We start from the raw sequence: 288,358 nt of genomic DNA, 5'->3' as shown, positions 1-288,358 counted from the left end.
GATTAGATTTTTATTTCTAGACTGAAACTAATTTGCACACATTGGACTTTGAGTTTGCATTAAGAAAAAGCAAGATTGAAGAAGCACGTCTTGCATCTGGAGTGGAAGCTTTCTAATGACACTCAGCTCTTGTGGGAATTTGTCCCACAGTCTAGCACTATTCCCAGAGAAGATCCGTTTGCTGAATAAATGAGTTTAACTCTTTCTGGAGAACATTCCATATGCTTCGTCCTAGAAATCACTATCACCTAAGTGATATTGGAGTATGCTGAATGCCTAAAAAAGAGCCTGAGGGTTTAAACTTGGTTATTTATCATGGACACAGTAAAAATTCAGCACGGAGAGGGAGGTTAAGGGACTTGCTGATGTAACTTGCCGATGTAACTTGCCTGACCTAGATACAATGGTGAAATCAACCCAGAGTGACATCCTAAATGTCTCTAACACATCTCTGTTTGAAGGAGCTTTCCAAATTAGGAAAAAAAAAAGGGGGGGGGGGGGGGAGAAAAGAAAAAAAGAAAGATGCTTAGAAGACCTATACATTAAAAATTAGGCTACATTAAAAACATTTTTGGAAGTGTTAATGTTATGTAGCAAATTGCATGCAATATTATAAAATCTTACAGTATGTGAAGCACGATTTACAATATCCCTTAAAGAGTAATATAAGCAGATGGATGATGTTTTAGTGGCAATCTCTTCTATGTGCATTTCCAATTAAATAAAGAAATGAAACCTTTCCTGTCCTGTGATGTTATGATGATATAGATAACTGAACTATGCTGTGGCACAACCATTTAATAAAGCTTCCTATGAATTGTACTTTTAAAATGTAGAGGAACATCTCCATCTACTACTTAGGGAGATACCATTCACATTTCAGATAACTAAAGCATAAGAGAGTGAATCATTACTTGGAACATTTTCTCTGAGGTACTTTTGTATAGATGCAAGAAAGAACATAAAGAAAAAAACAATATCCAGAGAAAGCATAATGAAATCCCATTTTTCTGTGGAATATATGGCCAGTGTGGAATTAGCCTTTGATCAAGCCATGATATCTGTCAGAAACCCTGAAGGGTTTTTCAGCACCTGAAGGTCTTCAGGCCATTGCATTGCCAAGGTCCCAACATTTTCCAGCTAACTAAACTCCCCCAGAAGATACCTGCACTTTTCCCAGTTCTCTGCTGCTCTCCTGATGGCAATGCTCTCTCTGCTAGTGCTCTGTTACTGCTTGACAAGTAATAGCAAAATAAAATCCCAAACCCCAGGCATCAGCAGATGCAACAAGCTGCCAATCACTCTTCAGCCAATTCATCAACACACACATTTAAGCCCAGCATCAGTACCCTTTCTGATCACATTTGCAGTACGAGTGGGTGACTCAACAGCATCAGCCCAGAAGATAAGGTCTAGCGCAGAAGCAGGCCTTCTGAAAATGAGGCATGGAAACACAATGAGTTTAGAAGGCTTCTGTTAGTCCTGGCTTCTTCCTTAGAGATAAATGTCCGTTTGGAAGGGAATATATCAGCTTTTTTCTAAGATTTACACAGTAAAAATACTCCAACCTTTTAAGTTCAAAATTTCTTCATATAAAGCTGTTCCATTCACTTTTTAAAATTATATGGGTAGTTTATGTTTATGGTCATAATAATTTCATTGTCACATTCCCATTACAATCTCTCTCAGGAAATATATGTTTATCTATTTCTAGATATTTATAGAGCTATTAGAAATATAGTATAAACATTTCTATATTTATATAGAATATTCTATATTTCTATAGATTATACATAATATATAACTAAAGATTCCTCTATATATATACACACAGGAAAGTTAGTAAAACTGAAAAGCTGATACACTTCATAAACGCAACAGTAGGCAGATTAAACTGACATTTATTTTACCTTTTCTGAAAAAAAAAAAAGGAAAAAAAAAACCCAACGAAAAAAACCCCTCACCACCAACAAAAACAACAACAACAAAACCAGACACACCCCCCAAACAGTAAAATACAAGCAGAATAACTTAGTATCTGTAAAGTCTACTGCATGGTGGGGATGTCAGTTCACAGTTGTGGATAACCTACTTTGGTAGATAAACTGTCCTTTTTTCATTTAAAATTGATAACGAAATGCTGTCTTTGCTTACTGGCCAGGCAGGATGCTGTAACTCTTCTGACACCATGGATACTGAATTTTTAGTGAAGAGTACAGCAAAGACAGCTCTCAGTGCTTCACACAGTATGATTGAAAAAAGTTGTGATTTTCCTTCTGCTGCTGACTTGCTCAGTAAGTTCCCCAACTAGCTTCTTTTTATCTTAGTTTCTACAGACAGATTTGGGGGTTAGTTTCCCATTTGATCTCATGAAAATGTCATAAGTAAGAATTGTAAAATGTTTTAAGATTGTTGGATGAAAAACACTACACAAACCATAAACCCCACATGCGTAGGAAAGCTGAGTATTAGCATTTGAGAATCCTATCTTTAGCATCTACTATGTTGAAGACCAGCAGTACTCCTACTATTGCCACACTCCTCTCTCGCTGCAAGGATCATACTTTCTTTCTATACCAGTTAAGAGTTTCATGGGTATTTTTGAGTTCCCCTTTCTTTTCATGTACAGTGCAACAATAATAACACTCTAAAATACTGATAGTCTAAAATAGCGTTAGCATCATAAAAAGTTTAGGACTGGCTTATAGTCATCTGCTCTGAGATACCATGATTCAGAATTATGTAAATCTAGTGACTGTGGAGAGATAGCCCTCTAATACTGCACTGGAAAACAAAACAAACCAAAACCAAACCAAAACAAAACACCCAACTTTATTGACATTAATGAGATCAGAAGCAAATTCATATGTTGCTCATGATTTTCAACATTTGAAGACCAGACTAGTGACAGTTCAGAGAAACCAACGACTTCCTTTCATTTCTTTCCGACAACATTTCCTTTCAAATATACATAATTTCCTGTGTTGCTTCATGTTACAAGAAACAGTGGTCACCTAGCCTGACAATGCTTCCTCGTCCCTGCAGATTACGCTGGTTTATACAGGATTTACACAGCCTAAAAAGGAAGACATGTGAACACTGAAATACTTTTTAAATGACGTTTTTTCCTTTTCTTTAAATATAGTTCTTTGACTATGTATATCCTATAATGTTGAATACATTCATAGAATCCAAAGTAGCATTCAGTATAATAGTTTTTAACAGAAAAATAAAGGAGAAAAGCAGAATGCTGCTTCTCAAATATTTTGAATTGTCAGACATCACCAAAGATGGAAACAGTCTTTCACTCACTTTTTAAAGTATCAAACTATGCTTTTATTTTCTCTTGTGTGGCTGATAAAATACTAAGTGCTGCATCTCATATATCTCTCTGCATTTAGTTACAGAACAGCTGCCAAGGGCTCTATGTAGCTCTGAAAAGGTGATGAAATTCCACTTTTTGAAATGACCTTTTGTTGCAAAAGACACTTAAACATTTTCTATCTTTCCCCCATATGAATGTTGAGATACCAGATAGAAATAGACTTTGCTTTGTACACTAGGTGCTTTTTTCTCATCCTTTCTTCTTCCCTGTGATTCTGCCCAGTGAATAAGCACTTTGCTGAAGCAATTCAAGAAATGCACTGAAATCAAACATTCTCCTGTCTCTCTACTTCTTTTAAAAATAATAAGGGCTAGCTACAATTTTTTAATATGTTTCCATCTACTGAGATAAGCCAGCAATTTTTTTCCTGTGTTACAGCTGATTGCCTTGATTTTGGAAGTTTCAAGTGGGAGTTTGGGGAGTGGGTTTGCTTTATTATTTTTTTATGCCTCTAAAAGTCAGTTAATGCTAAAATTACTTTTTTTTTAATTTAAAAAAAACCTTCTCAGTAGACATTCAGGTAGTGAAAAATATCGTCCTAACAGGCCAGTCCCCATTTGCATCGTTCTTCAGCCCAATAAAAAGGCTCATAATCTCCTGAGATCACATTTGACCCTAGTGTTTTTTCATTCCTTCACAAAAAGAAAAAAGTACAATCGTCATTCCACAGACAAGATAGTGGAGAAAAGCTAAAAAAAAAACATGGAGAAAAGAGGTAAGTCATGTCAAAATGGTACAGGTAAACAAAAGGTAAAGTCTTCCACTCACCCTGAAAACAGCAGAAATCAAACTAAGTTAGAGATACGCACTGCTACACTAACCTTCCATCAAAGAGGATTGAAGACAGCAAATCACCACTCACACACACAGTTACATCCTCTAAAATTTTAAAAGCTTAAGCTAAATATCTGCATTGAAAGAACATCAGTGTTTAGAATATTCATGGTTCTGATAATGTTATTTAAAGAGCTTCCCCAGTAGCAAGACATAAAAACATATGACAGCTCCTGATACATTACTGGCTCTAAAACAACTTTGATTACAATCCCTAGTATGTTTCCCACGTAATGTGATTTGGAAAACTGATAGGCAAACTTAATCTAGTACACATTTACATCATTGAATATGTAATGCTAAAAACTACAAAAGGCAAATCTTGGGTAGCAAAATTCATATGACATTAAATACTGTTAGACAAAAAGTAAATTTTATTCCTGAAGGATAGTTGTTTTTTCTAGTTCTGTTATTATAGACATTAAAGGCACACCACTACAACATGAATACATAAAAATTCAGTGTAAGTGAAGTTTAAGATCAGAGCAAACATCGGAAGATTTTTTTTTCCATAAGTAATTATTTTTTAGACATAAATTTTCTCTTATTTTCACATCTACTAGAAGATTAGAATGTTCTTGCCTTCAGTGGTTGAGACTTCCCTACTTCCACAAGCAGAAATGAGCAATTGATATCCATTCACTTGCTCATTTCTACCTAACTATAGTATGATATGGAGGAGTAAAACTCCCAGAACACATCTTTCGTTTTGGCAGTACAAGCTATGTTTATGCTCATGAAAACCATATAAAGAGATCTCTTATGGTCCTACACTCCTGTGCACTCAGTTAGGCTGCATCCTGTTCCTAAGTTAGCCTCGGTATCTGCCTACTGGACTCCTTTCAAACTGGGGTATTGGGAACAGAGATGTAGCATCTAAATGCATTTATATGACGATGTCTCCTCCTCTTGTAAATTACTTTTTCCAATGTATGTATGCCCAGTCTCTGTGCTTTCCCAAATTTCTTTCTGTAGCCCACTTAATTCTTCTTACTCATTACATTCTCACACAATTTCTACCTCCATTTAACATAAAATATATTTGCTAGCTGCATCCTTTTCATATTCCTCATTTTATGTCACACACACACAAAATTTTTTTCCCACTAAGTTGAACAGAAAGCTTACTGTTTTTTCAGTAAGATCACTCAGATATTAGGCAAATCTTGGAAGAGAGATTCTGCTAGTTCTTGTAGGCTTTGCAGAAATGTACATATTTTACGAATGCATGTAGATAAGAACACTTTAGACTTTTCTATGCCTTCTGCAGAATTGTACCTGTTACATTCTTAACTTTCTGGGATTGATTTTCAGACTATGAAAATTCTTGCATTTATGCCAGTAAACAAACCATGCTGATTTATATAAGCTGATGAACCAGTTTATATCATCTCCTCAGTGGAGTCTTCATCTCTGTTGCAAAGATGCTATTACTAAGAGACTTTCCCATAAGCGAGCTTTTAGTTTGTTCTGTAAAAAATGTTATTATTAATAATGCTACTATGTTCAATATAAGAATATAAAACAATCTAATATTCAGCATTTCTTAGCTTCTATATGGAGCTAGATGTTAAGGTTAACAAAGAAAATGTTTCCCAAAAATACATAAAATGCATACTACATGTCAGATTTTAGCCAAGACTTAGAAAAGGAAGAATGGATTCATTGATTTGATTTCTTTTTTTCTTGATTTTTTTGGATGCTGGCCAAAACACTGAAAGAGCAACTCTTGAGTCTCTCAGCCATGTTAGAAGTTGTTCAGCATAAATTTCTGAGACTAGGATCAATGTCTGAAACAGCCAACACCGCTAGCAGCATTGTGAATAAGTTGAAAACATGACATTTTGGGGTTTGAAAATTTTTTTTTTACACCAGAGACATGTATATTGTGGTATATTTATGTACTACTCCTTTCTCATGTCATGTGGGGATCTCAAAGCAAGACCTACTATGTCTGCATTTACTAGAGATGAAAAAATGAAATCAAAATCAAAGCATGATATGGGTGGGTGCAGCCATATTATAAGAAACTCAAAGTTACATTTCAGTTGTTGAGATCGGAAGTTAAGGTAGTCATGTTCAGATGCTCAGCTCCACGATGAGGAAAAAGCTTCATGTGAAAGAAAAGAAAAGAAAAGAAAAGAAAAGAAAAGAAAAGAAAAGAAAAGAAAAGAAAAGAAAAGAAAAGAAAAGAAAAGAAAAGAAAAGAAAAGAAAAGAAAAGAAAAGAAAAGAAAAGAAAAGAAAAGAAAAGAAAAGAAAAGAAAAGAAAAGAAAAGAAAAGAAAAGAAAGAAAAGAGAAGAAAGGAAAAGAAAGGAAAAGAAAGGAAAAGAAAGGAAAAGAAACAGTCAGATATCTATCTAGGCTAAATCTCAGTAAAAGAATGTATTTTAAACAGCAAATTTGATGCTATTCTTCATTATACTTACACCATTTAAACTAAAAAGCTAAAAAAGCAGATAATTCACTGCAGGGTAACCACACTTCACAAGTGAACCTATTCTTTTTCAGGAATAATTGTGCTTGCTCTGTTCTGCCCCCTTCACCCCATTCAACTATGCCTTCTATGACCTCTCAATTTGAAAATGCTACATTCTGGTATATTATCTGAGGAACAAAAATACTTTATCTGGGCTTACTGCTTTTATTCAACACCCAGAACAATCTATGTCTATTCCTTTAAGCTCCTTTGGATGTGAAAAAATATGGTTACATAAATCTTTGTAATCCTGAGGGGAGGATAGCACATAAAGAGTTTACTGGTGTTAGGATTAAGTCTAGTGTATTACAGTGCAATCTTTAATCTCCTAAAATCTACCTCACCATTCCAAGCTGTTTTGTGCTAGTAGATGAAGCTTTGGAAATAGGACACAGCTGGCAGCAGTGATAGAAACACACACTTAAAAAAGAAAAGAAAATGAAAAGAAAAAGAAAGAAAAGAAACAATTGGTGAAACTGCTAATGAGCTGATTTAACACACTGACTTGGACACTGGGTTTTTTATTAATTTAGAAATGACAGAAGTTAGACGAAGCTCTTGTAACAGAAATCACGAGGAAACAAAATCTCCAAAGTTTGAAACCAAGGAAGCTACAAATGTGGGCCAAAACCAGTCTAAAAATATTGTACAAGATGCAAGAGGCCTGCTTGGTTCTGAGATTCACTGATCCAAATGAATGTAACAGATGTGTCTTAGGTAACCAAGAAAAAATGAAAAACACCTCATGCTGAAATAAACTTTCTGTTCTCTCTTGAGAAAACTGTATGGAATGAAAACACTGCTGAAGCCATGTATTACTTGAGAGAGAAATGTAGAAAAAGGTTATTAGCGGGCATATATCTAAAGAATTCTACAGTTCTACTACTTGAACTTGTGATTCCCCTGACAAATAGTTTTCTGTTGAGCAACATAAGGCCTCTGCTGAGTTTAAAGATTTGAAAGGCCAAAAGTAGGGTAGCTCAGCAACTAATGCACAGGCCAGACTGGGAGAGGTACTGCAGCACTGATTCCTAGCTCTGCAGCCTGGGCTGAGTCATTTCACCTGCATAAGTCTCAGTTTTCTTTGGCACTGCTGTGTGTTCAGGAAAGCATATATACTTACAACAAAATGTAAACATTTGTTTAAGGGCTATTGTGACCAATGGTATTTAAATATGTGATTAAATGATAACCGAATTAGGGCCTTAGACAGTAAATACAGATTACATGCTCATGCTGTATCTGGAAAAGAGAGTTCCCTTGCTCCTCTTCTGTGGCCGAAATCCCTAAGCCCATGAGCATCACACATTGAAACAAAAAATAATTGAGTAAATTCTTCCCCTTCTGCTCTGAAGTGATACTTAAATTTTGAACCAGAAACCACTGTTTTGAAAAGTTATAAGTCTGAGTACAATAAATTGTTAGACATCAGCACAAACTTTTGTATCTCCCTGGGACACTGTCAGTGCGATTTATTTTTTTCATTTTCATTTTCCTTTTTTAAAAAAAAAAATGGAGATGCATACTTTTCTATATTTGGGATCATTCCATCTGCCTTTGTCGAGCTTTAAATATGCTAGAGCTTGTTAAGAGCTAAATATGAGCTGTGATACACAGAATTATGTATATCTGATAAAGTTATGCAAATAATTCTGCACATAACTGGTTCATCAGTATTTCAACTGTTAGGTAAGTTAAGTTTTAAGCATTTCCAGCACTGAAGAGAAATATTACCAGCAAGTAATCATGGTACTGCAGAATCTAGAAGATATTAAAATAATAGCATTTCTTTCTTATTTAGTAGTTTGTATTTCCAAAGCACTACACAATAATGAACAAATTAATCTAAGGCTTACACTGAATTTTACCGATAAGGACATTAAAGGCCTTTAGCAAATGTTTAATTGAAATAACTGCTGCACATTAATTCCAAGAAACTTGTTTTAGTATCATAGAGATTTAGCAAACACCTAATGAGAATGAACTCAATATGCCCCAGCGCACAGAATCCTGTATGTGCTCTTTTTGAGTCTCAGCTAGCAAGAAACTGCTTTGAAATGACATCTTAGGAGCAAATGAGGGGCACATTAAGAACAGAAAGAACCTAATGATAAGCTGTCCCATAGAGTATGAGTAGAAACCATAGTCTTTAAGCCTGTCTTTTAGCTGACAGCATGGTTTTCCATGGAGAAAAAAATTTCCCTTTATCTTTTCAGTAGTTCTGAATTGACTCCCAAATCCAAAGGTTTGCCCTCCCTAAAGCAAGAGTAACTGTCACCTATTTTTCCCCTCCAGGATAGTAAGTTAATTCCAATAACTCAGTAAAACCTGGCAGAGGATGGACTGTAACAAACCCAAAGGTTTTCTCAGAAAACTGTGTTTCAAAGAAAAGCATCACTGCTGCTTCTTCTGCATTCTGCTGTCTCCTGATGGGAGTCTGAATCCTTTGGTCTCCCCACTAAACACCACTGTCATAGAAGAAATTTTTATTTTGATCTTCTGTTCTTCTTGCTCATTCATTTTTGAACAAAAGTCTGGCATTTAACCAATTGGTCTTTTTCCCCAATAAAGATCACACGTAAAGAAAGAGGGTGTGATTCTTCACATCCAATTACCCACATCCAAGTCATTTTTATATTGGAATAGTTTTGGCACATCTCAACCATTAGGACACTCCTTTTCCCAGCATGGGACAAAACTGATGTGTTTCTGAAATCAGTATCACTTTAAATATTTCACTAGAAAAGAGAGGAAGGAAAAAAAAATATCTGAATATATCAAGAAAATTGGCCATTAAAATTTCCCTATAACATGCATATTCCCTTTGGCTAATGCATGGGCATAAGGTTTGCAGCCTAACTGTATGGCTGCCCAGCCTGAAGCATGGCACCTGGTTGCGTTATAATGGATGACTTTTCAAGAGTCCACAGAATCACAGAATACCAGGTTGGAAGGGACCTCAAGGATCATCTGGTCCAACCTTTCTTGGCAAAAGCACAGTCTAGACAAGATGGCCCAGCACCCTCTCCAGCCGAATCTTAAAAGCATCCAGTGTTGGGGAATCCACCACTTCCCTGGGGAGATTATTCCAATGGCTGATTGTTCTCATTGTGAAAAATTGTCCACTTGTGTCCAGTCGGAATCTCCCCAGGAATAACTTGTACCCCTTACCCCTCGCCTGTTCCATGTGGCTCCTTGTAAGGAGGGAGTCTCTATCTTCTTTGTAGCCCCCCTTAAAATACTGGAACATGGTGATAAGGTCTCCCCTCAGCCTTCTTTTCTCAAGGCTGAACAAATCCAGTTCTCTCAGACTTTCCTCATATGGCAAGATTCCCAGTCCTTTGATCATCTTTGTGGCCCTTCTCTGGACCCTCTCCAGCCTGTCCACATCTTTTTTTGTATATGAGGGACCAAAACTGAACACAGCATTCCAGGTGTGGCCTGACAAGTGCTGAGCAGAGTAGGATAATGACTTCTTTATCTCTGCTGGCGATGACCTTGTTGATGCAACCCAGCATCCTGTTGGCTTTCTTTGCCGCAGCAGCAGCACACTGTTCACTCACATGGAGCTTGTTGTCCACCAGGACCCCCAGGTCTCTTTCCACAGAGCTGCTCCCCAGCCGGGTAGATCTCAGCCTGTGCTGCACTCCTGGATTATGTTTTCCCAGGTGCAAGACCTTACTCTTGTCCTTGTTGAACTTCATAAGGTTCTTGTTAGCCCACTCTTCCAGCCTATCCAGGTCTTCCTGCAGGGTGGCTCTCCCTGGCAAAGTGTCCACATCCCCACTCAGTTTGGTATAATTGGCAAAATTCATCAGGGTCCACTTGATCCCATCATCCAGATTACCTATGAGGGTATTAAACAGCGTTGGGCCCAATATCGATCCCTGGGGGGACCCCACTTATGACAGGTTGCCAGTTTGAAAAGGGGTCATTTACCACCACCCTCTGGGTGCAACCTGGCAGCCAGTTCCCCACCCACCGCACAGATCACTCGTCTAGACCGTAACACATCAGTTTCTCTAGGAGAAGGCTGTAGCAAACTGCATTGAAAGCCTTGGAGAAATCCAGGTAGACAACATCCACCACTTGCTCCACATCAACCAAGCAGGTTACTTCGTTGTGGAAGATGATCAGGTTTGTCACGCATGATTTGCCTTTGGTGAATCCGTGCTGGCTTTTCCAATCACGTGCTTCGTTTGACTTGTGATAGCCCCCAGGAGGATTCGTTCCATAACTTTGCCAGGGACTGAAGTAAGACTGATGGGCCTATAATTTCCTGGATCCTCCTTTAAATCCTTCTTGTAGATGGGTGTGACATTAGACTTCTTCCAGTCTTTTGGGACATCCCCCGATCTCCACGACTTCTCAAGGATTATGGAGACCAGCCTTGCAATGACATCAGCCAGCTCTCTTAACACCCTCAGGTGGACAAAGTCAGGGCCCATCGATTTGTAGGGGTCAAGCTCCTGTAATAGTTCACATACCAACTCTTCCTTCACTGACAGTGGGTGTCTCTTAACTGCGATGGTCTACCACCTTTGGCTTCCTCTGCAAGACAAGGTTAGGTCTCAGAAGTGTGTAATTCCATTTCTGTGTTTTAGGCTTCTTGTTCACCCCATTTCAGGGGATGGTCAGCAATATTTTGAGAGGGGAAGAAAAGGGAAGGCAGTTCGCAGAGCAATGGGAAAGGACTGGAGAGCAGGAGAGTGATTGACCGCTTTTATGGAAAGAGTAGAATGGAAGACTATTATATTACCAGTGGAGGATGTCCTGCTGTTGCAAACTTGAAGTGCTTCTGAGATCCACCCATCTAAGTTTAGCCTACCTAAGCAATATTTTGCTGAATCTGTACCACATTCTCTGAATTATGTTTTTGCCTATCTCTCTTCAGGGTAACATCTTCACTTTCTTATTAAAAAAATAATAATAGTATTTCAACAAGGGATTTGTATGTATGCAGATAATATGCTGAATTTCAATCTAACATCAATTTTCCTCAAATAAACATGCAGAAAAAATAAAATAAGTATGCTAAGAAGGGAAACAAAAAGTGAAACTGTTTAGACAGTACGTAGGTGGCAGTCCATACAGAAATAAAGATAGACATGGACTAGCTTATTCCAATATACTTGCCTTTAATATTTGATAGTTTTTGTTATAAATTCATGTAATGAGTGTCATTTTACTTATTTACTAAATAAAGCTATACACGCTATGCATATCGGTCTATGCTCAGACAATCTACCAATGAAAATATACGGCTAAATGTACTCACTTTAAGGGCTTAAAGGAGAAAAAAAAAAAAGTATAACGTTCAGTTAGAGACTGACTGGATGGGTTTTCTGCAGGCCTTCCTAAATCCTTTCCAATTTCCACAAAATCAGAACATAAGTACTTACCCTCATGCCCTCGCCAAATAAAAATTATACCTAACATAACAGCAGAACTTACTAGGCAGACGTGAAGTGGATTAATTCCTCTCAGTAGATCTACAAATGCAAATGTTTGCCTTGGTTCTAGAGACATGAACATTTAAGTTACACTGCCTTGCATTATGTTAATAATTTCTATCCTAAATGAAGTCAGAGAAAGTATTTGTCACCAACTCCAATGGGACTCCAATTTTTTTAATATATTTAGCATATATAAAATTGACTGCTTTCACTGAACAGAGTTCTTAAATCCATAATGAGTAATTTTATTTTCAACATTTTTATGAAAGGGGAAAAAGAAAAAAATCAGAGTATGTATGCATATTCATAAAACACTGCCACAGGAGAATTAAAACTGCATAAATTGTGAACAAATGTTCAACTGTGGGGTGGGGTTAAAGCAACTTCACATTAGTGAAATATCCTATGGTGGCTTTCATTATTGATTCTCTGTCAACATCATGTTAGTTCTTTCTAAATTAGTTCTGTGGCTTGAACTTGAAAAGATCATGATGCAGAGTCCACAGGTTCATTCTAATCGTTGTTTTTCCTAGTGGACTGCACCACACCAACCTGTCACTCATCAAGATCATTTGTCTGTGAACAGACTTAATTAAACACCTCAAATCCAATTTCTTTGATCCTTTCCACTATCAAAAAAACTACACACACTCCATCGGCTATGAAGAGTTTTCTAAAGAAAACATGCATTGGCATTATTCTCTACTGTTGAAGAAACGGATAATTCAAAAACAAGAAGATTAATTAGGAGGGGAAAATAAAATAATTCTAGAGACAACAAAGAATTTGTAACTCCTAAATATTCAGTAGAAGATTAAAGAATGATTCACGGCACCTACACATCTCTTTTTTTTTTTTCTCTCGTTCAAATAAGATCTTCAATACGCAGTGCAGGCTTGACTTGAATATAAATTTTAAGTTATCTTGCTTCAGATTTAAACAGGTAATTGCATTATTTTTTGTGAAAGAGGTAAGCATTTTCAGCATACTTTTTCATGACTTAAATATCCGACACATTGGTAGAAATGGTTAAAGTGAAAACACCTCAAATATAAAAGTACAGTTTTGTAAGAATGATTCACAAGGTGCTTTTGCTTTCTATTCTTAACAAACATTCTTGCAATTTAAACATTATTTATTAAATTGTTTTCAAATTACATTCACTCATGTCTAGTCTTATAATTGCATTTGTAAAGTCTCTTGCCTTTTAAAAAAAATCAGATCTTGCAGCTTTGTGACAGATTATTCTGCATTTGATGGGTATTCACTGCACCATCAACAAGTACAGTCTTCAATGTAGATTGCTGAGAGTTATAATTTCAAAGCAACTCTTGATAATTAATTTATTAATAATGAATATCTCCTACATTGGGAAATAAGTTATTTGTATTTTAGAAAATGCTGTTTCTATAAGTGCTTTTATGAAAGAAAATTATTGGTTATAGCTGGTTTTATTATTGTAAGGTCTTTAATGCTTGGTGGGCTAATTCTCTCTTCTTGCTCTCAGTTACTGGCTAAGTAGTATTTTACTACTCTAAGTAAGGCTGTACTAACATGCACTAAATAAATACTCAGCCCAACCTCTAAATTTGGACTGCACTATGAAAATATATGTGGATTCATACCCTTCCCAAGAACAGCGATAGACAAGTTTGATTAGCTTGTTATTTTTTTGCTTTATCCATTCAGAGTTCGGGAATACAAAGTTTATGTCATAAGGACATTTAAAGAAGAAATGCACTGAGGTTTCAGAATTACTTTGAGCTTCTAAAGCAGTGTTCAAATATTGCCACAATGGGTTCTGTCATTAGAATTTAGATCCTTCACGCTGTAAAAAACCTATAGGCTTATTTTCATGTTTGGTGCAGCAAGTAATGTAAGCTGCCTTAAAATACAATAGTAATCAATCTAGGAAAGACAAACATATCCAAAACAGAGCATGCATCTGAGCTGTGTAATGCCATGCTTGATACTTCTCTTCCATTGAGTTTGTATCACCTTCGAGAAATATAAAATAACAGGATAGTGCCAAAAAAAGTAAACTAATGTAACACGATTGATCTCTGGTGTCAGGACAGCCAGACTCATCCCTGTGTCATTTCTAGGGTCAGATGAGAGACATTTCCTTTAACACTCGATAACATATTGTATCTCTATAGCTGCCACAACATCTGCCTTGTACAAATGCATACATTAGCTCTTTATAATACTGGTCAATCTTTCTGCATACAATAGTTTTATTAACCCTATGTGACACTGGGATTGCAAAAACAAATTAAAAAAAAAACCAAACACAAAACCAAAGTAAACAGTTCTTCTCAATACAATCTTTTGTAACAATGAAAAACACTGCCAGGAATAAGGGAACAGAAGTGCCTGAATTAGCCAAGATTCAAAGTACTATTGTATGTGATGGTTTGCTGCACACATGCAGTACAGTTTATTTGGTACTGAGAGAGATTGGACATTCGCATGTTTCAGATATGCTCTCTTGGCAGAAAGATAGATTTGTGAATTTGAAGACTAAAAATAACTATGCTGAAAGTATCAGTCTGTTCTCTCTTGTGGTGACTATCACTCTTACTATTAATTTCTCCCATTCTTTAAATTCTACTTTACATCACACCAATGTACATCTGAGCAGCATTACTGATATAAATGGAGTTACTCAGTATTCAGCATGATATGCTTGGCAACAGTATTTTATTTTTCTAACTGTTCTGGTTTATTAGGCTTCCAAACATCGGTTCTCATTTTGGGGGAAGTATAATAAAGAGAAAGCAGAATCTTAAAAATTTTATCAGTTTGATAAGGCTCTAACTTACAAACCAAGTAGGTATGATGACAGTGCTGCCATCCTGCATAATAATAATATAAAAAAATGCCCCGAGTCAGACCAGTTGTCCATCTGGCCCACTATTCTGTCTCTGACATGTTCAGTGGGAGAAGATATTTACAGGCAGCACAGAAGCCTGGCCGCTTCCTCTGGTCCACTCTCCTTATACTTCCCCAGAACCCACAGCTGTAGTACTAGGGACGTCGGTGGGCACAACCTGTCCCAGTGCTTTCAGCGTGCTTTTATAGACCTGTTGTTCATGGATTTGTCCAAATCCTGTCTGGCCCTGCTGATACTGTCTGCATTTGCAATTTTCAGTGGCAGAAAATTCTCGAAGTTCCCTACCCCCAATATCTTGTGCTGAGGGATCTGGTGAACAGCTCTTCCATCATATTCAGCTTATCTACTGCCTTCACAATTTTGTAAGTTTTAGCTCATTACCTCCCCCACCCTAGCAGCAACTAAGTATTTCAAACATCTGACCCAATACACTTCTGTCTTCAAACACATGCTTAACTACTCTGAGTTGGAACATGGGGATCAGAGCATTGAAAAAGAGTGTTTATAAATATAAAGGTCAACAACTAGATTTAAGCCCCATGACGAATTATATTCAGGGATAAAACCAAACATATAAAAACCAGCAAAACAGCCAGACACTATATCGATCTATTATTTGTACTCATTATAACTCTTGTTATGCCAGTGTTAGTGCTTTACAGGCATTCAGAGACATCCTCTCTTGCAAAGAGAGGATGCTTCCACATCATAGTTCAAATGGTGCTATTACAACTTGATTAGATATGCCCAAGCTCTGAAGTAGGCAATTCGTAACAAGAAGGATGCGGGTTACAACCCACCTTGCGAACATTGTGAAAAGGCTCAGGTAATTAGCATGTACTGAACTCCAGTGATGCCTGGCAGTACACATGGCAGCTAGTTTAGAGAGAGCCAAACAAAAACTATGCTTTCAAGAGAAGATTTGCTAATGTGATATTTTTTGTCCTCACATATTGCTGCCACAGTTGGGGCTCAGCAATTACCACCTTTACCTTATAATTTCATACCTTTTAAGCTCATCCTGACTCAAAAGATTTATCGCTCCTGTTTCAGACTTAGCATTAATAACAAAAAAGCAGTATAATTTTTGAACATATCAAAACAGCAGAGACAGGAGAGAAAAATCAATCTATAGATAAATTAAGATCAATTCAGTAAATGGGTGGTCTCAAGCTTGCCAATCCAGTAATAAGTTCCAGTTCAGGATCTTTTGTTCTGTAATTGCACTTGGAAACTTTTTCTGATTACCCAAGTAAGTACAGATCAATGTGTACAACAAGCATGACTTAAATGCCATAGTTTATGGTTTTAACAGGAGCAATAATTCCCACATTTAAGTTTTTTTGTCCACCAGAATAAGGACTGAGAGGTCAAGTTTCCTACATAGCTATTTTTTTCTATGATACCCCTTGGGAAGACTTCAGAGTTTACTTTTTCTGTAGTGGTAAGGATGATTAGAAATAGATAAAAGCCGTTCATGAGGACTTCATGATAAACTTTGCACATATATTTGTATATAAAATATTTAGTTTTCTCTTGACTTTGAGTCTGTTTCTCCTATTAACAATCCATTATGGAAATGACGTACAAATGTAATTGAAGTAGAAATCCCTTTATAGTACATTATACTTTATTGCTTACTAAGCTTTTAAGTATCTTTAGACAATGAAATTTTTATGTGGAGAATGTATTCATTTCATATAGTCTTTTTAGAAGCATTATTGTTTCTTCACACAATTTAAAAAAAAAAATCAAATTTATTTTAAGGTTTACTCTTCCTAAATTCCTAATGCATATGACAGAGATTTTCAGATTAGAAAATAGTACAGAGTTGATTTAATTACTATTCCAGTCTCTATATGGAACACAAGGTATATTTCAAAGTTTGAGGAATTGTAATATAAAAGTTATCATGATCAAAGCTGGAAAGTGGCATTAGATTTGATTCAATAAATCAGTGTTAAAAGAAGATAAAAAGAGCCCTGAGCAATACTGTAAATCCCTTGTAGTCTCAAAACATTCCCATTTCAGATTACAATTATACTCATCTGTATTATCTCTTAAAAGAGCTATGCAAACATAGCCCAGCCAGACATTGCTGTATTTTCTCTAATTATTACCAAATTACCAACACAGATTATCCCCTGTAAGTACGTAGCAGCAAACCGTGTATATTTTTTCAAAATATCAGGCTTTTAGTCCTTTACCCTTAAAAAGAATATGAGAAGGGTCTTTATGTTTGTTAGGTGTCTTACCAGTAAGTCTCCGTGTTATTGCAAGGCATAATCACACACATGGAGTTTCAGAAGATAGGACTTTCTTGTGACAGATATTTCCAACACTAGAAAGCAAAATGCAGCAACTTTTACTACTTCACAAGTCATCAGAAAACCTGGTGAGAAATTGTGTTACTCTACAAACTACAACTTTGTCTTAAAAACATTTTTAAATTATTGTAAATACATTTTTCTTTGTACGTTGAAGTGGCACATTTATGTGGTTCAACTGCTATTTATAAAATGTCACACCATTCTTAATCCCCCTATCTTCAAAGTGTTAGGATTTGATCTGTACTGAAAATAGTACAGGTTGAATTTTAGTTCGGAATATAGCTACAAACAGTTTGAGGTTATGTGCTAAGACCTAGAATGTACATTTTGCTCTGTTTCCAGACAGTGTGAATTGACATCATTCTACTGGATACCGAGGCAGTATCATCAGTACTTAAGTGTTAAAAGAGTCGAATGTAGTTAAATTCAGAAAAGACTCTCATCTGCCATTTCTCATTATCCCAAGCAAGTCCTATATATAGTCTATCATTAGAAGGTACTTAACAAAAAAAATCACGTAGCATGCCTCTTGAATCAAAACATCGTAAATAACTTTTTTCAAGACAAACTAAGCAAACCTGCAGTTAAATAGACTGTTGTTCTGACCTCTTTATCAAGCAGTAACTGTACTTCAAAACAGAATCAACATGATTTCTTTTTCTTTTTGTTTTTTTTAAACAGTCTTACCCCACAATCTGCTAGAATTTTCTGACAAAAATCACCGAAAATAAACTGAATGAGAACGGGGGAGAGGTGGCTAACACAGCCAGCTCCGATTTCCATGAAGTATTCAACTGGGTCCAGTCACCAAAGGGTCTTAAATTAAGCTGACATACAATGAGAGGGAAGGTCCTCACAGGGATAACTAACCAAAAGAATGGAAACAAAGAGCTGCAATAAATGGTCAATTTTCTCAGTGAAGGGAAGGCACCAGTGGAATCCCACAGGGATCTTTGCTGGGGCCTCAGCTGCTTAACACATTCAGGAACGATCAGGAAAACAGAATGGAGAGGAGATTAAGTTTGCTACTGATGATAAGTTTTTCAGGGGAAGAAAAACAAAAGTTGACTGCAAAAAAGAGTTGCAGAAAGACTCTGTGGCACTGAGTGATTGAGGATAAAATGGCAGATGATGTTCAAACCAGACAAATGGAAAGTAATGAACTTGGCAAAAAAACAGTTCTTACTTTATGCAACTGGTGATTGATTCTGAATCAGCTACTACCAAAACCAAAAGAGATCTTAGGTTAAAATAATAGCCTTATAAACATCTCAGTTCAGTAGCTTAGGAATTGTTATTAAACAGAGGAAAACCTCAGAAAATGTAATGCTACTGGGTAAAGTCAGTGTTGTGCCCACATCATGATTGTTATGTGGAGTTCTGGTCCTTTCATCTGAGAAAAAGCTTGTAGTAGAATTTGAAAAAAAGGTTGACAAAAATTATCAAAGGTAACCAAATAACTTGCACAGAAGGAAGGTATTTACAGGCTAGGACTCCCAGTCTAGAAAAGCATCAATCAAGAGCCAGCTAAAAATCATGACAGGCATGGAGGAGGTGAAAGAAAACTCAGTTAGCTGCCTCTTCCACTATAATGACAAGACAGCCCCAAATACAAATTAGCAGGTGGAGGTTCACAATTAAAAACCAGGCAGGCACTTCTTCACTTAGTGCAAAGATGAACTGTGGAACTCCCTGACACAAGATATCGCGAATGCTAAAAACACGCATGGATTCACAAACTCTGGGAATCTGACAGGCCATTAAAACCAAAAAGCCTATCCCTGATTCCAGTAGCCCCTTTTCCTCAGAAGCCAGGAGACCGTTCATCGGATTTACCACAAAGTGTCTCCTTCTCATATGCATTCATTTTTAGCCCATGCCTGAGCTGGGATACTGCCCAGTATGGGGCATTAGTCTAACCCGTTATGCATATTTTTATGGGCTCTACAGACAGGATGCCAGTAGCCAAAACAGTCACCCATCTTCATAAATGCCAAAATCACGAGGGTACCAATTTAAAAATCCTATCTCAGTAGGACTAATTCTGAGTATGCAATGTTAACCAGGCAGTCTGTCTATCTTCAGCAATTCTCCCTAGCTTTTGTTTTAAAAAGATATTTCTAGAAACAAACATGTTCGTTTTAGTGGACAGATTTCCATTCTGGTGGCAAAAAGAATTTTAAATGAGAAGCAAATAGTAATACGCATATTAGCAATTTCACAGTCATCAGTAGGTTCAAAAGTCCTTTATAAAGGAAAGGAAGATTAATAATCTATTCTGCAGATGAGAGGAATAAACAGCAGAGCAAGCTGTACATAAATTCAGCCTCATATGCTGGTTCAGTGTTCTGTACATTGAACAATGCAATCTCCTAGGACATACAGGAAAACTTCAGTCAGAGTTAGAACAGAGATTTTATTCCATACATTATAATAAAAGGGTTGTTTTCTTCCCTTCAAAATGATTTATCCTGCAGTCTTACAGCTAGTCTGAACTGCGTCATAAAATTGTGAAATCTGTTAAAAATGATAGAGGAAAAAAAGAAAGCTGCATCTCAGTTCATCTATGCTACTAACTATAATGAATTCAAGAGGTGTTAATAACAATTTCAGGTAAATTTGAAGTTCCCATTTACAAAAATGTGGATGGGTTTTTTTTTTTCCCTTACCTCATGAACTGTAGTTAAAACATTTATCTGTCTTCCAGTTCTAGGAAGAGAAAACAAAGACTACAGTCTTACAAAATAAAGGTGTATTTGATCTTGAAGATTGATCAAATTCTGTATACAGTTTTTAAAATCCTAGCAAATGTATTTTGTTTTAAGGAGTCCTGCTTTGAAACACTATGCATGACCTATAACTAAAATCTGTAAAATGGTTAACAGGTTTTATTTATTTATTTATTTATCTAAATTCAAGACAAAACCACATAATTGCACTTAATGGTTTTAGGGTTTTTTTTCCTAATGTTGAGAATTTGATGCTCTATGAAACTACATCTTATACAGTCTGTTCTCTTTACTGAAAAAGTTTACTTCTATGATAAACAGAAATATAGGAACAATTTGGTCATCCACCTGTATGCTGATCAGCTAAGACAGCTTCACAGCACAAGCAATTGTTGGTTGTGAGAATCCAAAAATAACAACTGAAGTTGAACATTTTGAACAATGGGTGAATGTACCTCAGTAAAATTGAGAATTATTTCTCCTCAACTCCCACTGCAAGATTTTAATTAATTAATTAATTAATAATAAAAAAAAATCCATACCCTCTGAAAAATTAGATGTGGCATTTAAATGCTATGGTTTGCTAAAAAGGGGCTGATAATGTTCTTCATCTCTCACTCTTTTAAAGGGGCCAAAAAAGTCCAGCATAGTTCAGAATAGGAAAAAATCTCCCTGTCAGTCTATGAATTATAACTCATTCTGTTCAGCGTATCATCAAGCATTCAGATTCTTGATTTTAGGCTCCAGGCAATAGCTGTTCTATTGTTTGTAGTAACATTTCTAACTTCAGCTCCACTGATTTTACAACAGCATAATCAACAACTAGTATACTAAAAGTCCTGAACAAAAACATCACAAATTTTGCATCAAAGTCATGTTAGGAACAGCATAAAAGTAATGGAATATATAATGAGAAACGAGCTGAATGTCAAGTATTTAACACTCAAACGCCTTTGGCTACACAATGCACACCCCAATACAAGAAGTTTGTAGGAATAGTAGGATAATAGGCAATGAAATTCTAATGTTGTAAAACCTGTATCTCCAAAGCAATAGCAAAAAGCTAACTTTGAGAGGTAAGCACAAACAAGAATAAACTAAGATGCCCTAGCGTTTCCTTAACTTTGTAAACAGCCTAAAAGGAAATGATCAGGTAATCCTAACATGTAGTCTCATTAATATGCAGACTGCGCATAGATCAGTCAAACCTCTCTAAGCTTTGGCCACTGATCATCTCTGAGTTGTGATGATTCATTTTAAAGATCAAAGTGAATAGCTGCTTGAAGGAGCTCCAACTAAGTCCATTAACATTCCTCCTCCTGAGAATCTCTTTTTATACAAAGCTCAAAATGCAGCCAAAACCATCATTCATTCAGATGATCAACAGGTTAGAAATTTATGAGATAACTGTTTAGGGGTTAGAAAGATCGGTAAAGGAGAAAATGTATACTGCTCTCATACTAACACATTTAATATTAGAGAAGGATTCCAAACAGTTTGAAAACAGATGGTTATGCCAAAATTTTGCAGAGTAACAAGAATTTGTTGCATTGCTAACAGGAATTTAAATTTTACGTGCAAATCCTCATGAGGATTCATAAGCGTACTCTACCTTTCTGTTGCTGCATTGCCCTCATTGGCATTAATTTGTGTTTTCCCCTGATATCTGAGCCTAAAAACTGACTGCGGGTAAAAGATTAGAAGGGACAGAATTAGAATTCCTTTACCGGCATTAACCCTGCCCTCAGCTTTGTGGTTTAACAAACACAGGCATGAGCAGGTTAATGAGTAGATACTCAAAATTTCCTTGCGTGCTCTAATACTTACTGTACAAAATTCAAATTGCCAGCTGAAGATATAATAATTAATTTTGTCATAGGTTTTTCTAGAGCACTCATCACTGTGTATTTAAGTTATTCACAAAAAAATTAATTCATCTTCACAATGCTCCTTAAGGACAAGTAGGGCCAAAATTCTCAAAGTAGTGAGTATTATATTATGATACAGCCAAAATTATATGTGAAATACAAGTTTCTGGTTTTTTTTTTTTTTCTGGATTCTAGATTTCAGGGGGGGAGGTATTTTTTAAGGAAATGGAAACTTTAGATTCACTTCATGATCATCTGCCTCTTCATTACACAGAGTTACCTGACAGAAGTATTGTCTTTTTAAAATTTTCCTAGTCAAATTAGCAAGACCCACTCATCTTGACTGTGAACTCTTACTTTTCAAAGTAAGGAACATGGCACTTATTGGAAAAGAATGTGATATTAATGAGAGTACTTCAACTTACGAAAATAAAAATCTGTAGGATTTAAGTAATATAGCCAGGTGATTTGAGAGACCATCCAACATCTGAATTAATATGGGTGATAAGTTATTTCACAGTAAAATTATTCATGCTAGTAGGAAATTAAATTGTCATAATATGATAAAATGTTAAAGAAACAATATCTCTTATCTACACCTACATATGTTGTATGAAATCACCAAGTAGTCATTTTTCATAGTGTTATCTATAACACATTCCACTCTATACATGGAATAAAGTCATGTTGCTTATTTAGTACAAGTTACTGACTTCATTAACTTTAATATAAAGTCCTACCCCCCTCAATAAGTGAACAGTGAAGGAGTGCTAGAACAGCTGCTCAGTGACAGTGTTATTACAGAACACAGTTAAAGTAACTCTCTCTACCAAGATTCAATTTTATAAATGTATAGATTAATTCATTTAAGATTTAAGTGATTGTATAGTACAAACTATTGCTTGTAAACCAAGTATGAGTTCTCCATTTTCTGGCTTAATCAGGGGCTTGGGGAGCATATTATATAGAAATATACATTGGTCAGGAAGGTCAAATGCATTATCAGTTACACCTTGACAACAGGAAATGGCAACATCAAATATAAATACAGCCGAAAGTGAGGGATATATGGGGGTTTTATCTCGGTTTGATATTATGTTGTATAAATAATGTAGAAGGTTCAGATCCCAATCCAGTTTTATCAGATAAGAGTATCTGAAGTGAATTGCCTATGGCATTGTGTATTACTGTCATACAGAAATGAACCACAGTGGAGATATCCGAGATGTTTAGATGTGTCAGTCCAGATTTTCATATACAATAGCTGCAGATCATTGTTTACCACTCACCACCTGAAGTATTTTCTTGTTGTTAGGAAGATGGAAGTATTTCAAATACTTGCAGAATAAAAATGGTTTATAAATATATCTTCTAGTAATCATTACTGTACTAGCTGAATAACTTTTTTTTCTGCCAAATTCAAGAACTTTGCCTAACTTGGAGATCCAGTAAACTAACTAAAAGTACACCTAACTAAGTAACTACAGTCCTTCAAGTCTTAGCATGAAGCATGAGCATAAATGGAGACAAAAATCTCTTGCTGTTTCACAAACTGGTCCAACATCACTAGCAGACAGATAATCCTCCTCTTCCAGGAAGGTAAAAAAAACGAGCGGGTCTTAGAGATTTTTCACCAGCATTAAGATACTGGGATAGATATTCAAGGATGTTAAATGAGAGACATTCACTTGGCCAAAATTAATTGCCTCTCCCCCTAAATTATCAGAACTTTAACCTGTTTAAACAATTCATTGTTTTTCTTTAGAGACCTGTAAATAAATTGGAGAAAATGTGAACAATGTCAGAACATTTTCTGCTCAACTTCAGTGAGACATGATTCAAAAGAACTGGCAATTGATTTAAAAGATAAAGTCCAGCATTCACAAATTCTCAGGAAAAATAATGCCATGTTCTGTCCTGTGCAAGTCTGTATATACTAATTAAAAAATCTTGTCCGTGTACCTGAAATTAATGAACTTGCTCTGTACAAAATTGTCATTAAATGTATCTATAACATAACTTTTTCTTAAGTATAATTTTGCTAAAGAAACAAAACACATTGAAAGGCAAAACTCACAAATTACTAAAGACAATGACGTGGGAGTTTTTCTTGTGTTTTGTAATTCAGGTGTTTTGTTAATGGCATTTTCCTGCTGAAGGAATAAGTAGAATTAAATTGGGATTTGGAAGAGATGTGGAATAACATTTTGTTTTAAAGGCCTGTTTTCCAGTCCTTGTTAGAACAATTTAACATGGTCCTAATCTTGTTATTTTCTTCCTAATAACTAAAGCACTCACTGAAAATGTGAAAGAGCATGAAGGACTTTCAGCTTAAGGCATCTGTTAGTCAATCAGTTTTGCTTTACTAGGTAAACAACAGTCCCAATTTAAAAAAAGAAAAAAAAAAAAAAGGGTTATTTCTATGTTATAAACACCTCTTGAGAGAGCAAAGTTATCACTACGATTACATTTGACCTTTACTGCCTGAACTCCAGGGAAAATAATCACAATTCATAGAGTTAATTAAAAACACACAATGCTGCAGAAAATTGAAAACTGTTTGAAAATAAAGAGAAAAAATTTTATTTGGTAAGTAAAGCTCCAGGTGCAGCTGGTTCTCAGACAAATAGAAACTTTTTAAAAATCCCTGCTGTTATAATTGTAGTAATAGTTAGTATTCTGCAATTTCCCAAATTTTCCAGTCTCTTGAATACTATGGTATAATCCTACTGTTAAAATTACATCCGTTGATAAACTAGATGTTCCATAGATTGGCCTGAAGTGTAAGGTGATATTTTGCAAATCTGATAGTTTTTTCCCCGATACCAAAATACTTGTGTGTATATATACACACACACATAAAGATATACAGTTTGTATATGTCCACCTTGAAATGTAACCATTAGGTCTAATGTAGACCCCAATGCAACACTAAAATAGCTGATTTGGTCTCTCTTAAAAGATGTAAAATATATTAATATAATTATCTATTTGCCCACTTGAGGAGGCTTTTGATTCTTTTATAAAATTGGTACTTTAGCATTCACATTCATTGCGTATTATAAACAGACAGAAGAGCTACAGCCAAAGGGCTTAGTCAGAATTGGGATCTCAATAATGATATTCACTAAATAAACCAGAGACGGTGCCTGTCAAGGAAATTTATAACTGCATATTATATGTGTACATTATATCAATGCGCAGCATACTCATAGGACTCTAATGAGGAAGTAAACAACACTGAGGGTCAGATCAGAGGGCTGCAACATTCTGCTCTCTACAGGGAAAATAAGGGTTGAATTAAATCCTCTGTTGGAAGCACTGCCACAGGTAGGGATGTATTTTACTCTTTAGACATATAAGCTGTTCTGGAAAACCATTTCCCAGCTTATTGTCACAGAGGTCTTCTATTGATCACAGCAAAACAACACTGTGATTGATCCTTCTTGTCTGTAGTATTTCCAATATGCTCATAAACTAAAAGTCTAGGTACCATTTATGTGGAAGTTAATGGGACAGTATGCTTGAGCATAGGTTACTCAATATATGTACAGTTTTATAGAACAGAGTCCAACCTCTTTATGTCTACTAGTTTTACTGCAAAGGATCAGCAGACTACTTAAACAGTATTGCACATAAAAATATTGCTTGATAAACCTATCACAATATATACACATCTCCATTGAATCACACTGATTTTATACGTTTTTCCATCCTGGCCTTAGGAGTATAGTAGCTGTCGTATTTATCACCTCAGTGCTCAATGCCATCTTCTGTTATTTCAAGACTTACCTCCTTTTCTAGCAGGCTGTGTTCCAGGTCCTATATTTATGCTTGTCCTTGAGCTTCACAGTGACAACTGGGAGGCCTTTATTCCTCTTAAGAATTTAGCTCTCCTGTTGACACATGTTCTATGCAAACATGCAATCTCTTCTCTACATAAAATCAGTCTTTGCCTGACAGAGTATACCACATTAGCATGTAACTCAAAAAGAAGTGGAAATTTAGCAAGGAAAGGAGGACAGAAAAAACAACAGTAAAACTGGTACTTGCCAAGACAACAGAACAAAGTTTGTACGCTATGTAGTCAGCACCAAAGCAACTGCTTTACTCTTACACATCTCGTGAAACCTGTACTTAGTTGTCTGAAACTGATGTACATACACACTTCTCTGCCTTTCTGCTACCATGAACCATTTTACTGAGAGTCATAAACTTCCCAATAGGTCTGCCACATCAAATGTTGCTAGAAGGTAGGACAAACCATCTCCATCAGCAGTGTAAGGCTGATGTCTTTCTCAAACCCTCCACTTTTTGTGATACCTCAGGCAATAAGGTTAAGAAAATTGATTTTACATTGAAAAGCCATCTTCTTGTTAAGTGAAAGGAAGGAATACAGGAAAAAAGGAATAAAAATTAGCTAATATTTGCCAACATTAATGATGAAGAGGACACAGAAAATTAAGTGAAGTAGTTATGCAAGTAGCATGATCTAGAATTGATTCTGAAGGAATGACAATGTATTTTTCTTTATGTTACTGATGCTCCACTCATTGGATGTGTGTAATGTGCTCATGCATCTACCTGCATTAATGCACACTTGAAACATGAAAAAGCAACACCTAATACAAACCATAGGTGCAGCACAGCTTTGATTTGAACGGGAAGGGGCAAGGCAGCCATAACTTCATATAAGTTATGCAAAATTATATATGGCTTCAGGCACTACCAATTAGCCAGTGAATGAGAGGCCCTTTAATTTCTTTCACTCTATTCCTCAGAAATCCACCCTTGTAAACACACTTGAAGCAAAGAGAGTGTAGAAAATTAAGCTAAAGGATGGAAGGATGAACTGTGCAGAGAAAAAGAATAACACTGAAGTCAATATGGAGCAGAATTGTCTGCAATTTTACCATAAGTTAATGTTTTTTACTGAATGAAGCACTCCCTGTAATTTGAGGTCTGTTATTCCAACCACATATCAACTCTTGAAGAAGTTACAGAAATGATGGGAATTACGGTCATACTTAATTCTCCCCTGAAGCAAACTCCTTTACTTTTAAAAGTTAAATCTATAGGTGAAAAAACACTTCTCCACAGCACTAGTTTCATTTGTTTGTTAATTTATTTCACTGTCATTTTTTTTTCAGTAAAATCATATCTGTTCTAAAATAAAATTAAATAAAACTCACTGTCACAATCTGTTTTTCACAAACTGGATATGATGAGGAACCCAAATATTCCTGTTACCCAAGAATAAACTCTGGGAATTGGAAAACAGTCTATCCAGCTGTATTCTGTGGAACTGATGAATTTTTCAGGGAAAGTAATGTATATGTTTTCAGTGTGTTTGTTTTTCTTGTAAAATAGAAACAGCAGTCCATTCACCAAGCACAAACTATGATTCTTATGACAGTCCCAATCTAAAACAGATTGCAGGGTGGACAGACAGAAAGGACAGAAGAACATCTAATGTGAAGAGTTCTCTCCCAAGCAGCAATGGGCAATGCCTAGATGTGCATATGCTATTACTAAAATGGCTGGAAGAAACATCAGCTGTAGAACTGACTAACACTGGGCCAGAAAACAATCCTTTTACAGTACCTTCACTGTTTGGAAAACAATATTTGGAATTTAGAATAAAATCAAAACACATATACTTTATCAGCAATGAATCTTGAGCAGACTTCCAAACAGTGTAAGCAAAGAAATGTTTCAATGAATGTTCAGTTAAAGCTCTGAATCTGAATTTCAGTTTGACTGTCTTCACACTGCTGGTCTTAATTTTTAATACACTTCTAGTTAAGAAGTCAGTTAAGAGGAATTCTATAGCATTGGTGAATGTAAAAAAAAAAAAAAAAAGATATATCTGGAAAGTGAATCTTTAGTTAATAATTTTTCTTGTATTATAAACTTAGTTCTGAAAGAACAGTCATCCTCTGATGTAGAGAAACTTACTTGTTGACCTACAAGGCCAAACCTGTTTACTCGCAACAAATTATGAGCAGAGAGTCTTTGCTCATAATGAGCTGTATGCATACACATAATCTGCATATTAAGTATTATTCAGAAATAACTTTTTAAAATGTGAGTTCTATGCAAATCAGCCTACAAGGAATAAAATATTGATTAAATACTTATCTCTAATAATTCACTGGGGGGGGGGGGTTATTAGTTGCTACCTACATTTTTTCAGACTTTAATCTGATACCATACCTGTGACAAAGGGATTCACAGCAAAATGTTGCTGCAGTTGCTTCTTTTAAAACTCACCTAATTATTAGTTCCAAACTTCTTCCCTTTCTGAAGACTCAAGGAAGCCTCTTTTCATCTCCTGCAAGCTCAGCCGAAGAGTGTGACAAAGCTATGCTCCTGGAAAGAAGACAACAGATGAAGACAATTTTATTCAGATTTCAAACATGAAGTTGGGCTTGCAACAGAGCTCCAACATACAACAAATGTGTTCAAAGCAGTCATTTTAAAAGTAAATGCAAGTCACTGTTCTAATACAATCACTTCAACATTAAACAGCATTGTTTAATCAGAGCAATAATGGTATTTGTGACCCTCCAGATTCTGCAGCAACTTGCACTTCTGGATTGCCTTTCATGTTAAAAATACTTGGTTCTAATAATAGCGAAATATAATAAATATTTAGTAAGAATAGAAAAGCAATGTATAAAAGCGAGGCACACTATAAATAAAGATTCTATAGCAGAAATCTTTTTTTCACTGAGAAAATATCAAGGAAAAAAATAACATCTGTTCTATGTTCTACCAGGCTAAATCTACTATAACTCAATGTGATTTACACCAGTGCAGCTGCAACATCAAAGTCTCCTTCTCTACTACTTCATAACATGGACTGTGTCCATTAATTACTAGATTTGGACTTGGGCTTAAGAAACATCAGTTTATACAAATTTTGAAAGCCAAGATATTGTCTGGAAAGGGATTCTCTTGCATTAATATATTTATACAACATAGATTAACTAGATCAACAATATCTGCAAGATATTGAAAAATGAATAAAGTGATTATTAACATATACTACTTGTCTAGGAACTGTGGATCAGGCTACTTTGCAATTCCCTTCTACATAGAAAAAAATTCAAGCTTTGTTTACATTTGCACCATCGTATAAATTTTTTTGTATGCATTAGAATACTCTGTTTTTCATGCTGTGAAAAATAAATATATTCAGAACAGCTGCAAAACTTTGAAAAGAATTATTGTCTTAAAGCTGGCACTGATTTCAAGCAGATAGAGCATTCATTATTTCATCTAACAATGTGCATAGCTAAGGATCAGGAAAACAACAACCAGATAAATATTCCAAATGCATGACTATATTTCAGCACCCGATTTTGGTGAAAAAATAGCATATAGGTTCATCTACATTAGAAAGCATACATAGTGATATGTAGGAAAAATGAATTCAATAAACAGAATGTGGGAACTGTCTATTTTGGTCATCTTAACTTAGATAAGCTTATTTGGCAGGCAAAAAAATTATGCAGCTTTCACTAAGATGTCAAGTTGTAGCATGTGCTCTGCTGGTAATGACTAGAATACATCAAGGCGTAAGGACTGGCTTTTCCTCTCCTTAATTTCAGTCAGTCCCACAAAGACAAAAATATTGTCTGCTTGTTTTGCCAAATGATACTTGTCTTGTTACCACTGAACAATAATTAAATTTCATTCAGAAATAACATTTGGGTGGCTGCCCAATATAGATTGCTTCTTCCTGGATACACTTTCATAAAATGATATAAAAAAAGCTACGGGTCTTGTATCAAGACTGTTCCCCGTTGAGACTAAGGGACAGACCTTCGGACGATACCAGAGATGCTAAAAGAAAACAAAGACTGAAAGACATTTGCACCACAATTGCCTTTAGCAACCTAAACCTGACTCCTCTTTGTGTAGGTCTTGTCATCTTGCTTCCGTTACAGGTGTTAAGAGGTCCAGAAAATACAGAATTAAAATTGCTTTTGCCCCAGCCAAGGAAATCCATCAACATCACCTCTTACAAAAAGCTGGGGCAGAGGTGGCAAAAGAATCATACAATCATAGATTGGTTTGGGCTGGAAGGGACCTTTAAAGGTCATCTAGTCCAACCCCCCTGCCATGAGCAGGGACATCTTCAACTACATCAGGTTGCCCAGAGCCCTGCACGACTTGACCTTGAATATTTCCAGGGATGGGGCATCCACCACCTCTCTGGGCAACCTGTGCCAGTGTTTCACCACCCTCATCGTAAAAAATTTCTGCCTTATATCTACTCTGAATCTACGCTCTTTTAGTTTAAAACCATTACCCCTTGTCCTATCACAACAGGTCCTGCTAAAAAGTTTGTCCCAATCTTTCTTATAAGCCCCCTTTATGTACTGGAAGGCTGCAATAAGGTTCCCCTGGAACCTTCTCTTCTCCAGGCTGAACAACCCCAACTCTCTCAGCCATTCCTCACAGGAGAGGTGTTCCAGCCCTCTGATCATTTTTGTGGCCCTCCTCTGGACCCACTCCAACAGGTCCATGTCTTTCCTGTGCTGAGGACCCCAGAGCTGGACACAGTACTGCAGGTGGGGTCTCACCAGAGCGGAGTAGAGGGGCAGAATCCCCTCCCTTGACCTGCTGGCCACGTGCTTTTGGTGCAGCCCAGGATACAGTTGGCCTTCTGGGCTGCAAGCACACATTGTCAGTTCACGTCCAGCTTTTCATCCACCAGTACCCCCAAGTCCTTGTCTGCAGGGCTGCTCTCAATCCACCCATCCCCCAGCCTGTATTGATACCAGGGGTTGCCCGACCCAGGTAAAGGACCTTGCACTTGGCCTTGTTGAACCTCATGAGGTTCACATGGGCCCACTTCCCGAGATTGTCCAGGTCCCCCTGGATGGCGTCCCATCCCTTAGGCATGTCAACCGCAGCACTCAGCTTGGTGTCATCTGCAAACTTGCTGAGGGTGCACTCAATCCCACTATGTCATTGATGAAGTTATTAAATAGTAGTGGTCCCAATATGGACCCATGAGGGATACCACTCATCACTGATCTCCATCTGGACATTGGGCTGTTGACCACTACCCTCTGGATGCAACCATCTAACCAGTTCCTCACCCACCAAACAGTCCATCCATCAAATCCATATCTCTCCAATTTAGAGAGAAGGATGTTGTGGTGAAGTGTGTCAAAGGCCTTAAAGAAGTCCAGATAGATGACATATGCAGCTCTTCCCTTGCCCACTGAAGTAGTCACTCTATCATAGAAGGCAACTGGGTAGGTCAGACAAGACTTGCCCTTGGTGAAGCCATGCTGGCTGTCTCAAATCACCTCCCTGTCCTCCATTTGCCTTAGCATAGCTACTTGGAGGATCTGTTGCACGATTTTCCCAGGCACAGAGGTGAGACTGACAGGTTGGTAGTTCCCAGGGTCTTCCTTTCTACCCTTTTTAAGAACAACTTGATGACTTTATAAATGAAAGGCTTCTCTTAAGAACTTTCATAATATCTTGCTTAAACTATTTCCAAAGAGCATTTCTTAATTTTAGCTTGAAATGGAATTTCATTTAAAAAATAATGGAAAAGAAAACATCAAATTAACAAATTTGAAAATTAATTTTTATGTTGAATTCCGTAAGTCTGAAATGATACATTAGACATTATTTGTAAATTTTTTTCTGTTTCAAACCTCCGAACACCTCCATTTAACCACCAACCCCCAATCAATTTTTCCACTCACGTCTACTTCCAATGCAATTTCCTAGAGGTCAGCTTAGACATATATGTAATATATATCATTTTAACCTGAGCAACAAACTATAAGACACGAAACTGCTAGTGGAGCTAGTAATTTCTCTCTACAATTGACCTTTCAGTCCTCCATCTATTTCATATTTCTGTTTAATCACATCACCAGGGTTATTCTCACTCAGCTACTCTCTATGTATGTTGCAGTTTTTATCAAATTTTTACCATAGTTCTTTTCAAATCAAGGCTGACAAAGTTCAGTTTTATAAAAGTATTCCTGAATTTTTCAGCAGTTTTAAAAATGACAAGATCCCACCGTATTCAGAAGTGGTATATGTTTTGCTATACTATAGTCAGTTTTAAGCTAATTGGGCTAGTTGCAGTTTCAAAAACACAGAAATGGAAAGAATTAAACTGATTGCTGCTGAGTTGGCCATTATTTCTCCATAAAAAACAATAAAGGAATGATAGTTTTAATATGAACGTTTAAGAAGTAATTCAAAATAAAACTTGAAGTATTTTTGCTTGTGGTAAGAGAAAACCATTTTGCACCTATTAGGAAACATTATCACAGGTCACATGGGAGGAAAGAATCCAAACATAGCTTAACTCCACTACAAAGAAGTTGACCAACACTGTCTTTTTATCCTCCAGCAGAAATGCTATGTTTAAAGACCTGTGCTCAAAAATAGAAGATTGGAACTTAAATTAGAGAACCTATAACAATATATTTTATAAATTTGCCAAGTATGGATGCCAAGTATGGATTAGCACTGATTAAAGTGGTAGCTTACACTAAACACGACATTGTATAATCACAGGAGCAGTTATATAATTTTTCTTAGATATTATTACACACCTCAATTTCATCACTTGCCTTCAGTGAGGAAGTAAAATACCTTTTACAAAAGGAGATCAAACTCAGCTTCGCTGACTGTGCAAAGATGAAAGTAATTTTTAGAGAAGTAATCAAGAAACATGATAGCTGTTTGCCTGCAGGTTTTCCTTAGCCTTCTACCAGCATGACCATTTGTCCTGTATAATGCGTACCCTGCTATCAGAATGTATCGATGTTTGTCTTCCACTTGTCAAGAATATATCCACATGTCAATATCCTCATTTTAAAATAGGTATATTTATTAATAACTTATTTTTATTATACTAAGGCTGTCTTATAGCAAATAGATGCATATATACAAATTGGAAATGATCATGCAGTACCCTGGGTGAACTGGCAGCAGTTCAGGGATCCACAGCAGAAAAGTCACGTTCAAATACGACTCTCTCTTAGGGCTTCTGCCCTGGACTGTAATTAGGAAACCCGGTTCCTGGTTCCAATTCAAGTCAGTCTGTATTTATATGAAAAAGCTATCCTCTATATGCATTTAAAGGCCAATCACAATATTTTTTTAAGTTTAATAATCCCTTATCTAAAAAACAAAAATTCTATAAACTATCAGAAAACTGTTCTGTTTGGTACTGCCAGTTCTTTTTCCAGAAAAAGCCAAATTTTCATTGAAACAAAACAACAAAACAATCAACCTGAAATCCCAACGGTTGAAAACTTCTCGCAAATTATGAAAAGCAGTTATTTTCTACAGAAAATACTTATTTTCACATTAAGTGGTTTTTATCCAAAATTCAAGTATCTTTCAAAACACAACAGAAGGATAATTTGGCCAGCGCTACTGAGGATGCTTTTTAATAGACACAAGTGTAGGTTCACAGCAGTGAGAGAAGAAACGAGCCCTATGTCCACAAGTAACTCAAAGGAGGACTTCTCAGTAAATTCTGATTCAGGAACTGTCAAGTGTATTCCCACACACTTTGTTAGTCCATAGTATAGAAAACTATCCAAACTGAAGCCCACAGTGTCAACAATTCCCCTTTTAACTTTCTAGCTTTAAACTGGTAATTCTTCATTTATAACGCAGTCATTTACTAGGTAAGGTGTCTTATTTTTACATTAACTTTCATGATTTTCCAATAAATACTGTAAAGCAGTTTGATTAACATTTTTGAGGGGGGAAATCTGAATTTGAAGAGTTATTGTTCTGGAAATCTTGAGGTTTCTTGCAGTAGCACAATATTTCTACCGTATGTTTTGCTTCCTTTGCTGCAAGTAGGGACCAGGTTGCTGTGGCAACTGAGTTACAGGATGACTGCAGAGCCGTGTTTGCCGACACTATGCAGTGGCATTACTGTCCTCCTTGAAGGAAGAGTGCCATATATTACATTTCAGTTGTTTAGAAGAGGGTTCGTTTTGACTCTGCAGTTGAGTTGTCATCTTGCTTGTATTTACATCTTCTTAAAGGTCTGAAAAAGTCCCAGGAGCCAGCTGTCACGATAACACCCTGGCAGTGGGGTCAATTAGATATTTGTTCCTGAATGTAAGTGGGACCGTAAAATTAAGGTAAATGAGGTCCTGTCCTAGGAGAAGGTTTGCTCTACAGTACAGATCTGATAAAACTGGCTTCATACTTTTATTTTTATTTTATTTTGTTGTACTTCTGCAGGTATCAATTTAAAGGACAAAGTGGGGTTATAGGTTGGACACTCCACAGGCTTACAAACACCATGGCATAAAGGAATTTATGCAGAAATTTCAGCAGCCTTACAAGTCTGCTACCTGGTGGGTCACCTGACAAGTCGATAATTAAACAGAGGTACACACCCACAAAAATCCCATTTAACATTACCCAAGGATATTTCCACTTTATTCTTTAGGAAGGACTAGAAATTAAAACTGTTCCTATAGATAAAACAGGCCAAGAGAATCAAAGTGAAAATGATATATAGATTAGTGTCTGCTCTTCTGAAAACTTCCATTCATAGGCCATGAACATGAAAAAGTGTATCAGTTATCTCAGATGAGAGACCTCCTGAGCTGCCTCTAGGCATGACCCAGGCTGGGCACTACTAGCCTTCAGACATCGATCACAAGCCAGAGAGATCTTGGTAAGTCTTCATTACCCCATTACATCAGCAGCTTTTCAGTTACAGTGCATAAGGAAGATAAATAGGAAGAGTGTCACATAAGTTTTTGAAGAAAACATGGCTTTCCACTGGACTGATGACCTGCACCTCCTCGTGAAGTCAACATTTAGAAGCTGCAAGTTAGTCAGTTGGTACCCAGGCAGTTTGGTAATTGCCATCCACTGGTGAATTCCCCAAACAGAGCAAGTTTCAGGCTAACCTGACTGTTCAATCACATACGTGCTTGATAAAGTACTCAAAAATACAAGAACTAAACTTAAGAAGAAAGATAGAAAATACCCTCCAATTTAGGATGATTAATTAACTTCCTTGTGCTATGTCAGGAAAGGAAGTTCACTTTTCTTTCTGTTCCCAGGTTTCCCTTTAACAGCTCTCAAAGTCCTTCCTTCATCATATTACCTTCATTTTATATATACACTGCCCAACAACATATCACATATTAATATGAAGCTTCAGGACAAAATCCGAACCTCTCTGAAGTTAATAAGTGTTTTATCACTCAGCTTCTTAGGGCCATAATTTAATTGCTGGAAAAGGTAAGGCCAGTCTAGAGAATACGCAGGTGCCATCACTGTAACTAATGTTACCAAGGTAAACAAAATCCTGAAAATAACTTATTATTAACACTATTAACCTAACATTCCTTTAGCTCAAAAAAGGGCTTGTCTTCATTAAAATCGCATCCAAATATCACTTATCAAATTGGCAGATCTCATTAGTTAGATTTCGCCTTTAAAATCTAATCAGTATCTTAGTCCCAAATCATTTTTATGCTCCTTACTCATTACAAAAACTGCTATTTTCAACTTAATCAGTTTTACTACTTAGTTATATCTTGTTAGACATGAAAAATCTGTGAGAGTGGGGTAGTCTATTAAAGAAAACATTAAACATAGAGCTTGGTTTCTGAGAAATAAGGTGCTCCACAGGACTCCTAAGACAAGAGACTGGTGGAAACATCATCCTCACAGAAATTTAGGAACTATACCTTGCAATATATTATTAGGCTTAAAATGAACTATGTTTAAAAAAGCTCTCACATTCATTCAAGTGGAATTATTGCCAGTGTATAATTAGTCTCACACCTATCTTTCCTGTGTGCAAACCTCCTAAATCTACAAGAGTAGCATTCAAACCTCAGGTTTGCATTCACACCAAAGGCTGATCACTTATCAACTCTACAGGGATGGGCAGGGGGTGGTGGGGGGGAGCAAACCACAAACCCAAAAAACATTCAAGATTTTTTTGAGGTGACAGACATGACAGCAATGAGCAAAATCCCACTGTTATCTCATGTTTGTTTGAAGGTTATGAGGTTGCTCAGCCAAGTTGAAATTACCGTGAAAACCCAATGAAACAAATTTTGTAAGAGATATGTAACTACATTACAAAGCAAATCTCTATTACTGTGTTTTGGTGTTCCTCTGATTGTATGGATACATCGCAAAAGCTGACCACAATATTTTTGTTTCACAGCAAAAAGAAATTGATTTATCTTTTGTTCAGTTTTAAGTCATGGTTCAGTTCAGTTCACCTTGTATAAGAGAAATGAAAGCAAACCACAGAGATGATCAATGCAAAAACTGAAACCTCACAATGATACTGTGGAGAAAACATTATTCAAATTCAAGTCAGTCTGAGCTAAGAGTGATACTAGGTCCATCAAGCTCAAGGCCAAGATTTTAGATAATGAGATGCCAAATGCTCAAGTTGCAACTTTTTAAAAAGACTGATTTTTGAAAAGCACCAAGGGTTAGGTGAAAAAAAAAATCAGGGTTCTACAAGTTGCTTTCAGTTCATCACCCACAGATTGAAGCACTCTACGTCAGTTCTTTTATTTAAACCATGGCTTACGTGTCCAGTTGTCTGAGCTGGACTCCCCACAGCAGTGTTAGGAACACTGCGTTTGAACTGAACATCAAACTTGGGTCCTGGCTTCTAATATGTTAAGGAGAAAGCCATACACCATTAAACCTAAACTAGGACCAAGGCTGAGCCCTAACGCACCATCCATCCACACTGCAGCTCCCTGGGTCCTCTTGGTCTCTAACCATTTCTCAAAGCTCTTTCTGAGCACTGGTCCAGCAGAAGCTACACACTCAGAATCTGCGCTCGGAGGGTGTCCTAAGTGAGGATTAAAATGATGGGTGTCTTTAGTCCATCTGATAGCTTAAACAATCCCCGAGTGCTCGCTTGGGTCAACTTGTTTGATTTTCCTCTGAAACAGACTGAAAGCTTTCAAAACAGTCCCCATGACACAGCTGAAGGTGGTGACCAAAGGCCGTGAGGACAGGAAACTACACAAGGCTATTCTCATATAGCTACTGTCTCCAAAGCATACACTGCATGACAAGAAATTTAGAAACCAAATTACCAGAAGTCAGGGTATGTGGTACCAAAGTCTTCTCTCTGTTTAGCTACCACAGCTACCTAACACCAGGCTCCATTTACTGCTTGTACTGGGTCAGCGTGCATTTAGTGAGACTGCGCTGCTATTTTGAACACAACAGCGGTTCAGGACATTTGCCCAGTTCAGGCCCAATCTAAACTATAAAACAGGAATAGATCTGCAAGTTCATACTAACAAGAATGCTAATGTCTCATCTTTGGCAACTGCCTTCTCCAACCAAATCTTTCATTTTCTAGGAAGTAATACATTTTCCTCAATATCACTGTACAGAAACCAGGAAAACACTAGCATTAAAATACCACTTCCAGAGGGTAGAACAAACTAGGCCACAGTACTGCTTGAATACAGGTGAAAATGAGCACAATATAATATTTAGATATGTAAGAGATACTGCTGATGTGTCTGCTGCTCAGAGAAAATTTACGGCACAAACATTGTATGAATCAGTGTGATGGCTGGTGTCAGCTACAAATATCATCTGCATATCATGCACCTACCACATGCAAAATACTCCCGCAATGATCTTATTAAGGAGGCTGCGCCATACATCAAAATAATGTTATACCTACAGCAGCCCGTAGGTACTAAAAAATGCCCTTCCTGCTTATTTTGTACACAGTGAAAAATGACACACTTGTGGGTAAACTTGCTTGTTAATTTTGACAGATAATTCAGAATACATGCTTGATACCACAACTTAAGTATCTGAAAGCTGTAGAAATAGAAATATTCTAAATGTTAGTGAAAAAGAAAGAGAGAAAGGGAGAGGAACCGAGATGACAATTATTGAGCTACATAGAGTTTTAGATGGGTAATTAACTTGGTGGTGAGTAGCTGAGATGAGTGGTAGAAAAATCTCACAAGCTTTCTTGAGTAGTATCTAAAAATATCTGGGTCTGAAACAGAAGAGAAACTTTTTCAACAATTACTTCTGAGTTTCCTTCTTCCATCCTTTGGGGAAGAACCAACTTCTCCTATGTACTTTAGCATCTAAAAAGCAAAAGAAACTGCGCATAAACACACAAGAATTCAGGACTAACTTGTACTTGTTCACGGCCTTGAGTAGATCAGCGTTCACTAAGATGGGATAAAACCAAAGAGAGGAATTCCAAAAAAGTTTCATCTCAAAAAGACACAATCCCAGAGCTGCCTTATATGGCTGAGATCATGCCACCTCAGTACCTTCAAGCAACATGGATATTCCTCTCCATTTGTAGCTAAGGTCCTATGCACAGCATAGGGCACAGCTTAATTTCCTGGACAGGGTAGAGCATACCCTTTGAATATCCACATATCAGCATAGCCCTTTGAATATCAACCAGCTTCAAGAGTAGCTTTGGCAGGACTGCCTCTTCATTCCTTACTCAGAATTAAAGACAACCAAGTCAGAGGCTGAAAGGAGAAGGAAGAAGCCCCCATCCCACCATGCATGGGCAATATGGGTCCCAAAAGAGGTGACAGCAACAACAGGAAAAAAAAAAAAACAGGAGATGGGTTTTCACTTGCATGTCAGAAACCAGCTGTGATTTCACCAAGTGCTGTGATCATACAGAATCAAAGCATTTCTTAAAACAGCTTTGTGTCAAGAGCTGAACCTGCTCCTCAGGAACCAAGTGGATTCCTCTCCTCCCCTTTTCCTTTGCTGTATAAAAGCTATGCACCACCTGTTCCATATTTTTTAAGCAGGCGCAATTACATTGTTCATTCAAAGGTCAGGCCAACACATATGGCATGCAATTCAGAACAGTAAACATGGAAACATTTGTAATTAATTATTATAACCCCCAAGTAAAAAGTAAACATAAATAGTTACCTACAAAGAATATTTCATTTTCTATAAAAGGAGGTGGCAGTGGATGCTCAGTAGCAATGAGTTGTAGCCAGTACAATAATTTGAAAATTTATATACACAGTTGGTGCTCCAGCCAGCAAATAATGCATGCAATTACTGCTACTGTTAATGTGCCTACACGCCTAATTTCTGGAGCAGCATGCCGAGTGCTTTCCCCTTAAGGTGCCTTGAGCAACTGGTCTGTATTTTAATGGAGAGAACCATATGTAATGAAAGCAGATCTTTCAGGAGACAAGCCATGCTTTCAACTTGTTCTTGCTGCCAGAGTAGTAATTGCAGTGAAATGGAAAAAAACAAGTACACACCTACTATAAACAGATGGCTAATAAAAATTGGGGGAGCTCTTTCAATACAGAAATTGAGTACTCTAAAAAGACACCTACATAACAAATGCTTGGACATGTTGTCTCCTTTTATAGACTATTTAAAGATGTGCCCTTTAGCTCAGCAGCTGAACTGTTTGTTCCTTTATTGCTGATTATATGCAGGAGTTTCAGAATACATGTATACCAAATATTTAACCTTTCTAGTAGAATGTATCAAAAGTATTCATGCAATCCAGGCAGTAGGTATTAACTACTAATGTGACATACCCAAATACGGTTATGCATTTTTATGTTATAGATCACAGCTTTCTGGTCTACCATCTTTAGATAAAGAGTAGTCTTGATGAAATTAGGAGGTTACAATATACAATAAAAATGCATCTTGGGCCACTGAGGTTTACTCACGCCTGCAAACATCTGCTCTTGTTTTATATTTCCATTTGAAGACAAGAACAAATATTTCCATTTGCTCAAAAATGTTGACAGGTGAATCAGTGTTTCAACATTAAAGTAGGTCAGCCTATGTTGCATTATTCAGTGTAGCAACATGACACTTCTAAATGATAAAATATTGTCTAATACAAATTTGAAGGGATACAAGCATATATTTGCTTTCTGCAGAAGAAAAGTTGCTTAAATTTGAAATTGTCCCTCCTCCATCTGTAAGAAAAATGTGAAATACTACAAATCAATTCTTTTTGCCTGCCTATCCTCTTCATCCCAGTCAATAGCTGGGCAAACATGTGAAATAAGGACAAGCGCATGTCTGTTCCCAGGCAGCACAAGTGACAGCAGATTTAAAGGGACATCATCAGCTTCAAACATAGTCAAGTAAAAGCAAAAAGAAGAATAAAAGCTATTTCAGGTACTACGAACTTCCTGGAGTCTCCCTTACCAATTTAGGGAGGCATAACCAAGCCATTTTCTGTTTCTTAGAATGTTTTCTCTCCCCTGTTTGTGTTTGAAAACTCATGCCCCTAAGGAAAACACAGTCTCAAATGTTCTACATTATCTGTACACAGAAATACTTGTCAGTGGGAAAAGTAAACAAAGCAAAGTTGGCACCTCTCACCTGCCTCATTTGCAATAATTCTATGGAGTACTTTTAGTAATAGGAAGCTAGATATTCTCAGGAAGTGTTTATCAAACAAATACTTGCCCCTGAAAACAATAAAGAGAAATCAAAATGGTATTTCTACCAAGAAATCAATAACGTGATTTACACCAAAAAATACCGTTATATTCTCTTTTTAGAATATGTTATTCTGTCACAGATTGGTGACATCATGTATCTACCATAGAGTTTCCTCCATGGAAAGAAAATATATTTTTAAGATTGCAGACACAGACCTTGAGTACTTACTTAGCTCAAGTAGTAAGGTGTGGGGTTTTGGAACGAGAAGAGCCAAATTCTTTTGCAAGAAAAACTGAGCAAATTCAGTATTTAATTAAAATACAAAGTTGTAATTTTCAAAAAAGAAAAAAAAGTGTCTAGTGTCCTATGTATAATCTAAGTAATTATTTATTAATTAGATCACTGAACGAGGTATTTGAACACTGCCTCAAGCATTAATTTATGGAGTAACCAGCCTGAAATGCCATTTTTTGGCATTGTGGAAAATAAGCTTCACAACTTTAAGTATGTTCATTCATCTTTATGTGCAAGCAATCTGGTTATTCAGCAAAGACTACACATATGCTTAAAGCTAAATGTACCCGAAAATATCCTTGTAGATGGAACAGCCCATAATCATAGCTGCAGCGGATATGATGGAAGAAAAACCCTACAACCTCTTAAAGCAATATTAGCAGAGGAAACTGATGTGGATTTATCCAAGAATGGAGAAAGAAAAGCAAAGTCTCTTATTATATTATATATTATATTACCTCCCCATTAACAGCATGTTCCTGTGTGGTGGTTTTATTTGCCTCTGACCCTTTACAGATGTGATACAATAGATTCAGCCCTTCTCTGCCACGCTTCATAAAACCTCCAAATCGACAAATGGATCAGAACTGACTGGAGACAAGAGGGAGGGCTGAGCCTCTAAATGTAAAACAATGGTCATAGAAGCCCACACTTAAATAAATTGATTTCTCTATTAAAAAAAAAAAAAAGTAACTGATTACAATAAGGTCTTTTTCTATTTTTAGAACTTTTCAGATTAACAAAAAAAACCCCACCAAACAGAAACCCTTCAAACACATGCTTAAGATAAAACAACAACTCTGATCCAGCTATATGTACACATAAGAGCTTCACTTTGACACTTTCTGTAGAAAAGGAAAAAAAAAAAAAGACAGTGACTATTCTTGGCAGCATTAAAATTTTGGCCAAACCTGTGGGCAGGAGGCTTGGTTCAGGCTACTGACACTAGCTTTCCAACTCATAGAAATTAAGGGGAAGAAGGACTCTAGCTGAAGCAATAGTGAATAAAATCACTGATCATCTTTCAGTCTTTCCCCAAATCACAGATCCTATCTCTTCCAACTGCTCATTTACAGCACATGCCGAATAACCCAAAGCACAATATTTCAGCATGTGTGCTCCCACATGCTGTTGATAACACATTGGTAAACACAATAGCTAGCTATTTTGATGGCATGAATTTCTATGGGTCTGCCTTCTTGAACATGAACTCTTGCATAAAGCTCAACAGGAAAGCTGGAGAATAAAGTTCTCCAAAATTTCAGATATAAGAACCAAACCTGTGCATCTTGTCTTTAAATACATTTTCTTCCAACCAACACTCCTATCAAATACTCACCTACACGAAAGCACCAAGACATTTTAACTCTGTTCACATTTAACGTCAGCCACACTGAGATCACTCTTTTAAACTTCCTGATCAACCACATCTTAATAGATTTAACATATGAACAGGCTTCATTGCTCTATCTTTTCCAGTCACTGTATTTATCAAAGAGTTGCTCTTATTAATTTTTTTTTTTTTAGCAGTCTCTTCTTTCTCTCTTTAGGTCCCTTATCACAGTAATTTAGAGACTCAAAATGTTGTACACGACCATCACATTGTCACACAGCACCAGAGTGCAAGCATTTAAAATGCCTCGGTGGCTCTCACTTCCATCCAGGTGATTCTAATTATGTTGCAGAGAGAGATTTCTTCAATATTTACAAATTGATATATACTATAATCAAAAAGCATGGATGAACAGGTTCAGAAGCAGTTTTTCCAAGCAGGAGTTGGCAGTGTCTGCACTGGGAAATAATGATAGCATTTGCTTGAGCATTTTTTGCTTAGGTTTTGCTAGTCTTTTCTCCCCTCCCTTTTCCTTCACTAATGGCAGTGGAACGTATGGCATAGAACAATCACCTCCTTGCTGAAAGAAAACTTATGATAAGGTGACACATCAGTTACTAATTTTAATTCATGTGTTTTTATTGTGTCTTGAGAACACCAAAAAAGATTGTTTTTCCTGCTAAAGTGTGATTCTCCATAGAAAACTGACTAAACAGTGACACCATGGGGTGTCTTTGCCTATTCATGCTAATTAATTTTCACCTAAAATTACATAGCATGTTAAGCATTTCAACTGCTACCCTTGTGTAATCAATCAGAAAAAAAGTGCCTTTTCCACCTGACACATGACTAAACACTAAAGATTATTTAATAATTAGAATATAATTGTAATGCTAGCCAAACAACACAGCCCATTTGCTCTTCCACAGGTGTACTGGACTGTCATGGGCAAAACCATAAACAACAACCCAGAGTGGATCTGGATCCCAGGGTTTGTCTAAGAACCAAAGAGATTAGAGCTGTTGCCCTGGGTTAGATAGATGAGAATCAAGAATACTCAGGGTGGTGCTGAGTAAGCAGCTGCCCTATTACAGCGTTACGCGCTCGAATTGTAGCTTGTTTTAAGCAGAAGTGCTTTACCTTCTGTCAGCAATTATTCAAATGTTTTTGTGATTGTGGCCCATACTGCAGCTTCTCTGTGTTATCTGACTGGCACAGAGCAGAATACTAGATTGGCTTCCAGGGCTATTTTCCGTGGGTGATGGGTAGCCAGACTAACAGCTCTTACGCTACCCTGATTTAGGAGATACAGCTACGAGATTAGGAAACCATGTCTGGCCAGTTGCCAGTCACTGTGACAGACCAATACCTCTCAGGTTAGTGTTGCTCAATACGAATGACAGCTCTGATCTCCTCTACTTGCAAACTGTTCTTCATGTAAGCTTTGCAATTGCCCTATTTTTCACTATTGTTATTGTTAGGAGACACCAACCCCTAAACAGGAACTCTTCTTTCAAGAGTTCAGCTTACTTCTCAGAGTTATAACCTTTGATAGTGCCATTACTGTCCAGGTGCAAGGTTCAAGAGTTCAAGCACAGCTGAAATGAAGACTGAGAATCCTATTGTAGAAAATCCTGCTCGCCAGGCCCCAGGCTGGAAGCTGGCCCTGCTTCAGGCACACCTGCAGCAAACCAGTACCCTTGAGACCAAGTAGCCATCGGCTTTGACACACTCAATTTCAAATTACCACTATTGCAAATGGGATAGTCCCCTCCAGAAGGATTAAACAGAAGCATGTATTATACACACCAGGCAATGACACCTTTATAATGACTTAATATTTTTGCTGAGGTATCAGTGAGTCCCTGTACTGAGCAACTCCATGCTCACATTCTTACTTGTCCACAGACATCATATAAAAACTGTTCTATTGCTTTCTCAACCAATACTTCCCCAAATAGCAAAATAATGCTGAATGTAAATCAAGCTGAGGAAGCTGAAATGGATCTAACTTCAGAGATAGCAAAGTTGTAAAGTGATCATTAAAATGCTGGTGACAGACATGCAAACAGAGATACATTTGTTTTCCTATTTATTTTCCTTTTTTTTTTTTAAGCACAAATTATTTGCAATCATTTTCAGTTTTAGGGGAAAAATAATCAAGTTCAAAATGCAGTTTTAAGAACAGACATGAAAAGATACTTCTGGAGATGGAGACAGAAACAAAGATTAAGTTCTATATTTTTAAAACGGTTTTGATAGCCACATTTATGTCCAACCTATTAATTTAAAGGTCTGCTATAATTACAGCTTTGCCTGTAAGCTTGGTGATATCTCTGATAGAATTTATGAGTCCAGAACCAAATTAATATTTATTGTTTTGATTTTAGTCATATGGATGAATCCCAAATCAAGACTTAGGGCCACATTGTACTTGGCATTGTACAGACTAACATGACCTAAACTCTCTTACTACCACACATCTAAGCATGCTTACAACAAAAAAATCAGTAAGAGATAAAATCAAATACAAAACAAAAGCAGACTGCACAGCAAACTTTTTTTTTTTTTTTACTATAGCCAACTGTTTCTCTCATTGTTCCTGATCAGCATTTTTTCCATTTCAATGGAATTTTCAGTTCTCACTTGCTTAGGTGATAAAAATGAGGTGGTTTTTTACAGGCTTAACATCCTTCAGAGACACTTCAAGTGGTATGTCTTATCCAATTCTCACTTTAACAAGCTGGACAGCTTTCTTCAAACAACTTCAAGTTCTGTCAGTACCTAAAGCATGCTCCACACATCTGACCTTGCCCTGCTGAAGTAAATGGGAAGCTTGGTACTGACTTCAGTGGACCTCAGATTTCATATGCTGTTCTAGAAGTCGGGAAAGGTAAAGCTGAACATTGGATCACTAAATTCAAATAAACTTGGGAAATTATCAGGTCCAGTTGAGCACTTGAAATCTGGACTCTGCCTCTAATGATAAGAAAAACTATCCCTGCTCTGACTACACATCAAGAAGTATGAATCTAAGCTTTGTTTGCAACTGAGCCATTTCAACTGCAGCAGCTAAGCTGTGAGAATAGTAAAATACATTCATAAATGCCATCAATGAACACACCCAACATGGAAAGAAACCACGACAGTGATGCTACACAATACCTTTCAGATTTCTATTCATTTAAAATATACTCCCTTGTGGCTAGTTGCTTTGACAATCTCAACTTTTGAGAGCCAAATATGAGGTATCTCAGATCAGCTCCTTGAAACCAGATGCATTCAGGAGGTCACAAGCTGGGTATCCCAAAAAGAGAAGCACTCAAAATAACTTTTTGAAATGTACATCATTGTGCTTTAGATGAGGAACAGAAAGAGAAATTACTATTGCAGAAAGTTGTGTTAACTCTTTTATAAATGAGGTTCATTCAAGTGGGATGAAAAAAATTATCTTCCCTAAGGAAATGGATTTAGCACACTGGTCTTGTTCTGTCCAGAAGAACCCACTTATTTTGGGTGCACATCTCTAGACACAATGCCCTGGGTTATTATTTGTTTTCTAAAACAACCTTTAACTGTGTTTTTCTGAAACCTGTGTCTCTCTAGATTTCTCAGGGTGACACAGTACTGTGAGAGACATCATGTCTGATTAAATCAGTCAGACTGCATTAAGCTGTGTCAGTAATGACTGCCAATGTGACTGATGTAAATGGGTGTGACACACCATCACACTGTTTCCTCGTCTGTGAAATACGAGATGGATTTAGGGGCAAGGAGAAGAGGAAAAAGAAAAATCACAAAAAATTCATACCAATAGAAAATGAATTTAAAGAAACCTATTCCTGTGCACCCTTTCAAAACCAAAATTGATTGAAAATCTTTTATTATGTTAGGGACTAAAATAACAGTAGTGACATATAAGATACCTCTGCAGTCAGCTGTGCAGATGTCTGTGTTGTACTGAGCACATCTTTTTAAAGAAAAAGTATGAAAAAGTATGAAAACTGCAGGATGACGCCTAAAGAGTTTTGCATGAAAGGAAGTACTGCTTATTTGAAAACCTGCATGGCCACCCCTCTGAGACTTCTAGAAGAATGCTCTCTTCTTTAATAATTCTATATATGTGAACACAGCAGGTAAAACAAAGCAGTCTAACACTTTAACACTTCTGGAAAACCATAAAAATTTGGTGGACCCTAAAGGCTTCTGGTTACTGTTTTATGATTAAGTATTTTAACTTTATTAACATGCCAGTCACTAGCAAATTTCTAAGAACTCTTCCTGTGGCCATCTGATGCTTTTGGCACTGGCTCAGGACCGTCAAAGGCGTTTACTTCCCTTGGTGACTGACAGGGAATTATGATCTGAGTGTGCCCAGGCTGCAGAGCAGGGGCCAGGAAAGCCTGCAGTAACAGACCTTTAAAAGCCTCAGTCTTTCAGTACTAGTGTAGGCTCACAGATGAGATTTAAGCTATCTTCAGCAATGCCAATATTACAGAAGCCAGCATATTCCTTGCCATGGATGCATTCTTCCTAACCCTCAAAAAACTAGGCAGTCATGAGGATCCAAACCAAATCAAAGCCTGGAAAGCAGCTAGAACAGTAAGACTTTCATACGGTACACAGCAGAAAAAATCAGCCTCTTTCAAAGCAGATCACTTTCTACAATCCCACACGAAACTGAGGCACAAAAATTACGAGTAGTAATAAGCACATAAGGGCTATTTATCCTTTTAACTTTCTACTATATCTTTTTTTTTTTTTCCTGGCCAGTTGGAGAATTCTCACAGCCAAATCCTCAGAAAAGCTAGCTGTATATGACCTGCCACACTCCTATTTCCAATATAAAGCACTCAAATTGGCAGAGTCAGATCTTGAGCAACAAGATGAATCAGTGGCTCTTCATCTTCCATCTTTGCCTCTGCTGAAATTACATGGTAAAGTCCTTTGTCCCACCAACACTAGAAACTGGAGTTACCAAACATTTTGTACAGGCTGACACCCACCTGATCATAACAATTAACTAGTGTCAATACTTTTGTAGCAAAAAATATCACACAATCAACTGTCCATGCTAAACGCAACTATACAGTAGTGAGGGTTCAGAGGAAGAGTGGCCTTTTTGTAGGTGGCAGCTGATATAAGAACCCCAAGTATTACGTATTATTATGTATTGGTTATACGTAGATCTAGTTTTGCCCTCTACGCTCTAATCTTTTTTTTGTTGTTTTGGGGTTGGTTTTTTTTTTAAGTAACAAGACCCAGCAAGGCACCTCTGGGTTTGATACTACCCAGTGCGTGGCAAACAGAGTGCAGCACTGCCATATAAATTAACTCCTATTAATTAAATCCATCACAAGCAGCAGGAATTACATCCCATGTAATTCTGGGGAAATACAGTCTTTTTTTTTTTTTCTTCAGTTTCCTCAACAGTTCGGAACATTGTGACCTACCAAAACAATATAGCAGCCATGCAATGGGGTAGAGGAAATACGCCTTGCAGGGTCTGGAGGAAGACAAAGTCACACATGCAGCAAACACAGAGAGAAATGCATGACATGTTCCAAGCCAACATATTGATCCTTGGTAACGAATCTTACAGCATGGTCTCTGCCAAGTGCTCAATCCTGTATTAGTTTCAGCTAATGGCCCACCTGCAGGGGTAGATACGCCTGCCAGTAAACCCATAAGCTCATATGGCAGTGCGATTTGCAGGGAGGGGGAGATAATCAAGTTAAAAAAATCTTTGCTCTGTTTACAGCAAAACAGCCGACAAGATTTTTGGCCTGTACATAAACGACTGTGTGCAGGTCTTTAAGCCAGTTTTGTGGTTCAGTAGGAACTTGACCGTATATAAGCAACAGATAAAAAAACTTTTGATTTTGCTTGCTGCAGAAATAAAATAGACTGAAATATGTTTTTATGTATGCACAAAAATGAATCCTTCTAAAAAAAGATTCATTTATATTAAAGCATTCAGTTTTTTAAAAAAGTTTTCACATTTACACACACGGAAACATCTATTCCAGACTACACGCACAAAGGTCTTTAAGTACCTTGATCAGTCTGAGCTTTCACCTCAAAGACTAGTATATGACAAGCAGAAGAAAAATAATTGGCCAGGTAATGTTTAGTGTCACACAGGTATATGTGAAGGTCCATCCCTGTCCTTAAACTCCATTTCTAAATGCATCCAAGTGTTCTGATAAAAATCAGCCCTCAATGTGAAATAGGAAGTGAAAGCATTTTTGCTTCATTTCAGCCTTATCTCCCAAGGTCATCTCTCCCCCCAACACATTTTGCTTACAACAGAAACGAGACTATATTTTCCATGATGTTGCCTCAGTAAATTGCGTGAGTCAAATTAATTTGTGTGTCTATTTTTCACAAAAAGTTTCCTGAAGCCTAGAGCTCTGTACAAGAGAGTATGTATAAATTAATTGTCTTCAGAAGGTAATTATGCAAATATTGAAACTGGGAACCCTGTATGCAAACTTTAGCATTAGAACTGAACAGAATGCAGAGCATAAGCCTACAGGTGGAAATATAATTTACTACAAATGGGTTCGTATTTCATGCAGAAAAGTTGCTTTTGCCACTTCTTCAACTTAGACTCTGCTGTATAGAAATGGAATTACAGGATATTGCTCACTGGACTTGTGGTAGGGAAGAAATTAGTGATATATCTAACTTTAATTGATCAAACGTTAATTCTAATTTCTAATTCTAATTCTGCTTTACAATTTTACAACCAACTTTGGAGAAACAGATTTTTTAAGTCTGTTTGAATATGTAGTTCTAGTGACACTCATCAAACACCATTTCTAGGACATAGCAATCCTTGCTGCTTTCAGGAGCTTTTCCTGTCCAGAACAGTCATAAGACTATACAAAATAGTGCCATGTACCAACACATCAGATGGTGGTAAGTTCATGAAGGTGAGAATTTACTGGCCACATCTTCTTATCCAGCATCATTCAGAAGTCAGCCTATGTTAATCATGTGCCATGGTTTAACCCCAGCCAGCAACTAAGCCCCACGCAGCCGCTCTATCACTCCCCTCCTCAACTGGACAGGGGAGAGAAAATATAACAAAACACTCACGCGTTGAGATAAGGACAGGGAGAGATAATTCAACCAATTACCATCACAGGCAAAACAGACTTGACTTGGGAAAATTAATTTATTGCCAATCAAACCAGAGTAGGATAATGAGAAATAAAACCAAATCTTAAAACACCTTCCCCCCACCCCTTCCTTCTTCCCGGGCACAACTTAACTCCTGAATTCTCTACCTCCTCCCTGCAAGCAGCACAGGGGGATGGGGAATGGGGGTTGTGGTCAGTTCATCCCACATTGTCTCTGCTGCTCCTTCCTCTTCAGGAGCAGGACTTCTCACACTTTTCCCCTGCTCCAGCATGGGGTCCCTACCACAGGAGACAGTCCTTCACAAACTTCTCCAACGTGACTCCTTAACGTGGGCTGCAGTTCTTCAGGAACTGCTCCAACATGGGTCCCTTCCACGGGCTGCAGTCCTTCAGGAGCACACTGCTCTAGCGTGGGTCCCCCACGGGGTCACAAGTCCTGCCAGAAAACCTGCTCCATGGGCTCCTCTCCCCACAGGGCCACAGGTCCTGCCAGGAGCCTGCTCCAGCGCGGGCTTCCCATGGGGTCACAGTCTCCTTTGGGCACCCACCTGCTCCGGCGTGGGGTCCTCCCCGGGCTGCAGGTGGATATCTGCTCCACCGTGGACCTCCCTGGGCTGCAGGGGGACAGCCTGCCTCACCATGGTCTTCCCCATGGGCTGCAGGGGAATCTCTGCTCCAGCGCCTGGAGCACCTCCCCTCCTCCTTCTTCACTGACCTAGGGGTCCGCAGGGTTGTTTCTCTTACATGTTCTCACTCCTCTCTCTGGCTGTAGTTTCTGTGCTGCAGCAACTTTTTTTTCCCTTCTTAAATATGTTGTCACAGAGGCGTGGGCTACCACTGTCGCTTATTGGCTTGGCCTTGGCCAGCAGCGGGTCCATCTTGGAGCCAGCTGGTATTGGCTCTATTGGACATGGGGGAAGCTTCTAGCAGCTTCTCACAGAAGCCACCCCTGTAGCCCTCCTGCTACCAAAACCTTACCATGCAAACCCAATACACCATGTTTTCAAAATACTTCTCCAGAATTTTAAAAGAAACAGCAAAGCTACAAAGGAATGAAGAAAAACCATCTCTTTCAAACAAATGCAATAGAGTCATGTTCTCTTTCAGGGCCCTGAGCAAACTCATAGTTTACTTTGGTATCCTTTGCTCAACCACCAATGAAAGATTGAAACATGTTCTTGAGTAAGACTACAACTTTCTCTTGAGAAACTAATCTGTAATCAAGACATGGTGTATCTTCAACGTAAGGCAGGGTGAAACCGAGTAAATGAATGGAGTTCTTTAGTTCACCATATGGCACCCTACTCCTTCACCCAAAGGCACCTCACACAGTTTCACTCAGAGGCTGCTATATCAAACAGCATGTATACATGCTAACAAAAATAAACCTATAGCAATTCTTGGAGCTACAGAAGGTAGACACAGGACCATGATTCACAATCTCCTTTCTGGTGATGTGTTAGCTGAGCCACCCATGTTTTGTTCCAGGTACTCCCTGTTTCCAAACACTGAATTAGATTTCAAACACTTCCAACAGCAGTCAAGTAAGATATGCTGATGAGACATTTCGATGAGCATCCCTAATTTGCTATGGACCTAGAGTGTTCTTGACCACACGCAAAGCACAAAAGAAGCTATCAACCCTGTCTGGAGCACATGATGATCTAAAGAGAGCTTTAAACATGTTAAACGGTAGACCAGAATTTATTCCCTAGAAAAGTACATACTAGAAAGCAAACTCCTTGCCACTAATGTGTATACTATAAATGAAATTGTGAAAAGCTATCCAGCCCAATGACACCTTGATGCCCAACTACAAGCAATGAACACCGACATAGCTGAGATGTCTGCCTGGAAGCTATCTTCTAACCCAGATGACAGCAACAGAAAAAATACATTCAAGAGCTTGGCATCTGAGTCTTGCAGCTGTCAGAGCACAGAGTGGCCACAGGTGTTACTTCCAACCATGAAATCCACTGGGGAGGGAGAAGGCAAATGCGAGTACAAATGCTACCAGCAAAACAGGGAGTTCAGGGCAGATATAAAACCCCTTCAACTGCCAACATAGCAGCATAGAAGTCTTCTGACTGTGTTTGCACTGTGACATAGAAATGGCAATCAAACTGGTAATCTTAACCTGTTGAGCATGTGCCTTTAATGCAGGCAAGTCAGCACCTGCCAAAGAGTCTTAAAAATAAGAGCAGGGGCTGCAGCGGGGGTGTAAATGTATACAGTCAGAGCATTAAATGACTGAGGGGAGAACACACAGCAGTTTGCTTCTTTCCTCAGTGATTGCTCAGTGATGTGGAGATGTACACATTTCTATCCATTTTTGCTCTTGCTCTGTTCAGGCCTTCTCCTTTCATCCCTGTGGTCAGCTGTCATTTCTCATTATATGAGCCATCCATGGAGGATGCTACTTCTCCGAATGTCACCCTTACAACTGTACTCGTGTCCTCTATAGTACTATGTAAATAGCTACATGAAAACTAGTGATATTAGAGGTGACTCTGTGAAATGGCTAAGGAACTCATGTCAGCTTTCTGTAGTTACAGAATTAGGGTAATAGACCATTTGCAGCATTCGTAACGGAAGAAAGGTCACTCCCAGTGAACCCAAGTAAAGTCATTCCCTCCCTTTTCCTTTCCTCCCTCCAAAATACACCTATGCATAACGTGGAAAGTTTCAGCAGCAGAATACTGAGAAAGTCGTTACAATGGTGCAGTTCTGCAACACACGGAAATAAATCAGACAGACTTGCTGTTGCAGCCAAAGGAAGATGGAGGTCTCAGCTACCCTCCTATAAATTGCTTACTCCAGGCATGGAATCCACCATTATCTCATCTCTATGTATATTTTAATTTCCCCTTTTTAAAAACAGAAATTAACATAAGAGAGCAGTGAAAGACAATATTCCTCATGAAAAATACCTTAATAGCTATAAGAAAGCATTACTTCCACCTCATGGAATTTCAATTAAAAAAAATTCCTTGCTTTTCCTACAATATGCTAAATACAGAGTTTTTAAAAAAATTATCAAATCCAAATAGTTTGATAGCCAGCTTTTTCCCCTTTCCTTTTGTTCCCTTTATTTATAAATACATCTGTAATAATCAAGTATATACACAATAATAACAGACTTGATTCCTTAATCTACACAAATTCTGAAAAATTAGCTAAATCCCTTCCTGTTATTTCCCATCCAGCTTAAAAAAAAAATAAGACACATTTGCCCTAAACAAAACAGTTGGACCTAAATTCTTCCATGTAGTCTTTTGAAAATGCAAGAAATCAGTTGCTGTGTAGCCACAATGGTTAGATCATAGATTGTCCTTTAGATATATGAAACAGGACATGGTTTAAGTGCCTTAGTTTTTAACTATGGCATGTTCAAACTATTAAGGTGGACAATAGACCTGTGTCAGCCCTTACAAGTGTAAAAGTAAAATATAGATTAATCTCATGCAGAATTTTCTACAGCTACATAAAAGAGACTAATTCCCTTAACTGCCTTTACATTACAATTGGTCTCAATGTCCATTTATTCCAAAGTTTTCCATTTAGTAATCGCACTTTGCAACTTAAAGTCTGGGAACATGAGTACCAAGATTATTTACTCAAACTGAAAATCTGATGCTGATGCTTAGCACGCGGTTATTATCCAGCTACTAGTTAGACGATGTACCAAGGTGATGCTTACTTAATGTGATGCTATGCACAGGGTATACACTGCCATAGCTGCCAATAACACTGAAGTTCAAATACCAGCCCAAGAACCTATTGCTGTGAATTTCACTAGGCATTGAAAAGGTCTGTAGCAACTAATGATTAAAAATATTTTCATGGCACTACTAGTACTTATGATTCTATACCTCTAGCAGAGCAAGTACTAATACTTCAGAAGATACAGATGTCTGTAGCATGTAAGAGGTTTACAAACGCTAAGTTTAAATACCAATGGAATTTACACATTCAACTCATTTAGGTGTTTTGTTATCTAACCTGTCACCAATTTGCTGCTTACAGTGCCTAAATATCTTAATAATAAATCGACTTTATCGATTTGCATCACATAGCCCAGTTTCACTTTAAGGACAAACTGTTTTCATGTTACTATGTTACATTTATTATTACATGGGCTTCTGAAAGTATGACGAACTGAGAAGAGACTTGCAACGTTAAAGAAAACCATTTACAGTTTTCAAAACAGAAGGAAAAAAAAAACAACAAAACCCAGGTATTGTTGTTGGCTTCATTAATGCCCATCTTGGGATAACAAACTGGTTTTCATTAAAGCCACAAAAAAGTCTATTACTGCTTTCCTGTCTTCATTCTCTGTGCCCCCCGCCCAGGTTCCCATTACAGACTACAGCACAAGTTTTTCCAGATCTGACGCCTGACAATGAAATGGAAAGACTGTTAAAGAATTGTATCCAGTCATCATCCCAACTCTCATTAGAAGTTAGATATAACCTACAACTTGCAAAGCCTCCTATTTTCAATGACTATGAACAATGGACTAAACTGGGTACATTATCAAGTTATATTACCACCCTTTTCCACAGCTATAATATATTCTGCCTTGTCCAACTTCTTTTCAGTGACATAAACAGAGAGATCTGAACTACACAGGCATCAGGCTCTGCAAAAGTCAGATGGGCAATTTAGAACAATGGGGAATGCTGGAAAATGTCAAGGTAGGGCTGTTCTAGGGAGGACATGACTCATAACTCTAAGGATTTCCAAACATTTGCTTATGTTATTCACTATTATTCATGACCATCTAAAAATGTAAATGGTAAAATACGAAGGTCCCTTTACAACCTAGTAAGTTCCCTCTTAGTGCAATTAGTATTTTTTCCAGAACAAACCACATATATTTGAAAGTAATGCCAGGTGGTTTTCTTCCCATCCCAATGCCACATAGTTGCACTGAAATGAACAAGCTTCTCAGTGTCACTGTGATGGGACCTCAAGCCAGCAATTATCTTGAAATAAAGGCTGCCCCAGTCTTTCTTGAGAGTGCATCTACCAAAACACTCCAAAGGAAATACGGTATTTATATTCTGTTACCCTCATCTCTGCCTTGCTTTTATCACAATGAGGAGGACTGTGTTGCCTAGCACTGTCAGAGATGCCCTAGGGCATCTGAGACATCTGCATGGGATCAGATATAAATGCTATCCTAGGAGTTAGTAGCTATACCCAGGAATGCAGGGTTAGGAAAACAAATATCAAATCACCATTATCTAAATAAATGCCCTGGTAAAGTAGGGTTTCTTACAGAAAATTCATAATAAAAGTGACTGACTTTTAATTGTATTTTAGAGATTGTTATGTTAATGACTATAACTAACCTACTGTGGATTTCTTATAATAAATGTTTTAAAATGTGGTGACTTTCTAGGAAATGTACCTTCTGTTTCATAAAGCTAACTAGCTCAGATATAGCTCTATTAATTCATTAATACATAACTAAGGCTTCAGTGAAACATTTCCACGTTAATTGAGTATCAGGTACTTCAAGGTGCTAAGTCCCTTCGATGGAACAGTGTTCCTCAAATTCCAAATGAGCAAAATAGCTTTGTTGTATCACTGTAACATTCATATGCAAAGCCGTTCACAAAGTCACCACAAATTATGTCTCAGGAAAGAAGGGATGCTGCCGGCAAGAAGACAGAACACACTATTTATAAGGATAAGAACCAAAAGTAATAAAATTTGATCCCAATAATAAAAGTAGGAATTAAAATAAAGCTTGTTTGGAAACCTTATATTCTTGATCAGGTAGGATTAATGCTTTTCCTCTTCAGTGTCTGGATTAAACAAACACAAAACTCAAACAGATTTCACTCAAGCTAAGAGTTGACATGCCACTAAAATAGCACTTAAGCAGCCACCTGTCCTACCTGAAACATATTGAAGGGCTTCATGCAAGCAAAATTGTCTACTCTAACAAGGAAAAATAGTACAACATTAATGTTGTGATTTATAGGATACCTGACTGCTGCTATATGGGAACATGTGATGCTGCACATTTCAAAAACACTGTTAAAAATATACAATCAGTCTAGACACCAATGTTTAATTCTTTTCCCTCCATTTGTTTTCATGTTGGGACATATAGGTCTTAAAATATGGGGTGAAATTCACAACTGAGGTTACTGCAGCTGTTTAGTTTTACATTTGCCTGACAGAAAGGAACACATTTCAGATAAAGAATTATGAAAGGTGTAAATTGAATTGAATTGTAAAAACCCTTAGATACCATACTTTAAATACTGTATTATTTTAAAAAGTAGGAGCATTGCTGTAAGTTCTACAGGTGAGTAGTTCATGCAACTTAAACATTACAATAATTGAGAAACAGTCTCACCCCTTAAAGAAAAGTGGAACGCTGAACTATTAGCTTTTATAAAACATGCTTTTTTTGTTTTGAAACAGAAGTAATAAAAACACTACACTTGAAAAGATTATAAATGTACAATAGAGATCATTGTTTTCATTTGGGTAACCTTTGGTAAGATCTAATCTAAGTGACACAGATGGGTTTTTTGTTCACTCATGCGTAGGTAATTAGTCTTCCATGTAGCCATTTATTTTAATGGGTGCTGCACAAGCCAGCCACCCTGAAGTTTATCCCTCCCTAAAAACTTTCCATTGTATTTCCTGACAGAAAATAACCTTAAGTAACAGAGTTTAATTTCCTTGATGACCTGCACTCAATTAAGATCTATGTTATTAGATAGGATAAGTATCTTATTATAATACCAAAAAAAGTTATTAAGCCACTTTACAGTGAAGCTAACAGCAACTGCATAATTTTTCCATATGATGGAATTTGATTAAATACCAATTATGGTCAGATACTGAATTTACTCAAGTTGCATGGGAGCTTTGTTACTTGAATTCAGAAGACCAGGACAACACCTTGAATGCTATTTGAATCTTAAAGATAAAATTCTGTGTTCATTTAAAAGGCTGTTTACTGCTGTGCTCAAGATTTTTAGAAATCTGAAAATGTGCCCAGTGTTTTGAAGCTGTAGAGGAGCCTCTTCTCACTTCAAGCTTGGGTAGCTGTTTTAGATTTTGTGTATGCCTGCTGTATTTGCTGAAGATAAACAGCTCTCTAGTCAGACTTTGTCTTTATGAACCATGACTAAACGCTATGCTCAGTTTCAATTTACCAGATGAAGGCCCTAAAAATGCATTTTTCAAATTAGTTTTTTCCTTGTTAGCATTTCCATTTGTATTCTGGTGTGAGTGAAATTCATCAGCTAAAAGACTTCTAAACTATGTAAGCCCAGGTAATGAGGCACATAGTATGGGGGGAAAAAAAGATGAACTGTAGGCAAAAGCACATATTAGCTACCATATAGCATCTGGGAGACCATTCAGGTGATCTCTGTGTTCAGGGACGTACTGGGATGTAGCGAGACTATGGCATGACACAGTATGGTCAGATTGCAAAAGCTATTCCATTCTATTGTCAGGAACTGAGACCACTGAAATTTTAAAAATGAAGACCAAAGGCTGCCATAAAGTTTGCCAGGTTACAGATTAACCACCAGTTCCCAGCCTGCAAATCAAGAACATTTCACTAGGTGAAATCCAATTGTATCAGGGCTGGTCTAATTTGCTAACTCTCGATGCCTGTAGATTTCATTACAAAACTTGCAATTAAGTAAAGCTGCGTCCACAATTGCTCTTTTTGTTTGTTTGTTTGGCATCCACTATAAATGATACAATATTTAGTTTGGAACAACCCAAATCTGTGATGTTTCACTTTTTCCTCAAACAAGACAGGGGAAAAAATATTTACATTTGATATGAAATGCTCCACTTGATCAAATGTAAAATATAAGGACAGCTTTGAATGTAATCACCTGGATGAAGGAAACTCATACACAATATCATAGAAATATATTATTTCTGATAATTTCTCCTCTCTAAATGTCTGCTAAACATTTAACAACGTGACAAGCATCTCATTTGCTATATACTGAAAATGCTTCCAAGCAACCTCTTGGCTTCTCTGAAGAGAAGCCTTGGAAGAGCTCATAAGCCCCAGACTACCTGCATTCACCTCAGGTGCGGGAGATTATCAGGAAACCCATAGCTATTCACTACCCCCCAGACACTGCAGGCATCATGGTCATGACCTGGGCTACAGAATGATTTTGAAGTTACTGAAGGCAAAAAAAGGTTCTATTTTCTATCTGCTTTTTCCAAACTTTCCAAATGTTAATAACTCAAATGCACTACGTTTTAATGAACCCATAATACACTGTGAGCATACTGACACACAATGTCCAAGGTCTGTTAAATAATTACTAACTTCATGCATGTCAAAATCACTTCAAATGCAATGCAAAAGGCAGAAGAAAAGCAGTTAATTTTGAGGTGAGACTCACTAACAAAGCTGCATAGGAACAATAGTAAAAATAAAAATCTTTGCAGTCATGGGAAAGTTCTTATAAGTGCTTTTTGGCCAAATCCAAAAGCATTACACCTGTACCTTTCCGTTATGATCTCTCCTGAACCCCACACTTCTTCCCCTCTCAAGTACTCTGCTGCCTTTTCTCTCTCATTCTCTGTCTTTGCTCCCAAGTGTCTGTCCTTTATTACCTCTTGATCCTTACTCAGTTTCTTATTTCTCACCAGCTATCATCTCTACAGAAGCCCTTCCTTCATCAGATGAGCTTTCCAATATGTAGTTCTGTAAGCCGTGTTTCTCCAGCACCTCCTTGGGGAAACCTGCCTACATCTTAAACTAAACACGGAGAAACAAAATTTTCTGTAACCTGCAATGGGGACTATTATAATACTATGCCTGATTTTCACTTCTTATAACTTAGTTCCACCAAAGCAAACCCAGAGAAGAGAAATTAAGTTAAATTTTTCTGTAAACTAGAGCTTGACAATGCAAGAAATATCCTTGTCCAAATCAACCAGAACAGCAGTTTTGCTCAGCTTACAGATTCCCATGTCTCCACATAGATTCCCACAGGTTTCCATTTAGCATTCACCGCAGGCACAAAGGACAGAGTATGCTGGACTCTTTGCAGGACCACAGCCAAACTCTATTTTAAGTGACTAGAGTTTTGCAACACAGAAAACACCTGTAGGAAGATCTGAAATCCCCAGAGCCTAGAGAGAATTAACATATACGATTAATATTAACAGAGGCATTTGTACATCTTCTGAAGTAGTATTTGTTTCTTTTTGTACCAAATTTCAAGGAGACACTTAATATTTGATCATTTACCCATAGAGGATTCTCTAAGTATAGTACCTCTTATGTGCAAATTTGTTTACCATGAAGAACTCATTTATTTCAGGGCAGAATTGTTGAATGCTTCCAAAAACAAATAGAATTTCTGACTTAATAGAGAGATTATGTATCTATCAGATTTATGAGGCTATAGAAAATATTAAACCCATGAGAACATAACTTCCAGTGGTTCATAAGTGTTGCTTCCAACTGCTAAGTTAATGTCTTATGGTATCATTATGCAACTTTTTCAATCCCATTGGAGAATTTCATCTATTCTCACTTCTTGAATAAATAGCCTGAAACGATGTACTCCCAAACTGTTCTGGCTGAAAGTCTTATGACACCCTGTTGAGAATCATAGTTGGATTATTATTTCTTGCAAATACAAATATTTGCTTCTCAAAACATCCAAGGATGCTACATTACTGAACAGTTATTTCTTATTCATCTTTCAGCTATCTTATTAAACCTTTAAGAAGTTATTTTCAAAAGATAGACAACTGAAAATGAAGTATTACCAGCCATCTTATTGTTAAGCTTAAACTTTATGAAGAGTACAGGGATGATTAGCTGGTCTTTACTTAGGATGTGACTGACAGTTTTTCAGTATTTGTGTCATGTCATAGTGAGCAAATGCAATGAGCATTTCCACATACAGGAGGTGCCCTCTTATGGCAGTCCCACTGGTCATGTTACTAACTTACTGCACCAGGAAATGCTGCATTTTGAAAAGATATACACAATTAGAAAGAAAAAATAAATAAACTAATTAAAACCAACTAAAACTCTGACTCAGTTTGGAGAGAGACCTTCAGTCAGCAGGAGAGTTTTCTTTCTTAACTGCTGATAGCATTTCTGCCTCCCAGAATACATGCTAACAGATTAGTGGAAAGTTCTACCTCCTTAAAAATGGATCATTCTTTCTGCTGACCCTTCAAAATTTCGAGGCCTGTGTGACTATAACACCCAGCTTGAATCTAGCCTTAACACCAGTGAATCCATGCCTCAGAATCTTGGTATCTCAAGTACTGAACACAAGTGCCACAGACTGAGAAACTATTATTGCAAGGGAACCAAAACTCAGGATCTGTCATCACAGCATACCAACAGCACTGAATGGCTGAAAGTTTTGGTGCAAAAATCTTAGCCTGAATGTCCAGCAATGCAAAGTAATTTTGCTACCCAAGCTTATGCACTGAGGCATTTTTTGAGGGAAGAGTCAAGTTCCTAATCAGAACAGAGTACCAATATTACTGGATCACAGAATACTCTTGGTCAGAGATGACTTCAGGAAGACTTCTAGTTCAACTCCCTGCTCCAAGCAGCATCAGTGAGATCATTTCTCAGGGTCTTGTCCAGCCAAATTATGCGTATCTCCAAGGATGGAGATGCTACAAAAAGCTCAAGGTAGTCTGCTCTGTTTGACTGCCCTCATGGTTTTCCTATCTAACTGGAATTTCCCATGTTCTATCTTGTGCTCTTTCTCATCCTTTCACTATGCACCTCTGAGTAAAGTACGGCTGTCTTCTCCACATCTTCTTATTAGGTTGCTGTCTATGCCAGTAAGATCTCCCCTTCACCTTCTCTCTTCCAGGCTGAACAGACCCAGTTCCCGCAGACACTCATATACCATGTGCTCCAGGCTCCCACAGTCTGGGTGGTCTGCCACTGGGCTTACTCCAGTATGCCAACATCTCTCTTGTACTCAGGGGCCCCAAACTAGACAGTCCCATCTGGTCTGAGATCACTCAATACGTCATCTTGAAGTGCCAGATAGAGGGGAAGAATCACTATTCCCAGTCTGCTGGCTACAGTCTTGCTATACAGTCTGGACTAATGCAGCCATGGATATGGCTGGCATTCTTTGCTTGCAAGGTCACATTGCAGCAAATACATGTGTGATTCCCTGTTCATCAGGGCTCTCAGGTCTTCTGCAAATGTATTCTCTACTCAGTCACAAGTCCGTGTTGCTGCATGCGGTTTTCTCATTTTATACAGAGGTTCTGAAGCAAGTGCTCTAAAACAGATCACAGCACCAAAATCATCATCACCACCCGACTGGCCTCCTTACTTTTCCTCTTACCAAGCATACATTGACACTGGCTTCAGTCACGGAGAACACTGAAACAACTAGAGTGAACAAACGGACACAGAAAAGACTTAGCAAGAGATAAATAACAAATCAGAATAATTTGCACAGGCATTAGGGTGGCATTATTTAACTCTCTTGTATTTCAAATTGTAAGACTTTTAACTTAGACATGGTTTCTTTGTAGCTTCGTCTTGCATCCATCAAGACCATGCTGTCATTGCCCCTATAGCCTTTGGCTATTTTTATGGTATAAATAAACTGAAGATAAATACTGAATGTAATACGTCCTTGTTTGAGAAATTTTTCTGCTGTTTCAGCATTCAGTCCCTCCTGTTAAAAGCACATACCGTGTTTCCTCCCCTAGCAAGCTTCCCACATAGGGTAACACAAAGACATGCACAGAGCACCACTTGTTAGTCCAAATCTAACAAAAAGCTAATTTAGTGCATTAACCTGTGGAGTAACAAAATGCCTATTGTATATGTGGCAAATGAATTTTTAGCACTATTAAGTCAATGGGATTTTGAAGCTCACTTCTGATGAAGTAAAATTTTCATCCAGCACCTTAACCATCACCACTCATTGAGAAAGCTGTCTGCAGTTTCGTATCATCTCCCTGCTAAAAACCTGTATGCTCAGGTCTGGTTGGGACAAAGATTACAAACTACCAAGAAAGTTTTAATTGAAACTAACTTTTTTTCTTGTAAATGTCTGTTGAAGATCAAATGCATTGAAAGAATAGTCTTCCTGATAAAAGCATCATGTTTATATCTAGAATATTCATGTTATAATGCAAGAGAAGTTTAATCTCTGTAAAAATATGCCCTTGTCAATCTGTTGTCCTTGAAGAGTTCTGTGCATCTTATCCAAGAAAAACTTCCACTGAGAAAACAGAATGCATTGGCTTCTCACTAGGAAAACTTTCCTACTATTTCATCTTTCTACATGTTCATTAAAAGGCAAATATTTCTACTTTCTTCTCGTAAACTTCCCATACTGTGCAGCATCTTACAAAAGATGGGCAGGGCACCACTTCTGTTCAAATAAGACAGAAAACAAGTACAGTGGATCCTTCCTTTAACTTTCTTTTTTAAATTGCACTATATTAGAACTTGAATTGGGGTCTATAATGTTGAGGAAAAAAAGTGTTTCCAAATGACAGTTTATTTAGATAAAGATGTAGACATAGATTAGACAGGTAACAGGCAAATAAAATATATGATAGAAAATCGGGTTCCAACTACTTTATCGTTTTCTGAATCAATGTTTAGCACAAGATGCTATGAAGCACACAAAAGTAAACTCCCAGTGAAAAACATTTGTTCTCTCTTATGTACAAGTGAAAGCCAGCAATATCCATTAATAAGTTCAAAAAATATGATACAACAGTGTTCATGTAAATCATTGGTCCATCTGCCACTGATAGTAGGCTTCATTTCTTTTTTCATAGCAGGAAGCAAATCCTAAAATACAAAAACCATGCCTGCTTAATTTGGACCACCTTGTAACATTTAGTATAATATTTTCAAAAGTGGTACTGACAATTTTTTAAAGCTCTTGTTACATAATAAACATTAACTGAAGTTCCTTATTTTTGTTAAGCACTTGTCATCCCCTCTACAATCCCATTTTCCTTTATCCACCTAGGAAAAGGAAGAGGAATTTTGACCACGTAACTAATGAACACAAGAGCACTCTGGCACATCAGCACACAAGCACACATAGATGCAAACACACAGTAGCAACCTAATCCAACGTAGGATGCAAAGCTTAGCAATAAAAATGATCATCTTAAATTTCTGGTGAAAAATGCAGTTCTGAAAGAAGTTACATTTTTAAGACAGAAATAAAAAAATCAAAACCAGATTTCACCCAGAGAACTTATGCTTAATTTGGGTTAAAAGTTTGGCTTAGAAAGTTGCATCCATTCATGCACCTGCAGGCACATTCTTTTCTTATAAGCTTCAAATAGCTTGTAAAGGAAAACCCTTACAAGCGTTTCACTGAGAAAGGACAACAAATAATAGTGTAAAGGTGTAGGAACACATTCACTATGGTAAAACAGAATCTAAAAGACTTTTAAATTCTTGCAGATGTGACATGGGTTTGGTTTTTTTTCCCCTGAAAAATTGTGGTTTTGGAAAACGAATTGTGCTAAGTAAAGCTTCTCATCTGGACACATTAAAATCCTTCATACTAAATCAATCATACTAAATCAGTCAGTACTTGCAGGTTCCTGGTTCCCAAAATAATAACTTAGAGAATATTTAAATCAAGGAATATATGTAATTCCAGAAGAAGTACAAGAAATCATACTTTTCACTTCACACTGTAAAATCAAACTCAAATCTCATGGATCAAATTCAGTTTTCATCACAATTAATGTTGAGGGCAGAAACTTAGGAGAATTTGGGGGTTTAACTCATTTCTTCTGTAAAAAAAAAAAAAAAATTCCTGCAAACTCTTTTAAACTAAATTTTGAAAATTTTATCATTGAACAACCACAGCTGGGAAGGAAAAGTATAGAAGTTTTTCCATAAAATCATTTTTCACCTGAGTAAAAAAATCTTAGTTAAACTAATTAAATAAATATAAGCAAAATATCTAAGCCTTGATGGATCTAAAATACGGCGATACAGATTTCCTACAACCTTGTTATCTGTGAAGTATGGCAATTGCTTGAGAGAATGAGAGGCCTGAACAATGATTACTTGAAACAGGCACAATAAGCACTGAAGGGTTTTGAAACAAAGATGTAGAATATTTCTGCTTCTCCTGGTCCCTTCCACCCCATACACACACAAACTGCTGGCAGAAAATACTTCAGAAGCACTTGTTTTCTACTGTATGATGTTTAATCCAAATAAATTTTTAACATTGTTCTTAAATTCAACAACTGCAAACTTTTTAGACTGCTGTTTGGATAAAAGACTTAGTTTAAAACATCACTGACATTGGAATTATCATGCAATTCCTATCGGTATAAATGGCAAACAATCAAACACTACAGCTTGTAAAACCGCAACAGCTGTATACTCCTAATATTAGAGCGACAAGTAATTTTCATTATAGAACATCTTTGCCTAAAAAGTTTTCTATGTCTGGAAAGTGCTGAATATTATATGTATTAATATCCTCAAAATACTTCACTGTTTTAAAGTGACATCTTATGTAAAGTTTCAATTTTCAATTTTGAGTATTTTCTTTCAACTTTTGCTATTTAAGTCACCTGCTATATCTATAGTTTATTGCTTTGGGAAAGAGGAAGGCAGAATACATGAGGGATACATTGGGAAGTTGCTTTTGGGTTTTGTGTCATATATTTCTTTATATTTGTAAACCAGCAACAAGAGTCTGAATATACAGGAGCAATGCAAAATTAATTTTAAGCATCTATACAGGGAAGAGAGTTCTAAAAACATACACCTATTTAGCCTAGCATAGAAATAAAAAATGACTATGACAATCTGGGCCAGTACAATACTGTAGAGAAGTCAGACTGATACAGAAGACTCAGCAGCTCAGCTCCAAGTCTTCTGAAGCCGAGAGGATCCAGGCAGAGATTAGTCATCTTCCTAGTTATTATCATGGGCTCTCAGGTGCATACTCCCAAGCTTTTATCTGAATCCTTCTGTTATTTTGCAGTTCAGATATCACTGACTATGAAAACCAGTGTGAGACTTTGAGACGTGCATGTGACTTCCAACAGCTCAGGCGAGTTTCCATGTGGTGATGCAGCAATTCAGAAAGTCCTCTACTCCATGCAGACCCTTTGAAAACGCAGCAAAGTAAATGGTTCCACATTGGTCTGCAATGTTTTAAGTTTTTTTTATTTGCTTTTCTGGGTTTAGATTTTATTTGTTTGTTTATTTTTGTGATAATGCTCTGCTGCAACTAACGTTTTCCTGGGCTGTTCAGGCATTTGGACAGAACTGAGGAACCTTTCTTAAATTAAGAGATGCACTTAATTCAGGATGGAGTAAGAAAGGCATTATCTCATTCAGTCCAAATGAGATTTCATGTTTGGAAGTGAAAGTTAGATGAACATCAGAAAAGAATCATTTTTATGTGAGCTAATACAGAAAAGCTTAAAAAGAGATCCAGAAATTCCTCATTAAAGATAACTAAGATACTTTAAGATTGAGACAAAATAACCGTAGTTTGCAAAGTATCACTCTAGAGGACTTTAGCAATCTCTATGTTTATTTAAAAAAAAAAATCTTTTAAAAAAAAAATCAGTCAACAAATATGGGCAAACCCTAATGAGATCCATCCCAGAGATGGTAACTGTTGCAACAGTTTATTGTGAAACAGAAACCACATTTCCCTTAAGTACAATGCCCAGACCTGCTACAACTGAAGTAAAGGGGATTTAGGTAATTTTTTTCAATGAAAACAACTTTTGTTCGCTTATACAGTCAATCTGAGTAATATTAACAACAAGCGTTGGATTCTTCTTACAGCAACTAGTAAGAAAACATACAAAATCAGATACATTCTGCCTTTCTGTTTGGTCTTTTTTTTTTTCCCCAAAAATATTATTGAAGAGGTGGGTTGGTTTTGGTTTGGTTTTTACATTCCCTGGAACAATGTGTCATTACTTATAATCTGCAAACTTCATTCCTGCTAAAATTGATCTAGTCATTATTTTTCAGTTACACCATGAAAAGCCTCCATTGCAGATGACTTTCAGGAATACAGTAATTTCCTTCTCTGAAGCTAACAAGGTTACATGCCACTGTTACTTCAAGATGATATAAATCATAATAGTCCTCATTTTTTTCAAATTCTTTCATATTTAAAAGTTTCATAATAATTCCTCCCAGCCACGGAAAAATTAGTACTAGGAAGCAGATTTTCTATGCCAGGTTTTTTTCACCTATGTCCATATGCCTGATTCCATTTTGAAGACACCTAATTATATTTCTAAATTAACTTTGCATTTTAGCTAATTGATTGTATTCTGCATACAAGCAATGCAGTTTATGAACTGTTTACATTTTAAAAGCGTTGCCCCTCTATGTTTTAAAAGAAGATACAAAATTTCTGTTATAGTCCTGAGGGGGTCTTGACATTTGCTTTGTAATCTGTCTGTACACTAAGTAAACATATGCATCATCTTTTGTGCAAAGGTGGTGTACTTTAAGTAGTAGCCACATATTGCACCACCTTCAGTTTTAATTTATACTGTTATTTTCTACTTTAAAAGATTTTGAGCTTGTAAACATGCTGCCAAACGCTGAGATATTATGCTGGTGTGAACAAATGTTCAACTGAAAGAATCAAGTTTAAAATGCTCTCTGATTTGATGGAGAATTGACAGACATCGAGATAAATTGAGAAAAAAAGAAGTTTGCACTGGGCTGCAAAAAAGAGATTATAACTCCACCGGGGGAGGGGGGAGGGTGGAACAGGACAGGTGAATGTGAGAAGCTTAAGAAAAACTAAAACAAAACAGAAATTCACAGAACTTGGTCTGCTAAAGGTCAAGTCAATGAGAAACAGTCTGACTCCAGGCCCATACTTAATATGTAACTTTTACAGAAAACTCAGAAACCAACTTTGTTTAGAATAAACACGTCACCCTAAATTTAATTCATTCACTTCTGACCATATGTCGTGGTTTAACCCCAGCCAGCAACTAAGCACCACGCAGCCGCTCACTCACTCCCCCACACCCAGTGGGATAGGGGAGAGAATCAGAAAAAAACAAAACAAAACAAAAACCTCGTGGGTTGAGATAAGAAGAGTTTAATAGAAAAGAGGAAAAAAATTAATAATGATAATAACAACAAAATGACAATAATAATAATAAAAAGGATTAGAATATACCAAACAAGTGATGCACAATGCAATTGCTCACCACTCACCGACCGATGCCCAGTTAATTCCTGAGCAGTGATCACTCCCCACCCAACTCCCCCCAGTTTATATACTGGACATGATGTCGCATGGTATGGAATACCCCGTTGGCCAGTTTGGGTCAGCTGTCCCGGCTGTGTCCCCTCCCAACTTCTTGTGCCCCTCCAGCCTTCTCGCTGGCTGGGCATGAGAAGCTGAAAAATCCTTGGCTTTAGTCTAAACATTACTTAGCAACAACTGAAACCATTAGCGTGTTATCAACATTCTTCTCATACTGAACCCAAAACATAACACTATACCAGCTACTAGGAAGAAAATTAACTCTGTCCCAGCCAAAACCAGGACACCATAAAACTGAAAAAATATAAAAATACCTGAAAAATACGCCAGGAAAGAAAGGACTGAGCACAAACTCAATAAAAACTTTCAGGGAGGTGCATCAGTGCAGTAACCAGTAAGCTGTCCAGTTACAACCATGCAGCTGACTACTGCCCCACTGGTTTTTACACAAAACACATTGCTTATCAGTAGAAAACATTAGGATTGGATATTATATTTGTCTGTAATGCAGAAATACATGGCTAACACAAAGCATTGGACTACATGTACAAAGGAATAGTTATGAATACACAGATCTACTGGAGAGAAAGAGAACAATACTGCATTCATTGATCCCCACTTGGCAGCATGGGGTCAGAGACTCAAATATTTTGTTTTATAAACTGATTACAGCACTTGTGCTTTTAATTTTTTGGCATTAAAATTTCATAAGAACTTTAATGTTGACTTACTGCACATTTACAATAGCCGCACTGATCCAATCGACCATGATGACTCTAAAAGCCTTTTAACAAACTATATGGACTATAAACTAGCCTTGACAAAGGAGCCTTTAGAGACTTTCCAATGTAGTAATGTATGCTTTAATAGGGTTTGCTGTTAATTCTTTACGACAGCCTGAAATTCCATCAGGTGTTTCTTTTTGCTAAACCTTGCTAAACTTCAGAGTCAGTAAAAAGCTATATGAACAGGGTGAGGTGTGGCCTTCTGCGGTCAGCTTTGAAACTTCTCATAGTTGCTTTAGCTCATATCACCTCAGTTTCAGTTGAATTTCCAGCTGTATATCTTTCAGGATATACAATAACAAGCCAGAAAACAACAAAATGCTCTATTCACACTCCTCAGTAACTATGCATAATAATTTTTTTTTCCAATTTTTGCCTCTACCCATAAGCAACCAATTCATGAGTTGCTTCTGATATTCTGGAGTGTATTCATATCTCATCTTTGTTCACAGCTTAAAACTCAATTGCAAGGAATTTTTAGTTTAATTACTCAAAATTCACAGTAAGAGAGCTCATTCTAATTGGAGATTCAGCTCACATGGTATTATTTCTCCTCCCAATTTGGATTAATGTAATTCTTGAATTCAATGTGCAAATACCTACATTTAACACAGGCAATTTCAACTTTTTTTAATATTTGCCTAAAATTTGCTACAGTTTGTTTTTCTTCAACTTTTATACTTGCTTTCCACAGACATGGTCTTACGTAGAGGAAAAAGACTTTCTGTTTTTCTTATCTTACAATGTAAACAATATACACAGATTAAAGCTAGTGGTAATAATAGCAATCTTAACTCATTTCTGTAATTTGTACTTTGACAAAAAGATTTCTTAAAAAGATGTGACAAACCAAGTATAATATGTTCCAGATTTTATTATTAATATATATGGAGTAGTCTAGGCAATCCTCAAGGAAACTAAAAGGGAGGACTGAAAAAAGGCAAATATTTTTTAAAACACCCTTAAAACTTAATACCCAGCCACCTTACCAGGCTGACACATTAATCAAAACAGCTCAAAAATGTTCCGTGTAAATGCATGATCTAATAAAAAAAGGACAGTCCCACCACTTCATTCAGGGCGTATAGACTTCAACCTCATTCATGACATGATCCTTGAATTCCCCAGTCCACTTCAGTCAGTCTACATCACCTTCATCAGCCTGAAGGTTAAGACTGTTTACACAAACCTTGCCCATGGTAAACTACTGTCAGAGAACTGGTTTCACCCAGATAATTCACACCACATTAATGAATGCAAAATGCTATCTCAGCAAAAGCTTTCTTTGGCAAGATAAATAATGGAGCAGAAACAAAGAGCACCCCTCTTTGTGTTTCCTACCACCCCACAGACCATCAGAATTCACACAGAATTCCCACATGTAGATATTATAATATAGTAATATTATAAGAATATAGTATAAGAAATAAGCCAGTGTAATTCAGCTTTCATAAAAAAAAAAAATAGTATCCTAGTTTTCTCTAAAGTTGACAAAGAGGATACCTCTCCCCCAAAATCATAATAATTCTCTTCATCCATATGCTTTTTTCTTTTAAGAAAGGTATTTTTCATTAACTATCCCATAGCATAAGAAACGTACTAGCAACATTACAAGCAGAAAATTTGTTTGTAAATGGGATTGGAAAAGGCAACTCAAAGACAAGTGGAAAGTTGAAGAGTTGAAATATCTGTTGGAGTCTTGTTTGTTTAGATTAGCAACTGATTACCACTTGCCCACATCAATTGCAATCAACAGTATTTATATTTATCCTTGGCATTTCCTTCTGAGCTATCAATCAAAACATTTCTTTCTGGTTTTCATGTTAATGCCCACTTCTAATCTCCAATATATGTGCACTTAATCCTTAATTCAACAACACTTAAACATGTATTATTAAAAGCAAGAAATAGTGAAATAATTTAGTGAGTACGGGTGAATTTATGTTCCTGACAAAAAGCTGATCCTTTCCTTTAGGATTTAACTGAATTGAAGCTTTATTAAGGTGAAAATTGCTCCAAACATTTGAAAATTTACTTTTCCAGTAAGGACTAATATTGAAAGGCTATTATTCTGTATATAGCAGTACATTATCAAACCACCCCACAGCTCTTTTGTTTCCTTAAAATAATTTTTTAACTCTTAAAGCTTGAGCTGTAGATCCATCAGCTTTTCATACCAAGTTAAAAATGGTCCATCTTTATGACCATCCTTTAAAAGTGAAAAAAGCTAATAGAGATTATTAGTTTCTATTTGCTATAAAGATTTAAAATATATACTCAGCATGTGATTAATTTCTACATTCTGGAAGGTTTCTGGGGTTTTGGTTGTCTGCTTGGTTTTTTAAATTCCACTAGTCTATTTCTGCAAGTATTCACAACTGTTGTCCAAATATGAGCATACCAGAACCTACCATTCTCAAAGATGCAAAAACTGCTAGTGTATTTCCCAAATACGACATTCTATTTTTTGGGAGAGCTGCAGCAGTAGCTGTAATAAAAAAAGAACTGATGCAGTATGGGGTAGACAGAAAATCTTTTTGAATGTTTACAACTTTGGGGCCTGATCTTGCAGTTCTTGCATTATCAAGTTTCCATGAGGTAATGTCGAGAATGTTCTAGATGAGGAAGATAACTAAGTGAACATTCTCTCTCTATTTCAGAAAGCTAGATTTCAATTCCTCATATTTGGCTATTAAGAATGCCTGAGCATAAACTACCTTGGTCTTTGGCTCACTCACAGATGTTCACTGAGAATATTATATTCAAAACTCAACATGTTCATTGCACATAAGGCACAAGGCGTGCTTCTGCACCATACTTTCTATGGAAAACTCACTATGGCAAGGTTTCCATTTAGAAATATCCTTATTATAAATTCACTCTTTCTACCTTTAAATCTGTTTATTTACGGAAAATATGGAGCTTTAGTGAATATTGAGTCTAAGTGATATAAAGGCTTCCACACAATGTAGATTCTTTAGCACATTTACTTCATGTCTCTGGGTACACAGGTATACCACCTACTTTGACCAGTTCTTCCAAGTGAGTTGGAACATGCAAAGAAATTTCCTTCTGGTATTGTCAGAATTATCCTAGATCTCCTAATTTATGTGATATTCAGCTCCTAATAATGTACTGAATTATTATTTTAAATACAAGTATACAGAACTTTCAAACTGGTAGAACCTTATGAATGACTTTTGAAAACTTCAAAGCCAGGCAAGGACTTTGCATTTAAATTGATTTTTCTGAAAGGTTTCCCAAAAAGGCCTATTTTCATGGCCATACTTAGTGATATCTAGGAGGATACCATAAAGCATGGGTAGCCTAGAATAGAATGACAGTCATTTACATACAAATGAGCTCATTACTATTGAATTTTTCACCAGCTGTTGATTCAAAATTTGAAAGATGTTTTATGAATCTACATAAAATATTAAGCGATGGCCATTCTGCTATCAGTGTCCCTTATTAATTCTTTGTAGTAGTTTTTATCTACATTTTAGTAACTGTCATTCCATATGTTAATTTTAATCAAACCATTACACGCCGAAATTTTAAGCTATTTTCAGAAATATTTCCAACTGTAAAGCACATTGCATTGCCTAGTCATGAGAAGTTTAAGCTATGACACGACAAGCTAACAAAATATACATTCATATTTTAATGGAACCAATATGCTACACTTCCTTTCAAGGAAATACGTATTCTACCCAACGCTTAAAGCAACACCAAATTTATGGGCAATCTCTGCAGAAACTTCCTTGAATAAACATTCACCTCAAAAGGATTAACATACATCTTTTCAGAAGCCAGCTCTTAATCACTATTCTGGTTGTCTTGCTTTGAAGCGGCAGGAACACTTATTCTTCATCTACCTCGTAGCAGGTAATATGCTAGACCCCATTCCAAAACCCTCACCTGGGTAACTCCAGGGAAGATTTAATTTACACACACACAGAAATCTTTATCTACTCATTAAGAATGACTTATTTACAGAATGACTTTGACTAGATTCATGTTACATTTCATGCACTCTCTTACATGGTAATAGCATGAGCAGACCCAAAGGACATGCGCCAGCTTTGGAGATCTACTAAGCAATATCTGCCAGAAGGATATTGCACACCTTCAGTGGTGCTGTCACCTCTTCCCTCTGCAGATGGGCAATAGTAATTAAAGCAGTTTATTAATTATTTAATATGAAAAACTTAGAAACTATCCAGAAAGAAAAAGAGATTCTGTCCTAATGCAGCAGCACAAATTCTGGATCATAGGCAATAAGCAACCATAGTGTTGAAAATTATCCCTAAAGAAGTAAGGTCCTCCTAAGCAGAGGTGATCTAACTGAATTAGGACTATGATGCCTCAAACAGCAAAAAGATAATGCCATGAATGTAACAGGAAATAAAGGGAAACAAATGCCTATCCCTGCTCCCAAATTAGTGCCCTTAATCCAAAGTACCCAGTGATGACCAGTACTTCTTCATGTCCGAGTTTCTTAAATCCCAGAGGTACTAGATTTTGTTGCTCTACCATCTCAGAAAGCCCAACTCCTCCTCTTGCCACACTTAGATCTATCCTTCAATTCCCTCGTTGGTGGGGATCTTAGCATTGCCACTTTCAACCTTGACAAAAGACAGAGTGCAGCCCTTTACCACTACAAGGCACAATTTGTTTAAGCAGCAATTAGGCACATTCAGAATCAAAAGACGAACAATGCAGGACAAAAGAAAACAAAAAAGGCTTGGAGCTTGCCAAACGATGACTAAAAAATAGCTCAGTTTGAGGGCCTAACCACAACATTTCAGAGGAATTTCAAAAGGTGGTGTAGACACTGACACCATTCTTGCATGCCAGATTTTGATTCTCATAAAGCTGCAGCAGTGTATCATCCTATTCAGCTATCCTTTGGACTATAAACTTCCCCATCACTGAGCATGAATTAATAATTTCTAAAGTGGTGGATTTTAGTTTAAACGTTGCAGCACATTACTGTTAACATTATAGCTTCTGAAACTGCAGATTGTGTACGATTTTTCATGAGTTTCCTTCCTGCAGAGTTTTTGGAGGAAACAAGCATTCATGAACAAAGCTTTGCTAATTATCTCGGAGCCTGCCTGTCTGAAGGGGCCATCAGTAATGAAAAATGAGAAGCAATCAGTGAGAGACTTCAAAACACAAGAAATTGGCAAGAAGAGCACAGCAAACCAAAACGTAATTGTATTCTAAATATTGCATCAGCTCCAAAATTAAAAATGTATAAATATAGGAAAATTCTTTAAAAGAGATTATAAGCATAATTGGAAGGTATATAGAGCCGATTAACACATTCGGAAAAAAACCTTTATATTTTGAATACGTTATTCTTCTCATGTACTGGTGGGTATGTATCTAGCTTTAATTTCAACACTTTTCATGAATAGCCAAGCTAGAAAACCATTGAGGGCATCAGCAAAAACTCACTTGAAATTCCATCTTACACACTTAAAATGTAGCTTATGCAAACTCTGCTTGTCATTGAGATCTTCTCATATGCATCAAAATGTAACATTACACCAAGAAGAGAGTTTGGTGCAGTGTTAAATGGAACATGTCAGAGGAGATGCAAAAAGATTTACCCCTGAAAAGCCACCATACACAATCACAATAAAAGATGTCATCCTGATATCACACTGAAATACTGATGCATCTTCACACCAACATAAATTCAAACTGATAAATTAAGAAATATATATCCAAAATCCTGCTGTATAATCTGATTAATAAGGACATATAATAGAAGAACACGCTCTATTTCAGGAATGAATCAATGAAGTGATTACAAACTTAGAGTACTGCGGAAGCAAAGCATGCAACAGTGATCCAGCATATCATATGGCCCTAATATACATGCCATCATTCAGCTATATCCTGAATTGTTTCCGAGAAACTGTTTGTATTTACATAAAATGCTAGGGTTATCCACATACTTTCTAGACCTACAGATTTTTCTGTGTCGTCTTTTTTTTTTCCTGTGCTAAGTTTCTCCATAAAATTCAAAACCAAACAGAAGTATCTCCACCAGAAGATATTTGCTTATTTTATGCTCAATCTATTCCCTTAAGAGATAAGTGTTGTCAGAGGTTCAGCAGTGGAAATTAAAATATTTACGCTACATTTAACTTTCCAAAAACATTCTATTTGAGCCAGGATTGTTGCCCCTGATGAATAAAACAGCTAAGAATTGGACTAGGCTTTGAGAGAAGACAGTATTTCACTGTATCTTATACTTTAGTAATATCTACACTCATTCCATGTAAATAGGCTGTGTCAAACCAGACACCCAAAATACTAAAAGAAACCATTGCTTTAAATTTTGAAGTTCCAAGGAGAGAGAAAATAGATGTTAATTAAAATCTCAGATTTGGATTATTCAGAGAAGAGTCACATGCAGGCATTATTTTTCTAGTATTTATTCAAAGCTTAACTGAGCCTTTAAACCTGTCAAAGTTTGATTGTGACTAATTGTTCATCTGTAAGATTGTTGATAATTTTCTAGAAGTTATCAAGGACTATTGCATAAACTTCTTAATGGAGTTGGAAAATCCATATTATTAGCATGATAGAACATAAAATCTTTGAAATATAAATGGTTTGGGAATAGACAGAAAAGGGGAGAATTTAATACAATCCATACACCTACTTAACACAGAAAATGGCTAATAACGTAGAAACTACTATGAGAATGCAGGGATTCTACTCCACTCCCCCACCTACACCACTACCACCACCCCCCAAAATTCTGTGGAAGTAAGGAAATTCAGAGTAAGTTGTGTGCTATAAAGTTTATGCACCACATGCATTTTTACATCTACAACTGTCTGGCTTCTGTCATCTTTTACTTCAGAGTCATTGTGTCAGTTCTCCTGAAGGGCGCAAGTATTGGCTTGCCCTTCCTATATTGCTAGCACAAAACAACAGTCTCCAGGCTCCAGGAACTATTTTCAGAAACATCAGAAAATAGTATTTATGTACACACACATACACAAATACAGATGTGTATCTTGTAGAAGCACCTCAGATCATGGGTCATTACATTGGATGGAAGTGACAGAAACCAGAGAGAAATAAAGTAGCTTCTGCAATCCTGTATTATTTGCTTCATGTAATTCTAAAATACTACAGATCATTTCTGTAACAGCGAAAAATCATAAAAACCAGAATGTTGAAACCTTTACTGAGTTCAATGGATTACTCCTGTGAATAACTGGTTACAATATCAGTAATTTGTAAGATAAGGACAGTAAGAAACAGTGCATATTCCTCTGTAAAAATTTTTTCCTTTTTTAACAGTCATTCCCAATAATCAGACATCCATGTAACCTAAAATGCAGCATTCTATTCCAGTTTTTAAATTTTGAATTCCAACAGAAACACAGCTTTCCTGTTCAAAAATAAATATGTATAACAATAAACTCTGCATACTGATAATTATACGTTCAATTGAAAGGCATAAAATTGTTTTAAAATACTTTTCTAGACTGTAAGAAATTGTAGTTTTACAGAAACCTGTCCATGTAGGGATCTAGGAACAGCTATTATTGAATAACTATAGACAGTCTAACCTATGCACTGTTTGCCTTTATAAAATACTTTAGAAGTCAAAATACATATTTTCCACGCACAAAAGAACTACTCTGTAATTGTAGGTGAATGAAAGTGCAACAAAACCAACAAACTTTTCAATAGGACGACTTCATTTTTACTTATAGATGCAAGTAAGAATGCAAAGAATCAGGAGGGAGGTCAAACTGCACACAATATTGGTGTCAGTTGGCCAGGTTCTGAGGAATCCCACACATACATACACTACTCATCCTAGTTAAGACGTTATCCTAACAGACACACATGTAACATCCCAAAACACATATTCCCATCTTTTAGCATGCAATGCTTAGATGCATAAGAAAAACTAACACAGCGCTCTAAAAGAAAGCTGAGCTTCTCTTACGTCTACAAGAATTCTTATGCATGACCAAAAGAAAAGAAAATCAGCTCAAAGAGTTTATTTACAGAGTAAGAAGGTACATCACAATGCCCTGTTAAAGAAACTATTTGCAAGACTTAAGGCAAAGTCTAACCACAATTTGACTGATTTGAACCAGAGCACACAATGGGATTAAATGGTTGATTTTTTTAAGACTAAACTTTAAATTGCAGGGAACGCATGTTACTGTGTATGCAGTTTGTAGGGTAACAGAAGCCATCTTTAACTGACCTGAATTTCTGGACACTAAGAGTGTCCATATTAATTAACAGATAGCTTGATTTAAATTACAGCAACCATTTTATCATAAGATTATCTCAGTAATAAAAATTAAATAATTAAAATGCTACAAACATAAATCCATATTTTTCAGGGTATGAATAGGCATTTTGCTGATGAATTTATGCTGTTCTTTATATAGCCAGATTATTTGACAGACTATTTTAGAGTGATCCACGTCAAAGACAACATACCGGATTCAACAGACCACTGCTCTATTTCATTACAGAAATTCAAGGATTCCTAAAGGGTCTTTATTCCAATTGTTAAAGTAGAAGCCTTTATTGTTGTCCCACAGGGCCCAAAATAACCTTGAATATTTTATCAAGATTAGGATACAAACAGCTTCTAGCTTTTATGAAAAATGATATTGCTTATACTGGTATCAGTAGGATACTTTCAATTTTTTTTTTTTCCAAATGATAAAGAAGATTTATTTTTATTTATCACTGAAAGAACTGGTACGATTGCAAAGGATACACACGGGAAATAACAATGGAAACCATTTGCTGATAGCAACGTTTTTACTAACTGCTTCAATCCACAGGAAGTGGAAAAATATCCAAAAGTTGTTGGCTTTAATCCCCTTCTTACATCAACTCTTTGATAATTAGCTATGAAGTATCCCCTTATACATTATGCTTGCATGGTCCTGATATTCTGGCTGTAATACATAGCTCCTTTTCCTTCCCATTGTTTTCTTTTAGAGAGAGAGTCTTCCCTCAATGAGTAGGTGTAACAAATTGACAAATTTTTGTGTACTTGTTCACTGAATTGTACTAGGTGGAAGGGCCCATTTGTCCAACACAAGAGAGGAGGTATCACTTCAACTTGTGCATGAAGTTCTAACGTATCTTCACCTTTGGTTGCTTTCAGAATAAAGATCAGACAGTTTCTTTCTGAATGTCTGACCAAACCCTTTTTTTTCCCAGAGCTGAGTTACTTTTTCATTTATTCCATTCACATGTAGGTTGCGTGCTTTATCACAGCATCACAAAATGGTTGAGGTTGGAAGGGACGTTTGGAGGTCATCTGGTCCAAACACCTGCTCAAGCAAGGCCAGCTGGTGCTGGTTGCCCAGGACCATGTCCATACAAATTCTGAACATCTCCAAGCTGAGAGATTCCACAATCCCCCCGGACAACCTGTTCCATCAGGCTCACCCAGTCACAGACAGAACAAAACACTTTCCACAGCAGTCAAAGGGGACTATGAAGAAGACAGCTCATCACTACGAAAGTGTAAAGAAAGATATGAAAGCAAAATTATCTTTTCTTTGGCCCTCTGGCACCGTATTGGAAAAAGACACAAACAGCAAGTCTTAGCTTTGACATGGAACCTGCTCCACTCTTGGATCTTGAGTAGATGTGCCTCCCAGTATACTTTCTCGGGGTAGTTATTAAATTGGAAAGGCCTTGCAACTAAGCTTGAAGATTGTTCTTCTAGGGACAGATGGGAAGAACAGCACGGGTACAAATCTGCACCATCCCAACAAGAATAACGCATGTAAACTCCATGAAGAAATTCATTGACTTGTTTTTCTTGAAGTACTTTGAGAGCTTTTAATACAAAAGCTTACTCTGGTTCAATATTACCACACTAAGAACAATAAGCATTTTAAAGGCCTCTGGTTAGTGCATAAGAAACTTCAAAATTAATTTTGAAGCTATTTTCTCTTTTTACTTGATTTACTTTTATTCCACAGCAATGCATGGAGAATGGAAAACCACATGATTTCCTTGACTTTGTGAATACAATTGATAAAGAGAGTCTGCCTTTACTTTTTAGGACTCCAAAAGGATTTAACATACAAGATAAAAAAAGCCTTTTTTGTTATTCATTCAAATAACCCATCTAAATTTTGTTCCTAGTCTCTTTCTCAATATGAAAATTCTCTAAATAGCATCAGAATGTCAGCAATGTTTTGAAAAGTTACAAATTATTTAAGCCTTTCTAAAAGCTTCAGATGAGAGTTTAAAAATATACAGGATACTTTTTCCTGTACTTCATATAAATTTACTGTAGCAATAAATTCTGTTTAAAAAAGCTGCCACGATACTATGACACTTCATGAAACATTTCTAAAAGATTCCATATTTTCTGTTGAAAAGTTAGAAAAAAGTTAGGTGGTTGGTTGTTGGGTTTTTTTTTTTAATGTAATCATGCTATTTATTTTTGAAAGTACTCTGGCTTTCAGAGTTATGCCTCACTTGGATCCAGGATTAGTAAAATTACAGTTCTAAAAACTAGTATTTCTCACATGAAAGACCACATAGAAGTCCTACCTGCATCATAGAGTCTCCTACCCAAATCTAGTGGCCACGTACAATCTTATTCAATAGAAGTGCAGGCGACAGGCTAAGCACACACAAATTAGCAATGGGAACTTCTGTAGCTCATTCATATAATCCGATGTCTTTAAATTGTGGCATTATGTTTGTTTCTCCTGTCTATGCGCTCAATGCTTTGAAGATATAAGCAGCTAGAAAAACAAATACCTATAAGTAATTATATTATACTATTAAAATAAGAATCAATATTCTACTTAGAATGAAAGAAAAATTATAAATATATTTGAAATATATAATCCAGTAATTCAGTAAGTATTACTTCTTTTGCTACTCTACAATGTCCACCAACATTGTAATGATCTTGTCTCTTGTTCTTTATGGACCAAATTTTTCTACTTACACTCACCAAGATTAACTTTCCTATGAAGGACTGTTCAACATGAAATTAAGGAGAGATAAAAATAGTTTTGTGTAGCATGGTTGGTGGTTAGATTCTTCAGGAGTGTTGATCACATACTACTGCTCTGTTTCTTCATTGGAAAAATCCATTATGAGTCTTCAGGGAAGCAGGCAACTAATCAAGTGTGTGCACAGAATTACTGTTTCCAATAACACTGCTGAAACTTAAACTAAAATTTGTGCTTAAATTCTACAAAGGGCTAAGATTTTTTATAAGGATACTTACAGAAAATTTACAGGATTCTTATTCATTTTCTGAGTGTTTGGATATACGGTTCTAAAGTTCACTTCTAGGTTAAGAGAGGTTGGTTTGCTTAATTGGCGATAAACCTAAAAGATCATTTCATAGAACGTATTTTGAATCTAGTGAAAGGTCATCAAGAAAGCAAAATCTTAAACCTGAAAGTGTTAGCTGGGAATATGCTCTTTCTTCCCCTCTTAACTGAGATTTATCATCTTGAACTAGGACAGGTCCTTGGAACTGAGGAGAGGCAATAATCCTGTTCATAGTTTTGTACTCCTAGGGCCTTTTCTTTGTGGAAGAAACCTAGCTACCCTTTTTGGCTGGTGGTACATTTCTGTTCCAATCTCTATGCATTACCTCTAAAATCTGGCTGGAAGTAAAAGGAGTTCTCAAATATAGGACATAGTGACACTTCACACTGATTTCCTGACCGCTCTACATGTGTTATGACACTAGTTTATCCTAAATATGTTTTTAGTACATCCACCTGCATTATTACAAGTGCCCAATTATTTAATATAGTAACATAGTATTTCCACAGGCAACAGAGTTTTACTTTGATTTAAATGCACTGTAAAACACGTATTAAGCAAGTACAGAGGACAGACTGTACTTCATACAAATGTTAGATATCACTGTAAAGAAGAAATAGCCTAAAAATCATTAAAGATGAATGAACTAATTAAAACATTGCTTTCAAGAACTAAATAGTGAAAAACATTTTCTTTTAAACTGAGTATCTTATTTCAATAAATTATATCTTAAGTACAGCTTTCAAGATTGATTGAAGATGATGCATGTTTAAAATGTTAGCTATAGCTTCATATGTTTAAAAAGTAAACTATAGATGTTTGCTATTGTTCAGGGCTTAAAATCTCGAATGATGATTTTTAAAAATGGTGTTAATTTTCTCTTTGAGCTTGACAAATTTGCCAAAATGTTAACAACTCTCTCAAGTCCAGAGAGAAGAGATTTAGAGTTAGTATTTGCAGCACTTTATTTCCCAGCCATAATCAGTCTCATTGGGGTTTTTTTGTTGTTTTTTTTTTTAAATTCCAACTACGTGCTTTGCATTTGATTTATGAAAGTACAAATAACTAATGAGGAAAAGGTCACATCCAATAAGGACTGGAAACACACTGGAATTTTATTCTGAGAAGTAACAAAGCAGAAAACATTTACCTCCTCACTCTTCAATGCAAATCTTGATTTTTTTTTTTTCCCCCAAGTGGACTCTGGAGAATCATGACATACAGGACAGCTATGGAATCAAGCAAGTTTTCTTACTTTCTTTCTAATTATTTCCCCCCCCCCCACTTGTATCCCTTACATATCTACAACACATTACTCCTTGTGATTTAATCAACCTGCATTAGGAGAAAAAACATTGTTCACAGAACACAAACTGATTGCATCTGTATAAAATTAGATTGTTACTTTCAGGTTTCTCTCAGTTTTCAATGTTAGGTTCATGTTCAAGTTTTTTGCCTTTTTCATGATTTCACTCATTTAATGAAAAGGATTTCTTTGAGCAAATTACATCCCAGAGAAAGTAAAATAACACTTAAAATTAGACTTGCTAATACATTCATACGCAAGAGCCCTAACATTTCCTCTAAGGAATTTCAATTTCGATTTTAAGAAATCACAATAGGCATTCAACATTGTAAGATAAAGTCCCATGGAGAATCCTTCACCCTTGTTTGTACATCTGAGCCTAAAGTTGTAATCATATAAGTCATCTGTGATTTGACAACTTTTGTTTCACTTGGGATGGGAAGAATATGCACATCCAGCGTTTTACTCTAGTTTCCTCTATATTGATCACATATAGCAAAAATACTTGAATGAAATGGAAAGGCTCCATTAAGCAGGTTTTATTTTTAGGAATTGCAAGAAAAATAAATTGTTCAAACTATGAAAAAGAAATTGCACTCAGAATACTTCCCAGGAGATGATGATTTAGAAGTGCCAAAGGAAGAGCGAGGGAGCACCTAACAGCAAGATTGGGGTGTTGACTACTCTTATACCCTGACAGGACCTCAGGGATTTGGAGACTACACACACAGCTGAATGGAACAGTTAATTTCATTTAAAACATCTAGTTTCACTTAAACTGGTTTGTTTCCTTCAGCTAAGACTCTACCATTGAGATGAAGAGGTTGTTCCTCTTAAAATGTCTTCCAAATAATCTGAAATTCACACCATTACTCAGATTTCCTTGATATTTGACCTGTTGTATGAGGGTTGGATTTTAATATCAGAGTTATGTAAGCCATTAATTCCTGAGATAGTATATCTACCTTTTTAAAAGCAAAATCTATTTTAGGACAGGGTTCTATTGGGGGCATGAGATGTTAAGTTCAACAAACCCCAACATAGCTCTTAGTAGGCTCAAAAGGGGTTTAGTCAGAAAACTTTGCCTCATGAACTTCAAGCAATAAAACTTCCATTTACAGATTAACATTCAACAAGTTATTGAATAAGGAACTAAATGCTGTAAATATGAGCAAACACCACCGTGCAGAACTAGGTAACTTCTCTGCAGCAGTACAGGTGAGTTTCTCTCTGCTATCACCAGAGAGCGAGCACTAATCTGGAGAGATTTTTATTTCCTCTGCATGAGAAAATAGCTCTCAGATCCACGCATGCAAATCCATGAGAAGATACGTTTTTAGGAAAGTTTTCCTGAAAGAAACGTGCCTTTCATTCAGATATACACAATACTATTTGTAGCCAAAAGTGCAAGACTTGTGAGGCACTAACGGTTTCTGAAATGTTAATAGCTCAATTAAATGAGAAGGGAGAACTGGATATGAGGAAAGGGGCCCATATTTTCCAGCTGCACGATTGAGACATCCAGGAGAGTGTACATCAGTCTTTTCTCATGTGCTTAAATGTTACTGTAACCATTGTGCAATAACACTGCTAAGTTACTGGGACACTAAGTCCCAATATGGTGATTTCTTTCACCAGCCCTGTTAGCAGCTCCGAACACTTCAAACTATAACAACGTATGTGATGATATGAGAAGAAAAAAGACTCTCATAACATCTTTCACCTTCAAAGAACATCTTCAGAGTAAATCTGGAAGTTTCTGTGGAAAAACATCTTTAAAAAAATCCTGGAGAATTCAATAACATCATCAAAGTGGAGTTATAGTTGCCAGGGAAGATCTTAATCCCTTCTGAAACATCAAGTTTACTCAAATTCAAGTCCAGTTTAGCGAGTATATTTCTTAATTCTGTCTTAGGTTTCTGCTACCAAGTGACCCTAAGGCACTGATAGAGTCACACATCTGCTTTTGAAAGGTACCGATTAAAATACCATGTCATCATCCTACTCCAAATATAATTTAGCATTTGCCAAATTTTACCAGCCTATTATCCTTTTCTAAAACTCTTCACTTTTAAGCGTATGATACTACCTCAATGTTCACTTTCAGTCACCCAAAATCAAATCTCAGGGCTACACTCATAGCAATGTAACTGCTGACAACTACCACAAAACCATCCTTGCTACTGACACAGTCTACTAAGTGCAGATCTGAAATAAGGCCTGATGGGCCCATACATACCACCTCCTTTTGAGCAGATGAAAGCAAGAAAATAGGGCTTGGTCCACCAGTTTATACATAGATAACCACCACAACTCTGCCAACTTATTTCAGGTAATGCTTCAGTATTGGTACTATACAGTTACCTCCAAATACTCACTACTTATTACTCGTGCTGGCCAGTTCTGACACAGGAAAATTAACATTTGGTTTCTTAATATTTAAAATTTCACTTATATCAGTTTTATTATTAGACAAGAGATATGCCCATACAAACTTAATTCTGTTAAAATGTTTGCCATTGAATTTTAAATAACTCAAAACTGCTGATGGTTTCTCATATTAAAACAGTATTATCATTTAAATGAAAGTGACCTTTTATAGACACAACAGTACTGCCAAATTCTTTATTTAAAGCATCATCTCTCTCGAATAATATAGATCTTATACTTAGGCTAACCTGAATTAAAGTCTAAGCCAAAACCACAATAAGATTTTCATACAAAGCAAGAATATAAAATTCATATAAATAAGAATGAGCAATACTTCCTCTCCTTATGCTTCTCTGAAAGTTAAAACAACCAAGTTCACTTCCGAAGAGAAGTTTAATACAGCTGGGATTTCTAAATTACCATTTCTTAGGTTTGACACATCTCCCACAGGGAAGGAAGGAAAGTTGTCTAATGCATTTCAGCAATGAGTTTGCTTCCCTGCCCAAAAGAGAGAGTTAATTTTAAAGCTCTGCAGCTTTCTAAGTTTCTTTTCCTCAGTAAAAGTATTCATGCATACTGAGGTCATCAAATACAGGTGTTTACATCTGCTTTCTGAAACAAAAGTCAACCAAAATACATTTAAGTATGTGTCATATACTTTAGGATTTTGTACTCTTTAATAAACATTACGGGCTGCCTGATAATCTGGATGAGAAAGCTGACAAAATACACACTTACATGTATTTATTTATTTCTGTTTTAATAAAGTGTGTATATATATATGAAAACATAGAGTTCATAGAAAAAGCAGAAGCCCTCCCAAGCAAGTAGCACCTGATCTCACATTCAAAATACATCATTACAGATAAAATAGTTAAAAGTTTAGTCACTACAGAAAGAAAGATGAAATTATAGAAAACAAAGCAGAAGCAAAAAAAACCCAACAATTTATTTAAAGTACACATACATTCTAAGTCCTCATATAGCTATTGCAGCCAGTGAGGTCACCCACAGCTGAGATTTGGCTCAGTGAAAACATTAGATCATAGCAAGAGACAATCCTGAGAGTAGAAGCACCCAAACCATCACAAAAAGATACCACTAGAAAGGGGAAGGGAAAAACCAAACAAACAAACACCAAAAAACCCACAAACCCCCCCAAACAAATAAAAACAACAAAAACCAGAAAACCAAAACCCCGTACCCCAGCAGCTAAAGGAAGATTTAAGTAGGTCTACAAAGTCTTTAAAAAAAAAAATAAAAAAAAAAAAAAAATAAAAATCACCAAACACAAATTGCCAAGTACCTGAACACAGTATAAAAACACCCCAGAACTGGAATATTTTTTTAAAAATCCCAGCTCTGAAGAGATTAACTGCAGAACTAAGGTGAAAAAATACCATCATGAAGCAACTAAAGTATCATTCTGTGCAACCTAGACGTGTCGTCCCATCACATGCTTAAAAGAAACAGAGGCGAGGCAGTGAATTACATGTAATTCAGCACACGTAATGCAGTTTTACCTGTAAACCTCCAATTTCTCCAAATAGGTTAATGTTGTTTTTTTTTTTGTTTTTTTTTTTAAGAAGGGAAATTCTCAACACTTCTGTTTTAGGGATTTGTAGAGAGGCTTATTTAGTTTTATAGTATGTCTCAAAGCAGTCTTTTTGGATTATTTATTCCACTCTTTTCTAGTGAAATCTTTCTCAAAAAAAAAAAAAAAAGGAAAAATTCTTATTTCTTTGGGTTTAGCTTTTTGCCCTCTTTGTTGTTCTCAAGATTGCCTTTCCTGAAGCTGTAGCGGAGCTGCTGCCACTTCTCATCATTTCTCTAGTTAAACTTGGTCCAGACAAGACCAATCAGCAGACCGATCTAATAAAATCTGCTAGACCACACTGACTCCACTCACTACTGTGAGGTACCTACACTTTGCTTCCCAGTAACCCTAATTCTGGAAATGTGGTGCAAAATCCCAAACTGACCCTGCATATACCCAAACAGATCTGGTAGTGTATTTTTGGCTTTAGTTCTGTCTTGCATGTGATCTGTAATTGTTTTATGCCTTCTTAGGAGATATAGTCACCTAAACAAAACATTGTGATATGTTTCAAAACCATGTGTGATTGCAACATCTGTAATGTCACTAATGATAGCTTTAGCTAGAACTATCTTGGCCACCTATTGTGGTATGTAGCTACGGCTACGCAAACCCATGTGAACCCCAGCCCACAACAACGTCCTCTGCAAGACAGATTGAAGACAGATAGATTAAAGTTAAAACAACCAGTAATCACACCTCCACTGAAGACACACTATAATTCTACAAATATTTGCATGAAGACCACAAGCAAAAAGTCTGGTTTTTTTTTTCTGGATTTGTATCTAATTGTGGACTGATTTCTATATCGAATTGCAGTAGGCCTGCAACATGAGTATTTCTTTCATGAGAAGTCAGAGAAATAATGCCTAAAAAAGAGAACTCTTCAAAGTTTGTGCCTTGCTGAACACTACAGTATCCCCTCCTCAGTTCAGGTTTCATGGATTAGCTGTTGGCTGTTATGCTGTAAACTCTGATCTAAGCCTTGGTGTAGCTAGGACATTGACAATGCTTGATGTGATTTTTTTTTTTAAATACCATGTGATTTTTTTAAAAATTTTGTTAACAAGAGAAATTTCACACAGCATATTTCCCTGACTGCCCAGAGTTGGATTTAAAACAACAACAAAAAAATCATCCCAAGTTGCCAAAGGAATCAAAGGCAACACTGAAGAAAACAGATTTTCTTCCCATTTTTTCAATGGGGAGCAAATCAGATAAGATTACTTTATCTTTTGAAACCTCTTATTTTCCCTTTTTTCTGGATTTATATGCATACCTATAGTCAAAAACATGAATTAATACTCCCCAAAACCTTTGTCAAATTATTCAGATGCTTAATTTCAAAAGAAAACGAACTTTAGAGAGTTAAATGTATATGCTAATCATAATAATTTAATTATTTTTCTATTGATCATTTTTATTGCTGCATTTTACACTTTACCTGATTATTTATTGGATAGTCTAATGAAATTCCACTGCTTTATTGCATTATTTAGTAAACAGAGTAGCAAACTACAGAAGTACAGCAATAAAATTAAGGTGATTTAGCAATAAGGCTGAATTTTAATTAAGTTACAGGAAGATGGTTTTGAAGATGCTAAAGCAAGACGGCTTACTCAACAAAGACAGAAAAGGCAGTTCCTCCCTGCACGACAGAAATTAGGAAAGCATTCTAGTAATTTCTTCATCTGAAGTAAAAAGAGGAGGGGAAAAAGGGAAAGAAAAAGCAGATAGCATTTTTCCTCAGCAGAATGAATATGGATTACTGCATATTATAAGGCAGTTCTGGGAAGAAAAAGAAAATTAACATTCCAGCAGATTCCCTTGCCATCAGCATTTCTTCAAGCCTTTATTCCCCAAGAGAGATATTCACAAAACCCACAAGTGATGATGATGATGAAAACCCCCGGAAATCCAAAATACATAACTCCCATATGGTCTAAAAATATTAATGCATGCATAACATTTATGCAGCTTTCCATTTATGTACAGCTGAGCAGATCTTTCAGCTTCACATTCCCTTTTATAATATGCTTCATATCTTTAATATTAATAATGCATTTTACAAGACAGCTTTCCTGGATTTCCCATTACTTGGAAAAAACTACATTACCGTAGTGCTCTGAGTCATGATGTTTTTTCCTGAGCTCATGTACTTCACACTGGCTCTGCCTCAATTTCAGTGGCCTGTTGTTTCTTCACTAGACATGGTTCTCCCGCTTCTGCATTAGAACCTAATGCTTCCAGCTAGAGAATGGGGTCATTCTCGGGACTCAAATTTGCTTTCTGAAACTCCTGAAGAGGTCACTAGGTGTTCCCTGGAAAGCTTTTACTGTATTCTACCTAATTAATAAACTAACTCATTCTCGTTAATTAAGATCTCAGCAATTTGATTTCCCTGTAACAAACATTGATGGTTTTGATTCTTTTTGGAATGTCTGAGCAAGCTGGAGAACAGACTAAGCAGACAGACTAGGCTCCTTCAATGCAAGTATAAGTACAGACAAGTCCCAGCAGAGTAGCCCATGACAGTATAAGGCATGTGTAAAGTCTGTACACAGCCAGGTGTCACTATGCAAGGAGCATGTAAATGTTTATAATATACTGCTGTTACTCCTAGCTAAATATATACCTAGTATTCAGCTGGCATATACTCAAAAAATTTTAAGTTTTGACAGATATGAATGAAGTTCTGATTAAAAAAATTCAACTATTTCAACCAGCGTTGGGGTGTCTCCATTCTAAAAACAATGCCCACTGGTATGGCAAATTCTATGAAAACCCAACAATGTCAGATAGATTTTTTTTTTTAAAAATACTTCTTCTCTGAGTGATGTTTTATTCTATCTCCAGCCCTCTCTATTATTCAAACAGATATTCCAGTTTATTTCAGCTGTGGAATAAATCCCTGGTTTTTGTGAACCTAATTTACCTTCATTCTAGATAATGGGAGCATGAGATTATTTTGGTTATTACTATCACCCTTTAGCTTTCCGACGATACGAGTAAAAATTTAAATATGATGTTTCAGAAAGACCATATTCTCCTGACTACACCAAAATAACCCAATTAAATAGGAAGGCCAAAGGCTTTTTCTTGCTAATGCAATGACATTGTGTAGCTTTTATTTTCTTATGGAAGAAACATAAAGGGAAATAGAAATACAGCATACTCCATGGTCTAAGATAAAATAGGTACTCTTCTTCCCTAAAAAGCATGCACCACTTGCGACAGGGTGTACACAGAGTGAATGTAATTTTTAGACATGGATCTTTTTTCCTTGGGACTAGTCTTCAGGTACGTTAACTTATATAATTCATGAATCTACACGAGATGAAGGACAGAAAGGTAGCAACACTGTGAGCGAATATAGCACAAACTGAAATGAGCAAGTGACAGTGATGACTGGGATGACAAATGACAACATTCATATTAATAAGCGCTAGATGACATTCAATCACTGTCCAGTCCTGGCTACGGTGAAAGACAATACAATGTTTAGGCACATCAGCAGAAGAAAGATGACACTTTTTAACAACTTCCACAACTTAAAAAGTCAGCAGGGAAGGGACAAGGTTACATACATCTATAAAGAGCTCTTGTTGGACTTCAGCAATACAGAAAATCTATATGTAGCTGTATTGGGTTTGCGTGGCAAGGTTTTGGTAGTGGGGAAGCTACAGGGGTGGCTTCTGTGAGAAGCTGCCAGAAGCTTCCCCCATGTCTGACAGAGCCAATACCAGCCGGCTCCAAGACGGACCCACCACTGGCCAAAGCTGAGGCCATCAGCAGTGGTGGTAGCACCTCTGGGATAACATATTAAGGGGAAAAAACCTGCACAACAGCAGCCAGAGAGAGGAGTGAGAAGATGTGAGAGAAACAACCCTGCAGACACCAAAGTCAGTGCAGAAGGAGGGGGAGGAGGTGCTCCAGGCGCCGGAGCAGAGATTCCCCTGCAGCCCATGGGGAAGACCATGGTGAGGCAGGCTGTCCCCCTGCAGCCCATGGAGGTCCACAGTGGAGCAGATATCCACCTGCAGCCCGGGGAGGACCCCACGCCGGAGCAGGTGGGTGCCCAAAGGAGACTGTGACTCCGTGGGAAGCCCACGCTGGAGCAGGCTCCTGGCAGGACCTGTGGCCCTGTGGAAAGGGGAGCCCACGCTGGAGCAGGTTTGCTGGCAGGACTTGTGATCCCGGGGGGGGACCCACGCTGGAGCAGTCTGTGCCTGAAGGACTGCAGCCCGTGGAAGGGACCCACGCTGGAGCAGTCCATGAAGAATTGCAGCCCATGGGAAGGACTCACGTTGGAGAAGTTTGTGAAGGACTGTCTCCTGTGGTAGGGACCCCATGGTGGAGCAGGGGAAAAGTGTGAGGAGTCCTGCTCCTGAAGAGGAAGGAGCAGCAGAGACAATGTGGGATGAACCAACCACAACCCCCATTCCCCATCCCCCTGTGCCGCTCATGGGGGAGGAGGTAGAGAAAATTTGGAATAAAGTTAAGCCCAAGAAGAAGGGAGGGGTGGGGGGAAGGAGTTTTAAGATTTGGGTTTATTTCTGATTATCCTACCCTGATTTCATTGGTAATAAATTGAATTAATTTTCCCCAAGTCAAGTCTATTTTTCTTGTGATAGTAATTGCTGAGTGATCTCTCCCTGTCCTTATCTCGGCCCACGAGCCTTTTGTAATAGTATCTCTCCCCTATCCACCTGAGGAGGTCCTAGCTGAGGAAGGGAGTGACAGAGAAGCTTTGGTGGGCACCTGGCATCTAGCCAGGGTCAACCCACCACAGCAGTATTTTTAATTGACCTAGTTAGCTGTATTTTCTTTTTTTGAATCCATAAATTGGAAGTTCTCCCTTCACTTACAAAAGGGATGAAAAAGAAATTGGTTCTTACCCTGAAATGGGAGCATGAGAAATCTCTAGGCTTTCTACATCACTTCTTCAATGGACTTTTTGCAGATTTGTTCTATACACTTTGGGGACCAAATTGCTCAGCTGATCCCACTCTGACTGCAGACCATAGGTTTCACAACAGGAGCTGTCAAATCCCCTTCTGCTCTGCGCTAGCTCCCCCTGCCCTTGGTCCTTCCTCCAGTGACCTACAGCATCTATTTCAGCCTCCATGCCAACAACAGCACGTGCAAAATCCTGCCCCTTCTTCAAAATGGGTGGCCTTTCCCACTCTGCCAGCTGGGAATAGACAATCCATTGAACCATACCCTTGCATAATGCTCCTTGGTACAGGCCAAAACTGTGCCCAGGGAATATACTAACATGGATGAGCACTTACCAGTGTCTGGTGCCATTTACTGTTATGGCACAGACAGAGCCTGGCTGTCCCAAGCTCAGGAGGTCTTCACGTGCTTTGTACAAACATATTACAACTGTGGCAGCAATACAACTCTATGTCCATATGAAGTACATTTATGTCACACTGACATATTGATCTGCTAGGCACAACTGGGTTTTTACTTTCAGGGACAGAACCACAACATGTCCAATGAAAGGCATCATATAAACGTAAAACTAGATGAAAACTCAATTAACAATATATACATAGTTAAATAACATTAAGGATCTGAAATTTGCCACAAACATCAATAAAATCAAACACCATACAGCTGCTCGTCGAAGTTTCCACTGACATTATATACACACATACGTTTTTTCTCCAGTTAGCCTTAGTTTTTCAGTAATTATAAACCTTTGCTATATTCTGGTATTGTATCATCAAGCAATTTTTGCATATAGCCACAGAAGCCAAATATTTACTGTTACTTGCCTTAGCAAAAAGTGTGTTACAAAGAGCACCTTTTATACATGGATAAATATTACATATAAATTAGCTGGGAAATACTAAGAGGTAAGTGCCATGTTTTTGCAAAGCAGAAAGGAAACACATGAAAGCAGCTTTTATTAACAAAGCAATGAGTGCTGTACATTTTTTCCAGTAAAAGCCAGGAAATACTTGTTGGCAGTGACAGATTTGCTACTGTAGAAGACAGAAAATCAAAAGAAAATGTTGACTAAAAGAATAAACTGCAATGTTCTGTTTGTTACTGCTGATGTTTACAGCAGTTATTTACCCAAGCAAATTATACTTTAGGAATTCTGAGGCACATACACTCAAATATATTAAAGGAACATATATTTCTGATACACGTAGCACTGTGTTTTATCACGTTCCCCTGCAGAATTGCTCATAGTATATCAATAGAATAGCCAGACACTTTCAAAAAGATGCTAGAGGAAAAAAAAAAGGGGGGGGGGGGGGGGGGGCAAAAGATCTGTAGGAAGTTACAATTCTTTTAAAAGCCTGCTAATAATCAGGTATCTGAAGTAAAGACTTTAGCCTGAAAGAGTTTGTGATGTTTTGTCTCCTTCCTCCCCACCATCAATCCTCACACACACACACTTTTTTTTTTAAAGGGCCAAACTGACATCATGATTGAAAGAATGACAGGACTCTGGCTAAACAAGGCATTTACCTCATAGCTTTAGCGAGATACAGAAAACATTTTATGTGCAGTCTGTGTAGCTAATAAACAAGATGGCAGTTTTGAGTCTTGGGAAATGCTTTGGTCCTGCCTTTGAATTTGCTACGGTCTCTCCGTACTCAGAGCTTTGCGAACAGGGATAAATCCCATTAACAACTGAGTGAAACACAGGACATTTGGCAGTATAGGTAGAAGATTCTTGTACAATACAGCAAAATGGCTCATAAGGACTGCAGAAAAGAGCATCCAATTGTCTATCTTTAGCCAAGTGGCCAATATGCCTAGATGTTGCACTGCACACAAGGGCTTTGCAGAGACCCCTTGTGCCAGCCACTGCAATGCTGGGTAAATGCAACTCTAACTGTACTGCAGGAAGTTTCTCTGCTGAACTGTATTTGGACCCTCTATTATAATGCATAGGCTTTACAGAACAAGGCAAATCAATGAGACATGCTGTCTTTAAATGAAGCTTTTTCCAACAAAATCCACGTGAAAGGATCTAGTCTAATGCTACCTAATTCCTTGTTGGCAGAAGAGAGTCCTCTAGGTACTTCCAGAGCTCTTTTAAAACAACAAAAATGTATATGTATCTATGAAACATTGATGAATCAAGTCCTGCCGTGTCTGAGTAAACATGTAATTTAGATTTAGCGTAATGTTTTCTGAATATTCAACTATGAGTTGATTGTGGAAAGCATTTAGAGTCTAATAGCTATATTAAAGTAAAATATACTTGCCAGAAAATTACTTAAAAAAAAAAAAAAGTCTCACGATGTATTAGCAAGTATAAGGATGTGGTTTCTTTCTGACTGTATTCGAGTTCTCTTCCTTAAGAAATGAATCACCTATCCTTCAGTGGAAATCTTCCTTCCCTTTTCTTTTGTATTATACCAAAGCATGCTATATTGGATTAAAGACAAGAAGAGAAGACTCATGAAATTATCAAAACATTTTAGTTTAACATAAACATTGGGGCCTAAATTTGACATTAATTTATCATTTTACTAGCATGTAGTTTCAACTTTCCCATCCCAACAAAAAAAAAAAAAAAAAAAAGCTTTGCTACAAGGATATATCACTGTTGTCTGTGTTCTTTGCCAGACTTCATAGTTCTTCCAGCAGTCATGAGCCTTGCTGGCTACACAGATGAGGGGTTTCCTTCAAGATCACTGCTTTTCCTATGACAGAAATTATTCCTTTCTACTGCCACTTTCCAATGCAGCTGTTTCTCTATTGCTTATTCCAACCTGTATCCCCCGTCACTCTCTACATACTCCTCCCATTTTGCTCAGGCTGCCATCTCCCAGAGCAGCTGGTTTAGTTGGCTGCTTGCTAAGAGCTGAAGAAGGTAATGAGGTCCTTCAGTGTCACCTTCCAGACTGTAATCTGGAGTGGTTATATCCCATAGTATATTTCTTTCCATCACATAGTATTTTTCATGGATTTTCCACTTTGGTTCTCCTAAGAACACTTTTCCCAAGCCAAAGTAGAAGACTTGGAATCTACCAGATTCAGTGGGGTTGTACACTGGGGGTCCAATAAAATAAATGAAGCACTTCCAACAGAACAAAAATATCCTTGCAGCTGACAGTTTTTAAGCCTTAAGAAAAACACATTAGAAGAGAGACATGGAAAGATACAGGCTTCTGCTCTACAGGCTGTAGGACAGTGCAGCAAAAACTCGAAGTCAGCTTCAGATAAGTGCATAACCAATGTTAGTCCACCAAACTACAAAAGCCTTCCTTGAGGCTACCAACTCAGCTGCTCTTCAGCCAAGCTCCAGCTACCTCCTCAAGCTTATCTGCAGGCACTCTCCACCTCTTCAGGAAGAGAAATCAAAAGAAATTGCTCTTCCTTAGGAAAGGATAACAAAATATATTTATCCTGAATTTCCTAAACTGTTAGAGCACAGTTTAGCTTTCAGACACTATACATTCCATTCATTCCTGAAACTATTTATTATTCTAGCAAGCTATGTTCCTGGGAAAGTGCTCTTGCAAAACAATGTTAACTATACATGTTGTCCATACATTGAGGATGAGGGGAGTTATCCATCATCTACCAAACTTTCAATCTCTTTATGGCATGAAAGCAATGAGAATTTGGTTCTAGGCAGCTAGTTTTGTTTGGTTTTGTTTGGTGGTTTGTTGTGGGTTTTTTTGGGGGGGGGGGGAGGGGGGGGGGCCCTGTGTATGTATGTGTACAGATAAAAAAAACAATCCTCCAACCCTGTTTCATAAATATGCTAACACTGATTTCATTAAATATATAGAAAATCCACTGGAAGTTAGGTGCAGAGATTCTCTACAGTCAGAGTACTAACACAACTTTAATTCTTAAAGAAACCTGCCGTAGGAAGCAGCAAGGTGAATGCTAAAATACTATTTATATATTTATGTATTATTTATGTAATGCTATTTGCAAACAAGATACAATGGAATAGAAGATTCAGTGTTAATCTGAAATATAAATGATTTGTATGGCATGTTGTCATGTTTTGCAATTACAGAATATGCAACCAATACTCATTTCAACATATAGGGCAGAAACAACTACTGACCCCATATGCTCTGGATCTCCTTTTTTCAAAATGCTGTTCATCATTTGTGTGTGTTTGTATTTCCCACCAAGGGACACAAAGCATGTTTACAAATGGACTGCTTTAGCAATTAGTAACCATCGTTAAAAATATTATATAGAAATTATTGAAGCCTTTTACGTTCCCAATGACTCCAGGGTTTTAATACTATGGAAAATATTCCAAGTCCTGGATGTAATCAGATTACACCTATATGCTGAAACAGAGAGTATAATACATATTCTAACAGGATCAAAACAGGGATTCTAACAAGATCAAAACAGGGAGAAAATGTTGAGCCACAAACCAGAGAAAAGACAATTTAGTGTCTATATAAAGAAATTATGAACCAAGTGGACCACAGCCAATTCTTCTAACTAAATCAATGAAATGGGAACACAAGCAACAGCTTACTCTATGTAACAGTTTAATATTATACAGAGAGTTTCTAACCAGAAGTCAAAAACATAGAACTTCCAAAGGAAATACTGAACATACGTTGACTACATCTACACGGACAGCTTAACCATCCAACTTGAAAAAATTCCTTCATCTATTTTTGATCAAAAAGTATAAGACCATGTTTCATTTAAAGAATTGATACTGAAACATGACCACCGGTTGCTGGGAATCTTAGAAGTCCTAACACACTACACGATGACTCATAAATGTACAAAGCAGCCAAAATTTGAACCCTAGGCAAAGCCAGCGTGTCGCATGCTCAGCCACCTGAAAACTACATGCATGTAAACAAAGTATTTCACCCACTCTGCTTTAAAAGTAGATCAACTAAATGATCTTTCCCACCTGCTTTGTCTTTCCCAGGACTGCAATGCAGAGGTATTTGTGATCCAGGAGCTCAGCTTTCTTCCAAAAGATTTTAGAGATCTGCCAATTTGTCAGCCTCTTACCAGGTTTACAACACTCAACAATTCTTTGATTTTCTTCTGCCTACCAGAGAAGAATGCTAATGACCAGCACCTGTGTGTTAATTTGAGTTACAGTAGCATATAAAACCACAGAGAAGATAGAAGCCTGTTGTCTTCATAAATTTCAGGAGTACTACTCAAGCTCGTTAGGCACTGTGATATTAGAACATTACCAGGAAGCCCCCAGAATACAGTAAAAAAAAAAATAACTTAATACATTCAATGAAGAATGCATGAAAAAAATTCATTTTACATAAATTTAGTCAAAACATTGTCATGTCTAAGTGCTTGGAATGGTTAGGAAAGCTGATGAGGCATAACAGCCACGGAAACATTTTTTCCTGTTTTTTGGCAAAAACAACACAGATAGGAATTTTATACCTAACTGATGAGTCCAGCACAATACTAAATCCAGCCCGTTAGCACTAGAAAATAGCTTTTTATGTTGATGGCATGAATGTATGATAAGCTGCATGGGATGGCTGCAAATTCAACACGGCTTGAAAATTGAAAACTAGTTTGAGATCTACAGCACATCTGTCTAGACCCAGCCACAATACTCCTTTGAGATACTCAAGTGATGGTTAAGGATGAATACAAACCACATAAGGAAGACTAACTTCCTACAGGAAAGGATGCAGTATGTCTTTTCATACTCCACTGAACTGTGCAGGAAAAGTATGCAAAGATTATGTTGACATTTTATATTAAAAGTTTTCCTTTTAAATACCACTAGTTTTTACTAAACCCACAGTGTATATTATCTATTACTACTGAAAAGCCTGCAGAAAATAGAAATATGAACGTGTTTTCTTGCTTATTCTCCTTGACAGCTATCGGACCCCTTATTTACTCTTACTGCTCTTTGATTGAAGTCTGAAGTTCTATTATTAGGCTGATACCAGATTGAAACTTTTATAAACAGTTTCCTCTCAATGCTGACCGTGATCAATCAAGGCAGCAATTAATTTTAAGCACAATTACTTCATTTAGGTCCTGATCACCTGATTGCAACAGTGCATCATGTATTTGTATGGCTAAGTGCTGCCACTTTTACCTGTAACTGGTTTCATAGATAAAACTGTAGGTGCCAGATTACAATCTAGAAGTTAAATATTAAAAGAAAAAAAAAAACAAAACAAAACAACAAAAACAAACCAACCCCAAAACCCAAACACAACCAACCAAAAAAAGAAACAAAACAGCAAAACCACAACAACCTGCGAGTGATTGTCACTGTCAATGCACTACTAGTCTTTGCTGGAGTTATTCAAAGACATGCTAACATTTCTGACTCTCAAAACCAGACTTGCAGTAGGTGGAACTGGCTTTGCTTCCAGCCACTGGAGAATTGGCATGGTTGGTTCTGGTCTTTTACAAGCTCTCAGTAGCAGGGATTTAGGCAGATGAATGAATAGTGCAGACATTGTAAGTGGTGTGGTATGGAATCCATTGCTATGAGTGACAGACCCTTAAAGATTCCTAAATTTTATCCAGATTACGACAGGATCCAGGAAATCTCCTAAAGTCTAAAAATCTGACCATTTTAAAATCATTATATGCTTAAATAGATTAAACAATAACCAATTCCTTTCAGTCAAGTCAATTTAGGTAAGAGATGGGGGGGGCAGGGAAATAACTGACATTCACTAGTTATTTTGCACACACCATTTCTCAACACTGGCTTGCACTGTTGAAAAGTATCTTTAGCAGATTCTTCAGCTGTGTGCAATATAAGTTTCACAGCACTAACACATGTTCTGAACCTTATGATGAAAACCAAGGCAGTCCTGAGCATACATTGCAAAACAATGTTCCAAAAGGCTATTTTATTCCATTCTATTCTCTCTCCCCAACCCCACAATGGCTATCAATTAAGTGAATGGCATTTGACCCAAAGGGAGGGGACTACTAAGTTTCCTTCTCTATGTTAAAAATCCATACCTAACACGTCAAAAGTATGACTTATGAAGGTATTTTTCATAACTGTTGCCATATGAGTATGCTCTATATCCTTTTTACTCAAGTGACTTAATTCATTTTTTATCCATTTATTTTCTGGAGTTGACAATCTATTTTCTGCTAAGCAGTGAGCTGTGTTTGTTAACTTTATTCTACCAAAAGGTGAGTCTGAACACTTCTCAAACATGCACCTACCACTAGCAGATATATGCACAGACAAATCAGCTGAAGAAAACAGAAGTCATTCCACAATTTGCTCCTCATTCCTTCTTTCAACTCTGTGACCCAAAACCTGTATTGTCAGTATTTTTTTTTCTAGATAATGAGTTACTCATCCAGGTTCTAATTTCTTGAAACATTATACATAAGACTAATTATTCAGACAAGAAACACCATTTAGCAAAATCTTAAAGAAAGAAAAGAATTTAGGTATGTGTAAACCAGAGGTTAGAAATTCTACCTAATTGCAATACATCAGATTTTACTGATATAACTTCATTTTACAGTAAATTACCTTTACCATTTTGTGGAATAGAAGAGCTTGTTATCAGCCTCACCCTTCACAAGGTAGAAGGGATTACAGTCCCCAATCCAGCATTACTTCTCATCCCTGTTTTAATCTGCTGGCTTGGCTGTTCTTAAGAAACCTTCTCAATGACCCGAGTTGGCATAGACATGTAAAGAGTGGCTGATTGGTAATCACTTTGAGTGAAATGGGCTGTGGGGGCTTGCACATGAGCCTCTTCTACTGAATACCTGGCAGGGGCTTAACGATAAGCAGAACAAGATGACACAACTACAGAGAAATCAGTTTTCTAGCTAGACTTGCTTATAAGAAGACATCATTCTTATCTTGTGGGAGTGTCTTTTAAAAACTATGTCCTCCTCTCAGGAAAGATATTATGGATGTTCCCTGCTGGTCAACTGTTTCATTCCTTCTCTCCTATTATTTGTTTTTCACTAGGATTTGTCTGGAAAAAACTTTTAAACAGTAGATGGAAACAGTGAGTTCATTATATTCAGTGCTGGACAATAAACTGAATGTAGCTGTTGAGTGATATTTTAACAGCGGTGTTACTTTGAAGATAAGTTGTTGTATCTTTGTACTGTTCATCATTTTCAGATAATACTGCTGCTGTCCAAAACATAATAAGCTGCAGTAATTAAAGCTATGGGTCATCTAAGTATGATTTACAGATAAGAACAAAAAAACCCCTGGCAAGATGAACAAGTTGCAATTAAAAAAACCCTAGGATGATACATGGCAAAGTTCTTTATGGCTTCATCATTATCTGATAGATTAAGATACGCTGGTTCAATAAATCACTTCAGAAATAGAAAGGAATAGAAAAATATTACCACATTTGTTGCTACCTAGACATGCAAAAGAAGTAAGAAACAATGAAAATTCAGATCAAGTGAATGAATAGCTATCAAAAGCAAATGGTTCACTGCTCTTGATCTCATAAGCATGACAAGCGTTTCCCAGGTTTGGTTTATCCTGAAAGTATGAAATCCCGCACTTTCCTTTAGTAAGTTGTAGAATCATTTGTACAATTACAAATCCCTGCTCCTGCAGTGGACAGTGAGAGAACAAAAGCAAGCAAGAGAGAAAGAAATTAAAAAAGAGATCAGATTGAAAACGTGAAACCCAAAGTGGGGAAGATGCTCGCCGAAGGCTAATCCGCAGACCTTTAGGTGAGCAAGACAGAGCGCCCAGCATCCTGAACTCCACTTTAGTACTTCATCCTCTCAGTCACACCATATCAAAAATCAATAATTTAATGTCTTAGTGCTGCTTGACCCCATAGACAATACTCAACTTCTCTGTGTCTCGATTTCCCCATCTGTAAATTGCATAGTAAATGCAAAAGGATGTTGCTATAAAAAAAACCAACAAAACAAAACAAAAAAAAACCCAAAAAACAAACAAAAAAGAACCTCAAGAAAATGCTCAGTTGAAAATACACATTTTTAACTTCTAGCCAGATATGTCCTGGAATTCTCCTTTCGCCATTTACATAAATAAGCAAAAGAAGCTGCTTGTGTTTTATATGGAAAATCTCTGGATGTTACTTTCAATAGAAGAGTCTAGGCAGTGCAATCACATAACAGCTGCATCTGCTGACAACGATAGCGGTATCAAGGGCTGAATAAAAAAATCTTTTCTCATTTTAATATGCTATAGTTTTCAAAAACTTTCTTCCTCAGCTGATTGGAAAATCATTCCTACTCCCTTGCACAAATCATTACAAGTGAAATGTATTTAGTAATAGCTTGTTGGACACAGCTGAAAGAAAAATCACATATGAGGCTGAACAAACTATCATTTTATGAGAAGATATGGCTTTCACTTGATGAGCTATATGCAAAGTAGTCATATGGGAATCCTCACTACACTGTTTCGGGATTAATGCTACTTCTCTAGAATTTTAAAAATTACTTTACATCTGTTTGATATCTTTTACAGTCAGTCTCTCTCAGCTGAGTATGATTCACAGCTGAATATGCCAGCAGTTATTAGCCAATTACATGTAGTTCATGCTTTCTTGTATATTCTTGCTTGTGTTACTTACTCTTGCTGCACTTCTAATGTGACCTGCAGACCACACTAACACTTAGCTCCTAAATCACAGCCTAATTTTTCAGAAATGCTGAGCTTTACAACTCTAGGAAAGATCTTCCACTACTTAATATTAGATTGTCAGCCTCTTGCATTACCATGCAGTTACTGCAGATGTACTTTCAACAGCTTCAACAGAGCAATACATAAAGGCTCTGACTTAAAATATCCTTTAAATACATGCTGCTAAGCAGGCATAGGATTCTCCACAGTCTTCAGCTGAAATGTGAGCTCATGATTAAATACTCTGTTAAAGAATACTACCAGGCTTATATTATCATTATTACTATTATTGTTACAGACCCCTGTAAATAAGAACTACATAGTTACTCCAGAGCTATGTATTAGGACAACAGAAACACCAACGTTTTCTTTATTATACTGTATTCTTTCAGTTATCACAAAGTATTTGTTTATCAATACAAAGCATGATAAATATTTTATCATTATGGTTTATTTTACAGCAGTCACATTTTTCAAAGTATTTCTATAAAGTAGTAAAATATGTTTCCCAGGCAATAAAAAAGGGTGGTATAGCAGTATGCTGGTTGGGTGGTAGATGAAATCTTAATTTAATAATATATATGTAGACATAAAATGAATAAACCTGAACTGGAGTACAAAATCTAATTGAAGGCATTTATAAAAAAATGTGTGTTTACACAATTCCTTAAATATCAATTAAAATTGCTAATACTGATTTTGGTAACATATGCTTTGAAATTACCTACTTTACAGCAAAACTAGAGTGCTTCTTCACAGGGGTTTTGGCTAACTCTAGAATTTCTCTTTAGCATTATGACTGAGTGGTAGCATTTCCTGGAGCAATACCTGCCAGAAAACTGTGAAACTGGGTATTAATATGCAAAGTTTAGAACACCAGACACAGCCTCTAAACAATTAACAGTGATAGGAAGATTTTTAAGTCCCAAAACTGAAGGGTGCCAAATTATCACACAGAGTAGTCATGTTGGGATACGAACTTTAAAAGTAAAAATAATTTGTTTGCCTCTTTTATTACCATTGTTATAAAAAAAAAAAAAAAAAACAAACAAAAATGGGGCATTAAAAATGTTGTTGAAAACATCTTAGTTTGACTAGTTAGCAGTACTGAAGAAAGGCTAGCAAGTCACTAAAAAGTGATTTCTCTTTTCACATGTTTGGAATTACACAATGAAACTTGATTCAACCACTGCAACATTATCCTTTCTTTTTCTCTTTTTCTTCTCCCCTTCTCTCCCAGCATGAATAGTTCAGCCAGCAATATTATTACAGCTGGTCAAGTAGTACACATCTTATTTGTGAGTGATGTGTAATGGATACATCAAGAACATTGTTAGTTAAAAAAGGATAAAACAGAGGTGAAAAATCAGTTCAGTTTATCATAACTTTCCATTTGAAGCTGTAAGGACCTGAGTCTGCCAGTTTACCAGATAAACTGGAAACCTTCTTCCTTCTATTTTCCATCTCTAGTTTTCTATTAATGTTACTAGTTTTCTAGTTAATGTTACTACAGTGGAATCATCTGTTACAGTGATAATTTATAATTCACTGATTTTTTTTATAGACGGTAATTTATTACATCAGCTATTTCTGTGCCTGGTTGACAAAAAATATCACTATTACAGATCCTAATAGGAAGCTTGATTTCAATATATGACAGTTAACACCTTTAACTTCATATACATAAATAAATCCAGGTTTTGTCATCTTTTCCGTCAGTTAAGGTGATGGCCATTTTATCTATACAACATAATCTCTGCCTCTCAGCACTTGTCCTGGCCCCAATCTGCCGGATCTTGCTAGCGTATAACACTGTACTTAGTTTTCCTGTCCCTGGAGTCCCAAATTCTAACCCAAGAGCTGGTCACATTCTAAATGAAACCAGGAACTTATAATTATCTAAAACCAAGCATTTTTTTCTTAACTGCATAAGAATTGTATGACTTGGAAATAAGTTTTCATCTTTGACGCTAGCAACACAAAATCCTTCACCCTTAGGCAAGCCCAGAAAAACATACTTACCCAGAATTTACCAAAACCCTTCGCTATTAACAATATTCTCCCTCACTGAAAACCAATAAACCTTTCTGAGCCATGAGATTACCTGAGATTTACTCTAAATCTAATCCTAGCTTGCTCTGAAACTACTGATAAACTCTTCTTCCCTGCTGGTATTTCACCCCAGCATGACTTCCAGAATCCCAAAGAAAAATTTTGGATTTTTATTATCAAAATATATTCAGCATCTACCATATCTGACAGCCCTGACACTAGCCCAACACCTAAATCAACTCAAGGCACCCTACAAGAGAGTAAGTGTAAATCATAAGCTAACAGCATCAGCTCCTCCCTCCACCTCCAAAACTTTCTGGTCAGGCCCCACAATCCTTGACAATTACATCAGATGCATACCTGAGGTTTACACTGGACTTGAACCAAGCCCCAGGACATCTGGTCCTTTGCTCCAGTTCTTAACCCTAGGTTCACACCAAGGCAATGGATTCCAGCCAGAAGACATTATTCCAGGCTTGTGGACCTTGCAGGATGGAATGATAAAACTTTTGCCTTGTAATTCAAAGCCCTAACCCCAGAGACCCCTTTTGATGACCAGAACTAGTCAAGAAACACTAGTGAAATCACCACCAGTTTTGATCTTAGCCCCAAGGTCTGTCACCATTACCTAGTCCTTCACCTTTTCCATCCGAAACCCTAATTGTCACTGCAAATATAAAACAAGCCTTTCCCCCACACCGGGTGACAAGGGTCTATTCATCTCTAATGTAACCAGCTGTAAGCCCAGTTGGCACACATTACAAGCATTAATGCTAAAATGAATCTGAAGAATCTCAAGTTTTATTTAACCTTAGGGATCTTTAACCAACCATGAACCCTAAGTTTTCCATCAGTATCATCACTGGACTTCATCTTGTTTCTATCCTAGATGTAGGCTAGAACAGGGATTACCTGATCTTCCCTTTCAAGGGATTCCACAAGGTATTCTTAGGACTAGGCTTTGATCTAGGGCTCAGGAAAAAAAACAGCAGAAGATATTGATTTATCACTTGATCTTGCAAGGCTGCAGGACTAACATGGACTGTGTGGCAGCAGGAAAAAATACGTTACTGTTATTTCTCAGAAGGCTGAGCAATGCTTATAGCTAGAGTTTGAAATAGGTTTGAATTCACTATGGAGGACAAACATTTATTGCTGTATCTCAAAAGGCAGTCAGAACTAGAATGAATGCTGGTGCGAGGTGGGCCATCCAGTTTACACTTAGCTTCAAGCAGACATATATCCACTAGACTGTGGTTACATCTGGAATTAAAGGTGATTTGGGAAACACAGCTTGAGGATCTCAATTTACTGCATGCTTCTATACTTGTAAGTCTTCTGAAATCCAGGAATAAACTTAGCTGCTCGAACACTGTTTTCTCAAATACCAGTCCCTATTTTATCGTTAACTCTAAATGTACCCTAAAAATAAATTTTCTGTTTCTCACTCACCCTCACCGTAAGCCTTTCATTCCCACCTAAACCATCTCCTTCACATTAAATCCTACAAGATCCAGAAACAAATGTAACTATTGTCACTCTATAGTCTCCAACCTTAATCTTTAACATATCCCTAACCTTAATCTTAACATCATAGCAAAGATATTTTGCACATCCTGGAGCTAAGCACAATCCAATTATCCTACCATATACCAATTCTCATAACCTTGAGGACTTTGTGTGATTCAGAAAAAAATCAAGCTCTTCAGCCTGTTCCCCATATTGCTATTTTTATAGGTTTTAGAATTAATTTTTCTTTTGTGGTGTTTGCACATGTGTGCAAAAATCCTGATAGGTCTAGCTAAAAACCCTATCATTTCTATAACAGACATTAGTGTATATAAAGTTGGAATGGTTCAGCTTTTAGCAAAATGATAGCATGTGTTTTCTAATGGCATATTTAAAGTAATTAATAGTGTAGAGCATTAATTTGCTAGCTTGAAGTGTTTTATCTGAGGTAATGAGGATATTTGAACTTCAAATGTTCTGATAAGACATTTGTGGAGTCACTCAGTGTTAAAGTTAGGTTTTTTAAGATGCTTCCAAGATGAAGTTCTTATAATGATGCATATGGCTTTATGCTGCTATTAATATCCACATAATATGAATGTAGTGCTAACTAACAGAATAAGGTTTCCTAAGTATATATTATCAGATAAGTGAAAGTGTAATTGGAAGATATTAAGGGATGAAAATATACATTCAAGAGAGCTGGTCTGAAAGGTCTTTTATGAAAATGAAATCCCTTTTAATCTTATTCATCAAGAGCCAAAGGACTGGTGAGCATATGAAACTGCTTTGTTTGAATATTTGTTTGATTCAACTCATAGAGCATGAAGTTATATCTAGGTTGGTTTTACTGTGAAAACATTCAAAATTATAACAAATTTAATTTTTTCATGTGCCTCTTCAAGGTTTCAACCTGATCATGAAATATTTAACTAACTTATTTTTTGGCATTGCAGTCAATAGATAGCAGATATTTAGTTAATAAGCATTTATGTTTTCCTTTGCTTTATTTTTAACACAATGATACCAAAGATATTTCAAATGTCCACGTGCTCTCTGTAACGTGGTTCAAAGCTTAAAATTATCTCTTTAAATTCATTACACAGAACAAGGATCTGCTAGTAGTTCAGTTCTGCAAAACAGTATACTCAACAACTGCTAGCTGACTTGCATGTTATCATGTGCTCTTACCATTTGGCTAGTCAAGAATATTGCTGCTAGCTGGTCTTCAAACAGCTACTCCTATTTAGGTAGGAATGAGAATAATTCAGGCAGGAATAAGGATATTCATTGTTAATTATTTTTTACTGTCTTAAATTCTAGTTTCCCCATGCAGAAAATACACAGGACAGCACTTTATAAACTCAGGAGAGGTATGAAGGTGAGTTGACAATGAAGGCGGCGGAAAGAGCTGCTCCAGCTTTCAGTAAAGGAACTGAATTCTCCAGCAGCAGCGCATAGCATAGCAGAAGGAATTCACGTTGGTTGGAGTCAGCCTTATGTATTTTTTGTGTATGGTTTGATTTGCTTATTCCCTTGTCTCTGTGTAGTGTATTTGGCAGGGCAGGGGAAGACAGACATGGGGAAGGGAATATAAGCTTGCTGATTTCCTCTTTTCCTTCCAGACTTCAACTTGATCAACTAGCATACACTAGTTACATTACAACCTACCTCGTCAATACCACATACTTCCTTCACCCTTTTTATTCATTTGAAGATGCTGACATTTTTATGAAAAATAAAAAATAATATTTGTTAGTCAAGGCAAGCCCAAATAGTCTAAAATAGTAGACACTGAAGAAAGTATAAGTTACTTAAACTTACAAATGGGCATGATTTTTTGGGGGCGGCAGTGTAACAATTTACAATTATTCTTTATTGCTACTGTCAGTCTGTTGGAGAAGTAATGAATCCACACAATACAACTAGCAGAACAAACCATGTACCGTAGGATATCAGTCAGCTGTGTTAGTTCAAATCCATCAGGAAGGCTGTTTATTAAATTTAACTACTAGGTTTCCTCTAAAGCTGAGGAAGACAGTTCATATAATGCTCCAAAATCCTAGTAGTAATTAGGTGGGGAAAGTCTCAGACTGTGGTAGCCAGTTCCTCAGTGAACTTCTGACCACAACCTCAGTGTTTCTCATCCTTGACTCGCAGCAGTTATCCATTCTGCCCTCCATCACATTCATACAAGCTCATCCTACTCACTGCAGATGCTACTCAATGCATACAATAACGGATTCCAGCATGACAGCACAAATATGCAATTACTACTAACTGCTACTCATAGACACAGTTATCACAAATTCATGCAATAGTACAGAATTTGCATTCAGAGTCACAGAAGTACCTTCACAGACAGTAATTACATTGAATGCATTTCTGAAACCACTTACATGGAAAAAATGAAATATGGAATTAAAATGTTACAAATTCACCAGCTGAAAATCTAGCATATACCAGACTATGTTCACTGAACAGTCATGTCAACCAAAGCTCTGGCCTAATAGTTTCTAATAGCATTTTGACTTTTTAAAAAGATCTTGGTCAGAATTGTTTGAAATGACACAAAAAAATCCCTTATTCCTTTAATGTCAAAATTCCTTTAAGTAAGTTAAATTGAAAAAAAATCAAAAGTTTGAAGTCAAAAGAAAACAAGTACTTTTGATTGATACCTATAATTCCATCAGTACCCCCCAAAAAGGATATCAGCAAGTCTGTCACCATACTAATTCATTCAGAAATTAAAAAAATAAAAAATAAAGAAAAAACTACAAGACACACACATTCTTAAAGATAAAAGCCACAGAAAAAATTTTTTAAAAAATTTCCTCTTTATCTTTGTTTCCTTTTTCATTCCAACTTTCTTTACTCCTTGTCTGAACATATTAGCCTTTTGCCAAGGACAGACACCATCTGAACAGACACCATTGGGAAAAAAACCCACAGGTTTTATGTCTTCTACAAGTCATATCCATCCAACTGCTCAGCATGACTACTGTGAATAAGGACAGTCCTTTCTTTTTCTTAACAAGTCATGAGGAAGTCATCTCTGCAACATTGTTTCCTTCATGCTGGCCTGAATTACTGAAAATGAAAAAGCATGCTTCCTGTATTTTATAGTAAATTATGCAAATACCATTTCCAACTCTCTTGTTTTATATAACAAACAGGTTGTTCTTGTGCAAATGCTAGTACCACTTTTTAATTCATTGCAGTTTAGTTATTTTTTCACCCTTAAACTTCAGAATGAAAAAGCATGTTTTACAAACTTAACAGAAATATAGATTTGTGTATAAAAGAATCAATTTTTATCCATAATCTAAAAAGTCAAGATTTTTTAAAAGATACATTTAAAACCATTACAACAGACATCTTCAAAATGAGAAATCATTTTAACTTTAGAGAGCAAAATGTCTAAGCTGACTACATAAAATATAACCTTCTGCATTTTTAAAACAATGTCTGACAAGATATGTCTTTGGAGTGGCCAAACCTTCACTATTTTGCCCAGCTCTTTTAAACGTGAGCTACTCAAAAATACCTTTGGATTTCAGACCAAATTTCACTTCAATTTACTTTAAAATATGTCTTAACAAACAGTGCAAGGCTGGGTAGGTAGCCAAGCTAGCCCTAAATACAGGGCTATGGTAAATGTACCCCACAACTGTGATAGCACAGCACTTCTCAGCAGAGTAAATTAAGTTAAGCAGAGCACTGGTTTTGTACTCCTAATCTTCCCGGGATACCTCTGAACCACACCACACTGTGGTGTGCAGAAAATCCTCTAGGCACTTAAGTGACTTTCAGAAAGATTTAGATACTGATGATGAGGGGCCTAGACAACTTTTGAAAATATAACTCAAAATTTGTTAAAGCACTGAAGTATGTGAAGTGTTTTAAAAACAAGAGCAGACTCCCAGCAAGTCATTAGATGCACATAAAGAAAAATGTTTCCCTATCCTGGAAACCCCTTTCAGAATTCTTTTGCCGTTCTTGGAGTACCTGTTTATTATTTTCGCACAGTATATTACTCATCATTAACCAATGGTAGTATTTTCAAACCTCACGAGCCTAATTAAAAAGCGATTCACGGTTCTTTTGCATCTCACCTTTGGTAACCTCTGGTTACCTCTGGTAAACTTTGCATTCATTACTCCCTCAAACTTGGAATAATCAGCAAATTTGCTGCTTCATGTTTGGATTCTACTGCCTAAGCTATTTATATAGAAATAGGACTAACAAGTAACTCCTACGAGAACACACTTAATTCTCTCTGCACTTAAAGAAACTGAATGAGTCCATTCGCAAGTACTCTCTGTTCCTATAATTTTAAAATCCAGTTCTTTACCTGTCTTCATAGCCTGCATTCTGGCTTTAAAAAGTATACACTGTGTGTGGAAACCTGCCATGTGAACACAGCTTTATGTAAACCTAATGGTGTATGTGTCACACTGGCTATTCTAATCTAAGGTCAAACTCTGCTTCCCTTACACGTAGTTCTGCACAAGACAATAAGGAGTAGTGTGAAACAAACCTGTTTTTCTCTGTGGTTTTGGAAAACAGTGAAATGGATTCTGTTATACAATGAACATCAAAAGAGGACTGCAGCAAGTGCATGTGTAACAACATCTTGTGAAGAAAACTATTTACAAATTAGATGCATGACACAGAGCAACTCAACAGCATATTGGAATTAAAAGGAACATTCTAGGATGATATAATTAGCGCTATAAAATATCACCATGCAGGAGAGAAGGAAGCAAGTGCTGAGACTTTTCAATGAGCAACATGTTTCAGAACGAGGTACCAATATCTGTTCAAAGAGGTTTTCATTGTATCATAAAATTTTTCATTTTTTCGGAACAAAATTCTCTGACTTCTTAAAGAGATGTTTTAGAATAAGTTGTAGGAAGGACAGTAAGAACATGACACCTGTGTAGATATATGCTTTAAATATCACAAGGGAGAGACTCAATAGTATAAAGCAGTCACACAGGGCAATAGCAAGAGATCAAATAAACCACTTCCCTGCTGCAATATATGTCCATGTTTACTGTGGGATATTTCTCAGATTCATCTTTATTCAAGCTCTCAGCTTGGTAATTCAGGGACTTGCCCCTCCATTGTTTCTAAAAAAAGCGCAAAGAGCCATTAATTCAGCCCTTAATACAGCAGGCTTTGGAGAGTATCCAGAACAGAGGACTGCAAGTTGCTTCTTCCCTGAACAAGATACTGTGAGATATCAAGCCTAAAGTGACTCCCAAAGCTTCCTTAGGGGTAGCATGTATACGTGTGCATAGCATCATCCTCATACTGGAGGATTAACTAAGACTGAATGAGTAGGAAAGATAAAAAGATTATGATGGCACTCTAGTGCAACCACAGATAGAGTTACTCCAACCAGCACTAACTGCTCTTGTACTATCTATGAAGGGCTGGACTGTTTTAAGCCCCCATCACATTCAAGGTAATGAGGGTCAGGTAGCCTTTGCTGATTCTCTGGTTCTCCAAGGTCTGGTAGCATTAATAATACACTTCTACCACAGAAATCGGATGTGATGACCCAGCAGTGTTTCTCTGAAGCTATTCTCAAAAAAAAAAGAATGCTTTCTCCTGTAACGACTTACTTATCATGTGCTGCAAAGTTGCCTTCAGGCAAGTCCTGAAGGACCACTGGGAAGTTTGTAGCAGAATACAATAATCATATTTTTAAGTCATTTTAAATGTTGATACTTAATATATGATGTAAACATGATAACCACAGAATGCATGATTTAAAACACTGACCATTATTAGTGTATATTAAACGAGATATTTAAAATGGAAGTAATAACAGTATTTAGAGACAATTTTCTGAACCAATAAAGTTTCAGTTGCAGCAAACACAAAACTGCGATGTTTGCAGGCACATTGGTAGACTGTGAAATTTAGCTAAAGGAACAGCTAAATGCCATATGATACTACTTTTCAATGCCATCCATACGTTTCTCCGTCTGTGTAAACTTGTTTGGTTTCTTTTAATATTCTTACAACTCTTCAACTAGCTGTTAACTACTAATGCTTCCCATTGTTTTTTCAAGTCAGCAGCTCACATGAGAACAGCTGTATTTACCTTCTTTTGTTCTTTTTAATCTATTGATTTTTCTAATCTGTTGATTATGGAGTAAGTGCCTAACATTTCACTCCTGTTTGTTTCTTTACAATTACTAACAATGTCCCAGCTTTAAAAACATAACTGCATAATTACTCGAGTATCCTAATAATGTCAGAACATTGCTACCGTTTTAAATCGTGTTCTCATACCTCATTCTGCCCTAAAAAACTCGTACAGTATGGTTATTCCTGCAATATAAAAGTTGCTTTATAAGGGAAGATACAATGAAGTCAATTCCAACACTACAATGTACAAAAACATCCTCAGGGCACAAGTGACTGACAAAGAGGATCAGGTGGCATGAAAGGACAACATGTCTTGTAGTGGCAACATTTTCTACGTGGGCATCGAGACTTAGATCTCCTGAGGAACAGGAGTGCCATGCTGTAGTGATTCTCAGACACAGCAGATGCACGTGGATGTACAAATTTCTCATAACAAAATATATGTCAAAGTATTCAAATAATCAGGCATTTTCAGTTCACTGCAGATTTTACTGAGCAAAGGACCAAAAGTCAGCTACACTATCATCAGTACAACTCCCGCCAGGATCTGCAAAGAAAACAGGATGCTAACATCTGAGTTCTACCATGGAACAGCCATGCTCTGTGTGTATTCATGGCTATTGACCTTCTTGTTGATGCACATGGGGAAAAAAACCTAGAAAGATTAATTGAATCCTTTTCTGAAATGTAATCATATTCATCATCAGGTATTTACATGAAAATTGTTGTAAATATCAATTGGGTTTGAAAGGAAAGAGAAATGGGTAAGGTTTAGGCTCAAATTTTATAAACAGGCAAAGTAAAACTGATGAAGTACCAATGAGAAATTTGAGACAAGTAACATAAGAACTTGAGAGTACTCTTTTATATTTAACAAACTAAATGAATGCTTTTGTTGTCAATGACAAGGCACACATGCACACAAATTTCCAGGCAGAGCTGGGGCAATGACATGGATGGCTAAGACCCTAGGAACAGCTGATAGCCAAACATCCTCTCCTCATTTTCCTGTAGAAGGGCTGGCCATCGTCTTAATCCTTGGGCTCTGCAAGGACACAGTCACATTCAAAGGCTCTGGACAAGATATTGACTCAACCTTTGTTCTTATCAAACAATATAGACGAATAATTGGCGATAAAACCTGGATTACGTCCAGAGTGTAAAAGCAAAAACTACCTTCTGTCTAAATACATCTTATGTATGGGAAAATTGGAATTGAGTCCCACTTTCAAAAGTAAAATAGGCAAGCATAATTGTATACATGCTTTTTGCAAGGTGTTGTGAAATAAACACACATCCATGTAACACCTTTTTTTAGCATCTCAGGTAATTTTGCTAGTGTGGAACTCTTCAGCCCTATTTCTAATTTTAAGGACCTCTCAAAGTTCAAGATGGCTCAGAAAAATTCTAACTTCAAAAGTAAAATGTGTCTTAAAAGCAAGAAGGCCAGATGAAGCTATAATTACTGTATGTGCTGACTGTAGCAGCGCTGAAGTCTGCATTTTATTGCTTTGACTCTGATAAAGTGCATGCAATCAATGCGAATTATTACAAAAGAGGAGATAATTTTGAAAATACGTCAAAAATGCAAAAATTTGAAAGTTAGATGAAGTTGAGATAGCTGTATGGATTTTGAAAAGGTTTGTAAATTACACAAAAAATATCACCCTGTTTCAAAGTAGATCTCAAATCCTTTTAAGCAAGCTCTAATATTATACACAGTTCCCGATCCTGCATTTCCAGCTATGAGCGGACATTCTTAACTCTTAACTTGCCTGTATGATTGCTTGTTTTTGAAAGTGGGAATGAGGTCCTGTGTTACTAATGCCAGCCAACTTGCTTTATGGCCATGCTCTTTTGGAAGCCTTCTAGACCAGTTTATTAAGAAATGTAAGCACAGACTCAGTAGCTAATTATCACCCAATATTGTTATTTCATTTCTAATGCATACCGATGCTGGAAAGAAGATATTCTCCTAAACCTAGAGTACGACTACCACAGCAATAGCCACCCAGTCTGTGACCTAACCAGTCTGTATTTTGTTTTTCAAAGGTTCATGCCAACATTTTATTTTAGTTTCTGTCGACGTGAACAAATTCTCTGTATCAGGCTCAAATCTTATGCAAATCTAATTAAAACCATCAGTTTCATTCAGGTTCACATACAACTAAGCTTTAGTAAGCCTTGCAACAGATCAAATCTACATTTTGAATTTCCAGCGAGATCCAAAGAGAACCAAATACCATGTCCAGCTTTCAAAGGAAGCATTTAATAAACTCTAGTTCCTATGCTTATGCCTATGTTAAAGATGTATGATAGTCACAGGAATTTTGAATCAATAGAGTCAGAAATAGAATAAAACAGAGAATTTCCAAGTGAAACTCAGTTATATCCATGCATAGATGTAATATTACTAACATCTTTGTTTCTTTTGGCTATTGTTGTAAAATACTCCATGGGTATTGACCTAGGCTGAAGAATTTTCTGTACTCTGATGTTCCCACCCTGAGCCCTAAACCTTTCGCAGGAATCAGAGATGTTCAACTGCAAGCACTCTAAATCTTCATAAATTTACCTAACAGTGAAGAACTCTAGCAAGTCAAAAGTCATAGATACATTAAACAAATAAATATACAAAAATACAATTACCCTCACAAGAAAAATGGCAATCTAGTCTTAATTGTGAAATAAAATTTATCTGACCTTGTTCCCAATTGTCCATGTCAGATCATTCAGAAATTAATCATACATTGTTTTGAAATACATTAACAATAGACAATTTTAGGAAACAATTCCTCAATCTTCTCTCAGATAAACCTATTTCAGTAGTGATAATGTCAAACAGAACGTTGTGACTCTAGTGTATTCATACCCAAAAAATGCCATTTTGCCTTGTCACTAGGTGCTAATAAAGTATATGGGAAAACTCAAAAGGCATGCTGTAGGGAAGCAGTATGTATTTACAGATAAAATGATCAGACTCCAAACTTTCTGGGGATAGGGCATTTTATTTAATTTGACAATAGATATATATATTTATGGTGATCTAAACACAGTAACACATTATAATTAAGAGAGTGAAATAGGATGAATGACACTGAGGCTAGTGAAGTACAAGGATTGAAATATTTTAGTTACCATATGACCCTGGTTAGCAATTTGGATAACACTGAGCTTCCTGGCTTCTGCAAGCAAATTTTCTCAGAGCAAGAGACTTCTAGCTTTCTTCCCCCTCACACCTTTATGTTATACTAGAAGAGGAACAACATTGTAAAGAATAGTTGTCATTTTCCATTTCACCTTCAGCAATTTTCTACGTCTTCCATGAGTTTTCCTAACCTGTAAGAGTTATCGGATCATCAATTTCAGCCTATTTTAAGTACCTTTAAATTGCATGACTGCGAATCAAGAATCGAGGTTCAGAAGATTAGTAGTATAACACTTAACTATTTAATGATTACATTGGCTCAGAGAATAAATTTGATCTGTTAGAAACATTTAAAATACACTGAAGCTATATAGGTAGAATGAATGTAATTTTTCAAAAAGGTAAATATATTGCTAACATATTATTTGAAATTTGAATGTTTGAATATTAAATTCCTTTTTTCAGTAAACAATCAGATTAGAGTGCAATTATTGTTAAAGGGAATTCAATCATGATTATTAAAAAATATTACAGGTAATTAGAAAAGACATTAAATGTAAAGATGAACTCATCTTCAAAAGAACAATATTTTTCCTATGCATTTAAACTATGCCTTTATTTCTATTAGTGAGGTGCATAATAATGACTCTGGCCATTTGAAAAGCTTAAAGTCTGTAATTGAACAATTATTAGTGTCACACTGCCTAAGGGCACTATTTGTCAAGAGATTTATATGATGGGCAATTATATCCAGTCAGCCTTGAAGGATAGATATTATCTTCTGATGGAAACAAATTACCCTTTATGTTTAATTTTTTAAAAAATTTTAGAAGTTTAGCGTCTCTGTTTTATTATTTAGACCTTCCAAATTAGACTCTTTGAGAATACCTTTTTTTCTACTATAAAGCATTATCAATTTCACTAGGGTACAGTATAGAAAAGCTGCCAGTGTCAATTCATTACATTAGTTACTCCACCAAAGGAAAAAAAATGTATTTCTTTAAGTCATGTCTTTGGCCTACTATCATAATGTATACAATTGCATAAATAATCCCTATTAAAACACAGAAGCTTAACGAACACACAAAAGTTCTTCAAACCTTTGCACATATTTAATTACAAACTCATTTATTCTTTATTACTTAAATGAGTCTCTAACAGAATGTCATGCTAAAAAAAAAGGACATCCAAGTACTTGACCATTCTTTTCTGCTTTTCAAGTCCTCAAGACTCAGAGATAACCCCCACCCCTCCTGCACTTGTAGCTTTAACTCCCATAAATTTAAAAAAATAAAAAAAAAAAAGGAAAAAAAAAGTAAAGAAAAGCCTTGTAATCACCTCAAATAAGAAAGACTGTGAGTGGGCTCTCACAGCATTACACATTTTGTGAGGTCCTAAAGCAGGTTAAAAAGAGCTTTAAAAATATAAATGTAATGATTTCTAAATGCAGAGGGTTTTTCTTTTGTTTTTCTGTTAATTTTTCAACTAAGACTAACTAAACTTAAGGAACTCGATTAGACTGAGTAGGCCATGATTTGAAGGAGAAACGCTTAAGGAAAGGAGCTTCAAACCCTGGCAGGACACTGACCTAGAGTCTGAAGATACTACAAAGTAACAAAGGCTCATAGGTATATTTTTTTCCTCTGTCTACCTAAAGGGAAGAGTGATTAGTTCTGGAATCATTCATTAAGCCTTCACATTGTGTGCTTTAACTACTGCCTTTCCCTGGAGAGGTGAACTGCAAACTGGCAATCTTGCAATAGATTTTTAGATCAGAAAGGTCCGTATGTCTCCTTAAAACATTTCCAACACAGATAATCAACTTCAAACTTACATGGAAGGCCAAAACCCACAAATACAGTCTGTGTAAATGAGAGCAGAGATCTACAGTGTTACAAACATTGTGTGTTTTACTGTACGGAAAATAAACATCACAATGTAATCAGCCCAGCCATCCTTTTGTGGTAGATAGGGTAGTATACCAGCAGTGCACCAGCATGTACTAACATTGTTTATTGTAATCACAAGCTAGAAATAATTAGGAAATGAAATTAGTTAAGACTACTATGACTGTGCACATTCACAAGAAAATAGGAAAATCACCAGCCACATATTAAGAAGCAGGACTGAAGTCCCACTTCATGCATAAAAAGAAATCTTTTCCAGGAAGGACATGGGATCTGCCACTCATTATCTTTGGCCACTGAAAAGAATTAAGAACCAAGGCTGTAAGTTCTGTTTTTGCAAGACTTACTCCACATGCTTCACTGACACATTGCTATTATCAAAGTCTGAAACGGTCTTCACTATTATTATTTGTGTTAAATAAAACACAGTGGTAAACACTTCATTCTTTTCACAAATTCTGTTTCTGTCAGCTCAACCATTATTGTTTTCTTCTTGTCACTTTCAGCAAATAGCCTACTAAAAAGCTACCTGCAACTTAATTAAAATACATATTATTAATGTCATGTTTATATGGAAAATCTTTGGCAAAATAAGTAGCCTCTAGCTTTTGAAGCAATCGCAATTAAGTCTGTCAATACGAACTAGCCGCTGAAATACATGAAGAAAACAAGACTAAGTGAAGCAATTTGACCTGCTTCAACCACCTCCACATAAAATGGCATTTCACAGAACATTTGATCTAGAAAACTACCCATGGATCAATTATAAGAAACTGTCAGTTGTGCAACATAATGTATAACTGAAGGCGCTAGATAATTTAAAGCTAATTTTCTTTAAACAAAATGGGTAAAATCCTGTCTCAATTTGGGTACATGGGAACTTTACCACTAACTTCAATAAAACCATAATTTCCTGGTAGTACAGAAGAAGCAATCCTAATTTAACTACAGCATAAACAGTGGCTGCTCAAAAAATATCTAGCCAGATGAACGCAACTCAAACTCCAAGGCTAATCTTCTGAAAGGTCTGCTGGTGTTTCAGGTTCTCCTACTGCCACCCCTCAATTTCATGACTGCTCTCTCTAGTCTCTCTAGACTGCTCTGATCAGTAGAAAGCTCAGCCTTTTTCCCTGGATGCCAAACATCACCACAGTTCTTATATGACCTTCTGCCTTAACCACTGTAAGGGGCTGTGAAAAATTCTATTGAATAAACTTCCCATTTCAGTAAGATTACATCTTCAGGAGTACTCTACATATCATACAGTACTATCTTTTTTTTTTCTTTTTGCAAAAGAGGGAATTTTCCACTTACCATTTAACCATTTTTCATGTTTGGCCATGAAAAAAACCCCCATCATTCTTTCCTTTCAAATATTTTAAAATAACATACAGTTTTAAAGAAACAGGTACGAAATTGCCCAAATCCCCATATTAATTTGCAACTCTCTTAACTTATTGTAGTTATCAGTAACAAATGCGAAACTTGATTGAAAATCCTTTCTTCTTGTTTCCTTACTGGTACACTTGACAGCACACTGTGCCTAACGCACATTTGTACTTTCCTTCACATGGAACAGGAACCTTGGGGAGGTGAGATGGAGCAAAGACTCAGGAGGGTTTCTTTCCATTTGGAAAGTGGCAGGTGGGGAATTCAGGAGCTGAGAGGCTATGCCACAGCACTGGGGAAGAGACAGACAAGTATATGTGCTCAGACAGCTGGCATGGAACAAATTCAAGAAGCAGATTCAAGTGGTGGACTTCTAAACATCTTTCATTTAGACAGGTGTTAGAGCCCTGAAAATCAGGGATCTTTTTCTTTTAGCTTGGAAATACCTCTGAAATATTATCCAATAGGAAATTTCTCTAATATAAATACACATTATACACACGCACACAAATATATAAAAGCATCGGCCTATCAGTATAAACATTATAAACATGAACAGGCCAATCAGTGCCACTCTTTTGGGAACTGTGCATCTCACACCAGTTCTGCCATTTGCAAGTTTGGCTTTTTCTCCTTTCCTCTAGCAAGACTAGATGAGAAGATATCTCAAGGTTTGATTCACTCAGTGTTATAATGAATGAGGCTAGGAATGAAAAAAATCCTAAGTATATACTTCCCAACCCCCCACAAAGTGGGGTCGCGTAAGAGGGGCAGGTGCACATAGGCATACATGATGGGAAATGTAGACATACACCAAAGAGACAGGAAAAGAAGAAATGAGGTGGTAGTTAATAAACTCTTTTAAAGGTCCCAGGAGATAGCATCACCTGCAGCACAGATGAGGTTTACCAGCCACATCTGAAGCAGAGGCTACTGTGAAAGGGGGAGGTTGCAGAACTGCCCTGTAAACTCATGAAATGTAAGTACAATGGCAAGATAACAGAAGCACAGTCAGATGCGCAGCAGTCCTGCTGAATGCATGTGTCTGACAGGTCTATGAATAAGAACAGTTTTTCTTCATCCTCCGTCTTTGTGAATGCCAACATCTAGCTTTATGTTTTTGAACTTCATAAAATAGTAAATGTTATTAAAAGTGTAATTATTATGCTATTTAGACTAAATAAAGTGTTAAATCACTGGCAGAAAGGCATTTAAATAGAAAATTTTAGAAGCAGATCCAGTGTTTCAATTTTTTATAAAAGGTATTTGAAACCTGGCATTTACTGTTAAGGTTTTTTTATTTTGAATTCCCATACTGATCTGGGAGAAAACAAACATCAAAGCATCCACTAGTCTCTGGGATGGAAATCCCAACAGTTAATTGGCTCCTTTGTTAATACATATATATCATAATAACTGTACGGGGAAGAAATCTTGATTGCCTACTAAAACTTTACATGATTTGATATTAATATCTCACTGTTACTCCACATATCTACCAACACAGGATGGAAAACAGACCTATCACTCATAGTGACCAACTACACCTTTACTCATCACCATCCCTTATTGGGACATTAAAAAAAAAAAATATATATATATATTTAAGGCAATTCTCAATTCTTGAGCAAAATAATAATTGTAGAAATTTTTTTGTACCCTCAAATAAAAAACTTATTGCTATGCAACATGTTTGAAGTTAATGCAAGATCAGAAGCAGACGACTGCATCCAACCTCACTAAATAGCCACATTAGCAGGATGTTTCCAATAAAGATAATCAAAACTGTGAGCATTTAAACAGTGTTAAAAATAAGATGCAGAATTTTATATCCAGTGAAATGACTTGTGATTCCATTAGCACTCTTGTTTCAAATATTTTCAGACTCAAGCCCTGCCTACACTACATTTTCCATCAAAGCTATCTGTGATGCACACCTGTGGCAAGTGCAGGTCCCAGTTTTCCTGATAGAGGTATAGTCAGATGCAAAATGATAATGACACTCCAGGTGACTTCTATAACAACAGACATGCAGAAGTTTTGAGAAACTGTGAATGCAACGAAATGTGAGAAAACTTAGGAAAGTCATAATCTCTTCACAGTAGCAAACAACATGAGTTTGGATTTCCCCACTTATGAATGTTCAGTAGTGAGCAAAACATCCACAAAACCCTGCCTTGTGAAACAAACCCAAAGAAGCTCAAAATACTTGTTTTGACTCAATGTTTTCTTCAAGAACAAACTCTTGCAACACATTAGATGAAATTCTAGACCCAGTGAATACAATGACATAACTTCTACTGATTTCAACAGAGCCACAATTTCATCTCAGGGCCACTCACCTCACCATGGTCCCTGTTGTGCATTCCATGAGCTACTAATAGTGCATATGACTGTTCAGAGGCATGAGGGATGCAAGATGAACCTTTCAGAGAGCAAAAACATGGAATAAGATATTATTTACATCACAAAACGTAATGTAATTCAATTATGTTTTAAATACACTAATTTAATAAATGTTCAAGCACCTTTTGATGATATGATAGAATGCCCTATATTTGCAAATATGGGATAGGATTATGGGGTTAGAAAAAGCAAATACCCCAGATGACTCTAAAAGGATAGAATCAGTGCTATATATTAGTTCAGAGTTGTAATGCTGTTCAATGCTCTTTGATGATATGAACAAGACAGCAGGCCATTTTATAATGAAAAATTAGGTGATCTCTGCAAAAGAAGGGATGATTACAAAAACAACTTCTAAAATTTGCTGGTTTATGTCCTTTAACTATGCTTCATCTTTATACTCAGACATGGGAACAAAAATCACTTGGTAATGTGGAAACAAATGTATTTGTAAAGTGAGTGGGGGGAAAAAACCCATGAATGTAGATAATACAAAAAATAAAAACAGATTAAGGTAAATAAGAACAGAAAATTAACCCTGTATCAAGTGCAGAAGATTAAGCTTATCAATGTAAGTCCTAAGATGTTACCAGAGAACAATTTCAAGCAGCAAGTAGACAAAGAACTAATGTCACGTTTTCCCACTTCCACTGGCCAAGCATAGGCCAATACTATTAAAAACCAGTAAATTAATGATAACAATTTCTATAAATTTGAGCACTGTAAAATATAAGAGTTCAATCCACAAAATACATCTTGCTAGAGCCTATTTTTCACTAACAAAATGTTGGATCAACATTTCATTGCAAATAACTAATGTATATTTATATATGACAAAGCACAAAGACTTCCCTCTCTGTCCTCTGTCAGGAATTCCATTTAACTGTAGGAGTCATTAAAAACACACCACCAAAATTATTGAAATTTCCTAGGTAAATAAGGTCATCATAAATCAGAACAAAATGAAATATTCAAGTACACACTAAAATTATTAGCCAAGACCAATTCCAACAAGCTGCTTCTTATTACTGTAGTATGCACTTAGGAAAAATCTAGGTAAAATCAGAACTGCTGAGAATGAAAAGCTCCTTTGCCTGCAACGAGCAAAAGCTGGTATTGACCAAAGTGCTGCATTCCCCAAACACAAGTTCAGTAGGAACTTAGAAAGAATCCTTAAAACCTGACTTCAGATCTCTCTCTCTCTTTTTTTTTTTTTTTTGTCAGATGGCCTAGTTACACATGTCCGATAGTAAAATACAAGTTACAACTTTAAAGTTTCATTTTCACTGGTACAAAAAAGTAGAAAAGCTTTCAGGAAAGATCAAGTATTTCACTGTTTTATTAAATGCTCTCTTCAAAGACACCTTCACAGGAAAGCAAATTCCAAACTGTTTTCATGCCTTGAAAAACCTATATTAAACATTTTTCACTCTGCCAGAGGAGCAATGCAGATAACATATATCTTAAAGAATATCTGAATAGCCAGACATTCACATTTGCTGAAGTATGTACTATTGTCTATGGGAGAAAAATATACTTTTTTTTTCACATTCTGAAAATGTTTACATCTCCTCCCAATAATGAATTAGTGTAACAAATGCTTCTTACAGAATAAAATATAATCTTAATACTTCCTAGAAGGAAGACAGGAAAATTATAGGCATTACAGTGTTTCAGACCAAGGAATGATTTGACTGAAGTGACATTTGAGATGGCAAGACTGCCTCATCTCTCTGAGCTATAGGTCTGTTTCTGGTTTTGTTCTGAAGTTCTAAGCTATCAATAGTCATAAAGACCATCCTAACACAAAGCTATGAAATTACACTAAGAAACTTCTCAGAAGTGCTAGTCTCACAATCCGATAAAAAAATGATGTAGAAACATTTTATAACGCTAAGTACACAGAGACCAAATGTAGGCAGATAAATTAGTCCATTCACATACACACATACATTACGTAGTATCTACCTCAGTGTCACTGTAACAATGAAAGCAAGAAACATCAAGCATATAAAAAACCTCACTGCAGTAATAAGCATGCTGAAAAGAAAAGCAGGACAAATATTGTAAAAAAAAAACAAAAAACAAAAACAAACAACAAACACACAACCAGAACAGAAGCCAAAAAAACCCAAACAAAAAAATACTCCCAGACCTCCCCGCACAAACATATATGCCTGTATGACAGCTCAGGATAGCTCAGTGTGCCAGGTGCTGTACAAAGCCCAATGAGATAATATCCCTGTTCAGTGAATTATCCTCATCACTTAGAAGGTATAAGCTATGTTTTATTTGGTATTTATTATTATTATTTTCATTAATATTTGGATTATGTTTCAACCTAAATCCACCAGTAATCTTACACCTTAATTTTCAAAAAGAATTCAGTGATAAGCTTTCAAGTGTCCTTGAATAAACTCCATTTCTTTTTCATCTCAAATTTATCAGTCTGCTTTGGGTTCTTCACAAGATAAAATTATCACACAAGATACAAAGTATCTGGCCTATGCAAATTTAACTTATTCTCATGCTTCTGGAAGCATCTCATGTCCCTTTTGCCCAGTAAACAACTCAACAGGGCTAGGGTAGAATGGGATCAAACATATTGTGTGCTGATAAGCACTTAATTGTAATCTTTTGAAAAAAATGGAATTTATTGAATAAAGAACCTGAAATGTAATCCTTCCTTACAAGTGGAAAAGATTGAGCAAGGTTTATTCTGCATTATCCAAGATGCATTTATAAGCCTCCGAAAGTATCTAAAATAGGGACAACCTGAAAACCTTAGGGCTCAGAAAAGGATACTCACATTATGGTGACTGACAAGAGAAACTGGGGATATGAAGAGAGGCTTCAGGCTAGAGGAGATATGCTGCAAGAGAAGAAAACTAAACTCAGATTAAGTTCATACGCTGGACATCATTAACTAGTGAGATATTTTTCAAACTTCTTCATAAATAAGTGGTTATTTAAAAAAGGACAGAGTTGTCAGTGGAATTACAAACATTCTAGATCATGTACTATACAAATGACACCTTTTATAATTCAGGATAGGCAGGGCTATATCTGGATTGTTTTTCTATTTAACTCTCTGATGTGACTGACCTTTAGATTAAATTTGCTGGAATAGACTTCCCATTAATATTAAATGACACAAAAAAATTTACCTCTGAACTCCAGACTTAGATTTCCTTGGGCTCTTGATTATTTCTGTGCTCCAGTTATTTACTTAGCCTACTAATATAAAGATACCCAAACAAATATCATGACCAGCCTACCAATTTCAAAACTGACTGAATTTGAATTACTTTAAACGTGACAGTACTCTGATACAGAGACAAAAAACCTCCTTAATTTCTCATCATTAGTTCAAATAATTTCCTGCGTGTTTTATCTGCAAATTATTGAGTGTGTTTTCCAATCCTGAAGAAGATTCCTTTCCTTGTTACCAGAGGTAAACAAGTGGATGTGTGAGCAGCAGAACTAATGAAGCCTGTTTTCCAAATCTCCATGGGAAGTTTCTGACATTTAATAAACGGAAAACTAATTAGCTTTGGGGTTAATAAGTTTGGATATTAATAGGGTCTTTCTCCTCCACCCAGAAACCTGTATTCAGAACTTAACACTTTGATGCTTCCAAGCCTCTGTCATATATGAAAAATCAGCCAACCAAAGAACCAAATACATACATGTGATTGAAAAGCCCTATTTTGGGGGAAGCAGTGATAAAACCAAAAAATTTTATTTTCTTTCATAGGAGGAAAAAAAGAGTATCTCATCAACTGCATAAATAATATTGAAGACAAAACATTATTAAATGTTCTCCAGCAAAACATTCACAACCTTTGTCACATATTTCCTCTTAACAAATAAACATACATGTGATCAGTGTGATGGAGGACAGCACGCTACTGCTTCTGAAGGAAGTCCTAACACTGCAGCCAGTATTCCCTTAGACTTTTCATCCCACTGAACTCAGCAGAGTGTATGGAAAGAAAGGATGCCAACAAACTGCTCATGAGTACATGTAGAGAAATCACTACAGCTGAAGTAACTGCTTACAAGCATGCTGGGGAAGTATTCATGTGGCCTGTCATTAGCAGGAGGACAATGCTGGTGGAAGGACCAGCTGTGTATATTTGAAAGCTGTAGCACTGGCTAAATCTGAGCACCCTGCCAGTAATGCTTGTATGCCAGTTTCTCTAGTACCCGAGAAAATTCCAGCCTCTGTGGCATTTTAACACATATGTAGATGATACATGCAAATTAAAATCCAAAACTCTGCAGAAGTCAGGAGCCTGAATTTCTGCAAACTACATGGCATACAAAGTATATGCAAAAATGCACATAAATAAAAGATTTTATACTGAATTTCCCTAAGAATATCCATTTGTTCATCCTCTTTTATAGATATTAAAAGTTAAGCCTCCCAAACCTGAGAGATATTTATCCTCGTCATTTTATCGAAAAGAAACATGAATTAAAGAACAGCTCAGCTCAGTTGCTCATCTTGACAGAAACTCTGGGTCAGGGAAATCTTTGAGGAGGGAAAAAAAGAATATAGCTCATTCAGCATCTAATCAGTAGCCCCAAACTGACACCCTAATTCCTAAAAAAACCCCAAAACCAAAAAACACCAAAAAACCAAGTACAGAATGCTCCATACTTATTTCAACAACACCCTTGTCTCAGTACCAACATATTAGCTTTAAAGTGGTATTTTAGAAATTATTTATGTTGTCTTTTAAAAGAATAAGCTACACCTTATTACTTGCATACAAAAAGTGCTCTGCTTTGTATTTTCTGTACCTGGCAATAATCCTAGGAAACTGAATTTTTCAAAAAATCCCTGGAAGCTAAATAGCTATGTTTGAATTACCATTGTGTTTAGGTTTTGGTTAAACAAATGAATTTCATAAAAACCTTAAACCAATTGATTTTCCCCCTTTAGAAATCGGTCAAAGAATGCATTTTTATGGTGGACCTTAGGCACTGAATCACAATTAGAGAATCGAGCAAGCATCAAAACGTTCACAGCACCAGAAGCTATTTTCTTCTCTGCTGCTGATTCCTAGACAGTTACTACTTTTGACAAAGGATTACAGAGAAATATTCCTCTAGGTTTTTGAAAGTAAGGAGACATTCATTATTAATAGAATTTTTTACCTTGGTAAGAATGTTGTGTCAGAAAGTACCATTCAGGGAGCTTGGGAAGAGATGAGAGATAGTTAGACTGCTGGACTTTATGTATGTTGTATCAGAGGTTTTAAAGATCAGCCAGTTTTATTTTTTTAAATACATTATTTATTTCAACTTTTTTAAACATTTGTAGTAACTGCTGATGAACTTCACATATTTTCATTTTACAAATAATCTACAGAAACTGTTGGCTGAAAAACTTGCTCTCTTATAGGCACGTAAGCTTGTACCTTCACGGTGGAACATATATGTATATGCACACTATTATACCTTTTTCTATTTTGTAGCATACTGCAGATCAAAAAGAATTCAACTGAAATTTTGCAGATTATGTACCAAATTATTTATTTTTTTAAATCTTATTTTAATTTCTAATCTGCCTGAAAACAGTAAGAATTTAAGGATATACATACATGTTTCAAGTATTTGGTAATATACTTTTTTTCCTTACCAAAGGAAATGTTACCAAAGGTTAGTGGTAAAAAAACCAACAACAAACAATGAGAGACTTATCACTTCAGCTGACTGCTAGATGGACTAGTCCAAATACCCATTTCCCAAAATGGCATTAAATTTAGTTGATTCACTTAAACTACGCAACAATGACTTTGATAGAGGAGGCATGAGCCAGAACTAAGTAATCTGAGAAAAAAATCAGGTTCTTTTACAAGAATAAATTGTAGCCTGATACATAATACCTCAAGATTTGATGGTAAATTTTATTCACAATAAGTGTAGCTATTGGATCATTTACATGACTGATACTGAAAAATGGAACCAACTGCACTTGGGATGAATGCATTAGAGTGTCATTCTAAGTAGGTTAATGGACCTGTTCTTCGAAAGTTAGTTAATAACACTGTCAAAAAATCACACTCTAAATTCACAGTATTGTTTTCTGGCTGTTGCTGGTAAACAGTTTAGGAAAACACTTTTACTTTCTTTAAGTGGGTGTTTTCAGGTATAAAAAACCCCATTAAAATAAAATGCCTTACATTCCCTTACAGCCCTTACAAGGGCTGGGTTTCTTGGTTTTTTTTCATCTGGAGAAATTTCATGTTCATAATATAACAGCCACCTTTGCATCGCATTCCTATTAGAAAAAAGATTTTGATTTGATTCACGTGGTTTCAAATCAGTGTACTCTTCCATGTAAGACAATGTTGGGATGGGTTTTCTCTGCTATATCCATTTCTGCAGTATGGGCTTTTACTATGCTTAGCTACACAAATCAGGAGCTCTGTACCCCATACCAAAACAGTTTATGCAAAGAAATGAGAAATAATTTCTCAGGATTTTGAAAGCTACTTGTAGATGCCTGTCAGGTGTCTCATCATAATGAATATGACTACACTTCTGCCTCTCTTTTTCCATCACTTCATGATGGAAAGAAACTGAGTATCACGAATAAGGAGAAGACCTCAATATATTGAGTCTGTTATTTACAGGTATATAGATTTATGCAGTAATACCATAAAGCTGAAACCCTTATTTTACCCTTCAAATGTGCTTTGATTTCAGAAAGAAGTGAAACAACTATTTAATCCAGTAGTTGTTCATACTACACTAAAGCGCAGGAACATCTAATATCTACAGTAATGCTTATGATTGAGCACCACTTTAGTAAAGAAAGAAGGAGCACCAAATAATGTAAAGAATACTGAAAGAAATTAACCTTATATTTCATTCATCTGTTTTTGCAGGGAGGGAGGAGTAAGGGTGGAAGGTCATTACAGATATATGGTCCAAAAATACAGTCAAAACTAGATTTTTAGATTGAGGTGATACTTTTTTATCAGACCAGCAGTTTCAGAAAAAGCAGACAAAATTTCTGGCACACAAGTCATTTTTCAGATCTGAAACAAAAGGAGAAAATTGTAAAGCAAACTGTAATTAAGACATTAAGAACAATTGCTCGGGGTTTCATTAGACATGTATCAGACTATCCAGGAGAAGAGGAAGGTGTACCTGGGGAGTTGAAGAGACTTAGTAAGGAGGAGAGGTGAGAGGTAGTTGCCTTCCAGGTGAAAGAGCTACATGTAATTTAAAACTTGTGGAACACTGTGACATAAATGGGAGCACTGGGGGTGGAACAGGACTTGCAGGTTATAATGGACCAGAAAAACAGTATCTCCAGTGAGTCCATAGTTTTTGGTATTTACTAAGTCATGAATTTGAGTTTCCAGACTTATCTTTAAAAAGTATTTTGTAGGTCATTCTTTAATTAAGTCAGAGCCCTTGCTTCCAACTTGAATTTTGCTTTGAAGTTTCCTGCTTTTGCTTCAGACCTAAAGAACTACTTAAGTGCCTGAGAGCTTATCTGTTTTTTTCCAACTATATTTAGTCTAATTAAAGATGTTACCCCTACCTGTAAATCTTCTCTTAATTAGCAACTTCATGGATTTGCTGATGGCAAGTGCAAGAGTGGATCACTCCACTGCTATCAAACCAATAGGGAATTAAAATAAGCATGCTGAAATGTCATTTCCTCATTAGAAAAAATGCAGTAACACCTTTTTCTCTCTAACAAGACCATGGCTGCAAAATGCAGCCCTCCAAGAATGGAATGTTCTTGTTGAGGTCTAAGAGAACAGCTATCTCATGCTGTAGTGGTTGCTGAACAACAAAATTGTGGTTAAAAATCTCTTTCTAAGTTCCTCTGGTATGCAGGTGTCACAAAGGAAAAGATGAGATAGAAGAACTGACACGTGGAAAGAGTTAAATCAAAGCTGAACTAATTGAAGAATAATATGTTGTTAGTGAAATGGAACAGGACATAAAATAGTAATGTTGGAAGACACAGAGGGGAGTAAATGTTGAGTTCATTGGCATACTGTTGAAGAGGGTAGGTCTCCATGGTCAGTGCATACTCCCTACAGAAGTTATACAGGAACACCAATCAAAGAAAATGTTTTCAATCTCCTGGGATTTAAAAATTTCCATTGAACTATCTATTTGCTCTCCCATTTAAAGTCAGACCCAGAAGACTCAAAAGGCAAACCAAGCAGATGGGACACCGTGAGTGATGCAAGAAATAACTGTTTGTTGAAGCATTGTATGTACAATGATGATTAAAGATTTATGCAGAATGTGACGTGATGGAGAGGCCATCGAGCTCACCTGAGAAATTCTGCCATGAAAAAGAACCTTCTCCACCTACCTCCCAAGGGAAAAGGAAAAGCAAATAAATCTGATATATTAGAGAACAGCAACTTCATAATTTCATTTTAGATTTCCTACAGAAGCTCTCAAACTTTCAGTGCTAACATACCACTGTTGTTTTTACTACAAAGCAGGGGGAGAAAAATACAGATGCTCCAAATCAGTTATGTAATTGCAAAATAACAGTGATACAAAACTTCATGAATATTTTTAAGTAGTTGTACAGAAGACACAATGTATCAAGGCTTTAGCTACTACTTTTTGTGAGGAAAAAAACCCACCTGTCAAACAATAAAAAGATAAATAAGTGTATGTTCAAGGGCACAGAGTACAGTCAGGCAGATAAAACCTGCTAAACTAAAACCCTTCTGCAAAATGAGCAAAATAGGTTTATACAAAAAAAGACATTACAGAGAAGACTGACAAAGCAGCTCACATTTCAGCGATGACTGGCTTTTACAGTGTGGTCTATTAAACCCATTTGAATCCTTGCACACTGTAACAGACACACAGACCTCTTTCTCCCTGTTTCTAGAGCACGACTGCCACATACTCTGGAGTTCAACAAGTCAAGTATTCATTGTAGTAATTTGGAAAAGTTATTACAAACCCAATCTCAGGAGTCATGGGCTCTGAGACATAAAAAACAGCCAATGTCCCTTTTTGGCATGGTGAAGAACAGCTTCCCTTGACCACAGAGAGTGTGCTGTAGGATGGCTTCAGAACTCATCTATCAGTATTGCTCATCTCTTTCTACCCAATATGCTGGTTTTTTTATTTATCTAAAACATGGTGATTAGACAATCTGTGCACTAGCTCTTCATATTTTCAGATATTTTTAATCCCTTGCTGCCACAGTTTAAGGATCTAACCTTAAAAACTCTGCCCTTGCTGCTATTTCTTCTGCTAGTCTTTCTTCAATGAAACTTTTAAAAAACGCTTCATTAACATGCAATTTGTGTATTATAGGGTCCACAACAGCTCATTCCCGAACAAAAACTCTGGATCCCAATATGCTATAATTTCTCTAAAATTCAGATTCAGACATTACAGTCTGGATGCATAATTTCTTTCAATATTTATGGGGGTCCTGTAAGTTAATGTTCACTTAACAATAAACAGTGTAGTAAGCTTCTGAAATGGTTGAAGAGACTTATGTCGTAGACACCAGTGATTCCAGAATAAGAGCTGATAGTGTTGACATAGAATAGTGTATGACATTATTCTGTAAAAAGAGCCAGAAAAATAATATAATATGATTGTAGTTCTTATTTGTCATATATTTATCATATAAAACAAATTAAACATCTTTGCCAGGTTAAACAAATTAAAAAAAAGTATAGCTACTTTCTCCATTCTGGCTTTCTAGTAAAAATAACAACAAAACAAAAATGATGAAACTAAAGACACAGGATATAAAATACTAAGAAGGCGACTGGATGAAGGCAGTGCAGATGATAAAAATGTGACTTAATTTAGTCTAACCTCCACCATTTTTCTTTCCTCCTTTGAGAATAATTGTTTAATATATTACAGGTCAAGTACAGTTTCAAAAGGAGGCAAATACAATTCAGCAAAAGGATTGCTTAGATAAAATTCCTCAAACTGAAATACAAATACAGTGTTATGGAAACCACGTTTAGACGGTATGGAGCAGAAACTTGATTTCCCAGTCAGTTTGCTGCAGACACTGACAGGAGGGAGAAGAAGGATTCTGACTCTATCTAGAGGTGAGCACTGACAAAAACATGGGATAAGTTCCAGCTGCTGCTTGGCCACACACCGAGATAAGAGTAGCCAGATGCAAAGTTCCCAACCTGCATACACTAAAAGAAGCCAAAGCCAGATTAGCTAGTGATCTGTGCCCTTCTGGAGAAGGAGCAGGAGGCTAGCTGGGCCTACTAAAGACTTAAGAGTAGGCAAGCGGATCCCACCCTCTGTTTTCTTTGTACAGTGACTCACGTCCTTTATATCTAGTAGCAATACTCATTTGTAGTCCCTTTCCCTCCCCACGGTCTATATTTGAAATGATTTTCCCAACTTCCTTGCTTGCATACCCACATTTCAACAAGCCACTTTGATCCAACCTGCATCTTCGACAACTTTTTTCCTAGTCTGCATGTCAATTATTTCTTTCTGGAGGAATCAGAGTTAAACTCAGGCTGCCTATGAAGTGACTTTACTTGCCTGTTCTACACAGTTAACTTTTACCAGAATTTCTAGAACATATCAAATAAGAATTGACAGATAAAAAAATAATTTCTCACAGAGTTCTCTCAGGCACATCTGTCCTGCTATTTATTTTAGTCAGTGTTGCTCCTTACCTTCCTAGCACAGAAACTTCAGTTCCTTGCTCACAAGGGTCTCTGGTGCATGCTTTTAACAGATGTCTTCCTATAATTGTCATCTTCATGAAGCCCCAGTGAGATGATAATCATCCCCACAGCTTTCAGTTTGCTCTAAGAATCTTCCCTTACTTAAAACTTCTGCTTTGCCTCACAAAAATCAAACCCTTTCTAACAACAGAGCCCTTCTGTCAAGCACGTTCTCCTGATTTCAAATTTCATCCCTCTAATGAGTTTATGAATACATTAGCCAATATTTCTTTTGAAAACACCACTGTCTTTGATCCACACCTCTCTACTACAAGGCCCTTTTACTAACTATTGAAAAAGGGTAGTGACAAAAAAGTAAGAAAGAAGAAAAAAGTCATAGCCTCCAGTACAATAGATGTTATAATCTCTGCATGTTAGTGTATTGATCCCAGGATTAGAATTCAAAGACCAAAATTATATCCTCCTGGGTTATAACCCCAGGGTGAGACATGGAAAAACCTGTATGCTGAGAACAGAGTATCTCTGAGCCACACTAAGGCACACATGCTCACCCATCTCCAGAACTTAGGCACCTACCTAGGGACTGCAAGAAATTATAGTGATGGCACTTTTTCTATCATAGCCTAATAACTGGAGTATTCACAAAACAAGTTAGAGACCTTAATTCAAATCCTTCCTCATAGCCCAACGGGATTCAAATCCTTATCTCTTACCTTACCAAGAATATCCTAACCATTAAATTGTGAGATTTTCTGGGGCTGCAGGCAACCACACACTGTTTACTTACAACTTCTATTAAGGTTGTAACACTGAATCCAAATGAATACCAGACTCATAGTGCCAAAAGGAAACAAACAGAAGGACTGTCCCAGCACTAAGTAGGAAGAGGCCATCCCATGTTGTGGTCCCTCCTCTTCTAATTCATTGATGTACAACCTACTAACAATCCTGAGAACAGGAACTGGAACATCAGACTCCATCATGAGTTTCTCCCAGGTGACAAGACTAAATTGCTCAGATTGGTTCTGGTGTGGGTGCACACACAATGCAACACCTCAGGAGCTTCCAGGCCAAACCAAAGGTGTCTAGTAAATTTAGGCACTACACTGTGCATTGGGCATAGCTGAATGTGGACTGTTAAACTGCCATGGTGAATGCAAGTGCTTCACGTATAGACTGAACTTTCTACTTCAGTGTTTCCACTGCTTCCTATTTCCAAGCTGTTTCTCAAGCATCAGGTCCTAATTACACTACTCTCTCTCCGTGTGCCCAAGCTGTGTGACTGGTTACCTCTGGAAAACTAGATTAGACAGATACACTCTACCACTAGTTGCTTCTTTTCTTTTAATTACCTCACTATGAAAGAGGATTCATTTTGCTGCTGGTCTTTGCTAAGTGTTTACCCATCTGATCATTGCCTTGAAACCACCTGAAAAAACTCATACATGGGAAGATCATCAAGGAGCAGGAAACCATTGAAGCATTCTATCTTTTTTTATCACTAGCAATATAAATGCTTAAGCACATCTTTCTCCCTTCCCATTCTCTTTATTTTCCAACATAAATGGCAGAGATGCTCATTTTCACATCTAGCCGGAGATATCAGCTGTGCTTGACTAATGACACCGAAGCTAAACAACAACATTCAGGAAAAACCAACGTATACTACATTAGCATACCTATAAGCCTATGTTTTCATTTCATGGAGTTTTAGTGATGTGTGTTTCTCACAGAAGATTCACTATGTAAAATCCAAGGTGTCTGGAAACAGTTTAAACATAAACACACATACACAGAGTATGAAATCACTGAGGACTCTGCACAACAGAGGTCGCATGCATTAATTCAGCCTGCAAAGATATGCTTACAGAGCTATAAAATAAAAGCAGCCCCACTAAAGCCAGCTGGAAAACCCACAAATGCATTTAATCACATATTTAGGTGTTTACTAGATTGGGGACTACTTCCCCATTGGAAATGAAAATTACCCCAACATGAAGACTGTTCTTAAATCAACTTCAATATACTAAATACATACAGCATTTTGGATTATTAATCCTTACTGTAGTAAAGAAAATAGTCAGCGTAAGATGTGATGCTGTACAAGATAGTCGAATACATTCAGTCACTTATGTTATTGGAAAGAAGTTTCAGACATATCCAGGCTAACCTTTTTGTACGTAAGGTCACGTACAGTGAAAGAGGAAAGCAGCACATCCATTTAACTGTTGGCTGATACCTTAAACAAGCATAGAACTTCAAACAGGACTTAGCCAATTACTAACATCAGCTTTATCACCTTAATAAATGACATGACACATTAAGTATCAAAGCTTCCTTCAAGCTGGACACTTCAAAGAAAGTCATTACCTTCTGACTGTTCTTACCAAATACAGAGTCTATTTAATATTGCGTGATTCATCCAGATTTCTTACAGATGTGCAACCATCAGAAAATCCACAAAGGAACTAATTGCCTGGATTCTGGTCTAAATTCTCACCCCTTGGATTAACTCCTTTAGGCCGCAAAAGGTAGATTATTATGAAGATAATTTCTATAAATCCCTGGTAGTGCATGTGGGGGGGGAGCTTAGCATAAAAACATGTCTGCAAACTTGCTTTTATTATTTCTCCTGCTAAAACATACATCAGTATTGCCAAATTTACAGACACTAGGACTAAATACTTCAAGTGACTTGGGAGTGCAAGTCTAATCAGCAAAGGCGACAGGTATACTTGGGGAAATGTGCCTTATTTAAAGTTAAGGGATTTAGAAGACTAAATCCATTTTGAAAACAGGACTTTGACTGCATCTACATGAATAGATACACATAGAGCTGAGTTAGCCCTGCTTCTATTTGGGCTGTGGAAGTGATGAATGACAAAAAAGCACCTATTTTCTAGTCAGGCTCTAGCTGGGCCAGCCCAGCATCTAGTGCTGCAGTAGCACAGGAAACCAGATGAAGGGCCAGGAAGGACCTTTATATTGCTTTGTGACAAATACTACTCAAAAGACTGATCTGTGTACAGTACAAAAAATTAATCCCTACTATTTTTGTTGCTCTTTTCTTTGGGTTTATTTATCATTTTGAGAATGGTCACAAAAAAAGTTTTCAAAGAATCTGATGTTCTCATGGGTCTTTCTTCATCATGGGAACTACCAATGTAATATTTTAGCGCGTTTAACCCCTGTATTACCATAGCCTTTTTTACTAGTCCTGTCTGACAGTCTCTCCCTCTAAACAGAGTGCACATAGCCACCTTTATCAAGAAGGAAGTGAAGAGCCTCCATATCTGAAAAGAAGTGCAATGTCTGCAGCTGAAGAATCAAGACTCGGTTATTAGGGGTTACCCCTCCTTCACTGACAGGCGATTGCCACACACTGCCATGAATGGGTTACATTAGCAAACATACTGTATAATGTATACTTATCTTTAATTGGGTTAGCTCTTTACTTCTTAGAGGGCAAACCACTGGTGATGGAGAGCTTTCTTTTACTTATCCTGCAGGGACTATTTTATTTTTAAAAGTGATGAAGTGTTCAGGATGCTATTTCAGACAAGCTGACATTTGGAGATTTCACTCTTAAGCTTCCCCATTATTTATCAAGGGACTTGTTAAAAATAAAGAGAAGATATGTTAGATTTTTGTTTCAGGTATTTAGCTTGTCCTATCAAAGGAACCCCTTGTTTCAGGATACCTTTGTTACTGCCTTTGCCTCTTCCTGTTCCTGACATTACTTCATGTTCTCTATCTCTACCAAGGGACATCAGTATCTGAAGTGATAACTGGCAAGAAACCTGGCACACAGACAAAATCAATATCATTTTGAAAAACTAAATTGAGAGGTGGCTATCAAAGGAGCTCTGTATTTGAATGTAGAAGGAAATATCTCCTTCCCTCCCTCCCAAAAAATGTTTGTGAAAAACTTAACAAAGAATTAAAAAAAAAAAAAAAGGTCAGTGTTTTTCTTTTAAATACAGGCCAAGCTAAAGAGCTATTTTTTCAAATGAGTCAAAAAGGAAGCAATCTGACTAAACAAATGCCAGCCATCTAGAGTTCAATAAACCCAGCTCAGCCTGTGCCCTGGATTAGCTGTATCATAATATTAGCTCATCTAGTCAGGATAGCATGGCCTAGCTAAAATTCTACATCTTAGAATCGTTCTTTACTCCTGGAGTCCTTTAGTTCATGTTTATTTTACTGCTAATAAACAATATTGCATAAAAGGTCTTGTATAAAAACTAGCTTCATTTTTTTATATTCATTCAGTCTGAAATAAGTTACATCAGACACTTTCTAATCTTTCTGGTGAAGGATAAGTATTATTTTTGTTCACTTTGATATAGCAGTAGAAATTCCTAGCCCTGATCAAGAGATTCACTGCAAAAATCTGTGCTACACCAGCCATGAGCTCCAACAAAATTCTCCACCCTCTGCACATGCCCTTACACAATTCCGATGCAAACATGAGCTCTTAACTAGACTTGTATTGTGCCTTTGAAAGCAGAATCACTTCACAGCAGACAGATGATATCTGCGCTGACTATGGGTCATTGAGTTCTCTGCATGTTTTGAGACACCTAAAGTGACACATTTATTTACTAGGTTTCACAGGCACAGTATATAAGCTGTGTCTTCCTGAACTGAATGGTTGCAAACTCACTCTCCATGGTAATTTGTTCCTCAAAATCATGACTTCACAAACTAATTAATCTTGTTCTGTCTTCTAACTAACAGCTAATTATTTTTCTTCACAGTGTTATGAATGAGGTTTAGCAGTTTACTTTGTTGCTTCAACTCTTCCATTTATAGAAACCATCTGTAAATAATAAAACCTCATATTTTTAAAGGCTGCTAGAAAGGCTATATAACAACATAAACCAACAGTTTTAGAATAAAACGTTCATTTAAAAAAAAAAAAAACCCACACAAACAGAAAATACACAGAGATCCTTAAATTCCTCTAATCAATCCAAAATGGCACTGCAAGGGAATGTCACATTCATATCTATTTACGTTTTAACTTCCTCTTCATCACCATGAATAAATTAGCACCCCTACCAGTTCCACCCTTAGCCTCTTTTTTTTTTTGAGATGCAAAAGATTTTTAGAATCAAAGATGTGACTTGTACTCTAGCTCAACAGATTTCACTCATGCTGCAGTAGAGTCATGTCCTTATAGATAACTCTGACATTGTTTTCTGAATCATAAAAATTCATCATCAGAACCCACATATTTCTGTTCAATATTCGCCTTGAGGCTGAATACCATACACAAATATGGAAAGTAACAATTCTGAATGGAACCATTGCTAACTGAATCATGTGATTTGACAACAATTGCTTTTGTATTTTACAACAAGGTAGAAAATCTGTCATCTGATACACAGCAAAAAAACCACTTATAACTGTGGGTTTGGTAATAAAAAAATAGGCTAAAATATTTATAATATTTCTGTAAAACTGTTTGGAAGATGCATTAAAAAAGTCATTAATGTTTACAAAACATACTCATGAAAGCTATTATAATCAGAATTTTACTATAAAATACACTCTCTATCGCACCTTACTAAACAGCCTTGCAACTCTCTCCACTGAAATCTTAAATCTTACACACAGAATAATACCACCTACTTTACAATCCCCTAATTATAACTGAACAAAGTGAACTTGTGAGATGACAGTGTCACTTCCACTTCTAATTCAGGGAAATCATGTAACTCGTTCTGAGTGGGAAATAAGTATTACTCTGGTTGAAATGGTACAATCACACCATGTAAAGAAAAATGTGTTAAAACCAGATCCCATTGTGGCTCAGGAGCAAGACTTATGCATACCATAGTGACTTCAGCTAGCATTTCAGCAATCTCAACATCAGAACTGAAAATCAGCATTGTTTTAATGCAATGGAAATTTCTATAGGAATGCAATTATTTTTATTAATTCCAACAGAAGCTTGCCTCCTGTCTAGAAAGTTCACTTAGTTCAAGCACTCAGATATATTCAGTTCTGCAACAGTCTACCAGCAGCAATGCTTAGTAGTCTCAGGGTTCAAAGGCAGCATGGCCTAGCAAGCTCAGAGATTCAGGGCTATTTGAAGTAGCTGAAAACTAAACACAGGTTCAGTTTTCTCAAAATAAAGTCTCAAAATCCCTAATTTGCTGAGCTTAAAATAAACAATTAACTACAGTCTTTTATTATTATTATTATTATTATTTCATTACCTCTTGCAATATGTATATTTCTGTTCCAGCCACTTTCAGGAATCTTTTAGCATTTCAGAATTCGTATTTTGCACTGAAATGATAGGCAAGTCTGACCTTGCCTAACATATATCTTTAGAAGAACCATAAAAGATCTCTAAGTAGTCATTAATCACAACTGCATACTCTCATAGAAAATTGTCCTATTTAAAGACTCACATCTTGCAACCACTTGAACACAGGCAATTCCGCTCATGGGAATAAACCCACATGACAAAGGGTGGTATTTATGAAAGCAATGTTATTGTGTGTTCAAGGGTTCACTGAATATTCACCTGTTCAGGACTTGAATACAACTCTGGCTGTGCCCAAGCACCCCAGTTTGAAACTAAGCAGCCCACAGACTGTACTGAGCCATTTCATGGACATTCATCAGATCTGAAGCATTGGACTTACATTTCTGAATAAAGCAAGCTATAACAAGTTTGAGTACCTCTATATAATAATCTCATGTCCATATGCAGGGTGTAGGTCACTGGATCCATAGTGAGTATGAATGCAATGTACAGTTGTTCTGCACTTCCATGCAGTGTGCCCAGGGACATACAAGTATTGTACAAATTCAGTCATGGAAAGACAACAGGAAATTAAATGTGTATTCAGAAGCTTATGTTTGGGCAGAGTTAAAGATCACTATATGTTCTGCTGGTTTTTGTAGGGAAGCGACAGACAGTGAAAATTCAATCGATGGATTGGAAACTCTGTCTATGTTTGTTCAAGTAGCAGAAAAAGAGTCGACCAATGTACCATGTCTCTGACACCTCTCTCTTAACAAGTATTTGCCCAATGAGAGAAGAAAGTCTGTGGAGGAAAAGCAGATGAAAATTAACCACATTTTTAGTAGGGTCGGGGCCCATTTGGCTCAACGAGCCAACCTGACTCAATATCTAACCTCACAATTGCTCATGTAGGCAGCAAGAACACAGCTGGAAAAAAATATCCAGCACAACCTTAGATTGACATAAACTCATCATGAAACAGTACAACTTCTTATGCCTATTCTGATAGCACACAGTTTGCTCCAGCTCTCTTCTAATCTATTATTCTCACTGAAGTCTTTGGGTTAATACAAGAAATCTGTTCCTTATGTTACCAAACACCCATGCAAATTAGTAGGAGAAAAGGCTAAATAGGACCTAGCCCAGTACTCAGAATGACTGCAGCAGCTCTCAGAATATGTCTCATGGAGAAGGTTACATAAACCTAACTATGCAAAACTCAGGGTTCAGGAAGATGCTCTGTGACCCCTTGCTCAAAGGCAACAGGAATTGCCAAGAACTGAACATATTTAAAAGTCTGCATCCACTTTTTTTCCCCTATTAGTGTTCATTATCAGACTGTTAGGAAATGGAGACCTAAGTATATAAATAAAACTCCTGTTAATGGTTTAGGAATTCAATCCTTCAACCTTTCATCTTTTGAGCTATCCTTATTCACGTAGGGATCTCTCAGCATGTGAGTTACAGCAGCTCAGGTCCAGGAAGAGTTTGCCCCTTTAAAATGCAACTCTTCACACTGAGAAATGACTTACTAGTTTTGGCTCTATTTTTTAATAACAGATATCACAAGTTGCTGTACCTTCCAATCCCATTGATGTTAATAGGTAAAATTCTAAGGTTACAATTTAGTCGTGCTTCAGCTCCCACTGAGATGAATGACAAGAACTTTGTACTGCTTTCAGTGAAACAGGATCGGGAGTTCAGTTTTACCTCAGGCCTGGCTCATGCAGGTTTTGCATTGAAGTCAGTGGGACCTGCCTTGAACAAAGATTAAGGACCTGAAGGTCCAGCCTAGTGTGATCTGAATCTCTCAGTAACTAACAGTATTAGGCCCATACACATTACTTTAAGTGGAAAATGATGAGAGAAAATGAAACTTATTTCTATTTGACTGATTTGTTTGAGATTTGAAGAAGAGGCCTACTATTTCAGAATAATGTAAGAAAGTGCATTACAATCCAGTAAAATATGAAGACATATGGAAGAATTCTGTTCATCTGTATATTCATCAAAATAAAACTTATTTGCAACTCGTATGTCTATCAGCTGTAGCAGGCAAATAATTTTCAAGCCACAGCTATGACATTACGAGCTCAAAGGCAGCAATATATTTCATCTATTTAATACAGCAGAGAAGAGCTTGCATACCTCTTCATTTATAAATTGAAATGCGTTGTGAGGCTACATGAATAATGAATATTAAGAAAAGAAGACACCTGCTGCCAACAGCCTAAGAAATCCAAACTTCAACACAAACAGGTTTAAAATGCATTTCTGAGCTTTTCCATTTTTCCTAACATGACAGCTTTGAGAAGGCTCTACTGAGCAAAATGGGTGCTGCTTCCTTTAAAGTCCACTATTTCATTTCCTCCAACATGTGGAAAATTTTCACTCCATTCTGCTCTTTCTCCTCTTTGTGTTATTTGTTAGACTCTGCTTTTCCTTTCTTGTCTTTTATGTCAGAAAATAGATGAAATGATTTGTCTCATCACAATATAAGAACAGCTCATACTGTTTTTCTTTCAGTTCTGGTTCTCTATTACTTAACTGCAGCCCTGGCTAGTTCTTTGTATTATGGTTTTCATCTTGGGAATTAATAAATTAAACAGAACAAAAATTAAATTAGACTTGGCAGGCTTGCAATAGCTAGTGATTTAGGTGCTTCCTCACATCAAATTGAGAGGGAATGTTTCAATATCCTAGGGGAGACCAAATGAGATGAATACCTTGAAAGAGATTAAAATTTGTTAGGAAGACAGAAAGAATAGGGAACAATTTTGGAAAAATATCTAAAGGGTAGCAATTTTATTTTTTTAAAATCTCTTTGAGAAAGAAGGAATCATTTGATCTATCCAAAGACCCCCTTCTGAAACTTGGCATGCTGGGAAGTATCAAAATATCACATACTTTCTGACAAGCCGTTATCACTTCTATCTGAAATTTTCATTTTTAACTCCAAGTAGAATAAAGAAAGCATCAATTTTATTGGTGACATACTAAAAGTGAAATTATCACAGAATTAAAAGCATAGACTCTAATTGATTTTGCATGCTCTCAGTTTGTATGTCACTTTTCTTTAAACACAACTGGGTCAGGGCAGTTCCCTAGAAAGACATGGAGACTCCTGAGTGAGATCAATCCATAGTATTCCACATAGGGTTGGCAAAGGAATAAAAGGAGACAGTCACAGCAGGGCCAGGAAGCCTGCAAGTAGCATTCAAGCCTTAAAAGTGACGGAAATACCTTACCAAAGACCAGAGAGGATGAAGCAGAGTTTGCCACAACTCAGAAAGTCACCAAGTTCATGGAACTCAAACCTGGAACGAAGGACTCACCTGGAAAGACACAGCAGTTATGGGGAGAACAGTTCACATTCCTTGTACATTCTGAGCTAATCGTTTTGTATCATCTCTATTAAAACACTCTAAGTTTAAAAGCCTTTCTGTCTTTTGGGGGAGTGCATTATAAGGAAAATGTCCAGGTACAACCACCTCAAACTCCTGACTGATTTAGCATTACCTCGTGACATGTCAAGATGTGGTTAGAACAGAACTGTGATCATCAAGTCTGATTTTTCCTCCAAGAAAACAGTAGAGCATGCAATGACTTATTTTACTAGAAGATTTGGGTCCACAAATTACAATGAGGAAACTGCACTGAACAATTTATAACAAATATTTTTAACAAATAGTTTCCTTTATTTTGCACTGCATTAACAAACATCCTCTTTCTCAAAAATCGGTAATTTGAAACTGATAATTTTCTACTTAATTTTCATTTATTTCCTGCTTTTTTCTAGCCATACTAAAAATTTCAATAGTGTTTCTTACTATCAACTGGTCATATCAACCGGTATTATTTACTTTGCCTGATAGTTCACAAAACTGGTATTTCTGGGGGCTTAAACGGCAGTCCCCCATGAAATCTATGCAGGACTCCTGAACAGGATGTCTGTCCACGACTCAGCAGTCCCAATTCACAGCCTGGCATATTAGCTTAAAGTGCTGATATAGGTGATTTTGCACTGGAATATCAGGCCCATGAGTGACATGTGAGGCACACGATTTGTTTTGCAATCTTTATTAGGGAGGTAGTTACTACCAAGAAGTGGCGGGTATCAAGAGTTAATAACATCTTAGGTGAACTGGGGCAGTTACCTCAGCAAGATTTAGCAGAGGGGTCCTGTCATGGCTCTGATACATGAGCAGAAAGCATATCTTTAATCATAGTTTACATGTTCATGCAACAGTAGTGACACTCTCAAGGAAAAAACATATCCAGGCACGAGACTAAGGGAAAGGAAGAGCACAAAGTGCACTTAACAGGAACTATTTAGCTTGCCAAACCTGTTTTCACCTCATCATGAATCATAAGTTGTCATGTTAATGAAGTAAATCGGAGCCAACTCAACATAAAACCAAAAATATTAAATATATATATATATTATCAATCCAACAAAAAAGTACGTCTTTATGTTTTGACTGAAAAAGAAGTCTAGTTAAATTGCTAGTGCCAGACAATACTTGCAGTCAAACTGAGTAGTACGTTACTGCTCTGCTCCCTGGAATACAGCACGAATGCCTCAGGAACAAAATCCTAATTGGTTTAAGAAATATTAAAGTCCTTCTGTGGAATATACTGAGGGATTTTGCACCTGATGGCAGTATCAGAGAGATAAGAACATATAAAATGATACACAGTATTCAATGGAAAGGTCTGGGGAAAGGAAAGGAAAAAACCATAGCCAACTCAGATATACAAAATTACATCTTATCGCTATATAGCTTTTACCTACTAATTAAATGAAGGAACTACTCTATCACCTTTTTGTCGTGAATTATTCCAGTTTTGAAAGCCTTTTCTGATTATTCCCAAAAGCATGCCTGTGTTCACCCCATACAAAACATTTCCTCCTGAACTGACCTGTATTGTCTTATTTTTATAACTAACTGGAGGAAATACATCTGTTGTGATGGTCACACAAAACTATCCCACTATTAGACATGATGACACAGCAATCAAGCAGGATTTACTACTACAATTCACTGTAAGTGGGTATATAATCATAGCCTTTCTTCCTCCACCAGAGCTAAGAAAACCATTAGGTGACTGGCTATTATTTTTTCTCTGTTCGCTTTGGGTTCTGAACAAATACACAGGACCATGCTGCTTTTGAGATCAGACATTTGCATTCAAGTATATTCAATTCTAAGTGCTACAAGCCAAATTGAACCATGTTATTTATTTGGCTTTGGGACTGGGCTGCTAGATAACGATCAAAATTTTTCATGGTAAATGTGACTAGTCAATGAGAAAAGTTAAATAAAGATATCTCTGTTAACAAGCAAAATTGGAATAATACATTACAAAGCAGACTCAGCTTTTCAGACCCTTCATTATGGAACCTATCTAAGAGGTCATTTGATTAGAGCTGAACAGAAATATCTATACATCTTTGTTTAAAAAGCTTACCAAGTTTAATACATTTAATAATGTTAGTTATGGTTGGCTTCTAGAGCCAGAGCACCGAGACACCAAAGCTTCAGACTTCCTACCCTCTAGGATAAGCCCATATCCATTCGGCGCACAGGCATGCTATGCAACACACAAGAGAGCAGAGACCCTTCAAAATGGAGACAAAGCTTCAGAGATGAGAGCTTCCTCTTACCAGAAGTCACTTTACTGAAGACAGTAATGAATCTTAAATTTGACCTATTAGATGTTTTACTAAGAGCTGCATTAGGACACTTGTGTCTGCTTGGCAACAGCTGCAACAGTTGAAAAGTGGTATCCATGCCCTCTCTTTTGAAGAGCTGAACAGACTGGCACTTTTCTTTTAAAAGATTGCTATTAGTATTAAGGGTAGCCAGATAATAGTATGTACATAATTCATGTAATTAGATCATTTGCCCAGAGATAACTCTACATGGGGAGATTTTAAGAAAAAAGGATAGGTAGCATGTTAAGTAGCAACTAAGTTGTGGTGTTAAGGTTTATAATTCTGACCTCTACTTTTCACATAAATTCTGTTTTATATCTAGCCCTTAAGGATATCAACTAGGTGAGAAAAAACATCAGAAAATCTTTTTAAAACCCTGGGTTTTTTCCAGCCCAGTCACAGACATCAGTAGCTGAAATCCCTTTGCAATAACTGTCTAAACATTGAACTTAATTTTATTTCTTTGTTAATCAAAACGGTCATTTGAGAAATAGCAATCATCCTGAACACTCTCCAAAGACTACAGAGGAATTATCCTAAATTTAATGAGTGCTTGATAAGTCTACAGAGCACCTTCATTTTAATTTATGAAATTGGTATTTCATTTGTTGACCACTTGTACATGTTTTAAAAAAAGAAATCATTGTAGATATCCAGAGTTAACTGATGTGTTCATTAAAACTGCATGCCCATAGGTAAAACTGTATGTCCATAAACTTCAATGAAAAAGCCATACTTAAAATTCTCCTCATTAAAAACATTACATGTAAAGTTATTTATTGCAGTTCTGCCACACTGAAAATCAGTTCCTAAATGAACTCTGCAGTTTCCTAACTTTATTTAGCTCAAATACTTAGACACTAATGCCCTTATGATTTTACTAATTAATAACTACTAATTTTCCAGGAAACAAAAAAAATAGTGATCTTTTCCACTTGACTCAACATGCTATTCTTTGCAATCTCAAGGGGAAAAACATAAACAAGATTCACATTTTAAAGAATAAAGTTAAATGCTTTTTATTCATAAATAACTGATCTACAAATTTCTATCAAATTTCCTGCAAAATTTACTGGGGTGATCAGGCTACAGTTAAAGTACCTGTAAATCAGTGTGTGATGCAAAGCTCCAACTTTCTCATTTGGAAAATAGAGGATTATTTTATATAAAGGTATAATGCCTTAGCTTTCATCATATTCTCTGTGTTTCTTCCGAAACGATTTTCTTTCTAATAAAGTGTGAGCGAAATCATGGCCACACGGAAAAAATAAAGAACAATTGCCCCTTTGACAATTCAGGTGCCTGAATTTCACCCAAAATTTTCATATATATTAGTATATTTTGTGATCAGAGAATTATACTATCACTAGCAAGTCATAGCCTCCTTAGAAAACCCTCTGAAATAGGAAGGCATTACTATCTGCATTAACAAGCAGAAGCAAATGTGCAAACACTGATGTGAAACATTTCTAACATTCCTTTCCTCTGACAGTCAAATACGCCAAGGCCATTAGTATAACCTAGCCACCCCCTGGAGTTTTCTCCAAATTTACAGTTCTTTTCACATACTAAAATTATGTTCCATCCACTCCCACAACAAGGACTGTGAAATGATCCTTGGAATTCAACCCCTGAAGTTATGTACACAGTGCCTTCTTTTACCTATAGCATCAATAAGAGGAAAATCATGCTCATGTCTGGTCCTCCGGCACCTAATATACAATATAGCATCACTTCTGATCAGTACTTGCTGTCTGCAATGAATACATTCATGCACTTGGAAAGCAATGTGTCATATCACGTGTTTCTAGATGGTGAAATAAACTAAAGACTTTCCAAATTCAGCAAGATTTTGAGATTGAACAAAAAGATGGTAATTTTGTTTTCAAACCAGCAACTGTGGATGGCTTAAGGACAATGTATGGCCAACATACATTCAAGGATGACTAGCTAGCTAGACAAAATACCTGGAGATATTCTATGGTAAATCAAAGGTATTAGCAAACATTCCTGTACTGATTTAAAGAGATGTAAATACTAGCCATATACTTTGCACAAAAAGGTAAGTCTATCCTAAAACTCCCACTTTTCACTCCTGCATTGCATATTGCAGCCCTACCTGTACTTCTTTCTTGTTAGAAGTGCACTCTCTCTCTCTCAAACGTAAAGTGTAACTCAAAAGGGGAAATTTCCCATTGAGAAGTGGGAAGCATGTTACTTTTGACAAGGAAAAAAGGTGGAATATGATTTATGAAGATCTAATACCATTTGAAACAACTCACATCTATCTCACTTAAAGGAGAACACAAAGGAAATTTAGTAAAGAACAACCCTTAAGTCAATCTGACATTTGCTGTCCTGCGTATGAAAAAGCATTCCTTGTAAATATTAGACTTCATAGCTATATGAGAAACCATAATCAAAATTAATATGAAGCTTTTTTTTTTTTTTTAAAAACCAAACCACCACACCACACTGAACAGGTTGATAATGGTATTTTGTCAAAACAGACAATCCCTATCATTAACTCTAGAAAAGACACAAAACAGAAAGTAGTTAATATTTAGCTCTAAATCCCAAAGCATTAAACAGGGTGCAACTTCTATCTGTAGTGTCCAGACTTGCCTCTACATTAATTACACCGCTACTACTGAAAGATCTCACAGAACCTTGTCTTCTTCTAAGTCTATGAGGTCTAAGCCCGTAGTGTTCACATCAGCTTTCAGTAAAGACAGACCTAAGCAACAGAAATAGATGCTGAATACAAAACTATTCCCAAGTCTTCACTTTTTGGTATTTTAATTCAATAGATTTTAGAGAAAGGGGCCAAATATAACACAGGAATACAGAGATTTAGATTCTGAGTTCCTAACAAGTCCTTATCATAATGAATGTTGAAAGCTTTTCGGGGACAATCAAAGGACAAGATCTTCTCTTTGAATCTGTGCCACTTAATTTGATTGATTGTTAACTTTTGTTCAAATTCTAGTTTAGATGAGCTTTATTCTCAGATGACATTCTCAGAAATGCAAGGTTAGACATATCTGATAAATTAGTTCCCTTTGGATGTTACAAACTCCCTTTTCTTGCGGGCCTCCACTCTATTAATTACCAGTGTTTTGCTTTACGATCTGACATTTCAAGCTAGAACTCTGTTAGCTTTATTCATATGAATTGTGAGACCCATGAACTGGTGTGGAGCTCACTGACTGTGCAGGGCACATACAGCAATGGAAAAAAGGAGGAAAAACACAGCAGACTTTCCAAATATGATCCTCTGAGAGATAAAGAGGACTGAGACAGAAAAGCAGCAATGGAGACTGAGTACCAGAAAAGCCGTTTAAACTGTTCATAAACAATAATATTAAGAAAGGTGTTGATAAAAGACTGAAACATGGCACTGTAATTCACAGTTAGCATGTTGCTTGAATACAGCGTGTTGTGTGGACGCTATTATGCCCAAGTAACTTTTATGTCAGAAAGCAGTCTATTATTTATAGAAAGGTGAAGGAGATAAGCATGGAGAAGACACTTTATAGGTAAACCAAGAGAAGTCATTAGTGACTTAGGAGAGGGCAATTTCCGTTTGGCTGAGGAATGAGAATGCAGCATTAGAAGTTCCAGAGAGATCTGCTAGCTGGTCCAAATAATAATGCTTTCTATGGATCCCACAAAGAAAAGCTCAGTTTTATTCCTTGGATATTTTTGTGTGTGTGTGTGATTTTCTGTTTGCTAACGTGCGGACTTCTCTAGGGATTGAGGGAATATGAGCAATTCTTTTCAACACATTAAATACTTGATGCAGGGGATGTAAAGATATACTGTGCTGTAACTCTCCTAATTTCTGATGAATATTAATACGTTTCAAACTTGCGATTAATTTGGTTATATGCGAGATTCTGAAAACATGAAGTTTTTATTTACAGGGATTATATTCCTACTGGGGTGAAACCAACGTTATTAAAACAGACATGTTTGGACACCTATCAAGAAACAGTAATTTTCATAATCTGAAGCGAAAAAAAATTATGTGCTTTTTTAACATGACAACATTTTCTGAAAAATCAAGTCTGTTTGCCCTCTTATTACACTAGAACTTTATCAACTCCCTTTGGGAATGCCATTTTACTCTAGCATCTGTTTTGTTGTGCCAGACAACCTGCCTCTGCCTCCCATCGGATACCTTCTCTAAGGGCCAGCAAAGTATCACATGAATACTTCTGCAATTATTGCAAGGCCACTGCCTTGTACAAAATAGAAGATTTATACAGGTCAGATTAACCAAAGGCTCTTACATCACTCCAAAAAGTGCCAAGCTGCGTAACTCTCTCTGTCAAACAGTAAAGGAACCAAACACCAGCCAAATATTATTCCTCCTCCTCCCAAGACAATGAGCTTGATTCTATTCTTCCTTAATACCCATTTTATGGAAGTTATCTTTAGTACAATCTCTTCAGATCTTTGTCACTTTGAGAGAAAAGGGAATCAAGTACAAAGGTTTCAGGAGTGATAGTCCCATAAAGTAAACCGATTTCTTTATATTTTTTCCTGTCAAAATTGAAATTATAATGATAATGTATTACTAAAATCCAGGCAATACCTGTCCATAAGGCATTTCTTACACAAGTATGATTGTATGCAAAGGATTACCCTCTTGTTAAAACACAGAAGAGTTTGCGATTATAACGTCAATGTTTTCAAGTAATCATAAAAAAATCACTACTGTGAATAACAGAGAGGTTCAGTAAGCACTCCTTTCCTCTCTTCCCTCCATCACCTGAGACACACTACCTGTAGAAGGACAGAACAGAAAATACCCATCTAAGCAAATAGAAATAAAGCCAGTTCACAGGACACAAGATTCTTCCCATTTGTTCTCAACTACTTTCTATGTGTATCAGTTCAGACTGTAAACTCACTACAGGGAAGAAACCTGCAATACACCTGTCACACAGTGAAGTTATCAAGCTTTCAAACTGGATACTTAGGTACCTAAAATAGCTGTAGCAGCACAAAGCTCCTTTTAGGCCAATTTACTTCATTTCAAGAGTGGTGTCCTCGGTGAACTACCCTGGGGAGTTTTAACCTGCTGCAGAGCTGTCTTCACACTGTTTGGAGAAAACCTAGCCCCATGGCAGCAACACGCAACTATTTCATAGCAAGTGCCTACTACTGGGAGGCCTAAAGTTGCGTGCACGCTGCAGGTGTGAAGGGTGGTTGTGCTCCGGGGGTGGGGGGAAGGATGGGCGCCCAAATGGCCATACCCCACAGGCACGTCTTTTCCCACTGCAAGTGGCAACCCCCGAGGAAAATCTGTGGTGTAGCTGGACTTGCCATATGACTTTGGATGCGCTGCTCAAAGTTTCCCGTATTTGATCGTGAAAAAAGCCTATTCCTGCCATGAAATTTTCTTAAAACTTGTTCCTGTTGACCGGGCTTTAGCGAGAGCTGGGACTGCTTGCCACATCAGGACACAGGAACACACTCTGCTGGCTGCTGGGAATGAGGCTGGAGAGAGAAATGGGCTCAATTTTAAACTGTGCTTTAACAGACAATTTACACTAGCATTTTTCATAAGTTATGATTTCTTTCTCCGCTAAGAAAAAAACAAGCTTTTTTACATTATTTTGAGGTTTACTTTCCAGCCATAGGTGGGTTTTATGCCCAATTTCATTTCTTTAATACTAGCTATTGCTGGCCATTAGCATAAGATAAATTCTGCCTTCAATCCTACGGTACATTTAGGCATTCTGACTTACCAAAATTCTTTCCTACTTATTTAGCGTGAAACCACCGTTTTTCTCACAGCTTTTATTTTCCCGCCTGCCACCCGTTTGCGTGCAAACAGCTCCCACTCCTCCTCCCCCGGAGCCCTCCTCGTCCCTGGCCGCTTCCCGCCGGTCCCCTCACGACCGCCCTGCCCGTCAGCAGCGCCGCCCCGGCCCGGTTCTCCGGCTTGTTCTCGCTGCCGCCGGCTCCTCGGGGACGCCGCTTCTGCCCCATTTTAGAAACCACCGCGGCAGTGGCCGTCGCCATCCCGCAACCCCGAGGCGGGTGTTTGTCCCCTTCAGTGTAGGCTTGGGAGCTCTCGGAGCCACCCCCCCCCCCCCCCCCCCCGCCATGAGGCAGCTCTCACGTAGTGTTGTTTGTGAGGAAGGGGGGATTTCGGTCAGTGAGGTGTGGCGGTAATTACAAAACCTTAATGGAAGACGCTTTAGAAAGAGAAAGGGGGGGGGGGGGGGGGGGATAAAAATACCAGGAAAATGGCAGAGAGAGGCCTGCTGCCAGCTACAGCAGTTGGGTGGTGCGGCTGCCTGGGCAGGGGACCGCCATCTTGTGTTCCCAGCTCATGGGCAGCAGCACACATTCGTTTCTCAGCTATTCTGTGTTACAGTCTGTGATGGACGTCCTAATTAGAGCTGTTCAGGAGTTTTGGAAACTGAATTTAAAAAAAAAAAAAAAAGGGCAAACCAACCTAGAACTTGAAAAAATTATTTGGGGAAATTAATTGTGCCCCATAGTTTTGAGGTGGTGGCAGAAAGAGTGAGCTGGATTCTCCAGGCCTGTTGGTCCTTGGAAGGCCTCTTGCTTCCAACAGATGCACGTAACTCTCCTATAAGGAAATATCCCACCGCTTCACTGAAAAAGTATTGTAGGAATCGGTATTGACTCTACATTAAATTAAAATGTAATCTTTTCATAAAACAAAGAGAACACTGAATTTTAAGTAAATTGGGGAGATGGGATAATTTCTGCTCTGAGCTAAGACACCTCTACTCAATTTTTCTTTCTAATAGTGGAAAGTGTATGTACATACCTCATTTTTACTATGGAACAAGCTGCCTTTAACTCATGTAGATAGAGCTTACTTTTCTATCTGATACAGGGAAATGCAAATGCAGATACATACAGTGACAACTAGTACTTTTAACAAATTATATCACATCAGACAATTCTACTTCTGACACTAGATTTTAGACAGTCTGCTCCACCAGCAAAGCCTCACTATGGTCCTGAGCCTGCAGGACACACAATGCTTTCTCCTTCCATTCAGATCAATGAAAGCTGAGGATGCTCAGTGTCTCCAGGGAGCTGCCTAATACTTTACAGAACTGTGTCTAAATCCACTCATTGCTGGTACTGAGGAATTATTGTCTACAACACAACATGAAAGAAAGAGCCTTATTGATGAGCTGTGGTTATAGAGATGTTACTAGCCCTCTCAAAGCGAGTCAGTCTCTAAGCCTCTGAGGACAAGAGAGGAAGTCAGAACAAAGAACATAAAAATAATTTTGACCATTAATATTTAATATTTTACTTTTTTCTCCCCCCTTTACCCTGCTTTCCAGCTAAAACAGCTGGGATGAAAATGACTTTCATTGTACTTTAGGGAGACAGTGTTTTGTTATATTACATCTGTTCTTTAAACCTACAAACCCTGGAAGCCGCAGAAGCAGATAAATCTCTTTGTCAAGAAGACATACTCGAGGTTCCAGGGACAAAACTGATCTTTGCCTCATGGGTTAATGGCATTAATAATTGCCATTTTGATAAGTCTAAATGTAAAAAGCCTGCTTAAACAAAAGAGTCAACCCTTCAAAAATGACTATCCATGATAAATTTTCAAGAGCAATGAAAATTGTCACTCTGCCAGCTTGATAAATTGTAGCCCCAACTGGCAGAGCCATTTGCCTTGCAGTAAGCACAAAATGACAGATCTTTGCTGAATACAAACTATATGCTTGCACCTTTCACAGCTGGTTTAGCTTGTAAACGCAGCAAAAAAAAAGAGGTTTTAATAAAAACTGAAGGTTATGCACAAAAAATGGTTTCACATCTAACTGCTTCTCTCAGTTTAAAGACATTTCTTTCATATTGGAAAGTATCTTGAAAGAAACCCTTTAGCTGTCTATGGGATCATGCTCTAAAAATACATGTACAACTACACTGTGGTGGTTTCTTCACTGAAATGATTCAACAGTGCAAGTGCAATCATTTCAGGGAGGGAAAAATCTTATGTTCAGTATCACCCAAATATTTACCAGAACACACACACCCCTCATATGTGAAGAAGATATAAATCCATGTACTGAACTGCATATCATGATATAAATAAATTCAGCACTTATTCTTATTCTGTTATCTAACTGCTGATCTATCTCCCTGATGACTCATTCTAATCTTCCAAGTCACAGAGCATCTTTAACATACTTTTAAAAAAGAAATTGCTTTGTCAGAGATATGTTTAATTCTTGTCAATAGATGGAATTCCTTCTAAAAAAAAATCACACTTGCCTGAAGCCACTTTTGCATAATATATACATTATGCAAATACTGTGAAGTTGATATCTAATGGCTCTGTGTTGCTACAAATGGATGCTTTATGCCTTCAAAGGGAGTTTTCCACCTACTTGACACCAGGATTCACTCCTAGGCCTAGCAAAACTTGGTATTAAATATGTACGAATGTAAAGATGTGATACACACAAGCTGTTTCAGGGTGTGTTTAAAGATTCTTAGCTCTCCTGAGCCATAGAGGAGTCACCGATGCCTGACTAGTGTACAGTTTGATGAGCAAGGATTGTACAAAGTCCTTCCAACTTCCTTGAAATAATTACCTGTAATAGGTACTGCAATAGGCAAGAGAGGTTTATTTTAAAGTCTTACTTGGTCTGTCCTGTCCAGAAGATCAGAGGATTTTTTTTCTCTTTAAAAAGCTACCTCTAACCAGCATATTTTATGTTCTAGTAAAATACAGTTTCAAAGCCTAGGAGCCTTCTGGTGTATTTTGACATGTTCACTTCAAAGAAAGCTCTTGAAGCTCCACCTCAGGGCTCTGGATCTCTGGGTAGCTCCATCATACTACCGTGGGCAAATGTGCAGACCATCTTGAAAGCAAAGGGTACAACTGAGTGCACGTATTAAACTGCACATTCCAGATACACCAATAACTGGTATTCTTTAATCCCCTAATTTCTGACTCCTTAAACCTGCATCTTTGATTATGTTCTTTTAATATAGTTCATACCATTTGCATCTCTCTGCTTGTTTACCCCTCTCCATACACTTCCCCACCCCATTAAAAAAAAAACCAAACACAAACCAACAAACACAATAGCAACAACAAAGGAAAAGAAACCCAAACCTGTAGAAAACAGAAAAATCCCCTCATTAAACAAAAGCAGAGATGAAGTATGGAAGAAAACTCAGACCAAACAGTTAATATCTTTGAAAATTATATAACTTGGCAAGTTACATGGCTCAGGAAATCCCAACAATAGGTTCTACTGTTTGCTACACCTGTTAATGTATAGCTACAGACATCCAGGTTCTCTCACTACAGTGATTAAGATGGGACAAAATTTGTCAATAATACCTTATTGTCTTAGTTCTCTTATCATAAAGTGTCTTCTTGCCTTATCTTACAGGTAGATGCCAACGAACTTAACTGGCTTGTATGAGACAGCAGGAAAGCCTGCATCAAGCTATCAACAGAACTGCTGGGCTCTTGGATCTCCTTGCAATCCTGTATTTGGATAACTAGATGATAACACTTAATATAACTCAATATTTTAGGCATTTGTCGTATGTATCGCATGCAAACGCACACACACAGAGCACGAAAGGAAACACAGAGAAGGAAACAAGTAATACCAGAAAGCGGGGAAAAAAAAATTAGTTAAACACTAATGATGATCCATAATTTCTTGGAAACATTTCACAACTCTTAAAAATTTTTGCCCTACAAATACATGAACTTTGCCTAAAAAGAAAAGAGCAGTAGTTGTAAAGAACAAAAGTTCATGCATTGATTGCTGAAGTACTTCAGCCTTTGATAATATTTCAAAAAGTAGAAGAATGGCATTTCAGTCTTTATACTAAGGCCTGTAAGAAGCCAGGTGGCATTAGGGGGATGTAGTGACAAGGTGCACTAAGTGCCAAAAAACAACAAAAAAACCCCCCAAATCTTTCAGCAATTTAGTAGTGAGGATTGGGTGAAGATATCAAGCATAATCAAACACATTTCCTTCTGCCAAAGGTGTATTTATGCAATGTGCTAAAGTTACCATGGGAAAAATCACCCAGGAGACTCTCTCATGGGTAACACCAGAAGAACTGTCTACCTGTGTATCAATCCACAACATCAGCTATCTTTCCTAGAACTTCTCTTTGACAACACATTGATTAGCTTAATTATTTAACCATTAGATTTTTGGTTTGGGTTGCTTTTTTTTTTTTAAATTAAGACTGTCAAATGTTGCACAGGTCTCCACTGCAGCCTACACCAGAATCCAAGTGTAAATGCCATTTTATTTATCACATGATCAGTCATCTCCTGAAGAAAACACAGCAATTTCACAATTTGGGCTGACTGTTGTCATGCATGTTAACTAAATGCATTAAACTCAAGAAACCAGTTGCCTTCTATTGCAAAATCCGCATGTAGGGAGCTACTTTGCCTTTATCATAAGTGTGATTTTACTTACTGCAAAAACTGATGCATGTGAGTTGGGAGAAGATGGGAAAAATGCATTTGAGAATCATACTGAGTCTGGGATTTTATACCAAGTTCCCTTGTCCCTGAGGGCAGTTTCCCAGGGGGTCCTATGGACTAACTCCTTGAAGAGCTGGCATTTTGCTTTCCTAAAATTCAGGGTCCTGACTTTACTCTTTGCCTGACCCATATCCCTCAGGACTGCAAACTCCACCAGTGCACGATCACTGCAGCCCAGGCTGCTGCCAATCTTGATGTCACCGATCAGCTCACTTGTGTTGGTGACCATCAGGTCCAGCATCGCATCCCCTCTGGTAGGTCTGTCTATTACCTGGCTTAAGAAGTTATCCTCTATGCACTCCAGGAGTCTCCTGGATTGCCTACAGCTTGCCGTGCTACTTTTCCAGCAGATGTTGGGGTGGTTGAAGTCTCCCAGCAGGACGAGAGCCTGTGAGCGCGATGCCTCTTGTAGCTGGAGTAACAAGGCTTCGTCAATAGGCTCCCGTTGATCGGGCAGCCTGTAGCAGACACCAACCACAAGGTTCCCATTGTTACCTCAGTCTCTAATTCTTACCCATAAGCTTTCAACCTGCTCGTGGCTGATCTTCAGACAGCTCTTCACAATCTATCCATTTCTCAACATAGAGGGCAACCCCTCCACCCCTCCTTCCTTGCCCGTGCCTTCTGAACAGCCTGTAGCCATCAATAGCGCCAGCCCTGCCACAGGATTTGTTCCACCAAGTTTCAGTAATGCCAACTAGGTCGTAGCTTTCTAGCAGCGTGGTGGCTTCCAGCTCCTCCTGTTTGTTGCCCATGCAGCATGCATTGCTGTAGAGACACTTCAGCTGGGCTGTGGGCCATGTCACCTTTTTACAGGAACACACCCTTAATTCCTTTGAGGTATTTCACCTGTGTTCCCCCATTTGCTCTGATTACCTCAGGAGCCCCTGGCTCATCTCCATAAGACTTCAAGTGTGCTGCAGTGTACCCAGCAATTCTCAGAGGAACAGGCTGAGGGCCCTTGCTAGCACTTCATCCCTCTAACCTTGGCGTGTCATCCCTTGGTTTGTCATGGGTGAGCCTGATACTATCCCCCTCCTCCTTCGAGTTCAGTTTAAAGCTCTGTCAATGAGCCCCACTAGCTCGTGAGCAAAGACCCTCTTCCCCCTTTGAGAAGGATGAATCCTATCCAATGCCAGCAGGCCTGGTGCCATGTAAACCATTCCATTATTGAAAAACAGTAATAGGTAATAGTCCGAGGGCTGTAGGCGGCTAGGAAGTTTCCTAGTGATGTCCTTAACCCAGGCCCCAGGGAGGCAGCAGACTTAGGTAAGAGGAGGGTCTGTCCGGCATATTGGAGTGTCTGTTCCCCTCAGAAGGGAGTCACCTACAAATATAACCCGTCTTTTCTTCCTCGTGGAGGTGGTCGTCATACGGGGGGTAGACCTTTCTGTCCTTGGCAACACCTCTGGTGCAGATGGACCATCATCCACATCATCCATTGACTGGCCTTCCACATCCAGAGCCTCATACCTGTTGTACCGAGGCACCTGGGAAGGTGAGGTGGGCAAGGAGGGGGTTCGCCTGCCACCCCAAGCATGGACTTGTGCGCCTGTTCTAGCTGTCTGTATTTTAACTATAGAAAAACAGTGTGTAGATCCAAAGGGCAAGAGGTTTGCTGAGGCAGGTCATCCAATTAAATTATGCTCAGAGATTAGTATATTCCTCGGTATTCCAGTCTATTATCTTACTGACAAAATTCAACACATCATAAGGGAAGGTACTGTAGTTCATGAGGACATCACTAATTATCACCTAACAGAGAATGTATAGTAATCAATGCTTTTGATCCACTCAGACTGAAGATCAATTAAAGATTAAGCTGAAGAATGAGATATCGTGGGGAAAAAAAAATACTGTCTGAAAAAGAACATGTATTTTAACACGCATACAAAACATGCCATATAGAAAATAAGACAAAGATGGCACTGTAGTTAGTGGTCAAGGTGAAAATATGATAGAGCTGTTAGAAGATGGGCATTTGTAGTGTGGAGGAAGCATACTTAGGGCGAATGTCAGGAGATGTCTAACAATATCCTCTAAATAATAGCTTAACCTCAGATCTTTAGAAGTACAATAGAACCGTTACAGCTGTCTAAAGGGACAGTTAATGGTTGTAGTGGATGGGTTAATTGGGGTAGCGTATGAAACATTGTGGACAGTTTTGGTTATTTGTCCAGGCAAAAATGGGCACAAATTACCATGGTTAGAGGAGGGGTGGAAAGATGGATCAGGAATGGAAGTCCCAGAATACTTCAATAACCTTTTTTAGCCAGTAAAATTGAGTGGAGATAGGATGGACTGCTCTCCTAGAGTACACTTATCTAAGTAAAGATCAGAACAGAAGAAGAGGTATTTAAGCTAAAGGACAATTTTGGCACGAAAACAAATGGATATAAAAAAAAATTATCTAGGAAAAGAAAAGGCAGTTTCTAAGTCCCACATTCAAGAGTTTGAAGTAGCCCTCCAAAGGAGAGGTGAACAAGGGAAAGACACCTAACTAATTTTAGAAGGAAAGATATATGATGCTGCTGTCTGAAATAATAGGAGACTGTGACTTGACCCACAAAATCCTTTCACTTCATACATTTATAGTGCTGCCAGTAAAAGCAAAAAGAACATGCAGTCAACAGAGAAAGAGAAAAATGGGGAAAGCGTCTAGATTCTTGACTGAATTGAAAGCATATATTGTATATGCTGTTAGGAAAAAAAAAAAAAAAAAAAAAGATTCCTCTTTGCTGTTCCACCAGGGTAAAAGATAAGGAGCTTTCTTTTTCCATTCTATGAAATGGATTTTATTCTATTTGGCCGAAGGCTTTTCTCTCCCCGCCCCCTCAATATTATAACAGGAATTTTTAATCTGAAAAAGTCAGATAACTGCAAGGTTACCACAAAGAAAATGTGTTCATAAGTGGAGGTCATTTTCCTGAGCAGAGAAAAGCAAGAGCGAACACAAGCAATGATATACCTTGGTGATGCTTATTTTTTTAACTAATTGGAATATTTGTTGGCTCAGTACCAGCCATGACTGGAGTGCTGAATGCTGTTTAGCTGCAATAACAGACTGATTGATGAAGATATCCAAATGACACACTCCAGATTCTGTGTGTGCAAGTAACTCCATGCACAGTGTGACTTCCTAAGCAGGATACGTCAGTTGGGAAAATGTTTCTAAAGGTTTAATATAACAAAGTGGTTAGTTGGTTTGCCCCAAGGCAGATGACAGGAACCCAACCAACAGACTACTTTTGCAATCTCCATCTAGCAGAAATCAAATGGTAATTCTATTTCAACTGCAAAGAACACAAAGCTAATGAAGATAGTTTTTCCAGTCAGGCACTGATTAAATACCCTGCATGAAGTACACAAGTATTTCACTGTAGTAGGCTAATCCAGGCCAATTTGTTCTATTTACCAAAAAAAGAGTTTTTCTTCCCATATTGCTGGAGCTTATCCTTCTTGTATTACTTGATCCAGCACATGAGTTCCTTTAAATCATAGCTTTCTCAAATGAAGAATAAAACTTTGCAATGAGAATACAACTGTTCTACAGGGAATGTAAGCAATATTTCTGCATAATGTCTCTGCAGAAGTCAGGGAAAATATTATTTTCATAGTATCAGATAAAAAGTATACGAAAGAATCTGGGAAAGTTAAAAGCCAGAAAAACAAACACACAACAAAAACACTCTTTGAACTTTTACAACATCCTACTGCAGTGGTTGGTATTTTATACAGGCAGGCTTTGCCACGGGTTTTCTTTGTATGATTTAAGACAGAATCTTCTAGACAGCAGTATGTATGTATTGAAAGAAATTATGAAACCAAAGAATCTACTGTCATGATTTAACTGGTATTAATGTCCTCTCTTCTTTTCTCATTTACCATTTCTCTGATTTCTCCATAATAAGGAAACAGAAGCAGAGATGATTTCATGTTTTATTCCAGGCCACAAATACTAAAATGTCAAATCATAAAGGGCTGAAAATACGTACTTGTGAGACCTCATTAATCATACACCTCTACTGATAGCCATGTTTTCTGATCAGTTCAGCATTTACTATCATTAGCTTCTATAATTCTAATGTATCAGACAAAACGCTTTACAGTATCAAGTCAAACATCTTGTGTGGTTCTATGTATACTACACCTATGCTATTAGTAAAATTAGTGTGATAAAAACAGTAGGTTTCTATAAGCTCAAAATTATAAGCTTGCTTATGTTGCCACTGTTGAGTTATTTATTTAATCAAGTCTGAGTTGTTCCATTATTTTGTTTAATGCCAGCACCAGTCTGGCATTCCCGCTATTATCAGGGCTGTCTACTTTTAATCTTTATAAAATATTGTTGCAACATTTCTTCCATATTTCTGGCCTTCAGAATCTGCTACCTTACTAAAGGCTGATACTTTCTAAGCCAAATATTTCATATCAAGGAGAAAACTAATTTAGGCTCTTGGTAGAGCACTCACTCTGGCCCTGACGTTCTTTCCCATTTGGATTGTCTCCAAAGAAGAATAAACTACAGAACATGATGTTCTTATGGCAAATAACTCTGTGTAACAGGAAAAGAAAAAGTACTTCCAAGAGCCATATTAAAGATTATTTTTTCAGAGGTCTGCAGCAGATTGAATCATTAAAGTTTATTTTGTGTTAGTTTTGACTCCTTTGTGAAATATTTTTATGGACATTTAAACCTTCTGTAAATGACAATGTCCTGTATCTATTAGAAGTGCCTCTCTGTCAATAACTTAGATAGACATTACAAAAAGCTGAAAATTGCAGCACTGAAGAAGCCAGGAGACTTTGTATCTGAAATATTAAAACACTGTTAGCTTTGTTATCTAATATTTAATCAATGGTAGGGGGAAGTAAAACTATGAAGATCGTTATCTTCAGTGGACAACAGAGAAGCATAAAAATAATACATTACTGCAGATAATAATCTTTCTTTAATGACCATAGCTGACTGCAGATGATCAAGATAGATCATTTAGAGATCACAACTGGAGATGGTGATTTAAAAATAGTCTAGATTTTAAGTAAGTTTGAGAAAGGCGACACACACTGACACAATTGCTCTCTATCAAATTACTCGTCCTCCCAGTGTATGTAGTCAATCCATTAAGACTATGTCAGATCAGAAAGTTCAATCAAAGAAGATATCTGGTATTATAAAACTGGAACAAGAGGAGTTATTTATAAAAATACTAATTTCAAAAGTAAAACTGAGAACTGCAAAACTGGACTATGACGGTTCATGTGAAAAAATAAACTTTTTTTGATTATTCAGAAATACCATTTTATGAAGTACTTTACGCATAGTAAGTAACTTAGAAAAAAGTAGATTTATCTAGACCTTCATTAAACAGACAGCTCACAGGAAACCAGACTGCTGATGTCTAATATTTTGTAAACCACTAGTCAAGTTCTTGAATTCGTGGTTCAGCAGAACCTGACAGAGCTTCTGATTTCTGTGTTTTCAGGTCTTTCTCCATACATTGGAATTGGAATACATTCATCTTACATAATAGTCTATGTTTGTTAACACTTAGAAAAGTTATTTTCAGTTATCTTATAGAGTCTAGCAGTCATCTTAATTTCTTGATAAATATATCAAATTTCATTAGGAAAGACAAGACAATAAGGAAATTTGTTAATCCCATACCAGTAACTAACTGAACAATTCATCCTATTAAATTGGTAGACCTCTAACAGAAAAAGTCTTTAAATATGAAGTGACTAAGGAAAGAATTTACCTTCATCTTTTAAAGCAGATAACAGATTTAGAGACAGTAATTGTCTCACAAAATTAAAGCTGAGGTACTTAGCTGACGTTCTGAAGACTGGATTGGATTATGATGGTTCACGTGATCAAAACCAAAAAGTACATACTAATGTTTTTATATGTTTCACTTGCTATCCTCACCATCATATGTATGTTCCTAAACCTATTTATGATCTGATCTTAAAACTTAAGAAACTTCAGGTTATTGCTGGTATTTGGATCTTACAAAGCTTATAGGCAAAGTAGAGTTATCAGTTTAAAGAAGGCTTAAGTTATTGTCTGATGTTTGCGAGCTCCTGGTGTTTTTCACTTTGTTCACATGCTAACCAGTAGTCTTCAGAGGAGCATCTTCAAAATAATGCTTGTATTTTTTTTTCTTGGGTTTTATTTTCTTTGCATTTGTACATGAAATCTTCCATGAAGATAATTTATATTCTATTCACAGCAGTGCTCCCAGTTTTCTCATCTCGGTTTATTATCTTCAGATTATATAACCGGACATTTTTTTCTGTTAAGTGATCACAGTTGGTTCTGGTTATTTCTTCTGAGACTCTCATGTGAGTGAACACAGCCTGTTGGGTTACTCAACAGGTAACCCAAGTTTGTTTGCTGTTTTTTTGGTTTTGTTTTTTTTTTACTCCTAACTGTGCACTTTCAGGAGTTCTGTAAGCTGAAAATACTAACAGGGTTTTGGGTTTGGGTGTTCTTTTCTGTCATGGCCTATAGTCACAACTTAAATTCCTACAATACAGTTTCACTTTTAGCTTTAGCTGAATCACAGAATGTCAGCCTCAATATGAATATGAAGAATGTAATGAAAGACAGCCTAAGCCAGCTTAATAGAAGATCTACAACACTGATTAGGAGAAAACAGAGTTTCAGAGTCAAGCCCAAAGATAATACACAGCACAACATAAATATAGGTATATGCAGATATGTATCGTAATGAAAAAAAGGAGCCTACTTTCCTCTCACTTTTTTGTAGAGCTTGCTTTCTTGTATTCTCCATAAATTATCCTGATTTAGATGCCCTCATTTTATCTGATGGTGTGACACCTAGCCATTTGTTTATGTTCTGGCTTGATCAAAAAATCTCTGGACATGTTCACAATCAAGCTGAGAAACTGGAGAAAAAAATGCCAAGCTTGAGCCTGAAATGCTTAAATGAAGATAGTGCTCTGGACAGAATCACAGGGAAAAATGAATAGCAAGTGATCTTGGCTGGACTGTACTGCCAATGGCACATATGGCAGAAGAATTTCACTGATAGCCCCCTTCATGGAAATTTGTGGAGGTTTTAATTTAATTTTTAAAACCAAGTCTTGGAGAATTATGATTAGGAACTTAACTGATCATTTTCAAATCTTTTTGAAAACCAAAAGTTGCTAATGCTCTGAGATGTTTTGGTTGATGCCTTCGTCTGGCTTGAAAACATTTTAGTACTGCTCTCATGACATTTCTCCTAACAAAGTCCCAGCAATTTCATCCTTAGGCAAACAAACCTTCCACTGAAAGCAGTAGGAATTTTGTCTGTTTAAAAACATGCACGTCGCAACTGGGTCCAAAGTTCCTTTTAATCCACGCTTACCAACTTCGGAGTACGGATTCAGACCTAAATTTGCTTAGGGAAAGGAACTCTGATTTTTTATTTTTATTTTTTTTTAATACAATCACTACCTTCCTTTTGGTAAATAACATTTTCAAACTAAAACCACATTGCAGATAGCAGTATGTTGTCTATTTAATAAAGAGGGCAGAAGGCCTTGCATGGTTTTGATCGGTTACAAGATTTAAAACAACTATATTAATTTATTAACACAATGAATGCCGTGCACATAGTAGACTGCAATTATCTTCAGGAACCACTGCACTTTAAATGAGAAAGTTCTGCACTGCAGGAGTAGACTAAATTTAATATAATACTGGAAGAGTAGAGATAGCATGCTGCAGAAAAAGGGAAGTCCAAAATATTTTCAGTTCAGTCTGAAAGTTATCTAAAACTAAGTTATAAAAAAAATATGTAATAACTGCAAAGCAAATTACTAAGAAATTTATGAAGCATTAATTTCAGTAAATGTATAAAAATGTAATTATAACCAGCACATGTTGTACCTCATAATGAATTATAGTAAATATTTTACATTTATAAAACATGCTATGCTGAACACTTTGATGTGGACAAAATTTACTATATGTACACAGGATTATCAGTGCAGAGAGAATGAAGGGAAAGATAATTGTTCCAGATACAGATTCTCTGGACAATTAAGTAACGAAATCACGAAACTGGGATAGCTTGCTATTTGGAGGTGCCTGTATTCTGTTGTAATCCACAGAATAGAGGATTGAAAACAATCCCCCAAAACTGGGGATAAGAAAACTTTAATAGAAGGTTTAGGGGTGGAAACCCAGGGCCTCAACTTATAGCCTAAGCGTTGGCAGGTCTTCTAGTGACTCAAATGAAAAAAGATTGTCTACATTAGAAGCATACTACTAATTTCCACTATGAGATTTGCTATGATACCTGTTACCTTTGTTATCATCTTATACTATGAAAAAACTGTAGGGCTATAACCAAACAACCCTTGCCTCCACCATTCCCGCTGCCCTCCCCCACCCCCCCAAAGAAGAAAACACCAGCTCATACTTTCTAAAAGCTTTGTGGGTCTTTTGCAGGATTTAATTTATGTAAAGATATTTCACATTTCAATTTCATAATTTTACTAGGTTTCAAGACAGTTTGCATTTTTCTTAAAGTTCTAAGTGCTACCTACAATAATGAGAACCGTAGTTTTAGTAAAGCACTAATGTTTATGATTGAGAAAAAAAAAAAAAAAGACTAGAAATGAACCAAAGTCTTGGAAAACAGACTGTGAATAGAAAACCTCCCCATCAGTTGGAGAGGGTCTTTTGTATCTCTGCATCATCCGACTTGGCTTTAAAATGCTGTCATTTAAAAGTGTGAACCATAATAATTACAGAAATGTCAAAGCATTTCCTTCCTGACATCTTTTTCCCCCATTAAGAAGAGTAACAGGCATACCTTGTTATTGAAAGAATGCTTGTAAATGTTGAATTGCTGGCAAAGAATTATCTATTCACCTATTTAAAAATGGCCCTGAAGATTTAGTTTGGGGTTTAAAAACACTTAAAGAAGCAAATGAACTCTACAAAAACAGATGACAGAAAAAGAACAACCTGGGCAGCCACTAGGCTAAACACTTGTGCTGAAGTTTTCTGGACTGAATCCCTGGAGTTTTTCAAACAAATGTAACAGGATAATCGACTTTCATGATCACTTAATACTTTGCTTTATCCTGCTGCTCCTATTCCTCCTGCCATGTCCTAGGGTCATACCGACAGGAGGACATGGGCTCATATTTAGCAGCTTTAAACATGGGGGGGGGGGGGGGAAAGGATGGTTTTGACCTCAGAAATAGCCCTGCCTATTTCTTTCATTTAATCTTGAAGCTGTTCATATTGTGGAAATGGTGTGTGACAGCCACCTTTTCATATAGCATCTTTTCGGCACCAGTCCGTGGAACGTTATTGGCAGGTGAAGAAGCCATACAATGCGCTTCCTTCCCCAGCGGTGAGATTCAATGGGTCTGAATGAACTGACAGTAACAGCAGAGGGGAGAGATGAGCCCTTGTGCGGGTATGCCCCATGCTAGCTTGCAGCCATCACAACTCGAGGCATATCTTTTGCTAAGGGGATTTCCTCATCTAATTAAGACTAATTTGGCCTAGCAAAATTGTATAGATCATTGTATAGATATATACAGGAAATTGTACAGCTTGGTCATAAGGAGCCAAATAGTTTCCAATGGAAAAACGCAAGGATACATATTTTGCATAATTTTATTTACATTCTGAAAATATTATAAACTTACAACTTGATGAAGTCTGAATGATGCCTTTTAAACAGCCTGTCTGACCTTGTTCTCACTGCAACAGAGGGCTACAACAACTGACGAGTTCAATTCAATCCCATACTTATGGTGCAGGGTTTGATCTCGTGCTCTTAACACAACTCCCATTCTTCAGCCATGAGGATTACAGGCGTCAACTGCTACATATAAAACTTTTTAGTTTCTCTTCAATTCAGTAGTCTATATATTTTTAAAGCCTATAAATAAGGAAATGGGGTAGTGGACCGACTGTCACAATGAATGAGGTTTGCATTTACACCACAACACTGACACGGGAACTAAAGGAGCAATAATTGCTGTAAAATTTACCACTCCTCAATCTTAGCACCTGGTGCTCAAGGGAGACAAGCTAGCCCAAGGACTGCAGTTTCATAGTGGAGAGTGGAAAGGCTCTCAGATCAAGGGAAACAACAGGATTTATTAGTACAAAAATTATGCAAATATATAAAACCAGGTAATATTTCAGGTAAAAAACTAATTTGGTCTATTTGCCACTAGCTTCTTGGTCTGAAAAATGAATAAAAGTGTCAGATTTGTATTCCTCCTAGAAAGCAATACTTTCTAGGCAAAATAGGCATTTTTGAAACCCAATATTAGATCAGTCCATTTCAGTAATAAGACAATTCAGTGACTAGCATGCTGCTGTGTGTCTCAGAGAAATAAGTGTAGGTACTAATACTGGATACAGCTTGTGTAGGATCTTATTTCTTTACAAATAAATAAAATACAAGAGGAACAGGAAGGAATAAAGGGAAAAAAAAGAAGAAAACCACAGGCAGAAAAGAAATATTATTTCAGTGGATCCTGTGGTCTTTGGTAGCCCGGTAAGCTGTTTGTGGCTTGCTGGGGATGCATGCAGTTCTCCCCTCTGAAGGCCACTTGCACACTGTCACCAATTAGTATTGTGGTCTGGAGCTCAGCAAGCTGCTAAGTGTCTTTTGAGCTACCATTCTGTAACCTTTCCAAAACTGACCTTTTCATTATCATTTCGCATCACTCTGTGTGCGTATGAGAGAAAAATAGACTTTTTAATGTCATGCTTATTTTCACTGGCTTTTAAGCTTCTTGTCAAAACATACTGACTTATTGTACATTAAGTGAGAAAGAAAAAACTAATCTTTCAAAGATATTCAAAACAAAACATTTCATTCTCTTTTTCAGGATGAGTATAGCACCGCATCATGTTCATCACCACACAGTGCATGAATGTTATGGCTAATAGCTGCATACAAGGACCTCATACTCAGCTCTAGAAGCAAATGTTGGTTCCTCTGAGAGAATTGCAACAACCCCCCTTCTTGAGCAGAGTTGGCTGGAAATCCCGGGTGCCTTCATGGGGAATTGTTTCTCATAATAGTTGTTGACATTCTAAGGCATAGCTGCTAGTGAGCTGTTTAATTCCTTTACAGAGTGCATTTGGTTTCTTGAAATGCATCAGAAATAATCTTGTAAAAATTCCTGTGGAATTGTGAGACAAGTGTTGGTAAAACAGCATACTAAACAGAAGTTTAATATCTCTTTCTGTTTCTCAATTCTCAAGAACAAATGCCTTTGACAAAGTTCTTAAAATTGGTGTGAAAACAGTGGTTCCCTCTTCATGGTTCTGTAAAAAATTGTGTCCAATGGATCCACATAAATTGAGACTACTCGTTGTTTTCTGGTAGTTTTAGACTGCCAGATGATTTGAATTTGTCAATTCCTATTGCTGCAGAAGACTTTGAAAGTGAAAGACAGCTATCTGTGGAAATTTGAAAGCTGCAGTGTTAATCATAAACTGTCAAAAATGCTGCGTTAGTACCTCTAGAATCTTGATAATTTCTGTAAAACATGGCATAGCACCCCCCAGACACATACATGCACACAAATACAACCTCTGTTTTCCCTTCTACAAAACATGTGGAAAAAAACCTCTATGACGCCTTAAACTTCGAGATCCAAGCTTTGAAAGAGGGTATATACTAGCAAATCACGTACAAAGCAGCACACAAAAACCTCACAGCAAGTGCTAGTTTTCACACGTACAACAGTTGTAGGCAAGTGACCTTTTTAACCCATATTTTAGATATGATTTGTATGACCTTTTGTTTTGTGTGTTGAATATTTATGTATATACCATCATATCTATCCTGCACACAAAAATCTTAGGCATAATCACAAATACTGAAATAAATGCCCAAATAAAAAACCCAGAAGCCTTACATTAATAATTATATAGTAGTGCTGTAAATTGAAGAAAAGATAAAAATGATAGTTCCACCTAAACATCTTGGTATCAGCACACACAAATCACTACCCAGACCAAGACCTGGATACATAGATCAGTTTGACACTTTATATTTCAGTAACAAACATAACCCCAACAAGTAAACACTGTACTAGTGAAGGACATGGCAGAATGAGCAGATAAGGGATTATATAAATTATTATATTATTATATAAAAAGATTCTGTGGTTACTTAGATAGTCCTCATGAAATTAATTTCTTTGTAGGTATAAAACTTTTAAATACAAAACATTTCTCATAGCACAAGATCCTTTTACTACCAATCATTTTTAATACCTCTTGCCTTCTTAAAAGAGGTTCACAAGACTTAATTAAAAATTATTTGAGCTTCCTCCTTTCCCATCTTGGTAAAGTCACTATCCTTTCATAGAAGTGAGTTTCTAGAGGTCACTTATTTCAAAAGAGAGAGTGAGCAATCAGTGGATATCTCCTATTTCACCTTAGGGTCTTCCCATTTTTTAGGTTCATATTCCGCATATTTGCTCTTGGGATAGAGTCTACCCTCATTGTCCTAAATATTCTCTGATGACAAACCTTGTCAAGTCTTAAGAAAGGGTTCTCCATCATAAAGTTGACCTGTTGCTGATCTGATTTTCCCCTCCTTCTCTTCTGCCCGCCCCCCCCCCCCTTTTTCTTCCCACATGTCTCAGAAGATCTTATTTCTCACAGGCTTCTAAAGACCATCTTCATTACCTCCTGGGCATTGGGCTCCGGTGCACGCGTGTGCTCTCTCATTTCTTTGATTTCTAGAGCTACCCAACTTCCGTGTTAGCTAACCCAATTGCTTTTTATTTTTCCACATCCCTTATTGAAATTGCCTTATCTTTTAACTTTATTTCCTTCACTTCCCTTTGCCACATGCTGAAGGCCATGTGCCTAGATAGGTCGTGCTGCTTTTCTAAAGATCTGCCTTTAGGTCCTCTTCCCAGGCATATGTCAAGAAATTGCTAGTTACCCATGAAATGTGGGGGTTTTTCCCCACTCTCCTCCCTTATATTCTCAAACTCTTGTCTAGTGTCTGCTTCGAACTGCACCTCTGCTCCTTGAAGCTTGTTTTTAAAGATTCCACAAGTTTTCAGGCAACACTTACCACGTAAACAAATACTGTCAAGCACCTACTTGAGGGTAATATTAGTTCTTCACCTTCTTCACACAGTTTTTTTCATTATTTCCTCTACTATTAAGAACACATCAAATCCTGCATCAATAGCCATCTTTTTAGAGAAAAAGATAACTTGGCTTCTATCAGCCCTCTCTCAACTCCTCACTGCAACCAAAGAATAAAGTCACACATCCACTTAACTCCAAGAACAAGTCAACTCTGCCACTAAATCTAAACAATTGGTTAAAAAAATTTCTTTCTCCAGAATGAAGTTAAATCTCAGTGGATGAGCCTAAATAAAATACAAGAAGGTTGAAAAGTCCTGATTCATTCTGTGCTTTTGTATTTGGTTTAGATCAGAAAAAGATTCAGCAATTCTTTCTAATCTTGAAATAATGACTATTTCTGTGTATATCCACCAGGTAGTATTTACAGCCACATGCAAAACAGAACAGCTTTATTTTACACAGCAGGACAAACAAAGCCTGATATTACCAACTCCTAATAGCTCTGCCCCCAGACCAGTCACAGTGAAAAATGGATTTGTTTCCAAGCCATTTTCTTCTCTGTGATCCAATGGTCTCCTTCAATGACAAAGTCTCTTCAAAAGCTTAAGGAGAAGAACATGTTAGTACAGTCACACATTTGTAGCATCCCTATTTGCCATAGTCATTCCTTTATGACAGTGTTGAAGCTGGGGAAGAGAGTGATTGCAGAGAATCCTAATAGAAACTTACAAATCAGAAGGGATAGTCAAAGGTTTCGATGGCATTTATAATTTTATTTATTTACTGGGGAATCATCATGGGGTAATGACTGTTGGGGAAAAAAAACAACAACAAAAAAAACGCACCACCCACAAAACCAGTATGGTTGCAAAACCTAGAGTCAACATTTCAGTCTCACGTTCCATTATAAACAATTGTCTTGGTAGATTTCCCTTGTCCAGGATCATCTCATTCTTGCCATTCAGACTTTTACATCTTTCAAGTTCCTCACATGCTTTTTCCTTGCCCCTCCACCCCCAGTCAGCAGCACGTACTCCCACTTTTTATGCTTATCAGCCCATCCATTGCTCTGTTGAATGCCAGGTGCCTTCTATATACTCAAATATTTGACAGGTATTCTTTAATTCAGAGTTTGTTTGCTTTGGTGGCTTTTTGGGGCAGGGGAATAAGTAAAACAGCAGGGCAAAACATTAGGATTTTAACACAGTCACTGTTCTATTGTAATAAGTTTTACTTTACACACCTCTGTATCTTGCCTAAGGCTGTGCAATTTTAATCTACATGTGCATTAGTGCCCTTGGAGCATAAAGATACCTGGAAATGTTAAGCAGCAGGCTAAGGAAGTGAGACATTGAGTTGTTTGATATGCACCTCAAGTAAGGAGCAGTGAACCATCTGGGGGACAAGCTACAGATAGACGGTCTTCTGCTCTTTATCATTACCTATGAGTCCAGATGCTAAAGTTGTTTAGTCTAATTCTACTTTGGCACCAGCAATTTCATTTTATACTGTGCTTCAGGCTGTTAAAGCTTCAGAAGAACACGCTGATACTATGCACCTGGAATATCTAAATGGAGTAGCAGATTGTTTTTCTTGGATATAGGAATTACATTGTTTATAAGGCACTGTATGACTCCTGATCTGCTTGTGGGCAGGCATGCCACCACTTCACCTTTTGGTCAACAGCAGAAGCAAACCCCACAGTTAAATCCTTAGACATCTGGAGTTACTGAAGAAGTTTCTGTGGAATGCATCATTAGAGGCAGAAATTCATTCTCCTAGAAGTTGGTCTAAATAGATACTATGGAAAACTTTACAATGTCTAGTTGTAAGAATGACTTTGAGGGATTGTTGAAAAACAAGCAGTACTGGATATTTGGTAAAAGTAAGCTAGCATAGGTTAGATGCATTTTTACATAGCTGAAACTCTGCTAACGATATTTTGGTGGAAGGTTTGTTTCTAACAATAATTAGAAAACTTCACATTTAACCCAGAACTTTCAAATACAAAAGCTTTTGTTGTGGGTGGGGTGGGAAGACAATTTGTAGATTTCTCCTTGTAGAAACATTTTTTCTACTGCAAAACTAAGTATCTACAACAACGTGTAGAGGATTTCTACTCTAGAACTCTAGTTGTGTATTTAGGTAGCTTCAGATAATGAGCTGCAGATAGATCCAGAATATGCACACAGCCAATGCTTTTTCCTCTGTGGCTCACCAGAGTCCTGCAGAAAGGAGCCCAGAACAGACAACTGGAGTGAAGACACAGCATAGACTTCACCCGTGGAGTAGCTTGCAATGGGCTGTTTTTTAAAGGATGTAAACTACTAAGGGCTACGCTCCCCAAGCAGGTGACTTGCTTTCAAAATGAAGCAGCTGACAAATGTGGTGACTATGGACTTTACAGAGAAGGACAGAGGAATAGATCACATATGTTCACATGACTTAATTTCAAGGGAACATAAAGCTGGCTCTTGCTGAGATGCTACATGTCATTGAATTTAGAGATTAAAAAGGAGAACAATAATGCAAAGGATTTAGATTTCTTGACCTTAAGGCAAATTCATAGCTATCTTCATGGTGCAGTTTATTCAGACATTCTATCATGACCACACATACCATTATTCATACAGATTTTAAAACTGTCTTAAAGCCCCAATACTCCCATATGTATCTGTTCTGTAGATACCATCCCTTTTATCAATACACACAAGGAGAGTGTTTACATTACAAAAAAATCTATATGCCACAAATGAAACATGCATGTGTACATGTGCAAGGCTTGTAGGAACTATAAATACATTGCATTAACAACTCAGTATTAAATTCTGCATTTATTCTTATTCTTGTAAAAAAAAGCAGGTGGCATTTATTTGCAAGTTTGGATTGAAAGATTCCACCCCTCCCCCAGTCACTGTCTTGCTCATCTATGGAGCAATTTTTCTGGTGTGTGACAAAGATCCCAGAAAAGGGGTAGGAATACTTTCTGCTAAGGCTTCTGCAGAGCATAACACAACCAAGTATATTGCTCTGCTCTACAGTCTCCTGAAAATCCCCAGTATTCTTATTAGCAGTATGTGTTTTATGCTGACTTTCACAGTATCTTAATGAAAAGAATTTTATTAAAGCAAAACTTGTTAAACATGAAGAAGAGCAGTTCTCCAGCATTAAACAATTCCTGATTGTTTGCTTAGCCCTTTGCCACTTAAAACCTGTTACTTCATTTATGCCTCAGGAACAGTAAATATTAGATGATTTATTTCTAAAAAAGGATATTACAGCTCTCCTAGATATGATGTATCATATATATGCTAGTTTAAAAAAAACAAAACTGGGGAGGCCTACTGTGAAAATTACAAACAGCTCTAGGACGTATTGCATATTTCAGTAATTTCATTGTATAGATGTACTGTAGAAGAATGGATTTCTGAGTTCATGGGAGGTAAACTGTGGATACTGTAGTCAGGATCAACCCAAATACAGGGTCTGAGTTAAGACTGTGAGCTATTCACTGAGATACAAGTGATAAATGCAATTTCTCTGAAACAGAAAATTACTATTCTTGCAGTTTTCCCTTTTGCAGGGCATTATGTGGAATTCCAGTTTCTATACTTGCAAGTCGGACAGACTCAGCTGTTTTCAGTAAGCAACTGAGGAAACCTTCTCATTTCAATGATTTGGCCATTAATAAATGAAGCATGATGTACTCCAAAAGAAATTCAGAAGAAACGCAACTATGAAAATACAGGCACAATTTACAGTATTAGTAAACTAGATCTGGACAACCAGATTTTGATGACAGAGAGACTCAGTACAAGAGATGGACCTCAGCTTGTTCTGTTAAGGTCATTAAAATCACTTATTGTCAACACCAAGTATATAATTTTGTGTAATCCCAAATACAATGAGCTTTTTTTACTACAAAGAGGTTTTTCTTTAGAAAGTGCTCAGTTTTGTCCTGGATCCAGCTAAGAGCTTACAGCCCCCCGGGAGAGAAGAAGGGGAGGAAAGAAAAAAAAAAAAAAAAAGAATCTGAGATAGTTTTTCTTGCCAGAGAGTCATAAAAAAGAACTAAGATGGAAGAATTATTAGTTCCCACCCTGCTCTACTTGCTGCCTATGTAGAATTGTTCCCTATGGCACATTATGTAGTGTTTCATCCAGATTTATTTTAAGTGTTCAGCTCAATTTCAGCCATGAAACTGCAGCTAACAAATAATCTCCTTTGGTTTATTTTTATCACATTCTCAAGTATGCATTAAAATTAGCATAATTGATGGTATAATTAAAGACATCAGCAGAACTCTGAATACAGGGTTTGCTAGTTTACACGTGCTCCATGCTGGTTGGATCTTAGAATAGGATTTTTTCCTGAAAGCTTTCTGCCAACATGACATTGGATTATTTTAAAGACCCTTTTAATTCCTGAATTATTGTCCAGTAGGTTACAAGATGTTTTAATAGCTTTTAGAGTTACATGCATAGTCTCCTGCATGATACGATTCAAAATGAAAACCAGCTAAGGACACAATTCAGCCTACTCCCGTTCCGTCTGTCCATTGTGTATATAAAATTGATTCCAGTCATGAAGGTAGAGTCTCCCTGTGCTTCTTTTGTAAAAATCCATCTGCACTAGCAAAATAGGAGCACAACCACCTCAACAAGCACAGCAATTTCCAATTGCCTACACAGGTGTCAAAGCTTAAGCACCTGCCATTAAGGAAATATTTCTCTTTAAACTGTGGCATTAGCAGAGAAGGAAGAAAGGCATAGGCTCAATATAGCTCTAAATAGAGTGACAGTCTTCCACTTCCTTTTCACATATGCCCTGTGTCATTAGGATTCTAGGGACCAGCACTGAAATTCAGTTCGAGCTGATAAAATGACCAGAGGGAATGAAGCTAATGAAGAACACTCCTACATGCCATGCCAGTGAGTTTGTATTCTTTCATATATGTCCTGATGGACCTGAAGTGACAATTACCCTGCTTCAGAGATGACACTAGTTACAATAATCTTCCTAAGAGCTTAATATTTATTATATTAACAACATAATTAACGTTAGTGCTCATTTTACAGTCAACTTTTGCACCATGGAAAGTCCATGGTTGAACCTAATTCCATGTACGGGATGTTCTTACACTTTCATCCATTCAGTAAGAGATATTCTTGTACTGTCCCCCTGTACAATCCAACAACAAACTGTTGCTGTTCTCAGACTAAGGTACCACATTCATGAAGCCAAGTACTAACTCATACATGAATGTTGAAGTGGTAGCATGCTTTTAAACCTACTGTAATGAGCACCTTTTTTCCTGCTAAAGCAGTAGTTCCCATTATACTCTTCCCTTTGTACCAGAAACTACACACAGCTGTTAGTCCTAGCTCTACCAATCTGCTTGCTTTTACAAGGCTCTAGAAATAAGTGGATTCTGAGAAAATAATGTTTTAGTGGAATAATGCTTCAAATGTATTTTCTTTCAGATACTCTGCTGAGTATTATATAGTTGTACAATGAACGGTCTGTTCCAAATTTATGAACAAGCCAGCCTAACTTCTCATGGTTGTTAGTGAATTCAGTTACAGAAGTTTTCCTCTATCCTCAGATTAAGTAAAAAGCGGATAGTAAAAATGTCAGAATAAAGTATAAAACAATCTCTCCTTTTCCTAAAGAGGAAGCTAAAGCAAAGGTGGAGCTGGGAATAACTGAAAGGGTGAAGTGGATGTGTCCCCAGTTTGAAGGGTCATCCGTTATGAAATAAACTCAGAACTATCCCTCATTTGGTATGCAGCAGAGCTGTAGGATCTCCATATGCTTGAAGATAACTGCACTAAGAGAAGATTTTAATCAAGAGTGATGTACAAGAACAGTGCAATGGCAAAAAAGAGATCTTGATTTCCATACTTACATAGAGACATTTTAGACAGCTATAATAGCTCTTAATGAGAATTAATGGAAGACTTCCATCTCTTTAAACTGTTTATTCAATGGAAGATGCTTCATAAGTCCAAAACTCTTGGCTTGTATGAAGTAGAAAGGGAAGTTTGGTGTCTGTACAGGTCTTTATCAGGCATGAGTTTATGGCTCTACAATCAAAAGTCTTGAAGGAACAGCTGGTGTTTCAGCATAATTTGTACAAATGTTAAAAATATATTTTTAAATATGGTACCTGATGTTGATTTCTGATACGTAAACCAAGCAAAAGAATTAATTTGTGCCTGTAATTTGGCACAATTCCATTATCACTTTCCATTTAATTCTTTCAAATGCTCCTCTGCTGCATTTCATCTACCTTAGATCTCCTCTCTCTCAGCTTCCTTTTCATGAATCCGTTACAAAAGATACTTTACCTGTTTTATACTTCAAAATACCTTTGTTTCAAAGGGAGAAGATAAAAGAGGATAAAAAACATCAGAAGCAAGCCTTGATAACGAGGCAGACTTTGAAGCTTTGATATAAATACAGCACAATGCTTTCTAACAGATTTTTAATTTAAACTCTTACATTAAAACAGAATAATTACTAGACCCAGTGGCAATGCAGGAAGACACACAGCTTAAGTGCATATCTACAGAATGCCTCCGTGGTATTGCTTACTTCCCTGCTTCTTTTACTTTAATAACATTTCAGCTATATAATGGTTCTGGCAAGTGCCGCCTGTAAAAAGCTTTTTGAAAATGTAATCAGTCTGTACAAAATTGAATTGTCAAGCAGTACAAGTTATATCGAGAAGTACGCTTTGGAAAAATATGTTGGAGCTTCATTTGAATATAGTTTACCAGGTATTTCTCAAATGTGTAAGTGACAGATTTACCCTGAAGTTCTTAAAGATCAGGAAATTTAATGCAAAAATACTCCCACTAGCATACCCTTAAATAAGAGCAAAGCCCCTTTTGGCATCCGTGTCCTCACCTGACAGTTAGCAATAGAGAGTCTAAATGTGATTTGCTGTCAGTAGTTATTAAGAAAACATCACATTTCTCTTAGTAACAAGAATTAAGAGCATAGATCATGGAGGTCATGGGTTTTTAATACAACTCAAAAGTAATTATAAATTTACTTAAGTTACCTTGGATTACTTTAGAGTTAAAGCATTAATTAATTCACATGTAAGGTAGTATTTTCAGATGAATCACGATCATTTGGGTGGTAAAGTCGTTTTGGCCAACAAAAAGAAATGGAAAATATCACAGGAGAAGAACGGGAATGTAGTCCACAAGGAGCTTACGACGTGCTGAATTGGGACCTCCACTATGGTCCGTTAACCTCAGTAAGCCAAATGACTGCATGTTTAAATTGACTCTGAATCAGGGAGTCTTGAAATGCAGTCTAATTGATTAGGAATTAATAAATTATAACACCCAGTTAACCTGTAAGGAGGGTCTTAGCTCTTTGGGAGACTAAGTCCTAAGAAGTTAGATGTAATTTCAACAAGCATGGGTACCTATCAGGTTAGTTCATCTTAATTCACTGTATTTCTGACTCAGGAAGATAAGTAGGTAAAAGGCCTAGTTCATTTTAAAATATCAATCCTACTTATTTCTTACTATTTTCTAAAACTATGAATGTATTTTGAAATAGACATTCTCAATAAATCCGTATCACTAACATAATCAAATGAGTTTTAGGCTTAAAAGTGTAGAAATGCCAATAAGTTTGAGTAGACAAGTGTGTAGGCGAATAAATAAATTTAGTTTATTCCATGTTAAATGAAAATAGGAAGTGTGAAATGAGCTGTATTAAGATTCAAAGTTAAGTATACCCACTTCATCTACAGTTTCGTTACAGTTATATGTATAGTCAAAACCTTAATTCATGTGTGCAGTTATAGTTGGCAAATACTAGTATAAGCCAATATTGTGTGCAACCAGCTTTCCATCTGCAATTCTGGATGTAAACTAGGAAAAATGCCTGAGAATAATATGTACAGTTTAGAGGTTACAGCACCGAATAACGAGTATGACAAAGTGAAAGCACTGAAGATCTGATTGAGTGACAACCACTGACAAAACTTTGGAAGAAAGGGATGCGGAAGCAAGGAGACAACAAAAAGCAAAAATATTCCTAATCACTTCCACTATGTATAAACCAATATAATTCTTAAAAATAACCAACACACTGTCATCTCACACTTCCAAATGCAACTTCTCAAAGCAGTTTCTAATGTGTGTTTCTGACAGCCATGAATCAGAGATCTGCTATTTGGCATGAAAATCTAGAAACCAAATTGTACACTGCCAGCATAAATGTACCAAAAGTAGCGAGAGTTTGAAGGCAATATGTCAAGTTGTCCACACGGTACTCTAGACCGAATATTTCGTCAAGATGTGTGTCACATAGACAACAGGAAAATAGTTTAAAGGAATATAGCCCTTCTAGTGAAATACTTCAATGTAATTACAAATCTGTTATCCCTTGCTGTGGATTACCTAGTGGTCTAGCACACCTTCAATGGACAGATTTTTCAACTTATTTTTTAACCTCCATAATAGGTCAATGCCCTACCCATCAATTTTACTCTCCCTTCCAGATAAATGAGGCAATGACCCTATTAACTGTTTCCTTGAGTAGCTGTGTGATGGCACAGTGCTCACTTTGCAGAGCATGTTAGAAATACAGTAATGATATGGCCTGACAAGCCGCTTGACTGCATGTTATTTAATGCTCAGAGGGCCACTAAGTGTGCAGTGAAATTTGTGCTCATAAGATAAACTAGGCAGCATTGACAATTGTTTCATTCAGTGGGTAGAATTCTCAGAGGAGGTTACCTAAATCATCTCTAAGCCGATGGCCCAGCAGTGTGGGCAAAGGAGAAAAGGACAGAAGCAGGGAGGGCACATGGGATAATGCAGGGACTCACAGCAGTCTTGAGTCAGATGTGTTAGATAAATTCTGAAATCTAACGTATTTGAGGGAGGTATTCGGGGGCGCTTCTAAAATTCTTGAGACACAGGCAGGAAAAGTCTCCGAAAACTATTTTCACCACAGTTCTATCAAACTTTTCTAAGCTTAGCCTAGTGAGGATCACAGACCCAGCTCATCACAGACAACGCTGCAGGAGTCAAAATTGGCAATATTTCTTATTCAGAATGCCATTACTATGCTTCAGTCACCTTTCAGGTCAATTTAGAAGAGCTGATGCACCTTCTAATGCATATTTCCCTTGCAAAAAAATTTGAGATTATTACTTTACAATGGTCATTCTTCCCCCACATCACTACAGTCACAATTATACATCCATACCCTAGGCACATATCAGTTAAATAGCTTGAGGTTGTTGTTACAGAAGGCTGAAAGGAATGAGGCTGGTCTTTGATAGCATCTGTGAGAGTTTCACAGTGTTGTCAGGAGTAAAAGACATTAAACACCTGGCTGAAAAATACAGAGCCGTTACTTGAATAATTTGGTTGTTTTACGTTTTCTTTTGCCATTCCAAAAATTTTTTTTTTAATTTTTTTTTTTTTTTAAGAACAACTGTAGTGATCCTGAAATAACAACAACAACAACAACAACAACAACAACAACAACAACAACAACAGAAGAATATGGCTAGCATGCCTGGGACATTTGCCATAAATGAAGCAACAGCTGTGGAATACCCCAGGATTGGTTCCACTTGTTCTCTGATAACTGCTGTTTAGAGAAGTCAGAAAAGGCAGAAAATATGGATAACAGAAGAGTGAAGAACTGTTGCTCCCTAGTGCCTAAAAAAGTAATCCCTTGACAAAGAGCAAAGCATTACTGTAAAGGAAAAACAATTAGGTGATCCATGTATCTCTAGCATTTAGCTTTAAGCAACATGATATGTTTTGTGATATTCTTAATGTTTTGCTCCAAGATAAAGTATTTTCAGGAACATTGACCTATACAAAATAGAAACAGCTTCCTGCATTCAATCATGTTTCAACCATCTTGCAAATAATTCAGAGATAATAAAAAGTAATAAAGACAACTGTCAGAAACTAGATTGTAGTATCTGTGTTGTGTATTTGCCTTACGATGTTTACCAAGAAGAACGGATTAATTTTAGGTCATATTGCATTTGAATTTAGTATTTATATTATGAATAAATTATCATGGAATTTTAATGCACGGACTGCTTTAGGTATATTTTTCATTCATGTATCAAAGAGTACAAGTGCAGAAATAGTACATTTATCCATTCTTATGGCATTAAGAACCTAATCTCCTTGCAATTGTAAGCTGTTTTGTTCTATTTTATTTATTATTTGGCATAGTACTTTGGGTTACACCATTTGCTGGCAGAAGTTGAACCTGACATAATTTTATCTATTCTAGGCTTTTACTGCTGTTGTAGTCAGTGCTCTGTTTATTGTCCAAACTATGAAAATTACAATGCCTCTTCAAGTAAAATTACACTTTCTTTCTCAAAGCTGCTTAAGTCTCACTCTAAAATTATCCTATTTTAAACGTTGTGCCTCTGTAGTGTACTTCCAAAGTCCTTTTGAGACATTAGCTAATGAATCATTTAACATTTCATCAAGCTATGCATTTTGTGTGTCGTTACACATTTCGAATCAGGCCTTCCTTACTTGGCCACAGTAAACAGGACAGCGTCAGTCCTATTGGTATGCAGAACCAGCTACCAAGACCGGACCGCAATGGACTCCTGCGTTTATTTAACACCCTAAGGGTTGCACACGACTGTTCTCCCCTTCTAGTGCAGAGCCCTCGCTCTTCAGATGTTACGCCCGGTGGGCCTTGCTGTGGCCGGCCCGCAGAAGCCAGGCCCAGTCCAAGGTCTCTGACCTTCTCCCGAGGAGAGAGGCAGGCAAGGGTCCAGGGAGGACCCTCGAGTCACGCAAATTTGAGATTACCTGCTCAGAGGAGAGAGCTGAACCGCGAAAAGGTCGCCATGCCCAGCCTCTGAAAGACGGGGAAGAGGTATCTCAGCCTTGCTAGGCAACCTCCCCCTCCACAGCGATCATCTGGACTCCCAGTCAGGACAACACTGGGAACGGACTGGCTCTTAAAAGTGCTCCCTGCACTGGCTTTGCACGCCTGCAAGGTTCATTCCTGTGAGAATTTGAAACGATCTGCCATACGTGAGTGTGATTGCACTGCGTTGGGTTTCAAGGAAGCTAAAATACTAGGTAGTGTATTGAGTTTGACCTTAGCAGCATTTGAAATAGTCTCCTGATAGTAACAGCGAGTTCTAGTCTATTGTGTCCAGCGATAATGAGCACTGCCGTAAAAGAGCACATATCGATTTCGCTGCCAGTTGTCAGCCCTTACTTAGTCATTTCACAGCACTACAATAAGATCAACAGTGCTATAACCGTGCCACCCTGATCATTGAAATATGCACTGTGATATAATAACACTTTGCATTTAAGCAATGGCCTAGCAAAAAAAAAAAAAAACCAAAAAAACCCCCAAACTGATAGTACAGAAACAATTTCTTCCTGTAAGATTGATAGCAATATCAAGTGGGAAAAGAATAATTGGTTTTGCTCTGGTTTCAGGTGAAAAACATTATAAGCTTAAAATATTACCCATGCTGTTAATTCAAATGAATTCAGAAATTAAAAAGTATAATAATTTACCTATGTAAAAAATGAAAATATCAGCAAGTTCATTAGAAACTTTAATTTTTACTTTATTATTTTCTCTATAGAGCGTGCATTGATCATATCTATGCACTATGGGTAAGTTCGACTCACTGTAATAATATACCAATTATTATGAAAATCAGAGCACAAAAAAAAAATCATGAACACATTAAAAAATATTTTTTAAAAACCCAACAAAACCAACCATGAAAGAGTGGGTTTCCAACTTCGGTATTTATATTCTCCCTAATGTCATTAACCACTGCTCAGTTGATATATAGGAATGTGTAAAACTATTGATTTTATAAAGACAGAAAAATCAGGATTATTTTCATGTATTTAATTTCAAGATAGTAAAATTGCCCTTTTTTATAGCAAACCATTAACAGCATTTCCTAAGCAATGCAATGTTGCTGTCCACAGGAAGTCTTGCCAAAAGGTGAAAAAAGCTTGAAAGAACTGAAAGTGTTTGGTCTCAACTCTCTTGTATCTTTCTCAGTTTTAGCTTCATGATTAAATTAACTCAGAGATTACACCTTTGGGTTTGATAGTCTTCAGCAGATTTGGGTTTTCATGAAATTCTTTGATTACCTTCTGAATCCATATAAACTTTTGCATCTCACACATTAAATAGTACAGAGAACCAGAATTTTAAAACGTTGGTGGAAAAGGGCTTCCTTTTTCTTGTTTAAATTTTGCTGCTTGATGTTTTCATTTGTAAATGCCACCATCCTGCAGGGAGTTCTTATAGTCTATGAAAGAGTGGACAGTTACCCTCGACTCGCTCTGTTACTCATAATTTTCCAGACAAGTCCTACATCTCCCATTGTTGCCTCATTCTCAGGGTGCTCCGTATCTTTGATCTTTACCCTTTTTACACCCATTCTAGCATTACTAGTTTCAGGTTTTGATATACGTGAGGATAAGATGGTGAGGAAATGCACAACTAAAATATACACGGACATGAGAAAATAGTTCACTACTGCTATCAGCGTCCAGCCTTTCCCCCCCTCAATTGTTGTAAATCACATTGTCATTGAAGATTGACTTAGTTAAGTATCAGTAGAATTTTTCAGACAAAAATCTTACAAGGAATTGTCAGCCAATCCACAAGACCAGAAGACTACCTAATGTCTTGGAGACAGTTATTTAAAAAGAAAGTCCCTTAACTCTGTAGTCTGAGGAACACTTTATACTGTAAGCAAATACAAAAACTGTGTCTACTGTCACACCCTTGGTGACAGCGTGCTAACAAAAAGGCATTTCCATGTGGATGTAATGCCACAAATGGGCAACGCAGAAGCTCTTGCACCAAATCAGACTGCTTTTTGAATCCTAACATACAGCCAAAGAGTGTTTTGTATAAAATCATTGCCATCTTAAATTGAACATCTGAAACTGGAAACAAAACAAAAGCAAAACTAGAGAATTAGAAGCAAGGGTGTTTGTGTTGCCTGAGCTCAGGGGTTTAACCTCAGTCACTCGCCTTCCCATACGTCACGCGGTCAATAGTGAAAGCCCAACCACCCAAGAGACCAAGTCAGAGAACCTGGCTCTGAACTGAGACTGGCACAGAGGATGCGCAAAGAGCAGCTCAGCAGAGACAGGGATGATGGAGCCGTTATCACACCCAAAGTGACATCTGAGTGGGAGATTCAGAAAGGCAAGGGTGACAGCTCCCCGGGACAGGCAAGTGGACTCGCTGGAATTAATCAGACACAGATCAGATCAACGGTGGTGCCTTTTGACATGCTGGTCTTTTGTATGTAGAGAATGTAAAGACTGCTCTCAAACGCAGACCTCTCCTGTGCAAATGTTGAGAGATTAACATCTCTAGAACTGCCAAAAGCACAGAGTAGAAGAAAATGAAGAGTCATGAAGTTATCACATGGATTCATTAACCAACTGATTGGTGCTTTCCTATTGCTGCTGTCACGAAAAAGGACAGGAAGACAGATTCACATTTATCTTAAACACTTCGTAGCAGCAATTCTCAGGGAAAGTACATCTCATCTCTGAAAGGTGTCTAGCACTAACATATTTTGAAGATACCGGGTGCTAACTGTGGAACGAGCAACTTTTATTAAGTACAAACTTACTAAGAAAACTTGGCATTTGCCATGGGCGTTTTGTTATTTCCATTCTTAGTATAATTACAAATGCTAGAAGTGCAGCCACTGAAGTTCTAGGTATTAAGAAACAGGACCTAAAACCACAGATAAGTCCTTAAAAAAAAAAAAAGCACTTTTGTTTTAAAGTTAATTAAAAAAAAAGTAAATGATGGCAAAGTAATCTGAGACTAGGAGATTAAATCATACTTTATATCATCTCCTTACTGACAAAAATCATAATCATGAGCAAAAACTAATTGTATCAGCGTTTTACACCAAAACTAAGATTACAAATCACTAAGATAGAGATCAATCAGTAATGAACAGTTCCTGAGGCTAAACTCGGTATTCTAAAATATTAGACTATTGCTACAAAGACACAGCATTTACCAGTAAATCATTCATACAATATTCTGGACAACAGCCTTCACATATGATATGCCTTTGCAGAGTATGCTTCAGGAAGCAAGCATTCCTATTTTTGTCTTTTTACCTTCATAAAGCTTGACTTCTCTATACAGAATAGCCTAAAAATCTTCCCAATAGCACAAACGATGAGATTTTACAACTAGCACAAAAATTGGGGCAGTGTTAAAATGTCAGCTACAGAGATACTACAGTTACACCACTATCTACTGGTAGATTTCTTCTCTGTGGGCTGTAGGAATCCACACAGGCATGTTAAGAAAAGTGGTTATTGATAAGAACTAGCTTCCTTGCTGTGATTTTCCCCGAATAGAAAGTGACATTGAAAAAAAAAAACAAAACCCAAATGGGTACTATCAGTAATTATACTTTTTATATGGCAAGATTATTCAGAGCCTCCAATTAACTGCAGGGTTGCGTCTTACTGGATGCTGCGTGGAAGTACACATAAAGAAATGGCTCTTTTTGAGTAGCTTAAAATCAAAACAGTTGACACAAGAAGCAGGAAGAAAAGATGGAAAGAGTCTTCTGTAGACAATTAAATATACACAGAAACATATGTGAAAATACTAAATGCATATGGAGAATGCTTACTAGAATTAACAAATGAAGAAAAGGGCTCAATGAGAAACAAAGAGAAATAAAGCTGAGAATCACTGCTCTCCTCCCTGCCACTACCAACATGCAATTCTGCTTCATTTTATCTCCAAGGTAAATGAGTCAGTGTGACAGGAGCAGATGCCACAAATGCTAGCATAGCAGGAACAGTTGCTGCAACAGAGGAGAGGAGTAAACAAAGAGATTCAGCAGCAAACAGTACAATAGCAGTTTCTGCAGCAGGCATTACCCCTCTTTCCCCCTTTGGGGCAGCCCCAAAGCCATTGGTTTTCCTGAGAGCATGAGAGAAACTGCTATAGATAACCTTAAACTTTGGGGCTACAGCTCGTTTTCCTTGCAACCCTGAGAGCACCCAAGTCCCATACAGCAATAAGAGCAGCGCTCCAAGTTACAAGTAAGTAGCCTGATGTACAGTGTTGCTGAACAAAGTTCACTTTTCAACTGTTAGATAATTCCAGTAATAAATGATGTGCTCCAAGAGGGTCAAGGAAAGTTCTCTTTGAAAAGCCCAAGAAACACCTTGATTGTTGTCATGACATTTGTTCTCTTTTTTGGCATTCATCTCCATTCTGCATTGTGTCCCCATTAACAAGCTCACATACCTTAACAAAAAACGCAAGAAACTGGCTCTACGGAATGTATTTTTAATGTCTCTGAAAAGATTAAAAGTAATTCTAAGGTATATTGGCATTTGGCTGCAATTCTAGTAATCTCTTGCTTTATCTCTTTGCCTGCAGTTCTGTAGCATGACTGTTTGGCACCAGCAGCTCACAGAGTCTGGCGTGAGCCCAGCACAGATGTTTTCCAGTAGTTAATCTGTGACTGTGACCAATGTCTCCCAACAGGAGTCTATTCTAGCACCAGTAAGACTATCTCTGAATCTAATGTAAAGTCAGTCTGGCCCAGCTTTAGACCTCAGGATGCCCTCAACAATACTGCTGAGCCTTGTCTTTGGACTTAATTTTTTCCCATGTTCACCATCACTGTGGCTTATAAAACTGTCACATTTTAACACAACTATATATTCTTCACACCTGCAGCAAAAATAATTACTTCAAAAAGCACGGGTTAAGACCCATGTCTCTCTGAAGTAAGACACTTTATCCTAAATCAATTCAAACAATACTCTGTGAGATATATTGATATGAAAGTTTGTCGGCTGTGTGATTCAAGCTATAGATTCTTAATAGAGAAGAACTGGAACTCTTTATGAGGCACAGGCAGAAATTTTGAATGGTGTGAGAAGAGGTGACAGATATAAAGGGTCATTTCTGTTCCTTCGGTCTTCTAGCATCATGCGTTTTTCTGATAGTGAACGTGCTAAAGTATGTATCTCCTAATCAATCTGTTACAGTGCTTAGTTTTTCTACAGTCATTCTCTACATTATGCTATGAAAAAGTAGAATTTTCAAGCTTCAAGGAAGAATACTGGAATTTAAAGTTTTAAATTATTATCTTAGAATATTTCTCCCAAAACCCAAGGCTCCCCTTACTTGCTACCTCTTCTTAAGTATTCAAGCTGCCAACACAATCGTGTCTATCTTGGCAATAATTATATTTTGAGAACACACTTGGGGGTTTAGAGGTTCTTTTTGGTTTTGTATCAGCCTTTGATTCTGCTGCAGAGATAAATTATATTTATTTTCTGAGGACAATGAACAAGTTTAATTTCCACTAAAGCAGGAATTGTCGTCTTCTCACTAGAATTGACTGGCTTAGAAAGTATGCATAGAAAATTATTCTTGCTCTGGCTTCCATTTTTAGAAGAACATATATGCAGTCAACATAAGAACAAATTTTTAAAATGCAAACCGGAACATGATTCTGGAATAAGACTATTTCTTGTAAAAAGTTACTTCATGATCACCTTCAATCACACACACTAAAAGAAAACATCTTTGCTCCTCACCATTGCCTGCCTAAATGCTGTCTGTTAACTAGGTACAACCAATAATTCAGCAGCAAAATCAAAGATAAACAAGTCTTGGTAGTGAAGGTGAAGAAAATATAATCCAGTAAAAACTTAAGGGGGGGGGGGGGGGGGAGTTCTGTACGTGGACATGGTGGTTCTAAGAATTCCCTCCCAGCAATACTACTCTGTGACAATAAAACCACAATTTAAGCCCACAATTACCATTTGACAGTATTTGAGGAACTTCAGTTATTATCTATTCTCAGAGCTACTCCAGTACCCTCAGGCATTGTAGAATAAAAGGATAAATTTCTACTGCTATCTCCTGGATGTATGCAGGCAGGGGGATCAGAGAGATGCTCTCTGCCACAAGTATTCTACAAGTGAAAGAATAAAAGAGGTTTTCCCAAGGTTACTGAGCTTACATTGAGGTGGATCCCAAAGCAAAACCTTGGGAAGGAATGAGGTAATATTACAGTATAACAGAAGAGTCAGAAGATTTGGGTTTTGGGGCTCACTAATTTGTCAGCACTCCCGTGTATCTTTTCTCACTCCAGTGGCACAACACTCCTGTAAGAAACTGTGTATCAGCTGTGGAAGCATTCTCTTAAGCCGGTAGAGTCTCCTGGCGATGTAGCTACTTCCAACCCCAAACACCCTTGGATGAGGAGCAATCATGGAAAAACTGGAAATGGCTACAATAAGATCAAACCTCTGAGGTGTCAAAACAGCCTGTGGAGACCAGGCTTCAGGCTGGGTTTAAAGATAGCCTTAAACATATGGGTGTTTGAAGGAAGCTTGAAATTAGTGTAGTGACAGCGCTGGATACTTCTCAGGAGCAGGCTAGCATACAGTTCTAGCTATATAATATTTAGCTCTACTACAAACTTTGCAGTAAAAATCAAAGTTTATGTAGCTTTACTCCGTAGCAATTCTTTTCAGCTTAAATGAATATTTCAAAGGGGTGATTTGCCATGTTTGTGTTGGTCTTGCTTTTACTAATATTCCCCCCCCCTTTCCTGTTTTTCCTTCTCCACCTTTTTGTCTTCATGCTTTTTCTCTCTTCATCCTTGTTTCTCCTTTGTGTTTGTCACACACAGTTTTCACTCTTTCACTTTTCTTCCCAACCAGCTCTGCCCTGCTATACTGAATGGACTGTTCAGACAAAGCAGTTCCTCTTGGTTTGTGCCCACTGATTTCACATATCAAAAAGGAGATGTTTTCCAAAGTACCAGTTCAGCTCAGCAAGGGCAAAGTGGCTAACACCAAGAGCAGCAAGAAATTAGTATCGGTTCATTATGAGGAAAAAAAAACCCCAACAAACAAACAAAACCCAAAACAAAACAAAAACCAAGCCACCCAACACCTACAAAGCTAAAACTTTAGATCAGCAGGATGGGAGAGATGGCAATTTTATGGGAGTCTATTAATACATTAAGGCAAATTCTCAAGTAAAGAACTGTTTACATGACAGGAGTTCAAGCCTGTCTTTGCTCTGTGATTAGCACGGGGCCCATTTGGATCTAAGCCATGGGATTTGGGAAGATCAGATTAAAAGTAGATTGGCACCCAGTATTTTAGCTGAACAAATATCCAGGAAGATATTTGCTGGATACATCCTTACAGACAGAATAAAGAGAGAATATGTCAGCGAGCATAAGCTGTGTTATCAATGCCATTACAACCCTGCAATTCTTTCCAGTCTGACAACACTGTTCTAGCAGTTTATGACTTATGCTGATTTCTCCCATCTTCATTACCATCCAAGTAAATAGAGATTGAACCACACATGAACCTAGCAGCATCTGAATTAGAGAACTGATTTCAGTATTTGCCTTTCCTTTTAAATGTTTAGAAAAACTGGAAATGATTGGCTCAAAGGCTGGGTTGGTTTTTTTGACTACCATTAAAATCGGCTCCAGAATATCACACTTCTGAAAGCCAGACACATTTTTTTCCACCTTAAATATATTTAAATAATCCTTTAATTTACTGCTAATCTTTTGATAGCTTTATCTGGTTGGACTAAACACAAGAAAGTCTCTTAGTCTCTCCTCTTATGAAAGACTTCCCTATCTCCTGAACATCCTAGTTACCTTTCTTTCCACCTGTTCCAATTTGAATTCACCTTATTTAAATCAGGCAAAGGGAACTATTAAAAATATCCTAGATTGTTGTTTCTGCAGGACCTAGTTCAGGTATTTGTTATTTCCTTTGCTAATGCAAATCTCTCATCCAGCACAGCCTAAGATTGTATTTGCCCTTTTCATCGATGTGTTGCATTGGTGGCTTGCAGTCATCCTGTGACTTTCTCCTCCTCTGTCATTTCCAATTAACGAGCTCCTAGCTTATAACAGAAATGTATTGTTTTTGTGCATGATCTTGCACTTTGTCCTATTGAATTTCATTCAGCTACTCTTACTGTATTCCTCAAGGTCATTTTATTCTTCCTGTATGGTATTCTGAAATCCCAGTGTGACAGGGCCCACAAACTTTGTGGGCATCAGAAAAATTGCTTTTCTTAATTTGTTTTTTCAAGGGAATTTCTGAAATTTTTAAACAAGATATACCAGGAGCAATTCTTGAGGGACCTACGTGTAGCCCTGCTACAGTCCCCTTGGTGTAATCTCAGTTTGTCTCCAGCAGATTACAGCAATGGATATCATTACTGCAATGCCTTTGAGGTACTTGAAGCAATATTCAAGAACATGTTGGTCTTTCTCTGAAAAACTACCAGAGTTTTCACAGACTTCTGGGCATTTTACTTACCCAGGGAATCAGATGCTTTATATATCTTTCACATTTCTGATGATCTCCATACACAGTATTGTCTAAACCAAAGTAATCGTACTTAAAACCTCACAGCAGCACAATTGTAAGGTGCAGAGCAGACGTGACACAGCCACGCACAATGCGTAGTGCGAACTCTTGCTTGGAGATGTAGCCAGGTATGATTTGACTGCAACACATTTACCAGACACAGACCAGCTTCTTCATTTATCATGAAGAAGTTACCCTAATGAAAACTGTATACCTCTAAAGTCTAACCTTTATCAATTTATGGCTTGAAACCTCCTCTTAACCAACTTTAGAGAAAAATGCATGGTTATCCTAGCTCCAGGACACTGGAAAACTGAAATATAAATTTGAGTTATGAGCAAACCAGTGCTAACCCCATGAAAATGAAGTGAAGTCTTGGCCTATCCCTGATGATGAATCTTTCTGTGTTACAAAGAAATCTATTTTTTAGGGTTTTTTCCTCTTGCTTTTGAGTTCTCCAGCTCAAAGGCTTGAATGATGACCTATCTTGAGAATAACTTTTCATAGTATTTTACAGGACACTTTGGAAATATCTAGAAAATGATGCAATTGATACACATCAGGACTTCAGAAACATTAGCCACACAAACAACAACCACGAAAGCAAGAATGAAGAGCAGAGAAGGCTCTTTTTACTCCTTAACTAGGAGATCAAAAGCACAAAAACTACTTGTCACTTTTGCCCTTGGGTTTATTTAAGCAGCTGTAAAACAATGTTTTGAAATTCGGAGGTCCATTTGAATCCTGCAGGAAGATGTTAGTGAAACAGTCATTCTGCTCTTACACATTACAAAAATAATGAATGTGGAAGTAGGTATTGCTAACGTGCTGCATAGCAAAAAAACAGCACTCCCTGAGAATCGTTTCTTCTTGTCCCTTCTGCCTCCCAGCATCCTTCTTCCCCTGGAAACACACATGGAGGACACACAACCTTTTGCCATGGACTTAGGCGTCCCCTTCGACACTCATTCTGACCACATGCCATTTAGGGAGGACAGAGGACACATCTACACTGATCTTCCCCTGTAAACTGCAGCGTAGATTCACCCGGTGAACACACTTGCCAAGATACAGGGTATATGCCATGCAGACCTATACATCAATTCTTAACTCTTTTTTCCCTAAAGCGATACAGAACATTTAAGAATCTCAGTTCCTTGACACATAGCATTTGCTGGACTCTGTTCTCGAATACTGTGTTGCTGCTCAAAATGTAAAGGCAGCTTCAAAACATTTCACAATAATTACACAAACTTCATGAACTTCAAGTAAGAGTGTAATTAATTGATAGCAAAGTGGGAGAATTGGAGCTCTTCCAAGAGCCTCCCGGAGGAATCACCTGAGTCTAGTAGCAAAACTCTTCCAGTGTCACAACAAACTCCAAAGATGCTAATGTGAACACAGATTCTGAAAATCTAAATAGACTTAAACACAGACTTTTTTATAATTTTTAAATTTTTCCTCTGGTCTTTTTATATTCTTCATATGCATAATTGGAAGAATTGCCTTCAAACAATTTTATGAGATCTAAAAAAACCTCTTTTATTTCTCTGCATAATACTATATATTTAGTTTTTTAATAATTAAATATTACAGCTCCCTGTCAAATTGTCTAATAAAATTTCAGAGAGGAGAAACACACATGGAGAAAGACTATTCAAGACTTACTGCAGAAACAGAAACAAACTCTTGGAGTGAGTGTCCTATTGTAAATGTCTTTAAAATTCCTAAGAGTCATGGCAGTAAAAAATGATTAATGTATTGGGCTACTCAAGCTAGTTCCTGTCATCTCATTCTATAGGACACTTAGTTTTAAGCATGTGCTTAATGAAGAGAAAAAAAAAAAAAGGAGAAAAAAAAAAAATCAAACATGACAAGGACTTGGTATTCTCTATTCAGTAACCACCAAACCAGTAATTTGCAACTAACATATCTATCATTGCCCATGCCCTAAAAGATACTGTTCTTTCTTTTTCTCCTGAGGGCATGCTGGCACCTGCATCTGCTTTTTTCCTAGTTTTTTTAGTTTTGTTTTAAGTGTATAGTTCATTAAAAGTCAATACAAACTGAAACATCTTTACAAAATCCACATTCGCAAGAAAAGCACTGACTAGTAATCATTTGCGTTACACACAAAAGAAAACTTTGTGGGATGCACCACTGTGCAGCAAGGCTAAAAGTACACAAAGTATAGGCAAAAAAGAAAATATTCCATGCGTTTATTATTTCAGACATCTATTGACTTTGCTTTGACCCTTTTAATGATTAATTAAAAGTGAAATTCGGAAGGTAACTACTGGTAATTTCTTTGGTGTGTTTTTAAGTTAAGGACTCTCAAGGAACAAAGTGTACAAAACAAAAAAACAGAATATGCTCAGAATTTCAGAGATACTTCTACCGATGTCTCTCAAACTCATTCTTTGGCTAGGTTTACAACATTCAAACATGGCTGCTCTCATAAGCTTAGCCGAGCCCCATTCACCGTTCTTTACCTCCTCATACCTAAACGAGCACCCCTGAGAAAGCCAGGTTTCACCTCTAGCCCCACGACTAGCCAAAGTGCCAGACTTCCATACGTACTAGCGTTGCTTGGAAGTAAATTGCCGCGTGGAGCAGCGTTGTGGATAAACATCTAAAGATAGGAGAGGACACCGGCTTATTTGCAAAACAACATGGGAAGGTCTCCTGTGGTATTATCATTGGTGCAGACAACCAAATCCCTTTTGCATGAATTGGGAAATTTCAGCATTATACCAGATTGATACGGTAGCGATTCAGCCACTAATGAGAAGTAGAAACTGAGCAAACAGAGTGTCAGAGACTTCAGTGGTGTTGGCTTAAATGCAGGTAGAGAATTCCATCCTTTCCATAATATGTGTATTCATTTCATAAGGCAACAAATTACTGCCTAAGCTGCCAATACCGCAAACCCAACTGGACTCCAAGTCATCACACTCTCCCAAACCAGCGGTTTGCCACCAAGAGCAGGTTCTGCAAGTAAGCTGGCAATAACTGCATTTTAATCCACATCACCCACCATAAATTCCAGTGTATTAAGAGAGGCGACGTTACTCAAGGACATAGCATGCAAAGAATATGTCATTCTTACATTGCTATTATTTATTGCTTACCTCCCACCTTGCACTGGTCTCTGTACCATACCTTGAAAAAACGACAGTCTCTTCTTTAAGTCTATAAATTCTAAACACAAAGTGTATTTCAAGGGCCATTTGCGGGTAAGAGTACAAATAAGTATTTTTTAGTGTCCTAAAGGCATCTGGAGAGAGTTCAGTGTCTTATGAATCAAGACAAATACTACAGCTGCCAGGATGCCCTGGGAGGCTGGCATTCCACCCCACGCCAGAAAAGAAACACAACACTGGCATGCTGTGTCTGGGGATAGGATGGGAAGATGGACCAGACTTAGGAATCTCTCATGTTGAGGCTACCTTATAAGTAGCTTTTTAGGAAACTCGACTAAATATTTGGGCAATTTTCCTGGTTAACAGGAGGAAAGATTCAAGTGCAGCTGTTCTTCTGTATGGCTACAGAGGCACCCAATGGTGAATACTGGATCAGAACCCCAACACGGCCAATAATTCAGCTCCAAGCAGTCGACCTTTGGTTTCTGTTGCAATAAAATTATACTGAACTGCTAGGGTTTCACATCAGTGCAACATGTAATTCCTCTGTCATTCTGCCTGAATTACGCTTATTTATGAAAAACGCTGATCTTAGATGATCATTTGATATTTATATACCATAGAACAATTAATTTCAAATATTTGAGTACTTAAAGGTCACAATTTATTTGAAAGTCAGTTCTGATGTCCTTACCTATATACTCTGAGTAGTGTCTATTCTCTCTAATTTCTAGAAGTTCCACACATAAAGTGTTAAGTGTAATAAAGCCAAATGAGTTTTGTCCTATGCAAACTGTTTTTCTGGTTTAGTATCTTACACTAGTATTCTTTTTTTCCTGGCAAGAGAAGACAGAAGCCTGTCATTCATTTCTGCAGACTTCAAGATCTCATTATGTTATGTGGTGGTTTGATGTTAAATCTGGCAGGTGTTTTGCAGGCAAATGTAAATAAAGGTACCAGCTGCTCCGGAACACTGGGGTATGCCTCACGTTCAACAAAGCACTAATGTCAATAGCTTGATGGATATATTTTATACTAGGAAAACCTATTTCATTTAAATAGCTGTCATCTTAAGAAAGAACATCACAAAATAAAGTAGTTTACTATAAGAACAACTTTTTTACCTTTACTGCTTCTCTTTAATGATGTTTATCCTCCCTGAGAGATTTGCACCAGTCTGATTGACACTGAAGTAAGGAACAAGCACAGAAGGAAAATACACCCAACAGCATAGCCACTTCACAAAAATGATTTCTTCCTCAGAATTTCAGTTGCTTACTTCTGCTTCTTTACTGATGACTTCAAATTGCTGTACGTCTCACTAGGTAGGGTGCTGAACAGAATGATCCTCCTTCTCTCCACCCCCTGTACTTTCAACAATAAGTTGGTTTATCCAAAGAGGTATTTCAGTGTGACATTTATTGTAGCAAACTAATGCACTATAATATAATAAAAATCACTTTTCCATCTCTCCGCCTCCCTTGCAGCTCTCCAATAAGGAAGCTTAATCCTGACAAATTTTACCAGCCCTGGAAAAAGCCATCAACCTTGACACTGCCGGGTTACTTAAAGTAAATATAAAAATAAGAGCTTGTGAACTGTACAAAGGGTGATTAATGTTTTCATAAAACACTTACTAAAAGCTAACTAGTTTTGTGTTTTCAGGGTTTTTTAAGTACTTGTACCACATGGGGCTTATGTGGTATTTCCTTTTTATTTGGAAAAATAGCATCATTTTCTGTACTAGGTAGGATTCAGACTAAAGACTCATGTAAGCCAGTGTCTGGCAGGGGCAGGTTTATTCTAAATTACTCAGATTACATATTTAACTTTTGAGATTTGTTTTTTTTTCCTGCCTACATTGTACATGGGGCTCGTTAGATACTGACCTAAATCCATCTCCCTTCATTTCATTGTAGCATGGCAGATTTTGTGATGGTTCTAATCAGCCATAGTAGAGCTGCCCACCTCAATTCCATTAACAAAAAGTCAACACACGCACACTTGCACCCTAAGCTATTGATGATTTCTGGATCAAGCAAGCAAAGCCCACAGATAAACCAGCTGTCGTACTTGAAAAGAAATAATATTATCTAGCTTGTTTCTTTCTCTTTTTTTTCTGGCCACTGAAAAGTAAAACAATGAAATAGAAAGACAACATTAAATAAACTAGGAACTTTAAATAATCTTATTAACTAAGCTGTTCAGCTTCCAGTTTATTTTCTGGACCTCTCGCCATCCAGTTTTGCTTTCAATTTTGAACTCTGAGCAAGGCTGAGGATAATAAGAAGGCTAAAACATCCCAAAACATTTTTTTCCAATTCTGCCTCTCCTAAGAGTGACCTATATCAGAAGAAATTCCTTGTGCTAAACACTGCTGCCACGACTGACTGAATCAGATCAGGGATGAGTTTCTATCCAAAGTTATAATTTCATTTAGGGAAAAAAAAAAAAATAGTCAGGTAAGTCATTTCTTTCTTTAAAAAAATTATTATGTAAATAATAGTATTGCATAAGGTATCATAAAAAAGCAGCAATAAAATTTCAGGGAAAAAAATAACAACAAAATCCCCACATTTTGTCAAAAGTATAGCCTTGTGGGTATTACAAATCCAGCTCCAACATCACAGCCTTTCCACGTAGCATCTAAAGGCACTAAGAGGGAAGAAATTATTTAATGAGTCCCTAGTTGCTAAAAAAGTGTAGGACAGGTAAAGAAGTTCTATCACATGAAACACACAGACAGAGAAAATACCCACCTCAGAATTTCCTGTTGCTGTTACTTAACAGTCAGTTTGTTAGAATATTAATGGTCCGGCTACCAACAAACCAGCAGTTAATTGCTAATAATGATTGGTTTCTTGGGGATTACTGCCTAAATAAATCTCAAAAGTTGTGTGCTGTTAAGTAACTTACTATTTTCTTAAAGTTGGCAGTGAAGTCCAATGGTAGCCATGTTAGTTAATGTTAGTCAGCCTTACCATTAATCCTGATCCCCTGAGTTCGATCATTAATTCTAATCCCTCACATATGCAGAGAGCAAAGTACAGAAGTCCCTGATTGTCCTCAAGTGTTCATTTGGAAAAACGTTACTGAATATCTTGACGGTGGAAAAAGGAAAATCTGGTCGCATACTCTTGTTCATGCTCACGGTAGGAAGAATACAATGCCTGAGCCTGGACACGTCTGGTCAGTGTAATTTTGCCCCTCAAAAGCATACTATGAGGTTGTTCAGAAACTCTCATGTATAAATTTGCAGAGTCATCATACATTACTGGGACTGTGTGTTTAGTGTTTTGCTTCCAAAAACCAAGGAGCTTATTAAAATTAACTAAAGCTAGATCAAAAGATAATGGCCACTCTGGGGACCCATAATAATACAGAATTATATCAACACCTAGAATTTCATACGTTGCATTTTGACAGTCCTTATACTAACGACGTACTCTCCAGGCAGGCTAATTTCTTGATGCAGTGAAGTATCAAAAAGCACCAAGAAATATCAATTACTTGTACTTTTACAGATAGACCTTTTCTTTCATATGTCAACAGATAAGACCCTTACAACAAACCTGAGGCTTCCTCATCTTATTTCCAATGGCACCAGGAGTCCCAGTTCTCCACTGAATGGATCCTGAAAGGGGTATCATTGATCAGGTCTGGGAACTAATAGAGAGGTAGGGAGCTGTGGTCAAAGCCACCGACATAAGGGAGTACCCCTGCACTGCAACGTGGCAAACAGGGACGTCAGCTAGTAATTCCTCTGGTAGTCAGATTAGTCTAGTTTTCTATTTTAAAAACACTCAGCATAACCGATTGCACCATTTCTGTTGAGAAATCACAAGATTTATGGGACAGTAAGTCTGATCTATACTTTCAAATACGTAGACATCATAGATTTGCTAGCAGTAACTCTTGAGATCCAGAGGGATCTCATTAAAGCAACAGAATTCCCCAACAGGACAGGGCCATCCCACAAACCCAGTAAGCTCTCTGCAGTAAAGGGAGTCTCTTCCAGGGTAGGGATGAAGCATAAATGGATTTCTGCTACCTGTTTTATAAATGAAAAATGATTTTTAGTCATGAAGAAAGCAGTGTTCGTTCAGCAGGCTTTTAGTAGGGTGAGCAACAGGTAACATAGCAGGAAAAATTATTGAAGTCAAATTCATAAGCTACAAGATGAACTAGAGTCTCAAAAAAGCAGATCTACATAAAGCACCAGTAGTGTGAATGAGGATAATCTGGAAAAACTCAGATCTGCAATATGTTTCCAAATAGACAGCTGCCAATACCTGTATTAACATTATGAGTAAACTGAGGCATAGAAATGTAGCGACTTGCAAGCAATACCAGGCTAAGAAATCTATATATCCCAATGCACAGTTCTCTGATGATTCCTTTCTCTCAGAGAGACCTACAAAGTGTGACAATGAATTAATAAATAACAAACCCTGAAGTGAAAGCCAAAATGTAAGGCCTGAGTCAATTCATAATTTTTTTTTTTTGGCGAATGTTTGAGGATTTTACATGTTCCTAGGGTAAGCATTTGCACCAGAGGTTTAAAAAACAAACCAACCAACCAAAAACCAAAATAAAATAAAAAAACCCCACCAACCAGCTGTACTTTGCATTAAACTTCTCTGAAACTTGAATGTTATAAGAGTTTCTAGTGAAATGCATTAAAGTGTTCAACTTGCTACACTTACTACCCCCTTTTTCTCTTTAAGGTAATAATTCACTTCAGTTTTACATCAAATGTATACCTGTTAAGAAGACAGGAGGGCATGTGTATCATTTTCTTCATCACATATTTCATATATCAAGAGAAATAAAAGGAGTCAAGACATCACTTTCCCATTCCAGTTTTCTTCCTATCTTAGTTGCTAATTGAATTGGTACTTTCTAAGCGTGAATTGTCTGAAGCGTTGGATTTCTCAGAACAGATGAAACAGAGGGTAAAACTCTTCTCACCTGCTGCCAGGTCCTCTAACCAACCCTGGTCACTAACTAGATCTCACCTCTATTTCACAGCTATGATTTCAAAGGTGTTTCTTTTTTACCTCCTTAGGTTTTATTACTATCAGATATAATTCTCATTTTCTAAGAATTGTTTTTTTCATTATGCTCATCAGAAAAAAGACTATGGATTTAGACATCCTCAATAGTTTTTCCTACAGATAAGAGTCACAAGATACCTTTAAACAATATATATGGAGCTATTTCTGCATAGAGCAATTACATACAAGAAGAGGTTTTGTGGGTACAGTCATCCGAGAGCACTCTGCTATTATCAGTATTTATTTTTCTATTACAGCAGCAGTGCCTAAGCTCTGACTCTTTTGAGCACTATTTTCAGGTTTTCTTGCAAGCAACTGAATCTTCAGGCATGGTATACTTGCTTACACCACTGCTTACACTTTAAAAATACATGTATATTTTTTGCCCTTAAGAATTCACTGTCACTGGTCTTATTTACAGAAGATAACGTTAAAGCTTGCAAAAGTTTGCCTCAGACTCCCTTACTGCTCAGAAGACAGCAACTTACATTGATCAAACAATGAAACTTTGAGACTCTCACAGACATCAGAGTGACCCTTGCAGGATTCACTCCTAAGCTCTGAACGTATTTCTTCGTTGCATGCAAATGCTACTCTTGCTTTTAATAAATTGACTAAGTCACGTTACTGTCACAATACAAAAAGGTTGAACAGATGTCACCTAACAACTCATTCACGTGAATGAACACAAATACAAAGTACTAGGAAGAAAACACTGCACGACGGGATCGCAAAGCCCAATTACAGATTTCTCCTCCTCCTCACTTTCCCCTCTGTCCTTCTGTAGGACCAAGGCAGACAAAATGAGCATATGTGACCTAGGGCTCCAGCCCAGCCCTCAAACATTGCAAGAGATGCCTGTGTTCCTGCAGGCTCTCAGCAGGCAATACTGTCAAGCAGATCTTGTAACCAGCTTGCTACAATTATTACACAATTTTTTTGTTAGCAGGAATATTAATCTGCCACGTAAGAGATGGCTGTCTCAGGAAAGTTTAGAAAAGTCTTGATAAAATACGCATAAGCGACTATGAAAATATAGTAGATAACTGTCAAAATAACTTTGAATACACTAAAGCATATCTGCTTACTTTCCAGCACAAGAAAAATTTATGGTAATAAGTTTTGGAAAGTAATACAGCCATGTTGCTAAAAATGCAGAGCAGCTGCTTCAGTTATTATAAAATGGCTAATTTTTACTCATTTGTGACATGGTTTCGTAGACGGGTAACAGCTGCAGTTTCACCCAGCTGCATCCTGATGCTAAACGCACACCTCTGAGCAGTCAGACCAAAGTATAGATTGCTTTACTTTACAGCACTAAGTACCGGTGTCTTTCCAAGAAATACCCTGAAGGTCATTGGCAATTAAAGCTCCCCAAGGTCTCTTTCACTCGGGGAATGGTGACTAGCAGACACAAGGTCTCCAGAAGTCAGCCACCATCCAGCAACATAGCAAGTAGTAACTGAGCTGCATGAATTAAAGAGGATGTTGAAAGGGCTTCCTACCTGGTACAAGTTGCTACTCCCTCTCACAGCCTGGAACCCTAGATGCTGGCTCTTCTCCTTAATTGCTGAGGTAACACGAATTTCTCTAGTAAGAAGTGGGGAAGAAAAAAAAAAAGAAAAAAAAAAAGAAAGAAAGGTTCTATTGGCTGCTGCCTCCTTCTTAAAAAGGTTACTTCAAATGCCTCTCTCGCTCCCTATTTATTTTCTCTCCCTCCCAGAAGAGCAGTTTAGAGGGAGAGTAACGGAGTGTTTATCCTGGCTCTGAGGATGCACGCTTGTGCGATAACTGCCTGCTCCCTGCAGTATAGCCGGCATGATGTGATGTGCATACTAAAGCAGTTTGCATTAGGCAAGGCTTAGCAGAGCCAGCTTCCCAGTCTCCACCTTCTATGTCACAGAACAAGCTTGCTTCTTCGAAAACAGTGGGGCTCTAATGACAAGACGATAGGGCTCTGTTATAGTATAAATGCATTTTCTTTGAAGATAGTATTTAGGGATAAGGGTATATTTCTTTATCACCTCACCTGTGAAAACACAGAAGCAGCTGTAAGCAAAAACGCAATAGTCATACAAATGTGCAAAAATTCCCTATTGTTTTCTGTCATATGACAGATGATACTAAAAGCAAAAACTAATGAGACATCTCCAGTTAGGAAACATTTATCTGCTGCCATCTATCAAACAAGGGCGTAAATAAATAAATAAAACCCTGAAGAACACAGAGGCTTCAACGTCCACAGGCTCAAAGATAAATGCATGATATTTATACACCATAGTCACGACTGAACAACGGCTACATTATGAACAAGAATTAGCTCTAAAGTACTACATTTATCATAAATCTGAATAAATATTAGAGAAGGGCTCAAGCTGTAAAGCCCTGATTTGGATTTTGAACACTCCACAGCTCAGAAGTGCCTGAATCTGGGGATTTGGCTGTGGCCTATCTGTCCATATTAGCTACTCATGCACTCACTTACAGAAGTACACAAAATAAATAAGACTATACACGATTATGTGAAAAATCCCGTTGCTTGCCCAGGTGTAAGAGTACAGCAGGGAGTGCTAGTATGTGAGCTGCTTATACTTTCTTGTTGTTTTTAAAATCAGTGATTCAGTGCTTAGTTACAAAGCATTTTCAAAACTTGCTCATTTCTTGACTACAGGGGAGGAGCTCAAGCAGATCAAAGCTTTTGGGCCCAATTTTTCCCTTATGAATAGTGTGGTAGCTGAATGCTTATATGGGTTTGCAGTGTTGATTATTTATGTAAATTAACTTTATTATTCAGCATGTTCAGAACATGCTTCTTTCCTGTGGTTTTTTTTCTATTTTCTCAGCTTTGCTTTTCTCCTGCGGGGTGAAGGCATGGTTCAGTCAATACCACTTTAATTCCATAGGCGAGTGATGTTGCTGCCTACTTCTCAGTAGCTTTCCAGTAAGCATAAACTCAGTTAATAATGAGAATAGACATAAAAACATTGAACAACTTGCATGAATCACTATCAAAAACACCACATAGAATTCTGTCTAGAGTTCCTTTAAAGGATATATAGATAGATTTCTAATATATCTATACATTCTGCTTTTTTTTAAATGCAAACAATGACTACACGGTCAATTGTTTGGCTTTCTGCTCTGGTAGTCCTGGGGAACATTGGCTGATATGTTCATCTTCTCTTGTGAGAAAAGATGATCAAAATTTAACTCCTGTTGATAACACCTGTACTGGCCATCAGTTGCTAATTTCCGCCACCATAGTAAATGCTCACCTGTTTAAACAAGAAAGAATGTCCTATGGGGTAGGACACCAAGTAAGAATTCTGCAATCTGATCTGAATTCCTGATTTCTTTGGGGAAAACTATAGGTAAGCTATTAAATTATCCTCCACTGTGGTCCCTCAATTGTGAAATATGAACAAGTACTTAGCCCAGGAGTCTTGTGTGGACAGAAGAAGAGTATGTTCATTCGTGATCCTGAGATGTTTAGGGTATAGCAATAGTGAAAAGCGTATGGAAAAGCAAAGCAGCAAAATAGAAAGGATTCCTATGCATTCACAGGACATTAGAAAAAATAAAAATCAGAATCCTTCACAACAGGAACAAGCTTATACTAGGATAGAAAAAGAAAAAAATTCAGCACAAAGATACAACCTTCTCCATGCTTTAAAACAGTGCATACAACTGCAATTTCAGAACACTATCTTGAAACTTGAAAGTACACACCAGATCTGTTTACTAGCTGTTATGATATGAGGTAAGCATGTTTCCCTCTTAGACATGCTGATCAGGCATTATTTCCAAAGTCCACATAAAGCTAGACTGTTGTGCGTCTTGCTAAACTCTCTGGGTTCTTTCTTCTTTTTGGATGATGCTAAGCACTATTAAGAGCACACAGCCGGAATGAGCATCAGGAGGCACCAAGAACACTTTACTACCCTCCTGCTAGCCCAGGCATGACTACCCTGGGGGTTAGGAACCTTGCCTGAACTCTCAGTATATTCCGAGTAATTTTATGTCCACGTATTCTTTGACTCATATTCAACTTTTCCTGAACTAATTTTTCTTCCTCCATGCTGTTTACCTCCCTGGCATATTTATGAAAGGATCTCAGCTTTGGGTGACTGATTGGAGGGAGCCTACCTTAATTTTTTCTTATAAGGAAGACTCTGAAATCCTGACATGCCTGGCGGCCCTTCTCTTCTCCAAGTTCGGTACCAGGTGGGTTTTTTGTTCAGTTGGTTTTGGTTTTATATTGAACATGAGTGACCAGGACTCTGTATGGTGTCCCAGCAGACAGCTGAAGAACACTTTATGCAGTTACAATATTAACATACTTTCCTCTCTATTGGAAATAATTTGCAGTGCTTTGAAAGACTGCATTTGCCTTTTTATGGCTCTATCACTCAGGCAACCATAGTCATCTTATTATCAACTTGTATACCTAAAGCCTTCCTGCTGGATGAGTTCTCACCTTGCAGAAGTTAGTGCTAGGGTTTCTCGTATGCATGGATCTGCTTTTCATACTAGTAAATTTGATTTACTTTTATTCTCACAGTTCTTATGGGTCTCTGTGTATGATATTCTAATACTCCTTTGTACTGACAATGCCTCTTATCTTTATTTGCGGCAGACTTCATCAGCACAACATCTATATAGGGATCATTCTTGAAAATATATTTTTAATTGGTCCCAAGACTGATTCTTGCTGAATTCCACTAGTAAATTTCTTCCCATCTATTACTTCCATATATTATGCAAATGTTCTTCAAGCCTGGAAAAAGCATTTGGATGCTTTGGTTTAGATTCAGAAAAGCCTATGGCAAAATATCTCTGCTCAATAATCTGCTCCACAGTGTCATATAGAATAATGACTAACTTTGTACCTGGGCATCCACATAATGAACTCCCTTTCCTTTGAATGTCTTGACTGAAAATTCTCATAAGAATCCTTGAAACTTCTTGTTAAAGCAAAACAAAAAAAACCTCCCACACATGAATTAGTGCCACTACTTGAGGATAGACTACAGGCCTCGTTTATAATTCTGTATTAAAAATCTGAAGGATTTAGTTAGGTGAAGTATTCATACCATCCAAACATCGGAAATGATGCAGAAACGTGCGCACACATAGATAGGTGCACAACAATACATCTGTATTATTCACAATAGCAAGTACTGAAGCCTTACAACCTTACAAGATAAAAGATGACAAATGGAAAAAAAAAGTATTATTGGATTGCTTCTTCGCTTTTGCTATGCATAGCTTTGATACTTACTATAAGATGGTTTTAGCACACCATCAATTACGAATCTTGAGATCTCTATTCCAAGTATAGTCCAAATTGATTCAAATATTGTCACCATGGATATTAATAATATAATAAGTCAGAAACTGGTGAAATTAATTGCAACACATGACCGTTCCTTTATGCATTTTTGTTAAAGACCCAGCATATCACTTTGAAGATACCATTAAGATATAGGTATCAAATATATATGTGTGTGTACCTGTGTGCATAATTTATTTTTTTTTTTAATTGCCGTAAGATTTTCAGCAGAGCACTCCACTATCCACAGCCAGCTAAAGAAAGCTTGAAAATAATGTGTTTTATATATAATTGCTGCCAGGAGTTACTCAAAAGGCTAGCAACAGGAAAAAAATGAAACCGCCTGTAGCCAATTTTAATACAACCTGTTATTCTTCCTATCCCATGACAGACAGGAGTTCTGAGTGAAATAGAAGTAACATTTGGCTGGCTAAAAAATCTTTACAGACAACTCTGCCAACAGACATTACTCATTAACATTGACAATGTCTGATGTTCATTGTGCAAATATTCTCCTTGTGTTTCAAGTTGGAGCCAAAAGATATTTTACGGCTTACATAAAGTTTAGTGGCAACAGCAGAGGCATATTTTTATGGACAGTAGAGTAAAAGTCCTCCTGTTCCTGAAAAGGCTATTGGGAAAGAGCTGGCAGTCACAACCTATTAAGAACTACAGATATTGAAACAGAGTGTAAAATATACCTGTCACTCTCACACTTTCCAGGGTGGACAGAAAGCACTGTGCACTACACAGTTTTCTAAGGAGTAATTATGTCTTCCAACAAAACTTTAGCTTGCACTTTCAAAGTTGACTAATAGATTTATGACATAATCAATCCCCACACTGAAATAAAATGGAGGTGGGTTTCTTTTTTTATTTGGGGGGGGGGGGCGAGAGCAGGGGAGGAGGAGATGGGAAGGAGAAGGAGCCATTCTAAAAATGCCAATTCCTTTGAAACACAAAGGTCAACTGGTAACCCAAACTGTCTAAAGCTGAAAGCTACACAACTGTATAGGTCAACAGAAACACAAAGATTTTTCAATAGGCATTTTCTGCCTTACTACATACTCAAAATGAAAATAAAGGCATCCAAAAACAAATTCATAAAAGTTTAAATCAAAAGGTTACTTCTAAAATAAAAGGATGATATATTATTCATAGCAATGTTAGTGTTGTTATCTTACATAGCTAGACTTTAATCATTTCCTACCAAAATGTGATGGGTGTGTTTCAGATATCCTGGTGCTTCTTTCCTTATTGCTGTTGGCAGGTGTCACAGGCAAAAAAAGCTCTGTGCCTCTTGGTGTATAACTTTTGAAAGTCTTATTGCAGAATGGTAATGTCACCATTCCCTGGTCACAAACTTTACTGACAATAATTTCAATGCACGATAACCAGAAAAGCTTGACATGTCATTATAAACCGAAAACTGGAAGTGGGGCAAGGACACGAAGCTGATCTCACTCCTCACTTGCTCAGAACTATAAGGTGTTTTCCAGAAGGATACAACATTCTGGCCCACCAAGATAAGTTTGAGACTATTTCTATTTCAAGCCAGTAACTTCTCTTGATATACAGTTCTCTCTCTCTCTCTCAAAGAAGCAGCAGCAAGCCTTCAGATACACTAGAGAAGTCTGCTTAGCAATTGGCACATGACCAGCCTAAAGATTAAAGTGATTGCTATTCATGAATTGAAAAAGAGAGATGGGAAAAATGCTGCTTTTTGTCTCTCATATTGAGTTTTCTTTTGCAATAGGCAAATTATTATGCATCTTCATTAAATACTGTCTATATTTGAAAAGAACGTTCCTGTTCATTACCTGACAGAGCTTATGTGTAAAAAGGCTGAAGGCCAAAAAAAGTGCTCCATATGATTAACTCCGATTTTCTGTTCTACATAAAGAACATCATTAAAATGAAATTATTATTCACTGTAACCAATATAATTCAGCTCAACTGTTAGAATTACTGTTTTCCCAAACTCAGTTCTAGGAGATTGATCCAGTCTCCTCCTCTGGCTGGGTATGTTCCGAGGGACACGGAAGAGCAGGGTGCCCAAGTCCTATAACCTTTGGACGCAAGCCACTGGGAGAATGGTAGAAAACTTTGGATGGAGTACTAGCTTCTTTGATCAAAAAGTTATTTAAACAGTGTTGTTTAGCATTTAAATATTCAAAATAGAGATGATCCTGCTGTGGATTAGAATAGGAGAGGAAGTTCTGCAAACTATTTAGGAAACAATAAGAAAGTTCTAAACCATCAGAACAAGACAGCGCTTTTTTTCTTCCCAGGAAAGCTAATCTATATTTAATAACACAGCACCAGGAGAGGGGCACTCGTAATAGGATGAGAAATATTATGGTGTTTCTCTTGTTAAGCAGTGAAATATAGCTATTAAATCGTTAAAACCTCTGTAGTGCTTAAATGTGACAGAAGAAAATTGGTCCCAATGAGATGATATGATCTTATTTCAGTCTTCTAGAATGGTGAATGTGGACAGCAAGATTGGAAACTACAGTATTTTTCAGTGAAATTTCAGGGCATAACCACAATTGTAGTGAATCAATTTTGACTTCCCAGAGAGATTTACACAGAGATGTTTAATACAGCACATTAATCCCCTCATGTGTCCCCAGAGGTGAAACACACTGCTTATTAAACAACTTTTTTTTTTTTTTAAAGAGTCTTTTCAGACATGTATTTGTTCTCCAAATTCAAAATGAATCATTTGGATAATAGCAGTATTTTTACTAAAATAAAAATAACGTCTCCCTATATGCAATGGTGCAGTTACGTATATTATAACATGAAGGGATTGCAGAGGCCGATCAGTTTGCCATTCTGTGTCTGCCTCTATGGGGCTCTGGGCACGAAGGCACAGATGTGGCCAGAACACCAGAAATGTTGCTTTAGAGACTCGCTCTTTGAGCCGCGAACAGCTGGGCAAAATTTGAAGCAGATCTAAAACTGCTCAGTGCTGCTCAGGGACCAATGAGGCACAATCAGTCCCTGGATTCCCAAGGCAAAAGGGGTGGAGAAGAATAATGTTTTCAAATATTTCAGAAGCACAGTTTTCTGGGTTGCTTGCATGTTTGTTTTAAATTATTTACTTTTATACCAGTTTGCATGCTGCACATCAAAGTATCTTCCTAACATCAAAAAAACCACACCAAGAAAAACACAAAAACCCTGAATCCTGCAAATGTTTTATTGCCCTCCGTATAAATCAGCGACGAGATGACAGAATATCTGTAACCTATGAAGCACGCAGACAGCGTGCCAACTTTCCTCTTGTGCATCTGCTCAGCCAAAGTACAGCCAAGAGATATTAGCAGACTTTTCTGAAGACAGTAACAGCAGCAATGAAGTACCAGAATCACTGCAAAATGATCACAAAGCTAACTTTTGTCAGGTGACTAACAGGCAGTGTTTCTAAAATGTCAATTGTAATTACCTGCAGACTGGTTACACATATCAGAAGCACTCTTCAGTCTTATAATCACTTCTGCATTTTTCTCAAAAATGTATCTTTGTAGAAGCACTCACACTTCCTTACGAGTTAACAGAATCCTACAAATTTACACTCTTATTTGGATTTTCTGTCCTCAGCCATTGGAAATAAAACAAATGTCAACAAATACCATTTCCACTCTAATTTTATAGACCCTGACAGCCTTCAGCAGCTTACTGTCTGCTAATGCCTTTAATAACCTTATTTCTCGGTATCATATGTTATAGTTTATGACTTCCTTTTTAAATGAAGTTGTATCACCCCGGAGGAAACAAAGCATCTACTCCTAGCAGTGTAGTGAAAACAGCACAGCTGGAGAAAACTAGTATCTAATCATGAGGCATTATTACTTTTCCAGCAATTGTACCACCAGTGGCTCTATAGTGCTTTGCTAAAGCATCAGGCTCCTTTTTTATTTTATTTTAATTAACTCAACTTTTATTTCATTTTTAATAAATGTATCAAACATAATATTTATGAATTTGATTACATTTTGCATCTAAGACTCTAGGACTAGCTCTGAAATCTTGATTTTGGGGTTGTGTTTTTTTTTTTTTACTCTGTTTGTAAAAGGCAGAGGGTGTATTTCTGCACATCTAGCATACACCATTTCCTATGTGATCGTTTTGTCAAAGGTGTTTTTATTTTATGGGCAATAGGCTGAAAACTCCAGGTTAGAAGTCAGTGACTTAGTCAGGAAAACTTAAATGTTCAGCTTAAATGAAAGTTCACTTTTGGTGCCCCGTGCCAAAATTGCATCCTGAAAACTCAGAGTGGAACTGGTTCAAGGCTGAAATACAGCGCATCGCAGACTCCATTTGCAGAGCAAACCCAGGCACCAAACAAGAGCTAATAATAGCAGTTCAGCTGACTGGTGTGATAGTACAGTTCAAATTCATGTGGAATTGTGCTAAAAATTCTGGGTAAAGCCAGAGGATGAAATTGTGATACAGCCCAGAAATCTCCTCAGGTCCCAGCTGGCAGACATTAAGTGAATGCTCCACAAAATCTTCCATTTCAATGACTTAGGAAGGTGGCGGGGAATAAACTTAAAGAATTTAAGGCTTGTAAAAGGACAGACAGGAAGACCACCTGATGTTTTACTCATGTTGACTCGTGCTAGGTAATTGCAAGCAATTTCTAACCCCTTCTCCGTGTATTACACTACACACGGCGGTAGGAGGACCTGTATTTTCATTTAGTGTTTGAGACAACATAGCTCATTTTTATTCTGAGTGCTTATTTCGGGTTCCTCCCGATGTAATATTAGGGTGCCCTTGTGAGAAAGTCCTGACTCAACGATCTTTGCAAAAATAAGAATTTATAACTCAGACATTGTAGAACTCACTCAAAAATACTCATGTACCTTCTCTACATTCAGTAATGTCAAAGTAGGTCATAAAACATTAATAGAAGAAAGTGAAATTAAATTATACTTAAGACTTAATTCAACATCCCTGGTATCCCAAGTATTTTATTCTTATACTACTGGTCACCTTAAATTTTCCCTCTGTATCTCTTGTGTTTTCACCTTGGTTGCTAATTCGAACACAGAAATGCAGATATAAGAGCCAAGTAATGCAAAACTTTTCAGAGAACTTTGCAAATTTTAGAATGGTTTTGATTAAATTTTGTGAACTAAATATTTGCTCCTCGCTCTAAGCGAGGGGTGCTTATAGCTTCCCTACTTGTAAAAAGATGCAAAAAGATATTTAGGGATTCAGCCAGTTCTTTCTTCTGTAGAAATATAGTAACTCAGATATTCAGAAGATATTGTCTCCACATATTTAGGAATTAGTGGAATAGAGAAGTTTGTTTAAGCATATTGGATTTAACATTGTATCTTTTCGTACTGTGTTTTCTCTTGTGGCCCTCCTACATGAAGCCCTCAGTGTCATCATGGAATTAATATTGTGAGAAAACTCTATTTGACTTTATTGAAGAAAAATAAATTTTAATCAATATAATCCAAATCAGCTCCTCTGCTCCTTGTTTTCATTTCAGAACAAAATGAAAACAAATTCTCATGGGTAAAGAATTATTATCTGTAGAGGAGAATCATATGAGATGATTCAACAGGAGTGAGACTGACAGTAGCAGACACCTCACGTACTCTTTCAGAAACTCAGCATAACTAAAGTAGTTTAAAAAATTTTTAAAAATGAGCACAGCTTTTTGTTTGTTTTTAAACAGAATTAAGATTATACATGGCCCAATAGATGGAGAATAAGTCAATGAAGACATCACATGAGCTACTAATATTGGGGAAATAACAGCAAAATAGCCAATCTCTTTGACTAGCAAGATGATTCAACTCCTTCACCACAGACATTGGTATTATTCACAGAAAAGTCTGGAGAATGGGGCCTCAGTAGGGGCTGGCATCTGTCACCGCAGGCTAGTGTCATCCATTAGAGGTATTCAGGTCAGCACTGCCAATACAAATGCTGCGCAGGTTGGATTGGCAACTTGAAATAATTCACAAATAAGAGACATCACGTACCTTAACTATACTCTCAGAAGCAGATCAAATTTAATTACCACGACCCCACTTTTCCATTTTGTTACACGATGGCCAACCTCTTTGGGAAAAGAGCAGAGACCCGAAACTGTACTCCTTTGTGCACGAAAAGAAATAGTTTCTCACACACTTACGTATCATAACTGAAAAAGCGCACATCACAACGTGGAGAACAAAGGATCCTTTTTAATGGTCTTTCTGCCCCCTGTGCAGATATAGGGGCAACTACGTTTAAAGCACACCACCACACGCAGAGACCTAAAGCGAAGACCTGTGAGGAAGGGTCTCCACCAGTAATGGGCTCAGTCTGTACCTCAGCAATAGCAGGACGTCGAGGTACAAGACTTCTCCCCCCCACTTCATTTTTGAGTCTAAGCACCACCTGACCCATTGCACTCTAGTCCACACAGTTCTTGGGCCTTTCGTAACCAATGACACCATTAATGAGGTTGTTTTTCTGAGGTCAAGGTGGCAGGACAGCACTGGAATAACTACCTAGACTCTCAGCTCTTTCCAGAGGGCCTGTGCAACCCTGTTTCTTGTTGCAGTCAGTACATTTGTGATCTATACCAAAATGTTTGATTAAGTTTGAATGCATATATATAGTTTTGACAGTCACCGTCCACAGATAATTAGAAGATAGTAAATACACGTTTTAAAAAGTCTGTAAGCTTCCATTCAAACAGAATGCTGAGTTTACTCAGCCTGTTTTGGTGGGCTTTTATGTTTGGTTTCTATAACCTTCTAGCAAATGAAGATGTTCGCAGAAGGTACTGAAAGAGTAAACGTAGATACTTTGATAAAAAAAAAAAAACAAAAAACAAAAACAAACCAAAAACCACACAACCAACCAACCAAACAAAAAACCAAACCAAAAAAAAAAACCCCCACAACTGGATAGAAAGGAAGATAAAGGAAGTATGTATTCAGTCAAAACATAAAGCTATACGACCTGGTTAACCCTTCCCTCAAATTAAGAGAGATTATATTTTCTCTTCATCAAAACAAACCCCAAGGAGATAAAAAGGAAAAAAAACTAGACAGATTGGGTAGACCAACAGAAGACATGGGACCATAACACTCCTGCTCTTTTGCTCTATATCATGAATGAGAGGATCAGGCGTTCTTTCAGACACCTTTCATCCTCTCCTCTGCCTCTGGCTACCACAGGATATTTTGTGATTTTCCCACATAGCAAGCAATAGCTCATACCTCAGAATCCCAACCAAGTTTTATAAAATGCCCAGAAGGTACCTCTCAGGAGGTGGGAGGAAACATAACAAGCTACACAGGAGAAGTGTATTTCTCCCTGCTACATAAAAGCGGACTAGCAGTGCCTGCCAATGGAAAGAAATCCTAAATGGCTTGGAAGTAATTACTCTAAACATTTAATTTACACTTGCTGTTTCTGTTCCTAATTCTGCCTTTCAGTGAAATGGTGTTTATCCCTTCTTTATTGTTAGTATGCAAATACTGTCCCCATTTCCTCAAAGAGCCATGTCATTGTTATACTGTAAGATACTGTACATTAACACTACATTAAGTTTATGAACTAAAGCAAAATAAACCGATCTGTGTCCTCAGCCTACCACGCCACGCTACAGGCCTCATGCGCAACAAACAGATTACACTATCGCTGTAACATTTCCCCATCATACCATAGTGGGGGCTTTTCTCACCTGACTCTTTGCAATATGTGAAATTCATGCGTAGGTAGAGAATTTACAGAAGGCACGCATTGATTTTGAAATCTACCTGATTTTTATGCAAGTTGCATAGAAAAATGCTGCATAACTCTAAGCTGAGAGGCAGTCCCAAAGTAAACCTTTTGTCTGCAGCCTGAAATTGCTTGCATAAAAGACTAAGCAATAGCACATTGTGCAAACGAGTATCTACCATTAAAGGAAATTAGTGTGGAAGCCAGGTGTGCTTCGCAAATAGACCTAGATTTTTTGTCCTTTCTTGTTAGATGCGTGGCAATTACTGAGATACCAACAAATCTCCCTTTTTTTCCATATCAACACCCACACAAAAGACACATAACCTCTATGTTATTATGCAGCAAACACATTACAAAGTATATTCCATTTGGATTCACTTTGATGAACTATATGTACTTCAGACCTGACTAACTAAAACATTCCCATCAGACTTTCAAAATTACATCAATACAGCAAAATTGGAAGAAAAAAATAGGCTATTTAAATAATAGAATTTCATTAGGTTTGTTCATTTAAGTGCTTACTTCCTGCAACCTCTGACAACAGCTGTGCAGAAAATGTCTCCAAGTCTGGCTAGAAAGACCAGGAATGCTTTACGAGCGCTGCATCCTTCCTTCTTGAATATACACTGTATGAACTTATTTATTTGCACGTGAATAATGTGGACAGCTACAACCATGGGATCCGAAGTTGGCTGTCCCTGCTGTCGAATAAACCAGTAACAGCAACAAAAAAGATAGCTTCTTTCCTCAAGAGAGGTCATACTCGTGGAGACAGAAAAAACAAAGGGAGCACCAAAACCTCCGAGAACATACTTCTCGGCAGGGAAGGCAATGCTGATACTAAATCACCCACTGCCTCCCTGTCAAGTTTTTGCAGCCTTTCTAGCACAGGAGATCTCAAAGGGGGCTCTGAAGCAGGATGCCTGCAGATGTTTACAAAGAGCTCCTCTTACGTGAGCAAAGTAACAGGGGAAAAAATGTGACAGGCTTGTTTGGAAGCACACACGGGCAAATATAGGACTGCAGAATCAACCTCTTTTTGTATGCCCGACTTGGAGTTCACTGTTAATCCAGAGTAGTAACTGTTCTTGGAATTCTTGTGTGTCAGAATGAAACTGAACAGATCGTTACTTACATAAACAGTTATCAGAATTGCAGTGGTTTTTATCATAAATGCCCTGTTTCTCCAGAGGGGCAAAGAGACACGAAGCAAGATTTACCAAGTGGCTATGTGATGAGCAGCTCTACTAATTCAGGGTAGTGCAAGGAGTACATTCCTGCCAGCTTCCCCGACCCAGATTTAGATGGCAAAATGCATTAGCAAAACAGAAGATTATCCATCAGCTATTACAAACCAAGAATCGTAAGAGCTGGATTTGTGTGTATGTGCCAGGAGGGGGGAGAATGTGCCTGGTGAGAATAATCAATATTGTTAAGAGTTGTGCTCATTCTGAGATTCATCCCTTTTATACCACCTAAGTGGCTCAAAGGGGCCTTAATCCAGCCACAGATTGCCAGTAGAGTATGCCCTATGAATGAAAACCACTGCAGCATTTTGTGTTGGACCTTGATCCTGCAAACACCGCAAGATATGACACACACCAGTACGAGAGCTCTCTCCAGCCTCACCTCCTGCCCATCTGAGCCATCGAGCACTACCTTTGAACTTTTATGGGGGACATAGCAAGACGACCTTAATGCCCTCAAGTCCTTGCACAGCCTGGAAAGCCAGGTACTGCCTACCCAACAGGGGCAAGGACCAGTCCTAGCTGTGCCACCAACACTGGAGCCTGAAACTCATTTTCAGTTGTTTCAAACTGTCTGGAACCACATGCCTACAGGACTTCGTGACATCTCCCCCACCACCACCTTTTTTTTATTTCCCCCCCCCCCCCCCCCCCCGTGGAATTTCTAGCAGTCTGACCGTGCAAAACAATGCTCTTGAGATGAAGAAACAGATCCTGCTACAAATCTTTGAATCTTTCTAAGGAAGAAAACAAGGAGATGGGAAATGCCTCGCCAAATCTGAACGGTGGTCTGTTCTCAGCATCTTAACTCGGGCTGTGGTCACTGTGGCCAAAGGCCTCTCTCTTCCAAACTGCAAGGAGTAAATGCCCCAAAATGCGATGGTTTCCCTTGGTCATTAACCGATGCAAACATGGATGCTGCACATATCACGCATCCACAGCATTCGTGCTGTTGGCTCAGTGCTAGTTTGTGCATTCGTACCACATTTCTGCAATAATGCAGCAACAATTTATGGCCAACTATGAAAAATGTGGCTAGCAGATTTCAGGGTAATTACTTGGGCTTCCAACTTCATTGTTACATGCCTGAGAGGTAGTTAAATGGTAATAGCACTTTTTTTCCCTTCAATTCCAGACTTGTACCTTAATGGAAGATCAGTCCTCCTTTGATGGAAGGTGGGGGGGAAGTATTAAAAAAAAAATATAAAAAAGAAAAATTAAGATAACAGAGGCCTCAGGAAACTAAGAAACCAAGAACAGTACTACATTTATAGCTAGAGGACTCTATAACAAGCTCAAATTCTGGAGTGATAAAGAAACTAGTCAATGTTTCATTCTTTAATTTCTTTAAAAGTCATTTAGAACTGCTTTATACAAAATCCCAATTTTAACCCCGTGTGAAGATAATGCTGTTGACCTATAGCCAGGATTTATCCTGTCAGCTTTTGTTATACTATGTGCGTTCTGTGTGTATTACTTCCCCAAACTGCAAATACCTCTTCGCACTTAAGAAATGGCTCCTGGCCGTTGTCCAGCTTATTTCTATGTCTATGCTCCATCAAAGCTCAATTACCCTGAAAACTTCAATAAATGTTACCAGGATGTCTGCCACAGTTCTTGGAGGACACGCAAGAAGATTGTTTTTTAAGTAATATTATTGCAATGAGAAAAAGTAGCTACAAAGTTACATATTTTCCAGGGAGGGTATAAGCAAAAAGAGATCCAGGGTAGGAAAATATATTAAAAGTAGAATTTTAAGTGCATCTTGTAATGAGAGTCATTGTTTTTCTACATGTACTCTCTGTACTGGTTTCTGAAAGTACTTACCTTTTTTGGGTTGTTCACCAGCCACATTATAGGTACTTTATAGTTCTACAAATCATTTTCTGTCCTATGAAAGTTTAAACAGAAAAAGGCTGAATGTGATACTAGCACAGTTTATTAAAAAAAAAAAAAACACCAACATACACACACCAAGAGGAAAGGAGAATAAGTACAAAATAGTAAAATGGAATAACATGGACCCAATGAAAAGCACTATCTATATAAAGGTAGTTTTTCAGGGGAATGTTAAATATTCTGTGAAAGTTAGTTTGCACTGCTAACACTGAAGGCATGGAAATTGATAATTTTTTGCAAACATGTGACCAAGCCACAGCAATTTTGGAGACATCCCAGTGAGCCTTCTAACACTGACATTCGGAGCGCAGAGAGGTGACGAAGGGTAGCTCTGAAGCACACAACATGGCAGACTACCACAAATGAATAGCCAGTCTGTGAGGGATGTACAGTAAATAGGAGAAAATCAAATTGCAAGGGCCACGGCTGCTGGAAATCCCTAATGCGTTCTTCCCAAAGCACAGCCGTGCAACCAATTATATACTTTGGTTGTAAAATTTAGACATGAACATGTTTTTTCCTCTAGTTCTATTACAGACAAACTACAAGGGAGTGGCAGCTGTGAGGGAGCAAAGCAGAGACTCTCTGCAGGAATAGCTGGGGCTCCACAGGAAGAACTTAGTGCTGCTGAGGCTTCATAAATGATAACAAATGCATTGTTCTCTGATTCTAGATACTGACAGAACCAGCTCTTTCATGACCAGACCGATATGAACAGTATCCCATGTGAATACGCATTAAAACATTTTGTATTTTCAATTTTTAGCTGCTCAGTTATCACTGCGATAATTATGGAAAAGCTTGTAAAGCTTCATGCTAACTTTACAGAGCCTGTATTTCTGCATCATCCAAAGCCTAGCAAAAATCTCTTTCCAAACAAAAATTCGTGCATAAATAGTGCTATCATTGTAAAGGTTACTGACGCACCATAAAAACCAACTTATTTGCTATATAAAGTTAAGTATACGCTATATAAGATCCTGAATCAAACCACCTGCTCCAATAACCTCATTTTAAACTGTGAGAAAATTGATGTCCAAACTCAGTCATTGATCCACAAACCAACAGGATTGCTCAGTGGTGTAAAAAGTCTTAGAAAATTGCCATATCCAGAACAAGATAAAGTGCCTAGGGCTAACCATTAATTTGAACTATTAAGTACCATGACTGTGGCAGCTACAGGGGACCCTCTCATCTTGGGTGAGGAACCTGCCCCCAAGGGTGTATTGGATGCTGAAATCTGTGCACACACATACCTGTCCCTTCATCCCATTCATATTTTGCATTTGTACATTTTTATGATTCAAAGACACCAAAAGTAAGTCCTAGTTTGGATAAGCCCCCTTTTGGAAATTTATAAATAAATAATGGCTTAATATATGGGATTTAAATTTTCTGGTCTGAAACATTTTTTCCTCTTGAGAACAAATGTGGCTGTAAATCCTACAGAGGCTAATACTGCATATTCCACAGCTGAAGATTTCCACAAATCCCAAAGGCCGTGACATCTGCCAGATTATAGATAAAGAACAGGACTTTTTGCAATAATATGTGTTTTTAACAGTGCAGGACTGAAATTCACTGTGTACATGTGCTGAACGGGGCAGGGGTGTTTGGTTTGGGTTGGGTTTTTTTTTTTTCAATCAGAAAGAAGCTAACTCTCCTAGCCTTTAAAATACAGATTTTAAGCTGTTCTTAACATTTGGTCGTGCTAAAATTCAAGCATTTGAAACTCCTAAAATTCTGTCAAATGAGCCATCGCAGCCCTGAGGACACTAATAGGTCTTAATGACCCTGCCCAACCTCCCCCGACACCCCCACCCAGTCCTGCTCAGGGGCCCATTTCGGCTCAGCCCAGGGCTCCCGGCCCTTGCCATGTCTGAGGCTGCTGCTGGACCTCGCTGGCAGCACCCTGTTCTGCCACCCACCCACAGGGCTTCACCCGGGCTGGGCAGCACCCACATTTGCTGCTCCCTGGCAAGGAAGAGACGGAGGGAGGTTTCAGGGCGAAGCTGAAGCGTGACTTCATGGGTCACCCAGGGCAGAAGGACCAGCTTCAGACCTCTTAAACTTGCTTGAGCACTGGGCAGATGACCCTGCACCCAGTCAGTTTGGGACATTTTTGCAAGCTCAGTGCTAGAAGTTTTAATAGAACTTGAGGTGTGTGCTAAGCTGGAGTGTTTGTACGGCGTACTGCCTCTCTGGTGCCCATCAAGCAGCAGGGACTCGTTGCAGGAAAAGAAGTTAAAAAAAACATTGGCGAGAAAGAGCATAAGACAGAAGGAAAGCAAGTAAAAGTAGCTATGGAAAATATGAAAGATCAATACCATTAGCTGGAGATGCACAAAATTGACCTATAAAGCCAAGATAACTTTTACATGCCATTCACCACACCTGGGTTTCTACTCATAGATTTCCTTTAGACAAAATAATTGCGCTTAGGAAGAACATATCTTGAGAGCTATCTTGAACATTTTGCACTATGCTAGAGAAGCCCACAGCCACCGATCATTAGAAGTGCTGCAAAAATCTTTGTATTCTCAAGGTCTGTGTAGCAATGTGATCAACAAACTGGAAAAGCAAACTTCAGCACTCACCAGGCAGAGGGCTAGCAGCAGAAATTTGGTACTCTTGACCTCCCAAGTCCAGAGAAGGAGCACAAGGGACAAGTCAGTGGTGCACGTGCTGCTGTGCTGAAGAAAGGCAAGTGCCAGGTGACTGTAAGTGAGGATCTCCCTTCTGCTTCTCTTCTTGCCCACGACAAACCCAGAAGTAGAAAAGAGACTGCTAGAAAAATTCTGCTTCACGCATAGCCAGTGAGATAGGGATGCACGTGGTCCATGCTATCGGTGATGACCCAGGTGGTGTTACAAGGGGTGACCATCACACGTGAGGTACCATACTACCGAATGTGTGGGACAGCTCTGCATCAGCCCCCATCCTCCAGGAGATCTCCTTGCCAGCCCAATCACGCACAATCCTCACGGTAAACATGCACATCCTGGGCTCCAGAGCGATATATTTCTCTGCTTTGTTCAGGTGTCATACAGACCAACTTCACCAAACACGTCTTTGCTGTACCCAGTATCCTGTAGCTTTAAAGAAAAGGTCAGATGATTCACTTGCTCTAATTTGGTTGTATTTATACTGAGTTTTGTTTCTAAGAGACCTCAGGCACAGTTTCTCTTATCAACAAGTGTCCAAGCAAGCAGAGGAGCACAGTTGTTTGCATTTTCCTAAATACTTAAACCTTGGTTTAGCCTGTATCTCCACTCTGAGACCCAAACTCTCACCTGCATTTCTCCTAGAGGAAGTACTCTGCTTAAGAGGACCTTCTAGAACTATATTACTACTTCCAATAGTAAGCCTAGCCAACACCAAAAATATTTGAAAATATTCATTGTGCGTTTGGCTTTGAGAGCATGAAAACAAACATGGAAATACCGAGTAAAATATTACTCTCTGTTATGTTTCTCTGAAGTCATTAAAAGAACCCAAAGGCTGCTGTAATTTATGGCAGCTGGCATTACCCTCTGGGGAGCAATAGGGCAGCAGGACAACCCCAGCACGTAGGGACAGCCTGGTTGCACTTCTCAGGTTGGTGAAACACAAAACGCTCAGCTCATCGCTTCCCTCTCATGCCATTCAAGAGTCATCTGTGAGGAGCTTGCAGACAAGAAGTGATAAGAATGAAAGTGCTTCCATCACATTACACGCAGGCACCAATTTAAAATTAGATCTATTAGCAGATACGAAAAATATAGGAAGTCCAAGAGCTTCAGATTTCTGGACGCCTCACTAAAACCGTCAATCGATTTAAAAACCTAATGAAATTCATAAAGGAGTCTAGTTATCTATAGAGCCTATTCAATTATAAAACAAGATGAAGAAAAAACGGACAAAATAAGACTGCTGTCTTATATTTGCTGATCCATTTAATGTTGCTGGTTGTACACACTAAATTAATATTTTCCTCATGAAGATAGCTGGAATATTTATTCAGGATACCAAGGAATGCAATCATTATTTAAAAACAGTAGTGAAAGCCTTGCCAGCATAAGAAGGATTTATTTATTACCCTCTATTTCTAAGTATATGTGCATATATACATACACACATTTAGTGTGTATATGTATAAGCATAGATGTTTATGTGTATATGCTTACATAACTTTTTATATATCTGTATGCTTACACAAACTTGTGTGTGTATATAAAAACACAGTTTTAGTATGTTCTTGTGGTTTATTGAATCTATAAGAGAAGTTAATTTGTGATTAGAAGCCACCAGATAATGTCAAACTTTTCATACTGAGGTCATTATTAATGTTTATTTTCTGCAGTCCCAGAGGGGGGAAATACTAGGTTTCATCAGGGTTTTCAATAAATTGTTAATTAAGATGTACAGCTTTGGAAAGTTCTTTTCTGACTGAAAAAAACAGTATTGGCCAGCTCTATTCTCAGAGGCTTTTGGACTGTATCATTGCCAGATCCTGTCTCTCCCTTAAAGAACAATTTTCAAGAGTGCTGAGCTACCACAGCTTCCATTAACTGCAACTGGAGCTGTGATTTCTCAGCACCATTTAAAAAAATCAGAATGTGTTTGGTTAGCTATTGATGAAGATGTAGGTTGTTCCAGTTCATTAGATTTATATCAAGGAAAGTTTTAAAGGAAAGTTGATGCAAAGGCAAATGTAACCCCCAGCAGTTTCAATTATCTTGACTTGTCTTTTTTTATTATTTGGACTTTGTCTATTCTTTAACCACACAGCAGAGCCACATTAATTAACTTAAAATATCAAATGACCATGTCTGGGAGTACTAAAATTATATTAAAAATACCAAGCTGTCTGAAGTATATGTTACACCTTAGGTCATTCAGAAGTAAGTTTTCATATTTAGAAAGCACTAACAAGAATTCCCATTATTCTTAAGTACAGGGTTTTTTTCAAAAAAATTCTCTACCTAGAAACTCACATTTTAGCTCAGTGTGAGGCATTTTGATGTCACTCGTAGGAGTCAGACAAATACCTGAAGAGGATATTTTGCTAAAGACCAAATCCTACACAGAGGGGAAAATTAGCTGAGCGAAAATAAATATGCAGTAATTGTTAGCAAACGACCACACAGATAACACTGCAGCAATTTGAAGACAGAAGGAGATAGATTTATCACCTGCAAAGGCCACAAGTGTCGTTGAAACCTGAAACTTAGGAGCTGCAATCAGCATCTCGCAGATCTTTCAGAAGTTTAGTCAGAAAAAGATCAGTTGGCATACGCAGTGTCTTTTAATAGCATCCAAGTTGCCAACGCCTGAAAAATTGGACAGGAAATCTCCTGGAAAAAGGTTTTCTCAGAAAAAAAAAAATCTCAGCGATGAAAATACGAAAACAGGATTTCCAGCACTGTTTCAACTACAGTTGGCTGAACTCTTGAAGAGGCAAGAATGTGTAAATAAGGGAACAGTTCAAGCTTCTGGAAATCTCATTAAAATGAAACTGGGTTTTCTTCAGTCAGTGGTGCTATTTGAATTACCTTCTCAATTACCTGAGCCTCTGAGCCTTCTTGTCGTGTTTAGGAACTCAAGGACAGTCTAATCCAAACAATGCACACAAGAACAAAAGGCACCAGCGCTTAGGTACCACACTGCCGTATATTTTAAGTGGTAAATTAGAGTCAGTTATTTAATCCCCTTCCCTTTCTGGTTTTTTGCTGCCTTATATTCTACAAGGACAAATATCAGTACTTTTCTACTTGGCTTGGGTATTGAGAGATTTCTCATGAAATGGTAAGAGACATCATTTGATCTCTAGGTATATACATCTAATCTAATTCAATCACCCTAGAAAATAAAGATATAGTACTATGCAGCTACCATAAAGAAACATCTAGTGTGATTTTAAGATGTGGATACTTTTGGTTTTTCATGTTTTCTTTTTGACAGTACACTTTTTTCCATTTGCCTAAATGTTAAAGCCACTTAATTGCTTCAAAGAAAAATTAACTTAGAAATTGGCAGCCTTTAGGCTCTGAAGGGCCCATCTAAAAGTAAACCAAAGGAAAATGTTGCAAAAGAGAAAGTGATCTGAAATAAACAAAACAGTTCAATGTATGTCTGTGGTGATTTAATCTTGGCTGGACACCAGGTGCCCACCAAGCCGCTCACTCTCTCCCCTCCTCAACTGGACAGGGGGAGAAAAAATATGGCTAAAGGCTTGTGGGTCGAGATGAGAACAGGGAGAGATCACTCACCAATTACCATCATGGGCAAAACAGACTTGACTTAGGGAAATTAATTTAATTTATTGCCAATTAACAACAGAGGAGGGTAATGAGAAATAAGAACAAATCTAAAAAAAAAAAACCACCAAAACCTTCCCCCTCATCTCTCCCTTCTTCCCGGACTCAACTCCACTCCCAATTTCTCTGCCTCCTCCCCCCGAGCAACACAGGGGGACGGGAAACGGGGTTGGGGTCAGTTCATCCCACATTGTCTCTGCCGCTCCTTCGTCCTCACACTCTTCCCCTGCTCCAGCATGGGGTCCCACCCATGGGAGACAGTCCTCCATGAACTGCTCCAGCGTGGGTCCCTTCCACGGGCTGCAGTCCTTCAGGCACAGACTGCTCCAGCGTGGGTCCCCCCCCCCCGGGATCACAAGTCCTGCCAGAAAACCTGCTCCAGCGTGGGCTCCTCTCTCCACGGGGCCACAGGTCCTGCCAGGAGCCTGCTCCAGCGCGGGCTTCCCACGGGGTCACAGTCTCCTTCGGGCACCCACCTGCTCCAGCGTGGGGTCCTCCCTGGGCTGCAGGTGGATATCTGCTCCACCGTGGACCTCCCTGGGCTGCAGGGGGACAGCCTGCCTCACCATGGTCTTGCCCACGGGCTGCAGGGGAATCTCTGCTCCGGTGCCTGGAGCACCTCCTCCCCTCCTTCTTCACTGACCTGGGGGTCTGCAGGGTTTTCTCTCTCGCATATTCTCACTCGTCTCTCCTAGCTGCTGTTGCACAGCAGGTTCCCCCCCATGCTTCTTAAATACGCTATGCCAGAGGCACTACTCCTGTCACTGATGGGCTCAGCCTTGGCCAGTGGCGGGTCTGTCTTGGAGCCGGCTGGCATCGGCCCTATCAGGTGTAGGAAAAGCTTCTGGCATTTTCTCACAGAAGCCACCCCTGCAGCCCCCCATACTACCAAAACCTTGCCACACAAACCCAATACAATGTGATTGTTTCATTCCCAGGTAAGACCAGGTTAAGAGCAAGTGCAAAGACTGAACTCCATGTCTCGCTTTGCATCTCTATTACAGACAGAACCCAAGTATCTCTGGTATTTCTGGGCACATTTTCTTTTCCAGGTCTTTTAAGAGCTTTAGCTCTGAACTTGGCTCTTACCAGTGGTTTTCATGAGCACCAAATTTATCTGATTTCATTTTTATTAAAGGTAATATTTGACATGGTTTGACAACATCAAACTTACTAACTACAATACAGTGATTTATCTTGGACCGTAACGCTTGTCACCAAAACTTATTAACATCACTATCTGGAAGCCAGTTCCTCAGGTTGCTAGGAAGGACAATAACCTGGAAATTAAATCACAATCAGATATTCTAAGCCAATGATTCCAGAATAGAATACATTAATCAAAAATATATAATTAACTGTAAGTGCAATAGAACCAATTACTGAAAATCCTAAGGATACAATTATTTTTAAAAGGCAGTAAAAAGTGAAGGGAAGAGCAAATTGAATTTTGCTAGAGGTTATTCTCTATGAAAATATGAAAATCAGTATTTTTCAAATGTGCTGTATCCTGCTTCTTATATATGAATAAGGCATATTGCTTTTGCTCAGGATTTGTGCCAAACACTGCTTGCAGCTGAGCCAGCTGGGGATGTACACCTCTCCACCCTGCTCAAAGACTGTTATGATCTGTCATTTCCATGAGTGCCACGGGCTTCCTGTTCTTGCCCCTTGTATTAAAATGCAAAAAGAAAACAGGAGATTAGCTATCTACCATGCCAATAGCGTAGCAGATTTCTGGTAGAAATCTATGGCACTATTCAAAAAAACCTCAAGTTGCCTTATTTAAATCCCCAGTTAGGCACTGTATCTAGTTCTGGGACAGTTTCCCTGTTGCATTGACAGGCTGCTGCATTTCTGTTTGGTTGGGGGTTGGGGTTGGGTTTTGTTTGTTTGGGGTTTTTTGTTTCTTACATACCATAGTCTGCAATCACTGAGGGGAAATAAAAGGTACTATTCATAAACCTATCATTCATTATCATTCTTGTAAGTGATAATCACTTCACTAAAAGCTGAGTAGCAGAATCAGCACTGAAATCAGTGATTTAGGAATGTACGGGTAGTTATTGAACAGTTGGAGCGTTGCTGAAATGTCTCTCCTCAATCAAGTCTTCCTGTATGTACACACCAATCACATAGAAACCAGAAACCAAAGCACAAAGGAATAAATATAAAGTTGAAGCCTTAGTTCATTCCTGGAGTTGGCATGATAAAATGAATCCTTTTCATTCTTTCCACTTCCAACATGTTTTAATAGTAATGAATACTAATGCAATATCACTCCTTGATGGGATTTTTTTTTTTTCCTAATGATACAGAGCACTTTAAAGGATTTTTTTTTTCCCCTCCACCAAGTGCAATGGTATTTTAATTATGTAGTTCTAAATGCTCAAGAACTTTAATGAGGAATTTGATAGACTAATTGAATGAGACGCAGCCAAATATAAAAATTTAAATAGATGCTCCACACACTTTACGATTCCTGGCAAAGGTGCCGGAAAAACGTGTTGACCCATTTATACATCACCCTGGGTATTTCACTTCACTGCTTCACATTCTACATCAACAACCCATCTGATGGCAAAGAAAAAGAGGATATTAACTTGCAGTTGCAATGTCACCATCTTCATCTGAGTGTTAATAGTACAGAAGCAACAATTCTGCATATTGGGGTGAGGGGTTCCATTAAAGAACAAGATAGGTATAAAGAGAACAGAAACTTAGTTAACTCACTTGAACAGCTGAGATCGAATCTTGGGGGGGAAAACTACAAATTTAGAAAAGGCAGAGTGTTCCCCCCGCCCCATCAGGACTCTCAGTGTGTACTTGATAGAATACAAGCCCTTAAGGAGATTTGTTTAAAGTTACCCATCTCATTTACAACAGCTCCATAATGTAACAATAACTTTGGAGAAACTACTTCAATTACAAGAGAACAAAGCTTCTGTGAAAGAAAAATCAGGGTCAGAATCCCTGAATATCTTGGGTTGCAAATTTACACCATAAACCCCCCAGCTTTTAAAAGCCAGCAGAGTGATAAGTATCTGAAGGCTGGAAGTCCTGTTTTTAACCATTTAACTCGGACTGCAGACCGCAAAAGGACAAGGTCCTTTAAAGTGTTCTTCATATCAGTGGCTTAACACAGCCACTGCCACAGGAATAATGTGTCGGTCTCCCTGGCAATTCCACACACTCCTCCGCTGTCAGTTTAAGACGGAACTTTGTCTGTTGCTTCTTACCGAGAACTGCTCTGATCACAAGAGAATGAATGTTAAATGACAGTAAAGCCATCCCTACCATTCCTTATTACGCATTATTACAACAATGCGCCTTACTGAAGCACATTACTTAGTTAAATATTCATATTTAACTATCTTATGTATTTGCTAAGTTACCCTTCCATTCTAAATCTTCAGAAGCTACACGGCACAAACTGAAGGTCTTCTGTTTATTTAGATATATTCATTTATCCTTCTGCAAACATTGGTTCACCTTCCAAGGAGAGGTATTTAATATTGCTTTTAAGTTCATTTTCATTTCAGATTTCTTCTAATGCAGCCCCATTAGCTTAAAAAAAATGCACTGTAAAATCTAGAACAATTTTGCCTTCCTGAAAGTAACTCAGCGAAACAGGCCACAGAGTAGCCAGGCTCAGCTGATGCCAAAATTTCTGATTTTGATGGAGAAGGTGAAGACTGAGGACACACGCCTTCTGGAATAGCAGGTCTCTCCATGGGCACTAGCGCTCAGGAAGCCCAGCAGCGCTGCGTCCAGGGAAACTTCAGCTTCAGCCTTCATCCAGCGTGCGTGTCCATCCGAGTTTCTCACTACTCCCTGTCTTTCTGTTGCCAGAACACAGTGGTCTGTGGAGTTCTGCACCTCCATCAGATCAGTCTGATATTAACCACAACATTCAACAGTTCTGGGCACAAGTGGCAGAATCGCCTGGAGGGAACAGGATGGGGAAAGACTCCTACACCTCATAAGAAAACAAAAGCAAAGCATTTCTATATATGGCACCAAGACATTCCATAACCTGTTGCCCACCACCTCTGAGCTGCTTCCAGATACAAGCCCACCTAGCAGGACAGCCGTCATAAGCTCTTGATCAGAATTCAGTGCTTTCTAGGACAAACAACTGACTGAACTCTGATGAATAACTAGGTCATCATTAAATCGCTAGTAAGACTGATTTTAACTTCCCAACACCTATGTTGTGTCAGACAGGACACTGCATCTCCCAGAGCAACCTGAAGCAGCTGCTGGGGATTCAGGAGATCCTATAATGGATGATTATGGAATAACTCACTTTCTGGGGAAGGTTTCTTTCTAATTTGCAGGCACCGAGAGGATTGGCAATAGTCAGAACTATGAGCGTACACTGTCTATCACGCCTGTGGACTTTCAATAGCCGTATAAACATCTGGTCAATGAACTCCATTAGAGCTTACTATTCTGTGGCAATGAGTTGTATAGATTAATTCTGTGTTTGGTAGAAAACAGATACAATTAGTTTGTAACCTAGCAATGTGAATCAAGTTGCTTTTGCTGACACTAAATTTAACCTGCCTTGCTAATTTGTTTGCATCTTCTTCTGTGTTTACATTTGTATATAAACTGTCCAGAAAACCACTAGCAGTACCTAAATAATTGTACTGCTAATTAAAATTAGTCCTATACTGGGTCATACTGCTAAGTTAGCTGAGCAATAAGCACGACATCAACAGCTGAAGGAAAAAGATACAGAGAAATTATACTTTCAGGCCTCAAATATTCTTATTAGATAGCCTGAAGTAGCACTTTGCATTTTTCAAGGGCATTGTAAGTGTTCTGCAGCTGGCTGGTAGACAGTATGGGTTTTGTAATGTTAAAAAAATAAATATCTAATGATTCATGTAAAAACACAATGACGGAGTGAAATACTGTAGGATGACAGCTTATTTTTATTATAAAACTCCTGAGGATCACTCGCTTCAAGAGTCATCAGCATAATTTTAGGAAGAAATGTGTTGTGTGCATTTGTCTTCATACACTTAACTACACATCTCTCAGCTAACACAAAACAAAATGTCAGAAATCTAACATCTTAGGCACTTCTAACCTTGGTAAATGTGTAAACCTTGGTGATACACAAGTTGTCTTGTAGAACCTCTTCTCCACAGGTGTGACCTTTCTTCCATGAACAGTCATTTGTCTTAATGAGAAGTTGACACATCTACAGCTTGACTAACGTGCTCCGAAACACAACATGTGCTCCTCTGACTAACTGCACTAATGTGGAAGCTTATGCAAAGAAGGTGACTTCACATACTAAATAACAGCGTCTACTCAGTTTGCATATGCACACTAGCTATAAGAACCGGAGGTGTTCAAACCTGTGGCATTTGGTCAACCCACGAGAATTAAAAGCCCAAAATTATGCTCAGGGCCCATATACATGGATTACTTTGTTATAAGATTTGTATCTCATGCTGATGTCCACTAGGTATGTCTCCACTGAATTCAGATTCATGCCAGTGAAATTCAGTGTAATGATCTGCAGCAATCTGTGCTTTTCCTTGGGGAGGTTACACTAAGACTTGCACCTGCACAGCAAACACAATTCTGAGCTTTCCTGAAGACTGTAAATGTTTGAATTCAGAATCAAGTTTTGCGGCTGAGCCCAATGTTTACCGAAGGGTGTCACAAACACTGAAAAAAAGTGATATTAAGTAAAATTTTTTGAAATAATTAATTCAAAGAGGGGAAAAAAAATAACCTATAGGCACTGAAAAATTGTGTCCGGTATGAAATACATTATTAAAAAGGTTGTCTAGGATAACCATTGAAGAACTCTATCGCTTCATTCTGTACAGTGACCAATTTCTTCCAGGAGAATCTCTCAGTATTGGGCATTCTTAAGTGTTGCCAATTGCATTCCACATTCTTGTCGATTTTTGCTGCAAGAAAAATATTTCCTATACAACACTAAAATCAGTCCCAGTTCCTTAGTGCTATATTCTAAGGATCCACAGGGCTGAAGACACATGTGGTTCCTGCTCCATCTGATGAAAGCACTGACCTCACACTTTTAAGGGAGTAGATGTGAAGAACATGGAGATGAAATATGTCCAACCATCCTACACTTCCTGAAATTCACGTTAAACTGAGAAAGCAGTGCTGAAGAAAACAAAGGCATGTACCTTGCTCATCCTAACAAAACCACAGAAATCGAAAAGGAAAGCTGCTGGTTCAGTTCAGCATGTGTTGTGCACAGACAAATCAACCTATTCAATATGCAGTGTCATCTACTCTGCTGAGACTCTGAAGTAAGTACAGAGAATGTATCAAGAAAAAAAAAAGGGAGGGGGGGTGTGATCAGATCATGCCATCGACAGCTATGTGGAAAGTCCCAGTGATGTTCAGGTGTTTATTTTTAACTGATAGATGTACATTGCTGAGAAATTCCCTAACTTGAGTTAGACTGTTACTGTAATCCCTCGCCTCTGGCATGTTCAGAAACCCCTCAGAATCAGTGCTGATACGTTTTACTTCAGTGCAAGGTATCTCTACACCTGCATCAGAAATGGAATAGCAAATCTTCTTATTACCGATACTACAAGCAAGATGAAAATTTTAGTTCTACAGCATAGAAGTGCTTTGCATTTTTCCAGTTCTAATTTCTTGATGCTTTTCTTCCAGTAAAAGAAATGTACATTTTTTGCGTCTGTGAGTTTCTGTGTGTATGGATATGTATAAATATACGTAAGCATGTATGTACTTACTAATTAGGCTGAAATAGGGAGCTCTGAAACTGGATGATGGTGGATATTATGAAATATGATTATTTCCAGGAAGTCAAACACTGGCAGTTATGCTTTGTACCTTTAAAATACTCCAGGGTTTGATTATTTTATGATAATTACAATCCCCACCATGCCTTATTACACAAATAGTCATCTCAGACTGTGAAACTGGAGGAATATGACCTATAAAGTTTATCTAGTGCAGCAGTTTTCTTCCTTGGTGATTTTGCTGTCAACATTGCATTAATCTATGTCTATTTTTGAGCAAGACGCAAACAGCACATTATCACGGAGAAGAAGAAACAAATGTTAATGAAGCACACAAATCAGCTTGTGTTTCCGAATATAGGATTTCAAGACAGAAGAGATCAATAGCTACAGTGCTGGTGTCTTAGCTCACCCATGACCCAAGACTTGGCAAGACAAAAGGGCCATTTTGTGGACCTACTTCATATTAAAGTTATGTTAAACAAATAACCATAAATATACTTCTTGAGTAATAATATTGTGGTAAAGAGGAACTAGTTTGTCAGCTAGTAAGTAAATCATGGTAAATTTATAATAAAGACATTCTTATACGATATAACAAAGAGCAGTATTTCGGCAGCCTTTGTGGAGAGCATTAGAACTGGGTTAACCTGATGAAGATGCAAATTCTGCAGGGGTACCAGCATGAGAAGGTGTTGTTACAGTCCCACTTCAGTATATTTTCAGACTGATTAGAATGTTTGCTTGACATTCTCACCTTATCATTCACTCCAAAATGTCAACAGCCACTTAGGAAATTAAGATTTAAGCAAAGGTGGTTAAAAAAAAAAAAGTTTACCTCAAACGTTAGATTATAAACACTTCTATTGACACTAAATGAGGAAACAAAGGGTCTTCATGGCTTCATCACAACCCAAGATTGTCATCTGACTCTGATGCATTATTAAAGCTTTTCCCTCAAGATCCAAAGTTGCAACTTTTTGCGTAGCATTTATACCTCAATTAGGTAAGTGCTGAGCAGACTTTACTGCAAAGATAATAGCAGAAATTGTTAGACAAACTGATTTAAAAAATACTTTTTTCCATAGACAGTTCTAAATTTCTGAGCATCTGGTTTATCTGGTGACCACATTCTCAAATTACATCCACTTCGTGGATGCTGCGCCAGTTGTACTAATCTGTGTATTGCCAGTGTGTCCTTACGCTCCACACAATATTAGGACTTCCACATATCTACACTTGCTGTGTTGTAATATAAAAAGCCTAATTATGCATTTTAGATACATACAGAGATGATCTATAATAATCTGTAGTCATTTGCCATACCAGGATCACGGTGCAATTATCCTACACCAGCATTTCTCCAAAAAGATGAAGTGTGAGGAAATAACCAGCACTCTGGATGGAAACAAGCACATCCTACTGCAAAGGGCTGGAAAGCTGGCCCCGTACTGCTGCCGTGCCCTTCTACATGCTACCCCGGCTACTCCATAGGTGTCCAAGCAGCTGCTCTGTGCTCATTAATGGGCTCTCCTGCTATGCAAGGTGAATGCCCTGAGAAACTGTACTAAATACTACTCCAACCTTAACTATCAAAATCAGAGTTGACGTGTAACGCAATATACAAGCAGTCTGGTAGGTGATGATGTATAATGTATCTTTGGGTATGGCTAGGAGACATTAAACAAGTATTCTGGAACTTTCAAGGGTATTTGTTCTAGCTACACTTTCTTACTTTGTAGAAAAAAAAAAATCTCAAAGAGAGTTCCTTCAAGTAAAAACAGAAAGACGAAGCTCACTGGTACTAGCAAACATCACCATCTGGCTGTATTGTATGCTCTGTATTTTCAATAAGCATCCCTCCTGCAGAACATCCAAGTAAACATCCTACTTTTCTATGTCACATTCAATACCGCTTCGCCTTAACAAGACAAAGGATAAAGCTGTGACATTATCACCCCAAGTTTCCATAAATTATCTCTGCTGTATCTCGCTACTTCATTTTCCTCCTACATAAAAGCAATACTCATGGAACCACCGGATTACTTTGTTTCTTTCCAATATCCCTCTGTATATTGGGCTTTTTAAAAAACAACCTTGAGAGAGTTTAAAAGGCAGCTCCTCAGTGCCAGAGCCAAGATCTGATTTGTAGTAGTCTGTTCTGTATTCCAGGTGCCCCATAGAAACCTGATATTTTGTTGTAAGTTATCTTTGCCCACGGTTACAGTGTGAATCACTCCTTTCTTGAAAGTATGAATAAATCTTTGCAGTAATGCACTGTGTCAGGGTGGTAAGGAGCTGCTGTAACATTTTGTATCCTACTCATTTCAAAAAACAATTAGGGCCCTCAAGATGAGTATTACATTCTGCTCTTCAAATTTCTGCAATTTATCCAGGAACCCCTTGTTCAGAAATGAAAATTTTACTCTTCCCAGTCCCAGCACTGCCATATCCTGGGCATTAGTGAATAGCTAATGAAGTAAAAACATTAGATCCCACAAATATAGATATGTACATACCTGATAAATGGCCCAGCATAGTCTAAACAAAGCACTGCTAGCAAAACCCAGGTGAAAATGAAAATATTTAGGCACAAGATGCATTTTGTAAAACCCGTGAGGCAATTATGCTGTATCTTCTATTTCTGTAGAAGTCCCTAGCCACTAAGATAGGGGAGGGAGACTGACTTCACCTGCGCTTCCAGTATTTTATTTCTGACATCAATACCTAGGAGTTTAGTTCTAGACCTGGAATTGGGAAAAAAAAAGGCACTTTAAAAATCACACCTTAATGATTGTAACAGAGACCCAACAGGTCTTTTTAATAAAATCAAATTAAAAATGGAGCTATCTTGAGCCTGGTTTCTGGGTTATGACTCCATCATGGAAGATTAAGAGGAGCAATCAAATTTTACCAGGCTTATCCAGTAACTTCTCAGGTACTTAGCAGAATGCCATGTCCGAAGTTAAACATGCCTGTTTTAATTATTTCAGTCCTCCAACAACTTCTGGATCACCAACCAAATTCAGCCAAACCTGCCCGTCCTGGTTTTGGCTGAGATAGAGTTAATTTTCTTTCTAGTAGCTGGTATAGCATTATGTTTTGGATTTAGAATGAGAAGAATGTTGATAACACTGATGTTTTCAGTTGTTGCTAAGTAGTGTTTAGACTAAGTCAAGGATTTTTCAGCTTCTTATGCCCAGCCAGCAAGAAGGCTGGAGGGGCACAAGGAGTTGGGAGGGGACACAGCCGGGACAGCTGACCCAAACTGGCCAAAGGGGTATTCCATACCATGCGACGTCATGCCTAGTTTATAAACTGGGGGGAGTTGGCTGGGGGGGGCGGGGCACAGATCACTGCTCGGGAACTAACTGGGCATCAGTCAGCAAGCGGTAAGCAATTGCATTGTGCATTGCTTGGTTTGTATGTTCCAATCCTTTTGTTATTATTGTCATTTTATTATTGTTATTATCATCTTCTTCCTTTCTGTTCTATTAAACTGTTCTTATCTCAACCCTCAAGTTTTACCTTTCTCCTTCCAATTTTCTCCCCCATCCCACTGGGTGGGGGGGAGGTGAGTGAGCGGCTGCGCGGTGCTTAGTTGCTGCCTGGGGTTAAACCACGACACTGCCGTATAAGTAAAGAGCTCAAAGATTTCAATTTTGTTTTTTTAAAAAAAAAAAAGGGGGGGGGGCAAAATAAAGCACAACCAAATACATACCGACAAAAGCAAACAAACACACCCCAGCCATCAGCAAGACAGGGTACAGGAGCCACTCGCAAGTGGGTGAAAGTGGGTGACCCCGCAGAGCAGGCTGCATCGCGTGACCTTTGGTTGTTGGCCCACGAGGTGGGAGAGCTGCACAGCAGCTGCGGGTTTGCATCCACTTGGTCTGGAGCTGAAGCACGAGCTACTTCTTGCCTTCACCATGATACAGGAGAGAACAGAAACTAGTCAGATGGAAATTAGGAGATGCATAACATGACTGGAAATACTAAGGGAAGGGTGAAGTTGTAAAAGCCAGAGGCGCACAAAATTTTTCCAAAGATGAGAGGAAGGAAGAGGTGTAAGACACAAATCTGTAGGAAGAAGGACATGTTAGTTATGCTGCTCATGCGACAGTTTGTACATATATGCCTGCCCGCTTTATGTTGTACAAATTTTAGTCTCCAGCTGATTGTTGAATTTTAATGCATTTGTCGAGCTTTAATTTGTGCCATGCAGAGTCTATAGACTGCTTCTGACTCCATTTCAGTACCCTTAAAGGTGATTTTTCAATGGAAAGTTTGCCAAACAATCTGCATTCATGAGGCTGTTGATAGTTTTGAAATCAATACTACTACAGTGAGCTATCTTCCCATCTCGAAAGCTTTGTAGCAGTTATGGTTGGAATTCCTTTTTGTGGGATAAAATCTGAAACTAGAAGTTGATGATCTTCAACGAGCATAAATCATTACCTATACAACAGTGGTGAAAAGTTTTAACTGCCAAGAATAGCTCAGAGATCCTTTCTCAATTTCCACGCAGCTCCATTTTGCCAAGGTAAGGAATTTAGAGGCAGAGGCAATGGACCTTTCACTCTGATCTTCCATCAGATGTGAAATTACTGCTCCTGTTCCGGTTAAGGAAGCATCATAAGGTGGCTTTATAGGCAAAGGTGTGCAAGGAGTCTCTCACACAATATGAGCACCATTACTCATGGAAAGTCCCAAAATGCCATGTGAATCAATGTGTTTCTATTCATTCTGTAACAGTTCATTCTGCAGATCGAACGCTGTTACTGCCGTGGGCAAAAACCTACAGAAATAACTGACTATCTGCAAAGAGGGGTACACATGGGGAACATTTGAAGGTTAAGGTTCCTAAAGATAAATCACAAAGCTTAGGTGAAACTCTGCCAGCCATAACACAGTTGAATCTTAAAAAAAAAAAAAAAAAAAAAAATCAGATTTTCCTTATTCCCTTCAAATTCTTGACAATTTCTCAGCAGTACTATTTAAGGTGCTCTGTAGCACTAACTTCCACATAATACCAAGTGCTAGGAATGTCATAAAACATCTGTTTTATTGTTCAGTGCTAAAAAATGAATACAGATGGCATTGATAGGATTAGCTGGTGATATTACAACTGTCTTTGAAGAGGTATTTCTTGCTATCAACTTCAATCTCCAATTTTATAGACATTTTTCTCTAGGTAGACTTGGGAGCTTACCATCAACTAATGGAGCAAGTTCATCCACTGTTTCAGTTAAAAGTTACTAAATTGCAAGTATGAGTTAATATTGAATTCAGTCTGGATGTATAGAGCGTCAGCTGTTTTTATCATAGCTAGTGGAAGTATGTTGTAGTGCTCCACCCTCATCATACCACGATTTCTGCGAGGGACTTATGTTCCGCCTTTTCTCTTTTGCTTTGCTAGGTACTGAAGAAGTCTAGCAACCTGTATGACTGGTCTGTCCTAAACAACAGAAATTTAAGATCCTAATATTGTCCTAAAACCTCTGTAAAACTATGTGGAAGAGCCCAACTAATTTTCACTGTGGGTCACGTATGACCTCCTGCAACACCACTGAAAGCTTGGAGAAGTGTTAAGTTCTATCAATCCATTTAACATTCCCAGCCACTGTCTATCACGTAGTAAATGAACTTCTCCCTTCATAGCATGCTACAGAAGAATACAGTATTTATAGTTACACAGTACCTTCATTGCAAAAATGCTTAGAAGATACAGATTATTTTTTTTCTGCACATTTAAAGCACCAAATCTTACTGCTGCTCCATCTCTGGTGTCTGAGAATACTGTCAAAAATACATTTCAGATACTACTCCCTCCACTTCTAACAAAATCCAGTAACATTTTGGTTATTGTATCCTAACTTAAATTGTTGTAAAGTTACTAGTGCTTTTACAATAGACTACAACAGACTACAATAGACGTTATCCTCTGCAGCATCACAGCTCTGAATGCATTTTATATTGCCTTTGTAAGAGGTAGTAGGTTTGGAAGCAAGCTACGCATTTTCTCTGTATATCCCGATTTCTTATAGTTACTTCAGATCAGCACTCATTTGCACGATAAGACAGAGACAAGACATGCTGCTTTGCTTGTCTGGTTGGAGCTTTCTGCTCAGAACACCGTTTAGCAGTTACACAGGTTGCCTACAGCTTTTCAGTGTCCTCCACTACCCTGCCGCTCTCCCATGTGCTGCTTTGGATCAGTTACTCCAGTCAATAACCATTTTTGGACTGTTTCATTTTTGCATATAATACACCATCTAGTCTCTTAACACATCGTTTGAACTCTTTCTGAACTGACAAATTCAAGAATTGTCTCATTTGATCCTCTTTATAAAAGCAGATACATTTGGCAGATACCAGAAAGGTAATTTTGTAGACTTTCCACAATCTCAGCAAACGTTTTGTCTGCTGATTTAATACCAGCTGTTAAGCTATACAGCACGTTATAGGCTTTAGCCCTCATTACACTCTGTAGAAGTGTCAGCTTTTTCTCATTACTGATATCATTTGTTATAATACATTGTTCTGATTTCCTGACACAGACCAGTTGTCTATTGAGCTATCAAACAGCCATGCTTTCTCTGGGCCCTGTGAACTCCTTTCTGTCCTTGCACAGTGTTTACCATTCTCATGGTGCAAACCCCAAACCCTCTGTAAGCCCTCTCTATTGCTGTATTCTTGAAGCAGGCTCTCACGCACATTTGAGGTGTTTCATCTCTCCATATTAAAAGGAAATCACACAGAGAATCAGATTCCAAAACCTGTTTTTAGTAATTCCAGATAAATATAGAATTACTAGACACACAGAGATGTTCCATAATAATCTAGTGTCTTCTACCAAGGAAATAAAACTGTTAGAAATTTATAAGTTTTTTAAAGGGGTACAAAAGGATTAGCTTAACTGGGCTTGAAAGAGCCAATGATCACTTATAAATCAAATTCAGTTTCATTCCGTGTCTGAAATTACTCCAGAAAACATAGGATTATATTCAAGAGTACTGTATCTGAGACACCAAGCACATATCCACAGAAGACTTACAGTTTACATTTGGCAAAAGCTGACTTGAAAAGTGGGTACTAAATGTTCAAATTGGTGCAACTTACCAGCAATGGGAAATGCCTACTTAAAAGAATTGGGCCTTTCTGAACTGCATTGGGAATATAGCAGATGATCTTGGAAGAAGGCTAGAAAAAGTACTTACTGCTTTATCAATAAAGAAATTACCAAGAAACAAAATTATATTTATGAAAGTTTTCCTTCCATCCACACAAGTCAACTATCATTTCCTTCAGACTGTCTAAAAATATTAATAGAAAATCTGCTGAAACACATACTGCTGATTCAGCTTGCTTGGAAATGACACCCCGTCCCCTTAAATAAACAAAGTTTGTTTAAAAGTTTTATCATCAAAGCAGTTATAATAAGAGCATTAAATTTAGATTTTATGTCAAAAATTAATAGATATTTTAATTAGAAAGAAACAAGACTGCTGCCTTCAGAAAATCTTAATGTTCAGCTTGTTTTGAAGACCAAGACATAGGAATACTTCGAAATCTAGAATACTGATGCAGCCCTTTAAAAGCATCTCTTTTGAGGGAATCAGATAAGTTATAGTTTTAAGAAACTGTTTTTATGTGAGGTTTAAAGGTTCTCTGATTACAAAAAGGAGTAATTCCTAGTAAATAAATCCTTTTTTTAGAATAGCAGTAAATCTGGGTTTAAAACTTGGGATTGACTGGGTGAACAAACAAGTACTGTAAATAATAGACTGTATATTTGAGTCTACTTAAGATGATAGGTCATTGTAGGCAAAAATTAGTTTAAGAACCATATGTGACTTCATACCAGGAAATTTTTAGCCTGTAAAAATTTATCTGAGAAAAAATCAAGTTGAAAGGCTAAATGGATCAAGTTGTCAGAAGGATTATTAACTCCTTTCTGAGACCAAGAGATAAAGTCTAGAAAATACAGACAGCATTAGCAAGGGAATTGTGAGTATGATGCAACAAAACTAGTAGAAGGAAATGCAAGTTAGAGGGAAATTTTGAGATTAGGCAACAGCTGGTCTCAGATAGCAGAAATGAAGTGTCTTATTGAAGGTCTGGTAAAGAAGCATTAGAGGACAGGGGAGCGCAGCGACCAGAAAGTACCATGACAAGATCAGTTAGAAATATAAAGAAAACACTTATTTATATTAAGGTTCACAATAATAGCTCCCCCACCTCAGCTTGTATGCCAGAATAGTAGGAAGAACCTTAAACACCACCATTCTTTTTTAACAGGGGGCATCTACCGCTGCCCCACGCCAGGTTGTGAGGATGCACAGAGCCAGGAGGGCAATACCAGTATTCAGTGCCACAAAGTCACAAGTGGGGAATAAACTTCTGTTTGCACTCACAGCTGCTGTACAACATTGCCCTGTCTCTCTCACTCGGGAGGAGCTAAAAATGAAAAACTTTCTTTGTTTCTACCCTAATAAATCCCTGCTCGCAGGTTGTTAACAGAAGGATGGAGTTGAGAATACCCTTAGACCATTTGCAAAGTTGGCAACTGTGGAATTGGGTTTTTTCCAGCAAAGAATAGGTGGTACCCAGAAGGATAACAAAACAAAGGTTCTCTTAACAGTAGTCCCAAGCCGTAGAACACCCAGGCATAAACATACTGTCTTTGCCTAATGTGCCCAAGGAAGAGGAAAAATATTGGATTGCCCGAGAACTTTAAAAAGGAGAGATACTCCACTGAACACCTCTCCAAAGACAGCTTCCTCCAAAGCTGAAATTCCAGAAGCTATCCACTGCATTCCATACTTGTGCCTGCATTTAAGAGGAAATCTCTATTCCTAACAAACGTGGGGGGGGGGGGGGGGGAGAAAAATGGGACTTTGTCATTACAGACATAGATCTTCACAGAACCAAAGCAATTATTTTGAACAGACTACGAATGATTAAGCAGGGAGAAGAGAAGAGGGAATGTATTCAAAGAAGGACCAAAGACAAACAAATGCAGTGCAAGGTATCCTTCAGGAAGAACTGGACCGAGGCCAATATGAGCGTTAATTGACATCCCTTTTATTCTTCAGGATTAAAAAAGTGTCCGTGTCACACTGACGTTGCTTCTCAGTGTATCAACTAAGCCACTTACCAGCTAATTCAAGACCTTCATAGAGATAAAAATGCTAAGGCTTGGACCAACAACAGAAAAATTATTAATGGGCATTTTATCCTAGTACTGTCTTGAATTAAGATGTTCAGACCTTCTGTTCCATCCATACCTACAAATATTTGTGTGAATGGAAGTTTTCTTCTCACAAATCATTCTGCAACCTGACTTGCACATTTACCCCAAATTAAGTGGAGTGTCTATGCTCTCTAGGAAACATTATCATTAACTCACAATTATCCAGTTAGAAACCAGGAAGACCATCGCACCAAGGGATACAATCCCAGCCAGGCTGCTACACACAAACAAAGCAGGAAGCGTATGATGCAGTGTTTACAACTTACAGGTAACTGCAAATACTCTCAGAAATTAAAAAACTGTTTGTGGGTAATTGGAAAACAGAAAGAATAGAATACGTCTCTTGACTAACATAAAGGCAGAACATTTCACCTATCCTTCAGCTTCATTTCAGCACTGAGAATACAACGTTATACTATTTGCAATGGTTAGGAATCCCCTACATCCTGCAGATTGCAGCAAAATTTGCACTTGTCTGCGGAGAGCAGTGGAGATCTTTGTTTTCTCTATCTCCGCCATTTCCTACCACTTCTGATTCTCCCATCTGCAATGCTATCAGAAAACACTTTAGCTAAACAAGCACATCTTAGCATTATTCTATTTTCTGTCATTTGCTCATCTTGCTTCTGGGCCACCATGCTTAATCCGTAATGGCAAACAGTAACTGTGACATTTTAAGGCATTGAGGTGAATCTGAAGATGGAAAAAATCACAACAGATTATTTTAAAGATAATCCTCCAAATCCTAGAACTTTATATTTAGGACAGATCATCTGTAATATTGAAATATAGGAAGTAGAAACTTCCATATAGCAAAAATTGACTTACTGGATTCTTAATATAAAAATAAGTATTTTGATTCCCAGAGGTTAAAATAAGATGGAATCTCTTTCCTGACATTTCAGTCCATTTTATCTACTTTTTTTCTCATGTAAAAAGAAATAGTTAAGCTAGCAGTCAGTGAATGAGAAAAGAGCAAATATACCCAAAAAGGGAATAATAGAGAAAAACTATGACATTTATAAAGCGATTGGCTTGGGCAGGAGGGAAGTAAGGAAGGGATATAGACAGTGAGATCCATTTCACTTAAGCCTCACACAAAGGGCCCATAAAGGAAGGAAGGAATTACAAAGACATGGTTTATTGACTGCTCACCACTGAGCCAGAGTTTTCCTGTATAAATTCTTTCTTAGAAGGTTAATTAAAAAAGGGTTAGGGCCCTGATCTGAAAACCCTTTATTCACTAGCGTAATCCTTATTCACACAAGGGATTCCATTGATTTCAGTGGACAAGGGATCGCTCATGCTCATGCTTAAGGCTTGCAGAACTGGACCCTGTGGTTTTGAGGCACTGAAAAATGGGAATGCTTTCAGATAACTATATACACAGCCTAGGCACAGCAGCACAGCTTAGCTTGAGTACAGGAGCAATATGGAGCTCCCCATGCTTTTGGCTAACTTGAATTAGAAGAGACATAATAAATAGATGGCAGCTATGTTAAAAACCTGCATGTATAAATATAAGACAGAGAAAGATCATTAGACGATTTAGGCTTTGGTTTAGTACCCAGAACATATATTAGCATGCCAAAGTAACACCCCATTGTCAAGAATACCTCTCATGTTTCTGTGTCAGCAGTGGCCACGTCCCTGCCAAGCTCAGGGCTGAAAGCGCAGGCACAGGACACTGGGGCACCACTGCACGTCTCACAGCTGCACAGGATAGAGACTGAAGGTATCAGCTCTCCCTGAACTCGCCATGAATTGCCATAGCACCAAGATCAGCAGCAAATATAGCTGGAGCCTTCTGCAGATAAACCTGCTCTTAAATTCATATCCAATATCCTATTCACAGCCCACTCTTCCCGCCCCCCCCCCCCAAACCTTGCCTTGCTCTACCTCTCTGTCCCTTTACAGATGCCAACTGTCAAATGTACAAAAGTTGTATAAGTCTCATGCAAATCTTTGATATGTGCAGAAGTAGCAGGCAAAGATGAAATTAGGTCAGTAGCATAACATACGCATACGATAATCCTGTTTAGACCTACATCTCCTAAATGCTGTTTGTTTGAATTCACAACCTCATTTTAAGAGTTTAGCAGCGTAATTCTAATTCCTAGTGCATCTTTACTTCAAAGTAGCTTTGCTTTTGAATGTATAGCAGGGTCCTACTTCATAACTGATGATTGTAAAGACAGACAGCAGTAGTGACGGTGAGACCACTGTTACCCACTGCGCAGGATCAGCAGGAGCCACAAGTCAGTCCCCATATACTTCCCAAAGAGCAAAAATAGAGGGAGCAGATGAAAAGCGGAGCAAGAAGGGATTAGATGACACCTCTGCTCATCATGTACGTGCTCAATAAGACTATTCCATACGTCATTACTGAGAAGGACAGTGACATAAGAAAATACTTTGTGTATGTGCAAAACATAGGACTACGCTTCTTAGCAAGATTAAAGAGATTACCAAGGGAGGAATGCTGTAACTTACACACTGGCACTTCTAGCAACATCGGAAAAGGAGAATTTTGGAGGAACCCGAGTGATTCATTAAATGAAAACTATTTTCATAAGACTAAGATCTTACATAAAACAAGTGCTTTACAAACATCAGCTTAATCTATGCCACAACCAGGGAGACACCATGATGCTTGTTTTTAGAGATTTCTTAAAGTTACAAGGACAGGAAATCACCTGCAGTGTTAATGAGACAGGAGGAGTCCACAGATAACTATATACAGAAAAGCTGTAAAACTCCCAAGTATTGAGATGTGTATGTCAAATATTTGAGGAAAGGTAGAGATGACTTCTTAGCTAAAAGGGGAAAAGCTCACATGCCCATGCAGGAATTTAATGTCTTTGCTCTGTGTGAATATTACACCACTTCATTTTTTACAGGTAGACTCCATGACCTTAATGGTCTTTTCCAACCTAAATGTTTCTATGATTTAGCACACACAAGAAACAGAGACCCAGTTCCCTTCTAGGATAATACAGGAATATCAAGGGCACGGGCTACATTCACCAATACATATTGTAACATAGTTTTCCTTCAAGCCTCCTCAAACTTAAGTATAACAACAACAAAAAGGGGAAGAAAAGAATCACTCTGTGGTCCAGGAAAGGTGCTGCAGGGCACAGTATAGGTAGGAGATCTTATCATACCTTTTGCAGCCTGCTCTGAAGAACAACACTTCGAACGCAGAAGGATGATCAATAAATCCTCATGAAAGTTAAGCCAGAAGCACTCAAAGCTTTCACATCCCTGGAGCTAGCATTACAGCCGTCCTTTGGCAGCAGGGCACTCACTCCTCAAGGGCAGCACCCAACCCACTACGGGCAGCACCCAGCTCACTGCCCCAATCAGGAGCACTTGTAGGCACTTAACAGCACGCATGTAAGCGGAGACACAGGTGTTAACCCTTTCCTAATGAATGACCTCAGCTTTAGGTAATCTGTGGGTGAGTGACCTCCTGAATCAGGGGTTCCAGGTGTTTAATAGCCCTGGTTGAGTTCACTCACCCAATAGTTTTGTCTATTCACCTTTTGGACTCATCAAGCTTTCAGCACCCTCAATATCCGTTAACAATGAGTTCCACAGTTTAATTAAGCTTTGTGAAAACAATTACTTTCTCCCGGGGTTTGGGGGGTTGTTTGAGCTGCCTACCTGAAAAGTTCACAAGGTGCCTCATATCATAAAAACCAGGAGCAAAGTAGTAGAGCTGCCGCAAGCCCAGAGAAAGGCAAGAAAGCTACTGTGTAGGGAGGCCCACGGTACATTCCAGGGGGAAGGAGCTTCCTCCTGGGCAAAGAGCTACCAACAGGCACGGAATAAAAGATTTTAAAACCATAGTGCAGCACAAAGAAGATGAATAGGGAATGATCGCTTGCTTTTTCTCTTGAGATTAAGGTCAGACTAGGGAGGCTATATTATTTTACATTCACAAATGTTGGCACACAATAGCAAGTACACTGTCTTCTTTCCTAAAACTTGGCTATAGAAAAAGTGTGATTAACTACTTAGGTTTTATAGCTCCAAGAATAATCAAGGGCTAGGCATATGCTTTATGATTAAAAAAAATGGGTGTGTAAATTATTTATCCAAAGAGAAGGTTTAGATGTGACAAGCTCAGGTTTTAAGAACATCTGCAAGAGCCAGCAGGTGGATGGGAAAGGTTTTCATTCTAAATAAAATGTTTGTACTTAAAATTCAGCATTTTCAGATTGAGAAATAAGGTGCAAATTTTTATCAGTGAGAGTAGCTAATACCCAGGATAACATCTAATTGATAATAAATCCACATAGTTAAGTAGAAACTAATTTTTTTTAACAGACAGACTTTGGCTCAAGTATTATTATTAAACCAGTATCAGGCACTAGAGCAGGGAAATGTTATGGTCTGTGTTACAGAAGAGACCAGAGCAGACAATAATCCCTTCTGGCCTTAAAAAATACAATTGCTTGCTTTTTCTGTGAATGTATTAAAGTAACCTCAGTTCTCAACATGTACATTCACCACTGACAAATCTCCAGTGGAAAAATGTTGATAGCTGCACAGGTGTTAGAATAAAAAATGGCAAAATCTGTTTTCTAGGTGGGAACAGAAGGTGGATTATGTTGGAGATATGTTTGATAGTTACGAACACCAGATACAAGACGGTGTCAGTTAAAGACAACTTGAGCAGATGGATGGCAGAGTGTGTGCACTGTGAAGTGATGTTAATTGAACGGCCTGGGATTATGTTTAAAAATCTTAAAATGAATAATTGGAAAACAATTAAAGAAGCAACTACAATCTGTGAATTCCAGGGTTGCCAGCTGGCCCAGAAGGTGGGATTGAAGCTACATGAAACACAACATTGGGTTTTTCCCCCGATTTTCACACAAGAAAGCTCAAGACAGAACGTTTTGTGTATTTCTCCAGGACAATAAGCGACTGGTTTTGATGCAAAATAGCTCTTTGTTTTATAATAGCTTTCAAATTGGCAGGATCTCAAACTATTTTTATTTAGAACATCACCATTTCTGTAAGCAAACATCAGACTGCCAGAGCAGAGTTTCCTTAATGTTTCGTCAGTATAATTTGAATGAACGGGCTGCAGGGATGGGGGCTCCTGTCACCTGTCTGGAACGAGCTCTGACCCAGGGCTGTGAGGATGACAGACGTGGTACCATATCTGTTATCCCTGCTGTAAACACCACCGATTTAGACGTGCGGTGGGACCAGTCTGAATTCACTGCACACATGGTGTAGAGTTGAGGCGCACTGTCCAGGTGACCAGAAGCGGTACACACATAGTAATGCTGACCCCAGGTTTTTAGCCAAAATAGCCCAACAGGACCATGGTTTCCCCCTTGGTGGTGTTCTCACTGAAACCAGTGTAAAGTCAAATACATTTGCACATTCTTATCTTCTTCCTCAACCTCTCTTTTCCTCCCTCAGTCAATGCTGGAAAGAAACAGTGTCTGTCACTAATAAAATAAGACACAAAATATAGAAAAAGGGCCAGATGTTCAGCAGTCCTAGGACAGCAAGTTCAACTTTGCAAACTACTCGCTGCATGGTGCTGTGGTCAGGACCCACCCTCTGTGATAATTTCTGCAGTGCTCTCTTTCAATCTGTTCAGCACTAGAATCCCAGAGTATCTTGAAATTATTGGAAAGCTCAGTTGATTTGTCTCCCTTTCTGTGGCTGGGACCAGGTCCTAGATCATGCCAAGCAAAAATGGGAGGGAAACAGCACTGTGGTGGTGTGGTCCTTTTGATCACAGAGCATCCTGCAGTTTGGAAAAGACCCTGGGGTAGCCAGGAGTCACTGCAGAGGATGGAGATGCTCTGTCCCAAAAAAAGATTTATGTGACAGCCTTGGCACCCATGGAAACCTTCCTTCTGTAAAACGTTTAGAGGCACAAGGTACTGCAGCTCTGACACTATGATTAATACTATTTTATGCTGAAATGCTAAACCCAGAGACACTGAATGTAAAATGGGTAGGTCATAGTCTGGTTATTGTACTCTTTCTGCATTTATTGTGAGGGAGCAGCGTTCAGAAATCATTGTGTGGGCCATGGCCCCATTTTCAAAGTTAATTCTGAAGATTCTCAAAAGACAAATTAGGCTTATTAACCTTCTTCTCTTCCTTGAACTCCTTTCCTTGTAATGTCAGTGACGTGCCATATGGACTAAGAACGGCGTTTGGTTTCCACGTGTCTAATCTCCAAGTTAGCCTTTACCAAACATTATCACCCTGTGTTTACTCCCTGTTCTAACTCCAGGGACGGGATTGCATGCAAGACGTCAGGATTTCCTGCCTGCACAATAGGAAACACTGGTGGTATCTCCGGTACCAGTATGCGGTAGCTGTTGAGAAACGGTGACTTTTCCAGTGGCCACTGCTGTAACATCTCTGACTGCTACGCACCTCTTGCAATTCATCAAGTGCAACTTCAGCATCAACTTACTTGGAAATGGCCCACATTAACCACTTCCACCAGCTCCCGCCCTCGGTGTATTCCCCAAGCAGCTGTCTACGCTGCTTCACAGCATTCCCATCCAGAGCACCTCTGCTTCAGGAGATGCACTTTGGGGACTCTTAGAGCCCTGATGCCTCTAATAGCTCCAGTAAAGAGCAGAAATAAATATAAGGAAGGGAGAGAGAAATATTCAGGTGCACTGAGCTTTCAGGCAGGTAGCCAGCTGCCTGTGTAGAAATAGCGTGGGGAGGGAAGCTCAGCTCCTCAACACAGTCTCTCCCACCCAGCAAATGGCCCGAAAGCGGGTGCTCACCTTTCTCTGCCACGGCAGTGACTTGCCATGATGCCAGTAGGTGACACAAAAGAAGGGGGCTGTAGGGGTGCTGCCTCCCTCCTCCAGCAGTACAAGGCCTGTAGACCCCAGCAGGAGCAAGCGCTACACTTTACTGGGTGCTGGTTCACTCTGTAGGAATGGAGATAACAGGAAAACTTTGCTCTTGGATGGCACTGGGAGACAATTCATCTTTGTGGGCGATGTTAGCAGCTCTGCCTTACACGACATGGTTTTTAACCAGCTCCCCAGTCAGGCCATGGGGCAAGGCTGATAACAAAACACTGGGGGAAGTTAATCTGGCATTTGCTGGAGCGAAGACTGTGTTAGTGCATGGAGCTCCCCCCTTGCCATGATCCTCTTATAATGGCACAATAAGGAGAACAGCATGAAAACGCTGAAGTAAAAAAAAAAAAAAAAAATTATCCAAATATTTTGAATCTCCACACTACTGAAATTAATCCCCATTTGGGTTAATTTTCAGAAATGTTTCTATTTCTTATGTAGGCTTTTATTTGATCTATTTTAACAACAGTCCTGGGTGCTTTATACTGAGGTTCATTCACCAGCAGATGTGGGATTGCTGTTCTCACACCTCCCCGGCCAGTCTCATTCCTCCCGGCTGCTGGCCAGGGTGAATACTGCAGAAATAATTTCTTCACAGACATATCCCAATCTTTTTTTGTCTTTTTCCCAAATATATTCTTGAAAACGTGCTTACTGGAGGGAGCGTTTACAGAAGATCTAGTAAAAATGCCTGATATAAGAAAGATCAACACTGCCGGTAACTTAGTGGGCTTTCAAACATGCCCCAAGCCAGGAAAACGTAAGCATGTATTTAGAGAACATTCAGCAAAAAGATGATTGCAAACTTAAAGCTGAAGCTGAGGTTAAAACCATCCTCTATCTCCAAAAGGCCTGCAAAATGGCTGCACTGGGGACGCAGGTGCTATTATCATGCTTTTAAGCTTCTCAGATGCTTAAATGATATGAATTAGAAGCGTGCTGTATTTCCTGGAATATCTTGAAGGTTCGCCAGCTTCCTAGCTCTCCTTTCTAGTAACGCCAGTGAAAGCAAAGCAAGCTAAGGCTGCTGAAAACCTGTGTTTTTCCAGAAACCAAGTGGCTTTCCAGAGAGCGCAACAGAGGCCGGGACTGCCGACCGTGCAGCCGTGCCCCGCGCTGCAGGGATGGCCTGTGGTGCCGCGGCTGCTCCCCGGGCCCCGGGCCGATCCCTCGTCCCTCCAGCCCTCACCCGAGTCCCACCAGGTACCTCGCCGGTCCTGACCTCATCTTGCAAACTGGACTTCTCACCTCCGTGAGACACTGCCAAAGGCGGCCGTCCCCAGAGCCGCGGGGCGGGTGGCGGCGGTGGGGGGACGGGTGTGGGTGCCGGGGAGCCGCGCAGCCTGCAGAGAGGCACCCCGGAGTCCCGTCGAGCGCACACCCCAGAAATCGACCGTTTTTGTAAAGGTGAAGGTATGCTGAACGATCTAGGGGGAAGGATTTGGTGTCTGCGTCTAGCGTTGGCACCGAGCGGGGCCCGCTCTGAGGAGGGCCGAGGCGCCCGCCGACTCCGGGGAGGAGATTTCAGTCAGCAGGCCCTGCTAGACCTTGTCATGTTTTTTTCCCCCTGACGATTTAAAGCTCTTATATTCTTCACTTCTTATCTGAACAGAAATGGCATTTAGTCCCAAGAGGAGTTACATGCATTTACATCTATAGACTATGTCCTTAAACGTTCTTTATGCCAAAAAGGCCCATCTTTTTCTGATAACAATATTGTATCTTTGAGGTGTTTTTCTTGTCATGTCATACTGTGATGAATCACACAGTGCCATGCCAGTCACCTTAGGGAAGCAGATATAAAACAAATGCTGCTCAAAAAAGGATGGAAGCATTTGTAAAACATAGTATTAGACGTACTCTGTTTCAGCCTTGCTAATATCGGGGTGCTGTTTTCCATCCGATACAGACAGGGTGGTCTGCAGGCATGTCTCAGCACCTTAGACAAATCACCTCCGTAGAGTAACTTACAAGTTTCAGACAGATTTTTTAAGTTGAGCTTTTGAAACCTGCACTTCAAAGCCATGAGGGAAAATAGATTGTATTACATTATCAATATGTGAATCAGGCTGGAAAAGCTTCTCCTTAGGGATCTGAAAGCCATTATAGTAAATTTGTGCTTCATAATAAAAAATATGTAGTTCTAGAATAAATCAAAACCAGAAGCACTTTTCTCTTTAGTGCTGGTGAGATGAGTGAGGGTTTCAGGTGGCTGAATCCAATGGTTTGAGAGTTCAACAATAAATCACAGAGATAAGACAAAAAGCACCCTCCTATCCTCCCATTCCTAATGTGTAATCAGCTGCTTGGGAAAGTTAAATGGCGCCTTAAAAGACAAAAAATAAAACCCCACTTATCTTCTTAATCTTAAAAGTAATACAAAAAGGCAGATACCCAATCTGCCTGTTGCTTTCAAAGGAATATTTATCTTTTCTTGGGCAAATGTGAGCGGGCAGGAATTGACTGCAGGTCGTGTGTGACATAGCTTATACATCTGATTCTGCATTATTTCTGCAAGGCGTAGAGTAGCTTCAGCATGCAAGTGCAGACCTGGCAAAGGAAAATGCAGTCTTTTTTCCCCAAAGGAGACAAGACACCTGCCACTGCAGAGGGCAAAGTCTCACTGTCAACCTTGACACTTTGCATTAAAATAATGGATAAGGTGGCTGCTTTGCCACTATGTAGATGCTAAAACTAAGTTGGGACATACTGTTCTACACACAGCTGAACAAAAGTTGATTTCTGAACGTGCACTAATGCTCTTAACATTTTTTAGAGTCTCTAAGCTCTTTGGTGCTGCTGCAGTATTTCCCTTGTTCTTTCCCCCACAGTTCTGCTCTTGCTTTTCATCTCCCCTCCCTTTTGATCCTGTCTCTTCTCCTGCCTTTATCTTTTCTATTCATACTCCTCCTCTTCTTTGCACCACTATCTCAAATTATTTCTCCCGCTAGATCTTCTTTCCATTGTCAGGGGGTTTCTTTCTTTCTCCAGAAATGCTTGATTCCACTAGTGCTGACAGGGCTCCCTGTTGTCTCAGGACAAGAGGAGCTGAAAGATGGAATGTTAGATTGCAGAGGAAGGTTGCCAAGAGTGAAACTCTGCTCCAGAAGAAGCAGAACGAACAACAAAAAGTCTGGGGAGGGGATAACATACAGACATGCCATGTTGGGTACTTGTCTACTCCTGGAGCGGTCTTAAAAGTGTTCTTGCTGTTAGCAATGCTTAGCCTGGGGCTTTTTGCTATCACAGCTGCAGTAACCAGAAAAAAAGGCAGGCAGGCAACTTAGTGATGCTCACACCAAGAAACACAGAATACAAGTAAGAGGAAATATGACAGTGATAACGCTGCTGAGTTTTTCAAGTAATTCTTTTCTACAGACAAATGGCGTAGCCTGTAAAGTGGATGGGAGACAACAGCTACAAGTAACGACCCCTGTCATGGGGGGGGGGGGGGGTTATGGTGTGACTGCTATATTCCTCTCCTTGCAACCTATGCAAAATCCCAACTTCCCAATTTCCAACAAAAATGCTAGTATTTCAATATTTCTTTCTTAGATTAGGAATAAAAACTGAAGCAATCAACATTTTCCACAGGGTTTCTGGACAATGTTAAGTTTAGAAATTCTGAAATCGTTAATTTCCTTCCAAAGCACCACTCAGCCACTGCCACTCTTCTGTGCCGGAGGGCAGTGGCTTTGGGGGAATTCCTGCCTTCATTCTCCTGCAGTCCCACGGCACTCTGCGCAGTTCAGAAAAGAGCCTGTGCCACTAGAAGCCAGTGGACATAGTTTTAAAAGTTTGTGTTAAGATTTTGGTCAACTGAAGAAGAAAAAGGAATAAAGTATTCCTTTCCATTTTAAGTCCCATGTTATATCCCCCCAGCATCCAGGTGGATGCAAATAAACGCATCATCAACAAAAACCAAAATGCTTTATCTGTATGAAGCAGGTGAAATATATCAATGCTAGCCAAATTTCCTCATTGGAAAAACAAAACAAAACAAAAATCTGGAAACATACGTTTCCCATTACATAATCATTGTGGAAGGAAATTCTTGACCACCTCTAATTCTGAATTACTTTTTCAATTGAAACGCTACTGGGGCCAAAGACCACAACCTTGAACTAAGTTCTCATATGTGGAAAGGTGAATCAAAACTCTTCCTTTCTTTCTGTTCTGATTAAAACATACACTTTTTTAAGCCTACTTTTTCTAGAAGCTGAGAAACAAGAACATCTAAAAAGAAAGCAAAACATTTCACCCACCACTCTGACCACAAGAAAGAGAAAATCGCACAACTTTGACGTTAATGTTGCTCAATGAATTACCAAAGGGTATTTAACAAGTATCATGACAAGTATGGTATAAAAACCATACAGTATGATGTAAAAATAAACAGCCCAGAAGTTTTACTCTTTTCTGGTTATTTCTGTTTAGCCAAAATCCTATGATAACGTAATAGTTCAGCATTACAGCACCTTACTTCATCACAGCCATAAAGGGCTTGTCTGTCTCACATGTTTTACTCCAAGTTAATTGATAGCTAAATGACTCAAGCTATGTAACAGTGTTATAGAGAGCATTGTGAATAGAAGCTACACTTTGGTCCACCTAACGACATTTTGTGCAGGCTGTCTTAATTAGGACAAATAGAGAGGTTTCTGCAGCAGTCGTACTGACTTGAACGAGTTATAACAATGTACAAGACAAGCAGAAATGAGGATTATCACATTTGCCTTTGTGTAAAAAGAGAAGTAGAACAGAGATTTGACCTCATCTGTATTTCCCAGAATTTTCTTTAAGCTTTTCATCCAAGTCACCCATCTTGAACTAGCCAACTTAAAGACTCCACTTTTTTTTTTTTTTTTTGCAGTGAGGACAGAGCAGTAGCATATTTTTCTCAGCTAAGCAACATACTAAATTTCCAGCTGCTTGACCACGATAATATTTTACTTTATGCTAATTAGCCAGTATTAGCAAATTTATTGAGGGTGAGGAGGGGAAGAGAAGGATCGACAAAGACATCTTTCCTTCCACCAGGATAAAAAAGCCAAAGACTTTTCCTATTGTTTTTCTTACTGTCACTTCCAGAAATCTCAGGTCCAGTGTCTGCAGAACTGAAAAATGTACAGCAGATCAAGGAAGTGTCATATGATAACACTGGGACTGATTCTCATGTAGACAAAAATCCCTTTACATCAAATTTAAAAATATGTTTTCTGCACTGCAAAAACACTTTAAAGTAACCTTTGTATGAATCAGTGTCAGGACTGTGGTGCTTAATTGATTAAGATGCTGGAGGGTCTGAAAAGAAAATGGTTGTACTGTAAAAAGTGCAGCTCCTTCAAGGTGTTGAAATCTAATGAGATTTTCCACTTGTTTGTGCACAGTTGGCTCAGGGCATCTTTTGTAAAGTCCTCCTCAGCTCTGCTGAGGAGCTGGAGAAGAAAAACACTTAAAGCTGCTTCATTATTGTTTCTTGCTTTGAATGACAAGCCCAATTACTGGGTTTTTCTGAAGCTCTATATGGCCATCGGATGTGTTTTTTCTCATTTAGAGGTTCTGAACCAGCCAGTAGGATTCTGACCATATTTATTGTAAACTGCTACAGTATCGGTGGCAATTCCTTACTCAGTACATGCCCGTGTTGTGTCTAGCAGTCACATCAGGTTCCTGTCTTCCCCCAAATTTATGAAAGACTGACTTAATCTCTTTGAAAGCAATAACCCCTCAGCAAATCCTTCCTCTCATCCCCTCTCAAACAAGGCCTTGTTTACTAAGTAAAACAGTAGCTTCATTCTTGGTTTTTCATGCCCCTGGTAAAGGGTGAAAAAACATACAAATGAGAAAGGAAATGGACTTAAAATTGAGATAAAATAAGGGGGGGGAGGGGGGGGGGAGGTAACTGACAGAGTGTACAAGAATAAATTGTGGCAATAATGACCAGAAGGAAAAAAATCTGTTCCCTCCAGTATTCTTCATTTAAAATTTCACTCTCCTGATTAAAACTTTGTAAATAGTAATTATTATCACAAAGATATTCATAAACAGATGTTTTAAAAAATGCAAATTAGTTCACAATTCAGAAAATATGCAGTTTATGTGCTACAGGGAATTTAATCTTTGAAAGCAGAAAAATGCATCAGACCCCACTTCCAGCATAGCACAGTAAGTCAGTACTGGAAGCAATGCTTATTTTTTTCTCTACATGTTAAATATGGTAATGGAGAGAAAAACCTATTATTTACTGAAGACTATTGCTTTTGTATTGCATTTGTATTCATAAAAAAACATAGAGTATACCTAATTCCAAGTTACTTTAATAGTTTAGCATAAAACTGAAGCATATTTATATAAAAAAAATATAAATAGTTTCTGTTAATATATATAAGTATCTACAAATAATTCAGAAGGTACACCTTATTTTGCTTCTCATATCTCACCCCTCCCCGGAAAAGGAACATTTGTTCAAATCAGATGCACTTCTGGTAAGTAAGAAGAATTTTCCTGATTGTCATTTGTTTGTGTAATACAACATGAACTATTGTTTCTGTGAGGGTAATTGGGTGTGGAGTCTCTTCTATTTCATATCATGAGATACTACTAGAAATGATGAAATACTATAGATTCTAAAATGAGTATGGTCACTTAATTTTAAAGCAAAGCAATTACTGTTCTATTACCAGGTATTCTGAATCAATATCTTGTCTTGCAACTTGCACTCACATCCAGAATAAATCTATAATATTACAAGTAGTCAGAGGTAAATAGCAACAGAGCAGAACAAATATTCAACAGGAGTCCTTGGATATAGTTTGTATAGGTTATAGACTCAGATTGGCCAGCAGTGAAAATATAGGTCGCTTATTGGTGTTCCAGATGTCTCAAAATATCAAACTTGCCCAGGGATATACAGAATTGATGGACCTTCTGGAAACAATAAATTATGATTCTTACCTTATTTTCAACAGCTAGAGTTAGTCCCTTTGACATCAAAGGAACTATTAAAGCACAAAGGGTGCATTGGATTTGACCCAAAAGACACACGTGCACTTTTATATATGAGGTAAAAGTTTATTGGTAATGGTAAGCCTCATAGCTGACTTTCTTACTGGTTATTATGGTCTTGATTTTTCTTCCTGACTATTCTCTATAATTCTCTGAATAAGCACCATATAGCTCTCATTTCTTGCTGACTGAAAAAAAAATCTCCCTCTCAAAAGGAAAAATAACAGAATCACAGTGTTTTAGTAATAAGTAAAATATTTAACATGAATAATTAGTAAGTAAAAAGCGATCACTGCTACAAGTATTAAAAACAGAAAAGTAGATTAGAGCTCTACTTTTTTCCCCAGCTGAAGAAATTTTTAATGCTGTACTTGTTCTTTCAATTGGTGCTTTATACATTAGCATTTACAAAGTTCAAACATCTGAATTTTTTTAAATGCTTTATATTAACAAAGGATTACAGAACTCAAAGCCTCAGATTGTAATAATTACTAAATTACACATCCTCAGGCCCTCTGAACAGCAGGTAAATGCCATCTCCTCCATGGCAGCTGAAGCAGGGGTTACCAGGAGGCGTAGGGGTGCTTCGCCCAATTCCCAGCCCATGAGTAGCGCAGTAAAGGGTGTCTTACCGCTTGTGTTAATTACTAGATGACGTGATTGCGTAATGGCCCCAAGCAAACAGGTTCCTTTACACCACTGAAGCCTGTGCAGGAGCCAGCCCAGCAACGAGCTGCACCACACACCATTCTCTAGGGTTTTATCCTATGTGTTATTTTAAGTTATATTCCAGTATTAATGCAATGTAGATATACTGAACTGGGGGCAAAGTGCTAGATTTCTGATCACACAGCACAGTGCTTCTCAGCTTATGCTGGAATTTCTCCCCATTCTCTGTCATAACACTGAGGATTAAATAGATGATCTTGAGAGTGAATTTGTGACAGCTGGAGACGTGGAGAGCAGTCCCAGTGAGCGCAGGACTAAATCACCCTGCCAAGGCACAAAATTATAGCATCTAAGATGAATTAGTTAATACTACAGTGAATTGGGTCTGAATTTGGTTCCCCCACTCCTCCTGCAAGTAGACAGCGAGTCCCAGCAAGGCAGAACTCTGGGTCTTACAAGGAACAACATCCCAGTCTGGTTTTACTGGGGAAAGTCTGTCCTGTGCACATTCAGAGCAACACCCGCTGAGGAAGGGTGTCCAATTCCTGCTTATTTTCTTACATGACACAGCCAAGACTGCAGAAACAGAGCTAGGAGTTTTATTTATTCCTGCACAGCAACCTTTCCTGTTCTGGTCAGTAATGCCTATGTAAGCACACAGAAAACAGAAAGGAAAGTGTACATATCACCAAGGATCCAACCTGAGCCAACCCACCTTTACAAGGTGTGTGCTGATATTGCCACATCTCTTTGCATAGCCTGCCTCTGTATTAACTCAAGTAAAAGAGAGAGGTCATGGCCAGGTGGCTTGCATTGATGCACCCAAAATAGATGAGCAACAGGTTGAAGAAGGGAGAAGCTTGCTAAGACCATATAAGATTTGCTCATATATGTGTAACAACCAAGGAAGTATGCGTACAGGGGAGCTCAGTTTGCCACTGGCCTATTTGGACACTATAAAAATTCTGATCAGTATTGCTCAGTTCAGGTGTTTGCTCCTCTTCTCCATTGCTAATTTAGCAGAGGCAGAGATGAAGACAAATGGCCAGATGGCCAAAATGCAGGAAGTTCTGCAGGGAATGAGGAGTTCATGACAATATATTAAAAAAAAAAAAATAATTAAAAATTGGCATTCTACTTTGCTGGAACTTAAATCTACCATTAAAGCTATGTAAATAATGCTGGCACACTGAAAGATAGTATGGCTTAAAAACAAAGTGAACTGGTCTGTCATACTTGAGATATGAGCTGATTATGAGCACTTTGCAATCTAGAAGTGGTCATTATCAGGGTTGCAGTAGAGAAAAACAGATGGGGCAAAGTTCCTCGTGCTTGTCAAAGAAAGGAACCATCTCATCAGGTACCAATTTGAATAATGATAATGTACAAGTGTTAAAAGTATCTCTCAATATAAAGGGGAATTAAAGGCATTTATATGAGGTAAATGCTCTTTTCTTCTTTCCATCTACCTAAATCCATGCTGTGACTTGGCCCGAGCCTACCTTCTCAATTTCCCTTCAGCTGGAGGAAGATCCCCTCTCGCTTTCATCCAGAAAGCAAGCACAGACTGTATTTATTAATAATCACGTTAACAGTAGTCACACATACGAGCACACACATAGTCCAAGTTCTCCTCTAGCATCTCTCTCCATCCTTGACCGGGATTCACCTTCCTTCTAGGCTGATTTCGTCTGTCCCCAGACAACCCACTTCTGCACATATGTAACATGTGGAGAGCATTTGCCTCCAGTGGGAGGAAAATTGCCTTTCCTCCTTTAAAAACCAGGCTCCTGGGACCAGGCAACAGCCTGTTCTACATATGTTGGGGATGTTTCTACCTTACATTTAACGTTCATTGTTGCATGTTATTTACTAATGCTATATAAAACCACATAACCGTTACCTATGAAATGAAAAAGGACATGGATGCAGCTTACAGGGATACCTCCCACATTCAGCTCTTTAGAAAGAAACTTATCATACTCTATGTTAGTTTAATCCTGAAGTTTGTCACTGCAACTGCTGGGAGAGTGACTTTCTGAACACTATTTCGACAGCACCGTTCTAGACAGCATCTTGAAACAAGATTATAGTGTGTACCCAAGTTGTCAGTAAATACTAAATCAGTCTGTCAGCATTTTAAACATTTGACATTGTGCTTAGGTCCATCTCTCTTTCTAGAATGCCTGATCAAGGGGAATAAAGCAATTCCCTCTCATCTGAATTCTAAGAGGGCATTGGAAAACTGTGGGCCACTAAGAAAAAATGACATCCTCGTGATGGTAGCCTCATGTTGGTGCAGGCACAGATTAACTCACCTCTTGAATATAGTAGGAAGCAAAAAATTGAGCTAAAAACTGCATTTCTAGGAAGATTCAAATGCTAGCACATGAATATTAGCAGTGCTTGTGTCCATAGGGATTTTACAGAGTGGTTTTGAAACAATCTGTGCATCAGTAAATACCACATTTTTCAATGAGCACAGGAAGTCTGCAAAGCTTTTTGTGCAAAAAGCAAGGTTAAAACTCATTAGAGCTCACATCAGGCATTTGATGGGCTTTACAAGCTACCTTACTGTCTTAAAGTGAAAAATAACCGGTAGAAATTGGTTTATATTTTTAAACGTCCTGGATTCTCCTTCTAGCTAGGAAGTAAAATTGCCCCATGCCAGACATATATTCCCCTGATAATTCTCCTCCTATTGTTTTAAAATTATGAGTTTTGACAAGGGTTATAAAGATTGCCATTAAACTCTGCTCTTGAGAGCTGCAATGGAGTGCAGGGAAGAAAGTAAAAATAGGGAGGATCTGGGCCTTATTTGCCTCCGCCTTAAAGGGCAGAAGAAGGTGGCAGGAATATTCAGGCCCTTTCCATCTCAAGATTAGGTTTCACATTTTGACCGTGTAGACCTGCATTGTGACTGGCCCTGGTCATTGGGAGCAAGTCTCGCAAGGACACTCTCTGTATATGGCTTCCTTTGGCAGCCAGAAGAAATAAGGGGCCTCTCTGGACAGTATTTGCTTTGCATGGAGGAGGGAAAGGAATTTTCCCCACTGCAGTTCTCCCATCCAGTGCTGAACAGAGCCCAGACTCCCTGGTGTTCAAGGAATGTGTATCTTCCCCAAATTTTTGCAAGGGGCACGTTTCTAGAGGGGGCAAATTTACTTGTAACAAGTTAAAATGTTTGTTGATAGGTGCTGACTTCGTGCTTTTTTAATGCTCCTTTTAAAAATAAAACAGGAGAATAAATGAGAAAGTACATAATAAATAATAAGTAAACCTCAAGCTTCAGTTTATGAATACTGAACTAATCTAGTGCAAAAACTTCCCTTTAAAATACTAAAAAATTCAAGTGCAATGTATTTTTAAGGTCTTCGATTACTCTTTCCTATTAAGTTGAATTTACCACTTAATTTGTGTATCATGGAGGAGTAAAGCAGCACTCTGGCTGGTCATGCAGAGAGATGGTGCAGAAGGCACTGCTGAAACCTTCCAAAACCGTGAGTGGTTTGGAGATCAAAGGAGACAAATGGGGACATTTTGGACTTCTGCAGTACCTCAAAAGATAAACCACACTGGAGGAACTTCTGCTTTTTGCAGGTATATCAGTCTGACTGGCATCCAAAATAAAGCAGAATGACTGGGATTATAGGAAAGAGGATCCAACCAAAAAGAAGAGAAATTTAGATAGGATTTTGTTGCTTGCTATTTTAAAATCTGACTCAACACTCTTGTGATCTCTTTGGTGAGAAGAGCTTTCTGTACTATGACTCCAGGCAAAATTACAACTGAAAATTTAAAATAAATAGGATACAGACTGAACTCCCCGATGTTCCTTCTGTATTGAAAAAAGGAGGAATATAAACATGCTTGTCTATGAAGTATGCTGCCTCTATAAATGATTATACTATAACTTGGGGAGAAAGGCCCCAAAATCAAAACCAGAGACCTGCAAGGGACATTTTGTTGCAGCAAAACCCCAAAGTAGGGAGCATGGGGAGGGTTTTCTGGTTATTTTTGTTCTGGAAATCAAGGAACTCATCTATATGATGAATCATGTAAGACCACAGGGTCTCATTACCACACAATAACCCTATGCCTCATTGCTTATTATCAAATAAATAAGGGCAGTCAATCAATCCAGTGTTTATTTATGTAATTAACGCAAAACTCACAGGATTAGCAACAGATTTTGGTAGATTTTATTACCTTGGGGAAGGATTAAAGAAACAACCTCTGAACTGTCAATGACTACTGTAGTTTTTGGAGAAAACTGAGGCTTACAGAATCCTTTTGGTATTACAACCTGCTGTTTAACACGCCAGGTAAAACCAGCAAAAATAAGCGTGGACCTAGATTCATTAACCGGGGGCTCCTAAACAGAGCTACCCTCCCCAGGAGCTGCAGAGCAGCAAAGTAGCACAGAGCTGGCCAAATGTGAACACAGTGCCTGAGGAAGGCACAGAGCTGGTGGAAACATCCGATTTCGGGATGCTCAGGGCCAGCATGCAACAGGCACACAGAGGAAGGAGGCAATGCCAGCGCTCCTACACACACATTGGGGCTTTGCCGGAGAAAAAACATTTTTCATACTCCTCATGCTGCCTAAACTCTTCTTACCTGTCTGCGGAAAAGACTTAAACATCTGCCTGCTTTCTCCTCCCAGTCTTATTTTACTGTTCTTTCTGTTATAGAGAAGTCATAGGTTTGCTCCCACGTAAAGAAATGATTTGCAAAGGGTAAAATACTCTGAGATTAAAGTCTGTGACCTAAAATTCCCAGTATACACAGGCCCAGATTAAATTTTCCTTTTTAATTTTAAGAGCTGTCAACAAAGCTACAAAAGAATATATACAGAGAAGAAAAAAAATATATACAGAATAATGTTTTATTTTTTCTTCCATCAAACAAGTAAAACATTATTTGTAAAGAAAAGCCAAAACATTAATAAAACATTTCCAGTTCCTCTTTGTAATTTCTAGTACTTTTATCTGATTTAGCACATGAAAAATTCCTTGAATTTTAATTTGGAAGTTTGACTGAAATTTTTTCTATATTCAGCAGTGTCAGTACACAAACTTGTTTGTACACTTTACTTTACAGTGTACTTTGTTTAAATCCATGTAAAACTTTAAATTTGTTTCAAGGGAACTCTGGATGTGATCTAAATAATTGAGCAAGAGAATCTTGTTAAATATTTAGAAAATATATATTGGCATTTTGATATTTTACAGTACCACCCTATTAAAATTTATGGTAAGGAAGATTCTATTAAGCTTCTGAGACACTAAGCACTAAATCCCTGGGGAGAAAAGGGGAGGGAATTTAAGTGTCTCCTTGTAGCTAGGCTGTTTCCAAAGTTTTCCAGTAAGCAACACTACAATTCAATATGCCTTCAAAACACTTGACACTGTGGCTGGATGCAGTGAAAATCATTTTATCGAAAAACTTAACCCATCTACCCAGATCTTCTTGGGTCTGCAAATACAAAGAATTCCACATACATACAGCGGCAACTGTTATTCCACCTAAACGTTTCCATCTCTTTCCTTCTAGACTTGAGTGGAAATGAAGAGCTGTAAGACTTGGATTCATCCTGTACAACTTCAGGCATTGCTTCACCTGAAGTAAGTTCTGTACTGCATGGGGGGTGGGAGGGAAGGCAGGATAGCTGAAAAATGAGGGACCGATTCGTGAAAAAGAAGGCTTAGTCCCATGTCATAGGAGTAATGGCAAAGAAAGAGGAAATCTCTATAGAAACTCATGGTGGGGAACAGATCTCATATTTACCCAACAGAGAGCAGCCACTGATGACTTAAATGGCTTTGCATCGCATCATTAATTTTTTGCAAGAGAATGGAGAAGCCAAACAAGACTTTTTCAGCATGTCAAGCTAACGTCTTCTGAGTTTGACTCCAAAAACATGGGCAAATAATCAGCAGACTCTTTGATTCAGAATGATTTGCTCCAAGGAATCTATCATGGTAACACTACAAAACACTGCACAACTACTGGTGCATGCAAACGTCACATACATATAGATATATATATGTATGTGCATACACATACTGAGCAAAGTGATGTATTCTGCTACAGGCACTCTAAGTCCTTTTAATAGCTTGAAAGATATGCAACTGAGAATAGAATTTAAGTCCCTTTTACTGATTATTCATAATAAAATAACATGAGCATAGGAAGAGAGTAGCATATTGTACCACATTCCAGGAAAGTAACTGTTTCATGAACCATGATTACTGTTGCTGGTCAGAAGATAGGAAAAAGAAAAAAAATGGGGCACTGCTAGTCTCCGCAGATTAACTGTGCAAGCACACTAGACACTTGTCCTGAGTTTTCTGGACTGATTTTAGACACACAGAATCTGTCAGACATCTAATGCAAAACTACCCAATGCAGGAGCAAGGTGAATGATTGCTACAAGTATAACTCTACCATCAAAAGCAGTCAAGTGGGTGAGGCTCTTAATACAGCCTTGGAATTCTGAAATAATTTTTTTTTTTTTTTAAGTTTACATTCATGTGGTTTCCTTGACAATTTTCTGTTTGGCTAGCAATAGCACTGCTTCATTTTCTTAATTAATTCTGTGATTCATTTGCCAAAAGATGTTGCAGCCAGAGATGCTACATCAAGATGGCAAGAATCTCAAGATGCCTGAAAATGTGTTTGCAACACTGACAAGTGAGATCAAACAATAGGTTGTGTCAAGCAGTATTAAACAGGTTTGGGAGGGCCACTCCTTGACTTTCAGTTTCTGACATGTTGTCTCAAATTGCTCAGTTTTTTCCTTATTTGCACTCTGCTGTCATTGGAATGCTATGAAAAGTGTCTGTCTTTGTGACTATAGCTATTTTATTTCATTATTTCCCATTCTGCAGCTATTCAAGGCAAGCTGCTGGGACCACAATTCCTATATAGAATCCAGCTAAATTCCAGATGTCATGGGGTTATTTATATTTTTATATAATAGGGTCAATTCAATGACAGAGTGAGAAGGGATGATTCAGATTCACCAACTTTTACCGACCAGGATGTACATTTCATATCTGTATTTGGTGAATCTTGACTTCTAGCTCACCCTTGACCTTGCCTGAATTATGCTGTTATAAATTAACTACAAAATTAGTAAATAAAATCTAATAACAATTTTTAAGAATTTAAGAATTGACTGTCATTATCCATAAATGGCATGACAGTGTTTATGTTCCCAAATTAGTGACTGTGCAAGCACTTCCAACACAACAGTGATACTCATCTCATAGTGATACTGTCTGTGATTTTAGGAGCTGCAGAATCAGGGGAATTGACAGTTCCTTTCATGAAGAGCTTAAAACTAAATTTGAAGACAAACCTCAAATAGAAAGTGCTCGCAATGAACGTGGGTTGCTTGGATAGTTTTGTGTAAATGTATTAGGGCATTAGGCTGCTTAAATATACTCATATAGACGCTTCACCAGGAAGAATAATGCTCTTGCAGATGTTGCCACGAGACTGTTGCTCATTCACATAACCTTGACATTAATTTTCTGGAAACATTAATCAATTAAAACCCAATCACAAAAGTGTTACAGGAATATAGAAACAGAAATGCTGGAACGTTAGTGACTTTTTTTTTTTTTTTTTTTTTTTACACTTCTAGCACATATTCTGAATGGGATTTTTGCTGTATTTTCTAACCTATAAGAAAGAGCAAATATCTAAAAGATTTGGGGATCTGTTCAGTTGCATTGGAATGACACAGAATCCCTTTCAATAATTTGTGAGTAATTTAGCAGGTGTTGAGCAGTATGATTTGGAAGCCACCATTAAGCAGTCAGCACAGCAGGGCTTACATACCCTGGGCTTTCATTTCCAGTTCTGAATCCAGCAGGTCGGTGTACTCCCTTCACGTGCTATTGTTATAGATGTGTATGCGTATATATATACACACACATATACATGTGTACACACGTATATTTATATATACACACACAAAATACTTCTACACTTAATCCAATATACTTTATTTATTTATTCTTATATCTGTAGTAAAAAGTTAAATGTGAAATCTTGTAGGGTGTTTAATGCTTTTTGTTGAACGCATGAAAATACTGTTACTCTTCTGATAGTATTTTTGCAATATGTTTCTCAATAAGCACATGAAAAATAATGGAAAGAAAAACTTACATAGAACTTTTAAGTTCTCATCAAATTTGGCTAGATTTAAGTATAATCCTCAGTACTCTGTCCATTTTCTGAACTGCCTTATAAATCAGCCATAACATTTTTGAGGGAATATGTGCTTTAGAATATTTAATTTTTCTTCTAACTCAAAATACAGAAGTAGATTACAGCTGCATGTTAAGAAGCAATCATCATTTCCCCCAAAATTACCTTTTTACTGAATTTTGTTCTTGCTGTTTTTCTTGAGAGCTTTTTATGTTAAGATTTTACCAGCTGAAAATATAGATTGTGATAATATTTGCAGCTGGCCATCACTTCAGCTCAGACCCTGGCTGAGCTGAATTCAAACGTTAGCAACAAGCCACTTCAATGTAATTTTGGCACCCCTAACTTAATATTACCTCTAAAGTATTATAATTCTCCACAAGTGCCTAGTGGGTGGCAGGAAATTTATGTTCATTAATGTTCTGTCTGATGCACTCATAATGCTGCTCTTAGAAACATGCAAGAGATGGAAGTAACTAAATATCAAGTAAAGTAAGGGGGAAAGAAGTCACACTACCTGACCAGAAAAACATATATAATTTTTTTAATTATTTCAAGATATCATTTCTCTGAAAAGTTATGGACTACATTCATTCTTCCACTAATGTAATCATTAGATGTCGTCAACTTAAATTTTGGACTTTCACCAGAATGTTTAAAAATGTTTTTATAGGAGCTTTGAAAAAAAAAAAAAATTAAAAAAATCGGGTTGTGTCGTATTTTGCTACAGAGGAAAAAAACCCTCTTTAATCACATCTTTACTTAAAAGTCCTCACACCTGCAGCCCAGGCTCAAGAAGGCTGTGCTTCCTCTTTAAACCTGATGTTTCCCTGAGAGCAAGAGAGCAAGCTGTGCCACCCAGCCGGGCTGTCCGAGCCACCCTCGTGGGCTCATTTCATGGTTCTTCAAAGCCCACGTGAAGAGATGTGAGGTCTAGGACCCAGCCCAGTTTCAACACCCACAAAAGTCTTCCAGAGATATTGGAGGGAAGAAACTGAGCAAACTGTCAGAGACACACCAAGATATCATTCAGAAACCTTTTTTGTTAGTAAATGGGCCTTTCTCCACCTCCAGAGCTTTCAGTTTTGTCTCCATAAAGTTCTCTACACCCCTCACAATGAGGTTTTAGCTTCAACTGCCCAGATGAAATCTCTTCCTCCAGCTTCTACAGCAAAAGCTGTTTCCCCCGCGCAGCTGCCTTGCGGGGCAGCTCTTGGAGGGTCCTGTGCCCCCTCACCCTCCTGCAAAACGTACCCGAGGTTGAGGGCTGCTACCTGAGCCAAGAAAATACTCGCAGGGTTTTTTTCCCAGCATAGCTTGCTAGACCAAAAAGGCAGATTTTTTAAAGCAAAATTCTCATCTGTCCCCTTAGTTATACCGAGTCTATAGATAAAGTATATGTCTGGGTACTTATTGCTCAGAGAAAGAAGCCTCTAAAATTTGTGCCCAGGGTAGTAGCTCTGGGCATCTACCATTATACATACAACATTAGAACATGCTTCCAGATATATTAACATTCCTCTAAAAATATGATTCACATTGAGCAAAAAAATACCTTTGTACACCCGTGTATTTGGGAAAGCATCCTTGGCTGTCCCGTCATGCCCCTGCACCACAGCTCCCCTTCCCAACTCGCTCCCATACAGTCCTGAGCTACAGCGTTACATGTCAAACTTTGATAGCCCAAATATCAAAATGGATAATAGCCAAGGGGGGGGAACAAAAAAAAAAAACCCACACAACATATTAAGAAACTGCAAAAAACGCAAGATGCTACCTCATCTTTAATCATAACCGAGTCCCCGTGCATGCACTAGTCTGAGTGATATTCCCAAACTACTGCTGCATTAATTCACGCTAACCTACCTGATTTACCATTAAATACTACAGTGCATAGTGTTAGACCACATTGCCGCACTAAGAAAAATGGGCTTCTCTTACATTTATGACAATTCCTGTCATAACTGAAGAGTAGTTCAATGTTGCTGCTTGGCTGTTTGAAGTACAACGGCTGTGGCTATTTACACTGTTAATGAGACTGGGTTCCTACCTCAGCTTTGCCTCTAATAAAAGTTTCAAAAAGCAAGTCATTCTTGCAGGTTTATTCAATGGCTTCTAATTAGCTAACCCAGTGCAATTAATCTTAGAATTAGAAACTAGTTGAGTGTTCATTTCTGTTTAATCAGATTATTAATAATACAAGCGGTCTTTTAATTATTCTTCCAGTGTACTCCTCCCTTTATACAAACATGTTTTGACTTTCAAAACACACTAATAAGGACCAAGGTATTTTCCCAAAAAATAAATTTTAAGTAACCCTGTAAATTGCCTGCTCTGGCTAGTAAAATTTCTCAAATTTAATCAGGCTGGATGCTCTTAAAGTATTCTAGATCTCCTGCAGACTCCTTCAGATCCTCAGCAGATTTTCTTTGTGAAAATTAAGTTCTAGTGTGCAACGCAGTTACTTAATAGTATGTTTGAAAACACTCGGGCTTTCCATCCAAATGCCTTGATGCTTTAGGGGAAAACACAGGACATGGCAAAGATATCCATCAGCTGAATAACCTGCACTGAATTAAGAACAAAACTCAATTAGAATAATCACATGCCCTTCTGCGGAAATTATCCACCGCAAAAAAATACATAGCAAGAGAAGTCATCTTTGGCCTGAACAAGGGCTTCACTGAGGACCTGACTCCAGTCTGGATGAAGCCTCCTTCACTTTTGGTATTATGGTCACTTGTGCTAACAACTGACAAATATTCATAAGAAAGTGAACATAAACCTGAACAGAACTGAATTAGTTACTTCTGCCTAAAACATGGAGACTATATACACCCTGTTGCCTCTTCAACCAAATGCGACAAGTTATTAATGGCCATAAGAAACAGCATTTATTGCATGCAACTTGCCTCCAAAGCTCTCAGCACAGAGATTTTCTCCTCTGTACTGTTTAAATATAGATGAGTGATTTTTCAAAAATGGTAGAATTATTCAGTTCTTTGTTATTGATAAAATACTCACAAAGGTCGCAGATGCAGCACTTTATAGATGATAAATATTCCCAACAGGAAAACCCACTGACAAAAAGCTACTCTAACCTTTTATCCATTGCAAAATGACTTCCCAGGCAGTAACAGCCCCATTTTGTTTGGCTGGTTTTTTGTTTGTTCTCCCATGAACTTCAAGGATGTCTTTTATTAGTCATTCCAGGGGAAAAAAAAAAAAAACAACACCTCAGCAACATAGCTAGTAAAATTCAGCAAGAGATTTCAGATAATTCTTGAAGCAGAAAAGAAAACAAAGCACTATTCATGGAGAGAATCAGTGAATCAGGATGTCCTTCACGAGATTATTGCTTCATTAATTTACCACCAATGTTCTTAGATTCTTTGCTGTGTAGTCAAGATGTGTACCTATTCAAACTATTTCTCTGTATTCACATTTGTACATTTAACACACATTCACATGCCTGCACCCCAACAATACATATGCAGCTACATATTATTTGCACAGAAAGAAAGGGAAGAATGCAATATTAAAACAAAATCTTAGTATTTTTAAGCCAAACTCAGAGCTTTTAAGGCTCTCAAAGCAGATTTTCAATGGCTTGAATTTGACAGTGGGTGAAGGCATTACAGATGAGTGCTGACAGTGCTGGTTTGTTATACCATACCATCAGGTGTGCTATATGCATGCTATAATTTGTAATAAAAACTTGGAAGTACTCAGGAGCGCTTTAAAATGTTAATGATGCCATCTTTTGTATCAAACACCATTAGTAACATTAAATCCAACCGCACATGCTCTAAGACAAGGAAAACATTGTTGGTACTAGTCAATAAACATAAAATTACGTAAATTAGTATTCCCATGGATAACAAGACTGCAGCATTACTGTCCGGCATTTCAGGACGCTCCCATTATGAAACCTGGAAGTATGTCATTAATAAAGACCTAATCCAAAGCCCAGGAAGGGTTATTGCTGTAGAAGAATAGAAGCCCACATGACTTCACTCTGTGACCTTACAGTGTCCAGCGCTGGGAGACAGGGTTCACAGCACACACTCCTAGGCAAGGAGAGTTGATTTGGAAGGAATAGTTCTCCATCAGCTTGCAGTTTCATTGTCCTCCTTCTATCAACATGACAATCAACAGTCAAGTGCTTGCCAATTAGTATCAGAAGGAGTCAATGGACACGCCTAGGTTTTCCCAAGAAAGTTTAACCCTGATGCTTTGCCTGAGCATTGGGCAAAGCCCAAAGACTTCCCCCCGCACCAGGATAGCACGTGGGTATAATCCAGTTTCCAGCTCGCTCTGGCACTGAATGAGAGTTCAGCTCTGGTTTCCCTCTTGGCTTCCTGCACAACGTGGCAGGTGGTGTGTTTTTCATACGATTTGGGCCCTAAGAGACTATAGCATCACAGCTTATAAACACCAAGGTGAAGAGGAGGCAGCGATTTCCCCAGAGGCATTACAGCCTGAGAGAGGGCTGCTTTGAATGCAGTGATTTTTGCTTACTACATTACAGTGGAAACATCTTTTAATACATATCCTTTGGGTCCTATATTCCTGTAACAGCTTTATCTCTTTAACAGAATTAAGTGCTCAGTCTTACTAAGCAATCACATACAAATTAAAAAGACCTAATAATCATTATTTTTGACTGACTGGCAAGGGTTATATGGCTGATTTATTCATTATTAGTTATAGCTTACATAGGTCTTCACTATAAATACCGGTTCCACAGTCATTTGTGATATAAATACATTATTTAAATGGACTCAGAATCTCATACCAAACCCTTTACTCACACACGTCAATCACTTGCATTCCTTTGCTGACTGTAACTGGCCCATGTACTTGAGTGAAGGCTACGTACATGAATAAGAGAATACAGATCCAGACTGTCTTCCTTTTTCATGTTTTATTTATGCAGACTTGTGGTTATTTGATGTTAAAAGTATTGTTGACACATTTCTTTATAGCTATTCTATTTAGAATTTATTTGTATAAAGGAGGATGTTGTTATAGCATCCTCTTATTCCAGGAAGAGCTTCTGGAGTATTGGGATTGCTGTCACTGAAAGCAATGGATTATTTGTGTTCGCCATGTGTGAATTCCCTCCCCATCAGTGTGCAGGTTCACTTAGAAAACATTTGTGGATTCTTCAAGCTTCACTTTTAATTCTCCACTTGAAAAGCAGCAATGCAAAGCATCCACAAAAAAACCCTGGGAAAAAACTGTTAAAATTGAACCTTAGAGAAATCTGAGCCCACAGAGAGCACTCCAGACCCACTGGATTGAGGAACATAAATAAGCAAAGCAGCTGGCTATGGCAGAAAGGTTCCCTTAATCTCTCATCTGAGTTCATCCCAGGCAGCTAAAATGAGATCTTCTAGTGAGACTGTGGGGTAATATATATTGGCATAACCCTATAAATGTTGAGAGTCCTGTCAGGAGCCCCTAAATATCAGGATATAGCTACAATGCATTTGTTAAGGAGAAAAAGGTTTGGACACAGTTTGAGAAGGAGCTGCTGGAGAGTTCCCCAGTCCCAAAATGCCTGCCTGGGGGTGAGTCAGAGCTGTGCATTGCACGACTCGCACCGCTAACAAAAGCTCGCAGGGGGATCAGCCCAGATTGATTCTGCCATCTACCCCTGCCGTGCCCTGCACTAAGGTCAGAAATACAGCAGCTCTGGGCAGATTTCTACCAGGCACTTCCACGCCACTGTAAACTTGATGTGCTCTAGCTCTCTTGCTGCACTACACATCTGCTCCCTTGAGATTATCTGAGGCTGCAAATCCCCTCTCACTATCTGCAAAATCATCTAGCGATAAAATGGTCAACCAACAGCACACAGAGGATCCTAGAAATCCAAACCTATTGCGGAATAAGTTTACTTGATATACATATGACAGCATCCTGCCTTACCCAATGGTCTGAGAGGAAAAGTACTGAGACAACGCAGGAACGATACCACTTTATACCCGATAACTGTATTCCTTATGATGGAAAAGAACACGTTTTCGTTGGAGCCTGAAAACTGGGCAAGATTCAGCCCAGAGCTACGCTTCCAGTTGCGGTGCAGAGAATGCGGGGAGGATCGTGGCAGCAGTGGGGACAGAGCATCGGGGTCTGCGTGTGCACCGCTGCTTCGGAGGGAGCGAATATAGAATGCCTCCAGGACAGCTGAGAGCGATGCTGATACAGCTCCTTTTCAAGACAATTTTCTTGTCAGATCTGTTGAGCAATAGATCAGTATTTAGTGTTCTCCTCACCTGCAGAGTCCCTGCGGCAGCCGGTGCCTGCCCAGCTCCCTCCAGGCACTGGCAGAAAGGCGGAGGGGAGCAAGGCTGTGAGGAGCAGCCAAATCAAAGTTGCTCCAAGTTTGCTGATAGTTTCAATAATAGATTATAGCCACAGGTAAAGCATGGCAGTTGTTCAGTAAAACTGAAGGAGTTTGCACAGCTCCAGTTTTACCTAATTCACTTTTTCCACATAACAGGTTTCTGGATCCAACCTCAGGATGGCTAGACGATGCTATCTCCGTGCCCCTCTGAACAGCTGTCTGCACCCATCACTGAAGTAATGAAAAGAGATGCTACCACTTTTTTCAAAGCATCAAGATTAGGAAACCTGCAGACAGATTTCTGTAAGCTAAAGGCGCTCGAACTGGAAAGATGAAGAGGGAGGAGGATGTGCTTATTCTGCTCCGCAAATTATTTGGAGGCTCGTCGTTAGCGTTACCTGCAGAAGATGACCCTACTGCCAACAGCAACCGGTCTGTATGCAAATACTCTCTTGTCCTCCCATCACAGCTAAGGAGCCAAACATTTGGAGCCCTTAGCCAGGGAAGCAGTCATAATAGGCACAATTATAACAAGTTATATTATAATTGGAAGCTACGGTACAATAGACTTAGATGAGGGATTGGTGCTTTTGAAAATGGCCAAGGAAAGGAAATACATCTATCTCCGTATACTTTACTGAAGTCTGATTCAAAGTGCAACGTTGGTGATTTAACATAAATGTAACACATTTTTATAATCCTTATCAAATGTTCAGTCACTAGATCAGCATAAAGCACAGCTTATTAAAATGGATAACAGGGGATTATGTGATTCACATCGTCAAGAAAAAAAAAGTATTAAAAATACAGAGATTCTTTAATCTGTTGCTCAGAAGGCACTGCACACATTGCCGATGGAACAATGCGTGTGCATCCAACTTTTAATCACACAGGTCCTGACAAAGAGAATAGTAAAATGATTGTTCCTAGCACACAGGATAAACTTTTAACAATATAATCCTGATTGCATGTCAAACTTTGATGATTTTGGTTTGGTGACTGACATCAGCATTTAACTACACTTTGCAAGTTATAATAACAAGGCTGAGATTTCAGAGAGTCTAAACACTCATTCTAAAGTTTTACATACCTATTTTGTGCATTTCTAGTGTTTTCTAACGAAGAGTTTTATGTGCTGATCTGAGATTTAGCATGCAAATCAAACATAAGGCTTGAGCACTCACAAGTAAAGACCATTTCAAATTTTTCAGCAAAAACAGATCCCAAATAAAGATCTCTGACAAAAACAGCAGAATATTAACCAAGACCTAAACTAGGCTTTCAACAAAATATTTTCTGATCACAGTGAATAATATCAACTCAATCTAGTGAAAGACAGTATTATACCCTTAAAAACAGTAGTCAGAGGTTACATTTCTTCAGCTGTGCTATCTGTAAAAATACAGGCAAAATGAGTTGCTTCATTAGGGAGCATTCTTATCAGCATGAAAATTACAGCGCTGTGGCAGACACACCTACCACCACTGCCACGTGTTCAGTACAGGAGGTGAACGTGCTGTCATCATCACAACGATCTTAAGGGGAGTTGTGCACAGTAAATGCCTTTTCACTTGAAATTTTAAAAAAATACATTTAAGGAAAAGCTAAAGGAGGGGGGTTCTCATCTTGGAAGATGTTGAAGAACCTGTAACTCCAGGCTTCTCATCTGATGAGCTAGAGATAAAGTCTTGAGACAGTCACATGTACATACAGGATTAAAAACTGCACTTCAAAGAATCTCATAAAAAGTTGTCCAGATTCTCACATTAGACTTTCACAGGCTTTGTTCAGTAAAAGTTCTCTTTTTAAACTTTGCCACGGATTGATTCAGGCTATGAATTGCCAGTCACTTGTTAAATGTCAAGAATGACGAGGTACCAAAACACTCAGAAAGTTTATTTCTTTCTGCAAAAGAAATCACAGCTTAAAACTCCTTACCATTTGTAACTTAGGTGACCATTACATCCTAATCATGTATCAATGATAGAAACACTTTCACAAATCTCATCTAATGAGTAAGATAAAAGTAACTTTACTGTTGTGGTGAGTTAAAGTGTTCTATATGAATGTGCTGATCTATAGTTAAAAAGCTTAATAACACAAGTATGTAGGTGAACCATCTTTACAATACATCTATACACTTAAGTTCAGAGAAGACAAAGTTGGAAGACATTATGACTCTCAGGTTTCTCCCAAAACCCATTACCTAAACTCTCAGAGGATGATGAACCACTACGTACAATAACAACAAGCCTGAAGAAGTCAACAGAAATGTGGATACGTGAATATCTCTAAAGGTTTGTGCCTACAATGCACAAACGTTTCCACAGGGAATGCTGGTGTCTTGCAGCTCAACCATTGTTTGTTTTAAGACAAGTTTTCAAAAAAAAAAAAAAAAAAGAAGAGTCTTGCATCCAGGAACCTTCCTGGTGACTCACTGCAACCATTAATTATTGCATGGCACAACATGCAACCATTAATTATTGCATGGCACAACAGAACTGCAGGTCAGAACTTAAATCCAACTATTTGATGCAATTACTGACAGGACCAGAGGACCCTGTAATACAGGTGAGGTAGAATAAGAAAACTGCATTTTCAGACTCAGACAGGAGACAGAGGTGTGATGACTAAATAGCTACAACATAGGCGAGTACAACATATGTGAGATATGAAGATTTGATGATGCACCCATCAGATATTGGGCAGCTTCCCTGGAACTTGAATTATTTTCTCCACAGGAAAATATGGACTTGGTTTCTTATTTATCTCCATATACTGATTTATTTCTGTATACATAAACCCACAGGCACAGCCACATTCTGAGTGGCATTAGGAGAATCTGATTTATTTTGGCTGTATTTTGACTGCTAACAGTTTCTGCAGTCTAAAAATAATGAACATTGGCTCATGTGAAAGAATTAAATAGATAAGACAACAAATTTGGACCTTGATCAGAGGAGTGGTTCTGGTTCTTTCAGTACAGCGATGAGTTCTGGTCTGACTTTGAAGCATCCTTGAACAGAAGTTTGTATATTCCAAATGATACTGGGGGTGGGTAGGGAGGTTTACCAAAATTAAAAGTGAGGACAGAAAGAAGCTGAGGACACCATGGTAAAGAAAATGTAAGAACCTAAGGACATTTATGCATAAGGGGATTATTTTTCCTTGTACATGCCAGTGCTTTCACATTGGTTCTGAAAATGAGCTGATGTCTTCAGCAGTTATATTTGCACTTAAATACCCTTTAATCACTCGGGATCTGTCTTGTGACTGGGAGCAAATTAGAAGAGAGTGCTTTCAATTTACATCATTCAGACAGGAATTAAAAAATAAATACTGTAATAATGAGTCCAAACAAAATTAAACCTTCTTTCAAATGAGGTCATAGCAACATGTTATCATTAGATGGATTCAATTTTGTATTAAATCCAGAAAAACACAGGACAAGAAATGAATCTTTCTTAAGAGCCATCTACATTGATGGAAGCACATACGTTGTTATCAGAACCCTCACAGCAGTGCTCTGCCCAAGTCCAAGGGCAGAACAAAACATGAGCAAGTCATTAGTAAAACCAGCTGCTCTGATGAAACATCACCTGCCACCAGAAGTTGATGTAAACGTATAAGGAATCTGTATTTGGAGCTAGAAAGTTCCACCAGAAATAGAAATACCTGGAATGAAGGTGACTGGCAGGGCTGACTTTTCTGACCAGACAAGACATCTATGTCTTGATGTCCTGATGTACTTTTGACCTTTCAGTATCAGAGGACTGATGTAACATGTCCAAATATAAATGCAAATCTTACTCATAGGCTTTTTAGGCATGCTGTTTCATACTTTTTCTTTAGCATTAAAGCTAATTAAGTTCATTTTAGCTCTTTCCTCTAGGAAGAGGAAAATACACTACCATGACTCAAATCACTGCAGGTTGGAGAACCAACTGTTTCACCAAGTGAAACAACTACTTCTCATGGTCTCTACAGTAATTCACCGCCCATGTTTTTGGATCATGTGACCTTTTTTGTACGCTGCTCAGCAGAAGTTACTAGTTTCAATTTTGCCTGTTTCTTGCATGAAGACAGCCAATGTGAGGAGTGCTGAGCCAGCCAAGCCTGTCATCAGTTACATCAATTTTACCTGTTAGTTAATCTTCAAAGAGTTAATTCTTCAGGTGAAACGTTAAACAATATTTTTACTTACACTGATAAAATAAATTATCATAGGGCTATTTTATTCTTAAATATTGATTTTAAAAAGGGAATGCATGAGTTCTTGATAAACAGACTAGAACATCAATCATGCAATTTGCTGTGACATTGAGTGAGGTACAATGAAAAAAATGGGAATTTCTGAAGGTGGTAACTTGTTGATTAAGGCCAACAATACATCACAGTATATGTGCGAAGCATTGGGCAACCTACCTCAAATCACTGCTGTTTTCACTGCGAACCAAAAGCAATGGTCAGTGACCAAAGCAGCGTATGAGGTCATGAGCTGGATTACGTTAGCGAACCAATGTTATTATTTAGTGTTAACAAAAGCCATGGTGGGAATTTTAAACCATTGCTGTTTTAAGTGGAAAACACATGTTGTGGTAAAGCTAAAAAGCCTCAAATATTTCAAAAGAGGTTTTAATAATGATTTTGAGCAAAAGAGAAGATCCAAAATAAAGCAACACAAATCTAGAGTTTCCAACAACCGATATTCTTTTGAAGAAACAGCACACGCTTCTTAGACTAGGTCCTCTGTAACCTTGCCATAATTTCAGTTTTTTATGTTTTATTCATTTCAAGAGGCAGTATTAGCCACATAATTATTGTTGTAATTCATTCCTTATGTTGCTATGGATTAAACAGTAACTTATCTGTAGTAATTATGCAATAGGCTGTAACTAACTGAAATATGAATACTGCCAGTTTGTCCCACTGTGTTTCAGATCTGCTACATAATTGTTAATGTTCACAACAGTGCAGTAATTGAATTACAGAACATTAGCCACATGATTATTATGATCATAAACTGCTATCAAATGGAAGACTCTGAAATAAGACTCCAAACTCTGAAGTTATGAAGTTCATACTGAATTATATCTATCCTACTCTTTAGACTGACTCGTTTAATCAGTCGCAGTCCTAACTTTCACCTGTAAAACTTCAACACACACAACCAGTCTTATCTTCTATTGGAATTGTTCCATAGTTCCAAGCTTTCAGGTTGATTTTGATGCAACCCACATAAACCCAGGTTGCTAAATTGGCCAAGTTTCCAACCCTGCAAAATCTTAAGATGTTTATTTGAATGAGGCTACCTTCTCAAGAAACATTGAGCAGATGCCTGTAGGGTTTTCAAACTAGTGTCTTCCTCGCAGATCTGGTGGGATTCATCCGATCTAACGTCAGCTGTCTGTAGGCTGGATGCCCAGTCTAAGCCAGACATACCATTTCCATCATGAAGAGAACAAGGCGTTTTCAGGAAAGAATTCGTCACAAAAGGTGTTGAGATCCTGTGTGTGGATCCTCTTTGGAAATGTTTCTGTTGAGGAGCTTTGATTAAATCCCCATCTTTCTGACCACTTGGGATGTGCAAAAGTCTCAGCACCATTTTTGTCCCATAGTATCAGTGAACAAAGGTAATTATTTTCTAGTTTCTTACATTTTCTGCAATTCAAATACAAGGTCACCAAATCCAAAGAGACTGTCAACTTTGACTCTGAGGGCATCATAGTTTCATCCCAAATGCTCATTTTATGTCTCTATTTCTAATTGGGAAGATTCTATCACTGAGTTTTACATCTCAGATGTGATACTACTCTCATTAGTCATTTGTTGCATGGGGTTTTTTTGGAAAGATGGCCTAAATGCCATGCATCAGAAGAACATGACTGAGAACATAATTGAGATTGTGATAATTAGTGTCTAAAAGTCATTTACGGTGATTTATCTGGAATCCTTACACTACCAGAAAGACATGCAATCTAGTCCTGCACATGCAAAGGCCAAGGTGTATCAGTCTGGAAACAGCAAATGTGAACTCTTCACCCGCTGGGGCTTTCTACATCTGGCAGCTCCAAGTTGTTCTTCCACCACAACACAGCTTTCATGAGCTCCTTTAATGTGTGAAGCTGCAGATCATTTGTGGTGAATAAAGCCCTAACGGATTACTCATTGTTAATTAAATAACCTGATTCTGTCCACTGAATCTAATGCATTAAAGTATTTAATGTTTGTTTGGTAAACTGCTTTGCTAAATGCTCCTTTGACTTTTATTGGTAATAAACATTAAGCATTTATGGCCTGTGAAAGCAGTTTCACATCTAGCTTATGCTGTTACTATTTACAGTTTGTTAATGAAATACCATTAACTTGCTCCAAACTGTGAGTTGTTTTTGTTCTACTCCTTAACTTTTATTATATAGTGTATAGAATAAGTCAATGAAAATCGCATGAGCTATAAGCCACAGTGGTATTTGTTACAAAAAACCCAAACCTTTACATTGTCAAATCAAAACCTTTTCAACTACATAAAGCTCCAATGAGTATTTTTTCTTTTATTCCTGCTTTTGCTATGTGCACATGTACATTTATTTGCACCTGCCCATTCCCAGTCTACGTTCCCTGTGAAGGAGGGACACCACCTCCATGAGTTCCTGCAAAAAGGGCATTTGAGATGTGTATGTGGAAAGCCTGGCTCAGCCTGAATTGAAACCTTTTCTACGCATGGTAGTCACTTCACACAGCTACAGCTGATATTAGTAGCTGAAACGTGCACGCTTAAAAACAAGAACAGTTTGGGGTTTGTTTTTTTTTTTTCACAGAAAAATATGCATGTACTCCTTTTTCTGTATACTAACACAATACAACTCTTGAGTGCTCTTGAAATTTAAGAGCAACTGCCTGTGCATGCAAGTGATTTGTGTTGCTACACAAAACAAGCAATGTATTTTATCTGTCAGGGGTATAAAATACAGGATTCTGCCAATTTAGCAGTCTCCTGTCTATCCTGTGCAGCAGCAAACAGCTTAAGCGAGCCTGCCTCCCTGTAAGGAAGAGGCATGCGCTGTATTTATGGGGGAAGAAAAACAAGCAAAAATTGTGCTTTTTGAGATAGTTCCTTTGCTTTTGCATTTGTTTGCAGGTAGTTTTCTTTGAATGTTAGACATGTGTCACAAACATACTTACAGAATACAATGCATAACCATCCCTTCCATTTATCTTCTTGGTCAGTATTCACAGGGAGGAACATACTGCTTGACACTTGTATATTCACTTTGCAATGTGGACTTGAAAAGTAAAAAGAGATAGGATGGCTTGGTCCTTTGATACATTTGATTCCTGTAATGAAACCATTATTGTGACAGCACTGTTTTGTCTAATGGAAAGAGTTGGAGTGATTCATTATTCTCCTTAGGAGATGTCTAATTTCGATACAAAAATTCATTAAATAAGTGAGATGGCAACAATTCCAGCTGTTGTGTGCTTAAGAATGATAACACATCTATCAAGCAATGAATAATAGATGGTTTTGGAAGAGGTGACATCTAAGATAGGCCCCAGTTACAGATTTAGCTATGCATAAGGGCAGTACCTGGCTAACAAGGTACCTGTGAGGTGCCAGGCAGGGCTCAGAAGGATTTCAGTCTCAGACTAGCTGAGATCTCTACTGATGCCAACAGAGACACCAGTGGTTGGGTCACCGATCAGCCAGGCCCACCACACTTAGAAGAGAAACAGAAACCTGCAAATGTTCAGCCTATCTTTACTCAGCCCTCCTCTCCCGTAGGGATAAAAACAACTGCCCGCACTGGAAAGCAGCAGTAAGCTAGGAGACAGCCAGAAGAAGCTGATAATCAAAGCAGCAAGGGAGCTACTGAGCAGCTACAGTTGTACCTGTGTCCAACATATGCTGAAAAGGCAGCGTTAGCCCTGCTTGGGCAGTTCTCAGGATTTTGGAAATGGGTTGGTGCAAATAAAATCCCTGCGCTGAGGAGACGATGGGACAGAGCCACCAGGGAGGCACAGACCAGGATTTCAGGGTGTCCTTGGGCTGCCTTTTGGTTGCTTCACTGGCATTTTAAATCCTCCACATTTGCATCATCACTGTTGGGCACTGCTCGAGAGTGAGCTGTACAATCTTCCCTTTGGCTAATTTACTGAGCTGTGATTTTTTTTTTTTTTCTTTAAGTCATTTTTATTTAACATTGATTATTGTAGAGTGCTCCAAGGTAACAGCATGAAAGTGTTATTAACTTACTGATAGGGTGCATTTTATCTTTTGAAAAAAAAAAAAAAAAGAAATGTTTGTGTGTGAAGGTTTTAATCATCATCTATAGCTCCATGATGAGTAAGTGTTAAGTGCAATATTGAGAAATTTTGATTTTTAGACTCAAGTCATACAATCATGGAGAGGAAAAAAAAAAACAACCCCACAACCAAAAAAAAAACCCAAAAAACCCAAACCAACAATCCCCCACTCCCCTACCCACCTACCCCTGCAAAATCCTGGCAGGAGTAAGCTAAGAGGTGGCTAAAACAAGCTAATCTATTCTTAACCTTGCTTCATAAGTGACAGCAAAATTAAATGGAAGCAATCATGAATCATAGGCCAATTAGTTACCCAGCTCTGATCCTCCTATTTTCTGTACTGTCAGAATCCTCTCGAGCAATTTTCCTCAATTATAACTGCAAATCAGCGTGTTATTTCCTCCTCACAAACTACCCGTTGCTGAGGGACTAACTAGGTGTCCCAAGATATTTCCTGACCTATTGCTGAAGACAAATTCCCACTGTTAAATAATTACAGGAAGTTCAGAGTCCCATGCTGGAGCTAAAAAATCTATTTTACTTATTAAGACAAGGAAAATGAAAACCTTAATTATAGAGAAAAACCTTATTTTTAATAGCAGGCTTTCCTAATAATTGGGGATCTTTTTTGATCAAAAGTAGGGACAGCCTTAACAGAATATACTCAGCACTTTCTCTTCAGATATTGATTTCCCTTCAGTATGAAGGCTATAATACTAAAACTCTGTCAACTAGAGTCCATTGGAAAAAAAGGACAGCAGTTATTCACTGCTATTGTTCAGGGGTATCAAAGATATGATTAAACTTGCATGCAATTAGAGCAACAAAGTACAGCTGGTTGCTTCTCTGCTGCATGCTAGTCACACACAACATACCTTTCACCTGTTACTTGTATTCTCCAAGATGCATTATGATGTCTATCATTTAGTTAACATCAAGTTTCCCTTGTAATATCGATATGTACTGAAAAGGCAGAGCCTCATCTTTTCTAAAGGATAAATAACAACTGAAAGACATCCCTTTGGAAGAAGGAAGGTGACAGAACAATTGACACTTCTAAACTGTATTATCTAAGTTTCCTCATTTGTGCAGACTATAAAAATATATAGACAAACAAAACTGATCTGGAATAAAAGGGAGAAGAGAAAGCTAAGAAATCGCTTGGTGTTTATTCATTTCAGAGCAGTTGTACTTCACTGGATGACAAAGTGTTTGGGCTTCCCAGGTGACAGGTATGGCAGATTCACCATGACCTGGCAGGACTATGAGGAACACCTACACGTACAGCCTTAGGGTTTTTGTTTGTTTGCTTGGTTTTCAAAATCTTTCCCACTGCTAGCAGCTTGCCTGCCCAGGGGCTGAGCTGGATTTGCTTTCAGAGCAATTCCTCCTAGCTCATTAGTAATGACAGGCTCATTTTCCCTGGTGACACCTGTGCCAGTGCTATGTGGGTCTTTACCCATCTTTCACATATACTTGACATTAGAGAAGAATTATTACAGGTAGTATGTAGACACCTTTCTTTGCTGCTTGAACTGAGAAAAAGTTTGTGGATTCAGCATCAACCGTACAGGTTCAAAACCCATCCTATATCACAAAAAATTAATGGCTTGATATTGGAAATACTTTTGTCTCAGGTAGTCAAGAACTAAAAAAAAAAAAACACCACAAAAAAAGCACAGAAAAGGGTATTTTTTAATTGTGAAACATCTTAATCTTTTCTACTTCATGAAGAATTTGACTTTTCCAAACACTACTATCAGTGGTGGCATTTTTGGTTGGTGGGGTTTGGGGTTTTTTTTTGGTTCGTTGGGGTTTCTGGGCTTTAAAGGTAGGCAGCTAGCTATAAACTAAAAGGAAATACATTTATTGGAACATCATAAAGAGATCCTAGAATATTTTTACGGTTTCTTAGTCTCAGTGACTCCAGTTGGCTTATCACACTTACAGCAACTAGGACAGTCAACCCAATAAGCTCTGTCATTGCTATCTGGGAATAGCTAAACAACCAGCAGCATCTCCACGAAAGTCTTACAAACTTTGCTGAAAAAGTGATACATTAGTACCTTTTCTAAAGACTGGGCTATTACCTGATATCCTGTTTTAAATGTAGAACTTGGGCTAGTGAGATTTGGGGAGTTTCTATACTAGTAGAGTAGTACTACTGTATGGTAGTACAGAGATTCCCCTCTGCAGATCAGCTGGAGTTGTGCCCCAAAATTTTCCAGTAGCTTCTAAAAATCACAAAAAATACTGACCAAGTTTCTCAGCGCTGCATTGCAGCTCTCATACAGTACCTATAAGGTCTGAAGCAGGGTAGTTTCATTAAAGGTGTTGAAATGGTCGTGTTTAAATATCTTTCTTTAGGTGGCCTTGATTCAGTAATTAAGTGAAAACCGTGGGATGTTTATAAACCGTGTTCAAGATAAAGAAACACTTTTTACCCTGTCCAGTTAAGAAATGGAAATACATTCATCTGAGGTCAAAAGGGGAAGCAAAATTTGAAGACAAAGGTAGAAATTGTGAGAGATGCTTAAAACGTGTTATCTGCCTATTCTTTTCTGTCCTTCAATTTTATTGTGTTTTGGAGATGAGCCATTGCAGCTCCAAAGCAGCAGCTTTTATTCAGCTGTGAACCACAGGGCACAGCATCTCCTCTTCTCTTTTGCCTGTAGGGAATTTCAGATATGCATAAAAAAGAAAGCAAGCATAACACTATTGACTTCAGCGATGTTTCAATGTTTCACTGGTAGAACAGAGCACCATTTGGCTTAAAGCAAGAGAATGTGAAATGTATCAAGAGAACCCCAAGGAGAGCCCAGGATTTACAGCTCTCTAACAAAGATGAACTGACAGAAGGTTAAATGATGTCATTTCTAAAGCCCTAAAGCCCTGTCAGGTGGGGGAGACTGCAGCACTGGAAAGGAGACGCCTCGAACCCATGCACAATAGATGTACAGAATGGTAATAGGTATGATGGGAATTTCAGACCCATAACTGTTCAAAATTGCCCCCCAAAAACTTAAAGCAGGCAGAGCACCAGGACACCATTTCTAGGCTTGCATACTTTGCCAAGAGCCAAGACTATTCAATGGATGCATCTTCCTTATAAACCCCATCAGCACCTACTGGTCTTGTTGATCTGCATTTTACCTAACTTCACACCAGGTTACTGGGAAAAGTTGGGAAACACCTACAGAGGGGCTGGTATTTAGGGAGGACATGGTAGTCACTCCATTTTGGGGAAAACGCAGGACAAAGTAGCATTTGCTGTAGGAGGTAGCTACACACTGAATTGGTAATCCACACTTGAAGATGATGCAAATCAGGACACACGCTGCTGGGATGTTGATCTGTACTGCAGAAATCAGAGCTTGCTTTGAATGGTATTTAAGCTCTCTCAAACTGGGCTACTGTATCACACATATTCATTTTATTTATTAAATGTACTTATCAATCACCACAAGTATTTCTCATAAGCACCAATACTGCAGTCCCACACATTAGCTCTTTGATGGTAACCAAAGCAAAACTGATTCCAGCTCGCTACCCCACGACACGGATCAGAAGACAGTCCTCGTCGCCCCTCTATTACTGCCACACACACAGCACGATAGGGAGCAGATGACAAGCGCATGAAGTGCTTGTCCTCCTCCGACGGCTGGTTCTAAACAGAAGCTCTGCCAATAATTTTTTGCTGCACCTTCACCAGTTCAGCCTCTGGCTTCACATGTTGAAGCTTGCTGGTTTAATTCACACCCATGAAATCAGCTGTAGCATTTGAAACATTTTTTTGCCCCTGGCAATTGTTAAAGAAACTCTGGAGTGGAATTCGCATGAGGCAGCACACCTGGTAAGCCTTCCTCCTCATCACTGTGTCATATATTCCTATCTCCCACCAAAACATCAGTGCTGTGCTGAGCAAAGCAAACTAACAAACTGCAGCTCAAGCCTTTTATACTGCAAACCATTGCAGTCGCATTAAACCTCCGTCACACAAGCAGTCATACTGAATTCGGTAGAATCTGTTACTGCACCTGAGGTTAAAAAAAAAAACCCACACGCATGGGCCGCTTCCTCTGGGGTAAAAGCATCCTTCCCCACCAGAACACATAACCTTTCTTAAAGCCTTTTAAAAAGAAAACAAAAACAGCCTCTTCCTTTCCTCCTGCAGAAAGCACAGACAGCACATGTCCTAGCAGCACCAAGCCAACACCACACTGGAAGAAGAATATCTTGCAGAGCAGCTCCCACGTGGACATCAATGGCTATCCCCAAGCTCAGAGATTAGTGTGGGGCAACTGAGAAAGCTGAAAGGCAAAGGCCATTTTTTCCTGTTTTCCAGTGCATAGCTACAAGATTTTCTCATCTTAGTTTTATCTTGATAATAACATACCCTGCTCTTTTTGTAGGATATTGTTCTCTTCAGTTTCCGCCATGTTATATGCATGTGAATGCACTGACTCACATGCACCACAAAATTCTCTGTTGAGACCACTGCCAGCTAAAAAACACTGCAGCCTTTCAAGACATATGTTAGAATAATAAAACCTCACAGTTCGCTCTTGCATTTTCTTGTGTTAGTGACATCTACTGGATTTGACCTCAACAAAAATGTTTACATTTTGCCTCCATTAAAGGATAACATAATTGAAGAAGTGCTAGGTAACCAACCACCCCTTCTTTCTTGCATACAGTTGCCGTCAGATTAAGTGTACGGCAAAAGCCAAAACACTAACACACTTTTCTCAGAGGAGCTAGAACTTCTACCAATGCATTCAATAAACCCGAGAAATTCCTTAGTATTTTCCCTGCTTGAAACTAAGAAAAGCTTCATGGCCCTGAGCGTACCAGTAGTCCTTGACCACCTTGAGCAGCCTTACATGAGGCCTCTGCGTCGTCTCTACTCGGCTCTGTCCTTCGCTGTTGGCAAGGTCGCTGCGCGTACCCACGCGTGGCTGCCCTTGGCTCCCGGATTGCCTGCCTTGGTGGAGCAGCCCCACTCTCGCTGCTCCCTCTCAAAGGACTTAAGATATTCCTTCCTAAAAATGTTCTTTTATATAAGGTGTCACGTCAAGGATATACTACCCATGTGCACAACAACAGCTATATACAATAGTGATTCAATAAAAAAAAAATTCCACAAACGGCATCACCTTGCATTAAACTTTTGACTTGAGGTGAACATGGAGTAGACTTGACATTCACATCTATTCAGGTCAGACATTTAACACTGCATGGTCCGGGTCCATCTCTCCCCAGGGAAAGGCTGTTCTTTCTTAATGAATGCATACACTCGCTTTACATTTTCCCAAAGCCAAAAGAGGTTCAGTTTGAGTTTGGCTAATATCCAAGCTCAAGCTGCACAGAAACACGAGATGACTGTGAATACACTAATCAAAAATGTAGAGTAAGGAAAGGGACAGAGCATTATCCCTTAAAAGATGACTTTGATTCTGTTTTTTCCCCCTACCCTCATTTTATACCAATGTGATGTCATAATCATTAGCAACGTTACTTCTAATCACCTCATATGAGGGAAAAAATAATTTGATTAAGTGTAGGCAAAGCCTTTGACTTCTTTTGTGCACCCAATTCATAGCACCAAAATGCAGAATGCTTACAAAGTAAGATTCTGCACTTACACAAATACTCCCTTTGAATTCAGGAATAAACTTGAGTGAGTAAGTTTCAAAACTAAGACCTGAATTTAGGAATAGGCATGCCAGATTAAACAAAATGGGACAAAAATACAATTCCTCACAGCAAGCCAAGTAAAAAACCGAAATTTTTTCCTCTAAGGTTCAGTAAAGTATGAACTTTTTTATTGGTATTTTTGTGTGAGGGTTTAAGGATTATGTTCAGAGGTTTACAGATGACTTCTGAATAAGAAACAAGATGCCTAAAAATGTCCTGTGGCAATTTTATTTAAAAAAAAAAAAAAAAAATCAACAGCACTCAGTTTCACACCAGTACCTAGACTATGTAAATCAATTTGATCTGAGAATACTTTGGATTAAACATGCTTTTCTTTTTTTTTTTTTTTTTTAGCCAGACCACTGTCTCATTTGACATTTATTATCCACATGACTGGAAACCCCCAAAAATACAAACTGAGCAGAACTTCAATACTGCAAAAGAGCTGGATAGCAGATGGGCTCATTAAATGACTTTATAAGGTTGACTTCTGCATCTCTCAGATTTCAGGAAGATGGTCTGTGCACATCTCCTAGAGATTTCTGCTGGGCTGAAGCTCTGCTGCTCCTAAATGAGTTGTAATGACACAATGTACACAGCTGTGTTTAAAACAGAAGAAAGAATATCTGACATTAAAGACTTGTCAGAAGCAAAACCCAGATCCTCCAGGTGCCTTCTAGTCAAAGGACTGACAGAGACTAAATTTTCTGTTTGGATCCCACCTCCTGTTAATCTCCCTGCAAGACTGCATGGAGCCTCACTTCATCTTCAATACTCTAATGAGTTCTTTGATTTTATTACATGTTCTCATTGATTTCATTTAATGATTTATATATTACCTATACTCTTAGTGATTATGCATTTTTCTACTGAAGGTAAGACAAATTACAAAGGCAACCCGCAATGGGTCACATAAACCAACCACAGCAGTCTCCGAGGAGATATTAAATGCCCAGTTGTGGGAACAAAGTAACCAAAGAAAAATAATACAACAAAACTGAAACCAGTTAGGGTGCTTCACATTATAGATTGAAACCCAAGGACCTAGGAGATGGAGAAAGGTGAACTTCAAAACCAGCTAAATTGGCGAGTTATTTTAATAACAGACTGGCAACTTGTGTGCAACTGGTTGTTGCAACAGTACATTTCTACAGTTCTCAAGCTGTGCAGTTCCAGATGGGAACACGGGACAGATGCAACTGCATGGGTGGAAGGTGCTCAACCTACGGCAGCCTCTGCCAGCTCTTCATAACGCTTTGGAGACCTGAGTCTATATGCTGCCCTCTGAAGCAAGATGGAATTAGCAAAATCGTTTATTTCCCCAAGAGAAGACCAAGTGCTCTAGGAGACATGGTAAAATGACATTTTCACATCAGAAAAGATGTTGTGCTCCAGTACACAATCGAAAGGGGAAAAAAAAAAAAAAAAAGAAGAAAAAAGATTTACCTTGGATAATTGGTAGTTCAGCATGAGCAATCCAAAAGCAGAAAAAAAAAAAAGGCTTCTCAGATAATTTGTAGTTCAGCATGAGCATTATTATACATGACATTAGAGGAATTAGCATTCCACTAACAAGTGGAGAAATAATTCTTTGGGAACCACCAACAGTTTCACTATTGCTGGCTAAACAGGCCTTCTTTAGCTCCCATCTGGACAATGTCCATGCTCTAACTCGCTTCCAGAAAAGTCATCACTGTTTCTTAAGAGGCAATTTTTAAGTATAATAATTATTACATCAAAAGGAAAGTGTAAAATAAAAATATTTTAGGCATTGTATCAGGTAAGCTGGGGAAATCACCTAACAGTTATGTTAAAGCAGGGTAAAAGTTATGAATGGGACAATAAAATTCAAATGCAGAACCTGCTCAACAGGCTGAGAATTAACGAGCTGGAGGCAGCATACCCACTAGAGTCCAGGAGGAAAAACATTTCCACGTTTCCCCCGGAACAGGTACAGTCCGTACCCTGTGCTCTGCTCTCTTCCAGCAGAAAGAGAACCGTATCGTCCAGCTGGAGAGGGTTTGAAGGCTTCAGCCCGCCTTTGACAAGAGGATGGCATGGTCCTGGGCCAAACTCGCCGCGGTGCAAGCTCACCGCAGGGTCCCCGAACCGCCCCAGCCGCGGGCGCAGAGGCTGCTGCCCACCTCTGCCGCGCGCCCCTCCCGAAAACCGCCCGTGGTGCCCGACGGCAGCAGCGCTGTGCAAAGCGCGACCGATTTAAGTGAACGCGTTAAACGCGATGGGCTTTCATTACAACCTGTCATCCTTTTCATATCTTTGCTGCGTGAGAACGTGTTGAAAAAACACCACTATAATCACAAATAAAGCCACAAAGATGAAAACGAATAAAAGGCAAAGCAATGCATGCAGGAGATACTGTTTTTCTGGTGCTCCGGTAAAAATTCAAACAATAAAGAACAAGAGGAGGCGAGAGGGGAGGGAACAAGCCTGCAACAGTCCTCCTCTGTGTACTGCTGTCCCCATTAATATCAGCAGCTAGTCCTCTAAATTGTGACTCAAGGGGATAATTAAACTATTGCTGCTCCCATTTTCCCCACAGAGCAGCACTATTACAACAGTGCCGGCTTCTCCTATTGCAGTACGGCAGCAGCCCCTTGGGAGAGCTGCGTAATGCTGCAGTCCGGCCGCACGAGAGGCACCTTTCAAATATTTTCTGAAGTCAGTAGCATCGTCTGCCGCCTTCTATTACGGTTTTCAGACATCAAAGCTGCCCTTATTTCAGCATTTACTCAGGAACCATTGAGGTTTCAGTGAAACCGAGAAGATTAATTAAGTGATAGCAAGTTTGAATGTTGGAGATGAATGATTAAAAGTTCTCAAGGTAAGAGTAGGTACTCTTTTTTCAGAAAATGGTACCTACTTATATTGATGAATTTCTGGCTCAGTGGTCTATAATGTCACTTCAGGATGAGAGGCTGGAGTGCAGTAAAGAGAAATTCTCTAAAAACTACTCTGCTGACATTGTAACGCCACTTAAGTAAAAAGTCAGATAATGCAGCATCACTCAACATACTGCCAGACTGGTAATATTTTTAACTTATTGAAATGAAAGATTTCCGATTTATTTGTCTTGCTGTAAGAATTACCAGAGCCGTTTAGAAGAAAATGTAAGTGTAGAGGTTTAAGTAATTACATTCAAGTCAATTTTCTCTACTTATTTTCATTTACAAGCAGATCTGCACTTCAAAAAATTGCATGACTGTTAGAGATGTGGCTCTGTCCAGTAACTTCTAAACGAGTAGGTAGAAAGGGAGGGGAGTACAGGCACAAGTAACACAAGCTTTTCCATCCGTAGCCCAGTTTCGCATCAGGAGGCTGTACTGAGAAGAGGTAGCGTACAGCGTATCCGCAAGACCGCGTTCGCTTTGTGCCGAGCTAAGGGAGTTGATCCTGGGGAACACACGGCCGCGGCGAGGGCTGCCCAGTACAGAGAGCACGCAAGAACCAACAAACGATAACATTTTGTATTGGGCTAGTGGTCAGGCAAGCTGAACAGAGAGAACAGGCTCAGTACCCCATTAGTAATGGTTTCTGATGCTATCTACTTTTTTAGAATTCCTTAATTTATTAAAAGTGATTAAAAAATGAAGCCTTTCCAGTTTATCCAGTCTTTAATCCAATGCGGGTTAACAAGGCCATACCAGAGCAGCATATACATATTCATTAGACTCTTCAGAAGAGTGGCAAAAGTAAACAATTATTTGTAGTTTCAGGAGTTCCTGCTTTTTCATTTTTAAATCACTTCCTCCGCTATTTATCATAGGGCAATCACAGGTCAAACATACCCAGCAAAACACAAACAACCCTCTGCTGTGCAGTATAATGAAACTCAGCTAGGAACCAGTCATCAATGAAACAATCAATAGCATACATGTCTGAAGAAAGCAAGCAGGTTGTAATATCATCTGTATGCCTGACATTTACCAGCGATAACATTAATCCCTAGAAGAAATCTGCTATGCCTCTCAATATTATTTTTTACCCAGAAGTATCCAAAGAATTAATTATAAAGTTGATTTTGAATAGCGCTTTAAACTGGAAATCAGTCTAGCGTTTAAATTAAGCAGTAGATTGAAATGGGTAATTGTTATTAACCCATAATTAAGTAAAAGAGCCACAACCGCTGACTAGAAAAAGTTTGTGCTGCTTATCACACTGTCCCAAGACAGGTGACTGATTTTGAGATGCTGAGCAAATGCCAATTCCTGTGGTATCCTAGGCAGCTGGGGGACTGAGGTTCACAGTCTCTCAAAATAACATCTCTGGTTATTTAAAGTAGTAGTTTCCAGCTGTTTCCAGAGACAGGACACTCTGCAAGACCATTCAAGCACTCGTTCGCTCAGATATCGGCCGTTCCTGCTCACACAGCTCAGCCCTCAGAGCAACCTCTTGTTTATTCCCATCACGCTGCACAGCAGCGAAAAGGGGAGAGAAAAAGTGAGCGAAAAGAGGCTAAGGCAGCGAGAATGAAGTTCTTCAGTGAGCTGTCTTGGACCAAACCCTTCATTTGCCTTTCATGTAAAAACCCCACGATTCACATCCCGTCGATTTGGAGATGTCACGAAGTAAAAGTCTGCCTACATGGGGAAAGGACGACTAGAGCAATATCTTTATACCACATACTTTCCTGTGCAATGCAACCTCAGGCACATAACTCAAGAAAAACTGCTTGAAATTCATGCCTCCCAGAATACTATCTATTGAATATCTCTTGCCTTGCAGGAAGCTGGAACAATAGGTGAATCAAAGGCAGCAGGAAAATCAGAAAAATCACCCTGTCAGGGGGCAGAGAATGGGAGCTGAGAGGCAAGTACCAGAAATAGCCAGAAAATTGATATTATTTCTGTAAAAAGAAAAATTTGAAGGTTTTGCTGGGGGAAGGAAGAGAGGGGGTGGAGAAAGAAATCCCAGACCAGAGCACTTTGCCGCTCTGAAACATTGCTAAGGAATTTCAAGTCTAAATATGAGCTCTATCAGCCAAGCTAAACTTCATTACTTATACCAACATGTTGGATGTTGTAGTCAAAATAAACAAACTACTGATTTATCACAGAACTATAAGGCACAAGGTATTTACCCAAGAAATTTTCAGATAACTTGGGTTTGGGGTTGATTTTTTTTTTTTAAGCAAACAACATACACGGATCCAAAAAGCCCTACCATCCCATGATGTCCTCAGCAAAAGTATTCTCCAATTGATTCTAGATGCAGAGTGAATGTGCTTTACGACAGGATGCTCAGGTCCCACAGAGCTGCAAGGTTGCCTCCCGGCCTCAAGTCCTGTACAGCTGCAACCCATTATCAGAATGCAGAGGAGGGGGGAAAGCAATTTCTGGCTTTTTTTTCCTACTCAAATTCTACACAGAAAGCTTAGCAAACAAACTGGCTCTATCATTCAGGTACAATCTATGACGATAATCTCTATTGTATTAAAAGGAAGGCTAATAGCATTAGAATTGGTCAAATCAAGAACTGAAGTACTAAGAAATATCAGAGGCTGGCACTTTTAGCTTAGCTCACCCCTCTTGGGACATATAACAATATATTATGATTTAAGCATGCTTAGTTTATAATTTACTGTTCCAGAAAGGCCATTTCCCTAGTCAGATCATGAAATAATGTAGGATCAGCAAAAGTTACCCACCAAACTAACAAGTATTATGTGGACTGAGGGTGGGTTTTGTTTTTTTTTTTTTCAGAAACCAGATCCAGACATGTTTCTGAGAGAGCACAAAAGCACACTTTTGATAGAGGTGACATTTAGCTGCCAGATTCCAATCTCTCCTCCAAAGCACACAGGAAACCATTTCACAGAGACGTACTTATTTAACACAGACCAAGTTGTAGTATCTCCCACATTCATTCCCAGTAATGGTTGAATTATTTTTCTTAAATACTCCTAAAATGGGAATATGCAAGTGCAGCAAATATCCAGCCAAAAGAATGTCAGCCAGAATGATTTATATCCATCAAAGCCATCAGGGACTGAAAACAGGACCTTTAAGTGAAAAGCGTTAGACCCCCTCAACCACAAACATGCTACCTATATTGCCTGCTTTCCTCTCACATTTAGCAACTGTAAACACTTCCTTTACAAACTAGAAAGGCTGATCAGTAAATGAGTCTTGATTTTCTCCTAGGAGTCAGCTGGATACGTGAATACAGTCTCCATTTAATTTAGAGAGAGCTGCTTGTACATATTTGAGGCCAATCCGTGCATGAAAGCACCCGTCGCTCCGACCACGGCAGGCAGGGCAGCCCGACAGGACCCTACCAAGGGTCCCTGCGTGCCCTGCTCGGTACACACTTGGAGCAGGCACATCCACAAGAAGGATGTTTGACATGCCAGACACTGCTCAATCAAAGCATTTGTATTAAGAAGCCTAATTAGCAGTTTATATTATGTAGCAGCAGTAACATTTTTAATGCATTGAACATAACCAGTTGGAATACTAGTAGGAACTGGTACACAAAGCGGTATGCCTCGCGTGAGCAAAAATTACAACATCTAAATGAATGAATACCAAAAATGGGGATGGATACTGCTGCCAGATCAGCCCGATACTTGCATATCTAATAACGGCATAGCTGGGAGAAACATGCAGTTAAGAGGCAACATAAAACAGGAGAGCTGTACTTGCAATTACAGGGTGACAAGGCTGTAACACTACAACATTTACGCTTCATATAAATCAGATCCTCAGATGGCTCTTAGTTGTAAAAGTGTCAGTCAGTCAAACCAGTCCTGAAACTACCACTCTTTCAGAATAAATTCGATGTGCATCTGGACACTCACGTTACCACCTGAAGAGCCACTCAGTCAACCAGAAAGCAAAAGGCTGGAGAAGTACTTGGAAAGTTTGCTGGTTTCCAAAGGAAGAACCCACAGAAGCAAACCACGCGTTTATATTTTGCTGCAATCATAAATGTTCATACTCACTGAATGGTAAACATTTTGGAAAAACAATTACGGAAAATTAGGGGCCGAAATATTTTGTTACAGTTACAAATAGGAATATATTTGTAAAAATGTGCATCTGTTCCAGGTTAACAGGAGCCTCCAAGCTGTTTTCAGATTTGGTTTAAACATTATTCTACAAAGATCCTTAAAACAGACTCCTAAAGCAGAAAGCATTCCCCAAGTTTGATTGGTGCTATGTGCAGTTTCTTACTTTCTCCTGAGTTTCAGACAAAACCCATTTCTCTACTCAGTTTTATCACAGTTTCCTGATAATTTAACTTAAATTCTTAATACCTATTCAGTTATCCCATCTCCAGAGTACTTTACATTAATAATGAATCCTATCCTGAGGACGGTGGAGTGTTGGGGCTATCTCGTGGGCTGGTGAAAACAAAGGATTCCGTTGACTCTGGGGGAACCGCGCCGAGTTCCGCCACCTCCTTTAGCCCAGAGAGCTGAATTAATTTGTCCACGTTGACAAAGGGAGTTCATTAGATGAGCTCCGCTGAATTGAATCATGATGGGGAAATCTAAGAGGTTACTGCCCTTGTCTGTTCGCCTGACTCCACCCTACAATTGATGGCAGTTTGAATTAATACACCTTTGTATGAGCTGGTCCTCGTTCACTTCTGCCAAGCCTGCAAAGTGGGTGGTAACTGCAGCTGCAGGATTAGGTAGGGAGCAGAGGACTGCGACCTCCTGGCTCATCCTCAGGTTAATGGGCAGAGCTCATTTGCCACAACCTTCTGTACCACCAGAAGTTATCCTGGCTCCCAACACCCTGCTCAGCTCACCCCAACTCTTGAACATCTCATGGCGTAAATCCTAACCCAAGTGAAACCAGGGAGAGGTGTGAGGTGTTTTAAGTGATACCGTAGTCTCATTTTTGTAATATTAATAGATAACTCAGAATAGAATGTTTTCTATTATTCTAACAAGCCATTTGATGCATTATGATTTATTTGAGGAATCTAGGATACAATGCACAATGAAGCCAAAGCAGTTAAGAACAAGGCTTTGCACCCCTTTAGATAGTCACTCTGGGTATTTTCCAGGTAGTAAGAAGAGTAAAATGACAGGCTGCAGACAGGGGTCTAGCCTTGCACAGAGTACATATCCATTCATAAAGGTGGATAGAAAAAAGAAAGTTCAACAAAACTATATAAACATGTAGCAACTATGCTAAAACAAAGCAGAAACTTCATAATGCTCCCCATGTGTTTCGTTTCATTTAACCACAAAATAAGCAAGTGCAACATTAAATAGAGACACTTGGGAACCAAAGAGGCAAAGAAGATGTCACAGTCTAGTAACAAGCCATTTCACCCAGGGTAAAAAGCAGCATCTCCACTTCCCATTATCATAACCTCATTAATTCTGTTATTTATAATCACAAACATACCTTAACCAACATTCGTATCATTCTTAAATCAAAGGCCTCTTCCCCACCCAAAGACAGGTATTTCACGAGTGAAAGATACAGTAGATATACATCTTAAAAGAAAGTCAAATCAGCTTATAGGAACACAGGGACAAGCCCATCCCTGTGCAATGCCCCTAGTATTAGAGCAGCCTATAGAGCCGCTCTAGTAGCCCTACTCTTTCCTTCCCCAACTTTAAAATTCACATTTTATAGGAGAAGCAAAACCACTCACAATCCACTCACCAGATTAGCTCTCTGACCACATTTGGAGAAACTCACTCCACGCGACTGACCAGTCCAGCGTGCAGCTCCTGACCCTTGCTGCCTGTGTCCACAGCGCACCCAAGGTAGCACGCCTGGCACCTCGGCAGGGGCGTCATCCCCTGCAGCTAGGGCAGTTTCTTGCATTCGTTATTCAAAGACACAACGAGAGAAACCACTATCTCCTCTGCTGAGGTTACTCTATTTTAAAGCATAGCGATGAGTTGCCTCTTGCTTTGGGGTCAGCAACATCTGCCACTGCCCGTCCCAGAAGAGATGCTGGCAGGTGCTGATCTAAAACATACAGGAGGAAAATACAGACTAAAACATGTACGCAGAACCGGCATCCTTCAGCTTTACCCTGGCTATCACTTTTTCCTCACTCATTCTTCACACCTGTGGTCGAGGCTCCCCAAAGCAGCTCACCTTGACACACTCAGCACGTGGCCAAGAACTTGTCTCCACAAGTTTATCATCAACAAGGCCTACACCCTCAGCCAGCCCAGCTGTGCTAAAGGAAACACCTTTATAAGCTACTCCCCTCCCTCCACCACTCTTCAGGCAAGTAATTTGTATTTATGCCTTGCACATGAGCCTCATCTCATTATTTGCCTGCACCTGTGCACAGACACCCACCCTCTTTTGGGCTGGCCACCACAATTCAAGTTCAATAAACTCACATTTGGGGAAACGTGAGCCTAATTATTCCTCCTGTTTCTTATTTTCTTTATTTATAAAGGAAAGAAAGCCTGAAATTGTGCTTTAGCCAGAAAAAAAGAGAATTTTTTATAGAGAGAGAGAGAGTAAGAAAGAAGGGCTTTAAGCTAATGGCAGTAAAGGGAACACCAACAAAAAAAGTATCCTAGCCTTCAGGAATGGAGACTTTGAAAGCTCATTAAAGGTGTAGAAGGATGGAAAGCCCACCAAAATCAACAGAAACCTTTCCATTTACAAGAGTATTCTTGAATTAGGCCTTTGGAAATTAGGCTTACGCATACAACTGAATAAACCATCACATGTACTGTCTTCTCCCAAGTACTCTGAGTATTCTCTATTAATTCTACTTTAATAACAAGCTGGCAGTAAAGGTGCTGATACTAATTGCAGAGCATTTCTTTGCTAAAATCAATCCTTAACACTGACCACAATAAACGAGTTAGGCTTTTATATAAAATTCATACTTAAAATAGCTATGAATCTTCCTAATGTGTCATTTGACATTTGTTATTACTTGGCTGTGGACTGGCTTTGAATATTTTATGAAATATTTATGGCAGAAGGGGATATGGGATTCATAAGAGCAAGACACATACAATATGTTGAAGATTAGTGACAATTACCACAAGGGTAAAATTAGTATAATCAACCATCACTTTCTTATGAAAAAATACAGACTTAATTGGTAGCAGGTGGAGATTTCTTCCATTTTAAAACTGCACTTTGTTGGGACTGATTTGCATATTTTTCTTCACTTTTGTAGGATTAAATAAAATTCTGTTTAAATATGAACTTTGGCTAATTAACTCCTGGTAAACAGAGAAACGTTACGTTCTCTTTAAAGAAATATTTTGTAAATTCCCTTTTCATCCCCAATAATTTGTCAAAAGAAGAGAATAATAATTATGCGCATCGCATCCAGCTAATGTGCAACAGATTGTCAGCAGGTAAAAGCGGAATTTAGGAAAAAAACGTTAAGTTTGCCGGATTGTGGATTGAATTCAAAATCTTCAATTAAAAATTATTGCAAAAGTTCCACGATTAAAAAAGCAGTGTTTATAACTTGGTTCCTTGTAATTCCCTCCAGTGATAATGAGAGATCCCATTTTAGAGAAAGAAATCCTGAGTTAGGGGACATCAGCCCTTGCTGCATTCAGTGTCTCCAAAGTGAGCTGTATTTGGGACTTCTCTAAGTGTATTTTGGGTTGGCTGTCGACATGTAAAATCACATCCTTTCCCAACTGAGTCCCATAAAAGACCCAGTGCAATGGCTGTATGTTGCGCAGGTCCAGCAGCTTGAACTCTGTGAGCCAAATTCTAGCAACACTCATTTAGTATGGAAGAAATGATTAACCAGTCATTTGGTGAAAAGATTTTTCAGACTGAATGGGAAGTCACCTGCTTTTATTTGTACAAGGCTTGAGACAACATACACACTTTGAAGAGATCTTGCTTCTAGATTTATACACACTGCTAGCGCAGAGGCGGTGAAAATAAGTCAAAATCTGCTTTCATGTACACTGCTTCACTATCCGCTGAAGTCATATATTTAACAAAGAGCTGGAGTTCGCTTTGCATAGCAAATCTGTAGTTCCAATCATGCAACAAGACTTTCGAGGGATAGCTGTGGCTGAAGGACCACTAAATACGGGATGCCAGTCAGGGCTAAAAACCTTTACTTTCAGAGAAGTTTGGATGGGACTCCCTGAAATGGCTTACATTTTTAGCTTGTGCCTCTTCTAACTGGACTAAAGCAAGCAACACAGTGACAAGAAAAGTAGCATATAATTGCATTACCATAATTCATGTATCACCTAATTAATAAATGAAAACACAAGGCATGCTGCTAGTTTGACTTGGGGTTAGTACTCCCATGGAGGTTTACACTGTTATTTGTCCTTGCTATACACCTCTCCCTGCAGGAAGATTAGCATCCTTAGGACCATATTTATTGATATGTATCAAATATTTATTTACTTTTTCAACAATAAGATTCAAAGCTATTTAATAACAAGTTTCTCTCGCCCACCAAAACAGTGTTTCTCATGCAAATGCTTGTTCTGCTGTGATTTTGCTCTCTTGAAATCTCTAGGGGTTAGGTGCTTTGAAACCTAATGGGATTATGGCATAAACACAGCAATGTATTCTGCATAATAACACCCTATCTTAAGGAATTTTGTTGTTTTTATCTAGGAGCAGACCTAAACATCTCTCTCTTGAGAGAAAAAAAAAAAAAGAGTATATATATTTAAGCACATAACACAATTCCTTTGGAGACTGATTTCTTCTCCAAGTGCTTACATACAATTTTCATTAGCATTTAAAGGAACGTGAGGCAAGGAGAGATCTCTGAGCCTGTTTTTTTAGCTGTTGTGAATACCCTGGCTGCAGAACTGTTAATGTTTTTATGTATTACCTCCATCTGCTTCAATCCTGTTAAATTTAGGTGTGCTATTTATAAATATGAATATGTTTGAGTTAGTATATGTTTTGCCTGTTGTTTAGGCACTGTTCATTTTCTTCCAGAAAGCACAGCTGTCGTTGCTTTCATTAGCAAAGGGTACTTTTTACTTACTTTTTGAATTATAATATTGATTTTTCCCCCAGCACCACTGTTTGGTATAGCATATTGTTAAATGACTCAACAAGTTTAAACCCTTAGAAATGGGGTTTGTAATGGAAGGGCTGGCACACCCTTAACTACATCATCACGAGCTGTGATGCTGCGCTAAATGAATTGAGCCACACTGACCCCCCCATAGAATTGAAGGCCCAACCACCTTGACATATAATTTCAGCAACACAGTTATGTGGTGATACACTGCTTAGATTCAAAATAAATTCTATGAAATTCAAATGAGCCGTTGGAACGGATAACTACAGCTGAGGTGCTGGAAATGTCTCACAAATCAATCATCCCAGGTGTGAGCAGAATTTCCAGGTTGGTTTCCTACATATTTTATTTTTGTGGGTTTCTTTGAAGTTGAAATCTCTTTTTATTTGTAACATCCTTGCCCTTGAGTCTTTCTTCTTTTCTAAATATTCACTCATTCCCCATAATCCCTTTATTCCGTTCTATTTTCCAGCCATACCTCCCTTGATATGCTTTACAAAAGCGTATTGTACTGAGGCCCATCTGGATGCACATTACGCTTTTAGTTTTGTCTCCACTTACCTCCTACGGGCAGTCGAGTAGCTGGAGTCTCTCTGGATCTTGCTTAACCAGCATTTAGGACAGAAATACTCTCATGGAAGTAAAAGTTACGGTGGGCTTTGGGTTACTTTCAGGCCATGCCCACACCTGTCCTGCATTACCCCAACAGCTCATATCTCACATAAAAGCGTTTGCCTGAGCAGGTACAGCAGATTAGCTGATTGCTGTAATGTCACAGATACACTCACCCCAAAATAATATCTTTATGTGTCTATTCCTTCGACAGAACCCCTTTCTGCAGACCTCATGGTCAGTGTAATATTTTAGTATTTCTAGTGTAATTATATTCCCTTTAATAAGCACTATACTAGAATGCCTTTCTATGGAAGATATATAGACAACATCATACACGCTTGCTGAGGCCTTTTCTTAAGTACAAAAAAATGCAATCCATGAAGCCTTGGAGGCATTCTGGCTTCACTAATACTCATATATTAGAACAAATAAATGTGGATTTTTGGATTATATCCAATTGAAACATCACATCAGCCTGTGGTTTCCTTTTGAATGATTAAATATTGTACAAAAATAATTTTAGTGCTGCTATTTAGGGGGAAAACCAGAGAAAATATATGTATCGGTAGGCTATGCCACAGACTGCGATGGAGGCACCCCGGCTCTTCATTGCATTCCCTTCCCTGCTGCGGGGCACTCCTAAAATCTTGGTGGGAGGACACGCAGAGGAAGAATGCCCGCCCCGTGCAGTCACAGGGAGGGAGAAGGTGTTTTGCAGCCGTGCTTCTGGGCTGCAGCCCATCGTGGCGGGGACTGGCCCCGAGCCTTTCCTGGGCGCGTGGCTGATCCTCCCCTCTGGTTTTTCCGCTTGCTGTTGGAGCAGCCCTGCACCTGCATATGGATCTGGATCAAGACAGGCTGGTGTATCCCGACTCCAAAATACCAGGTGGAATAGTAGCGTGGCTTTTCACAAAGGCTGGCTAGAAAAAGCCCATCTTCGACTGCTCGCCTATCAAGCCCTGGGCTGGAAGCGAGAGGGTTAAAAGTACAGCTATTTGCAGTTATATTTCGCTTTTGAAAAGCTAGATTTCCGAGATACTCATTAAAAGATGAATTCAGCCAGTGTCCTTGAGACAGTTAATGAGATATGCTAATTTAAAATAAATAGGTCTGGTATGAATTCTTGATAAGAAAACATCTGCTTGGATCTGTTGCTCACTTTCAAGGGAGGTAACAGACAGCAAGATACGATAAGGAGTATGCAGCCATCTTGAAGGCAACAGTTTAAAAGAACTGATTATTTTTCAAGTTAGCCCTGGAAGACATTTCTTCCATCTGACTTCTTTTGGATGTAGAGACTGAGAGAGGCAGGCCTGGGGCCAGGAAGCCACTAAGTGAATTAAAAGAGGAGCCTAATTGGCCATCAAAGCCATCAGGGAGAAAAGCAGTACTAAGGCGCTACATTTTCCCCAAACAGCTTTAGGATATCTGGCAAAGAGAAGGGATTTTGCCTGAAAGTCACCACTGGAAGGAACTGAAAGTAAGCATCACCCGCAATAACTGCAGAGCGTTTAACCCTATTTTCCACCTGCACGGCACAGTGTGGGTTTGCAGCCAGTGCGTTCCTCCTGGGGTGAGGCGGCACAGAAGGACATTTTACCTCCCCTGACCTTGGCAGGTGAAGCAGAATGACTTTACAATACAGACGGACACAGAGGTTTGGGACCTGGAGGTGCTGCAGGTTTTATTATTGGAGGGGGAGGAAGTGTTGGCTCAATCACAGTAACATGCTATCACATTTTTACACAGACGTCCTTGCACCATCCCTTACAAGTAGCGGCTTGGATAACTCCTTGTCGAAGTCACAGAGCAGCAAAAGGTGGCAAGAGAAATCACACCGCTCCTTTGTAGCTGGTTAGCTCTCCTCTGAAAAGTGAGAATTGCCATCTCCAAGATGATGATGTTTTGTCCAACACCACAGAAGCGAAGCGCCTTGGTACAAGCAGCTCACCTCTCTGGCTACCAGTTACAATAATGCTTATGTACTATTGCTAAGGTTTCTGAGCTTTACAGTCATATAGTGATGTAGTATATGTGCTATAAAACTTTCTAGAAGTTTAGAGAGGTTAAATATTCAAGATTATGGATACTGGCCTTTCAAAAATTTCAGATCTGGCCATTTGGATTTTTTATTCATGGCTACGCACCATACTCTATTATGGATTTTTAATCATACAGAATACTCTCAGGCAGTCTCAAAATCTACTGGGTATTTAATTCCTTGTACTTAATAATATGAAATCAGGACACTGTTTCCCGTCCACCACGCCATTCCTTTCCAGTTGCACCACTGCAGCCAGGAGTGGCCTGAGCTCAGCGCTCCTCTCTGTGCCCGAGGTCATGCGAGAAGAGGAGATACTATCTGAGAATTATTATTTGCACTCACCAGCCTGACTTAGGCTGAGGTTGTCCTCCGTGGTATGCTGGGATCAAGATAGGGCTGGAAGATCCTCTTGCATTTTGACATTTGCTCACCTCTGGCTGCACCGGCTTTACGGCTCTGGCAAAAAGTAAATGCATTGCGCTCGCAGGTCTGATCCCATCCTTTAGATATTCCACCTCTAAAATACTGATACCTCCAAAAAGGACCTGACAGGGAATTTGGAAAACGTGACAGTACCTGCCTATGAGCTAGTGTCTCAATGCCAGCTTTCTTGTGTAACCAGAATATGCTTGCACAGATTCATATTCCTCAATTTCATGTCTAATAATAGTAGTCGATTCTTAATTTCAGTTTCTCTCTGGTAAAATCTAACTAATCAAGAAGCTAAAACACATCATTTGACATAAAATATCTGTTCTTTCCCCTCCATTATTGTAACAATTACATTATATGTATATATATTTTCTCTAAAACATCTTGTTAAGGTGCAGTAATTTTTTTGCACAAAGATTTTTATTATATAATCATAATA

Source organism: Harpia harpyja, chromosome 18, assembly GCF_026419915.1.
Source record: "Harpia harpyja isolate bHarHar1 chromosome 18, bHarHar1 primary haplotype, whole genome shotgun sequence".
Classification (NCBI taxonomy): Eukaryota; Metazoa; Chordata; class Aves; order Accipitriformes; family Accipitridae; genus Harpia; species Harpia harpyja.
The sequence above is the reverse complement of the archived record's forward strand: the minus strand, read 5'-3'. Positions refer to the sequence as shown.